The sequence below is a fragment of the Melanostigma gelatinosum genome (assembly GCF_949748355.1).
Source record: "Melanostigma gelatinosum genome assembly, chromosome: 1".
Lineage (NCBI taxonomy): Eukaryota > Metazoa > Chordata > Actinopteri > Perciformes > Zoarcidae > Melanostigma > Melanostigma gelatinosum.
Genome location: NC_136634.1, coordinates 5,738,215 through 6,026,572, shown reverse-complemented (window position 1 = coordinate 6,026,572; position 288,358 = coordinate 5,738,215). Strand labels below are relative to the sequence as shown.

The 288,358-nt window shown below is 42.4% G+C and overlaps 8 protein-coding genes across 10 annotated transcripts; all 8 read right to left on the bottom strand.

Moving 5' to 3' along the window:
• Nucleotides 1-71,919: 71,919 nt before the first annotated feature.
• LOC306776826 (putative oxidoreductase YjmC) lies at nt 71,920-80,017 on the bottom strand. The gene is made up of 11 exons (XM_079267686.1): nt 79,849-80,017; nt 76,638-76,786; nt 75,694-75,882; nt 75,428-75,489; nt 75,247-75,300; nt 75,053-75,151; nt 74,821-74,956; nt 74,248-74,366; nt 73,770-73,865; nt 73,493-73,603; nt 71,920-72,620 (listed from the first exon to the last, which is right to left on the bottom strand). Exons 1-11 carry the CDS (start codon nt 79,854-79,856, stop codon nt 72,555-72,557), a joined length of 1,089 nt encoding a protein of 362 aa, XP_079123812.1. The 5' UTR covers nt 79,857-80,017; the 3' UTR covers nt 71,920-72,554.
• Nucleotides 80,018-84,505: 4,488 nt separating this feature from the next.
• LOC306778854 (interferon-induced transmembrane protein 5-like) lies at nt 84,506-87,175 on the bottom strand. The gene is made up of 2 exons (XM_079270572.1): nt 86,884-87,175; nt 84,506-85,665 (listed from the first exon to the last, which is right to left on the bottom strand). Exons 1-2 carry the CDS (start codon nt 87,088-87,090, stop codon nt 85,444-85,446), a joined length of 429 nt encoding a protein of 142 aa, XP_079126698.1. The 5' UTR covers nt 87,091-87,175; the 3' UTR covers nt 84,506-85,443.
• Nucleotides 87,176-89,881: 2,706 nt separating this feature from the next.
• LOC306796709 (uncharacterized protein) lies at nt 89,882-91,746 on the bottom strand. Its single transcript, XM_079295776.1, has 2 exons — nt 91,351-91,746; nt 89,882-90,788 (listed from the first exon to the last, which is right to left on the bottom strand). Exons 1-2 carry the CDS (start codon nt 91,729-91,731, stop codon nt 90,570-90,572), a joined length of 600 nt encoding a protein of 199 aa, XP_079151902.1. The 5' UTR covers nt 91,732-91,746; the 3' UTR covers nt 89,882-90,569.
• Nucleotides 91,747-98,195: 6,449 nt separating this feature from the next.
• On the bottom strand, nt 98,196-99,382 carry LOC306776011 (uncharacterized protein). The gene is made up of 2 exons (XM_079266602.1): nt 99,057-99,382; nt 98,196-98,498 (listed from the first exon to the last, which is right to left on the bottom strand). Exons 1-2 carry the CDS (start codon nt 99,366-99,368, stop codon nt 98,310-98,312), a joined length of 501 nt encoding a protein of 166 aa, XP_079122728.1. The 5' UTR covers nt 99,369-99,382; the 3' UTR covers nt 98,196-98,309.
• Nucleotides 99,383-100,755: 1,373 nt separating this feature from the next.
• Nucleotides 100,756-112,872, bottom strand: cat (catalase). Its single transcript, XM_079269800.1, has 13 exons — nt 112,720-112,872; nt 111,606-111,777; nt 110,887-110,997; nt 110,519-110,649; nt 110,154-110,258; nt 109,856-109,981; nt 109,577-109,768; nt 108,574-108,726; nt 108,131-108,269; nt 107,836-107,966; nt 105,142-105,249; nt 102,633-102,716; nt 100,756-102,004 (listed from the first exon to the last, which is right to left on the bottom strand). The coding sequence occupies exons 1-13, from the start codon at nt 112,783-112,785 to the stop codon at nt 101,939-101,941; spliced, it is 1,584 nt and encodes a 527-aa protein (XP_079125926.1). The 5' UTR covers nt 112,786-112,872; the 3' UTR covers nt 100,756-101,938.
• A 992-nt stretch (nt 112,873-113,864) lies between these two features.
• syt12 (synaptotagmin XII) lies at nt 113,865-132,464 on the bottom strand (the record flags this gene model as incomplete). Of its 2 annotated transcripts, XM_079279871.1 has the most annotated exons (8): nt 113,865-115,920; nt 116,717-116,850; nt 117,323-117,443; nt 118,659-118,874; nt 122,125-122,529; nt 123,641-123,834; nt 124,568-124,628; nt 132,105-132,464. In XM_079279871.1, 7 exons carry the CDS (start codon nt 124,611-124,613, stop codon nt 115,747-115,749), a joined length of 1,290 nt encoding a protein of 429 aa, XP_079135997.1. In that variant the 3' UTR covers nt 113,865-115,746. The 2 variants fall into 2 exon arrangements, with proteins under 2 accessions (XP_079135997.1, XP_079135996.1); XM_079279870.1 differs by lacking the exon at nt 132,105-132,464 and having other exon boundaries at nt 124,568-124,646.
• Nucleotides 132,465-134,759: 2,295 nt separating this feature from the next.
• Nucleotides 134,760-210,788, bottom strand: peak1 (pseudopodium-enriched atypical kinase 1). The gene is made up of 7 exons (XM_079269611.1): nt 210,614-210,788; nt 196,227-196,341; nt 175,222-175,298; nt 152,354-155,810; nt 144,911-145,152; nt 138,542-139,359; nt 134,760-137,144 (listed from the first exon to the last, which is right to left on the bottom strand). Exons 4-7 carry the CDS (start codon nt 155,686-155,688, stop codon nt 135,822-135,824), a joined length of 5,718 nt encoding a protein of 1,905 aa, XP_079125737.1. The 5' UTR covers nt 155,689-155,810; nt 175,222-175,298; nt 196,227-196,341; nt 210,614-210,788; the 3' UTR covers nt 134,760-135,821.
• Nucleotides 210,789-216,106: 5,318 nt separating this feature from the next.
• On the bottom strand, nt 216,107-222,217 carry hmg20a (high mobility group 20A; the record flags this gene model as incomplete). 2 transcript variants are annotated; one of them, XM_079265288.1, is made up of 8 exons in its annotated part: nt 222,116-222,217; nt 221,752-221,961; nt 220,264-220,396; nt 219,617-219,654; nt 218,688-218,763; nt 218,183-218,398; nt 216,846-216,978; nt 216,107-216,601 (listed from the first exon to the last, which is right to left on the bottom strand). In XM_079265288.1, the coding sequence occupies exons 1-8, from the start codon at nt 222,179-222,181 to the stop codon at nt 216,598-216,600; spliced, it is 876 nt and encodes a 291-aa protein (XP_079121414.1). In that variant the 5' UTR covers nt 222,182-222,217. The 2 variants fall into 2 exon arrangements, with proteins under 2 accessions (XP_079121414.1, XP_079121415.1); XM_079265289.1 differs by lacking the exon at nt 216,107-216,601 and having other exon boundaries at nt 216,842-216,978.
• Between the last annotated feature and the right edge of the window lie 66,141 nt (nt 222,218-288,358).

Sequence of the window (288,358 nt, the reverse complement as noted above, 5' to 3'; positions counted from 1 at the left end):
ATCCGTGACTTGTGCAGCTTTGGGCAAGAAAAAAAAATGCACACTTGCAAAGCCACATGGGCTAAATTTATTCACAAAGCGTGCAAGCAACAAGACACAAACTCCCTAATGCATACACGCTCACATACACACATATTTACATATATTTGGGGCCGACACATGGCGAGGACCACCCAAGAAGGAGCAGCCTCTTTGAAAATAATGAAAATTCCGCTGCAGCCTGGTGCCGCACAGCAGGCCGAGGCAGCGCTGCGTCTACACAGTCGAGTCTTATGGAGGCTTGCGTCCCACCTGGCTGCAGTGGTTGCTGAGTGCAGAGAGCCGGGATGATAAACAGCGATAGTTTGTCCATCTGTAAAAAACCTGAGTGGGACTTCTGCGTGTGGATGCTGTCAGTAGGGTAACAACAGATATCAGTGCTTGTAAACGAGGCAGATTCCAGGCTTCATTACAGTTTGATGGGTTCAGATCATTGGTCTGTTGTGAAAAACTCTCAAATATCGCTTCGTCAGTGTCTTCAAATGTGAAAAAGAGTATTACAAAATTGCAAATAAAGTAAAATGTCCGTGGCTTCCACAGTTACAGTGTAATGTAAAAGTTAAAATTGAAACAACAGTCGTGTTCATACCATCTTGCTTTGCAAGATTTTATATTCATACCAAAGACCAGAGAGAGATATGTGTTTATGGATGGGGTTTCAGTTTGGTTCACTTTGTAATCTCATTAAATTGATTCAATGGTCTCAACACATGAGATATTCACCTCCTGATTATGAGGAAAATACACTCTTGGTAATTTGTGATCTCCATATGTAACTCTATAATTTAATTTCAATAAATATCCTTTGCTAAATTGCATATTAAACACATCACGTGATAATTTAATCTGTGAAAAATGTAATTTTCTATTTAAAAACCCAATGTCTGTTGCATCGACTTGGAGTATGGCATCAGCTGTGACATTCATGCTCAGTATAATTGGTTTATTGATTCATCATCTAGTCAGCTGACCAGTAGCCACATTTAGATTTAGAGGAGGGGAGACACGTCTTACAAACGCTCTGTTGATAATACCAGCAACTCACTCCACCACCTGAACCGTTACATCTATCTGAATAGGTGCTTTCTCCCAGGCAGAGACCTTGTTGCTTCTTAGATTTTTTGAGAGCTCTCTCAAAGAGGAAGGCACTCTATGCTTAGTTTCAAGATTACTTGTCAATTCCTAGAAAGAAGTTTCCCTGACTTTAATTAATAGAATAAAAACATCCAGTAATACGTAATGCATACTGCAGCAATGAACACTGTGTACCAAGACTTAATTACAATTTATGTTAAAAAACCAGCTCTTTTATTACATTCGTGAAAGCACACAGTACCTGATCGATAACCATTTGGTAGCTTGGATTTCTTAGTGCTTTGGCAAATTCAATTTCAATTCAATGTTGATGTTTTTGTCGTGTAACTTTCACACTTCAGTAACGGTATGTCACGATCTATTCCTTAACCAGACTAAGTTGTTTTGTTGCCGAAACATAACTGAGTTTCCTGTGAAGACGGAAGTGTTTTAAACACACACACACACACACACGAAACACAGACCATTATCAAGCCGCCTACATGCACACAACCACCACTCGCCCTACAAGAAGAAAGCAGCAGATGAAGTGAAAACATGGCAGTGGTGAAAACCAGTGCTTTCCTGCAGGTTGAAACAATAAGTAGGAACCACATTCAGTCAAGAGGCTCTCTGGCGTCCTGTGACCAAAAGTTGTTCAGCCCAAAGAATGCACCAAACCCATTTTTACTGTTGAAGTTACAAGGACGACGAATCAGGGGTATATTCCAGCCTCCAGACCTCAACATCCATCACTGCAATTAAACCCTGTCCTCTCTCTCTTCCACCTGAAACAAGAGCAACATTCACAAATTCCTCAACTCAGGCCGCCAATCATAAAGTTATAAAATGATCACCCGAAACCCCACCAGTGTAACTTGGGTGATTATTAGGAATCCCTCCGCTGCACCACAAGCCTTCCCCTGTTCATGTCGACGCCCCCATGGTGATGGTGTGAGTCACAAATCTTCCTGAGATGTCAAACGAGTCTTAAAAATATATAATTTTGCACCACACCCAATTCCCGTGAAACAACCAGAGCCTATAGTTTGGAAATCAGGAGGTCCCAGAACTTAGGGAGGGTGCTGATTTTCTGGTAAGGAGAGCGAGAAAGTCATGTCTATTAATAGCTGACTGATGAACCCTAATGATACAGTTTTACACTTTATCTGCTGCAGCTAGTGCTGCCCTCTCAGACTGACAGGACAACTTCACAACCCTGAATCGCAGCACGACTGTTAGAGCTTTTAAGGTGATAAGAATTACACTTTGTACAATCTGCCAGCTGTATAGTCTTCTCAACAACTACTGTTACCTTTCTGAAAATAATGTGAGCTAACGCTGGATTGTTGGTGTTGCTCTTTTAAGAACACCGTCCAAGCCCTATCTTTTAAAACCCAGAATTATACAAGCGGGGTTCATCCTGAAAAAAGTGACTTTTTAACAGTCCAAACACCAATTCAATTTTTGAGTTTGGCCAACTGGATCATTTGTCATTTCAGCGAGCAAAAGTAATTTGTTGTTCAGCCCATGCATTGCCATCCGACAAACAAGTTTTCATTAGCTGTCGTTTTTTCACTGGACATCGTCTATTCCTGGTGCCGGACCCGAATCGGCCCCTCTAAAATTGTTTAAAAATAGTGCCTGTTAGCAATATTAAAGATTTCAGCAAATACCTGAGCACCTAACAAGTGTTGAGAAATTACATTTTTTGGGTGTTTTTTCCAAGCCGGTCACTGTATTTTTAAGATGATGTAAAATATGCAGGATAAAAGATGATTTGTTTAACTTACAATTTACTATTTCTTTCAAATGCTAAGCTACCTTTGCTTTGAAATATGAAATACCAACATTGATGTATGCCTGCTTTCATGATTACTGGTTCAAAACCCACAAAATTATCCCAAGTGTCCCGATATCGTAATCAGGCAAAAGGAAGGTTCCACCTGAAACAAGACCAATATTATTTCTGGCTAAAGTCAAAGGCTTTAACAGCCCGGTTCATTTTTCATGTTTTACTGGAAGTGGAAAGGATCTTGAATCCATTGTTTAGGTTGAAAAATTAGAGGAAGACAATAAGCTTCACTTCCTCCATCAGCAGCATTACAAGGCATCGATAATAAAGCGGTCAAAGGTCAGAGCTGTAATGTCCAAAGTGTATTCCTGACAGACAACAATAAACAAAACGGCATTAAAGAGCAAATACACAGGAAAGAAACTACAACAGCCAAGAAAAAGGTGCGAGATGTTGTATAATTACACAAATAAACAATGAGAATACATTGTTCTTCCAGCCTGACTACAAGGCTTATCTTTTGGTCCCTGTTACCAGTTTACATAAGGGGACATTTTAATAAGTTACTAAACTGTGTAACACTTTGTGGGTCTGTGTGCCATCAGCCAGAACATGACAGAAAGAAACTCTACACACCATCGGGCAAGGTTGGATTTGCATTACAGTGTGCGTTTGTGTAACTCTGTGGGGGTTAAACTTGGGCTGTGAGTTAATGCAAGCCAGAATGAGGGAGTTTCGGAGCAGTGAGAGTGAGGTTACTCCAGTCCGGAGACTTGGTCGAGTGCCAGCTCTCCTGACCCAGAACATTTTGTACCATAGTGAAGGCATGAAGGCAACAGCCATTGTCTTCATACACTCATACTCACACAAACACACACACACACAAACCTGTTCCTCTTTGTGATAACCAATGATTTATTTTGGCTCCTGTTTCCTTTACCCTAAACCCTTAAATTAACTCAAGTCAAGTCTCAAACATGATCCTATAATCCAGTGTCGAAGCCTTAAAAACTAGAACTGAACACAACCCCAGTCGTAACTTTAAAGTGCTAAAACGTCTCCAAGAAATCACCCAGAAATGACTTTGTGAATTAACTTTGTTGATTCTCTTTTCTTCACACTTTCTTTTTGTCTTAAATAATTTACCTTTATATTGCAATTCAATTCAATTCAATTTATTTTTGTATAGCCCAAAATCACAAATTACAAATTTGCCTCAGAGGGCTTTACAATATGTACACATTTGACATCCTCTTGTCCCGGAACCCTCACATCAGAACAGGAAAAACTCCCCAAAAAACCCTTTAACGGGGAGGAAAGAGGAAGAAACCTGTGGGAGAGCAATAGAGGAGGGATCCCTCTCCCAGGATGGACAGAAGTGCAATGATGTCATATGTAGAACAGTATAGTGAATTACAACACATTCAATGTAATTACAGCACATTCAATGTATGACACAACCACGACAGGAGGCAACACCTGGTCCAGGTAAACCCGGATACACAGGAACCTGTGAGGCAAGAAAGCACAGAGACTCTGGTGAAGAAGCAGGTCAATAATGTGCATTAATGGTATCGGTAGTATGAAATAGTAATGTGAGTAATAATAAAAGTGATATTAGCAGTTGGAGTCAGCAGGGCCATGGCTGGTTGAAGAACCAGTGTCCAGATAAAACTGCGGTCATCCTGTGAGGCGAGAAAGCACAAATACTCCGGAGAAGAAGTAAAGTTAGTAATGAGCATTAATGGGACATCAATGCATACAGACGGAGGTGAAGAAGAGGAGGTGAAGAAGAGGAGGAGAGAGGTGCTCAGTGTAGGAAGTCCCCCTGTAGTTTTTGCCTATACCAGTTTGTTCATGGGCCGGTCCAAGGCAAGCCAGAGCCAGCCCTAACTATAAGCACTATCAAAGAGGAAAGTCTTAAGCCTACTCTTAAATGTGGTGAGTGTGTCTGCCCCCCGGACTGAAACGGGAAGCTGGTTCCACAGAAGAGGAGCTTGATAACTGAAGGCTCTGGCTCCCATCCTACTTTTTAAGACTCTAGGAACCACAAGTAACCCTGAATCACTGGATCGCAGCTCTCTAGTAGGGCAGTATGGTACTATAAGCTCTTTAAGATATGATGGAGCCTGACCAATTCGGGCTTTGTAGGTAAGTAAAAGGATTTTAAATTATATTCTAGATTTTACAGGGAGCCAGTGCAGAGAAGCTAATACAGGAGTAATATGATCTCTCCTCTTAGTTCTTGTGAACTCACTAGATCTACACGCATATGTTGTGTTTGAATAATCTTAGGTCTGCTAACATGGAGTCTAATCCAACAGCAAATATCATCACAAGATCACTTACACATAAAGTTTACTTTCTAAGTGACTTGTTTCCTTGCATTTTTTTCAAGTCCATGTAGTTTGTGGAAGTTATATTGTAGGCTGTAGAATTAGGAAGCTATTAAGTGCAGTGATTAGATTTTCACCCCAAAAATTTTAATAAATCAGGAAGAAGTGTCCTCTGTGTCAAAGCAGTTCAAATATACAAGTCATGTTTTCAAAATAAAAGTAAGATCCCTAACCTGTTGCTTGTACGCACGTTTACAGTAACCAGTTTACAGTGCATGTTAGCATGTTCTCTAATTGACCCTGAGCTAAGCCCCTCCCTTGAACAACCACCGTGAAATTTGGCATTACAAACTGTAATAGATGCTGGAGGCCTGTCAAGCCTTCTGTTGTGTGTACGGAACCTGCAAGTCCAACAACAGATATCCTTCAAGTTTAGAGGGGAGTTTCCGCAAAAGGAGATATGTCGGATGTGGAAGACCTCACTCACGGAAGAATCCGACAAATGCTATTCTGAATTAAGCTCTTAAATGCATATTATAGTATATATACTTATCTCTGATCTTTCAGAACGATTATCCCACAAATCTGCTATTATCTCCTTCGAAATATCTTTCGCTGATATTGTTAAAAACGGCATGTTGACATGGCAGGAGCGGAAGCTTGACAGGCCTAGCAACATTGGGGCGGGGCTTCGCGAACGGTCAATTAGGCACGTGACCTGGTTCCTAGATTTCAAAGTGAAAGGGAAGTAAATATGTTTGATGCTGTATCAAAACGCATATGCATTTGATGACAGAATGAGTAGCTTTCAGTGCTGCCATTTGTTTCCTTCAAAGTTTCTGTCACGGTCTCTTCATAACATATTTACTGAGATTTTCCCCAATGCGTTGTAAATATGGACCCAAATGCTAACACACAGTGCATTCCAATCTCCCTCTCTCTCTCACACACACACACACACACACACACACACACACACACACACACACACACACACACACCTACACACACACACACACACACACACATAAACAAGACTAAACAACTTCAACACAGTTTGTAACAGTTTTACACACACACACATCTTCCACGAATACGTTCTAGGCCTGGATTCACAAACAGCTCAATTTAGCTGTGGTTAGCTTCAACCGTTAGCCACAGCCCCCACCCAAAGTGAATTAATAGGCAGGGGTGGACACAGGCATCCCCTTGTCTCGATCTGGCAGACCCCACACAACACACACACACACACACACTCACATAGCTGCACACAGGGTATGCTACGCTAAGTATAGTCGTGCAGGCTAACCACACATTGAGATGGAGGTTTGGCTCGGAGACAGCTCGAGCTGCCAGGCTAGCTTTGCCCCCGCTTTTAGAAGTGTCCGTCACACATAAACACACAATCACACTGGGGCTTGAGCTATTTTGAGAAGCACAGTTAAAGAAGTGCACAAGGTGCCCACGATGCAGCCTGAATTCACACAGGCAAGTATGCAGCATATACGCACACAATATAAATATATAAGCCCAAAAGCACACATCAGGCAGACGCAGACTCAAACGGCACACAAATGCATATTTACACTTGATAAACACCAGGGAGCTGAGATCAACCATCTCAACAGCTCTTTTTACCTGAGCTCCACCGTGCTTTTACAGTAGGACCTTAAAATACCCGCGTGGCAGCCGCAAGAGACTCTCCTGGTCTCCTCAGGGCGTCAGTACTTTATTTTGATAGGCTGAGCAACCTGGTGTGAGAAAAAGAGCCAATGAGACAACCAGTGTTGAGAAGGTTACTTGAAAAATTGAAATAAATTAAAGTAGTTAATAGCTTTAGCAAGCACAGCTCTGTCAGAATTGGCTTAAAACAACTCCAAACCAACATGTCACATATTCTGGTTTTAATTTGCACGGGAATAGTAAACCGGTAATTGCCGTGATGAATGCATACAGGCCTACAGAAGTCCCATCCTCACATGAAGCTGCAGGATTCACACACCCTTCAACACTGAACAAAACCAGGCGATTCCTAAATGTAGACTTGTGATTGACAGGTCACTACCACAATGTTGGCCGGTCTGGGAGCTGCCTGTGTTTTCTTCTTACAACTTTAAGCCTTTCACAGTGTATTTTCAGTTCCCATAAGTTAATTATAGCCTTTTTACTTCCCTAAAAATGTCTTAGTGTTTGGTTATACTTACCTCCACCCTCTTTTGTCACTTCGGGTCATTAAAAGCCACGATGGCATCAATCAAATTGACCAAAACTCAAGGCTTCAAAATGGCAGTGAGTGGCGTCACGGTGACTACGTCCACTTCCTCTATACGGTTTATGGCTAACATACCCCACATATCAATTGTTTCAGTACCAGTATCACAGGTATTAGTAACTGTAATATCTTGATTTCAAAATGTATCCTTTACATTACTTGTTATTTTAAAAAAGCCCAAGATGAAAACTGGCAGTTAAAGTAGCATTTAAGTAGCGACAAAAATGAGTCTGTACTTGTTTTGTATCGCTAACTGACCACACTCTTAAAACTGAAATGCATGATTAAGCAGTGAGTGTTTTTTTTTCTTTCATTAGTGCTGGTTCTTTACACAGAGGAACCTTTTACTTTTCAACGCAGCAAATCCATGTCACTTAAAGGCCTGCAAAGCATCATTAATAATGTCATGACCCCAGACAACAGTGGAAACAAATGAGACACTGTACTCCTGTGCAGCTGTGGATCAGTGGTATACAACTCCACTGAGGACTGTAACTCAGCTAAATCAGTGGACAGTCAAATAATTACAATCACAGTTGCCTTTCTATATACCGAATTAAACAGCCAGGGTGTGCAATTTAAAACCTACTCAGTAAAATGTGACCACCCCAACAAGGACCTCAATTATCTGGCAACGCGCCACCAGCCCTGTCCCGACCCCACTGCCACGGTAATAACTTCCCGAAGCAGACAGGGGACCCCTAAATAGCAGCACTTAGACGACCACGGGTGGGCAGACATCTACCCACGGCACAGCCACTGTTCCATAGTCTGCAGATTCATATGTGCACACATATAGCCCCCCAACCGGGCGCAAACCCAGCCAAGTGATTAGGTTTGGGCTAATGAGTAGCCTTCAGTAAACCAGTGGCTCCTGTAGGCTCCTGGTTGTACATAACCACTGCTTCCTGTCCTCTGGGATCTCCCACCTATCGACAGATATTACCACTCAAAGAATATCAAGGTTGAGGTAAATGTTTAACCTCTTTGTAAACATCTATAAAGTTGTTCCTCTCCTCTCCGATCTTGTTGACTCTACCTATCACTAAGGCAACCTGGACGTACTCCTCTCAGAAAAGGTGAGAGGTCACAAAAGAAACACTCCAACACTCTTAAAGAAATAGCTGCTTGTTCTCAACACAAGGAGAGTAGTGCCATACATGATGAATTAGAAATGTTCAAGGGTCAAAAGAATGGTATTTTGACGAAGCCAGATGTTATTAACAATAATTAATGGATGAATAATCAAGTAGCCAGTTTTGTGTCATATTATACTCCAAAACATCAATATTCATGGAGTTTGTTGAACCAGTTAATGCCTTGAATTTACATTTATGATACACTACTTTGTTACACTAGTTTATTACGCTAACTGTGTTACAATAAGTATGACGCCTACAATTTAATTACCACCTTTTTACCTCACCAGACAAAGTGCTTAACAACTTTCTCTTCATTTACCCATGGAGTGGTCTCACCGACGTCACGATCTCCTTAGTTACGAGGTCGGTCGGCCATGTTGGAGTACATACAGAACCTACATGGCGGCGCGTAAGCAAGGAAGTGCGGCGAAAATACAATACTTTGAATCACTGGATAGTGCATCAAAGGTTCGCTACCTGGCCAAATTGAAGGTTATTGGTAACTTGGATCCCTATACGATGAGTGCAGATCGTTTCAGTGCCGATCCTACTTATCTTCCATCGGTAAACTACGCCAACATCTACACGTATCTCGTGAACACCCCGAGTCCTTACACAAAAGACGAGCTGGAGTGCTACAAAGGGCTCGACGCTTATAATCAGTTTGTCAGTGGATGGGTCCGAGACGTCAAAGCAACGGTCGTCGACAATTCTCATCTCGTCATTGGAAGGGTTAATATATACAGATCTGGTCAGATATTTAGCAATATTCAATGTTTACTCAGTGCAAACAGACACGTGTGTTTGTTTACATTGTACATGCACGTCATTGTGTGCGTGTGTGTAGGAATTCACTTTCAACTAACTCCTAACTTCATCCCCCCCCCACACACATATATATATATACACACATATATATATGATCTGACGTTAAACTCATATCAAGCAATGCTGAGGCTGCATCTCTGTGTTTCGCCTGTTGTACACGCTCGACACGTCTCTGGTACCGACTGCTGTCACGGGCCGATGAAGCTTCGGTAACCTTCTCATGTAAAAGTTTAATTTATATTTCCTTTATTAAATACTGTTCACAAACGAATTTGTAAATAAAATCACTGACCACTTATAAAGTGATCCGCACATACTCTAGTGTACGCCAAATTCCATTCCTTTATATCTCGAGAGATGCGTGACAGCCATTTCTCGCGACGTCGCTTGGATAGCTCCTTCGTGTCATTTCCTTGATGTGTAATGACCGCTGGCAAACGAAAGAATGATTTCTTGTCTATCAGCTCTGCTGCCACAACCAAAGACAGCACAAAAGTTCACCACCGATAGGTTATGCGACTCAGCCGTGCATGCCAGTGGCTTTGTGTGTACTCCAACATGGCCGACAGCTAAACTGTGACGTCACACGAGACCACTCCATTGACACATAGTGCCCATCGGGAGCAACTTGGTGCTCAGTGTGTTGATCAAGGATACTGCAACGTTCGATTGATTGGCAATCTTTTAAATAAAGGACGACCCACTCTACCTACTGAGCAACAGCCGCCCCCAACTTTAACTGACACGGCAGCAAACTATTGTTCGTCGTTTGAAAGTTAGCAGAAGTGGAATGAAGACACCTTTCATTCATCCCTGATCTATACTTGGCAGTGTGAACCTATAAAAACCAGACCAAAATTGCAAAATGCAAAGTACTTTTTTAAAGTGCCAAAAAAACGTAACAGTCGGAGTTTGATTGCACAGATAGCAAAGTGTTTTTGAGTTTGTACATCAACTGCACCACAGCTCAGACATTTATTGTAACTCCTTCCAGGCCACTTTCATTTAAAGTGACAGATGTAAAGATGCAACTCTAATGAAGAGTACTAACCAAACCAGGCACATGATTGAGACGTGACTTCCAACATTCTTCCCTTTTTCTGTGGTAAAAATGGAATAGAGTTTTGGAAATTCCATCACCACCTCTTTATGTTGATCAGTTCAGGCATGTTGACAGGCATGGCAGGTAATTTCTTTCTACGAATTCCCAATACCAGGTACCACTTGGTGTTTTCCGTTCTTGGAACGGGATTGTGTGGAATCCTCCCACACAGTTGTAATTCTAGTTCAGCTCCACGAATCCGCCTGTCAAAACACGTTGCCTGGGGGGAGTGAATGGTGCCTCTGACACAATACATGTTTAGATATGCAGATGGCAGAGCACAGTTGTTAGTTCATTGGTTACATTTGAAATATATTTATCTGCAGTATTTGTTCATTAAATGTGAGGAAATTGGCTGAGGCTCCCATCCCGACCACTGGGAACGAGTGACGCCGTAACTCCTGTCACTCTGATGTTTGGAGGACTACATTCATGTTTGACTCGTGTTGAGTGTCGAGTGTTGAGTGTCCATCTAGCGGTAGACAGACAAAACAGCATCTAATGAAACTGAAACCACCTGGCACGGAAAGTTTCTGCAGGCTGATTTAAAACATATTTACGACAGGTATTTTGCTTCAGACGTCTTCATTTAAAGTGTCCAGCAGTTTGCAATAACGTACGATGCAAAATGTAAAATGCATGATTAAACTGAGGTTCTCAGCCTGGGGGTCAGGTCCCCCGAGTTACCAGATGGTTTGAGGGATAAGGAAAAAGATCTGTTACATTTTATTACTTTTCTCCAAATATTTTTTGAGACATATTGAATCCATTCATATCTTCGAGATCTAAACTTAAAATCTGTGAAGGGTTAGGGTTAGACCTCCGCAAATCCTTCTAATAACACAGATCTAACTCAGAAAAATCACAGCTCACACTAAGGCCTTAACCTGTGATGAGGGGTCACCAGAAGACTTTGTTTAATTTCAAGGGGTCACAAGACAAAAAGGTTGACAACTACTGGTGCTACGACATAAAAACCAAGAGTGCAGGTCCGTCTATCAGAAGCTAAAATAATGAACTAGACTGAATGTTTCTTACAGTGGGTTTTTTTTGTGTGTGCAAAAATAGTATTCTGCCTCAAGATAATTCTGATTACGATAATTAGTTCACATTGAAAATCGTGACTTGATTTCTGTAAATCTTTCATCTGTTCATCTGCAACTGTGTAGCACATCTCAGCCGAAACAAAGCCTCCAAAACTAATCTGTGGCTGAAGTCAGAGGACAATCAGTTCACTGTTTTCCCCTGCTGGAGCCTTATGAGTGAATCATGTAGCATCCAGACGTCCAGACATGCCTCCCCACAGGCCCGAGGGTAAAGGTCAGCCTGCTGATGAAGGGGTACGCTGGTTGAGGATGGGACATGGGTGTGTTTATGTGTGTGTGTCTGTGGGAGTCATTCTCCAGGTGTGTGTGTGTGTGTGTGTGTGTGGGAGGATTTAGGAGCTGGCTTCTGTGTCAGTCAGTAGCTGGTACGGTGTGAGAAACTTTGTGTCAGCTTCGTATATCACTTTTTCTATACTTTACATGAAGGTTACGTCGTTACTTTTACACTGTGATTGGTTTATTTAGATTCACTTCTTATTTTTTTTGAGTAGATGAAGTTAATAACAAGAAAGTGAGTCGATTTTTGTGGACATCGTTTAAACAGATATCTTAGAATAAATGTAAGGATGGTGATTATGTGTTTCTTACCAAAATGCACCTTAGGAATCAAAGGTCATTTCTCACAGTAACTTATGTACAAATGCTTGTACCTGCAACTTTTAAAATAGATTTTCTACTGATTATTCAAACAGGAGGGCATTGTATCTATCCAAGCTGTGTATTTGCTTTAACTTCAAGTTGATTACACCACGGTCACATAGCCGGTTTGTTATTTGATCATAAACAACTGAGTCTTTTGCTATTTCTTGAATTTACCTGAAGAGGTCGGCGTCGGCCCTTATTAGTTCCCAAATTTTGACGTCTCTGAAGTAAGACGTTTTCTTTGCCGTCTTCGTGTGGCCTAAATGACCCTTCTTCATCACCCTTGGATGTTTGTTTTATTCCGCTTTTGCACCAGCCGAATGATAGAAACGTCATCAACACGCCCACTCACTTGGCATTAATTCTCCTGACAATGAGCGGCTCTATTCACACAGGGGGCTCATTCAGGCTTCACACAGACTTTGTACTCGAGAGATGGCAGGGTGAAGTCCGTTTAATGTCGAGTCGGAATATTTTGGACATTTGCATTGTCGCTCACAGCTCCTTTGGGTAATGTTTAGATGAGTTCAGGGTTGCAGTGCATATAAGAAGTGCTTTAGTCATCCAACGTTCACTATGGAGACAAAGAGACCTAAAATAGCTCTTTCCAACTGCAGGTTACAACAATATGGCATTGCAAACTAAAGTTGGTAAAACTTGCCTGAAGTTCAAGCTACCAAACACAAACATTAAAAAAGTTTACAGCCTTCTTTGTTACTTGTATTCGTGACATGGTGTAATCCTGATAATGCACTCTGAGATGTCCTGGTGTAGAAAACAATGGACTCAGCAGAGTCCATTGTGAATGCATGTGAAAATAATATGCCATGGTTCATGGAGCAAAAATACACACACAGGTTTTCATGACTTTTGGAGACATTACATTGAATTACATTACTTTCCTGGAGACTTATCCATAGCTTAACCATAACCGCCATCCAGCCTAAACCAAGTCTTCACCCTAAAATATAATGATTTACGTTATGGGGACCTGCATTTTGTCCCTAAAAGGAAGGTAAGTCCCCACAATGTAACTGTGTAATTAGATTTATGTCCCCACAAGACACCAACACATACACACGTCCTCCCACTAAGTGTCAGGGTGCTCTCCAGTTTCCTAAACTTTAAGACACCTGGCTGACGTCCAATCACTCCAAGAACACATTTCCTCCAGTCAGCCCCCCTTACACTCACACACGCACACACACGCACACACACACACACACACACACACACACACACACACACACACACACACACACACACACACACACACACCTACACACACACACACACACACACACACACACACACACACACACACACACACACACACACACACACACACACAGTTCCTCCAGTCAGCCCCCCTTACACTCACACACGCTCACACACACACACACACACACCCACACAGTTTCTACACTATGTTTAAGACACACACAGAGCTGGAGTGTTGCAATCACCTCGAGGCTTTGCTCTGGCTTTAGGGAATCGAGCCAACCAACCCTTCTGTCTACACTGTTACTTCTGCACCACTTCTGCTGCAAAAGTTCAGATACCATCTATCACCACTCTGAACAGGGAGGGTGAGGGTGGGGTGGGGGCAGAGTGTAAGAGAGGATTATTTGTAACAGATACCGAGAGAGTGAGAGCCAAGGACCAGCCATGGTGGGAGAGAGGAGATACATTATTATGGCTCCAAAACCGTCTCCTTAAAGTTGATGAAATGAGCGCGGACTGTAACATGCAGATCGCATGTTGTAAACACAAATGATGTGATGATTACAATCTGCCAGCTAGAGGATTATAATCATCACATCATTTGTCTACCACAAACTATGCGACAATAGCACAAATTAGATATGCCACTGTGTTGTTGGTTTGTGAGGTGAGGAAATAGGACTCTTCCTTAAGCCCTCTGTTTAAATTCCTTACACAACTATTTATCTTTCCTTTCATGTGCACAACCGACTGTAACACTATGAATGTCTTCCAGGAGACAATGTCTGAAAACATACAGCGTTATCGCCTCATTTAAATTATTTCACGTCTCACTCCCTCTTTATGATGGCTCCCTTTTCACTTTTGACTAAGGACTAAGGTTATACACTGTCACAGCAGAGGATTGGAGGATGGTTCACCCTAGATATGAAGCAAGGCAGAGAGAAATACAAGAAATAGCCCAACTGCTTTTAAGGGTGTTCTAAAACAAAGGAAGTAACCGCCCTGTTTTGTGTCTTCAAACAGAATCCTTTAGGGTGGCACCACCCAAGAGCAGCAGGCCACCGTATTCTCACTTAAGTAGAGCAACCACTCACAAGCTGAGCTTACAGATCAGGCCAAACATCAACAGGTGTTGGTGTGTAGGTGCCTGCTGGAAATGGCGTGACGCATGTAACCACAGTTTGTATTTGAACCATATTCAGCGTGCCTCCTTCCACCACCTACTCTCTGATGTATCGCTGATTAGACTGCAGCCACACTTCCGTCTCCGTCCACTCTGACCTGCCAAAAGGTGCTAATTATAGGCTGGCCTTGACAGTGCTGCCTCATTGTCCACTGCAGCCCTCCTTCTCACTGTGCAGGACCTATAGTCATTATATAAGTAGCTATCACTCTGGGTCAAAGGCACCCTCTTCTGTCTCTGACACTCTTCCACCGGTAGACTCCTAACAGCGGAAGGAGAGTGGGTGAGGGGGAAATATAAAAGTGACACATTTAGAAACATACTGGTTTGCTTCCTTGCTCCCTTTGCTGAAACAAGTTTTTGGCGAACAGCAGACGGAGTGACATCCCAGAGTATTATAATGTCTTGTGTGTCAACAAACTATTTAGAATGTGTTAATTAGTTAATTAGAGGTGTTGGTATGCAATTAGTTTTGTCTGCAGACAGCCAGGCTGGCTGTCTCCACCAGTTTCTATTCTTTATGGCTTTAGAACTTCGTTCAGAGTAAACAGAGCTGTTCCATATTGTGTTTGTATAACTTGCTTCATTTTGGTGGCCTGACTGTCTGGCATGAAAGCTAGTTATCTTACCTCAGAATCAAAGAGCCATCATGAAAGAGATGCTTCCAGACTGACAAATGTGCACCGGTGTTCAAAGTCGTCGGGGGGATATCCGCCACATCAAAGGGTAGAATTAGGGATTCATTGAAGTAGATAAGGAAATTTGAAAGCAACTCTGTAACCTGTCACACTGATGTGCCCTGCTCTGACAATTAGGCAGCTCTGCAAAGAGGCAGCTCCAAGACCTTCGAACTGTATTCCTAACTACATTTGAAATAAACTGTCCGACTGAACACACGTCAGAAGTCAAACATCAAATGAATCTTTTAAGGCCAAAAGAGCAGAGGACAGCAGCGACTGAGCAGGACTCCTCCATCCATGTTACTCCTGCCAGACTTGCCAGCCTTGTTCGGCACCACATGATGACTAAACAAAAATTAAAGTGGCGCTGATCACATGCAGCTCGCCACATCTGTCTGAAGACTCCCTAACTAACTGTAGACCGCTGGAGCCGGAGTGGAACCCTCCCCAGACAGAGCGCTGCCCCGGGGCAAGTGCGCTTCATGCTCCACAAGCCTCCACCCAACAGTAATTTTGTTTCTTTGAGGTCACTTCGGCAGACGAACTTAAAAGAAAGACGAAGTATCAAAGGACATTTTCAGTTGCTCAGAAGTCTTCTTTTTTTCTGTGACATGACGGCAGCGAAGATCTCAAAAGATGTCATGATATAAAAATGCAAACATATGTGTAGTGCTTCTTCAACAGGCTTCACAATTCCTTTCTTTCAAAATACTGTTTGTATGAAACATTTGTTCAAATTAAAACGTTTATAAAGTTCACATGTTTCACTTAGATTTCTGTCTGCTAAGTGATAAGCTGCACGAAAACATTTGTTTTGCATCAAGTGGCCACTGAAACAGTAGTTTTAAACTGCTAGCATCACTCGACCTCTGTGCCCCTTTCATTAAAATAATTTGCTGAATTTAGGCTATAAAAGCAAATGCAGCAATTGCTGGCATGAGGCTTCAATTACTATTACAACCAGAGGTTGGGGCTATATGGGGGATTTTCCAGAACTGTGTATATGCGTGTGTGTGTGTGTGTTCAGCATGCATTCAAAGCGGATATGTGGCAATATGTCGACCATGATTTTACATGTCCTCAAAACACCGTGACAGACAATTGGAGAGATGTGATTAATCTCTTTCGGTAAGGACAGATCAACGTGTAGCAGCTCGATCTTCTATTATTTTCACCTGCAGACGACCTGTGAGTCGAAGCTTCAGGCTGTTTCCCGTTTCATTAGCAACTAGATGTTTAGCATGGCAAGTAATCCGAATGTGCATGTAAATGTGCCTTTACTAAACACACAGTAAAACAACCCTGTTTGACTGCAATACATTCTGATGACGTTTTAGCCTCTGGATAGAACAGTTAACTGAGCACAGAAGCTTTAAGACATTTCTCTGCAAAGGAAGTGTTGGATGCTTGCACAATGCTAATCAACGTGACCCGCCTTGCTGTTTGCATAACATTTCTGCAAAATCTCAAACATTTTGTTTCCACTGAATTTAGTTGATCTATAATGCCATTTAATGTTAAAAAACACGAGTTCAAATCATGACTTGTTAAACCGACAATTATTGGGCAGTCTGGTTATTTTCTCCACAGGAAGATGGTGCGAGAACAGACTTAAAGGAGCCACAGCCCGAGTCAGCACATTTCTGTCTTTTCGCTGTATCATCGTGACCTACCGTCTGGTTGAAATCAGGAAAATATATGGTTACGGTTACAGTAATAAAAAGGCCAATAATAATTGCAGATCTGTGATGATCCTGCTTGAGTTTTTTTTACTGAACTTGATCTGGTTCTGTTTTTTTTTCATTTGCATATTCAGTCTCATTTACAGAGAAACATTCATGAAATCATGGTCACGTCAATTCAGAATATTTAATTCATTAGAAGCAAGATATATGAAAGAATCCTTGGAATAAAAATATGAACAACGTGATCATTCAAAGTGGAAAGGGAGTTTGATGTATTTTCAAAGCTACAAGCCCACCTGAGTAACATCCATCAGTATCTGTCTTCTGATGTGATGCACTGTACAGTTCAAAACATCTGTCAGTTAATATTAACAGCAGCTGTATCACCTGAGGCCCTACAAGAATAAACACGGACCGGGACTCACTGTTGACTCCAGGATATTGAATCACATCCAACATGCACAGGATGCCAAAGAGTGACTGAAGAAGAAGAAGAAGAAGAAGAAGGGGACGGGGGATTTACAGAAGAGTGAGAGAGGAAAGTGACAGAAGTATGAGTGAGAAAAAAACAGATAAAGATAAGAATGTTTATTTTACACTTATTTGAATCGAGATAGACATCTAAACACAGACAAATGAACACAGTCTGATGCAACAACACATGAGGTTTATATTAACTCGTCACTTCATTCTCTGCTCAGGTAGATATTACTCCACTATATCTTTACATATAAATCGCTGTTTTCTGCTATATTAATGCTCTGAATATCACATTTAGCAATGAATCAGATATGCAAAAGCTTTATTGGGCCATACATACATTTGGCGGAAGGGATGGGGGAAAGTTACTCATAATTACATGACTGATGGCTCTTTGGAGTTGTCCAGATTATGATGAATTCTGTGGTAAATATCCCAATAAATCAATAGGCAGGTGGGAGTGGAGGTGGATGAGTTCAACAAAAACTGGACTTTCAGCCAGTAGACCACTGTTCGTGACCAATGTGAAATGAGATGTGGATTTATTTGCCTTGTTGCGTCTATTTTATCCCAAATCATGATATTTTCCTAAACCTAGCTGAGTAGGTTTGTTGCCCAGCAGGGTTTGAATGAAAGGGAGACACATAACTCAACCATGAAAAACTGTCTTGAAGTGTTGAGAGGCTGGAAGATAATTCACTCAGCAGGAGAGTTTTTTGATGATAAATTCACCCTGGGGGAGAACTGAAGTCTTTTATTGTCTATGCATTGGTGTGCTATGAGTCTTTTTTTTCTTACCTTCACAGAGAAATAGAGACATGTCAATGAGATGAAGAAAGCAAATGCAGGACGAGGAAATGAACTCTGAGAGCAGAGAAGTTGCAACATATTGAAGCGATGACCCAACCTATGGTGTTTGACAACCGGTTTTGTGACGGGACTTTTGGATTGTTCACTCTGAAAATACATTCTCGGCAGTGACAGTTAGTGAGTCGTTCTCAACCAACAGTTGGAGACGTTTGTTTTCTTGAGAACAAATGTAACTATGACGGTGAATCTTTACCAGAAATCTGAAGTGAGTAATAAAGAAACCATCTGCACCCTTGTGATTGAAACACAAAAACCTTCTCTACATTTCACTTTCTATATCCTTATTCAGAAAACAGGAATCTGGTATCATTACGAAACAACAGGACATACAGGTCAATGGTCTTTGACCTCACGATATCTCACCAACACATGATACAATCCAGAGCCGTATACAAAAGTACATAATCCATATGATTTAAAGGAGTATTACACTCAAATATTCAGGCACTGGTTTACACGGATGGATTACTGAACTCGGACCGTATCACTCAAAAAGACACATAACAACCAGGAAGAGACTCAAATGACCCCAAAGAAACATAAAAGAGACACAAGAACGATGCAAAATTACAAAACAAGCACAAAGAGACGCAAATTGACTGAAAAAAATGGGCAAAAGACTCAGACAAAATATACTACAAACTACAAACAGACCGAAACAATTACAAAAGTGACAAAAAACAAGCACAAAGACATACAACATGACCACAAAGGCACACTGTCGTGGTGAGGGGTTATTTGACCGTTTTGTGTTCTTAGTCACACTTGTTGACAATGGCAGCGCCTGATGCCTATCAGTACGTGGCAATAAGGCCCTTATCTGTGATAAATAGAGCCTCATTAGATACCCATCTGATCTCAGGCACACAGGTCTTTGATTTATTTATCTATGCAGGAATGTCTAGATGTCACGGACGTGATTACTTTCACTGTAAAGACAAAGGGGAAGCTGATTGGATCGTTTGTTTGACACGAAAGTGAGCGGCGACTGCTCGGGTGAGGCCAGCTGTTGGCTTTAAAAGTCGCTGTCATCATCCACATGACAACTCTCTCACATGCCAATCAAAGCTAACGACAGACAGAGTTTGACCGGGCGCTAACAGTGACGTAAGAGGCTCTGCTCTATTTAATTAGTGCACTGACATGTTGACGTCAGCTTTGGGAGTCACTGTGATTTTTCAATATGCATGATAAACACACATCTAAATACTGTGGGGGGTATTTCATGTATTTACTTACTCTGCAATGTATTCTAAAGAATGTTAAACACAGCCATGTAACAACAGGCATGCTGTCTGTATACAACGTTGTTAATGATGGAGACAAAAGAGGGTACTTGGATACCCTTTAAAGAACAACACACACCCAGGCACACAAAAATACACTTTGCAGTTTGTTTTTGTTTAAGGAGGGAATGGTGCGCTGGAAGAGAGCAGATGGAAACCCTTTTTATTAAAGTGCAATATATGAGACCTCACCATGGTTAATAGCATCCACGGTCCGATGATGTCACCTGCAGGTGAAAGTTACACTGTTTGGGGATCTCCTCCTTTTCTTCCTATGCCACCATTACATAATACCCTCTGAATAAAGAGCAGTGGATGCTTACCTACCTACTTCATTCACCATACATGGTGGCCCTATATCCCTTACCTGTGGTGAATAGTACTCAGGTTCTATTGTAGCTGCAGATATAGAGACGGAGGCCTGGGCCCCCCTCGGTGATCAGGTGTCCTGCAGTCTCAGCTTTCCTGCGGGGAAACCCTCCTATCTTTTCCTTTGGCCAGCATTATGTGTGACTTCCTGCCTGTGGCAGGGATATGACTGGAAGACCTCTCCAGGGACTCGGTGACAATTGTCCTCCTCTTAAGTTTCCGTTCTTTTCTTCTTGTTTGGCTGTTGTTGTTTTTTTTAAACAAGGAGATGTGCAGGTGCGTGTGTGTCTGTGTGAGTACGTGCACTTCAGAAAATAATGTGGCAGAATAAGGCTCAGTGTTGAAACGTGTAGCACTCCTCTGTAACTCGTGAGTTGTGCTCGTTTAAGTTTTTTTCCTGATGTGTAATTGTGATTTTTTTAACAGCAATCATCCATCACAAAATCACTTAAAGCTGAGCTTATTTATGAGCTGATGTTGTACCCCTCAAAATTGTAACAAGTCGATGGTCCGACAGATACGTGATACGAATATAAACAGATAATTGATTTACTTTTCACTGCACACTGCCTCCTGCTGAATGCAATCATCGCTCAACACCACAATGTAAATGACAGAATGATGCTCATCCCTCCTGTAAAGTGGTCCGTTGCTAGTGCAACTCCAATGCATGAAATGGGCTACATCAACATCAATCAGATGTCATCTGAAGGCCTTTTAGGGCAGATTTCCCTCATCTCTCCTCTGCAGCTCAGGAAAGAAACCCTGCCCAGGGAAACACAAGGAGGGAATTTTCCACTTGCGTAACTTTGGACTGTACACACAGCTCTTTCAACCCAAACCACAATCCAGCCGAATAATGAACAACACATTCAGCGAGTGCTGTGGTGTCAACGCCGGGTGAAATCTGACACTGAACTATAAATCAGAGGTGCTGTGCGATGTGATGCAGAGGCATAAATCCACTTTTGGATAGAAGATAGCTCTACTTGTGTACTTGTGGCCTCAACACCCGATACGTTATTTTATGATTCTTGGCAAAAAATGTAATCAATGCCAGCAGGTTGAATTAAAAAAATGTATTTTTGTGATCGCACTTCATCCCTGAAATGATAAAAAACAATGTTTGAATCCAAAGTTTCTATAGACGGAGTGGCTTCGCCAGCTGTGGCAGGCTGATTCACAGTCTGTGGAAATGTTGCATTTAAAAAAAAAAAAATGGTTTTGCCCAGGGTGAAGATTTTATCATTCAGGGAAGATCTGTGGGATCACGAATATAACTTTGAATATATATATATATCTTGCTTCTGGATAACAGGTACAAAGTGTACAGTGAGTAACATACTCAGTGTTGATGTCATGAATGGGGCTAGACAGAAGGGTGGACTCTAAACGAATCTATCTTTGCAATTAACGCCATGAGTCTGACTTTTTCTAAGCCTGGTTTATCAGCGCAACAACATTGGTTTGCTTGTATTCGGTCATTTAAATGCGCAGTGAATTTCATCCTGATATTCGTAAATGAATACTTTCTTTCAAATAGATTTGTCAAAGTCCTTTCTGTGCTGCTCATTTATGCTCAGAAAAAGGTTGTCATGTTTTCCCTCAACCTGAGAAAGCTGAGAGCATCCGCATGGGACTCTGGTAAAAGGTGAAACTTAAGACCATCCCTAGTTAGTGTAGCGTAGGTTAAAGCATCCTCCTTTCAGAGCCAGGCGGAGAAAGAGGGAAGGAGACAAATAGGTTCCCACCGGCAGTGGAAGGTCAGCTCTCCTGGGAGTCCTCTCCACCATTCTCTCAGAGCGAGGTGTGCTAGAAAAGAGTTTGTACTTGGGTCCAGACTGAAGAAAGGGTCCCCACCCATAACCTCACAATCTGTCTCCGACATGCACACAACAACATGCACCATCTCTCTCTCTCTCTCACGCACACACACACTGCGTTAACCTGCTGATGGATTAACCCCCCTCCATGTCCCCTTTGTTTCGGGGCACAGATCACTTTCCCCCAGCCCGATTGGAGAACAGCAGGCGAGCTGAGTTCCCTCACACACCCATCAAAATGTTCAAGAATAGGTGAAGAAGCTTTCATATACGTCGTGCTGTATGGAGGGAGGCCCGTTGTCTCGCCCAGGAGCAGCAGCTGTGGTCTGCGTGGTTTCACTTGACATCGTTCCATATTCACCTGTTGCACAGGACGCGTTTGAAAGAACTCCATGCCAACAAAATGCACGAACAGCATTATTTTCTGCCAGTTTAGTGCCTTATTATAATAATGTATTCTCTGGAACTCAAACAGAAAGCAGACGAGGATTTTTAATGTTAATGTGATGCCATTTATACTTCCACATGCACAATCATAGGTTCTACTCAAAAATCATAACGTATGAATGTAAAGCAAATGTTCCAGCATCAAAGCACACACACACAGTTATCATCATGCCAGGTGGTGTCCGTGTTGTGACCACTAACAGCCTTTGCTGTTGGTTCATCCTAAGCGCTGAATTTAGTTCCACAACATGCGAAGAACAGAGGAAGAAAAGCAGAATGGGACGAAGGTTCAACGTTATGTTACGTTTCATTACGTTTCTGTTGTGGAAAGGGGCTATAAGTGTGCTGTCATTCACAAACCTCAGTCCAAAAATGGATCGGGAGTTATGTTTGTAACATGAACCCAAACTGACAGGTTAGAGCTCATTTAACAACACATGCTCACTTGGACGCTTGGTCACGTGGCCCTACGCTTGAAAGTATGACGCTCTAGATATCGCTCTAGTGTCAGACGTGTCAGGGACGCCGTGTATAAACATGCATGAAGGCACTTTTCAAAATAAACTTTTAACGTAGCTATACTTAGTTTTTTAGGGTTACTTACTCAACAAAACTGCCATTTGTAAAGTACGGAAGTTACCTAACAAAATTTAAAATAAGTGAACGTTGATTTGGTTTTACAAAGGGTAAACAAAGGAAAAATGACTGTTTGTTTCACCCATTCCACCATGACACATGGACTCTCTCGCTCTTTATACTATGTCAGTTGCTCTGCCCGTCGATTCATATATTGGCTTTAATTTAGTTCATTTCATGTTTTGGGATAATTAGACGCTGGCGTGGTTTGGGATGGAGTCAGGTTAAAACACAACTCATGTTGGCTCAAGTCTGAAATGTACGTGATGTTAAGATTATGAAAATGGTACATTTGGTTGATGTTTAGATTAATAGTGTGAAAACAGTGTGCTGATCAAACCTCATTAAAATAGCTTAATTAAATGTCACATATTTGATGTGAAGCCACAAAATGATTTTTCAGCTCAAAGAAACACCAACATTGTTCCAGATGTCCCTCTAATCCTCTCAAAGGGAATCTGTTGCTCTTGAACCTTTTTGTGAATCTCTATTCAGGGTCCGTCCCGTCTTTCCATGGATCCGAGCTGCTCCGTAGCTCTGACCTTTCATTTTGAACAGATAATTCCTCTGTCCACAGACATGTGTGATGTTTGAGTGTGTGACGAATGCCCTTGATCCGCCCGGGTGAGGGATTTTGTGACAAACATGCTACCTCACGCCAGCATCTGACGCCACACAACCGCTTCAAAGAGTTCTGGGAGACGACTAGAGGTTCACATATATCCATCTTGTTTGGACTGCAGCTCGGGAGTTGTATGCCGTGTTTAAATGTATTTGAGCAGGACTGTTTGTGTGTGTGTGTGTGTTTTTGTGTCCCAACACATCATTACTGGTACCAGTCTGTGTGTAGAGTGTGAAGAGCTTAAAACTTCCAGTGAATGCCGACAACAAGGTGTATCATAACAGAGCTTAAGGACACAAGCTTCACCTGTAAATTGACAAATGAGAACATCTCCAACCTCCAATGTTGAGATGGGGACTTTGCAAGTTACTGTACCGAGAGCAAAACTTGTTTCATGACATTTCAAACAGGAAAACAAGATCAAAATCTGGTAATGTAAGTAAATCAACAACTAATGTTTTCATTTAATAACACAATAGGCAGTCTATGTTATGAGGGGAAAAATACATTCTGGTTGTACGTTCCATGATTCCAATGGATGGTGTACACGTAATAGGGTATTCATCTGTTGTGTATTTTAGGATATCACCCTTCACTTAACAGAGGTATAAAAATACAAACCTGTGTTTGCCCCCATTTCCCTCTTTTGTCTCCAAAAACATCACTTAAATTATTTTTCTGTCGCTATAACTGACTCTCCTCAATGCTTAGCCAAACCAATATACACATGCAAGGCTGTGACAGGTTTCTGAACGACGTGGGATATGGTTATCTTCAAAGAAGCACTGGTATTGTTCCAAATCATTGTACATAGTATACGTTGGAATACATAAAACAGTTGGCTGCAATGTGAACTTTACTAAAGTCCAGGGTCAATGCTACTATAGATACAGCTGCACAATCCCTGAACATATGTACGTTGCCTCATAGAGCAATTGTACCTTAAACCATGTGCCTGTAGCTGTTGCTCTGACGATATGAAGTGGAAACTTAACTCCGACTTTATCGTGTGTTTGTCTTTTTCTACCTCACAATTTATGCTGATCTGCGTTGGCCGGAGCATAAATGTTTGTCACTGTCTTTGTCTGTTTATAGCAGACAATACGCAGGAGGGATGTGTGTGTGTGTGTGGGGGGGGGGGGGGGGGGGGGGGTGGATGAAATATGATCCCATTAAGCAGCACAGCCCCTCCCTCACCCCCAAAGACCATTATAACTCTCTTCCCTCGCAGACCCCCCTCCTTCCTCCAACCATCTCTCTCTCAAAGTTTGGACACCTGCCCAGTCCCACAGTCATTATACTAATGAGCACTGACAACCTAAAGTCAGTCTGGCTGCAACACAGCAAACACTCACACACACACACACACACACACACACACACACAATAACAGTGTCTAGAGCCTTAACTGATACGCACACACACACACACACACACATACGTTAGATATGATTGTTTTTATCCTTACCAACTGAATGAATCACATTAACTGACTACTGTAGAGGCCTGTCATCAGAAACAAGTCCAATTTACTTCTGTGTTCACTCACTCGATAACGTAATTGGCTTCATTGGTCCTGCACACCACATTTAGGAGAGTTACGTTTTCTATCCGTTGTTTACATACTTGCAACCCTCCCGTTGTTCATTGCTCTCCCACTTTCCTCATGGGGTCACAATTCTCCCGTATTTCTCGTAGATTTATGACAAATGTCCATTCTCATTATCTGTTTCTGGCACAGTACAGCTTTGCAACTCCGCTGTTTCCACCTTGACAACAATAAAGCTACACTCGCACACCCGCTCATACCTCGTCATCCTCAGCAAGTAAGAGACGGAGAGAGAAACCGAGAGTATGAAGGGACAGAAACAGCGTCCTGGAAAGAAGAATTCAGACGGCTTTAAAGGAAAGGGGCATGCATTTACACCAAATCTGCCACGTCAGTGTACGTATTAATTATATACACAAACTAAAAATGTTCTGGGGGAGCACCACCAGGGCCCCCTGATTTTTGAAGTCTCAAAGTTGGCAAGTATGATTGCTTATCATGAGATTTGAAGCAGGGAAACCTAGAAACCATGTATGCCATTGACACTGTTGTTGCATTGTTGTATAGGGTTATGTTCATATATACACATACACTTTTTGAACATATATTTATACATATATTGTACATAGTCGTTAAATGTTTATGCTTACATCTTTCCTGTTTATTATAAATTCGGTGTATGTAGAGCAACGAAAAACCAGAGTCAAATTCATATGCGCAAGCGTGCATAGCCAATAAAGCTGATTCTGGATGATTTGGTTGATATTTAGTTTTCTTGCAAGTCTGTGGACTAAGCTGCCACTTTTAGGGGGAACAAGCTCATAACATACAATATTGAGGTAATAATTTCTTCTCAGTCACAATTCCCAAACAGCATCTGAGCAGGAAACAGCCCTGCTATAAAACAAAGCATGGGGCTGCATTGGTGCGCGTAGCTTCAGGTACCAGTGAGGAAATGAAACACAATCCAGGAAGTCCAGTTTGAGGAAAGGATCAGTGAAGGCTTATCAGATACCCAAACACTGCACAGGAGTTTACAGGAGGAGGATTTTACAACTTTGGAAAGTTATCTTTACTCACTACTTGCAACGTTATCTACCAGGAATGTGCACTAGAACACATATAGTACGACTGGCTGCTGCAGCGCCTTGCCCAATGATGTCATGTTGTGCTGCAGCAAGAGTTGAGCCAGGTTCCAATTTTTATTTGAACGACATGCTGGTTGATTTATAACCAGAACCACAAACAAAATATGGCCACAGCTGAGGCTGATTGGAATATCAGCAGCAACACCAACCCATATACAGGGAAGATGATGTGCCAGGGATGTTGAAAAAGCAGATTGATGTGCTTTGAGTTTGTAATTCAACAAAAGTACATCATTCTGAAGCAACAAGAAACGAATGAAAGCTGCAGCCTCACAGCAAGCTGGCAACTCCTTCCTCACACTGCTCCAGTGAATGGCTTTACACACTATCAGCCTCACTGACTGGAACATACCAACTGCACAGGTATAGGGTGAGCCAAACAGAGAGCAAGCTTCCACTTCAAACTCCTGAATAAATCGTGAATGTTAGATTTCTGAGTTACCGCTGACATCACTATTAAACTATAGACACCCTTACAAATAACCAAATCGTCCCCCGAATCATGAGTCTGACAAGTTGAGGTCTCTCCTCCTTCTGAAAATGACTTTTGAGGAAACTTGTATTTGTTTCATCTCTAAGAAGAAAACATAAATCTCACAAAACACGTTTTAAAGTTGGAGCATAATAGGAGGAAACCGGTGATGACAAACTCATATCCGGCCTTGTCTGGGAAATTTCATGAGCGAGACACCTGCCAAGCCTGAAGAGAAGCAACATGACCTGATGAGACGGCGCACTTCCTGGCGCGACACCGCCCGTCTGGCAGGAACACACGCAGGAGACAGGTTAGTAAAGTGACTGGTGTGTGTGTACGTGCGACAGGCTACACCCTGAGGAGCGTGCCACCACGGCAAACTCTCTTTGGGGGAACAATACCACCTGTCGCTCAGGGCTACCAGACAATGGAGGCCAGATGGGGAGCAAAGGGTGGAGCATGCAACCAAATGCCGACCTAAGCAGGGGAATCAAATCAAACTCTTTAGGTATTCCCGATGCCAAGAACCTATGGTTTTATTGTTTATCAGTTTGTACGGGTAATACAGTAAATGGCCATCTGTCGTCCTGTTCTTTTAATCCCTCTTTGTCCCTGTGTCTTTGTGTCTTTGTCTCTCTTGCTCTTTGATACACAGACATACATGAGCAAGAGTGATTTGATTTTTTTCTTTTTAGATTTAGATTTTCTTTTAGTATTTTCGAGATGTCACCTGAGTTGACTGATCAATTTTTTTCCAGCTGTGAGTCACTCTTAAGTTTCCATTGTGTGTCGCATTTAGGGTAAATAGTGTCCATCCATCCATTCATTTTCTCCTGCTTATCTGGAGCCGGTTTGAATGCACCAATGGTGTCCATCAAAGCTCAAAAAGCAAGTGATTTTATTTAATAATTGCTGTTATTTTTAAGTACAGCTACACTTTGTCATTGTACCAATGTGGAAACTCTTATCTTACTCTTACTCCACATCAAACAATGGACATGTATTTACAGATATATTAACTTGTATTTACAGATATATGAAGAAGCATGTTGGTGTGAGTGGTGGCTTAATAACCACCGTGTTTATACAATTTAACTTTCGGGAAAAATAGCCTTAACTAATGTGACTTATGATTGGTTACATTCTTACAGAATATCAACTCCAGCTGTGTGGAGCCTTTACAAACTGCTGTCGTCAAGTTTGGAAGAGTAGAAAAGTTGTGTGAGAGAGAGAGAGAGAGAGAGAGAGAGAGAGAGAGAGAGAGAGAGAGAGAGAGAGAGCTTCTGAGCCCTTTCACATTAGCAGGTCAGAAATAAACCTCAGCATCTTCTGACTTCTCAATGAAGACTTCTCAACCTCAGTGTGAGACAATTGTCTTCATCACTCAAGCCTGCAACTGCTGTTACATACACATTAGTGCTAAACCACTGAATCCAACAGAATTACTTTCAGTAAGTCAGCATAATTGGAAAAGTAAAGTAAAAGTCAATATGTATAAGCAGAAGTTGCCCTTTGGCTCGGGAATCCACCGGTGCAAAGAAACAGAAGGTTCGGTCACGATTCACTTCTTCAGCCATACAAGTCTTTGTCTTCATCCTCGGACACATCCCTCATTTCCTCTCTTGTATCTCTCACCGTCTGTTTCAGCGAACCCCCCCCCCCCCTATTTCTCAAGAAACAGGATGTAAAGAAATGCTTCTGGACCAGCAAGATAAACCATCCACTTGCTTTTATGTATGAAACATGTTGTTCCTTACTGTGATAGAAGCTATACATTTAGGGGAAATTGCTGCCTGTATAGCTCTCAGCATGAGAGATCATCCAGTTCTCAGAAAAAAAAATGCAGAACTCCACCATATGTAATATCTTGGTATTGCACTCTGAATCTCAGCTATCATTTTTGAGAGTCAGAGTTTTTTAAATAGTGTCTGCTCGTCCATTAGAATCATTTTAAATCAGCCTCTTGACTGAGCTATGAAAGGAGAGCAAGAGAGATCATTTCAAATGAAACAAAAATAATGGCGAGAATATGGGAAGACTGTTGAGTTAACAACTGTATCGTGCAGAACAAGTACGTATGTAAATTCTCTCTCTATTTGTGCTCATCAGCCATTTAACTTCCATTCAAATCCGCACTATGTAAGACCATGCACTCAGGGCAAGGGGTCATTCCAGTCCATTTTTTCCAGTAATTAGACGGGCACGATTGCCCAGTTCCCATAACTTGTATGATTACCCGATGAAAAGAAATAGCATGTACAACAGAGCAGAGGTTTTTGTTCCCTTTTTCTTTCTTATAAACGTCTGCGCATTCAAGTATAAATCCAGGCTATCCCTGAAACACATGCCATGCTGCCATTGGAGGTATAGGAGTGAAGGCTGAATAGAACAAGAGAATGTGGGAACTGGAGGTTTTCTGCCCTGTCAGGGTCGCCATCTGCTCTTTATCCACGCTGGCACCAAGCCCTGGTCCAGCCCTTGGCACCTATACCACCACACACACACACACACACACACACACACACACACATTGCATGCATAGTATACTTGTTACTTTGCTAAGAAAAGCAGATGTGTTGCGCTGCAGACAAACAAATTAAGGAGCAAGCAATGCATCTTAACAGCAAAAACTTGATTATGCTCGTATAAACGTGTAAAATTAGAACCAAGTGAGTGGGTTTGCACATTTAGAGTTTCCTCCAACGTCTCTGGCTTTTTATTTGTAATGAGTCAGTGAATGGAGAAACAAGAGTAAGTGTTATTTTGTGGCTGTTCTTGTGTATGTGTTTGTGGAAAGGGGGGGGGGTGGGGTGTTGGCTTGAGTTTGAGTGTCTCCGAGAGTGTGTTTGTGTGCAAAACAAAGAACATGTCTTAGTGTTTGAGTGGAAAGACAAGAGGGCCATAAGTATTTTTGTGTGTTTGCATGGTGTGTGTAGGTGTGTGTGTGTGTGTGTGTGCGTGTGTGCGTGTGTGCGCAAACCCAAGTGATTGGCTTTTGTTTTTCGAAGGAGTGGGTGGGGAAGGTGCGTGACAAGCGTGTTTCTCCACTTTTGGGTGACTTGGCTCAGTCAGAGCATTAGTGCATGTGTGTGTGTCCGTCTGTGTGTGTGTGTGTGTGTGTGTGATTATGTTGGTTCCCAAAACAAAAACAGCAGCTGTTTTACAGGCTCACATACACAAAACCCATTCATGTGTTGTCATGTTAGAACCCCCCCCCCCCATCACCCTTCCCTATCCTTCTGTAGCCATTTCTTTACACTTTTACGTAAACAAAAATATAGAACATTTTCTTGATACAATGGATAAAATAATCCAAAACACAAAGGTATTTTTTAAGGAAATAACACTTTTACACAGAATATCAACAAAGGCGTTACAGCTACCAACCTGAATGTTGTGGCTTAAAAGTCCTCTCTGATAAATTTTGACCGCACATACGAGCAGAACAGAGAGGAGAAAAGCATGATGGCTCACCAGCTCCATGGTGACAGGCAGAGTTGGCATTAGCAACCACAGAAGCACAGCCTGCTGAGGTTTACGGCTGGCACCACATCTGTGACAAATCACAGTATTTGGCTGAAACGTCCTGTTGTATAATGGCATTTGAAAACATTACTCGCCAGAAACTTGCATGTGAAGGCGTGGGGAGTTTACCAGATTAACTTCAGCAAATTGAATTATTGAATTATTTTTTAAACCAGCTGTTAAAGATAACATGAAGTATTGTTTTAGTAAAGATTAGCGTTGACACTGAACCACTGAATATCTTTTTCATTGCCCTCTTTTCAGTTGTCAAACTGACATCATCGCCAACATCTAGAAAGTCGTGGGACGGACACATCATTTCCTGTGGGCGCAGAACTAAGCTGAGCTGAACTCATTTTAGCTGTTGTTATTGACATGTTTTTCTGTGTCTGATGTGATGGAGCAAGTAGGAAAAAGCTGTGAGTCTGATCAGCTGTAACTTTACAACCGAGCGTGATGAGCTATGTTTGTATCATTGTTTTGCTAAAACTCTCTTTGACACACCAGCATTTTAAGATTCATCCAATCGGAGGGCGGAAACATAGAGAACAAGATGCATTTTTAAATTTGGACGCACCCTCAGCTGTGATCACAGGGAGTAATCCGGTTGAGACAGATAATCTCATGAAGTGGTTAAGTGTTAAACCCCTTAACTCCCAGTTTACGTGTAATCAGATTCCCTGCCTATTGCCACAGCGCCACATGTGTTTTACGTTATTAGCAGTTTCCTTGTCTGATGGGAACTATTTCAGTCAAAGATGTACTATCAATGAACTCTTACGGTGATGATACTCTAGCATTACTTAATATTATTTTCCTCATCCTTTTCCATGTGCTTATTAAAGCAAAGCAGTACAAACTTTAAAGTTATCATCCTTCTCCACACAGAATCTTGCTATTTGATCCAGGATTATGCTTCATAGTACACTTAACCTGACAAAAGAAAAACCTGTGCTTTTACTCACTTGAAATTCTCCGAACAGATTTCTGCCAAAAGTGTGTGTGGAAGGAGCAGATGACTGCAGGGACCCAATCATACACATGCACCGAAGACAAATAAACAAAACAAAAACAAGTCTGATCGCCGTCGTCTACAGATGCTGACTGACAAACCACAAGACTACACGTCACTGTTGTTGTTAGTCATGGTTTGTGTGTGTGTTTGTGGTTTAGGAGTCAATCCCTCCCAACAGGACTGTCATTAACCCTTGTGGCTCTTGAGAGACCACCCAGATGTATGTATGTGTGTGAGTGTGTGTGTGTGTGGCCTGCAGACTGGCATTGTGTTGTGCGTTATCTATCCACTCCAGCCTGTCCATTTGTGCTGCTAAGACAACAATCCCCTTTTAGGAGTGGGAGAGAGGACTGTATTATATCACCAACACACTGCCCTCAAAATGGAGGGAAAATTTCATGAGGCGAAACAGAAAACTATACCCCGTCCCCTTTGTTTGACTTCACGTCTGTGCCCTAATTTGACACTTCCTTGCTTCATGTCCCCCCTAATGACCCACCAGCGGGACACTTGAGGGGCCCACATGCCCTCTGGTTGGCCCAAAGACCCCTTTGGTTGGCTCAATTGGCCGATGTGCCCTCCGATTGGCCCAAGAACCCCATCTGGTTAACCCAAATGCCTTTCTGGTCAGCTCAAGTGTTGCTCTGTTTGGGGAAAACAATTTCAATTTTAGCGTGCCATGCATGAGGTGCCCCTATCTTATTTGTGTCCCTCTGTCTATGCACGCCACTGGAAAATTGGCTTGTAGCAGCAACAAACCTAAAAGGAAAAAAGAAAGACATTACTACAGGCGGCTAAGAAGTTAAAATACAATTAAAAGATAGAAATGTTAGAAATAACAAACAATGATGGGGTTACATTATACAATTACATATAAAACATGGTATCAATGTTCAACTATACACATTTAGTCACTGAATAGCTTTTAAATATACAGTATATATATATATATATATATATATATATATATGTTATGTAGATTTATAATCATACAACTATTTGTAGTCATTAATCCCTGATCTGTCTGAGAATAGATTCCAAACCATATTCACATCTTGTTTAATAAGGACAACATACACACTATATCTTTTGAACGTATAAATGTTATAATTTATTTCCGAATGTTTATTTTCTGGGAACTATGTTTGATTCTGATGGACATTTTTAGATATTGTAGAAAGTTTGTGAAGGGAAATTATCAGTCTAATTAATTGCTGATTTTGATCCCTTTTGCATCTTAAGTGTATCTACACAGTAGCTGTGAGGATAAGACGATTATTTCCTGTTTTTACTCTCCTGATCCTCACCTTGATTTTGAGCTTTGACATGACAGTCTAGCAGTGACCAGAGCACTATGAGTCTCCTGCAGCTGGTGAAACGTACAAAGAGTCCCTTCTTTGTAACATTACCAATGACGAACAATTGAAAATCACCGCTCAGCTTCAATCACTGATGTTAAAACCCACAAACCAAGCCAGAAATCTAGGTGTAGTTATGGATTCAGACCTCAACCTGAACAGCCATATCAAGACAATTACAAAATCAGCCTATTATCACCTGAGGAATATATCAAGGATTAGAGGATTTATGTCTCAACAGGATTTGGAAAAACTTGTCCACGCATTTATCTTCAGCAGACTGGACTACTGTAACGGTGTGTTTACAGGTCTCTGTAAAACATCCGTCAGAAGCTGCAGCTGATTCAGAACGCTGCAGCTCGAGTCCTCACTAAGACCAGGAGGGTGGATCATATCACCCCAGTTCTGATGTCTTTGCACTGGCTTCCTGTCCAACAAAGAATTGACTTTAAAATCCTGCTGTTGGTTTACAAAGCACTGAATGGTTTAGGGCCAAAATACATCTCTGATCTGCTGCTACCTTATGAACCATCCCGACCCCTCAGGTCGTCTGGGACCGGTCTACTATCTGTTCCCAGAGTCAGAACTAAACATGGAGAAGCAGCGTTCAGTTTTTCTGCTCCACATATCTGGAACAAAGTCCCAGAAAGCTGCAGGTCTGCTGAGACCCTCAGCTCATTTAAAGCAAGATTGAAGACTTTTCTGTTTGCTGCTGCCTTTAATTGAACCACATTCAATTAATATATAAATCAATTTCCTGCATTTCTGCATTTTACAACTGCATTTTATTTCTTACACTGTTTTTTAATTGTTTTTAAATCTCCTTTTCTTTTGCCTTATGTTTTGATGCTTTTAATGGTTTGATGTGAAGCACTTTGAATTACCTTGTTGTTGAAATGTGCTATACAAATAAACTTGCCTTGCCTTGCCTTACATTCAACACACCGGTCCTCTGCACGGGATATATGTTCAAAGATGGAAGGAGAAAGAGCATTACATGAGAGTTTCAAAATACACGCACACACAAGCGCCTCTCACACACCTGTGCAAACTCTCCCTCTGACTTCCTCTCTCCAAGTCACAAACACATTTCCTGTGGGCCCATACACTGACCAGTCTGTTCTCCAGGGCGTTGGCTGCTGGGCACTTGGTCAATGTGTACCCAAGTGTAATGCTTCGGGGCTCTGGGACTGGCATGCAGACAACGCTCACACACACAGAGAGACAGACATGGATATGACATGGTAATACACACAGAGCGGAGTCAGAAAGTGGGAGGACAATAATACATTTTTTGGTTGATGTCGGAGCAGCATTGAAACAATGTTCACGTGGTCAAAGTGCTGACCGGCACCTTTAACCTGAAGATGTTTACACTCTGATCAGATGGACGGTGCTAGAAATGTGGCTCTTTTTAGACGTAGTTGGCTAATTTGAAGGGACAGAATCTATTGAGCAGATTAATATGCCTGGCCCATGCTTTGTGCTGTCCTGTCACAATAGCTGCAGTTAGCAAGCTAGTCAGCTCGGTCGCTTACAGGGCGATACATCTACAGTTTCTTCAGGAGACACATTTGTACCATTGCCTCTTGTTTTGTCACACCTCAATAAATGCGGACGTTGCATCACAGATTATATTCGAGGGTATCTTCCCATGATTTGGACTCTGTGACTCTCCACTGTCGAGACGGTTTGCTGTTGATGAAATGTGTGAATTCTCATGTCAAAATTCACAGACGTTGCACAGATTTACGTTGCCCCTTTGAGCAAATACACCGATCACAGTGATTCCTTTGAGCTGAACTGATTTTACGCCCTTAAGGTAAAGCCAATACGATGAAGACTTAGTTGACATCGGTAACCAGGCTGTTTCTGCAAGGAGTGTTCTGCAGCTTCATTTTTTGCTAATTTAGGGGCCTTTCTGCCCTCTGATATCTGGTCGTCAACAAGTTAAACACATGTTCAAATGTTCTTATTCAAGGGAATGATTTGGTCAGTCAAGACATTGACTCTTTTAAGCCATAAAGAACATCATAGTTGCTTGGTCTGTATATGTTTGGGATCTCTGTCCTAAAGCTGGGGGACTCTGTGTAAGGGGCTACGAGTCCTACACTGTTCACCCAAGATGACTGTCACTGAAGTTTAGCACTTAAACTCTTGTAGTCAGTGTTTTATTTCTGATCCAAGGTGCTGGAGAGCACAGAGCCGGAACAATGACAAACACATAATTATACAACAAAGTCCTGTTGGATTCAGCGATGTATCCACACAGCTGGGAAGGAGAGGAAAGAGCTGGGTGATCTTTAACACACACTTGATCACACACACACACACAAATGCCACCTCCACTGTTTACACACCCCTAAGCAAATGACTGAAGAACGACGCAGCCGTGAAAATCTAAACAAAAACTTTGTGTTGCGGTCGACATCTCACTCAACATCAACCCAACATTTGTCCACACCACACAGGTGACGTCACACACCATTTGCAAACACACTACGCACAAGCAACGAACACACACACACACACACACACACACACACACACACACACACACACACACACACACACACTCTCGTCACAGTAGATTCAAAGAAAATCCGCTTTTCCATATTCTAATAGTAATGGTGTGTAGGTTGAAGCACTGTTTATAGCGTTCAAATTTCAATATATTGTAAAGATGTTCCTACTTTACAACTTAAAGAATTTATTTATGTATTTATTGTATCTGCATATAGTTTTCTTAATATATTTTACAGGTCATAATTATTTGTGTTGTGTCTCTTGTGCCTATGTTCTTACTCTACACACTACAACAGGATCAAATTGTACTTTTCTTTATTTTTTACTCCTGCCATTGCCACCGTCACTTTTGCACATGGGAGTGCAGCCACGAAGACTTTAATTAATGACGTGACTTCAAACAGTGGACAACAGGTCATTTATAATGCTTTTCAATTTTACAATCTACAGTTACACAGACACACACACACACACACACACTCACTCACTAAAAATACCTAGTCTTTGTCAAATTATTATTTATTGTTAACCATAGATAGGAGGATTTGTTTTGAGTGCATACAAGCCTCCACATCCATCTCACAGTATTTACCCGCTCGCCGGCCTTTAACTTCCAAATGTCAAAAGACAATATCTCCCTCTGACCTGACCTCTGACATTTCCCCTTGGTATCACCTGCCATAAACGCCCAGCGTTTGAACAAGGCATTCTTAGTTGGGGTGAAGCAACAATCCGTATCGGGAGGCAACAGCGGCCCTCGGGGAGAGCTGGAACCGACCCCCTCTCTGCTTTATGGTGCTCATTTAAGACGGCAGGCAACCAGAGTAATGTGTGTGATGATTGTGCACGTGCGTGTATGGGTGCGTGTGTCTGTGTGTGTGTGTGTGTGTGTGTGATGATTGTGCATGTGTAAGAGCTGATTTAGGGCTGGAGGCAATGAGTGTAGACCAGTGCTGGAATCCAGCTGGCTCCACAGCTAGCTAACCATCAACTAGTAATAAGTCAGTAATAAGACAGACAGACAGACAGACAGACGGATAAACAGACAGACAGACAGACAGACGGATAAACAGACAGACAGACAGATACATGATGGCAGATCATAACTAGACAGACACAAAAGAAACATATTTGAAAGAGCACAGAGAAAACATGAATAAATGTATGACTGAAACGTTTTGATGTGCTATAAGCAATGTGTTATGTGCTGTTCGCAGTTTTCTACGGTGGTCTCAAATACTCCATTAACACGACCCTGAAGATTCAAAGTGAATGGCGTTCAGTATGAATGCTCTTCTGCCCTCTTAAAGTGAGAGAAGCTAAACACCGACTCTATTTGAAACAGAAGCTGTTAGAATTCTCTCCCTCTCTTTTGCTTCTCTCATCCTACCAACTCAGAGGGGTTTTATTAGTGCTAAAAGGTCAGATGCCCCCCCACACACACACACACACTCATGCACACAACACAGCCGTCGCTCCCTAATAGAATGGAAGAGTTGCTGTAAATTTGTCACACACTCAGCAGGGGACATCTGTTGGGGAGGAGGGTGGTGGGGGTCATACTACAGGAAACCAGCCACAGCTCAAGTGCAGAAAAGAGGACGCCACGGTTTTGGTGTCAGAGGGAAGGCTGGGTGAATGTGTGTGTGTGTTTGTAGAGAGAGAGAGAGAGAGAGAGAGAGAGAGAGGGAAGAAAAAGTTCCTTTGCAAGTCACAACATCATTATGTGGTCAAGTCAAGCACATTTTTATTTATATAGCACCAAATCATAACAGAGGGTATCATCTGACACTTTAACAGAACTGGTCTAGACCGTACTCTTTAATCTTTCATTTACAGAGACCCAACAATCCCTCATGAGCAAGCACTGGAGCAACAAAAAACTCCCCTTTAACGGGGGAGAAACCTTGAGCATCAGGGTCTATATTTTTCACATTATATTATTATGTGTGTATTAATAATGCAGGCCTTGTTTTGTTTTTTTTTTGCTTACAATATTCTCTGAGACTTCTGGCACTTTCCACTCATTTTGGTGTCTTAGACTCGCCTGCAAATCAGAATCAGAACATATAAAAATAAATACAAGGGCAACAAAGTAGAAAAGAGGTTAGCATAAACATTTAACAAATATATATCCAGAAATAGATACAGTATATTCTGTATATCACACCGGCTTTGTGACAGTTGATGCCTACAAGCAGTGGAAAAAATAAACAGAAGCTGCCATGAGATGTGAAACAAATATATATACATAGTGCAACATTATATCTTTTGTTGAGAGACCGTTCAGATTTGTTTTGTTAGCCTAGGAGTCATTCAATGAGTATCAGGGTTTGGTTTCCAGTTATAACAGATGGTATATAAGGGGATGACTTTAAACGTGTAATCTTATACACAAAGACACTGTTTCAAAATATCGGTTGAATCTGTTGAACCTTAAAATATCACCACTTGTCTGTTTAAGAAGGGCAGGCGTCTTTGTCCTAGTACAGTGGATTTCTCTGCTGAAACTGATTCCTGCCAGGTGTTTTGGGTTTGAAACCAAGAGAGAAAAGCTGGTACTATTGTCTGTAACCAACATTATCGTGGGATGTGCTCGTGTTCACCTTCACACTGTATTGCTTCTGCGTAATCCTAGAACACCACTTATTTCCTCAAATGTCTCTGACCTTAATGCTGTTCATCTAAAAGTGACTTGAAGTGATTGACTGTTGAGAAGCTCACTCTGCGTGGCCTGTACGGGTGATTGTGGTCAGACAGAGTCTAGATCTTAGTCTGTACATAAGAAGTGGACATAGTCACCGTCACCCATTGGTTTGTGGACTGCAGTTTTGAAGCCTCGAGTACGGCATTTTGGCTGCCACCATCTTGTTTTTTTTGCCGTCACCATCTTGGTTTTTTGGAACCAGAAGTGGCACGAGAGGTGGAAGTAACCAAAGGCACAATAAAACATTTTAAGTCGACCAATATCTTTCGATAACTTTCTTGAACTGAAAACACACTAAGGGTTAAATGTGTGAGATGAAAACACGGACAACACCCGGACCGGACAACGTCGTGGTAGCGACCTGTCAATCAAGAGGTAGCCACGCCCAAAAGCACACTCTGCTTTATGATCTATTTTACTCTAAATGGACCATCATTTACCAAATGAACATCATGCTGTATTGCAGAATACTTGAAACTAGCAATTAAGACCATAAACTCATGTTTACAATGTTGTAATAAATCAAGTGAGAAGCAGGGTTATTTTCTTATAGACTTCTATACAATCCAACTTATTTTTGCACCCAGAGGAGTCTCTGCCTGATAGACAGAATGCTAATTTAAGGTATTTCTGCATTGGCTTCACTTGTCAGACTGTGAGGTTGACTTCTGGTCTTGATACAGGGTGTAGACCAGTTTTAATCAGGAAATCAAACCATGCCAGTATGCTCGTGTGTAAGTATGTTTTTTTATTTTTCTGTCCCATTCAGTAAATACACTAATGTGTCTTTGTGTTGACCACCCTTTAGTTTTCTCTGCAGACTTTCCTAAACTAAATTCCACTGAACATTTTTAACTGGCTTAATAAGGACAACAAGCAGAAAAATTAAGAGCAAAACTGATTCATGCTGTTTTGTGTTAGAGCACAATTCACTGGAAGTTCAAGCGTACAGTGAAACATTTAGCCATTGCACAGACAATAGTGCCTGCACTGCTTTTTCTTCTGCCTCACAATCCTCCCAACCCCCACTGACTTCCTTCATTCTTTGCGTGTGTGTCAATAAGTGTGTGCATTCTCCCCCTACAGCACAAAGCTGCTATTGGTTGGCCAGATTTGTTGGAGGGAAAAAGGAGCGAGTAGCAGGGAGAGTGAAGCAGGGAGATAGTGCTGACTCAGGCACTCGGCCCATTGTTCTCCTCGTCTCGTAACCCTACACCTCCCTGCTTCCAGCCAGACAGCCCATTGGCCAGCCGCAAGTGCTGGAGCCAGTGGGACTGCGGTGTTAAACAGCACCAAAAAGTCTTATCTCTACCTCCATTAGTCCCACAATGAGAGAATTCAGCAGCCAAAGTCACAATAGACACAGGGCCATTCAGGCTGCGGTATCTCTGCTGCATCTTGACGAGTCAGAGAGAGGTATTTTGGTGATAATAAGGTCATTTTATGTAAGGGGTTCTACCTGTTTGTTGTGCTGCTTAACAGCACACGCACACTTCTTAACCAGGGCTTTCTTCGGGTGTAGGTGTGTCGGTCGGGTTGTCGGTTGGCTGTTTGTTGCATTGGAGCTCTGTGAGGCCTTGACAATGAAGTATTGTACTTTAGACCAGTGTTTCCCAATATTTTTGTCTGTGAACCCCACAAGCATACCAATGTCTAATTGTGATCCCTTATGACCAGTTCTGTGTGCAGGCTAGCGGTTGAAACCAGTTCAACCAAAGAGTGCATTTTTTGTTGACAGACCATAAAAGGAACAATTATCCAGTAATTCACGAGAATGCTGTTAAACGAAACACCAATGGAGTGGTCTCGTGTGACGTCACAGTTTAGCTGTCGGCCATGTTGGAGTACACACAAAGCCACTGGCATGCACGGCTGAGTCGCATAACCTATCGGTGGTAAACTTTTGTGCTGTCTTTGGTTGTGGCAGCAGAGCTGATAGAGACAATAAATCATTCTTTCGTTTGCCAGCGGCCATTACACATCAAGGAAATGACACGAAGGAGCTATCCAAGCGAAGTCGCGAGAAATGGCTGTCACGCATCTCTCGAGATATAACGGAATGGAATTTGGCGTACACTCGAGTATGTGCGGATCACTTTATAAGTGCTCAGTGATTTTATTTGCAAATTCGTTTGTGAACAGTATTTAATAAAGGAAATATAAATTAAACTTTTACATGAGAATGTTACCGAAGCTTCATCGGCCCGTGACAGCAGTCGGTGCCAGAGACGTGTCGAGCGTGTACAACAGGCGAAACACAGAGATGCAGCCTCAGCATTGCTTGATATGAGTTTAACGTCAGATCATATATATATATATATATATATATATATATATGTGTGTGTGGGGTGGGGGGGGGTGACGTTAGGAGTTAGTTTAAAGTGAATTCCTGCACACAATGACATGCACGTACAATGTAAACAAACACACGTGTCTGTTTGCGCTGAGTAAACATAGAATATTGCTAAATATCTGACCAGATCTGTATATATTTACCCTTCCAATGACGATATGAGAATTCTCGACGACCGTTGCTTTTAACGTCTCGGACCCATCCACTGACAAACTGATTATAAGCGTCGAGCCCTTTGTAGCACTCCAGCTCGTCTTTTGTGTAAGGACTGGGGGTGTTCACGAGATACGTGTAGATGTTGGCGTAGTTTACCGATGGAAGATAAGTAGGATCGGCACTGAAACGATCTGCACTCATCGTATAGGGATCCAAGTTACCAATAACCTTCAATTTGGCCAGGTAGCGAACCTTTGATGCACTATCCAGTGATTCAAAGTATGGTATTTTCGCCGCACTTCCTTGTTTACGCGCCGCCATGTAGGATCTGTATGTACTCCAACATGGCCGACCGACCTCGTAACTAAGGAGATCGTGACGTCGGTGAGACCACTCCATTGAAGATATAGGAACAACTTCCCTGAACCCTTCTATGTGATTTCTAACCATCCCCTTTGTTCTGGTACACAGCACTGGCAGACTGATGAAACTGTAAACATAGCACATATTGTCACGATACCACAGGAGAGATGATACGGGGGGGAATGTTCGCCTGAAGAAGACAGATTACCAGGTCTTAAATCAAGGCTCGACAGGGGAGCAAAGTGAGAGTTGCGGCAGCGCCAGTAATGGGATCCCCAGTTAACTAGGCCATTTAGATCCTCAAGGTGATAAATAGCTTGTCCCTGCTACAGAGGGCTGAGTTTAGTGTGCCGAAACGTGTAAGGAAGAAGCTGAATAACATGTTTTATGTCACTTTGCATCAGCTTTCTGTCCATGTGACTGTGTATCGTGTTCGCGGTTGCACCGGGGGTTATTTGTATAAGATGACAGTGCTGGCATGATTTCCATGTCTTAGTCACAGTAAAAATGAAACAGTTAAAACATTCAAAAACACAAACAAACGGGTCTGTCATGTGTTGACATGGGGCCCAAAAATACCTTTTCCCATAGACTTACATCGCAAAGGAGACGTCTGTAAATCGGCAGATCATGTATCTTAAATGTTATGAATATTTGAATTCCCAAATTTAAATGATTTGGCTGTAAAAGTTGTGAAATTCACAAGTAGCCAAATTTAGAGTTGTTTTACTTCTTCTGTTCATGTGAATGAGTGGGAGAAGGAGGCTGGACCGACGGCTCTCTCAACATTGTTATTCACTGCACATGTAAACACAATTTGTTTTTTTACAGTTTATATTTCTGCTACATATCTTTCATTTTACACCAGTTTGGTTATAGCAGTGAAAACGGTTTCACTGTGGTAATAAAAGCCAAATTATTTATTCTGTCCATTATTACAGTTAGAAGATCATCTGACAAAAACAAAAGTTCTTGTGAACCGTGAGAGCGGGAATATCTGAAGGTGGAGATATGTACGCCTTCAGGCACTGCTCAGCCTACACGCATGTTCACACGGATATATCCACCCTCATCTGCCTTCTTTACGCTGTCAACAGTGAACACGTCACATACAAGAAACGTCCCGTTTCCACGCTCTCATAGCTGCGACATTGTTTGCCTGTGACGCCCGGACAATTAGCTGCTTTTCCCATGTGAGACAATTGAGCCCACGTTTATTAGATTCCGCCCTGGTTGTATGAATATGGAGGAGGGCCGGGCGCTGGGGGGCACAATGCCCCGCTCCTGTCCGAGACTGCACATCAAGCTTGGTCATAGATTGCAAACTTCTGCCCACGGACACTACACCGGACAACAGGGCTCTTTCAGCTGGCAGGGCAGCCCAGACTCTGCCTTGGCAGCGTGATTTTCTGTATTTGTGTGTACACCTTCCCTGGGAATGCTAGACTGTGGGTTAAGTGTCACTTAATCATGGTTATCGTTGCTTAACAAACACAATAGATTAACTGAATCTGTGAAGTTGACGGCACAGTTTGGCAATTCAGAATTAGTTTTCCTCAGACAGAGCTCAAAATCCTCGGTGGCAGGGTTGCTGTTTGTTTTTCGACTCTCCTTTCATGTGAAGTTCAATCACAAGGGATCGATTGTCAGTGAAAAGACCAAATTTAGCTCACTTTGAAGATACTTACCCTTTGAAAACTCAGCTGAGCGTATCACACATTTGTGTAAAAAGGCTATACACACAAACCAATGTGTGTTGATGTATTTGCAAACAAATAAAAGCTGTCATCAGTGCATTTAGGCTCAGTAGGCCTCCTCTGAGTAGCAGATTTTTATAACATGATTTAAATGAGTAACCTGGTGTATCTCTCCTGGAGAAAGACCATTTCCTTGACGCGGATACGTTTAAGGTTTAAAAGTTGTTCACCGTTATTGCTGAGACAGCAGAGCAGCGGAGGAACCATGACATACATCTTTGTATTCGTAGTAATTACATCCAACGTCTAACTCCTTTATGCCTAAACTGGTTTCCTTGTAAATGCACTGCGTGTTTGAACTCCACCATCCTCCCCCCTTTACACTACAGTCACTCCGCTAATTTGTCTTCTCTCCCCTCTGTCTCCCCTCATTTTCCTCCCCTCGCTCTTGGTTCGGGGTGTACAATCAGCTGTCTGGCCCCCTTTTTTTATCCCCATGTTCCTTCAAAGAGTCAAAGCGGGGCCTCTCTGAGGTATTAAATATCTTTATTAAACTGCTGCTTTGGGGGCTCCCCCCAGCCCCCCTGCCTCTGCCTTTTCTCATGCAAGATCATGCACAATAGCCTACGTTGGTCCCCGCTGCGTTAAACCAGGCAAGCTCCACCACACTCGGCTGGGCCACATCTGACGGGGGGACTTTGACCAGGCGGAGTCCACCGGATCAGGGAGTTGAGTGAGACGGAGGAGGAGGGGTGGAGTTAGGGTAGTGGAGAGAAGGAGGAGTGGGTTTCGTAGGCCAGCTGTGTCATGGTTTAGTGACTGGTATCAAAAGACGAACTCTGGAGTCACCAAATTGTACCCCACACACAAACAAATGCCTTTTCTTCACTCATGCCCTGTTACTGTGACGTTGTCAGGGATGTGATTCGCTCCTACGCTAGCTGAACAGAAATTCACACTCTTTAACAGATGGTTGCTACAAATTTGTACCCTCGGGAGCCTAAAAACCCCTCTCTCTCTGAGGGTGACGACACTCTGACTCGCATTATGTCAAATCCTTAAACTGTGACGGTGAGCAAGTCATCTGTGTCATCGCAGTGACATCACAGGAAATCAAACGGTTAGCTGCTACGCAATATCACAATCACATAACATAAGTGTGTGACAAAGAAGATTGTTGTTGTTATTATATTATATCTATTATGGTGTAACACCAAACTAATTAACGGTGGTCTAATTAACTGTCGATACTTTGCACATTGAAAAATGTTGGTCAGGTTTGTCAAGTTGCACTTGTCTGATCAAGTGTCTGTGGCATTTCATTTCATCATCTCAGCAAACTGTTTTTTTCCCTTCGATATATTTCAAATGAATATATTTTTGCTTATCCTCGTCATATTGAGCAGCACATCTCAACAGCTAACCTGCCTGTTAGTAAGGCACCTGTTAGAGGCAGCTCTCATATTCCAGGTGGCGTAGAAGACAGAGCAGAAAAGACAAGCCTTTTTTCAGCATGTTAAAATGATGTTGTAATTGTAACAAAACTTAACCATGGCTCCATTCATTTTTCCTTCCTAGTCAACTCTACCTGGACTTACCATAGACTTGAGCCACTCAATCTGACAAAGCTCTTTACACTAATGCTGCTCGAGTTTTGACCTCTTCAGACCTTTTTCCTCATCTCCATGCATCTTGGAAGTAGAAGGTGAGGCAGAAATCCCAACGCTGCTTCTTCAATCCAACTACATTGATTACTTTCTCTCTTCTTTTAGTTTTTCAGTGGGCATCGTGCACAAGTAAGAATGATAAAGGTGTAAATTGCCCGGCCCTAAAAGGTGCGACAGAACTAATAGGGGAGTCAGAGATATCAATCAAATCAGTGCACGCCCACTCGGTCCTGAGAGGAGATCTAATCAGTCTGAAAAGTGAAAACACCTGTGCGGGTTAATCAAGTGAGCAGCAGAGGCTTTGTGAAGGCGCTCTTTGAGAGACAAGTCTTTTCAAGTCACTGATACATTGACCCGATCCCAATCTCCACACTCACGGACTCACAGACTCTGAGGCGTGACGTTTGTGAGGGTTTAGGGCTGTTTGAGGGCTCTCTCGCAGACATGTAGTCCTTGTTTTTATGTATTTATTTATTTTTGTTTGTTCTATGTACGTTGAGATCAATGTAAAAAAGCTCGAAGCTGCTTTGACATGAGTGAAGAGATTATTTTAAATACCTCTCATCTTGTGAGGAAAGAGCCTGGAAGACGTTCAAATCAGGAGGTAAAAAATATCAAATAAATACCCACATTTTACACATGTTGCAGCAAAGTGCTGTCTCATTCCCATTTACACCATTTCAAGCCCTCAGTCTCTCACACTCAAACACTTAGCAGGTGACGTCAGTAAGTCCCTGAGGGTGCAGGGTTAAGGCCTTAGGGGGGACATCGGGATCGGGCCATTGTCTGCATGGACAAGTCATGCAGACAGCAATCCTGATACAGACTTTCAGTTTCTGTCCAGAGCTGAAGTTGCCTTTCATCACATACACAATATACTTTTGCTGGAGGAATATTCATATTGTGGTGTAGTAACGTCAAATAACAATGCCATTAAATGATGGAAATATCAGCATCAATAAAATCAACTAGTACATGTGTCACAGGGGGTTTACACCAGTGCTATACTTTACATAATGTCGAGGGATATCTGACTAACATTATCCAAAATATGAAGATTGCTCAATTAGTAAACTCAAAAAGACATTTCTATATATATTGCAGTACAATTTGTAACATTTGAGGGAAAGCGAACACACAGCATGTAAAAACAATTGTTCTTTTTTTGTATTTTTGTATAAACTCCTATTCCAAGCCACTATAGCCTTCTAACATCCAACAGTCATCTTCCCCACATCTCAGCGTGGAATCTAGTGTAACTTTTGGACGTTTTTTCTCCCCTTGTTGACTGACTTCTTCCAGTGTGAAGTGGCTGCTTGTAAAACTACACTTTCAAAGTAGCCTCCCCCCACACGGCCAGTTGCAGCGCACTCTTTGTCCACCACAATGTGAGCTGAGGAGACAAAGGCGCCATGGCGGACCCTGAGGTTTTTTGGGAGCCGTCTGTCACTCAAATCCATTGTTGACATGTGCAGGGCTCAGAGGACAATGGCACTTTGTGTGAGGAGAGAGCCGGGACACACCCTCCTTCTCCAATATCTCTACCTCTTATCTTTCTGTCTCACTGTCACATTTCTCTACAGTTCTTTCTTGTCCGATTGATTTCTTTTGTTAAATCTAGTCTTCTTCTATCATTTTAAGTGTTTTTTGTTTTGTTTATCTCAGTGTGCCTCTCAGTTTATATCCGTTTTCAACACCACAGCACTACATTAAATGAAAGAAATAGCTTGGTCACGTAGTGAATCTCTCGCAGGGATAGTTGGTGAGCTAACGGCTAACATGCCAGCAAGCCAGGAACATGCTAGCACTAGCCAGTCATAAAAGTTATCTACGCACATTTCATTCCATGTAGATTCATTAAAGGGAAAAAGTCTCTTGGCTAACAAGCCAATTCTGGACAGGTGTTCTTTAAGTGTTTTTTTTACTTTGCTTAGAACACAAAATGAGTAGAAAACAGTGACAAACTCAATGCTGCACCATTGGAATCCTGTCCAAAACATTTCACACTTCCTAAGAAGGATATTTCCAAATGATCGATGATATACAATTAAACAGCGACGGCGGATGTGATTGACGGCCAACTTTGACATTTGCATGTCAAAGTTCACCAAAGTTGAATTTGACACAAAAATCTATGCAGACGTACTGATCATGTCAACGTCATTAGAATAAATACATTTTCTGCAAAATGTCTCAGTTATAAATGTGATTGACTCTTAAGAGCAGAGTTTATGGGGGGTTGTGATTGCTTTGCTTCGGTCGTTCTCTTTGTCGTTCTCTCTCTTGTTCTTTGGTCTTCTTTGCTCTTTCCTGGTTCTTTATTGCTTCATTGTGTTTGGTTTGCTGCCTCGCACTGTCCAACAGGCACATGCACAAACATTTGCAACCACAAGCTAGACACAGCGAGGCCTCTACCTAAAATGTTTTACCACAACAATACAGTGCACAACGTAAAAAAAGGACGCAACATTTTACTTTCAATGGAGACAAAATTAACTATATATATATAAAAAAAAAAGACTGTACAGTTACTGATGCTGACGGAAACATTTATCAAATAATGAATACAAACGTCTGCTTTATTGTAGATGAAAACTGGCTATGGACATTGATTTATTTGTTGATTAAACTCTTGATTAACAACTTTTCTAGACAGTTTCTGTGTTTCTGGCTTCAGCTTCTTTGTTTCTCTACAGTCCTGTAACGGGACCAGTAGGTCAAGACGAATAAAGTTCGGGATTGTTCGAAGACCGTAAGCAGTCTGGCTGTGTAGGCATCACAATCCTGCCCTTTGACCCCCATGACATCATATGACTGGCTCTCGTGCGTCTTTCGTGAACCGTGGAGGTCAAGATTATTCAGTGGACTTTCAAACAAGCAAAGAGTAAGTGTCTAGGAGCGAGAGGCTCTGGACAATTATGTGCTTTTGCTCTGAGAGGCGCTTTCTGTGTGTACGTGCGGTCACAGCCATTGACATCGTATGAGTCAGTGAGTGTGCGAGTGAAGGACACACATAGCTCATGCAGTGTGTGTGTGTGCATGTTCTTATCAGTCTTGGAACACTTCATTTGATGTTTACATCTGATATGCATTCTTAAAAACCCTAACAGAACTATTTGTCTCATTTTCCTTTTTTGTCCGAGAATATGACATCATTCGGTTAGCTATTGTGGTGATTTACATAACAGTGTTCATAGATAACTTGCAACTTGTTACAAACACAAGTACTATTCGGTACTATTTGAAATGACACGACATAAGGTGATGAGGTGGTTATTTCTTATTATCTGCTCTCCTTTCAGTCCCCAACTTTTCTGCTGAATCCATTCATTTTGATTTTACTGTTTGAAACACACACACAATACAAACATGCGTAAATAAACAAACAACAATTGCACCGCAATACGATATTAATAAGGCAATTTCAATTGCGCACCCACTGAATATTTATCTACCCACTGAAAATTGTGTTTCCCTGGTTTCTGGTGTAAAACAAAAGAATCAAGCATAAAGTGCAAACAACAAGGTACAGAGTAGTAGCTGTGTTAAACAATATAACACACAGTACTTGTGTGTGTGTGTATGACAATACAACTTTGACCAGAATCAGATGAGTTTCTGTTTGTCCTTTGACATGACGCAACATGTTTTTACACAAAACAAATGAGAGTTGATATGACTTCAAAATGATCTGAAATTGTTGAGGCAAACAACTCTCCAACCACATCTCATCTTTTGTCGGACTGTGTTTGTGTTACGTAAATGAGACGTATGTGTTGGAGATACGACTCCCGACTTGGAAACGTAACACTCTGCTGCTGCTGTTGTTAAACACGAGACTGTATGAAGTCAAAGAAATGCAGATGAAAAGTACACCAAATGTGATGGCTAGTCAAAGATGAAATATCTTTCCTTGTCATTTCCTTGTCTTTACTTTGTGTCATTGCTCACATGGTTGTTTTCTGAGAAGTCTTACCACACATGCAGATCAATTATACTTAAGCCAAGTCCATTCAGCAGCAAAGGAATGATTGATTCACTTGAGCAGCTTCTACATATCCTAGGCTAAATGTAAATTTTAAAGGAGCAGTGTGTAAAAATTAGTGATATCTAGTGGTGAGGTTGCAGATTGCATCCAGTCCAATCCTCCTCCGCTCAACCCTCACTCTCCGAGCACGTCAGAGAACGAAGAAAACGAGGAGGGCTCTCTTGCTAAAGTGAGTGTTTGGTTTGTCCGTTCTTGGCTACTGTAGAAACATGGCGGTGCAACATGGCGGACTACGTGGAGAGGACCGCTCCCAATGTAGATATAACCGGCTCATTCTCAGGTATAGACAACACAAAAACAAATATTATTCGTTTCAGGGGACTACACACGAATGAAAACATGGTTGTAAATATCATATTCCATTCCGGTTCTGTTGTGGTGTGGCAGGCACAGCACCGGAAATACTTTCAATCGTAGCAAATGAAGAAGAAAAGGAGTAAACTACAATGTTTGCAAAGCCTCTGTTGCTTTTGATAGTAAAATGTAACCTATTTTTTGCAACTCTTACTTGCTTTGAGCACATGACCAGCAAACTGCAGCCTCATCTTAATTGCCTTGTATAATTTCTGCACACACACACACACACACACACACACACACACACACACACATACACACACACACACACACACACACACACACACACACACAGTCTCTAGAGCAGGGGTCGTCATTTTATGTGGCCCGCGAATCCACCAGCAAAATAAACAAAAAAACTAAAATAAATAAATAAAAAATGTTAAAGTTAGACTTGATCATAAAAATATCCACATAGTCGAAATTATGAGATAGAAAGTCGAAGTTATGAGATAGAATATCAAAATGATGAGATACTTAAACACACAGTCACAGAAGCAGCTCTTTGACTGATGACTGTACATTTGAAATGGAAATGTATTGTGAGTACATTGAAGACTACTTTAAACGTGGCTTTAAAACACATGAAATACTTCATGTGGGATTGTGCAAACCACCCTTGAAAGGATTTTAAGCTTTGAACAAAGTTATTATAATAACTTGTTTGATATTTGTCTTTGATATTTTCTTTAATAGTTTGATCTTTGAGAGAGTAATGTGGGTTTATTAACCCTAAATTGAAAGGATTTAAGTTATAATAACAGAAATGTGCTTAAATATATTTTTACATTTATATAACTGCATGTACAATATTTTTACACTTGAATAAACAATAATCAAATGCAGAGACAGTTATTTACCAATATGTTAGGGAGTAGTTACATTTACACAGTCTTTCAGTTACAACCGGCCCTTTGAGGGAAACCGTGATGCTGATGTGGCCCGGAGTGAAGAAGAGTTTGAGACCCCTGCTCTAGAGGCTCTATTTGTGGCCAGAGGCACGAGGAGCTCTCAGTGGCTTATCCTGGCCTCTTGAGTCAACAGGGGCAGGAGGTCAAAACTGCTTGAATGATGCACAAGGAAAGAAGAAGAATGGAGGGGGAGGGGGATGAGTGCAGGAGGAGTGCAGGACACCAGTGGGGGTGGAGGCGGAACAAACAGAGGGGGAGATTTTGGCGGGAAAACAGAGACGACTTGGAAAGTTACCTCTTGCAGACAGACGGTGAGTCAGTGTCTGCATCATCCCACCGGCCTGCAGCCTCTGAATCACACTCACATGCCTATGCACAAGCACAGAGCTCAGATATAAAGGCGTGCACACACACACACACACACACACGCACACACCACACTAACAGCATACACACTCAAACAATGGCCGCACCCCTTGCAGTTGCCCCCCTCTAGCGCACACACTTTGAGATGATGTCATCGTTCTTTGCCTCTGTGGCATTGCTACACAAGCATGACTCAACATTTTGTGTGTGTGCACTCGTGTGTATGTGTTAAGTGGACTCATGAGGTCAAGGTCCACATTCTGAGCAATGATGTCACTTATCACTGACTAATCCTCTCTGAACAATTTCAACAAAGTAGGACATTGAGCGGGAAGGAGGGGGAAACTGGGGGGACATTTTAAGTGTCAGTTTGTTTTGTGTGTGTGTGTCCCTGTGTGTGTGTGTTTGTGTGTTTGCAATGCACAAAACTCAACCATTGTCCCCTGCCATTCACACATTTGCTATTCATGTACAGTTTAAGCCTTTAATTAGACACACACCAAGTACTTACACTGCTAACTGAAAGAAACACAAGTACGTCTCTTCCACACACAAAAAAACTCAGAACTAACAGCTTCCACCAAAGGTATATAAATGGGCAAAGTCCTCTAGTCACATGCGTATTAGCTCCCTGGGTAAATACGCACGCATTTACAGTCCACACACTTCCTCTAAATGAGCAGTGTATAAACACATCGCCATCACCTCCACTTCAGCAAAATGATTAGAGCCCGGGGCCAAATTAAACATCCCCTGGACCCCAGCCTGGGAAATGAACTCATAGCTAAACCCATGACATGGCCCACTAGACATGAAAGCCCTCATAGAGCGGCCCATTCAGCGAAAAGAAGGCCAATGACAGAGTGGCAGCGGGCCCGTACGGCTGTGGCAGGAGGGCGTGATGTTAGCATGGTCCCTGGGTGCCCTGCCAGGCGGAGTGGCGGCAGAGCAGACCGGGCCTGTAGTCCCATGCCAACGCAGGTGCACTGAAAACACACCAACAGTGACAGCTTGGCAGGAACCCCCAGGGACATGGAAAGACTGGTTGCATATTTCACACTTGCACATATAGTATGTGCATCTGCGTGCATGTCAGCATACACAATAGTCTGTTTTTGAGTTGTTTGCTTGTGTTTCTTTGAATGAAAGGAAGAGCTGAGGCGAACGTTTTCAAAAAGAGAAACATCAACATGATTACAGAGAAAATCGTTTGTGAAAATACTCTTGACAAAAAGTGTGTCGGGGCCTTTTGTCTGCTGACATTGCAACCCAGCCCCGGAGAAGCCGTAGGAAAATGTATGATTGACTGTTTTTGTTGAGTGTACATATATCATACTGGGAATTTCTTCAGACAATAAAAACATCATATACTCTCAGATCAGCGGCCAATTATCTCAACGCAAAATATCGGCTCTATTTCGAACATTCTTCTGATTTGCTGCCTGTTATCTTTCACGAAGCGGTTGCTTCAAAGGTTCTGTTTCTCAGCTGCCTAAATTACTAAAAAATAATAACATACCAGCTGAGGATTAGTAAAAATGTTGTGTTATTCACATGTGGCAGCATAGAAAATATGAGACATAATTATAGGACACGTATTGCATTATATAGATTATTATCAACACAAACAAATATTTAAGTTCACTTCATCTCAAGTGTGCAGAAACAGGATACAGCAATAATTCACTGTAGCACTGCTGAATGTAGTAAATGTGGGTTTTCTGTAATTAAAGCTGAGTTACAACTGAAATATATGACACCATATGTAGAAAGCAGTCACTCACTGTGGCGATGTAAAGACGTCTGGCCCCCACTGTTCCCCAGGCATGCATGCGGTCGAAACAAGACGGTTTGTAAATCCCACACAGACACTATATCATGTTAACAAGAGGGAGGGAGGCTCTGCTCAAACACTGTGATATGTGTTTCTTACATGCAATCCGAGGAAGGGTGTGTACATTTTCTCCTTCAGCGTTCACGCGTTCACACATGGCTGCTGCTGCTTCTGCCCTCCGCAGCTCGACTTATGCCTTGCTCAAAGCTGATTGGCAAGGCCGAGACTAAAATTAATTGGTGAATGTTGTGTGTCACAGAATATTGTCGGGTTTGGGTGAGAATAATAGCGTAAGGTTAGGGACGCGTTGTTTGGATTACTTCACTCAGGTTAAGGGACCTTTGTCATCGTGGTGACAGTTTGGTGAATGGTACGATTTTGAGTATGCTCAAAAAATAACCACATTGACAGTTGGTTTGAAACTGGAGGCGGTGTCCTATCTTGATGTTGTGGAAACTTTGTTGCGCTATTACAACGTCACAACAGGAAGGGTCTACTGGGTTGCGTCACAATGTGCCCCTTTAAGCAACTAGACCACGGGTGCTACAACAAAATAGCAACATTTAACATCTTTAAGTGTGCCCTTTTCTTTTTTCCCCATTTAGGCTGGAGTCCTTTTCAATCAGAAATGACCGTATACTCTTATTTAGATTTGAAGTGGTTGAAAACACCTATATGTATTGTACTAAAGGGCACTTACAAACAACACGTTGTATCATTTCATTTGGAGGACTTGTTGAAGATAATGATTGCAGGACAAAGTTTGACACCAACTTATTAAGGTCATGTGTTATTATTAGCAAGCAGGGACTTCTTTCACAGTTTCCAAAGGAAGTGAAAGTAGTGGGCTGTGGGGGAAAGGAGTAACACATTGCTCAGCACATATGTTGTAAAGATGTACACAGTCGCAAGGAAAAACATGCTTTTATCTCTTCTCTGTAGTAGGAGCACTTCAGCCAAACAAATGTCAACAGAGATTCAGTCTTAAGTTTCGTCAGAAAACGTCATTTGTGTTTTGTTCCTGTCTGAGCTAAAGTCCTTAACACACACACGGATCCACTGACAGGTGTGTTTTATGAGCTTAAGGTCGAAGAGGCCCCATCATATGGACATCTGTATGTGTGCGTGTGTGTTGTTTACCTCATTTTTTCAGTCAGATCTCAGTTTTTCTAGTAAAGTGGCAAGTTTCAAATGCTTGTCCACAGGTAAACTATCCTTGCGGTCTTATCTTAATGGGTTATCGTTAAGGGCCTCCGGTCTCGTCAATCAGCAGCTGGCCCCGCCTCCTGCAATCTATTTACCATTCTCTGAAGTAATGGCTGCCTCAGGGCTACTTTTACTCTCAACTTTGACGAAAACATGAGAGGGGTTGGGAAAGACAAAGAGTTAGAAACTCTTCCTCTAACAAACACATACGCACGTGCACACACGCACACACACACTTTGCAGTTCAGGTTTATGCGTGAGTGTGTCAGTAGCGCAGCTGTGATACATTATGAGGAAGCATTTGACCCTCAACTCGTTAACAGGAAAGTGCATAGATAAACTGGTTGGACAATCAGTACATCCTTGTGTGTGTGTTTGAGAGAGAGAGAAAGAGAGAGAGAGAAAGAGAGAGAGAAAGAGAGAAACTCAAATGTATCTCAAGTCTTTCTCCGCAAGCTCTTTGCACAATGACAGGGAGGAAATGAACCTCTACTGCCCCCCTCTGGTGTCTGTAAAACATAAGGAAGTAAAGTTCCCCAAATTTGACCCACTCGTTTCCATGACTTTCAAAAATACCTCGGCTCAGGATGAGAATAAGAAAATACAGATATTGCTCATTTGGTTCGGATGAATTAATTCCAGTCAATTATTAGACATTGAGATATGTTTGGAAGAACACAGTGGGTCACCTAAAATCCTAATGGGTGGCTGTTAAAAACAACAGAACACACATTTTAACATTTCATTTATGTCCGCATCGAGAGGAATGACACAAAGACACAAATATCAAAGGTGTCGGAAACACACACACACACACACACACACACACACACACACACACACACACACACACACACGCGCAGAGACATGTGTATATACACATACATTGGGTCTGATCACCAGTCAAATAAATAATCCGGCTCATTACAGTAACACTGTGTTCTCACATATGACCGTACAATAGTGCTTGGTGCTCTTTGTAATCACATACAAGACTACACCTTGTATGTGAAGTGAAACACACACACACGCACGCACGCACGCACACACACACACACACACACACACACACACACACACACACACACACACACACAGGCACGCTTCAGGAAATGAACCCCATTACCTCTACATCAAGTATGAAAAGTGCTACCAAAACAGCACAGTCACCATTTTACACAGAGTGGCCTTTCACCGATACCATCCACATACAATCTATGCATGCACACACACACACACACACACACACACACACACACACACACACACACACACACACACACACACACACACACATATACATACACCTTCACCCAAACAAAGAGGCAGTTCTCTCCAACAAGGGTGTGACTGACCAGAGCTGGGTTGCTAGACTGAGGTTGGCCTGTAGCCTGTGTGTGTGTGTACATGTGCGTATTCTGCTCACACATGTTGAGAAACTAAGTGGTAGTAATTGAAGGACACTGGCAATTCTAGCAAAACCTCCAGCGGGATAACACCGCCTCCTGTTGGTGAGAGTGATCAATACATGACCATTCAATTCACATTCAATTTCATGATCAGTGATTTGATGTGAAAGGAGAACAGTAATAAATACCCAGAATTTAAGGTGAAGCTAGCTTTAAAAATAGGTTACCTCTTGCATGACAAAGACATACATATATAGTTGTTTATCGATCCCAAAGAGAAAGCTTTATAGGGAATAAAACAAATAACAAAACAAACAAATATATATATATATATATATATATATATTGCATTAGAAGAGCAAGAGCCTCTTTATGATGCTAATAAAAATGCTTCTTTGTGTGGTTAAATCAAAACAAATCTACTTACAGTATAGCAACTGCAATTCTCGTATATGCCTCTAGTACACATTTGCATTTTTATATTATCTGTGTGACAGTTAAAACATAAAAAGATGTTACACAACTCACAACAGTAGTAAATAAGGGTGATACTCACTAATTGCAACCTGTTGCAGTGAGTACAGTGCATTGTCCATTTACACTGCTATATATTGTACAGATTCAGAAGCCAAATGATTACTTTGCAATCACGTGATGGATTATGTTAATGGTACTTTAGTAGGTAATCTGTGATCAGCAACTGATTATGGCTGTTAATCACCTCTTTTCTTAAAAGAGTAATTCTCCATGTCCTGAAATTATTATGAACAAACTAGTTAACTTACTAAACTAAGCACAGAACTCCAAAAATATTACTAGTGAGCCAGATTGGAAATTCCCCTAATGGAATATAATAGATGTTTCCATTCGAGTGTATTGAGGCATAGGGAAATGTTGTAGGGAAAGCTACTGTTTGCAGTTTAGAGGAGTCTTTATCTAAACATAGGAAACAGTGATAAACCATGAGCTCTGCTTCAAGACAGAAAGTGATTAAGTTCACCACTTAGAGCTCACTGATTTTATCTTGGCGTGGCCAGGAGAAAACACACAACCTCATGTAATCTCTCTCTCTCTCTCTCTCACACACACACACACACACACACACACACACACACACACACACACTCACGCAGACTGCGGGACTTTCTGGCAGGCCAAGAGGGCCGATAGTGGAGGCCTGTATTCGATAACAAACACAAATTGACACTGACGTCACCAAACACTGAGATTAATCAGCGGTCGGCAGGAAAGAACGGACACCTGACACACAGTGAGGCGAGGGAGGTGGGAAGACAGCGTGGAGGTGGGAATGAGGATCTACTTAAAGTTACATAAATTCAACATTGTTACTACATGCAATGAGAGAGGAGTCCCTTCAGCTCATTGTTTTGTTTTTATGGCCTTTATCAACAGGTTGTTCTGCAGCCCCAACTGGCCGAAGAGATACTTTTTATTGATTACAACTTGGCTTTTATTGTCATGTTTTTGTTTTCCTTTTGTGCTATCAGTGACATTGGACACACAGTGGAATGCTGAGATGTGGGAACACGAGTCAGACGGGGCAGAAACATGAGCCAACTGACAATCAGACAAGCCCCCAGGTTAAAAGCTATTTTGAAAGAGACAAGAAAGGTTAAAAAGAATTCCTCCGGGTGACTTCTAGCTCCCGTGGGAGAGCGTGCGCCCCATATAGGCACGGGCTTCGGCAGCAGGTTCGTTGCTTGCCGGCGGCACCTCAGGTGCATGTTGTCCCCTCTCTCCGTCCCCACTTTCCTGTCATTTTCCAAGCTGCACTGTATTGAAGGCAATAAATGTATCTTACAAAAAGAAAAGTATGACTCAAACTGGCCATTCCAGTTTCCAGGTTCAACCTAGAACTACACTGTACCAGCCGAAGATGTTCAATTCGATGATTTAGGTCTCCAGATAAGGTGTTGTTGATAATCAACCAAAGAAAATAGGCCATGGCCCACTCTATTGCCTAACACAACCATTATGTTTTGCCGTTGAGAATTGGCTTGTTGTATTGGTGATATGATGTTTGTTGAATTGTCATTTTCGGTTCCCAAATTATTAAGAAATTAGAAAATAAATAATTCTTTAAATGTGTATTCCATGTATTTGTTCTGAAGACAGTGACAACACGAGAGGGAGTATGTTATCATATTTGATAGTACCGATGGCCAAAAGCCATGAAATTAGACCCAAGTTGAAACAATAGAGTTTCTTACCGATACACTCAGATCTTTAGATGTCCTAATTTACTAATGCGGTGTCTGAGTAAATATTTTGAGTCTCGCATCCCTGTGACATGATTATTCAGCTATTTTACAGCCTTTCAGTCTTTGTTCTTTGACAAGGTTGACCTCACAAAAATAACAAGAAAATGTTCAATCTGTTTCCGTGGCAGTCTAGAATAAATTATCGCAATATGGTGAGTTCATTGAGGCATTTAACACAATAAGCTCATTAAAATGTACAATACAAACATCAGCACAGCTTTCCAAAGCCACTCAGTGCTCTGTCAGTCATCTGTCATCCATTGTTGTGCTCTTAATCCCACCATTGACAGTGAGGTCCATTTCCTCCATCGGGGACCCAGAATTAATCAGCGGATTTAAATTAGCCCTGGGCAATTAAAACACCCAGCAAATGGTTAATTAATTGGTGGTCATTAAACAATTCATGGAATCAATAAGGGATCAATGGTCAGCAGCGACCTTTCATGCTTGGGCCATATGGGCTGTGGCCACTTAGATGAAACCATAGATGCATAACAGTGGAGATGAACTGTGCTTTATTTCCCAGACAGATGGATATGTATAGCCCTCATCCTCCACCTCCTCTCCCCTCCTCATCCTCAACTCTCCCCCCTGAAGCAAAGGTTTTATTCTTTAACCCTGAGGATACAGTGACGTTAAACCTGAGTGCCTAAACTGTGTGTTTTCTCCGTATTCATCTCAAGTAAAGGCTTAATAACATGTCTTAAAAACAAATCAAAATCCCACTCATGAAGGACTTCGGTTGTTATTTGGATTAGGGCAGTCAAGATTCATTTCAACATTGATTAGTCTGGTGATTATTTGCAAGATTAATTGACTTGCATATTTACTGTCAGAAAATTACAGTAAAATGTTCTTGTTTTGTCCAACCGATTCTCTGTGAAAACAGAAAATATTCCCTTTTATTAATACTATATTATTGTATGAAATGTTTGGCATTTTAGCTATAAAGATGACTAAAAGATTATGAAAGTAGTTTCTGATAAATTGCCTGTCAATCGACTAGTTAATGTGCATCATTTAAGCTCTAACTTAATCAACAAAATATTTATCTACATATCATCTGTTACTGTCTTACCGTCCAAGCGGATTTCAAATATGTACAAAATCAGTTACAACAGTTTCTGCATGATCCCTGACACATGAAAATAATATTGATGTTTGATTACAATAGAATCCCAATTCAACTGTTTCCCTGCACCTGCTCAAACGTAACAGTCTCCAAGAGATTAGAGTTCATTTCTTGCCAAATATGAATACAAATTACATTTCTAAATGTGTCATCTGCTGGTGACAGATGATTTATACAATAATCACAGAGCAAATGCACTCAGAGAGGCATCAGCCGCTCTTCCTTTCTTTGCCTATCTCTAGAAACAAGGTTTGTTCCTGACCTATAAGACTTTTTAAGGACAAAGGAACTCTGCTTTCTAGTACATCCATCTCCCTCCTCCCCCTCCTTCTCTCCTCGACTTCAACTTCTCCTCATTTAAACTCCCCAGACTCCCCCCATCCCCCAAACACACACAACAACACAACCCCCACCCCCACGCCCTGTCCACCCTCTACAATGTCTGCTGAATATTGTCAGCTAGTGATGAGTTGTGTTATGTGGTTACGTAAATAGATGTGAATACCGAAACTTGCCCTGGACTTTGAGCCGTATACTGTTATAGAATACCAGAGGGAGAAAAAAAAGAAACTATACAAGGAGTTTTGTATTTTTGACTTAACACGTGATCTATGGCAACAAAATATTTAAATTGTCTTTTGTCGATCCTGACTTGATAATAGAATATTCCTTCTACATTAAAGATTAAACTAGATCAGACTAAAGATTAAACACAAGGCAAGGCAAGTTTATTTGTAAAGCACATTTCAACAACAAGGTAATTCAAAGTACTTCACATAAAACCATTAAAAGCATCAAAACACAAGGCAAAAGAAAAGGAGATTAAAAACAATTAAGAATATTCATTAAAACATTAAAAAACAGTGTAAGAAATAAAATGCAGTAGTAAAATGCATAAATGCAGGAAATTGATTAATATATTAATTGAATGTGGTTCAATTAAAGGCAGCAGCAAACAGAAAAGTCTTCAATCTTGATTTAAATGAGCTGAGGGTCTCAGCAGACCTGCAGCTTTCTGGGACTTTGTTCCAGATATGTGGAGCAGAAAAACTGAACGCTGCTTCTCCATGTTTAGTTCTGACTCTGGGAACAGAAAGTAGACCGGTCCCAGACGACCTGAGGGGTCGGGATGGTTCATAAGGTAGCAGCAGATCAGAGATGTATTTTGGCCCTAAACCATTCAGTGCTTTGTAAACCAGCAGCAGGATTTTAAAGTCAATTCTTTGTTGGACAGGAAGCCAGTGCAAAGACATCAGAACTGGAGTGATGTGGTCCACCCTCCTGGTCTTAGTGAGGACTCGAGCTGCAGCGTTCTGAATCAGCTGCAGCTTTCTGATGGACTTTTTACAGAGACCTGTAAACACACCGTTACAGTAGTCCAGTCTGCTGAAGATAAATGCGTGGACAAGTTTTTCCAAATCCTGTTGAGACATAAGTCCTCTAGTCCTTGATATATTCCTCAGGTGATAATAGGCTGATTTTGTAATTGTCTTGATATGGCTGTTCAGGTTGAGGTCTGAATCCTTAACTACACCTAGATTTCTGGCTTGGTTTGTGGGTTTTAACATCAGTGATTGAAGCTGAGCGGTGATTTTCAATTGTTCGTCATTAGTACCAAAAACAATTACTTCTGTTTTATCTTTGTTTAATTGAAGAAAATTCTGGCACATCCAGATGTTGATTTGTTCAATGCAGTTACCCAGCCCTTGTATGGGATTATAGTCCCCTGGTGACATAGTTATGTAGATTTGTGTGTCGTCTGCATAATTATGATAACACACTTTGTTGTTTTCCATAATCTGAGCTAGTGGAAGCATGTAGATGTTTAACAGAAGAGGCCCCAGTATTGAACCTTGGGGAACACCACATGTCATTTTAGTCAGCTCTGATGTGTAATCAGCTACAGACACAAAGTATTCTCGGTCCTTCAAGTAGGATTCAAACCAGTTAAGTGCTGTGCCAGAGAGTCCCACCCAGATGTTTAGTCTTTCTAGGAGTATGGCATGGTCGACCGTGTCGAATGCAGCACTGAGATCCAGTAACACTAAGACTGAACTTCTGCCATTGTCTATGGTTAAGTGGATGTCCTTGAAAACCTTAACAAGAGCAGTTTCAGTACTGTGGTGCTGTCGAAAGCCTGACTGGAAAACATCAAAGCAGTTATTTACGGCCAAGAAGTTGGTCAGCTGTTGGAAAACCGCTTTTTCAATTATTTTACTTAAAAATGGGAGGTTTGATATTGGCCTATAATTTTTCATTGTTGCGGAGTCTAAACAAGCCTTCTTTAGGAGTGGTTTAATAACTGCAGTTTGTATGGCTTGTGGGAAGACACCTGAGAGAAGGGATGTGTTTACAATTTGTAAAAGATCAGTGGTCATGCAGTTTGAAATATTTTTGAAAAGTGTGTTGGTAGAACATCCAAGCAGCAGGATGATCACTTCAGATGTTGTATGATGTCTTCTAGGCTTCTAAGGTCGATTGAATGAAATTGTGTCATGATATTTGAATGGATGTTATTCAGAGATCGGGACAACACATATCCTGTGGTTGATGTGGAGGCACTGACTGCTTTTTCTGAATTTTGAGGAATATATATATATAAGCATCGACAAATGTTCTTATCTTCACCTGATACTTGAAACTAGGGTTGGGGGAACCAGTGTTATGCAAGAGAGAGAGAGTATTGTTTTAGTTTTAAGCTGGTGAAAAATGTCGGGTGGTTATAATAATCTAAGGCTGTTCTCATACAGCATTTGTAGCTGGTGGCATAGGCGCAATTTGTAGATCAATTTAATTTTACAAAATTAAATTGTTTGTAATCCAGGTAATCATTAACCATTAATAATCATTAATTATATATATATATTAAGGTTTAATTGTTTCTTAAAACAGCTGGGCACTGTAGTTTTAAGCAAAATATTACCCACGAGAATTTTTTGGGGATTACTTTTGTGGATTAACACACATTTACCATGCTCATGGTAATGAGTGCAGCAGTGTGTTTCCTTGATAGATCGTTCATCATTTTTGGACAAGAATGGAACTCCATGACAAAGAGGAATGAGATATATTCCATCACGTAGACCTACCTGGATCCTTGCAACCACTGGACTTTATTTAGTCATAGCAATTCATTGTCACATTGGCAGTGATGTCATCGCTGCTTGGTCTACCCCCACTCGACTCCATACACACGCATAAACACACCCTCACCCTCCTCTCTCCTTTGCAGCACTGGCCAGCTGTCTCTCCTGCTGCTCTCAGCTGACGGAGTAGGGGGGAAGTGGGGGAGTGGGGTGGGAGTGGGTGGGTCGACAGCTGAGCAGATGCAGAAGCCCCTTCTGGGTTTGCTGGGGACGGGCACTTTCCCAGCCTCCCCGCAGCCGTGCAGCTGCCCAGGCACCAGCTGTCCTGATGATCGCACCAAACAGAACGGGGACTTCCTCACTTTGGTGGTTGGCTGAGAAAGGAGTGGAGGTGATGCAGTGTTGCCGCACTGTATGGACCAGCTGACACTATGTGAACACCCCCCCCCCCCCCCCAAACCCTCGGTCACCACTACTCCAGACCAAAACTATCCCAGACAAAACATGCCTGGAAACTCACAATGTCTCCCCTTTGACCTCTGACCGCTGGCACACGTGTGTATTACACTAATGTCGCAGATTAGACATTGGGCATCAGTACATTTATATGGAAACAAAGAATACTGTCAACATCCACATTAAAGGCCTAATTTTATCTCAAACAATCGTATTGTCCAATCACATCTTGCATTGTTATACCTGTGAATGGGCACAATCAGGTTGAAAAGCCTGTTGCCATAATGAACCACAAATGGACTCTTTTGCAAAGTTTCTCCCTGAGGTCATTCACGGTGTTGCACTCAGTTGTGGCCAACATATGAAAAGTGACAGAATAATTGTGGGATTTTTTTTTTAAGATGAGGTTAAAATGTTTAACTCTGATGTTTGGATGTGACAATTATGAACGTATCCTCATGCAATGGATTGTAATCATTTTACAAGAAGTTAATCCTCATTTTTCGTGTGCTTTCCTGCGAATGTCCAGCAACACTTTACAATTTCTGCTCACTAGATGCACACAGTATTTTCAAAATAAACTTCTGTCTTCACAAGAAACAACTTATTTAGGATTAAGCAACACAATTACTTGTACTTAACTTGTGCATCAAAATTGTGTAGGTGTCTATTTCTGTGATGCATCTTTTTAAATATTTCTCTCTGTTTATTATTTGTAAAGTGTCTAAGTTTTTTTGACACAAGCGCTACCAAAATAAAACATATTATTACTATTATTGTAACTTAGATAGGTTTAGGAAAAATATTCTGGTTTGCTTTAAAATAATTATGAAGGCGGCGTTACTTAAGTAAGGAAGTTACGGGATAAATAAATCATCGTTGACTTCTCGTTTCACACAGCGGCCTCCTGAAGGACAACACTGTGTACCCATCCAACCCATGTAACCCATCCATCTTCTGTCCCGCCCATCTTGTGTGACTTTTTGCGATCTTTACACTTCCTGGTTAATGATTACCTGGATTACAAACAATTTAATTTTGTGAAATTAAATTGATCTACAAATTGCGCCTATGCTACCAGCTACAAACGCTGTATGAGAACAGCCTTAGATTATTATAACCACCCGACATTTTTCACCAGCTTAAAACTAAAACAATACTCTCGCTCTCTCTTGCATAACGCTGGTTCCCCCAACCCTAGTTTCAAGTATCAGGTGACGATAAGAACATTTGTCTATGCTTTCCACTATCAGTCCGGGTTAAGGGTTGTGTTCAGGCACACATCAGCTCCATATGAATGCATACGTGCTGAAGTGTCTCTCGACTTAAACCACATTTAGGCCGAAAAACTCACATCTGTGAAGCTCCATTCACTTTGCAAGATTGTGTCTGAAACAACTGAGCACGTCAACAACATTTGAGAGTACGTAGTTATGAAGACATCTTACCATCAAACACTTGACGGTATGTGTTGCACTCCACTTTGGCATCTTGCTCTACAAGGGTTTGCTTTTTTTGTTTTTTTAATTCAACACTGGATGGAGAAAGTAGATTATCCTTTAACAGGAGTTACACTTTCCCAGCCTGACCTTGGTGTATTTACTTTTGTAACACTTACAGTAATATGTCCATTAGCACAGCTGGATAAACAGTCCTGAAGTATGAAGACAAATATTTCAGCGGACAGAGACGTGGTGCCTGCCAGAATATTTGACTTTTATTCACCCCAGAGAGGTTCATTCAGCGTTTATGTTGTTGTTCAGATCATACCTGCTGTGACACATTCAAACCATCACAAACAATTCTCTCTCTTGTGTAAAAACAAAACAATAATGTACAGTGTAATATATAGCAAGTTGTCAAGTTCATAAGCATTGAAAAGACAGTACCGTACATATACTGCAGGGCTGTTGTGCATATGATATGTATCATATCTATAATAATACTAAAATACTAAAATATACTGTTCAGGACAAGAATATATGTCAAAGTGTGTCAGAATAAGACTTGGTGCTTAGATGATAACATTTGAGTGTTCGGCGTCTCTGTCTCTTCGTGTGCGTGTGTGTGTGTGTGTGTGTGTGTGTGTTTGGAGAGGGGGGTGGAGGGTGGAGGGGTTGATCGGATGACCAAGCAGAGAGGAGTGTGTGTGAGAGAGAGAAAGAGAGAGATGGAGGGAGTAGGGGGCCCCAGATGGATAATGGATGGGAAGTGTGTTTCTGGGCCTGGAGCTGGCAGAGACACAGCAACATGCCACCGGTGGGAGACCGAAGGTCAGAGCTGTTGACACGGCCGTCCGTCCAGCTGACACGAAATTAAATGACTTTGTAATTTCCTGTAATGAAACTGTAAATGAAATTACAGTCTAATTTAAGGTAATGAAATTGTACAAAATGATAATGTAATTGCATTTCCTCTCATCTTTACCTTGAAGTCTGCAAATTCACATCTCATCATCTCAAATACAAGTTATCAACTGTGAAACCATAAAACAAAAAAGTACTAAAATGAAAATAGGGTAAAAGTACACTTAATACTAGTTTGAGTAAATGTAGACAGTTACTTTCCATCTCTGTTCATCAGCATCTCAATGTAATTTAATTCATCATCTAATTCAATCCAGTAACTTTAACAGGACAGATGGACTTTTTAAAATTAAAACCAGAATGTTATACTTGTTCCCCCCTACAGTTTGTACTTATGAAATAGCAGTTAGACCAGGGGTCTCAAACTCCCGGCCGGGAATCACTGAAAAAAATGTGAAAGGCAGTGTACTGGAACTAGACCAGAGAACCTAATTTGGAATATATTCAAATGTATAAATATATCATAAATGACCAAAATGTCAATCAAATGACATTGCTGCTTTTACATCCTGCTTATGGGATCAGGGAGCAGACTCTATCATATCAGGGGCAGTAAACACTGACCGACTCATTGTTTTAAAAAGACCAATAAGACCAACTCTCCAGCAAACTGAAACATAGCTCTATTTCTACTTTTCGGAGAGTGTATAGAATACGTATATTCCGTAATAAGTCCGTCGGGGTGTGTCCTCAGGGGCAGGCTTTGCCTCCACTCGGCCCTCATTAGATCAGGATCGTCTCAGCTGTACCCATCCATCTCAGAGGCCCCGGGCTCTGGCCTGGGAGCCCCTAAACCAACACTGAATGGCCACAGAGGAAGGTGAGCCGCTGCCTCCATCCCTCCCTCCGTCACCTGTCGTTGTTGTCACACATCAGCAGCCTCCCTGTCTCCTGGCTACAAACAGTAACAGCAGCTGGTCTGATGGAGCAGAGCATCCTCTGTGTCTGTGTGTGTTGGGGGTTGTCTCTGAAAGTGTAGGGTTGGTTTTGTGCCTGGATCCATGTACTAACCCTCTCTAGATGAAGGCTTCTTCTGCCCAGAGGGGAGAAATAAAGTCTCAATGCTACATGTAGCGCCTTTATCTAAGGGGGAAAGAGGATTGCAGACCTCAAAGCAAAAAGGGAAATTGCAGGGGTTTTTTTTAGCAGGAAGGGGCATCAATATGACTCATTGTTTGCTCCAGTGTCAATGATCAAAAGCTTTGTATGCTTTGAAGTCATCTCACTGTTATTTGATGTGAACAGCATGCTTGAGTTTTTCTTGTTTCTTATATGGACCAAGCAGACATCTCAACTAATTCATTCATCAAAAACATCATACAAAGATAATATTGCTTAGTACACTTCACAATAAAATACCTAGTGTAATAATAATGAACATAGTGTCTAGTAGGGTATTTTATTTGTATGGCACGTTTAAAAAACAAAATGGTTTATTACAGGAGAAAAGTGGGAATAAAATAAAGAGTTATTAAACTAAGAAGAGGACAAATATGTGGGTTTTAAAGGAGTAGTCCGTGCACATTCATATTGTCAGGACTCACAAGAAAAAATAATGAAATAAGGCCGAAAATAAGGGAGTAGAGGCAGAGGTATCCTAAAACATCAGTCTCTAGATCAAGCTCCAAACATTCAGCATTTCCTATAACGCAACTTCATAATGTCGTTCATTAGATCCTCCCTCGCTTCAGATTCATACTGATTTAGCCGCTCTTAGACTCACGAAAATGTTCTGGATTTGAGGAGCATCTTTCAAAAGATTTCATGGTATTACTTTTTATTTGTAGAAAAATAAGACAATCATATTTAAAATTGTTCTGCTATTTATGCTGCTTTTATCCCATTTGGGTGTTTCGGATACTGCCACTCTGGGGCACAAAAGTTCACGCCAATAAATTCCTAATTCGCAGTTGAGAGGGAAATTGAGATTGACATTTCAATCAATGACCATTGTTCTGGTTTCACATGTGCATTGATTTCATCCATAGACGAGGTATTGATGCAAATGATCTAATACAGGGCTCCGAGCAAGAACAATGGATCTGCAGCTGGTTAGCAAATGGTGGATTCTACTCTTTTCTTTATTGCTGAACCATAATTACAGATTATAGCTCTTTGTTGCTTGGTGTCATACCTGTCACCTCATAACAGGACGGGCAGGATCCCGTCGACTTCCTTCAGGCAGCTCACGGTGAGCAGCCTGAAGTCTTGCTGCTCTGTGATGCTTCTGTTTCAGGCCTCAAACGTCACCTCCCATTGGAGATGGAGTTGGCTTTAGCACCGGCATGTGACAAAATCCTCACGATTCACAGGAAGTGTCATTTTGGGGCTATTGGGAGGGTTGAAGAAAGACAGATTTGAAAGAGTGTTTGTTATGTTTGTTTTAAAATGACAACTTCATGAAGTGTCTGGGATGTTGTTTTTGATCTCTTTATCTGATGTTTTCTTTTGGCTGTTGCTGTACTTCTTCTGTGTTGTTTCAATCCTTGTAAACCAATTTGTATCCTCAAGCTTCAAATATGTTCTGTCCAACAAAAACATTGAAGACTGTCAACCCTAACCCTATAGCTAATGTCTTTAATTAAACTAATGTGCTATGGATGTTAAAATGCTACATGCACACAACAAAAGGACAGATACAACAAACTCTTTTTGTGACAGAATTAAATGGACCCAGGCTTATCACAAGTGGAAAACAAATGCAGACAGCTGTTAAAGTGTTGTGAGGACCTCACACACAGACAAGGGCCATCCAACACCTCAGCTGTCTGTTGACGTGTGGGTGTAAGAGCCAGAAGATGGTGGCCATGATATGCAGAGGTGTGCAAACCACACAGAGGAAATTAAATCCACTCGCCACCACAAAGTGAAAAAAGGGAGGAAGAGCGAGTGTTGGATGTCATCGGCTTGACTGATTGTTATTTGTTCTTCCCTCATTTCACTTTGCAAAAAAAACGACAACATGGGCCACCTGGTTTACAAGAGGAATAGGAGAAAAGCTGGTTTCACACGTAAAAGCCCAGACTGGCTTCTTTTTTCAGGCAGTGCAAGTATTTGTCGCTGTTGACACTTTTAGCTGTATGCAGTTTCACATAGGTGAGAAGAAGCCAGATGTTGCAGTCAGACTAGACAGCAGAAGAAGCCACTTTATGTTGTTTTTGTATGTTAGGATTTTATAAGACTAGTGGGTTTATTTACCATCTGTGTCATCTAAATACACCTTTGTCATCTTTGTACACGCTCTGTCTAGCAAGTTTAAATTGAAATCTCCTATCAGAACTTCTTAGCCATCACATTCTTTGAGAATTGCAGATAAGTGTTCATAGAAAATATTTGTCGCAGTAGGTGATCAACGGACTTCAAAAATGTCATCACTTGTTATTATACTAGTTATTTTGGGTTTGAATGTGAGGATGTAGGTTTCTGTATTTGGTGTTTATCTTTTTTAAGTTATAAATAAAGTATGAAAAATAGGACAAAAACATGTATACAGAAAAAACTTGATGCATGCAATACAATAAAGGTAGAAGGAAGGAGAGGCAAATATGTTCTATAGACAGGGATCCATGCAATATTCCAGGATTCCAATATGCATGTCTTTGGTTCAATCCCCAAAAACTTAATGGCATTCAAATTTTTGGCCAGCATGATCAACACCAATCCTGAATACGAGTGACGGACACAACATATGGAGAGACGTTTGCATTCCGGAGCAGTTGGAGAGAACACGACACCAGATGCTTTGCTTTTATTTGTACGTGTTCGCTCGATCATTTGGAGGTATGGTAGCCCGAGCAGGACAAAGAGCCAAGGACAAATATCTTGGCTTTGTAGGGACAACAGCTGGGAGGAACAAAACAGGAAGTCGCTCCACTTCATTAAAGACCCAGCAGGAGAGCATGCATTGTTTTCCTCCCACTACTCTCCATCATTGCACTCCTCCCTTCTGTCCGTCATTACATGCATGAAAGAGCAACTTATTTTATCAACCATGGAGTTGTCTCACTGTGAACACTTTCATCAGTGAGATAAAGATGGAATCAAATATCAAATATCTTTTCCTTCTTTATACATGAGTGCCACATCTATCTATCTGGACTGTATAGCGTCACAGCTTTCTCACCAGCTCTATTGTTTGTGTGTGTGTTTCTGATTCTTGGCTGAAGGGGTTAATGACGAGCCCTGTGACTTCTAAGCTCTTCTGATCTGATCCTCATACAGTGTGAAAGTGTTCACCAGCGCTCTCCAGTAGCAGAGACACTAACCTTCTCCACAGCGGATCCTTGCAGCACTGTGTCTGATCAGCTGCACCAGGTTGTCACCTTCTAAAAAAGCGTTTGTCTGTATTAATAATCTGATGGTTTAGAACCTGTTTGGTTCAGTTTTTCTCTCCCTAATAATACTCATATCCTTCATTTATGACCCTGCTTTATGGAGAAAAAAACCTCCACAATCATCCCTAAGTCTAAAAGTCCAAAAACAAACCCTGACCCACACACACACATCATGTCTTTTTGGTAGCCACTCATTTCATGATTTGTTCGTTTAGTGAGTGATGGACAGATCCCCCCCTCAGCACCACAAAAGAAAACACCTGTTATCTGCTTAATCCTAGACAGCGGCCCTGCACTTGGGGCTCTTGGGGCCCCCGTCTAATCTGCACAAGGGCACCAGGCCAAGGCTACAGATTAGACCCCCAAAATCCATCTATGCATCCATGCGCACACAGTCTGCACCCGTAAAGAGTGTTTGAATCGGCCCTTTAATCCTTGGACTCCGTGGAGCCCTCCGACCAGCACACCTTCCCCCCCAAGCCCAAACCTAATCTCCCTTCATACACACTCGCAGACCTGGCCGGGCCCAGCACTCATTTACCCACTCCACCTCCTCCACCTCCCCCTCCCTCGGTGGGGCTGAAAGCCCATTGATTTGTTGATTTCTCTTCTTTTGTCTGCGGCCGGCCGAGTGTTAACGAGACATCCAGGGTCCGGGGCCCAGTGCCAGGACTTTTGGCATGGGAGATTAAGGTCCTGATCTGGGCATCTGTCACTGGCCAGTGCCCCTTGTCCCTTGTGGCTCTGTGAGAGGCCTTTCCTTCATTTTCAGTACAAATATGCTGCTTTGGCTAAACTGATTTTAACCAGGAAGAGAAAACGTAGACAGTTCACAAATAAAAACATAATCTTGTAAATTATTCATTCTTTTTTTATTGTTTAAGTTAACAATAAACAATAACTATAATAATCATGATATTCAAAATATATATTTCAATTAATAATAAATATACAATTTTTTAATTTGTCTTTGTACTTTTTAATTAAAAAAATAAAAAGTTGTACTTGACTGAATTTTGAATGTATTATCAGCATATAGATACACCGCAGAAACACACACACACACACACACACACACACACACACACACACACACACACACACACACACACACACACACACACACACACACACACAACACAGAAACAGATCCATGCAATACATTCATGTATACGCACAGCTGGTTAGTGCACATACACACTCCTACAGATATTTAAAATTAGGCCTATAATAGGAATTAGAATCCAGTCTGTGCACAGGACTACTCTGTCTGAACTTAGATATGGTAGTGATAATCTCTTTATAATATATAAGTAAATAAATAATAATAAATAATGTAAATAATATTTACATGACTATGATGCCAAGATTAAGATATCAAGGTGATGAGTATCATTCATGTTTCTTTTCTTTATTGAAGAGAGAAACATTAATGCTCTCACATGAATCCAGGCACTGTTACATTTAAACATATTATTCAATGCAAATTCAACCAAGCTTATTAAAACAATGACTGACGATTGAATAGAATAAAAAAGTGTGCTTGTTTGTATATTTATTTATGTACCCACCTAGTATAACTATGCCAGCAGGGGTAATCTTGAAATAAGAAAAAGTCTAAAGTCTCAATATTATGATGTGTTGGTGTGTTAACTTCTGCTCACATGTCATACTTGACCATTTAGCAAATTTAACACTTGGTATGATTTTATAAAATAAAGAGGTAAATGTAAAAAAATAGCTAAACTGTTCAGATAAAGCAACCCAACAACAATACCAACATCACAGAACAAGTGCAATGTGTATAGAAATGTATAAAGGCATTCATGAGTAGACAGAGTGAAACCCAGAAGTTCACTGATACTATGTCTCCATCTAGTGGTGAGAAATCCTACATTCAAGGTGTGACGTATGGATTTCACAGGATGGTTCAATTTCACATGAAAGCGGAAACTGTTTCAATGCACCAAATCCATGTTTACAGTGCAATAGCTTTTGTATGAGATTGAGCTCTACATAATTTACTTGAACATTGAGTAACAATTTTGTCACAATAAACCGATTACCTGCAAGCCAACACTTGATTGCACTTTGATTGTGACATAAAGTTATACGTGATGTTTGGCAATGAACACAGTTTAAACTGTTGAAGGATTGGATCACAAAACAAATTGAGTGTATGGATGTGTAGCTGCTGTGAAGGGTGAATGTTTCACGACTTACTTTCTTTGACGCATAATTACTGATATCTGCTCTTGTTTTTATTGATGCTGTTGTTGATAATCCCCAGGACAGAGAGTCTATAGAACTATGTGGTGTCCTTGATAACTATGATCTGACTCAGCATGTGACAGGACCCACCCACAACAGGGGGCACACTCTGGACCTAATCATCACCAACGGTGTAAACATTTCCAAGGTCGCTGTGACTGATGTTGCACTCTCTGATCATTTCTGTGTTTTCTTTGAGAGTGCAATCTCCTTGCACACAAATGTCCAAACCAAGGTTGTGACAAAGCGTTACATCTCTGAAAACACCAGTGAACTATTTATTCAGAAGTTCTCCTCCACACCAGCACTCTCTTGCCTCTCAGTCAATGAGCTTGTAGATGGCTTCAATTTTAAAGTTAAACATATTATTGATGCCATTGCACCCTCTAAAGTGAAGGTTGTCTCGGGTAAGCAAAGATCTCCTTGGAGAAATGCTATTATGCAAAATGTATGCATAAAACCTTATGAACCGTCCCGACCCCTCAGGTCGTCTGGGACCGGTCTACTTTCTGTTCCCAGAGTCAGAACTAAACATGGAGAAGCAGCGTTCAGTTTTTCTGCTCCACATATCTGGAACAAAGTCCCAGAAAGCTGCAGGTCTGCTGAGACCCTCAGCTCATTTAAATCAAGATTGAAGACTTTTCTGTTTGCTGCTGCCTTTAATTGAACCACATTCAATTAATATATGAATCAATTCCCTGCATTTCTGCATTTTACTACTGTATTTTATTTCTTCCAGTTTTTTAATGTTTTAATGCAATTGTTTTTAAATCTCCTTTTTCTGCTTATGTTTTGACGCTTTTAATGGTTTTATGTTTGAATTACCTTGTTGAAATGTGCTATACAAATAAACTTGCCTTGCCTTATGCCTGTTTTGTAATTAAAAACTAGAAGGGAACTGCTTCTTGAACTGCAGATTAGACCATGACTTGAGTTACATTAAATATGTTGATGTTTGCCGGGCTCTCTCGTGGTTTAAATGTCTCAGGGTGCTCGTTGTGTAGACGCAGTACCTTGCAAAAGCATTCACCACCCTCAGCATTTTCCCTATTTTGTTGCATTACAACCTGGAATTAAAATGCATCTTTATTTGGCTTTTATGCACTGGACCTATACAAAATACTCAAAATTGGTATAATAAAATGATAGAAAAACTTCTCAAAAATTAAAAAAAATGAAAAACTGAAAAGTGGTGAGTGCATATATATATATATATATATATATATATATATATATATATATATATATATATATATATATATATATATATATATACATATACATACACATACTGTATATTCCTTTTGCCATGGAACCCCTAAAAAAGATCTGGCGCTGCCAATTACCTTCAGAAGTCACTTAATTCGTGAAATAAGGTCCACCTGAGTGCAATGATCTATACCGAGCACAATGAAGAACTTACTGAGAGAGAACCAACTCTCACTGACCAGGCAAGGAGGGCATTAATCAGAGAGCCAATGAAGAGACCAAAGACAACCCTGAAGGAGCTGGAAAGTGTCACAGCAGAGATGGAGTATCTGTCCATAGGACCACTTAACGCCGTAACCTCCACAGAGCTGGGCCCTCAATGAAAAAGCCAGTGCCTGAAGAAAATAATAAATGTCTTTGGATGAATACATACGCACATATGAATGGTGTTTTGATGAGGACCTTTGAGTAAAAAGGGGATTTGAACTTTATAAAAGCAGAAAAACATTCTCTTGGTCATATTTCAATGGTCAGTATTAAAATAAGACGTTGTTAGGCATCACACAGTAGCTAGATTACCACACAGTTATACAAATGCACTGCATTATAACTGCAACAAAGTAAAACAGCTCAACAGGGAACGGTCCAACTGTAAAGTTAATAACAACAAACCACAATGACTTTAGCTCATCTTTTAACAGCACCTCTCAAACTTTGTTAAGTCACACACAGCCAGTCATCAGCCATGAAGCTACGATTTACGACAGCGTTGGACATGGAATGCACACATTTTGCTGATAGAGATAGAGCATCTTGAAGACATGTCTAAATTAACATTTTGATGCAGTATCTTCAGACAGAAACATGTTTCAAGGAGTCCCTTAAGAAAAGAAAATGCTTTGGTATTTTCATTGTTATGTTACAAATGGCATGGTTATTATAGAGCTTTTTTTTTAATGAAACTTGTATGGACTTTTAAAATGAATAAAATGAGATACATGTATAATGTACGTGAACACGGTTGCATTCCCAAGCAGGTCAATGTGAACTTCAAGATGAGCAGATGTTGCCGATTTCCAACGCAGAGAATCTGGACTGGGCGGACTAATTGGAGATGACATTGTCACACGGCAGCAGAGGGCTGACCCCAACTCTCTTGGCACATTCGTTCTGCAGAAGAAAAATGCAAAAATGGAGTCGAGTTAGCTAAATGTCAAAGGCTTTTTCCTTAAAGCAACAGTTGGATTTTGGATTCCCTCACTGAGAGATGTTTGAAAAGATTGAGTCACTTCTGTTCGGTAAATTTAAAGCTACCATCAGCAGCCGCTTAGTTTAGCATAAGAATTGGAAGCAGGGGGGAAAAGCTAGCCTAGCACTGTCCAAAGTTAACAAGCTCCACGTTGTAGTACCTCTACAGCTCACTTATTAAAAAGGTATATCCCATTTGTAAAACAACTTTAGTTTAAAAACGACCACTTGTAGAATACGGGGAGTTGTGTACCAGACTGTTGGTGCAACGACACATAGTTACTTCTTGAAGTCTTGTTGTTACGGTGAGTTTGACAGACAAGGAAATGAATGCGTCTGGCTAAGGAACAGTTCGGCACACAACCCCTCCAATATAACGAGTCTTTTGTTTTCAATTAAAAGTATTACAAACAACATATAACATATAACATGTGCTGGGTGGATTTTGGTAACTTTGGCCGGAGCAAGGCGAGCCATTTCTCCCGGTTTCCAGTCTTCATGCTAAGTTAAGCTAACTAACAGCTGGTTGTATAGCTTCATATTAAGGATTCAGATATGAGAGTAATATCAATCTTGTCATCAAACTCTCTGCAAGAAAGTGATCAAGCGTATTACCCCCTAAAAAAAAATAGGTCTTTCAAAATATGAAAGAGAAGTGATAGATCACATCTGTTCCTGCATTTTGTTCATAATGACTGCTTGAGTTACGAGAGTGTCACAGAGAATCTTCATTTGGACCAGTGAGAGAAAACATCAAAGTGTTTCAGATGACCACTTCCTTTTGCATCTCTTACCATGTGGTTGATGACGTTGATGTGGTAGGGGATTCCGCCCATTTCCTCACACTCCTTCATGTTCATCCTCTCTGGATCTCCAGCAGTCAAAACGGGAGCGCCGGAGTCAGCCTGAGACAAACAGCAGCACCGATCACATGAAGCTCAACGCAATTAACATTAACATTTTCTTTTACAATAATAAGAATTAACGGGTTGCAATCATTGGTCATCATCTACATGTTTTTTTTTCTCCGAATTAGTCTGTATTAACATGGCAGCAGTAGGATCTACTCACAGGCTCCATCCCTCTATGGATGGACAGAAGGTCTGACATCCTGTCGCCGAACCCGGGAGCAAAGTTCTCTGGGTTAATCGCCACGAAACACTGACCCTGAAAATACAAATAACAGTAATGACATCACTGTGAACTGACCCAATACAAACAGTGAAGAGAGCCACGATACAACATGAAAGGGCTTGCGTGGGACTCATTGATTGTGCTCATCGTTTAGATAACAGTGGCTGTCAGAGACAGCATTTCAGCACGTCAAAACCCCGCTCCCAAAAATATGTGACGTTGGCTGCTTTTGACTGAGAGTTAATCTTGTTAACAGCTGTATCTGTCCACCATCTCGTCATGGATTTGATTTACTCGGCAGTATGGGAACTGCTCAGTCACAAGCTCCAACTCAAGGTGGTTCAGACACTTTGACTCGGGGTACAGAACACATCAAACCAGTGGCTTTTACACCAGTCACAAATAAATAACGTACCAGGTTTGCAACGCGGTCTGTTACTTTCCACGTACGGATGTGGTTGCTGTACTGGGCACCGGCCAAGATACCACAGAACACTTCCACCATCATTCCAAGACCATAGCCTTTGTACCCTCCTGAGGACAACAACAACACAGACACATTTATTTCATCTAGAGACAGGCTAAATGCATCAAATGTTATCATATATGATCCAAGCCCTCCTTTATGGTGCATCCTCTTACCCTGTTCTGGACTACTGTTACTATCATAATCTAAGAAAGTGTTGCCGCATGAAAGACTTCCTCCGTGAATCACATCTTTCAATCCCACATATTCCAAATGAGACCCAATGTGTCAAAAGTTAATAGCGGAACACCAAGTGCCATTCTTGTAGCACATGACAGACAATTCCTCCTTGATTGTTAAAGTATACGAGAGAGTAGAAGAGGGAGGATTATTTCAACATCTGAATGTGAGAAAAATGTGTAAAATCTAACTGCAGACATAACAGTATAACTTTGATATTGTATTTTAAGGACAGTATGAAAAAATGCTGCTCGAGCAGACGTTTATCAGCTGGTTTCTGACCTGTGGCTTCACTTCCACCAATGGGCACCAGTCCTCCTCCGCTCAGAACTTTCTTAGGGTCGGTGCTCAGCTTGCCCTGAGCGTCACAGCCCCAGCCCTCAGGGATGGTGTCTCCACGCCGGTCATGGAGCTCCACCTGTGCACATAAAACATTGAGACATAAATGAAATACATTTTGTATCACTAAGTGGTCTCTTAAATGCTTATTTGTTCAGTATAAACATAGTCTTACCTTTCCAAGTGCTACTGCTGACGTGGCCATATCCAGAACAAAGCTGTCTCCGTCTGTAGCCGGAGCTGCCACGCTGATGGGGTTGGTGCCCAAAGTGCACTACAAACAGCAGGTTGATAGTATTAGAGTGAGACAGAGAGGTTGTTTATGGCATGAAGTACAGTGTATTCTGTAGAATAAATCATATTTTTTACCTCTTTACCACGTGTGGGAACCACCAGTGGGGACGTGTTGGTAAATGACATACCCTGTAATAGTCAGATTATTATTAGACATACACATAACAGCATTTGGGAACAAAAAACCTCCATTATTTAATAAAGGACATTTTGTTTACATTAAATTCATAAAAAGGCAGGTTAACCTTTCACTCACAATCATGTTCTCCTTCAGAGCTTGCATTGAGTAGTATCCGGCGATACCGAAATGGTTGGAACCTGAGACAGTAAACATGTATAGTCACTTATTTAATCAGTGCATTTTCCTCTCTGAAGTAAATTATTCAAATCCAATGCACTTTGTAGTCACCAGACACTACAGTGGTTTTGGTTTCTTTTCTCTCGCATTTAATTGCCTGTTATATGAGCCAAACACGTAACGCATATTTATCACCCAACTGTTGTCAGCATGCTCGGACTCACCGTGTGCCACCACCCAGCCAATGCCCGCTTCTTTTGCCTTCTTCATGGCGAGTTTCATGCAGAAGTTTCCCACCACTGGACCCAGGAGGTTCTTCCCATCCACCAATGCTGTGGCTGCACTCTCCTTCTCCACCACCGGCTCACCGTCCTTGGCGCAGATTCCTGTCTCGACGTCCTTCACATACATGTCTGGTAAAAAGTACGAAGACAGTAAGCACAAATTATTACCACTTTTAAATACAGAGAGCTGGCCGAGAGATTTGTTTTCATACGCAGACCTAAAAACTCTACAGTACTTTAGTAGTCTGACCAATCTTTGTTACATACATTCCTGTTGGACATCATCGTGGATACAATGTAACTGATGAAATAAGACTGGGTCATCAAATGGATCCAAAAATGTATTTATAAAAACTGTACATGTAAAGCCGAAGATCAGAATCAGCTTCATTGGCCATGTATGCGTATGCATACACTCCACTCTCAATGTACATACACTGTTTTACGTTTTCACTTGTGGGCTGCGGCTCCCGGATTTCAAACGGAACCAACATGCTCGCTCATTTTGAAGCCTTTCTTCCCTTATACTACAAAAATAGTATTTCTGAAAATACTTGGGGTCAGAAATTGCTGAATCGGTCTTCATTTTCGATCAACAGCGGTTAATATAAAAGTGTTCGGGGAGTTTCCAGAGGAAGCGAGTTGTGCTGGATGCCCCTGATATGCATAGAGTAGCCCAGCAACTCCACGCTAATGAGGAGCAGCCGTGTGCCGGTTTGTGTCTCAAAATGCAAAGCGGCGCAACCAGATTCCTTTGCACGGCCGCATACATGAACAATGAATGGGAAGTCTGGAAATGACGGATCCTGTGGACACTGTCACACGTGCCACAGTTTACCATTAAATCAAACATGCACACAATAAACTTGCAGCGCCCCACTGACCCATCCTGTTGAGTCCATGGCTGTAGTGGCCCCTGTGGTCTCCCTCCACCAGCACCTCGGCCAGGCTGCGTGCATGATGCTGCTTGGTGCCCACGCCTGTCATACACCTCTCGATGAAGCCTTGCACCTCAGACTTGCTAATCAAACATCTGCAAAGAGGAAAAATTCATAATCAGATGATAAAATCCTTAAATATGCATTTTTTTTCAAGCAGTTACTCAGATTCTGGTGTTGACCTTGCACATGTTAAAATAAAAAGAATATTTTTAATGCTGGACTTTGCGTTTCTATATTTGTATTGAGGAACATCAAAACTTGATGACAATGCTCGTTTTAAATTAATAGCGTTTGAGCAACAACTCAAAATAATGGAAGAGTTACGTCATGTAAAATGCTCCACATTTTATAAGATTTGACAGAATGCCAGACCGACACGATTTCAAAGTCCATCGTTGCAACAGCGATTGCACAACCTGTAACCACATAGACGATGTCGGTCATTGCACTAAAGCTACGCTGTTATTACATTATGTTGTTACTGCACACAGAGTAGGCCCTTAGCAGAAACACTGACGGTAGAAATGCTGTAAACAAAGCGGTTACCTCGCTGGTGCCTTTACAAGGAAATTCTGAGCTGTGCGATAATAAGATACAGCAGGACTTCATGTACCAGATGATGTTTTGGAAAAACAGCCTCTATCTCTCTTCAGAGTGTTACGCTATAAACAGTGGAGTCACTGTCTCTGTTTCCGTCTCAGTTTAAGTCACGTGCATGAAAACCCCTCAGGGAACTGCAATACTTACCGTGTGTTGAACAGAGTGAAAGATGTGTTGAATACTTTAGGGGGGGGGGGGGCACTGACTAAGACATGGTAATGACTCAAGTGGTCAGTGAAACTAAGAATATTCATTATCATGCTCATACTCACTGTGGTGAAACATGACTTCACCATCTTAAAGTCATGTTTTTATTGACAGAACACGTAAGGATGAGGTCTCTGAGGGTTTTCTAGTGTGCGACGCTGAAAACGTTTTACTTCCTTCCTTCCATTCTCTTCTCCTTCCCTAGTTTCCTTCATTGTACTTTGGGGTATTCAGTCGTTGAAGAGAACAGAAAGTTTTGGAATGCTTGATAATCGAGTCCAGATTTGGGCTGTGGGAGAGCTGGATCGGCCAGTTCCTCTCCAAAATAACAGTGTGTTCTAAAGGGCTCTGCTCAAAAAAACAACAACCGATACAAGTCAACCTTTCCAGCATTATGATGTCATAAAGTCCACCTTACAGCACTTCTAAAGCTCACAAATCAACGCATCATCTTCTTTGTTTCATCTGTACACAAAATCTAAATGTAAAACCAAAAATATGTTTGTTTTACTATTTCCATTTCTTGGCTGGGACCAGTAACCTCCTGGTGTCTCTGTTGGTCGCCTAGTTTTATGCTAAGATAAGCTAAGCGGCTGCGGGCTCCAGCTGCATATTTAACCATACAGATGTGAGAGTGGTATCAATCTTCTCATCTAAGACAGAGAAAGCGCAGGTTATATGTAAAATGCTATTCCCAAAATGTCAAACTATTCCTTTAAATGCTTTCACATATAACTATGTCCCCGTAGTTAAAACATATTCAGCAGAAGGTAAAGCTACAAATTAAGACCGTACTAATATATCATGAAGGGAAATCAATGAGATTTACTTGCTGTTTTTACGTCAACACCGTTATTGCAGAAATCTCAAACACTTCTGGTGTAACACAGTTATTTGGACTATTTCATGCTCAAATCTCTCAACTTGTTGACCATGTTGACATTCTACTGCAGCCCGCCCTCCTCGTAACCATTCAAACCATTACTGGGCCTCTTCTCTGGCATTTACAGAGGTAACAGCACTAACATCTGCAGGGAGGCTGGACTTTGGATGGGGATGGGGGGGGGGGGGGGGGATGAAACACATAGCAGCCCTAACGGAGCCCATCCCAGTGTGGAGGAGGTCTCAGTGGAAACTTATGCAATGTCTTATGTAAGAAAGAAGTACAAACCCGTCATACAATTTCTGAGAAATGAGGAAGGAGTAACGGAAAAGGGAAAACTTTAACCAGGGCTACATGATAGAAGTTTGACATCTTCCACACCAAAGAAAGACTGTCAGCTGAGGGCCACATAGGGTTTGTTTTGGTGCTACAAACAGTAAAAAGAATGGCTGTGGCATTTCAAACACAGCTTAAAAGGTTGCCATTGTCTATGCAGTTCGATATTTTAACTTAGAAGAAAGACAACCGCACATAATTCTCTGTGGACAATGTATGTAGCCTTTACTGGTTCATGTTGCAAGTATACTGGGACATGCATGCGTCCAAGAAGGGGTCAACGGTCTCCTATAGGACACACACATAAAAAACAGAATGGAAGAAGAGCCAGTCATTATCGATGCAGTCATCAACTGCTCCAAAATCTTTAGAGACAGTGCACCGTGAATCATGTCACCTCTAGGAGGAACAGAATTTGAGAATCCTCTTGAATGTGTGCAGAAGCATGTGTAACTGTATGCTTGTTGAGTGTTTATTTAACAATATGGAAAATAGACAAGACAGGTCTACAAGGGAAACCACTTGTCTCCAGGCTGTGAAAAGTCTGGACACAAGTAGACTTGATCAACAGACTGTGCAGACTTACTGTACTTAGAAATATCTGCATGACTCTGCTCTGATGAAGCAACTAAAAAGCACAGAACTACAAAAGGTGAAAAGTTGCTCTTTGAAAGTTAAAAGTCTGCACATGAAACAGAACAAAAAAAATGTCCTTTTTGAATCAGATTAGGAGCACACACAGAAAAACTGTTTCGCAAAAGCTTCTCTGTTGACGCAGACCGGAGGAGTTCATGAACAGAAAGTGCTCCACAATATGGGTCAAACAATGCACACAACTGTTCAAGGGAACTGTGCGAACTTATTGTTCGTTTCACTTTCTAAAGGTCATTGCCGACGCCCAAAAGTTAGAAAAAAAACAGCTGCAATGATAACAAGTGTGCATTCAAAAACCTACTCAAGTAAAAGTGCAGATGAAGTAAAAGTACCCTTAATGCAGAGAGTATGTGAAAGTAATACTAAATGTGTTGAAGTCCTTTCTGCAAGTCCATGAGTCGTAGCATTCAGACATCAATTATAGTTTGTTCCTGTCAGCAGCCGGTGACGTCATGCGGCACATCGTGTCCTCACCTGGTCATGTTGACGGTCCTGCTTTGCGCTGCAGCTTCAGGTCGATGGTTGTTGTCGCTACTGGTGCTGGTTGCTGGTTGCTGGTTGCTGGTGATCTGCTGGTGTCGCTGATCAACGGAGACAACGACCAACTTCCTCTTCAAAGCAAACAGAGTTAGGAAACGCCCAGCATTTCTGAAAGCTGGTACATTTATAATATGTCTGTGTGGGCGGTGTCGGAGGAGAGGCGTATCGGGGGGAGTTTCTCTGTAACACAGGCCTGTTCTGGCGTTTGAGGCGAGGTCGTGCGGGTCCAGGCGTTATGCAAATTGCGCATTTTGTCACATACGTGTTTGAGATGACAGTTTGCCCGCTGACAAAAATAACACCGTAAATATTTGCACAAGGACGCCTACTGTATATTATCAAGAGGACGAAGTGCAACTGCATTGATTAGACATTCCCAGATCATTCTTTGTGCATCATTGAAACAAATGATTTACCAAAATAATGAGAATGAAAGCTCCCTCTCAAACATTACCAAAAAATAAGTCCTGTAGGGCAATTTATGATCCTGCACAATACCTGCATCATACCTACAGGCCTTCTCAGGAGAAATATGTGACTTTTCATAAACGTAGGGGACTTTTTGTGAATACACGACTGCAGGATTTGCAAGAACAAAACATAATACAACTTTCCTTCTGTCTGTATTTGTAGTAGGTTCAGCCAATGATACAGTCTGTTGGAGAAGCAGCGAAGGTCTCTGGTGCTTGTTGTAATGGGAGCATGGCTTTAGGCTAAGGTGTAGTCAGTTATGTAAGAGACGGACAGAGGACATGCACACCAAACGGTTGAATCAAGCCTGAAACCGAACACCAACATAGAGACGTATCCACAAAGAGTTACCTTTCAGGTATTTATGCTTTTGTTTCTTTTGTTCTGCTTTTGTTTACAATTAGCATTTCCCCCTACTTTATTTTCTTACTTATTTTCTAAACTCTGCTGCCTGGCCACTTGCAGAAAACTAATGACAGACCAGTAGTGGAATAAGTGCTGAGATCTTTTACTTAAGTAGAAGTAGCAATATACTGTAGAAATACATAAACTTACTGTAAGATTCCTGCATTTAACAGGGCAAGCATTAACATATACTGAAAGCACCAAAAGTAAAAGTTGGCTACTCATCATAGTGGTGGAGTGAAAGTATGAAGTAAAGTAATAAAGTAACCTCAAAATTGTACAAAATTGTACTGTATTGAAGAACATTATAGAGCCAACTTGAAACAGATGGTTTTGCATCATCTAGCCAGTGCTGTAAGATTGATAACCGTGCACAGTACCATAGAATACTAAGGATTCTTTTATATCTGTTTAATACAGGTGAGGCAGCGTCTAGGCCTAAAATGCATTGTAGAGGATTGAGCTCAATAGGACATTGTGTTATGGAGGATATTTGGTTACCAATTTCAACCCAAAACCCTGCAGCTGTGAGTACTTATATTGCTTAAAGAAAACAGTTTATGGTAAATGGAACTTATTTTTTTCCTCTTCAGCTGACAGACCTGGTGGATGATTGTCTCTATCTGCTCTGGTCCTTGACCTTCCTTATATTGGGCTATAGAGTTTAAGAAACTGCGTATTTGTAAAAATCGGAAGAAGTGAGTCTTGGGTAGCCCGTACTCTTCCTGAAGTTGATTGAATGATTTCATAGTGCCACCTTTATAGAGATCATTTATTACCTTAATCCCATATGTGTTCCATTCTTTAAAACCAGAGTCCATGCAAGAAGGAGTAAAATCGGGGTTATTAACAATCGGTGCATAAAAGGAGTATCTTCTATTGCTGGAGAATGCCTTCTTTACCTTTATCCATGTGCTTAGGATGCTACTTATTATAAAGTTGTCCCGAATGCTCGATGCTCGTTTAACATTATTTAAGAATGGTATGCTTGACAATGAAAACGTGTTACATCCTTGCAATTTGGAGTCTAATTTGAAGTATATGTCTTTCTGTCTGTATGTGGGTGTGTCCTTGCAAATCTCAACAACCGTTCATCCGATGATGTGTATGTTTTCACAACATAGGTGTGCTTTTCCCATGTGAGCAACACTGTATTTCACCTGGCTTGATACTTATAACACTAACAACGTCACCGCCAGTAAAGTACCTCCGCCACTTCAAAATGCAGCCTTAAGTTCCTATTTTGATCCCAGGTTGTTGAGCCAGAAGATGATTGGCCTCCGTTTATGTGGCATTTGAATGGCTAACCCCTATCTGATATGAATGATATAAAACTACTGGGATCATGACTCATCCACTGCTGCAATTATCAGCATATCTAAACAGCAACTGTTTAAAGAAAGGCCTTCAAGCAAACTTTGATACTATTGTGAGGAAAGATTAAAATGTCTTTGTTCGTGTGTGTGTATGTGTGTGTGTGTGTGTGTGTGTGTGTGTGTGTGTGTGTGTGTGTGTGTGTGTGTGTGTGTGTGTGCGCAGTATATTTAAGCGGACAAACTCCTAAATACCTGTGTTTACATGTGCAGGTCTGTATTTTTTCAACTGGCTGTTCTGACCAGATTGCCATGAAATTAGCTTTGTAGTTTTTGGATCCTCGGAGTATAAATTCATATATCCTTTGCTGTAATGCCACATTTAGGTCAACATTTACTTTTTTTCATAGGAAATGTCAAAGTCTAACATGTTTAGATGCCCATGGAATGAACTGAGCGCATTAACAAACCCTCCGCATACTCAATGGGCTCTCCTATTGCACCATCTTGTGTGCAGTGTCAGCTTTGCACACAGAGACAGTGCCATGATCTAAGAGGTGAGGCTCAAAGAAAGTCAGCAGTCTGTTCCGTTCAACACTGTACTGTGTGGTGCAGCCTCCAGGGGGCTTTTGTGCCGATGCTTTGGCTTCGGGCTGGTTATGTTGATTGTGGTTTTTTGGAATGTTTAAACATGTGGTTAGAAATGTGCTTTTCACTAGTTTCAGTAGTATTATACTAATACCAACCAAGTGTCAGAAAGATGGAAAAGGTTGTTTTAGTGTTTGAGATGAAATCAGTTAGGATTGAGACACAATATTTGGTTATTGTAAAACAGCATGCAGCATTTAGGAGGATCTTTTGGCAGAAATTGAATATAATATTATTTTTATTTGTCGTGTAAAGTCAACTGGAATTAAGAATCATTGTGTTTTCGTCAGCGTAGAATGAGGAGTGAATCAGGCCATGAGCGTTTTCAGGTCGACCGCTTTAGTTGTCCTGCTACACGCTTGGCACTGGGAGAAGCTGCAGTTGGTTGCAATCTGCAACCTCACCGCTAGATGCCGTCAGATCCTACACACTGCACCTTAAAGGATTTTTTATTTTAGTTCAAATTTCATTAAATTACACATTAATACCCCAATCCCTGCGAATTTGTATTGTTTATTCATCATTAACGCCGTAAACATTGTGCTTCATTTGACCAAAAGGAAACTAACTGCCTCGTCCATTTGATAAAACTCCTTTTCCTGATTAAGTTTAGGTCAGGGTAAAAGTTAGGCATGTTTTAGTTCAGGTTGGAAGGTTTGTTGAACCTGATTTCTGTCAAATCAAGTGTAAGTGTTCTTTCTGCGTGTCTTCCTCCTGCTTCACCAGGCCTGGAGCGAACAGCTCCCAAAAAGAGCAGCGAGAAGTTAGCGCCCCCTCCCTCTGCAGTGCCAGCTCCTAGTCTGTAATTCTCCACGGTTTAGACATCTGTAGGCATTTATCTCCAACCACAGGAGGAAAATAGTAAGTTGGAAGCTAGAGGCTGTGATTTGGGAGCGTATATATAAAGTTGCGAGCAAAGGAGAGGCTGCTAATATGAAGGAAGGTCTGGAGGAGCGGGACACCCAAGTCATCAAAGACGAGGGGCGAGGAGCAGGAGGACTCATGGAGCAGCAGATGTAGTCTCTGCATTGCTCAATGGCATCTCAGAATGTGTATTTCACATGAAAGTAAATTTCATCCTCTGCAATCACATCTTCCTTGATTGCATGCCTGCCCACCTTTCTAATCGTGTTCCACTCCTAAATGTAATAATTGAAAGACAAGCAAGTGTTGTACCAATTACATTTTTTTGTATTGCATTCTATTTGTTCTGTGGTTTTGCAGTACAGCATACATCTGTGATGAAGAAGCTAAAGGTTTCCTGTGGCACTAACCATCCAGCAGACGGCTAACATAAAATGGCAAGTCTTTCTCAAAACGTGTGCCATTTCATCTGCAATAATTCCTCAGACTGAGAGCAGTTTGAAATGATCTCGTCCTGCTGCCCCACATTGCTGCTGACGCCTCTGTAGTGGTCAGCCTGGGCGGCCCTGCCTTACAAAACGAGGGCACACTTAAAACTGTTTCCTAAAACGGGACGTTCTGTATATAGTTGGTACAGCAGCAGGCTCACAGCTGGGATGGAGAAAAAAAACTTGCCTTGCCCGATCCCTCAGACCCGCCCCAGAATCAAACCTAAGCCTGAAATTATTTATTATGATTGAGTGAAGGTGAAGCTCAAGGAACTGAATCTCTTCATCCTCGTGCTCATTAGCTGAGGATGGATCTGAAAAAGAACAAGACCTTGAAATTGTTTGTAGATAATTTGATAAATGAAGTAAAAGCATCATGTGAAAGAAAACAATTCAATGCAATACTGAACAGTATCTGGTTTATTTAGCTCACTCACAAATGGTCAGCAATAAGTTTATGTAAAATTAGAACACTTAACGCAATAAAATACGACTAGAAATACATGAATAATGACCAAAAACAGATGTATGTTGTCACAAAATGTAAAAAGCGGCTGAAAGAAGACAAATAAGCGTCGATGGGAGGTGAAGGTTGATTATCATTTGTAATCATCGTGACATTCAGACGTTGGCTCCACAATCCTCTGTTCTCTCTGCTCTTTCTATCCGGACTATCCGGAGATAATTTCAGCTGTCATCAAAATTTCCATTGAACATAAATACAATAAATAACAACGAAATGACCCAGAGAAGCTGCTTGCTCAATCTCTGAGCCGTTCACTCCGTTTGTTCCCCTCTTTTCCATTTCAGGCTGTTCACAGTCTTTGATCAACACATTTCTAGTGACCGTGTCTGGGCGACGAAAAATAACAATAAAAATAGAATAAAAATTCTGATATGTGTTGACCCACTATATCAAACATCGTGTTGCGGTTACTGAACATGAACTTTTATCATTAGTTTTAGATCAATGGTCCGAAAGTATTATGTTTTATACATTTCTTTATATGCGTCTGACACTAATTGAATGTCCTGTTTTAGTCTTTTATTGGCCAGAATGTTTGATACATTAGTACTGGTGCATCCCAAAGACGACATTCTTCTCATACACAAACCAAGTCTTGCTTTTCTTTCTCAGCACTTAGGATTATGTTAGTGCTGAGCAGATTTCAGCTCAGATAGATTTCCTTTATCGCTTGACTTAGATTGGCTAAAAACATTTAGGAGCGATTATGTCAGCCCTCATCTGCTGAATCCAATACCCTCTCCCAGTTATTGTGAATGGGTGGACTTTGAGACCAATTAGTTTGTGTCCCCCCCCCCCCCTCCTTTGCCTCCATCTACCAGCTGAACAGCTTCATAAAGTTTTGGAAGCCATCCTCTCCGAAGAAGTCGAAGGAGCCCTCGGAAGTGCCCAGGTGGATGAGCAGGAGGACGAGCAGGACGACGGCCAGAAGTGGAATCAGCAGGTTCCAGCCGGCTGCCAGGATGTTGTACCACTTGGCCTTGTCTGAACACTCCTGGGCCAGCTGCAGGTTGCCCTGAGTCTTCTGGTCCCTGGCCTGCATAGACACACACACACACACACACACACACTCACATTATTACATGCAACCACTGAAGTCAGTATTAACCAATACAGAAATGATTAATCAGTGTGTTTCATAAAAGCTTTAAGACAGTAGAAGACATAAAAGCTGTGACTGTACTTCATGGTCCAGCTATTTCTGAAGACAATTTATATACAAAAAGAACAAAAATGCTGAGTATAGTGTCTACGCCCATGTACACTGTAAATATTGAGAGGACGAGGGCACACGGGATGTTCATAATGTTTAGGCGCGTCTTTGTTTACAGCCGGTTCATCGCAGCTTGTCCCATAATTCCAGATTTGTCCACATTGAGTGCAGATTCAAGGTTGGAGCAAGGCTGGAGTGATATGAAATCCTTGAGCTGCCTCTAAGTGTGTCCGTATATTTTGGAACGGACCAGACTAAGTCTTTCGTGAGCGCTCTCTAATTTCCCATGAGTACTTGCCCATTAACAAGATGCCAATTACGCCATTTTTAACTCCACAGCCAGTCACTGTCTTTAATTTGAGTGCTGAGCAAATGCTGGGCCTGTGATTCAGAGCTGCGCCCTATGCAGACAGATGAAAGATTCTTTTTTTAAAGACTTAAATAAAGAGTGAGCACACCCTTTTGTGGTGAGTTTTTCATAAACCTTTTTATTCAGGTAGTCATATCGTTTGGCCAATCCTGCTTTGCACGTGGCATTTTTAAGGATCTTTGAGTGGGAAAAGCTTTTGTTTTGGTTTACGTTCCTGTTTCTCCACAGTCCATTCCTGTGGTGAAGGGTGTACCAACTTTATGCCATCTGACGTGGGACAATAACAGCTTTCTACAATGTTTGAAACATTTGCGTTTACATGGCGGAACAAATGATACATTTTTGCTTGTTTTCATGGCATCACTCTAAGTCTGGCACTCTGAATTTTGCAATGCAAAATATTTTTTAAATACTTTTTAAAGTTGATATTAAAGTGTGAAATAAATCTATTTTTACAGGACAGTGAACAACAGCTTGACCCTTGTATTGTTTGATTCATCTCTAAAACATATAACGAGAGAGAATCCTTCAGTTATCGTTTGGACATCAGTTCAGCCTCATTCTATCTTCTTCGTTTTTGACACCTCAGTTACTTTCTTGCACGATTCAGTTTCTAAACTGAAACTTACAAGCTAAGTGTGACACAAAGGTAAAAAAGCAGAAGATCTCACCTTGATGGAGTAGACGAGAGCCATGAATCCCAGGCAGCAGAAGTTAACGTACAAGGTGTTGCACAGCGACCAGACTAAATAGTCCCGGGGAGGATTCTTGCCAGTGTTGTCCATGTTCACCACGGTGGATCCAGCCGGCTTACGGGCAGACTTACAGTTGGTGAGCGGGGTGCAGTCTGAGGGGAAGTTGTACGAGTGGTTGTCCATGGTTAGCGTTTAGACAGAAGATCCTCGGCTGTGGGTGAATAGGTGGGTTTGCAAACTGACGAGTCTTCCAGAAGCCTGTGCACTGTCCCTCTTTGGAAAGTAGTCCCCCCCCCCTTCCTTTATGAGAGGCTTATAAAGGCCCATGAAGAGGGAGGTGACCGGGAGAGGACGCATGGGCAGGGTCCTTTAATATACAGCAGGTCTGTGATTATGTGGTCAGGCCTGGGAGAGACTGAAATAGAGATACAGGGACACAGAAAGCGGTATGAGAGAGGAGACAGAAAAAGAGACAGCGAACAGAGACATGGGAGCAGTGCAAAGTCTCTTCCACCACCACCTCAGCTTTCTTAAAGGTCCTAGTGGTGGGGGTCAGGTGGTTGAGTTGGGCGGAGGTAGCGGAGCACAACGGGGGCAGCGTAGTGCAGTTCCAAGGCCTTGAAGGTGTTGAGGAGAAGTTCATCTGAAGATCTGTCAGCCAGAGGCCTTGACAGACAAGTCTGCGATGTGCATGGTCTCTCAGGGAGCTAACTGGCAACAAAAAGGTCACATTTTACACCTAACTTTATCTCCACAGTTACAAGATCTAAAATGAAAGTTATGCCCATAAATCATCCGGTCTAGTTTTTATTTAAATTTAAGCCTAAAAGCTTAATCTGATCCAATCTCTTCGAGAATTGGGTGGCGAAGACGACGGCGCACACGTTCATCATGATGAAGGAGCCAAACTATAAAGTATGAAAGGGGGTTTGAAAGGGGTTCGAAAAATGCTTCAGGGAAATTGCACCAGCAATCTATGTTTTTCTTCCCTCAATTTAATTTATAAAAACTCTTTAAACAGTTTAGTGGTTATATTTATGCAGAAGTGCCAACAGCAACATTTCTGTGAACACAAAAATGACTTTGATTAAACTATATCACAAACTGTATTGCATCAAACAATGCACCGATGCATCAACAAGTTGATTCTTGCTGTGTACATGGATGAATTAATATTAAACTGTATGTACTTGTATTCAGATTAGTTTGTTGCACCTATTGTATATCCATTAGTTTGTTTCTGCACTGTACTTTTTCTCTGGTTTATGCTCTGGTTCATGCTCTTAGATGCTTGTTTAAAAAAGGAGATGCACTTATGACTTCTGGTGACTAGTATATCTCTTTATTTATTCGTATGTTCGCAATTGGAAAGAAAGAAAGTGATATGTGAAGCAAAAACAAAAAAATGCTAGCAGAGGATGGTTTCGATCCATCGACCTCTGGGTTATGGGCCCAGCACGCTTCCGCTGCGCCACTCTGCTCCATGATATCGAATGACAGACAGATATAATATATAGTCTTTTTCTGAATCATTGAAGATGTATATTTATACGAATATGACGTATAGCCTACACGACGTGATATATGAGGCTCCTAAATGCATGTTCAAGTCACCAGCGACAAACTAAGATGCGGAGAAATAACCGATGTAGGCGAGACAATTTAGTTGTTACGTGAGAACCAAAGACTGTGTGAGAACCAGTGAACAGATAGCTAAGCAACTACTTGCTAAGTAGCTTCACAAATTCACCTTCGTTTTATTTGTTAAAATTAACTTGCGTATTTGGTCCAGTGTTGATTATTGTCATTAGACGTAGTGTTGACATCCGGTCTACCGTAGGGCTAGACGTAAATGGGCGGGCCTTAGCACTTCCTACTTCCGTGTTTTCAAATAGTCGGTTTATGTTATCTGCACCGAGGAGCCCTCTGTATGCTGCTTTTTAAGGCTTTTCATCTCTGATCCCGGGTGACTGACATGTGCAATCCTCTGGTACGGTGATCATTTTAGCTTTTGATGTCAGTCATGAATGCGATGTGTTTTACCCTCTTGTTTGATACCGCCCCGCTCCGTAGCGGGCCCGCCTCCACGTGACGAGCAGTATGGGTAGTGCGCTACATTAGTGGTAAATGAGAACGCTATGTTTGTTCATATAATGCATTTGTTTGGCAGTGTCTCTATTCTGCATCTCATCATCAGAGACGAGTTTGCATTACTGCAAACAAACCAAGAACGGTAAATGTCAGTCGGGTGTTTCAGAATGAAGTGAGCAGACCTGTCCAATTACACCTTTCCACTTCCAGGTGTAGGGGGAAACCAAACCAGTGATGATTCCAGTTACTGACAGTGAATCAGTCTGTACTCCATGCTCAAAGGCTTTATTTATCTGTTGATAGTAAAGAACCCTCAAAGAAATACTCCGGCTCCTCTACTTTGAAATACCAGAAATGGTTCTGATGACGTAAGTTTATAAATGGTATGTAATTAGTATTTAATAAGAAATCTACTTCCCAAACTAAATATACTGTGTTTTGCAGTTGTTCTTGTATGAACAATACACTCCTCTCAAATATACATATATATCTTTTATTTCTTCTGCATTTGTTACTTTGAAGACTTGAACTTGAAGAAAGTCCAAAGTGGAGATGGAGCGACGCCCACCTGTTGATAGCGTCCTCCAGCCAGCAGGGGGCAGAAGCTCTTGTAAGTGAGCCTGGTCTGATATTTAATGGGTTGAGAGTGAGCTATGATACAAACCTCTCGTCTTGTATTTAGATTATTTCCTGCAGAAATAAAGAGTTTAGTTAAAATAAATTATGCAAACAAAGAAAAACTCTGCCCTAATAACATATGTATTATTATTATATTACTTTATTATTGTCATCACAGTTCTAGCACCATTATTCTGTCAGTTTAAATGTAACCCTGTAACTCGGTGCAGTTTTTGGAGAAAAAGTAAAATGTGTAATAATCAGTGTTTTATCTTCAACAAACAATTTCATTAAAATTTTCTATGAAATAAAAAATTCAATGAAATCGTTTCAATTACAGTTGTTGGCTAACAAAGTTGCTCTAGTACTGCTGGCTGGAGTTTATTTGTCTTTTGTTTGATGAACTAGTTTTCCCAGGTGCAGCCTGGTGAAACGTAAACATGTTGTTTCATGTTGGTGATTTGACACTGAAAAGAGTCTAATATGGAGCTAAATCCAGGTCAAAGGTTTTGTTCACTTGAAAAAAAAATGTGAACCTGAAAGTTCAAAAATAGTCCAGGCTGTCCAAGCTGTGCAGGTAACCCATCATTCTTGCAAGAACTCAACTCCTCCTGAAGTTGCGCAAGAACTCAACTCCTCCTGAAGTTGTGCAAGAACTCAACTGTCAATGTACCGGTAACTATCGGTTTATTTTTCTCACCAAATTTCCAATGAAATGAAACACACAAGAGTTGGCTGTGGATATGGGAAAGAACATACAACACAACTACAGAACTACAAACATGGCTGAGTTTAAGGCTTTTGTAACACAAATGGAAAAGTATCTGTTTTGCTTGAGGATATAAGTTAAAAAAAAAGGTAAACAGGTTACAAATTGCGCTGTAAGTGTAAAGCACAAAACCACAAGAGTCACTAAGCCACAGCAGTAGGCAACTCTGAACACCATTTGAAATTTAGCCGTAGTGATTATAACTCCCGTAATTATTTCTCGCGTAATTATTTCTCGCGTAATCATATATGCGATTCACTTCTACGGCCATGAAGATGCCAACAATGATGCAAATAAGGCCGAGGAGGCAAATCAGGACTGTGGCCCAGATGTTGAGGCAGCGGGCAGTGGAGCCGTAGTGTCGGGCACCAGTCATGTCTCCAGCCATCTTCCGGTCTCTGGCCTGTAAGGACCAAAGCACATGGATTTTAGAAGTGGATTCATAGTAATGCTCGACCTCAAGGGGCCATAAACCGCCAACACTGACCCGAAGCTCAGTCTGATGAGGTTTGCTGTACTTCTACTTTGGAAATGAGATTTTCTCCTATTTCTTATGTATAGTTTTCTTCACATAAGTGTTCTGATTCTTCATATTTAACAATGTCCAGCAAAGTTTGCAACACATTTAAAGTTGTCTTTGATCTTTTATCTAATTTTTCCATGTTTTTATTTTTCCTTATTTGTAATTTTTTGTTTCAATATTTAAACTTTTCATCTTCAAGCCTAGTGATTTCTATAATCTCAGAGATGAACATTGTCTCCTAACTGCCCGTGCTCTGCATGATTCTTGTCATGGTCTAAGTGAGGGCTGTGCTTTGTCTGCAAAAATATGGTGAAACGTTTATTTTCCACGAACCCTATCTCTCCTTTGTTTAAAAACAGTGCTGCTTGAAATTGAAAAACAATTTTTCTTTCAATATTCTTTGATAGGCAATAGTAGAAGATTCCCCATGAATGAAAGTCACCTTGATAGAGTAGACGAGAGCTGCCAGTCCGAGGCAGCAGGGATTCAAGTGGAAAAAGTTGAAGATTGACCAGATGACATGGTCACTGGGGGCCTCCGAGGCGATGTTCACAGTGGTGTACTGAACCATAGGTCCTCCAGGCTGTCCAGGTTGTCCAGGCTGTCCAAGCTGTCCAGGGTATCCAGGCTGTCGAGGTCGTCCAAGCTGTCCAGGGTATCCAGGCTGTCCAGGTTGTCCAGGCTGTCCAGGGTATCCAGGCTGTGCAGGTTGTTCAGGCTGTCCAGGGTATTCTGGCGGTCCAGGGTATCCAGGCTGTGCAGGTAACCCATCATTCTTCCCCTGCAATGCAACATTCTCATACGGGTAAGTCACAGGATTCATGCTGTCAGCTCAACTGCAGTTTGGAGTGTGGGTTGCAGGAAGGTGTGCAAGAACTCAGCTCCTCCTGAAGTTGCGCAAGAACTCAACTCCTCCTGAAGTTGTGCAAGAACTCAACTCCTCCTGAAGTTGCGCAAGAACTCAACTCCTCCTGAAGTTGTGCAAGAACTCAACTGTCAATGTAACTATCGGTTTCTTTTTCCCACCAAATTTCCAATGAAATGAAACACACAAGAGTTGGCTGTGGATATGGGAAAGAACATACAATACAAGCCTTTTGGCTTCTTAAAAAAATCGGAACATTTTGTCCATGAAACAATCATTTTAATTCCCCCCCCCCCCCAACTGACACATATATAAAACATATTATACCATAGTTTTTGATGATTATTTTATGACATGCTGTAATATGATGCTTCATGATTCATTTCATGGCATACTATACTGTTACTTTTATGAAATACTATGCCTTTTAATAATTGTATATGACATACTACCGTAGAAACGAGAGTGTCGGAAAGCTGAGCGCAGGTGGCGAAAAACAAATCTCCAGGTTCACTGTGACATATAAAGAGAGACTTCGCAATTATAATTTGGAACTTAGAAATGCAAGGCAGTCATTCTTCTCTGACATCATAACCAAAAACAAGAACAATACACGCGCCTTATTTGCTACCGTCGACAGGCTAACAAACCCTCCAGTGTCGGTAGCTGCTGAGCTCCAATCCATCTGGGCATGCAATCAATTTGCCTCCTTTTTTACTGACAAAATTCTGAAAATTAGACAAGCAGTCAGTGCCTCCACACCAACCACAGGATATGTGTTATCCCGATCTCAGAATAACATCCATTCAAACATCATGACACAATTTCATTCAATCGAAATCGTACTATTGTGTTTTAGCATGCATGTGTATTGATTTCTGGGTGTGGTTGGCTCAATACTCTCAATGCTCTTGTTGAACATGTAGCTTTTTGATCAGCTCATCACAATTAGTCCTGCATTTATTCATACAGATTTAGGACACACTGTTTAGTCTTGGCGTCTTCTGTAACACTGGATCAAGCTCCGGTAAGAAATATCTGTTCAGAGTTAGAATAAGGAAATACTAAAAATCTCACAAGCACATTTCAAAGTTATGAATCAGACGTCTTTATTGACAGATTGAAAAGTTCTTTTTTTTCAGAACCATTGCTAAAACAAATGCCTTACAGACAGGAAGTCACAATCTAATAACAGTCTGGCATAGATGTGAACTACGGATTGTCATTAAAGAAACATGGCTGAGTTTAAGGCTTTTGTAACATAATAGTCACTAAACTAACTAAAATGAATTTGTAAGGGACATGACAATGATGAAAATAAGGCTGAGGAGGCAAATCAGGACTGTGGCCAAGATGTTGAGGCAGCGGGCAGTGGAGCCGTAGTGTCGGGCACCAGTCATGTCTCCAGCCATCTTCCGGTCTCTGGCCTGGAAGGACCAAAGCACATGGATTTTAGAAGTGGATTCATAGTAATGCTCGACCTCAAGGGGCCGTAAACCGCCAACACTGACCCGAAGCTCAGTCTGATGAGGTTTGCTGTACTTCTACTTTGGAAATGAGATTTTCTCCCATTTCTTATATATAGTGTTCACATAAGTGTTCTGATTCTTCATATTTAACAATGTCCAGCAAAGTTTGGAACACATTTAAAGTTGTCTAAACTATGTCTCATAATTAGACTAGATTAGATTGTAATATTTTGTTTCAATATTTAAACTTTTCATCTTCAAGCCCAGTGATTTCTATAATCTCAGAGATGAACATTGTCTCCTAACTGCCCGTGCTCTGCATGATTCTTGTCATGGTCTAAGTGAGGGCTGTGCTTTGTCTGCAAAAATATGGTGAAACGTTTATTTTCCACGAACCCTATCTCTCCTTTGTTTAAAAACAGTGCTGCTTGAAATTGAAAAACAATTTTTTTTCAATATTCTTTGATCGGCAATAGTAGAAGATTCCACATGAATGAAAGTCACCTTGATAGAGTAGACGAGAGCCGCCAGTCCGAGGCAGCAGGGATTCAAGTGGAAAAAGTTGAAAATTGACCAGATGACATGGTCACTGGGCGCCTCCGAGGCGATGTTCACAGTGGTGTACTGAACTACTGTAGGTCCTCCAGGCTGTCCAGGCTGTCCAGGGTACCCAGGGTGTCCAGGGTATCCAGGGTACCCAGGGTGTCCAGGCTGTGCAGGGTACCCAGGGTACCCAGGGTGTCCAGGGTACCCAGGGTGTCCAGGCTGTGCAGGTAACCCATCATTGCTCCCCTGCAATGCAACATTCTCAGTCGGGTAACTCACAGGATTCATGCTGTCAGCTCAACTGCAGTTTGGAGTGTGGGTTGCAGGAAGGTGCGCAAGAACTCAACTCCTCCGGAAGTTGCGCAAAAACTCAACTGTCAATGTAACTATCGGTTATTTTTTTTCACCAAATTTCCAATGAAACGCATCACACAAGGGAACAAAGACAACTTTTAGGAACCACTAAATTTAGTCTTAAAAGGAGAAGGTCAACTAAGGCCGGAATCAGGCCACGTAGCCTGTCCGGGCGGGGCGTAGTGCTCCATGCTGTCTCGCAAGACGGACACGTGAAGGCTACACTTCATCCGGGGCAGGTTCAGGCTGATATAAACCTTCAATTTTGAGGAATTGGGGCTGGCTTTTTGGGCTTGCGCGAAGGCAGAAGAAAGGGAAGGTGCAACTCTTAACTTGTGTTCAATTTTAAAGTAACTTTTCTCCGGACTTTTGGCACGACACTTTGCTCACTGGTGTCGGCTTCATTCTATTCGGGTGTTGCAAACTGTTTGATGAACCATTTTTTCTCTCTATTTGTATCCAAATAGATACACTTTGAATCGATTTAAATAAACAAGTTAAAGCTTAATTATTTTCTACGACTCCATTTTTTCATCTTGATCACGACAAAGAGAGAGGGGCCTATTCTACGGGGTACCACTCAGCCCCTGAGGTAAGCTGAAGAACTGCTCACACTACGGCACATGTACTGATTTCATCACACACACACACTCTCACACACAGGGTCACGGGCAATAGGGAAGTAGGAGAGACAGTGTGAAAAGATTTAAACCAGTTAATCACAGAGTAGGAAGATACAAATTATTCTTGTTGCCCCGAATAGCTATCCGAGCACTATACTATATCAAAACCAAAGTACAGGGTTAGAGGGTGAATTAAAATCAAATAAGAAGAAGAAACAAAAGATCCGTGTTCCACGCTTTAAAACAATAAACTAACACACCGTCGGTATGGGTTTATCTCTTTAAAAATGTATTTTTAGAACGTGCCGGAGAGAAAGGAGAAGGAGAAGCACGTGACAATTGTGATGTCGTGTCTGACAGGCATTTGTCTTAGCAATGGTTCTGAAATGGTTCTTTGTCCATTAAACAATCCTTTTGATTCCCCCCCCCCCCCCAACTGACACATAAATAAAACATATATCATAGTTTTTGATGATTATTTTATGACATGCTGTAATATGACGCTTCATGGCTTATTTTATGTCATACTATACTGTTACTTTTGTGAAATACTATGCCTTTTAATAATTGTATATGACATACTACCGTATGACTTTCTTTTTTTTACCATCAAAATCTCAATTTCAGAAAGGCATCCAACTGACAAACTGAACTTTTGTTTGTTGACAAATAAAAGCAATTCTTTTGATTTCATTTGTCATTCAAAGAAAGTTGAGACACAATCATCACAGACAGGAAATCTCAAACAAATTCTGGTATTCAAACATTTTATCACTTTTTTGAAAAGGAAACTATACTATGATTATTAGTAGTTTATTATTTCTAAGACTTTTTATGACTATTTTTCATCATGCTATGGTCTTTTTTATGACATACTGTACCATGACTGATTTGTTTCGACATACTTCTGACTCTTTTCAACATGTTATACGATGACTTTTTCGACATACTTTATTACTTTTTTTGACAGACCATACTATGACTTTTGTATAAGTTTTCAACAGACTATATTATGACTTTTTTATGACTTTTATAAAAATACTTTAACATGAGTTTCTTTATGACTTTTGTCGACATACTATACAATGATTTTTTTATTTTCTTCGACATACTATATTACGACTCTTTTCAACATACTCAACATACTTTTTCATACTATGACTGTTTTAGGACTTTTGTCGACATGCTATACTTTTATAACGTTTTTTTTTACATATTATAATATGCCTTTTTTGATATACTATACTCTGACTTTTTCTGATCATTTCTTCGACATACTATACCAAGACTTTATTTTTCAATTTTCACGAGTTATTTTCGACGTGCTATAATATGACCCTTTTTCAACATACAATATGATTTTTTTCATGACTTTATTTCGGCACGCTATTGTAACATAGTTGAAAATGTTCAGGTTAAATCCTGCTAAATGGGAATGATCTTCCACCTGCTGTTGTAAATTTGTACCTGCACTGAATAGTAGACACAAAGGATTATGGGTAATCCTCAAAGCAACGGAGGATTCGCTACTCGACAGAGCATGCGCTGTTGTCCACAAGAGATGACCATTCTACTGTTGTCCTTTGTCATGAATGCAGATGTGGAATAAACCTGCTGTCACCACAAGCCTGACCAGCTCCATGAGATTCATTTAGCCAGGAGACATCTCACAGAGGTTCCGTTATGCAACACTCAGAGCTCCTCTTACAACGTGAGCGCAAAGCTGAGCTATGTTCACATTCATGCTCTGAAATGCAGTCCAATATGCAAGCTGTGTATTTTGGATAATCTGCTGCTGCACACCCATTGAAAACTCGGAGAGCATCCAATAAAGTCATTGCATGTGTGTAATCACACCAACATTACATTGTTGCACTGTGCATCTCATCATCAGAGTCCAGCGTGCATTACTGCAAACGAACCAAGAACGGTAAATGGCAGTCTTGTATTATATTGTTGCACTCTCATCACAAATAAACCAAAGTGAAAAATTACTGTTTATTGAAATTAAAAAATATTGCTTGGACCAGGATCATACCAAACTCGCTTTGTCAGCCATTCATTTATAACTCAACTTATGTATTTGTTCTGCATTTGTTACTTTGAAGACTTGAACGTGAAGAAAGTCCAAAGTGGAGATGGAGCGACGCCCACCTGTTGATAGCTTCCTCCAGCCAGCAGGGGGCAGAAGCTCTTGTAAGTGAGCCTGGTCTGATATTTAATGGGTCGAGAGTGAGCTAGAATACAAACCTCTCGTCTTGTATTTAGATTCTTTCCTGCAGAAATAAAGAGTTTAGTTGAAATAGATGATGTAAATAAGAAAAGGCTCTGCCCTAATTACATCTGTATTATTATTGTATTACATTATTATTATTATTTTGCACAGTTCTAGCACCATTCTTCTGTCAGTTTAAATGTAACCCTGTAATTTGGTGCAGTTTTTGGAGAACATGTGAAATGTGTAATAGTCAGTGTTTTATCTTCAACAAACAATTGAATTTAAATTTTCTATAAAATCAAAAATTCAATAAAATCGGTCAAGTAATTTAAATTGCTTTTTTTTTAATTACACTAAATCTCGTACCCTGATAGTAATAAACAAACAGGAACTCACTGTATGAACGAGGATTGATCTGCTGCATGTGAGTCTTCTTTGCTACTTCCAGAGAAAGAAGAATGATCCAGAACCAAGTGCAGGGAAGGAATTCAGCCCAACGTACACATGTTGTTTCATGTTCGTGATTTGGTATATGACACTGAAAAGAGTCCCTCATGTTTCACCAGCAGTGCTGGATCACTTTTCTGTATTTCCCCTCAACACACACACACACACACACACACGTACCATGTTTATATGAATTATCTTCTCTGTGTGTAAGGAGATATATGGTGACATTTTTGAAGTAACGATGTCCTGGGGAGTTTTCTTGTTAACAGACTTCAGTTACTTTTTGATCAGCCCATCAGAATTAGTCCTGCATCTATTCATACAGATTTAGGACACACTGTTTAGTCTTGGCGTCGTCTGTAACACTGGATCAAGCTCCGGTAAGAAATATCTATTCAGAGTTAGAATAAGGAAATACTACACCTCGCCCTGTTTCCTTTTTGGGTGGAGTTCTTTGGCTTGAAATCAGCACCAGTGCAAATGTCAAAACACCATCATTTGTGGAAATTATGGAAATCTGTATGTCTGTTTATTTACCTTAAAAATCTCACAAGTACATTTCAAAGTTATTAAACAGACGTCTTTATTGACAGATTGAAAAGTTCTCTTTTTCAGAACCATTGCTGAAACAAATGCCTTACAGACAGGAAGTCACAATCTAATAACATAGTCTGGCATAAATGTGAACTACAGAACTACAAACATGGCTGAGTTTAAGGCTTTTGTAACACAAATGGAAAAAGTATCTGTTTTGCTTGAGGATATAAGTAAAAAAAAAAAGGTAAACAGGTTACAAATTGCGCTGTAAGTGTAAAGCACAAAACCACAAGAGTCACTAAGCCACAGCAGCAGGCAACTCTGAACACCATTTGAAATTTAGCCGTAGTGATTATAACCCCCGTAATACTGGTAACTGTAACTGTGGTTCACTTGTACGGCTATGACAATGATGAAAATAAAGACGAGGAGGCAAATCAGGACTGTGGCCCAGATGTTGAGGCAGCGGGCAGTGGAGCCGTAGTGTCGGGCACCAGTCATGTCTCCAGCCATCTTCCGGTCTCTGGCCTGGAAGGACCAAAGCACATGGATTTTAGAAGTGGATTTATAGTAATGCTCGACCTCAAGGGGCCGTAAACCGCCAACACTGACCCGAAGCTCAGTCTGATGAGGTTTGCTGTACTTCTACTTTGGAAATGAGATTTTCTCCCATTTCCTATATCTAGTTTTCTTCACATAAGTGTTCTGATTCTTCGTATTTAAGAATGTCCAGCAAAGTTTGGAACACATTTAAAGTTGTCTAAACTATGTCTCATAATTAGACTAGATTAGATTGTAATTTTTTGTTTCAATATTTAAACTTTTCATCTTCAAGCCTAGTGATTTCTATAATCTCAGAGATGAACATTGTCTCCTAACTGCCCGTGCTCTGCATGATTCTTGTCATGGTCTAAGTGAGGGCTGTGCTTTGTCTGCAAAAATATGGTGAAACGTTTATTTTCCACGAACCCTATCTCTCCTTTGTTTAAAAACAGTGCTGCTTGAAATTGAAATTGAAAAACTATTAATTTTTTTCAATATTCTTTGATCGGCAATAGTAGAAGATTCCACATGAATGAAAGTCACCTTGATAGAGTAGACGAGAGCCGCCAGTCCGAGGCAGCAGGGATTCAAGTGGAAAAAGTTGAAGATTGACCAGATGACATGGTCCCTGGGGGCCTCCGAGGCGATGTTCACAGTGGTGTACTGAACTACTGTAGGTCCTCCAGGCTGTCCAGGGTACCCAGGGTGTCCAGGCTGTCCAGGGTACCCAGGGTGTCCAGGCTGTCCAGGGTACCCAGGGTGTCCAGGGTACCCAGGGTGTCCAGGCTGTGCAGGTAACCCATCATTGCTCCCCTGCAATGGAGCATTCTCAGTCGGATAACTCACAGGATTCATGCTGTCAGCTCAACTGCAGTTTGGAGTGTGGGTTGCAGGAAGGTGCGCAAGAACTCAACTCCTCTCTGAAGTTGCGCAAGAACTCTGTCAATGTAACTATCGGCTTCTTTTTTTCACCAAATTTCCAATGAAACGCATCACACAAGGGTTGGCTGTGGATGTTAAAAATAATATACAATACAAGCCTTAAAAAAATCCCGAAGAGTTTGCAGATTCATTTAAAAAAAACAAAAAAACATTTTGTCCATTAAACAATCCTTTTGATTGAGTCGAGGCATCATAGACAGGAAATCTCAAACAAATTCTGGCATTCAAACTTGATTGCAGACATTTTATAACTTTTTTTAAAAGGATACTATACTATGATTATTAGTAGTTTATAATATTTAAGACTTTTTATGACTATTTTTCCCCATGGTCTTTTTTATGACATACTATACTTTGACTCTTAATGATTTGTTTCGAAGGACTATATTATTACACTATACTGTGACATTTGTGTTCCTTTTTACGACATACAATAATGACTTTTTATGGAATACTATACTGTGACATTTTTTTGGCATACTGCTCCATCACGTTTAGGACATTTGTCTGACATACAATGTCGCATAGTGCTTTTAAAATTCATCACCAACGCTGTGGGCATATTGCTGAACATTTAGCTCACAACACTTTTTGCAGAGGACGTGAGCGTGAGATCAAAAGCAGTGACGATCAGACACTTACAATGCATCACACGTGGAACAATATTACCCCGACTCAGGCTTTAGAAGCAGGCTTAAACCCCATCATGTTCTGCTGCCTTCCAATGTGTTTATTTTGTACATCAGGATTATCTCTACATTTGTATACATGCTCTTTTAAAGTTTGTTTTAAGTCCTTTCAAGTTTTAATGTTTTTAAAGCTCTTTGAAACTTTGAAAAAAACCTTAAAACCACATAACCAAATGTTTCCTGTGCACAGGTCACACATTATTTCCCTCGAGTATAAAATGGTAAAATGTGCCGATATGTATCCCAACTGCTAAAACAGTATATTACCAATAGCTACTTTTTAGAATATGTATGTAGTATTGATTTGGTACAAAGCCTTTAATGTGGCGTGATTATGTAGAGTGGGACACACCTGGATCTAAAGAGCCTAAAACAGCAGTCCAGCAGCTGATACCTATTTGGGTATCGGTAACTGCTGGGAGGTAGATTTAAAAGCCCACACGCACGTACATGTCCAGTGGTTTACCACTCTACTGGGTAAAGCACCAAACAGACAAGAAACCCACTAATGTCAGATTTAAATCAGTCTTGCTGCCATTTTGATCACATACTGTGTCAAAAGATCCATGAAGATGCAAACCTGCTGAGACGGAAAGAAATGGAGACAAAGGGAAGCTGCTGATACGCTTTGATTACAAGTTCATTAATACAGGCACTGAACACACAGCTCATCCGAAAAAGGTTCACTTGAACATTAATGAAAACAGAAACGTTACATTGAGATGATCATTTGAGAGTTTACAAATACACAACAAAGCACGTGACAGACAATTCCCATTGGACGGTGCTGCCTTTGATTGTTTGCTGTTGTGGATCTTTGTAGACTGAAAGTGAAAGACATAGCTTTAAACTGAAACTCCTCTACAAACTGTCACATTTTGTAATATGCCGCTAAACACTTCACCATTTTAGATCGGAACCCATTAGTCAATGTATATTCACATCTTTGATCACTAGGTTACTGTTGACTCAGTCTCTTCCTACATGTGAAGAAATGTGGCAAACTAACAAATAAAAACTGTAAGCGAATCACAAGTGATTCTTCTAGTTTAAGGGCAAAATTATCTGTGTTTGGTAGTTTTAATCCACAAAAAAGGCACTATTGTTTTAGCTGTAACGGAAATAAGTCCTCATCTTGAACCTTAGTTTTTATCAATATGCAGATGCCCATAAGAAACCAGTAAGACTGACGAGGGTTTCCCATTGCCAGTTCTACTCATTCAAATAAAACATAGTGATCATTGCCCATAGTGAACAAAAGCCCTGTCATTCGCACAGCCACGAGCCGATCCTGCATAACAAATCAAGGTATTTGACAAATGTGAACAAAGACTGAAGACATTTTGAATCGCTGGATTTGTTTTCTTTAAGTTAAACTTAAGCCAAAGAAAAGAGTTGGATCATCATAACATAGTAATAAAAACCTGAGTAATTAAACAAAAACAATCATCACCTGTCATAGTACTCTACAGCAGTTGGGGTTAATTGATTTAATGCAGACAAACAAAAATGCTAAAAGTCGAGCAGTAAAATAATTAGACTCCACGATAGAGAGATTCATTAATCTCATCATAGAGTATTGCTAGCTTTGAGAATTTGAAAGAAAATCAATTGTTTGGATTGACTGAATTCAAAATGAACCAACCCAACCCTGACACTACAAGGTTCGTATTCCAGTCTCGGCACCGACGGTAGTTTGAAAGTTAATCCCCATCTTGTCACTGGTAGTAGCAGTTCGTAATCACAGAAGTGCATTTGCTAGAAGATAAATGGAAGAGGTGGAAATTGAAGTCCTCACATCTTGGAGGACGCGGCGATGGCCGAGACTCCCGGACGGCCGTAAACATGCGCAGCTGTGTTCTGAGGAAGACAAAGTAGAAGGAAGAGGTAGAAAAACAATGGCTCAAGTGTGCAGAGTATAAACAGCATAGTCCACAGTAAACTGGTGACATACTGGTGAAATTTAGGTGAATTTCCTCCGGTGATCAATGCAGTCACATCTTATCCATTTGAAATGGCCTCATTTAAAAACACACCGAGGTCACACTTACCCAGTGTTTACGCTTAACGTTTAACGGGTTCAGTCGGTCCATGTGACAATAACACTACTTCTTTCATGGTACATATCTGGGATACAATGATGAAACCTGTATCTGCAGCTTAGAAGTACATACAAAGTAGAGCCGAGGCTGCTGGTAAAGTCATTTGTTTTGAAACTATTTGGTAATAAATTGAAGTACTCGACACATTTGAATTTTGACCTGCTTGTGGTGCGAGATGAAAAAGGGACAATTACCTCAAAATCAGAAATGTCTAAGTCATGATGGCACTGAAGTCATTATGATTGGTCATCTGTGGGCCATGAATGTCTGGACCAAGTCCTATGACAACTTCGACTCAAAGTGAGGGATGGATGGACCACAATGGCATCCGTGGCAGATGGACTGTGACTCAACACTGGATTTCACCTTACAGGAAATGGGTTTACCTTCTTGGCCTCCTCATTGTACTCGTTGAGAAGCGTCTGAACCCGGTTTCCATAGTCCGGGTGGACAGCCTTCAAGTTCTCAACCTGCATGAAGAGCCAGACAACCAGATGTTAAAAAGGCCCTGAAAACAGATTCTCAGCTTCTCATGAGTGAACTAAAATCGACCAAAGTTCCGGTTCATTTGGTGACTTCTCGTGAGAAGTCTGTATCCGTTTCTTCCTCTTTTGGTTTGAACTGGGCAGGGTTATTTTGGAAAAAGGGGATGTCATGTGATGTCAAATGTGATGACCGTTGGTGGATTGTTTGGCTTGAAAATATGTATCTTTAGGTGTCACTTATTAGATGATGATTGCATTTTTAGCTGTTATTGTAGTAGAGAAATACGTAAGAACTGAAGCCATGTTTTCAGGGGCTTTAAAAAGTTTCTCAATATCTAATTACAGAGTTTCTTATAGTTTAAAATTTGGTGGATTATCTCTTGCTAACCGAAAAACTGTTGTAAAGTATGACCACAAAAATAAAGCGGAAACCCTGAACTGGAACTGAAAGCTTTACCCACATCTGCACAATGCCTCAGGGGGTTTCTGATTGTGTTGCTGGTGAGGGAGGCATGGAGGATAATAAACTCTGTAAATGATATTCAAAACATCTCTGGTAGTTCTATGTACGATACTATGGGGAACGAACACAGCAAATATTAGCCCAATAAATCCAGACTGGGTTTGGTCACTGTGCTTCTGTGGTCGCGTATGCATCATGATATCACGATCATAATTATGCAGTTGATACTCAAATGTTAAACATCACTTTCCCCTGACAACACCCATCCTGTTGAAAAACTGATTCAGTGCATTGGCGTGATTAATAACTGTATGAATGTCCCAAAACTTTCCCCAACCCAAAAGAGACTAAATTAAAATTGTGTTACTCCACTACCAAAAACAAATAAATCACTAAATGGCGTATTGGCCAAACTTAAAGTGTGTTAGCCCGCTGGTAAAGTACAAACAGCCAGACCTCTTAGAGCAGTGGACCTGAGACATGCTCTTTTAAAGTTTGCTTTAAGTCCTTAAAACCACATAACCAAATGTTTCCTGTACTGGTGCACTTTAAAAAACATCCTGTGGTTTCAACATGAAGCTGATCTGAATATGTGCAATTGCTTCCCAAACAATCATTATCAATCTATAGAAATGATGATGAAGATAAGCTTCATGATGAAACCACAGGATGTTGCTTTGTATATACGGTATATATATATACCGTATATATAGCTATATTTTTAATCGCATGTATTTTTTGTGTTTAATCGCATTGTTATGTCAAAGTTCAATAATGAATTCGAAAGTAGTGTATTGTGCACTTTTATTTTAAAAGTACTGCTATATGAACAAAATAACATTTGGTTTGCAAATGCTTAAAACACATGAGGTGCTTTTTAACAGCAGTATTCCCTTTACACAGTAGTAGTTATATTTCTTCAATATCTGTGCTCAGTGTGTGACTGTATGTGAAACGTTCCACTGCTGTGCAACAGGAATAAAATGTTTCAGCACGTTTCATCTAAATGTGTCTTGTGTCTTCATGACAGTCAGAGCATGTGAATGCAGCTCCACTTTTCCAGACGTGGTTTGTGTGCGAGTAACTGCAGAATTGCGGCAGTGTGTGGTTGATTGCGTGCAGCGTAATGTCTCAGGGAGACATCGATTATTGTTTCAATGTATGTTTTAAATCTCCTTTACTTTTGCCTTTATGCTTTTAATAGTTTCATGTGAAGCACTTTGAATTACCTTGTTGTTTAAATGTGCTATACAAATAAACTTGCCTTGCCTTACTGTTCATCAATATAATGCAGTAACTCCGAGATGATGATGTTACCCAACGATCAAAGAATAAAGACACTTTACGCACAATTTAGGTGTATTTTCCCTTCAAGTCACGAGATGCAGGTAGCATGTTTTATACTTAATGTGAATATAATTCATACTTTGTTGGCATCTTATTCTGAAAACCGGATGTTAGTCTGAAGAAACCGGATGTTGTCTCACGTTAATCTTTCTGCTAACTCTAGTCCTTCGCTCGCTCCCGATCTGTGCCGTTTGAATGCGTTTACCGTGAATTTCAGCATATACAGTGGGTACGGAAAGTATTCAGACCCCTTTAAATTGTTCACTCTTTGTTTCATAGCAGCCATTTGCTAAAATCAAAAAAGTTCATTTTATTTCTCATTCATGTACACTCAGCACCCCATCTTGACAGAAAAAAACAGAAATGTAGAAATATTTGCAGATTTATTAAACACACACACACACACACACACACACACACACACACACACACACACACACACACACACACACACACACACACACACACACACACACACACACACACACACACACACACACACACACACACACACACACACACACACACACACACACACACACACACGACAGTGATGTGACAAGGAGTTTGTGGATACAATAGCAGGTGATGTGGACTCACCATGCGTTTCTGGATGAAGAGCTGGGCTCCCTTCAGGGCCCCTGCCATGTTCTGGCAAAGTCTCTGGCGCTCCTCTTCGTTCAGGACCTGCGTGAAGAAGGTGCGAACCTGCAATAAAGCACAGAAGAAAAAAAAAAAAAGAGTTGACAACCTGGTCAAAGTCGATTAACTCAAAATGAGATTCATAAATGAATTCACGAAAGAAAACAGTTTAAAAAGAACATTGACCAACCCGCCAATATGCTAAGTAGCAGCAGGAATCCCACCTGGTGAGACATTAAATGATCTCCTTTGCAGGATTGTATTTTAATTGTGGGTGATAAGTAATTGATTATCAATTGATATGAATTATACGTCTATGATATAATCACCATCTAGAGCAGTTATGAACGACGAGCTTATTTACACATTGCGCTGAACAGGAGCAACATTATTTGGAGCCGTGTTTCTGATTCACTCTTTTAGTTCCGCTAATTAGCCGCTAAACGCTCCACTACGCTCACCAGCTTGTCGACAGCTTTGTCTGTCTGTCTGTCTGTTGTCTGTCTGTCTGTCTGTCATTGGGCAGGAAGTGTACAGTGGGTTTACAAAAGCTCTTTTTTTTTTCTTTTCTTTGCAGAAAGAAGCGCTCATGAGTGCAGAAAAAGGAAACCAAAACAGTTGAGGTGAATACTGGAAACGAGTTGAAAGAGGCTGAATGTCTTTGCAAAGCTGAGGGGAGCAGCAGAGTTGGGTGATAGTTCTCAGTAGGTTTGGCACTTTGATCATATGATCCACTGTCGACATAAAAATATTCATCAGTGCAGCTTTTTAAATAACATTGAAAGTAAGTATTACAACTGTAATAATATATTCATCAATCCTCTAACACAGCGGTTCCCAAACTTTTTAGGCCGCGCACCCCCTTCTACATCCCGACTGGGTTCGCGCCCCCCCCCCCTTAATAAAAAAAAAAAAAAAAAGAAGCAACAGAGCCTTTTAAGCCTTCATAGCCGCATAAGAATCGGACCAATGAGAGAACAGTTTGCTCGCGCGTGGCATTTGTTTACAAGATTTAGTCCGCTGTTAAATGTTGCAGTGTGAACACAAACCAAACATTGTATCATATTAATCCCTGAATCGGAACAAAGCAAATGAACTGAAGGTGTGAAAACGCCCTGAAACACTGCAACAAAGTTTCAATAACTTTCAGTGACACAAGGTGTCACTTTTAAAGAGCAATACGGATGCGAGCACACACGCACAGGCTCAGAGGCAGATTATCACATTTAATTTACAATTAATGAGCGACTAATGCAGCCAGGATGTCTTCGGACAAAGCATCGATGCGGCGCGACACAGTGTTGTTGGACACCGGGATCATGTCCAACTTTTTTGCTTCTTTCTCCCCAATCATACATTCCACCATCTCTCTGGCAGCTGGCAAGCTCACGTCTTCAGTGATTGTGTGAGGTAGCCCCTTTCTCGCTATTCTGTAACCAGATATGAAGCCCGTAGTGCGTTATTTATAGACCAACACATGAATGAGACTCCAGTTGTTTTTGGCTGTTTTGTAACTCCTCCAATTTCGATATAAACAATGTAAGGGGCTTTTGACTTGCACTGGCATGCTTGGTGTTCAGGTGGCGACGTAAATAAGAGCTTCAGACTGTTAGCCAGAACCTCACTGCACACCACGCACTGTGGCTTTGGGGAATCTGCGTTGCCAATCCAAGTGAAGCCCAGACACAGATACTTTTCATCATATTTCCTCTTTTTTTCCCAGTCTGATGCTCACTCTCGTTTCCTCTTTTTCACCTCGACTCCGCGATGGGCCGATGTGCTCCCGATTTGTCTGTGCTATCCCTTCCTCCTTTTCGGTCTCGGCCTCTCCCCAACGCACCTCTCCGTTCCCCTCGCCTCCGATTCCTCTCTCTCTCTCTCTCTCTCTCTCTCTCTCTGTCCCTCTCCTCTTTTACGACTGATAGCTTCAGATGTCCCACCTGACAGTTTTTAAATTAAAATTACTTTTTTTTTTAATATTTAATATTATTACACCATCAGACCGCCATTACACTTTTCCTCTCGCGCACCCCCTAGAGGCAGCTCGCACCCCACTTTGGGAATCCCTGTTCTAACAACATGAACAGCAGTCTTCATAAACGCAACAGCAACAATTACTTTCACATGAATTACAAAAAGAAGAACGGTCACAATGTTGAAATAGTGACAGGTTTGCACAACAATGGACGCCAGTTTTCGAGAGAGAGTTAAAGGACTGTTCATGCAACATATTGTACTTTGTTTACAGTACAATACAGTAAGTCATTGTCAGTTAAAGAAAGTGTGTCTGATCATTTTGTACATGCGTATTGAGAACAAACAAACTGCATTAATATTCAAAGCATGCTACAAATGACAATTACAAAGACTTGTTAAGTGTTGTATACTGAGTAAAAACAATGGGCAGGTAGCAGACTGTTCTATTTAATTGGTGCTTGTGTGTAAAGTTGTGATGTGAATACCACATCATTATAACATATCATTGAGAAGAGTTCATATCGTTTTGAATCAAGCGTTTGCTTTGGAAACGCTTTACACTTTACAAAGGGTGTGCATGAATATATTGTATGTAATACACAAATCAAAAACACTTATTTAACTCTTGGAGGCACACAGCTAAACATGCCTATAAATATGTGACGCTATCGTTACCTGTGTAAAATTATCGTCATCTGCACTGTTGTAACGTGTCACATCTGGAGACACCTGGAACTTGGACTCCAGAAACCGAGGCTGGGTCTCCGGGGCACTGAAGCTGTTGGGAAAGTAGTTTGGAGCTCCACCTAGAGGCCAAGCAGACGAAACACGGTTGAGTCGGCTCACAAAATAAAGAAATCAATGATGGAAATGATGGAGCCACATCTCCTGCTTAAAACAGTGAAGCATTTATCGCCGTCCTTGTTACCGTTTGCACAGAGAAACACGCACACACCGGACTACGACTTACCTTGGTTGTCAAACATGCACATCGGACCGTCGCGCTGGTAGTTGGTCACGCGGGTCCTGAAGGGGCAGTTTACGGGGATCTGCAGGTAGTTGGCTCCAAGCCGGTGTCGATGTGTATCTGGGTAGGAGAAGAGGCGACCCTGGACAAAGACACGACACACAAGACAAAGCACGGTTACACTGTAGGTCTCTATACTGTCAATGAAAGCTTTGAGAAATGTATTAACGAGCATTTAGTCCATCTTCAGGTCTGCTGGAAGGGAAAACTATTCAGACTTGGGAAGCCTGAACATTGCCTTTAACAGGACACCATAGACATTATCTGGCCACTACATATACAAACAGATTTAGTTATTGGTGTTTTCATCTCATGTATGGTATAAATGCAGATTTAGGTATACCAATGGCAGCTTTAATAAATCACTGAACTTTTTGTGGGGTTACCTGCAGCATCTTGTCGGGGCTGGGCTCGATGCCCGGTGGCATGTTGCTGGGGTCAAAGGCCAGCTGCTCCACCTCTGCAAAGTAGTTGACTGGGTTCCTGTTGAGCACCATCTTTCCCACAGGGATCAACGGGTATTCTTTGTGTGACCAAACCTGAATGAGGAAAACACAAATTAGCTGAAAAATCACCGTAGCCCACCGCTGGGTGGGGAAAACATCACACCCAGGGAATAAACTCATTGAACATGGAGCTAAACCGTACGACACTCAAAGCCTGTATGTGGTCACAGCAAACTGGCGACGTAAACATTTCACCAAGTTATAATTCATCTGTAGTAGGGGTGTAACGGTACGCGTATTCGTATTGAACCGTTCGGTACGAGGCTCACGGTTCGGTACGCATGACGAACCGAATACATTTGGAAAAAAAATAAAAAATTATATATATATATATATATATATATATTTTTTTTTTTTTTTTTTTTTTTTTTCCAAACCTTTATTTAACCAGGTAGTCCCATTGAGATTAAAAATCTCTTTTGCAAGATGTAAGTAACAATACAAGATGTAAGTAACAATACTACATAACATTAAGGAGCAGTTTTTGTTTGTTATGCTTATGTGTTGCTAAGAAGACACCCCAGAAGATGAGTCACTCAAGTATAGTTCAATCATTGTTCAAAGTCAAAGAATAAGTACATTTCTCTGGCATTTATAGTTTTCTACTGTACCGAAACGTACCGAACCGTGGCTCCACTGTATCGTACCGAACCCAACCGTGAATTTTGTGAACCGTGACACCCCTAATCTGTAGGGCTTCTCAAACTTAGTTGTTAAGGTTTTTCTTCAGTCGACCAGATGCAGGTTTTATTAAGAACTGCTAACAATGCTGTCACCCTACAAACTCATGTGTGATAATGTCAACAGGGTCGTTTAGGTATCCTACAACAGCTTATAATGTGACTGCATCCCCAGTTTGCTCTGCTGTGGAGGCATGTGGTACCTTTGTGACGTCGAAGGGGTTGAACTGGAACTTCTCAGCCTGCTCGAAGCTCATGACCTGGATGAAGAATGTCCAGGATGGGTAGTTTCCATCGGCAATGGAGTTGAACAGGTCTCCGATGGCATAATCTGGGTTGGTGGATGCCATGCGGTCGGCCTCCTCTACTGACAGATTCTTTATTCCTTGATCCGTCTAAAAACAAACATGACATACTGGAACACAAGCAATGCCAAAGTCCCAGGATGTGGATCTACGAGTTAAGTCTGGGCTCAAACAGACCTTGAAGTGGAACTTGCAGTAGAAGCACTCGCCATCATCGTTGACCAGTTTGAAGGTGTGAGAGCCGTAGCCGTTCATGCGACGGAAGCCATCAGGCAAACCTCGATCGCTGAACAAGAAAGACACCTGCACAGAAGACACAAGGTAATGACGAGTCCTGCATAGTTTTCTGCGACAACTACTGTTGATGTAAACCATAAACAGGTCAGTGTAGGTATAAATACAACCAGGGGAATTATGCATCCATCAATCTTCCTTTCTGAAACAGTCCTCTGTACACTCAACCAGAATCAGCTACCTGATGCAGACTCTCAGGCCTCAGGCTCCAGAAGTCCCACACCATGTCAGGGTCTTTCATGTGGGTTTGGGGATTGCGCTTCTGGGAGTGGATGAAGGACGGGAACTGCAGAGGGAAAAGTGGGCAAATTACGTTTCACACTTGATCCATGTTAACAGAAATGTTGTGAAATGTGTATTTGATCATTTCTTGTGCCTCAGTATGACATGCAGGTTTGGTTTACATGTGTGTTTTTGGAATACATTAAACTTTTTCATGACTGATGAAACTAGTTATACAATGGGCTCCTGTAGTTACTTGGGTGTTTTAGAGAGTTCAGTTCCAGGCTTAAGTTACGGCTCACACACCATCCTCCACTCACTCACCAGTATGGCGTCCCTGATGAAGAAAATGGGGGTGTTGTTGCCAGTCAGGTCCCAGTTGCCCTCCTCAGAGTAAAACTTGACTGCAAAGCCTCGGGGGTCTCGCACTGTGTCTGCTGATCCGCTTTCGCCAGCTGAAATAAAATTGAAATAAGAGAGAACATGCGATTGATAAAAGGAAATAGATAAGTTCAGAATTCCACAGACATCGTCAGAGCCAATAGTTCTCATTTCAAAAGTAGAAGACGAAATTATTAGTCGATTACGCAATGAGTCGACCAAAAGAAAAATAATTGGAAACTATTCATTTTTACAACAAAAGTGCATTTCAGCAAGGACTGAATCAGACATAAACACACGGTTATTCTTACCCACGGTGGAGAAGCGGACAGCGATGGGCGTGGTCTTGCCGACATGTTCAAAGACCTTGGCCTTGCAGTAGCGAGTGATGTCATGAGTCACTTCAAAGTAGCCAAACGCTCCTGCATCATGGAGAGGATAAAAAGATGAATCATCTTAAACATGCAATATCGCAGTTGACTCAGATTAGTGGAGTGTTATGTTGCCATGCACTGGAAAGAATGCTCCCTCCAAACTGAGGATGCTCAGTATCTGCCCAAAGGCTTGCAAAGATTAGCATTTGCCTGGAGCTAATCCACAGACAAGAATGACCGTTATTTATTTAGTTTTCCTTTTTTTGTCAGTTAGTTCTCTTGACTTTTCTTGGACAGCTGCAGTGTTTTTATACACAATGTAACATGTCACACATTTTATTTTGTTTCGTTAGAAATAAGGTTTTATATTCCTCAATGTGAGATATTGAAAAAAAGTATTGTTTTTGTATCAGTATCAAAACAAAGGAAGTATCAAAGCGGAAGTATCAAAACTTCCGCTTAAATAAAAAACAAAAAACATCCAATAATAATCCAGCTCTACTCGCGTCACAGAGCTTTGACCCTGATTCACTATGTACTGAAAGAGGAGGTGAAAAAGGCAACAATGTCCTTTTGCAAAGAGTAACAATTGGGAGACAACACTTCTTGTATCGCCAACACACAGGTGACACAGAAGAGACTTATGAAACACCCACCGCCCCCTTTGGCATGCACCACCCTCTCTGGGATTCGTTCCCGGTCAAAGTGGGCCATTTCATCTGTGAAGACCACATCTTGGACAAGCAGAGGGCCCCTCGGTCCCGCAGTCTGCACGTTCAGCTTATCTCCAATGGGATGGCCGGCCCCTGTGGTCAGTGTGTCTGGCCTCTGTTGCAAACAGAATTTGCTTTTAAAAAAACACCACATTAACTTATGCAAGATACGCATCGTAGGCCAACTGTGAAGAAATTCCTTCATACCTAGTACATTTGTTTGCATAGGAGATGAGTGGATAAACAGAATAAATTTCCCATAAATAAGGGCATGGAAGTAAAAAACTCCACGCACCGATGCTTGCAGGATTGCACTAAGAATATAAAAACTGGCTCCACCAAATCAACCCGCTGAGATGACATGAGTTACGCATATTAAACTGTTAAACTTCCTTATTATCACAGCTGTAAATCATTTCCCAAGATGCACTCTGCTCACAGTTAAAACATGCTGACTGAAAACTTGCACAGCTGCTAAAACAGCCTAATTAAAAATATATATATACACTGAGACAAGTACAACATTTAATCTAATGTGAAGTGGTTGTGGGGACATGGACCACAACTCGGGTTACTTAAGGTGATAGCAGCTGTTTGCTCTGGTTATATAACTCACAGGGGTAAAGTTCCACCACAAACATGCCTTTAGACAATGACCGAACCTAGTTACTTAATATCTAGACTGAATTGCCCTCCTTAAAAAAGGACTTTTATGCGTTTTTATTACAGTTAACGCTGCTTTACGTTATTTGAATTCTTTATACGGGCTAGTTTAGCATGTAAGGTTAGCAAACGTGTAAGGTTAGCAAACGAGCGTTTTCTAGAGAGCCCTTTGCTAAAACAACGATTATAAACAACCTCAACACAAACAGCTGGCAGCATCAAGCTAACTGTGACATGTCTGTGAAGTCGGGCTTCTTGAACGCCAGCTCGCCCGAAAAGCTAGCTTGAGGTTCTGGCTGCTAACGTTGGCTTGTTTACCACAAACGACCTCTCACCCATTTATCCCAAGTCAGGCAGCAAGCAACATTTGATTAAATGCAATGTATACACGGACCTGGAGCGCCCTGTTCTCCTTCCACGTCTTCATTTGATCGGTAGCTTTGCCCCTGTTGTCAGCCATCTCGACAGGTCAGCGTCAGAGCACGTTTACACCACTCACTGTTGGGTAACGTTAGATGCTGTAGAGATATATTGATGTTTGACAAAATTCTTCCTCGACTTGCTCAATGTGGCTCCGCCCCCTCTTGCACCCCTGCTTTCTGATTGGCTGAAAGGAGGAACCTGACCTACTTTCGGCTCTGCTGATGCAATGTGAGGAGAAAGAACCAAGTTTATTGTCTTCACAAAATACTGAATTTCACGATAAAGTTTCAATGTGCAAAAGTATTTAATTGGACTGATTTCAAGTTCAGGTAATAAAGTCGTACCCACCTGAAGGCCTTGGTCATATTAGCTGACATTGTGCTTTAGCTATAATGGTGGTGTCTAACTAAATACATGCAATCAAGTAACTTACACTTTTAAGGTACTTGTACCTTATCAGTTATGTGTGCTACTTTATAGTTCTAAGTCACTACATCTCATGGGCAAATATTGTACTCTTTACTCCACTACTTTTATTTGATAGCTTTAATTACTAGGTCCTTTGCAGATTTAGATCAGAAATGTAGATCAGCTACTGCATCATTGTATATTATTAGTGGTTTAGTATCGCCACATTGACTTCAGTAAAACAGGTGCTTCCACCATGGTGCTTTAATGGTGCATATTCCCAAACATGTGGTTTTTTTTCAATTCAACGAGCACAAACCGTTTGACAGATAGAAAGCCTTGAGTCATTGAGGTCCCTGGAGTTCCCATATGCCATTCCTACCCTCTACATCTGTTGTATGTCTTACTTCTAGTGTACGAGCGATAAGAAAGATGTGCCCATCCAGTGCCCGGTAGGATGTGGGTGGTGGATCAAATAAATATCTAGCAGGATTTATTTGGTGAGATATATGCAGATCTATCTGTTTTAATCTTACTTCTGTTATACACCGTAGCTCACTTTACAGTCCTCTTATCATAAGACATACAGTACAAAGACCGACATTTACTCTACTGCCGTGGTATCCAACAAGATACACATAGTCAAACGTTTACTGTTGAATTGCTTTTATTTCAAACAGCATTCACACAATACATTGTATTCTTGAGGCACATTCACATCAAGTGCTAAATAACTTCATGCATGGTCAAATGAAGGCTACAGCTTGGTTGAATCAAATGCAAATGCTGATTGTAAATGAAAATATTGCTTCATTATTTGGCACAGTAGGAAATATTGTCTATTGTATGACCACAGGTGTGTTATTTTTGGATTGATTTTCAAAGTGAAGTGAGGAATGCAATCAACATGACCAAAAATGTAGCCTATGTTCTGCTTGATTATAACACAAATCACAACAGTGCACAAGGCTGATGATGCTTCTAGATTTAGCAGTATTTCACGTGATAATTCACATTCAAAGTACAACAAAATAGCACTATTGCACAATGTTGTGGAGAATATCTCGGACAGATAAAAAGCCACCGTGACATTCGGACTTTTGCAAGACCCATGTCACATTATCTTCATTTTAATCATAAAAACGTTTCGCAAAATTACCATTCAGGCTTCAAGCTGCAAAGTGGCTCTTATTGGTTTTAACCAGGAACACCATCAGTGCTAACGAGCAGTTTGCAGGTATTTTAATGACAAAAGCTAAAACGAGTGTGACAAGTGCCGGGTGACGAACAACTATAAATCAGAATATCAAGGTGTTTCCTCGAAGACAAAATTAACTGTAAACCCATTTAAAGGGGTTAGTATACTTTACATCACAAGTTAAATTCCCAGAGGTGTTTTGATAATTGACCAGCAGTGATATTGGTGTTAAATATAGTGTTGTATAAATTAACTTGGAGACTGAAAGTTGTAATACTATGAAAAACACGATTTGCACCCAGAATTTAGAGGAAAAAAAGGCAATGAGTAGAATGTCCTAGTACACTATTTACACTGTTAAATATGCTTATGCAATGTGTATGACATTAATAATGTTAAAAATATAACAATGTAATATGATATTTATATGCTGATTACATCTGATTTGGCCACCCTGTAACAACTGCTACAAATTACAATTATTTCACCTGGATAAGAGTACCTGGATTTTCTTTTTTTTTGTTCAAAAGCACAATAAATACTGAACATACCAAAACCTCTATTATTTGTCAATCTCACTGTTAACAAATTACACAAGCAAATCCAATAGAGCTAACTCAACTCGGCTCCGAAACCGCTACGAAATCAATCAAGTAGGCGCAATCAATGACTGGTTTGAAAAGACAAATGAGTGTTTTCCTGAAAGAGAGGCGATTCCACCCCTCCGTCCAGTCGGTCATTCTCTAGACAGCTATAATAGGCTACAACCAGAGTAGGCACCATGCAGAGAGGGGGTTACTCCTGCCTAGGCTGGGCTCATTTTGTTAATTGTGATTGCTAAAAGTCTAAACCGAAAGATTTTGAGAGGGGGGGAAAAAGTATCCACATATTCTTGTCTCCTCTGCTGTTGTTCTTGTTGAGAATCGTGATTCAGCCCGATTCTCAAGCCAAGGGGACACGGTTAATACGTAGGGGGCACACCATTGGAAAACTCATCAGCTTTCAGTGTGTAATTTAGGATATGCACTGCTCCATCCTAAATGTCACCCTCACCCATAATGCAACCGAGCGAGAATGAAGCCAAATGCTAAAGACAGGATTTAAGCGTATAATTGATCCACGGGTCAATAAAAACACCATGTTCAGAGTCAAACACTGGCTTGTCAGATCCCCCCTCCCCCATGAAGATAAGGTGTTTACTCCAATATGTTAATCACCAGCAGATTGACACACCCTCCACATAGTACCCTCATGTGGGCCAAAAACTCTTATCTCCCTAAAACAGTTTAACAGACTAGAGCATGGCACCAAATAAGGGTAGAGGTGAAGGGAACGCGACTAAGCGAGTGTTTTACTTGAAACAGGTCGGGTTTGTACGAGAGGGAGAGAGAGCTAGATCCTGCGTAGAGGGTGCCACATGGACACGGGCTTCCTCAGAGTGGCCAGCATCTGGTTCCAGTGGGTGATCCCCATCCCGCTGGCCTCAGGGCCGATGATCACATGACCCAGGTTCTCACCCCGCCCGTCGTCTGTGGACTCTGCCACTGTCACTCTCAGGGAGAGTTCCTGCAAACAACATATCATGGTTACACAACCTGCTGTGTAAGCATGACTCAGCGTCTTCTTAACAGCATGCTCATCCAGATCTTAATGGAATCAGTTTAATGGACATGTGTTATAGTAGCTTTTTTTATATTGTTTTTGGTATTTTAACATCACCTTTTATGCTGAATTCATTGTATTACTGTCTGGCTCATTTTGTAACGAGCAGTTACATCTTTGGGATTAAATGCATGGACTGATACATGCATTTAACAAGCACATTTTATATCACAGGAACATTTTAATGATGATATCGTAGTTATATTTATGTTAGTATTTATAGATAAACATATGACATATTTGAACAACGACCAGATGGATTGACATGCAATTCTATACAGATATTCGTCGACCTCAGATGGCGAACCCTTCAGACTTTGGTGATCGCCTGACTGTTCTTGCAGACTCACCGTGAGGTCTACATTTGTGGTTTCAAGTGAAATGCCTCAACAACTATTGAAGGTATCGCCATGACATTTAGTACATATTTAAGAACCATTTCGATAACTTTTAGATAAGTAATAACTTAGCTGCATGTACATACCTGCACACCTGTTTTGTTTTTTTGTTGCTGTTGTTATTTTTGCTGTTATACTTTAAGTACTGTTGTTTCAGTGAGCAATGCTGGTTTATTCTTCTGTTTTTGTTATCACATTTTATCTTATCTTATTCCTTGATCTAAATTCCCCGTGTAGATTAATAAAGTGTCATCTCATCATTTCGTCGTTCATGACTTTGTTGCCACAGTCCAAAGTGTCACCTGCAGGACGATGGACGGCACGGAGAAGATCATGGCTTCATTGAAGATGGGATTCGTGTCGTCCCTTTTGGTGGAAGTCTTCTTCTTGCTGATCTTCCTGCCGTCTTGCAGGAGATACACTTTGACAAATGGATCTGATGACGACAATGAGCAAATACGATTACAACGCAAATCTTCTAAAACCCAAGCTACACGTGTGCAAACATAAACACCCCCACACAGACAGTGTTGCATTTAATAAACTCCTCATTAAATAGCAATCAGGCACAGTCCTGCACGGACAATTAGCTCTGTGGATGATAATGACAGTGTTCAGGGTGACCTTTATCGGCACAATGATAGTGTGGCACTTATTGTGATGTCATTTAAGTCCTATCTGCCTGTCTGGATATGAATAAACATATCTTCTGGGAGCTGACACTGAATCTGTTGTTCGTGAGTCAGTAAGCATCGTGTTCGGTCACGGCATATGAGTGATTTTGAAAAATGTGTATAGGTTCAAAAGCAGACAGATTTATAGTTCAACAGGAACAGTCACTCATGCAGCTCCAATTCACGCACATTTATGAATACAACTCAAACAGCAGACAAACGAATGTTCCCGACCTGCAGTGTTCTTGCTGTTGGTCCACACCAGGTTCTTGCACTTGGCCACAACAACTGTGAGGCGCTCTGCTGTCGGCAAATAGCTGAGAGACAACAGGATCTCCCCAACTGCATCCACAGCCTGTGGAGTCATACCAGAGTGTGGCAGTCATTGAATACAACACGCTTTAAAGCAATTTCCACAAGCATCATCTCTTCAACAGGAAAGCAAATATCTTCTCACACAGCTGGAGATTTAGCTGTGTGAGCAGCCTGCTACTTGGTGTTGGCAGGAGTCGAGCCAAACAGAGCTTGTTCAACGAATGTGGGTCTGACTGCATTACATGTTTAGGTGGTACACAGCTTATACATCTTTCAATCAGATAGAGCTGTGTTTGAATTCGAGCAATTACAAAATGGAAACTGTAAATGTTGAAAAAAATTAGTTAAATTCAAATGTAGAAATATGTTGTAATTCCATTTCAGTATTCATTTGCAATAAGTAAATAGAATCAACAAATGTCACGATTTAATGAGTTTTATTGTCAGTAATGGGAATGAAAATTGAATTAATTAATTCGTTTTAGCTTTTCAAAACTGCTAAATTAATAAATGAAACATTGTCAAAGCCTGTAATTATTCTACGATCACATCACAGGCTCCACTGCCATGGATACTGTTGCTGATATAAATAATGTAAGTAGTAATTTGGTCTTGGTAAGGACTTTAATGATCATGCTCATGTGTCTGTGGTCACTGTATCTCACGGTTGGATTATTTTCACCCGTGAGAGTCACTAGTAGAGTGGCAGAGAGCATCAGCATTGTTGTTTTATCAGATACAAATAATAATCTGTAATCTCATTCCATTTAGCAAGGAATCCACTCAGCTTTGATTCTGAGTCGTTGACTGTGACATGTAGTTTTGCTGAACGTCCAGCAGAGGTTCTCAGACAGCACTTACATGTACTGCAGGAAATGTCATTCTGGAATTGTGCCTAAACTTTGTAGGAAACCAAATTTTATTACAGCATTATTATTTCCACCAGGAGGATCATGCGATCGCTCGCGTGTGTGTGTGTGTGTGTGTGTGTGTGTGTGTGTGTGTGTGTGTGTGAGTGAAGGAGTGTGCACCTCTGAGTCTGTTTTTTGTTTGAATTTCACGAACCCTGACAGCCCATCAGTGTCTAGACTGGGGATTAGCCAATTGTGGGTCGTATTCATTCAATCACACACTACAGCAGTGGTGGTTGTAGGTACACCTGGTGGAGATCTGCATACTGCGTGCACCTTTCGAGTTATTTTCTGTCTTGCATTGCTTCTTGTACCAGAGAACACATTACTGAATTATAACTGACCTTATTGACATCTTGAAGGTAGAGCCAGGCGTTGAATGGTCGGATGGTCAGGTCCAGGTCTGACAGCTTGAGATCTGCGACCCCAGCGCTGATGTTTCTCTCGTCGGCATCGATACCAAAAGCTGCACAACGCAGGCTGTACTCCTCCAAAAAGGACGAGTCCATGGGGACGGAGAAGTGCTGGTCAAAAATCACGGTGAATGCATTCGTCTGGATCTGTGAGAGGCATAAGACAGTTGAAACATATTGGCGTATTGTTCTGTGTACATCCCTCATTTATATATCAATATGCACTATGCTACTGTTGGCACGTCCTGGTTAGATGCCGATACATATTTTGTTATCCCGGTGCTGACTGTGTGCAAAAGCAAAAAAGTTTCATCTAATTTAATCAAACGTAAACTAAATAAGTCAACTCTAATATCTTGCAATTGAAATAAAACCCAAATTATCGAGGTAAGACATTTTCTTTTCTTTTTCAAAGTGAGGCAGAACCAGTCAAAATGAAGACAGTGAAGCCATAGACCTATACCGAGCTCAATACCAGGAGCAACAACAACTCAAATACACAAACTGTGAAGGTTTATCAGAAGACCTTATGTAGAAGACTCTGCAGAGAGCGGGTAACAGTTTTTACAGACTTCTGATGATCGTGTCTGGATTGTTGAGAACATTAAGAGAACAAGGTCATGGTGGATACTTTTCACACCATGTCACATTTCCAAACACATTCCTTTCACTCTGCTGCAAATAGAGATCATTTGGTTATTACAGTATCATACTGTAAAAAACAATATATATATATATATATATATATATATATATATATATATATATATATATATATATATAACACGTATAACATATATATATATATAACACGTATATATATATATATATATAACACGTGCAAACCAATCTGCACGACATAAAAACAACATTAAAAAAAAAATTGTCATCGTCCAGCCTCAAAACCAAGTAGATTCTGATCATAAGTCACTGTTCAATTTATTTTCTTGGCCAAAGCAGATTCTGAAGGCAGTTTGGCCCGGCCAGCAGAGCACCCCATGACTACTTTAGATTGAAGTGATAGACTGCAGCTGCCACAGTGACCACATGCTGATCTCAGGCCCTCATATGGTAAAGAACGAGCTGAAACGAGGGTTCACCAGGCGGTCGGAAGTTACCAGGCAACTAGCGAATGTGCAGAGTAGAGTGGATCTTACAGTAGCTCTTTTTCACACCAGTGGTTTTTCTTGAAGTGTTAAATATATCTGCTAAATACAATACTGAAATGCAAATACAGTCAAACTGAATAAAACAAAAGCATGTGTTGTGGTCAGCAGGAGTTGTTTTTGATAAAACAACAAGTCCCTTTACAATAAAATAATTGTGAATTAAGAGCGCAGGGTATGCGGATCAGCCTGTGAGGCCGTCCTTGGATTACGCCTCATATCAAACACATGAAGAGCATGACGAGCACTATAATCTTACATCTAATACCAACATCTGCTGTGCAATAAAGAAACAAAGCAGGCAGTGTCTCTCTGCCAGCCCAGCACACAGACCTGCACTCCATGCACAATATGAGTCCGTCTGCACTGTCAGGCTTATTGCTTAGGGGGGATAACAATGGCGATGTGTGTGGTGAAAATTAGGCAATAAAAGTGTGTGTGTGTGTGTGTGTGTGTGTGTGTGTGTGCTATACAGAAGACAAATGAAGGGAGAATGAGAGAAGAGTGGCATGCACATTATTGCAGGCAAAACAAAAGCAAGAAAAGGGAAATAAATGGAGAGAAAAAGAGATGAACAGTGACAACAAAGAGGAGAAAACGAGCAAGAGAAAGCACAGGAAAACAGAGAGGGAGGAGGAGGAGAGAGAGAGAGAGAGAAGCTGGCTTGACCATTAGGGCGAGAGAAGCAGATGTCAGCATTTCTTTGGTCTTCACCACTCTTCGACATTAAAGAGGGAGCCGCTGCTGCTTCCATTACTACAACACCCAGCCTGAACGCATTAATACAACACAACATGCTCAAGTAAGGGGACACCCCTGGTGAGACACCGTCCCCGTCAGCCTGCACAAACTAGACCACGTTCACACGAGGCGAGATGACGGTGACTCACAGCGCCTCTCTAAGAGCAGAAGGCGAGCGGCAGGTGTAGCAGATGGAGGAATAAGTATAAGTAAATCACAATATATTAAAGCTCATATTGTGATATAAATAATGCCCGCGTACATTTTGGGGGGATTTTAATTGAGGAACAGCTTGTGTAAAATATTTTTGACTTATCCACAAAAATAAATCCCCAACAAATGTATGTACCTCATCACATTGTGGTGCTCATTGATTCGCTGGCCCTGAAGGTCTTCTACACCCAGTACAGTATGGTTTCATACTGTCTCATGGTATTTTCTATATTTTCACATCATCTAACTTTCACACACCTTCATTATATTGTGACTTGAAGCTTCAACATTTTAAACTGAGTGAACTGGAAAGGAATCACTACTCATAGTTCGGCCGTTACAAATCCTATCATCGTAAAAATGGCATAATACATATCATCATATTCATAACCTACAATGCAGGTAAACACAGGTTGAAGTAGAGCCTGAGTGAGCTGAAAGTGAATCACATCTACTCCTGATGAAGGTAAAGGATGTGGAAACAACCTTCCTGACTGCATCCAGCTCCCAGAGGGCTCGCCCCTTCAGACAGGAGGGGATTGGCTTGTCGAGCTGCAGGATCAAGCCTCTCATCTGTCTCTGTCTAAAATTCAGCCAGGGTTCAAATCTTCAACACGGTTCAAGTGAGCAAAAGCTTCCTCCTGAGCGAGACATCCTTCGGACTCACTCGTCTCCCTCAATGTCAGGAAGCACTTTTATCTTCAGTCCCTTGAACAAGTTCTTTGGTCCAGACTGAAATGTCTCAATTACTATTAAATGTATTGTCACGATTGCATTTGGAACAGATATCTACAACAATACATTGTGAGTATCCTTGAGATGTAACAAATGTGTTGAATGTATTTTTGAAACCTGTTATTTTATTACAGCAATACTTTGTTTCTTGATTACTACCACGCTGTAGATCAGTAGAATATAACACCATTGGCGGGAATGTGCAATGCGTAACCTGCATAAGCATGCACATGTGTACTCAGGAAACCACTCTTCAAACTCTGCAGGGTACCTTTAAGTGGTTCATTCCTTAAACTCTATCCTACTATTCAGAGAGCAACAACTTTGTCTGCCAGGTGATGATCTCATGGCGTGATCAGACCATGAGATGTGGTTGGAAGTTCCAGTTTAAGCTGGCAGGTTCCAGTCTTTTGTAGGACTACTATTTCCAAAGTCTTTCACACTCAAGGCCAAGTAGCTCCTCATACCGAGGAGAACCACATCGTATCACTTCAGTGGTGTTACATAGTCGTACAAGCACAAAAAGACAACAGCTTCCTTACCCTTGTGACTCCCACACTGATCTCCTCTGGCCCCAGGGAGACTCTGATGAAGCAGCGGGGGAAGTCTCCCTCCTCCCTCTCCAGCAGGTCTTTGCCCTGGTGCAGAGTGATGTGGAGCAGTCCCGGCCCCTGGCCCGGATGCCTGGACGGCTCAAACTCGAGCGTCACCTCCAGCTGGCCAACCGTGTAGTCGTGGCCGAAGTTGTTTGCGATGGAGGAGATGGAGCTGAGCGAGTCGGTGGAGATGGATCGGTTGATCTGGGCCACGCCGGTCGGGTCCAGCTCCCTGCTCATCAGCTCCAGGTGGCCCAGATCCCTGAAACAGTCCGTGGTGTCGCCGAGGGCCAGGCTGGGTTTGCGGCTGGAGGTGGTGGAGGTCCGCCGGTGGTTGTTGGCAGCCACTCGCTTCAGGGAGGAGTTAAGTCAGGACATTTTAAGGGTACTGACATGGAAAACTAACTGTGAACTGTTTGCAACTACAAGAAAAACTATTCACACATCCGGTAGTTTGAGGGAATCATCAGCATTCACTTGAAGTTATGTCACTCCTGTTAGCTCTGTTTTTGGTCCCTACCAACTATTGAGGGAAATGCGCTTCAGCAGCTGAATGCTCCACTTGCAGCTTGTTGCTACCAGTGTTTTCCTGCCGTTTGTTTCTGAGGTGCTAGTGTACATTTAGGTATTAGGTGCATCTCTAGAAACAACACCTTTCACATAGTTTCAATTCAAATTTTTCCTAGTTTTGCGTTTTGATTATTCCTGTCATGAACACCACCAAAGAGGTTGTATTTTTGGGGTTTGGTTTGTCTGGTTTTCAGCAGGATTACAGAAAAACGACTCGCCCGAATTTCATGAAAATTGGTGGATGGGTGGTTAAAGCATGTTTTCCTAAACGATCGATATGTGGACCACAATTTCAAAAACAAGAGCCAAATTGTAAGACACCAGAATTATCTTCTGACGTAGAGAGAGAGTCAATCATGTGTCATTGTGGCCCAAGACTCTCAAGGTGCAACTAAAAGCAGTGAATTTCAAAGACCAAAAGAGCTTCAGCCACAGGAAACTTTTCTTTCAAATCTTTTCTGCCGTCGTCAATTGGAGAGAAAACCCTCAGACGTCTCGACCCTCCGTCCCACATGATTGCTCCCCACTTGCTCCAAGCTGCTTGATTTAACCACTAACTCCAACCTCTCATCTCCCTGCCTTTTAGAGATACATATATATTTTTACGCACAACACTGATAGTGGCGACCGTGGGGCACTGGGTTAAGAGGTCGTCTGGGAACCGGAAGGTCCACAGCTCGATCCCGACTGGGACGTGTCACGTGTCGAAGTGTACCTGAGCAATACACTGAACCCCTAACTGCTCCCCGGGCACCTGTCATTGGCAGCCCACTGCTCCCTATATACAGGGATGGGTCAAATGCAGAGAAAAATTTCCCCCTTAAAGGGATAAAGATAGTATACATTCTATTCTATTCATATTTCAGAATTCTGAGAAGCAATGTCAAGGTACCTTTTGTCTGGCTTCTGAGAAGGAGGTTCCATATTTTTCTTGCAGGTATCGATAGTCAAAGTTGGGGAAGGGGGACGGCGCGGGGAACGTTCCAGATTTCCACAACTTCCAGATGTTGAGCCCGGCCACGGCCAGTAGCACCATGAAGCCCACCAGGTAGATTCCCACCTCCCAGCCGGGTGGGCTACGCACCACTGAAACAGGCACACAAAACAAGTGCTTCAAGCGATCCTTACTTCCCTTTCATCAAAGGTAGCATGATGTTTGTCCTCATAACCGTCTATATTTTAAATGCCATGGAGGAGTTTGATCACTGGTGGAAGTGCACAGTTTGGGAGAAACCCAGGACAGAGAGTTTAGAGGTTTTTTTTATTTTATTTTAAGATCAGTGAGAGTCTTAACGAGCTCACAATCAGTCTGTTCCAGGCCTTGTCATTTAGCACTGAGCATTGAGATGACTTTAGGAGCATTCAGGATGTATACAGTTTTATGTAAATCAAATAATAGTTTGGGACAAAATTGAAATGCCGTCTTTAAAAATCAAAGCATCTCATGTTGCATCTCATGGATTATGAGCCTGTGCCGAGCTGGCTTTCTCAAGATGAATTGCCTCTGTGGGGGACTTTGACAGCTTTATCCCGACTGGTTTTTTTTTCACACAAGAGATAAGCCAATTAAAGGGCAAGTCAAAATGTCTTGTAACATCGATGGCCTTCAAGACGGGGCCGGAGGAGTTGTAAAGATTGTGCACGGAGGTGGCTGTCAAATGGCCTGCAAGCAGAAGCAAAAATGCAAGGAAATACAAATACTCTCATCCTGATATACACACTCAAATACAATTACAACAGTGTGGCTACAATCACATCCATTAACCCAAACAAGGACACGCATGCAGAAACAAACAGAGAAGGAATACTGTCCACTCACCACTCAGATGGTAGCCTGATATATCCCCAGTTTGAGCGGAGGACATGGTGCTGCAGCCAGCCTGGAGGAAAAAGAACATCCAACAGAGTTTTGGCTCGAAATGGCACACAGTTGGCCATCCCTACTCTAACAGGTTGATACTACATCATTGCAGAAATTTGTGTTTTCTGGCTACGGTTTGATTAGGTTTAGGCAATTAAAACTACTTGCGGTTAAGGTCAAGTTATTTGTAAGACCATAGAGGATGTGTTAAAGGAAAACATGGTGTTTTAAGTCTGTGAACAAATGACTGATGGCGTTGTTTGAGAGCATATTCTACACAAACAATACAATGAATCGGTAAAATCTCAAACTATGTTGTGTTCCAGTCACTGCACTTTGGCAGAAATGTGTTGTTGTTTTCTCACTGAAAATGCAAGGGCCGTGACAGACGGAGCTGTGGATTTTGGGGCTCATAGTCTGGGGCCCTCGGGAACTTCAACAATGAAACACCTGACTACTGACTTGATGATGAAATGTATTGACACAGGAAAGACATACCATTAGTTTTCTAATTATACTGCTTTGATAAACAGTAAGCGTCATCAGCTTCCCAACCCTGCTTACAGTACAAGGCTTCTGGGAGAACTCTGTGATTGTACATTCACCAGAGGAGCAGAATAGTTCTTTGATTTTTAAGTTAGTTTAGTCAAATCAGTTCCGTTTTCAGCAGCAGATCCTTTGTTTTTGCACGAGACGGAAGAGAACAATATTTTCCTGCGCCCCACTCTCACTCTGCAAACAGCAAGATAATAAAAATAAAAAACGGTGGGCGATGGTGTGTGAGTCATTTCTCCACCCAACCTCCCCTCCTTCCTCCTTGGTGACTCGGGGGAAATGGGAGCATTACACTAATGATATAGAAAAGGGATGGAGGTTGGGGGGGGGGCGACTCAATTCTGCTGAGCGGTTTGCAGGCAATGGCCATGCAGGCCAATTAAAGTGGCTGACGCAGTGCAGGGCCCACTGACGGATGCTGATGTTCCATAAGCAAAGCGTGGGGGATCTCTAGCAGAGTGAGCACCAACCAACCCCCCAAACCCGGCCCGGCATTGCTCAGATCAGCTTGGCTCGGCCTGGCTTAAGGTAACGTGTGAGTGTTGGTCCAGGGGCAGCTCAAGAGAAGGAAGAAGAGGAGGAAGGATCAAGGATGGGAGGGGACAGAACAAGAGAGAGAGAAAGCAAGACAATGTTTCAGACAGATTCAGTAAATAACAATGAGGCAGCGTGGGCGCTCCGGCGCCTCAGTGGGCTCGAGGTGGCAGAATACAAACAATGAAGTCAAACTTGCCTGAAATAGAAATACGTTTGAAAACAGTGCCAGTGGATTTGAGGAATTGGACGTCTTTTGATCATTTGTCTAAAAAGGTGCAATTATTCCCAATATAGTCGTCTGAGATAACCCCTCAGCCCTGTCAGATGAACTCAAGTATCACTTCATCGACATCAGTCGTTATGTTCCATGTTATGTTTCTTTAAATCGATTTTGAAATTGATGACTTATGGTTCACAAAAGCAGGTACTGTTAAGAGTTTCCAGCTTTCAGGTGGATCTCCAGCAAGCTGGCTTCGGCAGAGAAGAACATGATTTTGCTCGTGGCCTTTGCTGCTGGTTATCGCCCCTCTCTTTCCTATTTCTCGTGACACCATCTGACAAATGCCATCTGTGCAGAAGTGTCTCAGACAGTATGATAATGAAGATGGTACCAGGAAAACAGTCATGTGGACCTGTAATGTTCACATCTTTTTTAATTGCAATGATTCAGCTGAAACCAGAAGAACTGGAGCAAGAAGTACACTGGCCTCAACCGAAACCAGTGTCTTATTTCCACGACATCATCAGACATGTCACATTTTCCCTTTTACATTTGAGACTTTCCATTCGGCTGACAGCTCATTAACACACAGCAGTGAAGGGAAAGGTGGACATTTGCCGAAATGCTTTCCCACTGACGAGTCATCTTCATGCCCACATGATGTAGACTCTCACGCTTCTTTAGATTTATCTCACCGTTGCTGCAGGGATTCTGTCTCTAACATCGCTCATGAAGCCTGACACGGCCGTCTTCCTCCAGCACACACAGAAAGACGTTGTGTGTGTGGGGGGGACGTTTTAATTACCGAGATATGCATGAAATGAATATCTTGTCACAATGTCAGCGTGCGAAACAGGCTGTGATGAGCCTTAAGTGGCATGTGAGTAATGCGATGGAAGGGAGCCTGTGATATTTTCCAGATCAGTAATGAGGCTGTCAAGAAAAAACAACAAAAAGGAAAAGTCAGAGTTAATAATCATGCATCATGTGTTTCAATGTGGAAAACGAAATAACCTCAGTCTCTCTGAATGTTGTCATTCTAACAGCTAGTGGTTTAAACGCAAACATTCCGTCTTGAACCTAGAAACAGTCCTCTGACAACCTGTGGAGCTCGACCGCAGCCTGAACCTCACATTGCTTCCAATGATTAAACCAGCGCCTTGTATGGCGAGTGTGCGCGTGAGTGGGTGGATGAAAGGCAAATTGTGAACCCTCTTTCCATTTTCCTTTTGTCCAGTAATCCCATCGTAGTTCTAAGAGTCAGTATGTACAGTATGTGCACAGTGTCTTTGTTTCTTTTGTTTCTCTGTGGTCTGGAGCAGGGTCCCCAAAAATCGCTGTGACTAGGGAGGAAACAAACACTCCAGTCAAACCTCCTCTGTGTCTCCAGCTGGACACAAACAGCAAACCCAACGCACCTGCAGCACATTCTGCACTCTGGCTATAATTATATCGTGTCTGCCGCTGTTTGCTGCTAACAGTCGGGAAGAAAGAAAACAAGAAATTCCCTCCATTGGAGCTGCATGTTGAAAAAGGTCAGATCAATAGCAACAAACACACTGCAAAGAAAGAGAGAAAACAACCCCCCCCCCCCACACACACACACACACACACGCACACACACACAGAGCAATAAAGAGAAGAAATAAAGGAGAGGTTTGATGAGGAGAGAAGTGAGACAAGGATGAGATAATAGAAAGTGATGGGGAAAAATAAGAGATGAGATTCTGTGTTGAAAAAGCAATGAGAACGAGGGAGCAGCTGGGGAAGAAGAAGAAGAAGAAGGAAGGGAAGGGATCACGGGCCTGTCAGCTCGCTCTCCCAACAACTGATCAATCAACTTTGCTTTTAATCTCGCCCAATGACTCCTAATCAAATGAACTGCCTCAGTGAAACGGCCAGATACAACACGGCACAGCAATCCGTCTCTCTGTCCTACCTCCTCACAGATCTGCCTGTTTGTTTCCATGCCAGCGACACTTTGACTTTCTGCTCTAGACAGCTCATTTGCTGCATGGCAAAAGTAGCTTTGCACCGGCTGGCTTTTAAATGTCAGCAGCAGCACCAGCTGAGACAGGATGAACCTGCACGCTGCAGTTCAGCCAGTCAGAGTTACTCAAACTTCTTATGGCAAAGCTCAGAGGTAGAGCGGGTCGTCCTTCAGTCAGAGGATCGGCGGTTCGATCCCCGGCTCCTCTAGTCCCTGCTACCAGCTCTGTACTTCGAGGTAAATGCTCATGCCAGCATGCGAATATGCTCACAATGATGATGCTACCAGGCCGATGTTTAGCAAGTAAAATGTTCACTGTGTCCGTACAGAATCACTAATACGATGTTTACTTGAGCTAAGGGTGAAGTTTCAATCCAGCATGTCTCTGAAACATGTGATTTGATCAAATCAAATTCTGTGTACAGATCGGCCTTGGATTAACAAACAAAAGATCAGAATTGACCACCAAAATGTCTTTGATTTTCATTTTACAATCAGTTCCAGTCGACCTTTTAGCCAATAACTATGAAACTGACAGAGATGCTGTGATGTTTGCAAATCAGTTTAACAGTAAATATAATCAACGGAAGAGGCGTCTTTGAGTGTACCAGCAAGCGGAGAAATATGTGCGCTCTGTCTACTTTGATGATTCAGTCAAGGGCTCGTTAAACAACTCTCGCAACTGGAATTTGATCTGTCGCCAAAGAAATCTGACGTTTGAATATTTTCTCTCCTTCTTTGAAAGAGACAGAGAAAGCGTTTCACACACGTGGAATGCGTCCCACTACAACCACATCAGCAGGGTGATTAAGGAAGTTGCTGAGTGTTTTCCTTTCATTTCCACACCTGTATGGACTTCTTCCAAGCGACTGATTTTTCATTATACCGACTTATTCGATTAACAACCCGACAATTAGGCTCATACAGGAGAGCAGTGGGGAAGAGCAGTGATTTGAAGCCAAGTCACAGCTTTATTGATTCACTATTAAGTAGCAGCAGTCTGATCCAAAGGTATTTGGGCAGTAACACAGGTTTTTATGCTTCCGCTCTTCATCCGAGGCTAAATCTTACTTTGAAATGCACAACTCAGAGGGGACAGAAGGGATTTAGTACCAGCGAACAACGTCGGCGCCCCAGCTGGCTGGTGTGGCCGTTGGAACTGAAGTGACATTTCAAACTGTTTTTAATGCCTGCCCACACAGATATCGCACCAATCAGATTACTGGAGAAGACAATGTCAGGTGGTGAATACTCAGGTCCCCAGGACAAAACAAATGGAGACGAATTATGGAAAAAAAATCTTCTTTTTGGTAAAATTTTTACCAATAGGAACAAAAGCTAAAGAAACCGTTTTTTTGTAGACGTATTTTCATCCATACCAGAAGAGCCGCCAAAAACCTGCAATGTCATTTGAAACATTTGAATAAGTTGAAGGACATTTGGGGAAATTTGGGTGATTAGAGTTAGATGAGAAGATCGATGCCACTCTCTACTGTCTGTACGGTAAGTATGTAGCTGGAGCTAGCAGCCGGTTAGCTTACTCTAGCTTAGCATAAAGAATGGAAACTCAAGAGTTAAAAAAAATCTTCCTTCCATCACTTCTCAAGCTCACTAATGATGCCACTATTGGCTGAAACTGCAATCAGATAAGAAATACTCATACTCATGTATGACACTCTGGACCTTGTGCGGATTTAACAAATGAAACATGTTAATTCGGAGCCGTTTCCCTGTGCTTCCACTCTGTTTAGAATACAGATGCAAGAGTGACATAAACAACGCTGCTTAATGGCTGATAACTTCTACTCTCGGAGTCGCAGCGTCATAAATGTGATTCATCTTGTGATACTTTATTTTTACGATTCTCTCTCCAGCCCGCTGCGTTTTCGAGGCATCGCCGGGAGAAGTGAGCTGTATTTGGCAGCAGACTGCTCCGACCACACACGCATTCACCATAAAGTCAGGCAATCCATTTCATGATCCAGTCTGGAAATATTGGTGCTCCATCTGAGGTCCTCCATCTGAGGAAAGAACCATTTCGACAGCGGCAGAGGGCCTTTAGGTGTTACACTAGACTCACAGAGCAACACGTCTCATCTAAATGTCTTCATCGAAGTGCTCTCACTTCTCTTAATGTAAGAACACTTTTCTTTCAGCGTGGACGCATGTATGAGGAAGGTGGTGTTAGGGATGTGTGTGTTTGTGTGTGTGTATGTGTGTGTGTGTGTGTATGGAGAGGCAGGGGAAGCCCATGACCGGGAGCGAGAAAAAGAGTCGGTGTTAAACGAATGGCTGAGATGATTGCGAGTGCTGGTGGAGGAATTGAATTCTGAGCAGGTCGTATTTCAGCCCGGCCCGAGGAGGAGGCGAGAGTCCCAGTGACACACACACACACACACACACACACACACACACACACACACACACACACACACACACACACACACACACACACACACACACACACACACACACACACACACACACACACACACACACACACACACACGGCTATTAGAAAGCTGCGGGGAAAACGCTTGAAGAGTTGACGAGTTACTCAAGTGTTGAGGTCATGTTAAAAAATATGTATAGATTTTTTTTTCTTGAGAGGGGGGAGTTTGAAATATCAAAAGCAAAACCGGATGGTTTTTTTTTCAAGTGTATGTTCCTCTTTTGGATTCTGAAAGTGCTTCATCATCATTAAATCACAGCTTTCAGAGGCAGAAAGTCGACTCCCACACATCTCTTAAGTGTTAATTAAAGTAAAAAGCTTTCCTGGTAATCAGTACACTTTACATTTTGAGACGGAGTACAGAAAGGAAGCCATGAACATATATATCACATATATCACGTGTATATATATATATACAGTATAATCAGCATATATATATATATATATATATATATATACATATATACATATATATATATATATACATATATACATATATATATATATATATGGCAGGAAACAGGATGTCTACAAAGCCAAGAAAGAGGGACAATCAGTCAACTTTAGTTTCAGTGAACAGGATCACAACCAGCTCCAAAAGCCACAGACACACTCAACCTAAAACCTCTGCAAGTCTCACAGACCAACCAGCCTACATTCTGTTATCTTCCGGTGCCTTTATCTGCATCACTTTATAGGATTAACATGCGTCCAAAGCAACATTCAAACCCCATGTGGCATCTTTATTCTCCCAGCGAGACACTGATTCCAAACCTTTTGATCATTGTGACCAGCAAAGCAATGTCTGCTCATGACCCTATTTTACAGGTTGCGAGCTGCAACCAATTTCACCAAATGCCAACAAAAAGCAAAAAAATAGAATGATGTTTTGGGTTGGGTTGGGAATCTGTGAGTGACACACAAGCAACACACACTGTTTGACTTGACGGTACAATCAGGACTTAGTTCTTCTGAGCAGTTCTTACAAAGCTGTTTGTTTCAGGATCAAATGAAACATTGAGGGTTTTTATTGCAAAATACATCAATATTCAGCAAAAGTAGGTCTTGGAAATATTATTGTTTTGAGTATCAATTTTATTTATTGAACCCTTGTCACAAATTTGACTCCACTCTGTGCAGCATATACACTCTCGCTCCTTAGACCCTGGATTGGAAGCATACGCGGTCTTAAATGTTTTCCCTAAGCATTCAAGGCATAAAGATTAACAGCAGCCCTAAAAAGCTGAGTAAAGTCTATTACGCAAACAGAAGACTGCCTGAGCCTGACTATTCCACATCCCTAAAGCTGCCCATCCAAGCTGCACTAAGTTTTTCAAGGCCACAGTTTTCAGTTGGAGTTCAGCAGAGTGGTGCTGAATGGACAGCTCCCGCTGTCCGGGGTGCCATTTGTCATCATTCCTTGAACCCCGACGTAGGCTACAACCTGCTCCTGGTTCAGGTCGACTTGCGATGCGCAACAATATTTGGGTCGACTGAGAGAACCGTTTGGAGTCGCGGAAACGAGAAAAGCCTGCCATCCCATCCCGTCTGCTGAGATGCATTCACACCGCGCAGCTAATGCCCCGCGCTGAAAATGAACCCCTTCACTGTCAACAAAGAAGCAGAGGAGACCAAAAAAACCCACATACAAGTCCGAAGTCTCGCCATATGTTGCGTGTTGTGCACAGAGGACACAGCGGCTTATGGCAAGTGGTCGACGGGTCGAGCACGCATTTCTTACCCGGAGTTTTCTTTTGGTGCAGTAGGGAGGAAGGAGCAGGAGGAGGAGGAGGGAGGTGGGGGAGGGGGGGAGGGGGGTAGACCAACTCCACCGCGCTCCCTTCTTCAGGCGCCTCTCTCCATCCAATGACACCGGTGCCGGTCCGGTCTGTGTGTCCCAGAGGTCTCGTGGACTCGAGGGAAAACGGCGTTCACAATCCCGTTTTCAGCGCATATCCGGCCGGCTGGAGGAGGAAGATGAGCAAAAGGTGGATGATGAAGAAGAGGAGGAGGATTTATCTTCCACTCGGAGTAGACCGTCTGTTTGTGCTGCCGCTCGCTGGAGTCTGAAGAGCTGCTGCCAGAGGCATATTTCTGTACGAGCCGCAGCTCACCCCCCCGACCGACCGACTGCAGAAAGAAAGAAAGTCCCCACCCCTGCAGCGCAACTTCCACCGCCGGGCCGCTCAATAACACGACCACCGCCTCCTCCTCCTCCAAGGCTCCACAGCAGCACCGAAGAAGACCTGCGGGCTGCGCACACGCACGCGCGTGCACGAACACACACACATCGGGATACGTGTATTACGCAACGGGTGCATGGGTAGATGGGTGGGGTATTTTAGGGACACCCAAACTTTTCTTCCTCATCATCCCTCCTCAAACTGACGCCCGCAAACAAATGAACCTACCCCAGATTCTGTCCCAAGAACAGACCTCTCTTCTCTTCTTCATCACCATGTCAGCCGATGATGATTCAGTGTGAAATTACAGAACTGTAGATACTGGAGGTGGGCAGGGTGCAGCTATGACACCTCTGATAATAACACTCATGTTTAGTCATCCTCTCATTGTGGCAAGTTAAACTATAGGCCCACTCCTCAGCCTGCTGCCATGCTGTGCGAAGCCACTTCTCATCACTTAAGTCGTTAAGTCATTCGTATGAAGGGTTTATAATTATGTATTTGTGTTAATACATAATTTATTATTCCTTTATGCATCACTACAGTCAAAGTCTGTTAATTATTAATGTACGGGACTCTTTTACTTCATCCAACATTTTAAGGAAATCATTTCTATTTATCCGGCATCTCATTTAGCAGAATGTCAACATAGTTTTTCATATTACGTGTTTGATTCGTTGATGAAATATGATGCGTGATCAAAGTTGTTATTGTGAATGGTGAACGGTAGTGACTCCCCTCCACTTTGCTGTCATCCTCAACCCGCTGTGATCATTCAGTCCATCACAGTGACAAACATTAACTCACATTTCTACCTTGTAATAATGTATTTTTCATTGTTATGCTGAGGATCTCCTACAGCCCCCTGACCCCCGGTCTGGCCTGCTTTGACCTCATTCAACTAGATTATTGATGAAGTATCACAATACGTAAACATACTGGAGCTTCACTCCTCCTGGTCCTCCTGGAAGAGATGCACAACATCACCATCACTTATGCAGATGAGGGTCAGGATGATAATGTACAAACTTACATCAAATGTCCCACAGAACAGGATGCAGTTACTGCAGATACTGTGCTCTGGTTAACACTTTCTCTGGTTTTTGTTTGGTGGCCATGTTCTCGGCTGCAGCTGTGACACTGGATGACGGATGAAGACAGAAAAACAAACGGAACCAGAGGAGCAGGAATAATGGGATTAGGACTCTTTGTTTGCCAACAGCTGATCAGTCTGATCAAACAAACCTCTGCGAACCGAAACTCCACTTGAGGTATTTCCCTGACGTGCAACGTGAAATACACTAAATCTGAAAGGTCAGACATAAAGTGATAGGGTCAAGACAGTCGAGACAGCACCATGGTTAAACTTTGTCATCATGAGGCTCGATAGATGCTTGGATACATTCCTGCGTTCACATTCGTCCTGTAAAATAAGAGTCAAAGTAAACACGAACAGTTTATAACAGCAGGAGAATGGTGCATTCTGGGTTTTCGTTTGCCTTTTGAGTGTCTCCCTCTGCTGGTGGAGCTGCTGTAGTGATCATTGTCAGCCACTCAGCTTTGTATTAAAACAGATCAAATGTCAACAACATGTTTTAGTCAGATGTACATACCCTGACTTTTGTTAAAATGCTCAATTAGAGTCCCCTAACTTTACCGGTCAATACCGTGCGGGGAAGAAATGTGGTGCTTTGGGGTTGCTGTTGGGAACTATAACTGAATCTGCGTATCTTTAAAAATGAAATCTAACATTATGAAAAACACCCATCGATATACGTAGACATCAGAGTTAAGATGAAATGAATAACTAAATAACTCTCTGGACTCCTGGTTGATGTTGAAACCTCAGAGAAGATTAATATGTTTCCAGTTCTAGTGTGGACATTGTAAATAATTAAAAGGCTCATTATCGGCACAGGGCTTGTCGACGGTTCCTATTTGGTGAAATCAGTGGACTGATGAAATCTGTAGCATCAGTCCAGCATCAGAATGACTGGAAACAAAAGGTTTTACTGCATAAACTATTTATAATCTACCCAAGTACACACCAAATGACTTGCATAGCAGATAAATAGACTATAAAGTGAATACAATGTCATGAATCTGTCATCCACTTCTGTCTTTTTGCAATCAGTCCAGTTGTTATAAACTCTTGTTATTCTCTACTGGAGGGTTAAATCAGCACAACAGCAATAACACAATGGCACCAAGTATATATATAAAAACATATATTTATTGTTCCGTTACTGTTGGTTAACTTGATCAACAATAAATGGTGGCAGGCCGGGAGACTAACTGTACACATATTAATAGAAAGCCTTAGAGAGCTTTGCTTTTTCTGTTCAGTGGCAATTAACAATGCAAAGAGAGAGACAGAGCAAACAAACAGTGTTCGCTGTTGGTGCGCTCAAAAGTCCTCCTTCAGCCTCTTTTCAAAGTGGTTCATCTCCTAGGCAGATACCTTTACAAGAGGGGTAAAAATACTGTACATGGTTCTGTGTATTCGCCGCGCTGCTTGAAGAATGAGATGTGATTCACGCATCCTTTGCTCAGGACAGTGACAGCTACTCCGAGGACGAAGAACGTCAAGTAAAGCTTTAGAAACGGATGAATGATACTTAGACTCTCTAAAGACAGAAATAGAGGTGCTCCGTACTCGACAAAATAGTGTGTGGATTCAAATAGATAAAGGTTATATATATTTATACTATGTATACTATATAAAGGCTTGAATCTCCAGATTCAAGGACAGCCACCAGTGCTGTCCACACACATTCCTTCGCACACAAAGCCTTTAACGCAGCAACAATCTCACACCTGCTTTGTCTTTTTGTTTTCCGCTCCATGGACCATAACGTCTCGTACTAGTACTGTACGTCTGCAGTGAAAGGATCACAGTATCCCACCCTCCCCCCAGTGACAAGCTGCTGCAGTTAACCAGAGCAAATATAACGTAAACTTGAGAACGCAGTCTGAAAGCATCGTCCGCCTGGAGGCATATCAAGGGGCCATCTGACTCAGAAGTAAACAGAGCACTGTTAACTTTTGAGCTGAGATGCTTTACGGGGTGTTTGATCATCATAACAACAAATAAACTCATGTGTATTGATTTCTATGAGGAAGCAGAGGCTTGTGTACATGCGACACTGACTCCAGGCTGAAAGGTACAACAACAAAGCTGACTATTAGCTCACAGCACATTAGCGTCAGCAGAGGGACCTCACGGGGTTGGGGGGTTGGATCTGTTGCCATAGTAACAGCTGGCCGGAGGGAACTCAGAGCGGCTGTGCCTGAGTCAGGTGGAGGGTGTGCGCGTGCTGCGTTTGAGTTTGGCTCGGTGCTGCGTGCGCTGTTGGCTGGCTCTGGCTCTGGTTCTGGGACTGCTGCAGGATGTGCACCACCCGGCTCAGGGTGTCCGTGGTGGCGAACGCCAGATACTGGCAGCACAGCCAGTCCTCCAGGCTCACGCCGCAGGCCGCGTCCAGCGAGCGCTCCGCGAACTTGATCATCATCAGCGTGCGCTTCAGGTCCAGCCAGTTCTGGAGGGTGGCCTCGCGCTGGCTGGTGGTGGCCCCCGACATGGGGCCCGTGCTGCTGCAGCCCAGCGCCTGGAACAGGTCCTCCCGGGGGCCCCAGAGCAGGCACTGCAGGCAGGCCCGGGCATCGGACATGCGGATCCGTTCAGAGGGGTTGACGGTGAGCAGCAGCCGGGCCAGCTGCTGCAGGCCCTGCGAATAGAGCGATCTGACGGGCAGCGGCGGCAGGTCCGCCCAGGTGTACTCCCGCTCCTTCAGCTCCGGCGTCTCCTCGAAGGGGTTGGGCCGGTGCAGCGTCTCGTAGATGAGGATCCCCGTCTGGAACTCGTCACACTTGCGGTACTGCGTCGCTGTGACAATCTCGGGCGCCAGGCGCGACTGGTCGCGCAGCGTACCGGGGTCGGTGGCCATGAGGGTGCTCTTCTGTTTCGCCTGTGAGAAGTTGCTGATAATGAGCCGGGCGGGGCAGGTGGCGTTGGCGGCAGCGCCGGCGGACGTCGCACCGGAACCGCCGCTGCTGTTGCTGTTGTTGTTGGGCTCAAGAATGTCCAGGTTGCCAGGTTGGCAGTGGACCAGCAGCAGGTTTTCCAGCCGCAGGTCACAGTGGGTCACGTGGTACGGTTTCATGTGCTCCAGGCCGGAGCACAGCTGCAGCAGCAGGAGACAGACCTGACGCTCGTACAGCTCCGGGTTGCGAGTGTGTCGCGCCGCGCCTTCTCGGACAAAGTCGGCCACCGTCTGGAAGGGCACCTCACGAGTGATGACCACCACTCGGCTCCTCAGGCGTGTGTTCATGTGACCTGCTGTTCGGGTTTCGTCCAATTTACCATTTGCCGTCTCCTGGGTTTCAGTCTTAATCTCTTTCTCTTTCTCCTTCAGCCCGTCTACATCCTCCTCCTCATCCTCACCTTCTTCCACTTCCCAGGGCAGCAGGCGGGCAGGGACGTCCGCCAGGAAGTGTCCACAGTCTTGCTGAATATTGAAGTGCACGGCCAGGCTCTGTCTCACTGCGAGGCTGTGGAAGAACTGCTGCTGAGTCTCCTTCACTTTGCTCCGACAGATCTGGAGATAAGAAAGACAATATTTCATTACTTTTTTAGGATGAAGCTATTTGCAAATTGAAAATAGACTCTACTACTAAAGTATTGCCTGTGTATAAGCCCAATATGTCTTCTTCCTCTGTGTCATAGAGCTCCATTGTTATACAAGAACCATTAAAAATGCACTTTCATTGACCTATATTCATATGAACATGGGCACTGTGCTTTAATTTGAGTCAAACTCACACCGTCCTGCTGCTAGACGGTGTGAGATGCAGCCTCTCTGAGTAACGTCCGTTCAGAAGTACAGAGCCCAGCTGCTTCAGGACATGATTCAAATTAAAAACATTGTTTTTTACCTCTTATTTGAGAGCTGTTTTAAAGATTGACATCCTCAGTAAGGATGAATGGGTTTTGCGGCCACAGACGGAGTGGTGAAGACTGAGAGCACTGAGAGCCAACCTGAGGGCCGCTGGGGAATACTTGATCAGAGCCAGGTCGGATGGCGGCTTTCCGACCATGTCGGAAGTAAAACACACACACACACACACACACACACAGAATTGCTAACCTCACGCAATTAAATGACAAGCGAAACAAAAACAAACATGCACACACAGGTTTTGTTTCACAAGGCCGTGCCCTGAGGGCTCAAAGTTTAAGTGCCAATATTTCTGCACAAACATCTTCCTCCACGTCGGCTGAAGGAGTGGGAGGAGATTCCTGGGCACAAAAACTCAAAGGATTTCATAAATCTAGTGCAAGGACGGCAACCACCAGACTCAATGCAGGGAAAGCAAAGCAAGGACCCAACAAACAAACAAATACAAATGAATTCAAACGAATAAGAAGCTGGAAATCAGCGGTTTCTTGCTTGTTTTAGTCCATCTGGATGGTTGAAAACTTGAAATACTTTGATTGGAAAGTGTTTCAGGGTCATACAAAGTCTGAGGAAGTCATGATCGCAGGTATAGGTTATCTCCATTAGGGCTGCAACGAACAATTATCTGTATTACTGATTCATCTGCTAATTATTTCTTTGATTAGGCCGATGAAATGTAAAAGAAAGAGTTTTTTATAAAGTGTACAATTCCACAGAGCCTCAGGTGACATCTGTATATGTCTCGCTTTGTCCAACCCACATTTTGAAACCCAAAAATTTTCAGTTCACAAATTTATAAAAGAGAAAAAAGAAAATCCTCACACTGGACAAGCTGGAGTAAGAGAACGTCTTAAATGACTCCAGATCGACAAATAGTTTGATCAAAGTATCGCTGAAGCGCTGACTTGACATCTCTCTGGGCCCTGAGGCTAGAGGCAGCGTGCTTAAAGAGGAACACTGTACTCGTGTCGTGCTGTGCATGACAATGGAAGTAGTCAATCTGAAGGCTGATCTATAAGCAGAGCCGGACATCTCACCTTGATGGCGTAGTTGACCAGTGGGTCCTTGGCGTAGGAGGCGGTGTAGTACACAGCATCCCCCGCCTCACAGCAGGGCTTCCCAGTGGTCAGCCTGAAGTGGGACCAGCTGTCAGTGCCGAATCCCAGGTGATCCTTCTGACCAGCCATGAAGCGGTCCTCGCACTTTGTGGCCAGTTTGCGCAGCGTGTCCGTGTGGAGCCCGCGGATCCTCCCCACCACCTCATCCCAGCTGTCCAAGCCCCTGTACAGAGCCGGTCTTTGGGGTTTGGAGCCTCCAGCAGCAGCAGCAGCAGCACCTCGACCCGTTGTCCGGCCCCTTCCAGCCAGAGACTCTGTACTTGGGTAGGCTCTCCTCTCTCTGCCCGTCGTGGCTGCAGCGGACGGAGCTTGAGCTACCAGAGAGGACGCGCTGTTGGCCGGGCGGCCCTTGTTGGTAGCCACGGCAGCTGCTGGCCTCTCCAAGGAGTCGCCGCTCTCGTGGTCGTGGACCCGATGAGGCTCGGAGCTGAGAGAGGAGTCTTGACTCGCCGTCTCCCAGGTGGAGTCCAAGTCGTAGATCGGGTTGGCCACGCTCAGGTTGGTGCCCCCAGGTCTCGCCTCAGCCCGAGATCTCGGGCCTCCCTGGACTGACTCTTTGCCCGCCAGGCTGGGTTCGGTGCTGGAGCGCGGTACAGCCTTCTTAGGTAGCGGTGGTGGTGTGGCCTTAGAGGCTGGCTGGTCTGCAAGGCCGTCCAGGTCGATGGAGGCCAAGGTGTCGTTGGATGCTTTGATGTTTCGTGGCTGTTTCAGTGGGATCATGTTGGCTCTGGACTGACCTGGAGGGACAGGAAGACAACAAAGTGTGTATTGCAATAATAAGAATATAGAATATGACAGCAGAAAGTAACGAAGTTCATCAAATTCATTATTGTACAATTTAAAGTTACACTTTATAATTCCTACTCCACAACATAAAGCTACACACGCTGATCAAACTTTTACATGATCTCAAAACACAATCATCTCATAATTATATATTATGATGCTAAAGTTGGGTCGTCATTTTTACAAGGACTTCCCACTCGTTGCCGTTTAAATGAGGGTTTTGGATTGAACTTTTCCCTGTGGGCAGAAAATCATTCATTGTATAAATGTTGGCCAACAAATGTTTCAGGACTTTAAAGTTCATGACTGGATGAGTAAGATATGTATAAAGATAAAAAGAACAAGAAAAAAAAGAATGAAATGCGATTTACTGAATGTGACTTTCACAAAAATCAAAAATCTGAATTCCTAACAGCTGAAAAGGACAAATATTCCAGACGCTTCCCTCCCCCGAGCTTCTTGTTCCTCCCACGTGCCGTTTCCAGCCGCTCACTGGCTCGCTGCCCCTCATGAAGACGGGAGGCCGAGGTTGTGTGCTGCGGCACGTGAGGGATCTGGTGGCCCTGAGCAAGATTGGAGCCAGAGAGCAGGACAGCTGGGCACAAACCGTACCCACCAACCATCCAGCTGCCCGACTCAATCTGCAGCTCGGTTGTGCACTGGGGCTTAAAAAGAGGCAGCATGGAGAGCACTTTCATCACTGGCTTCAAGTGACCTTATTTTTCTGGGATTGTGGTGGGAGGGAATTTGGGGGGGGGGGGGGGGGGGTTGATTGGACTCCCTCGATGTCCTCTGGAGTCGAGGACCACAAAGGCAGACGGGTCAAAGACAAGCACCTGACGAGATGAAGAGGACAAAGCCGTGCCGCGTGCATGATGGGAATTCAGTACGTTTTAACTGAACGTGTGCACGAGGTCACAGACAACCCTACTGCGCAGACGAGAGGCTGCAGAGTGTTTTAAGATGATGTCTTTCAGAGTCACATCTTTTGCCAAATTACTTTTCCCGTCCCCACAGTGAAGGCATCTGCTTGAAGAAACCATTTCCCCGACTGCTACTGATCAAATTCTTGTTAAACGATGTGAGTGATGCGAGTCCTCACGTGTGCGACACACACTGCCATCATCTTAAGAAAGCAAAAGGAGCCTTGAGAAAGAGTCAGGATGAAGTAAATGAGTCTTGGTAATCCATCTGGAACGTGGGAGGCTCTATTTAATGTGTTCCTCCACCAATCTGCAGTAATCCATCCAAGGGAACAACAGTCTCCCTCGTCCAGTCGCAGACGTCTTTTATTGCAGCGATGTGGCTGTGATTTAACTACATTACATAAGACTAACTCCGTCTGTGATTATCACAATCAAGAATACGTTTCATAATCATAATACACCGGAATAAATGCGATGATGATGAAACAACCTGCATGGACTGGTTGCAAACAACTTGATGAAATAAGGAGTCCTAATTATCTGCTAAGTATCATTTACAATATTGATTAATGTGGCAATTATTTTTGGGGGTTGATCAATTACTTGTTTTAAAAAAAATGGCAAAATCAGCATGTCAGAATAAATTGAAAGAATGGCCATCGCAGGTTTTTCAAAGCCTACGATTTTAAAATGGAACCTGCTTTCCTGTCTGCGCTCGGCATTCAATTAAACAAACAAACAAGCAACGCAACAGATGACAGCGTGACCGATGAATGGTGAGAGTGAAACCCCCCAAAAGATTCAAAACACACTGCTGTTCAACTAAACTGAGTTTGACCCGTGTTCATCTCCAGGAGATAAAACAGCGGAGAGTCCCAATCCCGCCAAAATCTGTTCCGGATTAAAAATAGAAAATTGCATTTCCTTCTCCTCTCGAACACTGAGCCTCATGTGTCCGAAACAACTCTTTCGCGACTGCCGTCTATTTCCTCAACATTAATCTGGGTGCCACTGCCAACACATGCATCACACGTTATCTGGCAGGATTGGATTCATGATTTCTCTTCAAGTGCACAATTCACAAATGGTACAGAATAATTAGCTATTTAGGTCATCTCCTCATAGAGTGAAATAAAAATGTATTGATGGATAAAATCTAAATTAAATACCTTTGAAAATGCCTCATTAGGCAATGCATTCACAAGTCCAGAGAGCATCATTCACCAACATTTCTTTGCAAGGAGATGAAGGAACTTGTTGCCGTAGCAGAGTGATGACAGTTTGTGCTCCATCGTGCTCCAATAAAACGATAGAAGTGGGTCGAATAAAGAGGAACAGAGGGGAGGAATGAAGCCAGAGAAGTAGAGTGGGTGGTTAGAGGTGGTAAAAGTGAGAGAAGTGACAGAGGAAAAGAAATGCAAAGAGGCAGAAGAGGGGTGAGCAGGAGGGACACGGTAGTGGAGAGAGGAATACGAGGAACAGGTGGTGAAAGAGATGAATACTGAGAGATAAGGAGGAAAAAACAAGCCTACCTCAAATCCACTAATGACTCAAAGGTTTTAGGCAAACGCGGTGCAGCAGCGCGGGGAGGCAGAATGAAACGTTTTCCCCTGCTTCATCCCTGAGAGTGTGTGCCCGGTGCCAACAGGCAGGCTCAGCGCTCCCACCAACACTGGAGACATCTCACCGAGAGCTCTGCCTCCTACCGCCCGATGCTCCGAGTAAAACACAAGTGTGTGTGTAGTGTACTGAGTATATAGCCGGTGAGAGAGACACGAAGTGAGACAGAGAGGGAGAGAGGGAGACAGAGAGAGAGCAAGAGAGAGAGAGCGAGAGAGAGCGGAGGCAAATCTGTTCTCTTTTTTGAAAATGTGACAAGTAAAGTAGCCCAGACAGAAGAGGAAAGCTCAAGCGGACATCACACTGTACTGTATGTTACTGTGCTCATTAGCAGCATGTAGAGGAGCAGTCTCAGGCTGCAGGCAGCTCATCATGCGTCATCCAGGGAGCGTTTAACACATTCACAATATATCCGTCCACAGAGCCAGTGTGCAGTCTGAGCTTCACAAATAAACACACACACACCAACGCAGTTTGCACATACCCTTGTAAAAAAAAAAAGTGCAACATCGACATATAAACACAAACAAACACTTTGTCTCTGATGAATCCCTTAAGAAGAAACACACACTGTTTTAAGCTCACACAATTATATAAGCAAACAGAACACAGTGAAGCACCTCCGCAATGCATCGGCTCCAAAATAAAACCTCACTCCCAATCACTGCCGACCACTTTGCGCTTCTATTTCCTCTCATTCGCCACTTGATCACAGCAACATCCTTTCCCCACACACAGAGAGCTTCATGTTGAAGTGGCCAGCGATGTTGGACAGCTGTGCCTACCTCGTAAAGCCTGCTCGTAATGTGCTCATCGCTCCATCACCTGTAGTGCTGATCTGCTGACAACATCTGCTGATGAAACGGGGACTGTCACAGAGGAACGTTGTCATCATGGTGTTGAATACAAACCACAGAGTGGATTTGGGCCTCCTTGATATTTGATGTAGATATTTGATGTATTTCTTTCTATGTCTGTTGTCATGAGCCGCTGAGACAAAAAGCTTCAGGAATTAAGCAAAAACAATGGTCTCTCCTGCCATTTGGATTTATTGCTTTCAAAAAGAAAGAAAAAAATATCTGCGCACCGCTGTCTCTCTTCAAAATCTTTATTTTTAACCACTCGAAACACTGTTCTTCAAAAAACCAAAAGGGTGTTTGAAGCAGCTCATCGTGTCCGTGTAGTATACCGGAAACATTGAGAGTGAGCTTTTACCTTACAGCAAATAAAACCTGTTCACCGTTATTTATACACCAATCTTTAGCTTCAAATGAGGTCACAGACACGTACCCACAATGAATCAGGAATAGATGCATAACCGTGAGGCTCACATGCATATTCATGGGTTCCTTTGAAAGGTAGGAAGCTAAAGAATATTAATGTAAGGAATGTAAGGAAACATATTTATATTACCATTCCAGAGTTAATAACGATGCAATAAAGGAAAAAATAAGATTTGTATGGCTGTTCTCTCAAAATGAGGTTCTTTCTCATACTGTTAGCCAGATATCTCCACTTCAGCAGCACTTAGCACTCAGTTTCATTCCTGACTATATTCTGAAGGGTTTTGGAGTTTGTTCATTCATAGCCTGATTTATGGCACATAAAGGAGCGATGAAAAGAAATATCCAGAAACTCCCTCTGTAAAAACCTTTGACTCGCCTTTGTCCAATGTTCAGATTTCTCATTTAGAAATGTATGCGAAGAAATTACACAACATTTGTTTCATTAAAGATAACTTTTAGATTTGTTTACTACGAGCAGAGGAGGAATCTGAAAATCAGTCAATTGCCTGCTGGTGAATAGTTCAGGCCACAGAGACTTTCATGCCTTTCTCAAAGTGGACTTGAACATCGACACGTCAGATTAGACAATTAGGGATAATTAGTCTCAGATATAATATAAGGGTAAAAGCTTTATGACAGTAATAGCAGCTCTGTGTCGTGCAATTCATACTATTGTAATGTGGTTCTTAGTGCAGCCCAAACGCATCTTATCTCAAATATGTTTTTCAGAAACAAAACAATGGAAAGAGACAAAAGCAATAAGCCAGAGAAGATAACAGAGTAGGTTATAGATGGAAACATGAGGGTTTCTGTTGAATCATGTGAGTGAGCGGTCCACTCTGTACACTTGCGTACGTCCCAAAAAGAAGAGCAAATGGCCCCGATGACAATGGGCCCAACAGAGACACAAGCAGCCCCACAAAACAGGAGAAGCAACCTCGGGGCAAAAAGGTTCTACCTCAAGCGGAAATAACTGAATTCGATTTATTCCAGATTCAGAGTTACAAGCTGCGTTCATGTGACAAGATGTGTCAAGAATTAGAGCTCCAGCTGTTTAACATGGAATTAATGATGACTTGTCACGTGAGGAGGTGTGATGCTGAAGGAAAAGTCAAACTTTGTGAACTGAAGATACTGAGGACTGACAGGTTGTGGTTCTATCCACCCACTGACTCCAGTTACCGCTACAGCAATGCTCAGCACAACCTCTACACCGAGACTTATTTGATGCTTTCTTTTTGGTTCAAAAAATATGTTTTAAGTTTCATAAAATTCCATTCATTATAAAAAAAACATGTTTTGGGGCGCACCATCAGCAGCTTATTTGCATGTTTCTCTTCACCTATTTTCATGAAGTATATTTTGAGCTGAAAGAGAACATTAAATAACTTTCCTTCTGTCTTTTGCAGAAGGAAACTGACATATTTTAACACAAGCATAACAACATAAAATCTAGGTGAAAATCAGTTAACACATAAAGTAATGGCAGTTATAGCTTACTGTCACGAACAGAAAACCAATGCTACACAAAAGAAACATGATTGAACAATGAAAGCTTGCAGACTTTGTGTCATCACCACGTGTTGGTCTTTCTGTTTCATGTACATGCTTCAAGCTTCACGATACAAAAGTCGAAGGCCAACGCATCGTCTCGCGGGCGTCGTTCTTACCCAGGTTGGTGTACGTGGCGCTGCAGTGGCTGGAGGCGGGAGAGTGCGAGCGGTGGGAGCGACTCCCGTCCTCCTCTGGCTCTCCGAGGCTGGCGCTGCCCTCGCTTGCCGAGGCTGGTGGGGCAACCTGGCTGGCATGGTACCCCTCCCCAAACACCAGCCCCAGATTCACTTTGGCAGGCAGGGAGGCGACACTGGGCAGCTCCCGATCCCTGGCATTGCTGGCGCTGACTGGTACCTGGCTGCAGATGACAAGAGAGAGGCTCGTACGGTTATGAAAATGTGAAATACTGGCTCCATTAACAGTCTGATTAAATTAGCATCGTTTTCTTTTCTCCCTTTAGTTTGTTATCTACGGTAATATTTTAGAGTTGGTTGATTATTCTGTTGGTGGTGATGGTGTTTAATTCTGCATGAAAAACAGGTCGTAAAAAGAACCGGATGATGACAGCGAGCTCCGTTGCTGAGACGGTAGTGTTTATAGTAATAAACAAGCTGCTATTGATAAGGGCTTCAGTCTGTCATATTTCATTTGGTCTATGACAGATAACTGTATCTAACATCACAGGATATGAAGAAAACACATGAAACAATGCTGTATATATCTGGGCAGTTGTTTTTTCCGAGCTTTTAAATTGCTGTCTGCATCTCTTCGTCGGCTCATTTCTTTCTTTTCAGCAAGGGATGAATTAGAGTTACAGTTGTAAAGCGTGGGGCTCTTGAAGCCCGGTGTGATTTATATGCAACTACACATACGTTGCCTGAGGGGAAAGGGTAAGAAAGCGATAAAGCAGGTCACAATGGTGTGTGAGAATGTGTTTTGAAGATCCCTTTGTGACGGTGGCGGTCTGTGGTTTGAGGTGTTTAATGATGTGAGATGAATTGCATCTACCACGGCAGATTGATCAAAGGGTGTGATGATGAGGTGACAGACTTTAATGTGATTATTAGCCGTCTTTAAAGAACGAAAAATGAGAAACTGAACAAAGTTGCAGGAGTGTATTGAGGCATTCTGAAGCTTAGATACTCAAAAATAAAATGAAATGGATCTTCTTGTCTGCTGACTGATAAAGTGCAGTGACATTGACGTGAACTGTAACTTCATGAACTCCATGTGAGCAGTAAGGAGTGTGGCGTTATCAAACACGACGCCTGTCGTCGTAATGATCTGTTGCGTTTCATGTGTTTTAACGCTGCTCTCACAGAGATGAAGAGATAATGTCCCCGATAACGGCGGCCATATACTTCATAACGTACTGACACTGGTCTAGCTGAGCGATGAGCACTAGAAATCTAGGTCATGGCTTACAGTTCCTCAGGGTGTGTTGAGATGGCACAGCGACTCCAATCACAGTGTGACAGCTCTAAGGGATGCTCTGACGAGACGTTATATGAAACTTTCTACATCCGTTTTTTTGGTATCATAATGTCAATGTTCAATTAACGAGCTGATGTACTTTTATCCCGTCCTAACACAAACATCGGCTGCTCTCGAGCTGCTCAGTAACCAACAGCATGATGTCAAATTCTTACACAGCCCTTCATCTCAAAACACGTAACACGCAATAACACCGACAATGTGCTCTGCAGAATGCAAACTAATGTATTACGGCAACTGGATGAAGCAGAGAGTGAAGGACAAGTGCAGCGACACAAAAAAATCACATTTTTTTCAACAAAGCCGTTGCTTTTAAGTAAAGTTAACAACAACATCAAGTCACAATCATATTTGTTTTTTTCCACAGTCACCAGCGCATCTGTGTGTTGCTGCTCTACGCTGAGTGAACCTCAACAGCTGGTGTTTCATGGAGAGCCACCTGGGATCAGTCGTTCTGATCACAGTAAATAAGACACTCAAAGCAACCTGGTTACTGCCCTGTGATCTGATAACAGATCAGCCGTGGCCTTTCAAAGTGACCTGAAACTACAGCCTCGGGCCACCTGGGTTGTGACCACCCAGGTCGGGTGACATTCTAAACTACTGTAGATTTTAACCCTAATTGCAATACACAAAGCACCTGTGGCTGGCCCTGCCATCTGCTCTAAATGTCAGATGTTGTTGTGGTGGCATATTGTTCACGCTTCTGGCACTGCTGTTTTAATCTTCTTTGTCCTTATGCTAAATAATAAAGAAAGTATCAAAAAATGAGCTCAAAGTAAAACACAAAAAGGTAAAAGTTCACAAAAAGTTCACAGAGCTGGTGCCATAGCTGCAGGTGTTGTCGTGGGTGAGGCAGATGCCAGTAATGTTTGTCTTAGCCTGAACCAGATGTGTCATTTTCTTTGACTATTGTTAATATGACTAATGATTTATGTGACCATGTGCAAAAGTCACGACTAAGAAGAAGTATATGCAGCTCAGGTGATGACGTCCACTTGAGTGTTTTGGGCCTCAAGAAAACTTTTTTACAGCGTCTTGAGCACAAGTGGGAACAAAAGAAAAACAACAAGCTGGCCAGTTATTCCACTCAGTCACAAAGAGTGTGAAAGTGCTGAAACTGACGCTGGCACAGTTGTGCTTAGAATACAGATGTTTTTAAGGTTTAAGGTCCACGATTCAACTCGGCAAAATCGAACATCATTATCATGTCCTCCAGACACAATGGAAGCTAATCTAAAAACAATTGCTATTACACCGCCATTTTGGAGACAAGCATTTCATACCAAAGTGTTTTTGCAATATTTTCAAAGAAAACACCGAGCTGCCCATGTGTCTGTCTCCACCCCGGGGCTCTGTGTCTGAGGATAACACCACACCTGACATGTTTATGATCCGCCTTTGTAGACCAAAAGTCCTCTGTGTCTCTTTTAAAGAGGGCCGATCAATAGCCTCTGAGATGCCACAGTGCATTACTTTTGCACTTGCCAACAGCAGACAGTGGATATAAAAGGCCCATCATGCTGTTGTGATCCGACTCGAAGACAAAGAGTAAGTAAACGGTGAAAAGATGGCGGTGTAAAGAAGGAGTAAAAGAGCAAATAAAACTGTGTATACTGTAATAAAGTGTACTGTAATAGATGCAGAAAAATTGACATAAAAAATGTGCCAGTGGCCTGACTTGTGCATGTTTCCTCTTTTATTCTTCCCTATACTGTCTACACGAACAGACGTCATAACATAGTTCTGTTTTTAACTAACTGAACATATCGTACACAAAGGTACAAGTAATATAAGTCCTGCTGAAAACCAAACCATTGATGGATTACAGTCTACACAACTACACAAAAGAGCATTAAACCATAAAGAGGACAATTCCCAGAACATAATCCAGTTTCAACAACACACCTTGAGAGGCCCTTGACACAATGAATACCTTTATGGCTGCTACACGTTTCAATGTCAGGACCTGACTTGTTCAGACAGTGTGAAGCTGCCCCAGTGCATTTCACTGTTTCACAGACCTCAAATCAACAATCTCTGATCCACAACACAGTCCACGTAATCTCCAAAAGCCTCCCCTCCCGACTGAGTCAACAGGGCTTTAAATGGCCTAAATGGTCACAGCTAATCACAGAAGTGAATGAAAGCAAAGGGTTTCAGGTCTTACCCACTGTACTGGCTCACACAGCTTCCCATCTGGAACCCTTGAATACGAGGCAAAGCTGAAGTCACATTCTAGGTAGAGCTGGAATTCCAGAACGGCCGGTTGTGAAGAGTCAAAAAGTATTTGCATGTGTTCTTTCCTCGTTCTCCCTCTTTCAATGCTTTTACCTGCCTAAGGTAACGTGCTTTAGTGCTGCAGAGCACGCCCACCCTAAACCAATAAAATGGCTTCCAGTTAAAAAAAAAAAAAAAACCATTGTTAACTCCTCATCTGCCAATCAAAACAAAAAGGTCTGCAGAATGACCCGTGTGACCTGTTCATGGCGTGAAATCACTGACCTGCCGGTCGGTTTACCCAGAGACAAGTCAGCTTTTTAAGAAGTCCTTTTTCTGCTCCACAACATACATTTGCACCAAAGGTATTTTTTTCACACGGAGACGTACAATACTACAATATGTCTGCAAAGGAGGTTAATGCAAGCATGTGGGACTCAAAATGTGTTATGGTGACATATTTTCAACAGCAAGGATTAACTAATAAATAGCTCATTTTAGAAACAGCCTAAGTTGCACACACACATTTTTCAAAAAGACTTTAAAGCTCCAGTAAAAAAACACATCTATACAACCTTCTTTAAAACTGGAGGGACTGCAGGTAATAACAATCAGACTAGCTGTTACAGAACCTTTCCCTGTGAGACACAAATACATTCTTTCTGCAGCCTTTGATTTTGTCACATCTTCTTTCACACCGACACAGCGAGCTCACGCACGGAGGGGCGAGGTTTAGCTATTTTTTGTTTCTGGCTCAACTCAAAACCATGTGCCAATACCTGAGATAAGCATCAGACAGACAGGTAAGTAACACAGCTACCTCAATGAGTTAATCATTAACAGGTTAGTGAAGGCTGTAAACAGCTGAGTCACAAAGGAAGAGACGGGCGTTCAGAAAATAAGGCACACCAGACCAAAGTTGAGCTGCTGTAAAGTGTAATGTATTGCACCTGGTCTGCTGTAAGTGTGACTTTACATTGACTTATATTATTGTGGCTAGACAATGTGAATGGGTTGTGTAGAATACTGCAGAAACAAATCATAGTAAGTGTCAATGTTGTTGGCAGCATATAAGTGAATTCATGTTTTTACACTGTTTGGTATTTTTCAGTCCTAATTGCTTATTATAAACAAGAGATGTATTTAGTTTGAGGAATATTGTATTAGTTCATGTTCACTGCTGACATCACTCTGGGGACGAATAAATAAATAATGAGTAACCCATCATCCTCTGTGTGAAGTGAGTTCTACATACAGTACACCATCATAGAGCCAGTTTCAGCATGGCGTTACCGAGACAGCGCAGACTTGATTCTTGTGCCACTTGTTATAAAGTATGAGAAGAGACGGGAACTGGATGACTTGTGCTGAAACTTTCGGAGCAGAGGAAAAGCAGGGAAGCTGTAGAGGCAGAATGGGGACGAGTTGTTGACAGGATGGAGGAGAGAAATACTGGAGAGTTCACAGTGCTCCGGGCTCAAAGGAGAGACATGTGGCGTGGAAGAGGAGCAGAAATCACACCAAATGGAGACAGTGATGGTGGCAAGACAACCGACTTGAAAACAAATCAGAAGATATGGATGATATATAGGTGGCAGAAAAACAAAGAGTAGACGGAGGAAGGTGGAAGTCAAAATGTGACGGATCAGGAGAGAAGATGAACAAGTTGATCATGAGCTAAACTGTATGGAGGTGTGATGAATGCTGAGCAAACAATTCCACAGCGCTATTCCTACTAATCAGTGGCTGTGGGATGCATCGTGTGAAACGCACTGGGAGCTAGATGACACTCTCCCGTTACATCGCCCAAAATACACCATCGTCCAAATGCTGCACAGTGTCTGGCTTCAGTTAGTTTTCTGAGTCGATTACAAAGTGAACGGGAGTGTGCTTTCTCTCACTCAGAAAATAACATGACACCCCAGGACCAGATAGTAAGGAAACACTGGAGAGAGCGCTTGAGTTAACAGCAGCCGACTTTCCAACAGTAAAGGCTTTCCTGTGACAAAAGAACCTTTTCTTTTAGTAGTTACTAATAGTTACTAATTGGTCAGTTTGCATCATATATTTGGATTTTTCTTTGGGTGGGGAACACATGCATATACGGAATGTTACACACACTGAAAATACAGCACAGGTGTGATGAAATTTAGTAGGAAATGACTATTTCCTATTAGCCAGGTACATTAGGACGAGTCAGATGATTCATTTTTGAATCACCTCCTGTAGAACTTGGGATAAGTTTTCCTAAATATAAAGTAAAAAGGCAGATCTTGTTTTAACCCTACTAGACTTCATTGATCCAATCATGTACATGGTATCTTCAGTTTGAATGTATTTTTCTGCGGTCAACAAACAGTAAGCTTGTAAATATTGTGCTAAAACAATGATGGAGTGTGCATTATCCAACTTGCTGTCTCAGTGATTAGTACTGCACATATATTATCAGTACTTTTACGACACAGCTTTCCTGATGAATGACGGTTTGTTTTGGCCACCGCAGCATCCATTTGACTGATCGCCATCTTTGAGCATATCTGGGCACTTAGCTTAATTTCTAATGCAAAAACAAGTCACGTTCAGCAGAAAAAAAGCTGATAATTATGGACAGAAAATAAAGTGTTTCCGGCACATCTGGGTTGTCTGGCACCATTAGTCACACCGCAGGAAACTTACCCCGAGAAATGAACACTAAGGGCAACAGCAGGCCATTTACAAATAATGAACTTATTATGCAAGAATACAGCAACTGCACTGCCAAGCAGACCGATGGCTGTGAGTTACTGTGTGTGTGTGTGTGTGTGTGTGTGTGTGTGTGTGTGTGTGTGTGTGTGTGTGTGTGTATGTGTGTGTGTGTGTGTGTGTGTGATAGAGAGAGACTGAGGCTTTGAGGGGCGAAAGGGAATATGCCATCTAAAGCAGTGATTAATAGACTAAAGGTGGATCCGACTGCTGTTGGATGGCTTGTAACACACTGTGGGGTCCCATTCTGAAGGGAGACCTGCTGAGCACAGAGCCTGCTGTTCAGGTAATAGATGGCATTAAGGAGGAGACCACACAGGCTTGTCCATGCAGTCGGCGAGGAGACATGCCAAATTAAAACACCTCTAGAATCTGTGATGAGCGATCTGTATGACAGTGGGAGACGCATCCATGGCACTCTGGAGGAGCAGCTGGCAAAGGTTGAGCATCTTAATTATCAGCATGGGTGCCATGAGTGCTCTGAAGGGAATGCATGTGGGTGATGGCAATACGGGCATTGCATGTGGCATGTGAAATAATTCATTAGATCAGTGAGAGGTGATGAAGGAAGAGCAAGCGTGGACTTTGACAGATTACCCAAAATTCCACTACAGGCCTTAAAGACAAAGACATATTAAATGTAAAAGCAATATTCATCTTATAACAGCTCAAAGTATCGTTTACCTCTTACAAATCCCCGTTAAAGTGTTTTCTAGTGGAAAAACCTCTCTTTGAAGGTCAGTTGAGGCACAACTGTCTCGGTCTACAGGTCTTTTCTACTTTATCTACTTTATGCCCGAGTGCGTGCGTACCTAGCAAATAATAAGATGCCACTTTTGATCCTCATTAACCCTTACTAATACAAAGGGACATATCCACCTTGCCCTTGTTAATTATTGGTTTGGGATTATCTGGGAGTCCTCTTCAACAGGTGTTTAGTTTAGTATCTTTTGTGTTTTTTCACAGTATTCTCATGTTTAACTTACGGTATTACCAACTGGGGACTTTGACTTGCTACCGTTACAAGCTTTACTCTGGTCGTGGGGTATCTTTCAATCCAGTGGCATCAGACATTAAAACGTTGGACAATCTTGGACAAGTACCTGAAATCCTTGCTGATGAGATGAGGAGATGTTGGCCCGGGGCTCAGAGGTCCGGATTCCTTGCTCTCATCAGGTGGCAGCAGTGCATTTTCTCTGCACTCCTCTACTCTTAGTTCTCCTTCTCCGTCACCCGGGGTGCTGCCGCTTTCTGGTTTGTAGGTGAAGACGATGGTTGGTTTCTGTGTGGGATCCTCTGGCTTGGCCTCGGTGAACCAATGATGCTGTTGGATGGGTGGCGGTGGAAGCATGTGAATGACGGTTCCGTCAAGACCAACAAGCTTGCCTTTGTCCTTCTCTCTCTCCGCCCTCTCTCTCTGCTCATCCTCATCTTTCCGCCGACGGAAAAAGCTCTTAAAGGAGATCCAGCGTTTGGGTTTAGAGCTTTCCGTCGAAAGACGTCTCCCCTCTCCACCCGGACTTGCTTCACCTTCACTTGGTCGTATAGGAGAACTGGAGGCAGAACTCTTGGTCCAGTTGCCAAAATGTCTCTGGATGATGTTAGAAGCGTGGTATGGGGAAGATGTAGATCTAGGAGGGGGGAAGGGGGCATTGGGTTCTGACCGGGGGCTGGAGAGTGGGACGGCAGCAGAGGCACTCTGGGATTTCGACAACACTTTGGAGGGCGTGTCCTTTTTGGGTTTGGAAAGACAGCTGTCAGTTGCGGAAAAGAGAGACTTGGGCCGGGTGAGGGTCTCCTTCATGGCATCAGGTGGGAGGGCGTAAAGCTCCTCAGAGCTGTTATCATTGACTTGTATTGAGGGCGACTCTGGAGGAGACTGTGGAGGCTGGATGGAGGCAACAATTTGTAAAAGCACAGCACTGGCCTCCTCCCTATGGCATGCCACTGTCCCAGAGGACAAAGCTAAGTCTGTATTGTCACCTTTACTGCAAGTAGCGTCTTCACTTGTCTTGCAAGTGTGTGCAACAGCATTGGCAGTAGGGCTGGTTTTAGGTGGGTTTGCAGTAATGGTAAGAATGGAATTTGTTGATGTAGTGGGAGAGAGGGCTCCAACTGTGGAGCTCATCACAGTGTTGGTCACAGTTCTAGAGTCTGTAGTGGTTCGAAGATGTAAGTTTGGTGCTCTTGACACTGCCTCAGGTGGAGCTTTTGTCTCTTCAGAAGAGGCTCTCTCTGATGTGCCTCTACCAGAGATAGGTTTCTCGGTTGAGGATGACTGGACACTCTCACAGGACCCAATCTCTTCATAAGTATGGCTTGTTACCCGACTGCCTACCCCTTTTGGCTGTGGCAGTTCCCCACTGAGTCCCAAGAAGCTCTTGTACACAGCTAGGTTGTCATATGCACTTGGATTGATAACAATGGGTACCTTAACAGCATTCTTGGAGCTGCGGGCATAGGCTGGTTCATCTCGAATTATAATGGGAAAAGGAGGCATGCCTGCATTATTGAAACTGTTAAACTTGATCTCTGATAAGTTGGAAGATTTCACAGGTACAGTTCGGGAGGAAGACAGCCCAGCAATGGGAGAAGTGGGAGCTGACTTGTGGCTGAGGTGTTGAGTAGGGATGGAGGGGCAAGGGTTACTGCCAACCCCTAGATCCATTTTAGGTATCTTTTGGCGAGGACTTGTGCTTGATGTCCACACCTCTTGGTAGCGTATGTTCCCTGATTTCTTACGGTAGGTACCTGCCATTGCTACAGATGTGGGTGATGTTGGCATCACAGGAGAAGAAGGAGAGAGAGGGGAGGTTGGAGACAGTGGCTGACCTAAAGGTGAGCTGCAAAACGATGTAGGGCTGCAAGGCTTTGACAGGATTTTGGGTTTTGGAGTAGAGTCTAGATTCTGTTCGTCTTTGTTGGCCATGGATGCCGACACGTCCACCACAGTGTAAGGCTTACAGATCAGGGATTTTTCTAAATTTACTATACGGTACGGTTTAGCCTGGTCCTCTGTGGGACTAAAACTGATTGTGACAGGTTGACCTGGAAGTGCCTGGGGCATTGGCGTGCCTTCTCTGCCATCCTGCTCTTCTAATCTAATGGCCAGGACAGCCTTGTGTGTTTCAGTCACCTTGAGTGGACTCAGTGCTCTGTGGACCGGCGGGGGGGAAGTGCAGACGACAGGTGCCTTAGAAGATGTGGGAGGAGAATGCAAGCCATTTCGAAGAGTAAAGGGGGCACCGCTCCCACTGCTCGAAGTTGTTTGAGAATCTTCTGGTCGCGATGACGAGGATTCCGGAGAAGTGGTGGACTCTGAATTTGATGGGAAACCACTGCCTTGCATGTCATGGGGCCCATAAGTTAGAAGAGCTCCATTGGAGTCCATGGAGGGGTATCCATTCAAGATCTCATCATAGCTATCGTCATAGTCCACTGCACAAATCCGCTGCAGTGAGCGGTTGCGAAGTGGCACGGTATTCCACTTTTTCCCTGCAGCAAAGGGCACCGGAGACATTGTGGCGGCACGGAAATTTGAAAACCGTGGCTGGCCTCGCATTCGGATCTCCATGGCGAGTAACTCTTCATCACTTTCATCCCAGCTTTCATGTTCATCATCATCCCTTTCAGTGTCTTCGTCCTCATCCTCCTCTTCACTGGAAAATTCAGGGTAGCAAAAGCGACCACCTTCTGTGCTGATGACCTCAGAGCTATCGCTGAGTGATACACGTTTTTGAGTAGTGCCGCCACCACAAGTGATGCTTCCCATGGCAAGACAGCTTGACGCTGGAAGGCCTCTTTCCAATGACCGTTGGTATGAACTACTGATTCTTCCCCAAAACAAATCCTTGGACCCGGAAAGGGGTGCGGTGCTGGGGCCAGGGCCTAACCCGGCAATTTCTTTGAGGACATCTGTAAGTCCACTGTTGTTATTTCCACTCGGGGTCCTTGGGCTAAATTGTCCATAACCTTCAATCTCCTCACTGCCATCTTCTCCTTCGTTGTTGTTGCTGGGCCCACCAAGCCTCTTACAGTTCAGTCCATTGCGATTCCAGATGGTGAAGGCTGATGTTATGCCCTGTTCCAAAACATGTGGCGGCCGTTGCAGGTTGCCATCTGAATCCAGTCCAGCAGACGAGCAGGGCAGCATCATAGTGGGCTTAACAGCTATGGTTGGCTTCTTAGCCACAGGTGGACGGAAGTGTCCTGAGCGGGCAGACCCACTGCCGGCCCTCTGGGAGTTGATGGTAAGATTAGTGTTGGCTCTCGCCCCGGCAGGGGGTGGATTCTGTTGCTGAATTGTTGGGGACCTCTGCTCAGAAGGAGGCTTCCCTTTATTACTCTGAGCCAGACAGTGCAAACTCTTGGGTTTGAAGCAGTTCTTGCACTCGCCTGGTTTCCACACGTGCTCGGTGAAGGTGCTGCAGGCAGACATCGCTGCTGGTCCGGTGAGTCAGTGGACAGGAAACCCCTCCATGAAGATACGGGCGATAGGAAGTGACTGTAGTGCAACAATGATGAACACTATTCAAGCCTCAAATGTGGGGGGTACTGCACCTGAAAAGGAGAACAGGAGAAAAAGGTATAAATTAATTTAAGTTTTCTTCAATTAAACATTTATTTGACATATATTTGGCACAAATACATCATCTAAACCAGGGGTCTCAAACTCCCGGCCCGCGGGCCGAATGCGGCCCCCACGTCATTTTATGTGGCCCGTGAATCCGCCAGCAAAAAAAAAAATATATATATATTTTTTTTTAAAGTTAGACTTGATAATAAAAATATCCCCATAGTCGAAATTATGAGATATAAAGTCGAGGTTATGAGATAGAACACCATAACTATGATAGAAAGTCATAATTCTGAGATAGAAAGTCAAAATGATGAGATTGAAAGTCAAAAATATGAAATAGAAAGTCAAAATGATGAGATACTTAAACACACAGTCACAGAAGCAGCTCTTTAGCTGGTTACTGTACATTTGACATGTAAATGTATTGCGAGTACATTGAATACTACTTTAAACGTGGCTTTACAACACATGAAATACTTCATGTGGGATTGTGCAAATGCACCCTTGAAAGGATTTTAAGCTTTGAACAAAGTTATTGTAATAACTTGTTTGATATTTGTCTTTGCTATTTTTTTCAATAGTTTGATCTTTGATAGAGTAATGTGGGTTTCTTAACCCTAAATTTAAAGGATTTATGTTATAATAACAGAAATCTGCTTAAATATATTTTTTACATTTATATAACTGCATGTACAATATTTTTACACTTGAAGAAACAATAATCAAATGCAGAGAGTTATTTAACAATATGTTTCGAGGAGTTACATTTACAACCGGCCCTTTGTGGGCGACCATGATGCTGATGTGGCCCAGAGTGAAAATGAGTTTGAGACCCCTGATCTAAACTAACTGCACAGAGTAGTTAGAAACTAAGTTAACCAAAAGATTGACCCAAACTATCCCAGATCCCACTATACACTGAATACACTTGCATACACAGAGCTGAACTGAAGTAAAGAGGATACATTGGGGCAGAAAGAGGCACATAAGCTAAGTGAGAGAGAGAGAGAATGAATTAGGAAGGTAGTGCTACATTTTCACCATTAGGTGGCAAACTTCCTCTACATAGCAGCCTGTTTATCCAGCGGGGCAGTCATCTGTCTCTCCCTACACCCTCAACTGGACCGGTAAGAATTGAAAAAGCAAAGGGGCAGACAGGAAGAGGATTAAGAAAGCTTATTTCTGAATCGCTGTCCTGTGTTGTTGTTGGCCGTTTCAGCCGGGCTTAGGTGAGATAAAGGTGCTGATACTACACATTGAATCAAACACTCAATGTCCTAAATCCTATGAACTAGATCAATTACATGGAAAATGGAAATCAGTAGTGCTTCAGCTGAATCCACATGCACTGAAGTCTGGCAGGTGGCAGACAAGTCTGAATATAGATTAGTTACATATTCTGTGTTTTCTGTTTTCCAACAAACTCGACTTGAAATTCAACAAGTAGGAGAAGTGTTTGTGGGTACTTGGTCCTCTAAAAGTGGGGGTCTATGTATTTAAATTCAATTTCTACACCCTTCACATTAGATGTGAATGTAAACAACCATGAATTTGAAAGTTGGCACAAAGTAAGTTATTAAATCTAAAGAGCACGAGTATATTGCTAAACAACAACCAAACACATATGTCACTCTCCTTCTACTGTACTACATATATTGGCGATAAGCTGTCATCAATAATCACACATTATATTCAAAAAATGGTTCCAAATGGCAACTAAAATAAAAGGTTTAAAAATTCACACCATTCAGTCTTTGCAAGATAACAAAGACTGACATTTTAAAACTTGAGCACAAGCATGGCATCAGGTTATCGGCACCAGCACAGTCATATCAGACACATCCTGTTTTCTTCTGCTGCCACGTCCCACAGCCTTTAGTTATTACACAGTGAAAAAGTACTGAAAATGTATTCAATTAGACTTCCAACACTTTGGATGAAATGTCTGGGTGCACCACTTATTTGCTCTATCAATCTATTCATAATAAGTGCCATGTTGCTTAAATAACCAGTTGTAATCAAGCTGATATCACACTTGAATCCGTATGTTACATAAGCTGGTACTATTCCCACATTATTTCTACAACTGAAGCCTGCTCTGGGCAGACACTTAAAGGAGAGTACACAGAAGAAAGTGAGCTCAGTTAATGGCATACAGGAAACAAAATGAATAAAAAAGCCATTAAACATTACAGAATAGAAGTAAAACACAATTTGGTTCTTTTGAGATAATCCCCTTTGCCCTGAAGCGCATCAACATTAGCAGCATAGTTTGGTCTGATCATGAAGTCTAATCTTACTGGTTGTTGCTGTTGTCTTGTTGAAATTGTGTTATTGCAGTGATTCTACTGTCGGTCTAATGCCCAATCAGTCATACCGATGCAGTCGAAACCAGTTGACTGACATTTCAGTTCTCCGTTTGTTTCAGTTCATTCATAAATGTTATTCAACCACAGCCCATGAAACTGACTCAAAACATGAGGTGAGATTCAAATGCATGGCTGACATTTAAATTTAATATATTTCGGCCTCTAGATTTTGTAGATACAAGGTTTAAAGATGAAAGATTTGTATTTAGCGATTGATCGTTCCCTCTAGACCACAAGGCTATAGTTGTCTGCTGTTCCAACCAAAAGAGAGAAAACACACACAGCTCATCCTAAAGGAAAGGGACAGGCTAGATATTACAGGCTTGCGACTGCTATTGACTATTCTCCCGGCTGCTGGAAGAAATCGGCTTTTCTTCCATGGAGATACATCAATAGTTTACAGCTCCTTCCTGAAACCTGATTAAGTGATATTTCCTGAAGCGCTATTGCATCTACTGGCTGGGGTGAGATAGCTCATTCAGCTCTGTTTGACATGTAAAGGATTATTATGCAGCACTTCAATACAGTATTGAATCTGAGGAGATAAACCGTGCACATACTATAGTGTGAGATATCTCAGCGAGATGAACTTTTAGATGTTTGACTTTGGATAATGATACATCAAATAAATAATGGCCGCACAAACATTGCCCAATGAAAAAATGAAAAAATGAAAAAAATCAATAAGCCTATACAACCCTGGCCCTCCATCTCTTCCATTCTGCTATAATTCAAGAATGTGTGTACAGTGTTCACTGTAGAGCCGATATCGACGGCGGCTCCTCGCATCCATCTAACAAGCTCATAGGTGTCACATCCTGCACGGAAGGATGTTACCATGAAAACGCCCCAGACCTGCCCGGGGCCAGACACAATGAAGCAGGAACTCCTGAATCAAACTTTGCTGACCGAGCCGCGCTGGGCAGGGGGGGGGGGGGGGGGGGGGGGGGATTTATCCTGTTACACCGCAAAGGCTGCGTTCTGACAGGAAATAACGGCTGTAATTCAAACAACATCATCCAAAAAGCTGCCGGATGGACGTGACACGTACGCACTGTTTCTGTGGCAGACTTTCAAAAGCACAGCCGAAAACAGATAAAATAAAGAATTACTTTGTGTAATTACAGTAAGTTTGTTGCTCCCCAGATGGACCTAAAGCAGTGCTTTGCTCATTTACAACAACACCCAGAATCCTTTTCTCTCATGCTCTTGTCCTCCTTGAAACACGACGGGACACACTTTGTTTTGCACAGCTGTAATCCAGCTGTTGTACAAGTATTTTTCATGAGAAGGCATGAAACAAGTGCAATTAACATGGATTCCAATATCTTTTTGCACATTGAGACAAAGCTGAATTTGCTTATAGGAGATCGACACCAGACATTATTTCTTCCCTGACAGACAGCAAGATGAAGATACTTTGTTCAAACGGGCTAGATGGACGTATGAAAAGCATCTCCTTTGCTGCGTGCTAAAAAGATAATTCAATTTTCCACGCTTTTGCGTTTCTGAGAATCAAGAACTATCCCGTGTGTGTCACATCGTCGCCTCTTTTCCACCAACAGAAACCCTCAGTAGAAAGGATGTGACAGCATATTTTACTTTCCCCTCAGCCACCATTAAAATTCCGCCGTTGTCTTGAATTAATTTTTTCCTTCCCTCTACAGTCGGGGGCTGGTACGACACTCCCCTCTAACAGCCAGAAGAACATTCTTCTGTTTTAGTTCATCATTAAGCCGAAAGGCAAATATTGGTGCCATGTTGTTACTGACGAGAGCGCCCGTCGCTTTATCTAGAGTGACAGTTGTGCCTCGAGGACACCAACCGTCCCATCTGCCCAACAATCCTTCCCGAAATCATGCAGTCCAGTATTTTCAGTTCACACGGCTCACATCATTAAAATACGATAACTCCATCATTAAAATACGATAACTCCAGACACCACAGAGAGAGAGAGAGAGAGAGAGAGAGAGAGAGAGAGAGAGAGAGAGAGAGAGAGAGAGAGAGGAGCGAGAGAGAGAGAGAGAGAGAGAAACCTCCGTCTTATGTAACCATCTTTGGTTGAACATGAAAATGATTCTATCCGCCGTTAAACTCGTTGCAATTCAAGTGTTCCTACTCGTGCCCATCAGCCAAACAATGGACTGCTATTTTTGTGTTCCCTTCATTATGTAACAGATATTACGCAACACAATAGAAATGGGATGAATTACAATACAGCACATCTGTTTGACTACAAAACGCTCCAGACCACAAAGAAACACACACAACATTTGCGTCTTCCTTAGGTGGGATTGTTCTAGAACATGGTCTATAATAGACAGTGTTATTGATCCAGTCTTTGCATGTGTCCACAGTGCGACTCTGCAACATATTTGATTGGAGAGATATGAAGCGGCACTAAGATGCAGACAATTATTGGAAAACGCGGTTCAGTCGGACATATTTTCTCTCTTCCTGCAGGTTTCTGCCTCTTCTTTTCCTCCAGATGTTTTCTGACTTCACCGTCAAAACCTCAGTGAAACCTATTTTATGGAGAGTTACAGCTAACCACCTCTAATGTCTAATATTGGACAGAAAAAGTGATTATATATTGCATATTATTTCCTAAAAAGTTTAGAAATGCAAAAAACAAACAAATGGCGGCTATAACTCGTCTCCACTGATGAAACATTTGTATTGATGTCTGCTTAGTTATTCTCCTCAGTCTTGTTGCTGTTTATCACTGCCGTGCCTGTCATGCATATTTGATGAGGCCGAGGCATTAGTGTCGATGATTGAAATGGATCCCTGAGGCATGAAGACTGATGACTGTCTGAGCTGAAAGAACGCCTGCTCTCCGTCAAACGTGTAATTGTATTCTGTCGAATGAGATTTAGAAAGACAAAAAGTACACGATCAACGCAAAGCAGAGCCATCTGTTTCCTGAGCAGGACACGCTGGGAGCAGTGAGTTTGTGTTTAAGTTGCGCTTCCATTGTTGCGTTTGCGGGCCATTTAATGAAGTAAAAATGATGAGGCCCGGGCATGGAGCCTGAATCGGTACTGTGTGTCTGTGTGTGTGTGTGTCCACGAGCCAATCACAAGATGAGCTAAAGCCTAGTGTCACTCTGCTCAACGCTGCGTCCCATTGCGCTACACTTATTTTGTTTTGTAAATTATCATTTTCATGCGTCAGGACACTGCTCTCTTCTTTGCAGATTACACTGTCAGAATCCATCTGGACCCACGCGCTACAGCCTCCATCATATAATTGTATTAAGTCTGTTGGGGACCAGAAGTTTAGATCACCTGCCAGTTCCAATGAAGATCAGAGGCACACTGATGACCAATTTCGCTTTTCCATGTACAGTACATGGAAAATTCATTTTTTGGGGGGATAATTCTATATAATAATGGTGAAAGACATTGGGTGAATTGCTCCCAAAAATACACAACTGTACCAGCGGAACCCAAATGCATTGTGTTTATTGGCTACATCTTACTTCCTGCCTCCTGATGGCTGAATGTGGTCAATATTTATATGTACTTTCAAAAGATATGTGTCTGAGACAAACAGTACTTGTGGATGATTAACGTACCAAAATCCTACAAATGAGTGGGAAGCTTTTTCAATCACTTTCATTTTACTGTACAAACAAACACATTTGGTCTACACCGCATGTTTCTGTCAAAGACTAAAACACATGCCCCCCCCCCCCCCCCCCCAATATCTAAAATATTACTCACATATCTGAATCTTAACATCACTGAATTACACAAGTGATAGCCCGGGTAGACTTCGGTCGTCTATTGGCATTATGAAAAGCCTGCTCAGCATTTTTAAAGATGATTTTAAGATGGTCCACAGCTGGAGTTTTGATTCTACATCTAGTGCTTCCATGTAGCTGTTGTGTGCCGTGTCATGTCCCCTGTGGTGTGTCAACAGCATGAGTGAGAGGAGGAATAATTATGTTTTAACACTCAGCAGACATGAGCAGTGAGGCTCTAAATACAAGGACCACACAGGGAGCTGAGTGTGAATGAGTGTGGACGAGGCAGCCTGAGGTTCTCCCGTTGAGAAGCAAGTCAATGATCTCTGATACATTTGGAGGGTTATTATTGTGTGCATTTGACCTGAATAGCATTGGACAAAACGTTTGTAGCTGCTGACAGGATGGACACACCGACATGCACATTAACACTTTCTGGAGCGAGTAGCTGTAAAAGGTGAAAGGTCAGGTCACAGATGCCTCACTGCAGAGGCTGCACTCATTATCCTGCTGTTACACTCAGCTGACCTCCAGTCTGTCTCTCCTCTCATGCTCAACGGTTTTCCGTTGACTAAAGCTTTTTTCTTTCTTCCTACTCCATTCTCCCTCTTCCAAAATGTGTCTTTGTTGTTTGTCCCCCCACCCCTTGTCTCTTCTCTTTCCATCTTGTTGTCTCTTCCCACTCACTTTCTATTCAGGCAGTCTCTCTCTCTCTCCGTCTCCGTCTCCCTCTCTCTCTCTCTCTCCTGAAATATGTAAGTCCGCTTCCCTTCTGTCCGTCTTTGCCTCAAACAGAACTGACTGTCACACTTACGGTACATTTTGAGAACCACCACCACCAAAAACCAAACAGGAAGGTGACCACACACAAACAATTAATAAAACTCTACTGAGCCCTGACGAGCAAACACACACTCTGAGACACACTTTCACTGCACGAGTTAACTCGTTGTAAAATACAACGACCTTGATGAGAGAGTGCAGTCTCCGAAAGATATGGTCTCTGACATGAGAGACAAATTCCTGGACATCGTGGCTGACTATCCCACAGCGAAAAACATCATCGTGCATACAGGAAGCTGTGATATTGTGAAACAACCGTCTGAAGTTCTGAAGCGAGACTTTATTGATCTGTTAAACACAGTCAGCTCTGTCAAGGCTGAGGTGTTCATCAGTGGCCCTCTTCCACCAGTCAGAGGAGGAGATGAAGGATTCAGCAGGCTGTTTGCACTGAACAGATGGCTGTCAACTGCATGTGCTGACCATTCAGTACATTTTATCAACAATTTCTACCTTTTCTGGGAGCGCAGACATCTTTTTGCAGCGCATGGAATTTGCCTGAACAAGTCAGGGGTAAAACTGTTTACCTCGAACCTGTTTTTCTCCCTGCGTCACCCGTCCGTCCGTACTGCCAAGGACAAGATACAAGAGGAGTCTAAACAAGAGATAACCACACAGCATCGCCATGGAGACCTTACGGGAAGGATGCCCCCGCCTACCGACAGTCAAAAGGAGGAGTCTCCAACCTCATCATCAGGGACCGCCCTTCGCCTCCGATCTCCCACTTTCCCCACCCTTCCTAGATGAGGAGTCTTTACCTCCCTCCCCAGCTATTTCGGGTCCATACTTTGGATCGCAAGCCTCTCTCACACTCTCCCCATCGTCCCCCCACCTGGAGTTCACTGACAACATGAAAGAGCTGGTCATTGCTGGAACCAAACACACTCCTCTTCACACTCCCCGACGGCTCTACAACCGTCCTCTGTCTCCCCTACCTGATGGAGGAAATAATTGATATCTTCTGGGTCCAGGCTACAGGGCTAATGACACCAATGACTCTCTCCAGGAAAAGTCGGGGCCCTGTATGCAGCTAGCCGCTTCAATTCCTGTCTTGCAAGTTTATAGAAAAAGAAAGGTGAGGCTGCGAAGAAACAATAGTAAACATGCAAACTTATCAAACTTAGCATACATTCCTCGTCAGCCTGTCCAAATAAATTGGGCAAAGAAAGCTTTAACCACATTAAACTTAGCTTTATTAAATGTCAGGTAAAACATTCACTGTCACTCAGTAAACATTGTAAACATGAGTTTATGGTCTCAATCGCTAGTTCCAAGTCTTCTTCAATACAGCATGATGTTCATTTCGTAAATGGTGGTCTGAATTAGAGTAAAACAGACCATAAAGTAGATACAGAATCTTTTAACTGTATCCAAACCCATTTAACGGTAGTCAGATATGTGTAATCTTATTTAAACACCAAGTGTCTGAGCTCTATTTGTGCTGCACAGCTGTTACACAAAGGGAAGTATTTCAACATTAAAGGCCTATTTTTTAACTCCCACACCTCTAACACCCTTTCATCGTACACCCCTGAGGCCTCCCTCATCACTTTCCAAATCAGTTATAGCTCAGTGAGCCGATATGCCAGAGAGAAGTGCTCACTCTGAGGGAAATAAAGCGCTTGAGACAGACTGTGAGAATGCCACTGTGCGTTTAGCAGCCAGATAAGAGGTCCACCACCCCGACCTCATCTCTGCTGCCCCCCCGCCCCACCATTTCCACCTGGGTGGATTGATCCTGACTCAGGCACACCAGTGTCTGGCTGATGGAGAGAAGGGGAATCGATGACGGTGACTCTAGGTGTCTGTCAGTGTGTGCTTGTGTGTGAGAGTGGTGGGAGCATGTGACTGCCAGAGACACGGTGAGAGAATGTATGCAAACAGTGTCTAGATGTGAGCTGTTTGAACAGCAGCTCAACCCCCGGTGTTTGACTTGAACTTTCCCACTTCACGAACTCAGAAGATACATTCAAACCCATAGTATTACCCAGCAGAAGCCAAGTATGAGTCCACTACTGCTACTGCTCTTTGACACAAGCAGAGATGTTCTGAAACCATTTTTCTATCCTTCCCAAACTCCCGAGTACTGATCCGATGCCAGTGTTTTAAAAAGAAAAACATAGGCTATTATTCCACCACTTTATACTACTTACCCTGTATTGATGTGATGTGATGACTATTGTTGTGTGTCCTGGCTCAGGTTAAGCCCTTTGTACAACATGAACAAATACAGAAAGGGAATGAATGCCATAGAACTTTCTTCTATCTAGTTCGACAGATTTTCCAGAGTAAAATATTGTAAATAACACTCTCCGCTAGCAGCTGAACTGTAACAAGCATGTGCAACTCTAGAGGGCAAAAAAACAACCCCACCTCTCCTGGGCTCCAAGTACGAGTGCCATTTCATTGGGTATTTAACAGCTGTTTAGATTATTATGGGGAGTTAATCACATGCACACAGATATTTGTTCCCTCGTCATGTGTATGGAGCATCTATATAAAATGGTGACGATACACTTGACTGAAGAATGTGGATTCATTGTTCAGTCACTCTTGTGATGTACAGAATCTCTACACGGTGAACTTCACACCGTTTTTGTCATCCGTATCCAAAGCATGTTGGTTCCTGGTGACATTTAAAGGACAACATTCACACAGGGGAATAGCAATTGGGCAGAATATGACTCGCTCAGACGTGCAGCGCCGGTGAATCGCGGAGAGACTGTGAAAACACTGACCACTGAAAAGAAAAGAAAAAAGAGATGGAGAGAGTGAGATGGATAAAAGATGGAGCGTCAACGCCACAGACGGGAAAGCTCCCGTTCAGATCAGGTTCTACCACACTCACGTCTCCACAGAGAGGCAATGTTTGTCCCCCGAGAGACGTCAGTGTGCTGAGGACAGGAGCTCGTTTCCCACCCAGAGCACGTTCATTGCGAGGGAGTGCAGCTCGCTGAGCCTGGTACATAATAGTGGAATAACTGAGGCTGAAAGCTGAAGCCAGGAGGAGATGGGATATGGGATTTCCAGAGGGCTTGGATGATAAGACAGCCGTGGCAGTGGGACAGACAGGAGGGAGAGAGAGAGAGAGAGAGAGAGAGAGAGAGAGAGAGAGAGATGTGTTTGTTCAGGCAAAAGTAAGCCAGTGTTTGTCACTGCAAGTTCTTTGAAGAAGAAGCCACCGTCATTTGTTACAGTATTATATCAAAGCTTTTAAGATGCTAGGAGCAAAATGGGCCAACAACCACACACACACACACACACACACACACACACACACACACACACACACACACACACACACACACACACACACACACACACACACACACTGAGTGTAAATAATGCAGAGCTGTTTGAGTGAGTTATAAGAGATCATTCCAGATGATCATGTCCTTGCCGTTTGCGCAGTCCCATCCGTTATTGATGAAACAACATTGATGATGTTGTTTTTTTCATTTCACAGGAGTACATCCTCTCATTGCAGGACCAAATAAAGTTTGTGAAAAAGTTAAAAACAAGTGCAGATTAGCCTAAGGTTGGTGGTTCGATCCCCAGTGTCCTCCAGTGTTGAGCCAGAGAAAAACAACTTCAGTCGCTTTGGGCCAAAACATCTGCAAAGTGAATGTAATGTCATACAAAGAACATTTCACTGTGATTGAACACTGATTTGTTAATGGTGATATAGATAACAAAAGTTGAGAGTTAAAAAAATCGGATAACCTTACATCTTATACATACAGGATATGTTGCTTTTCCAAATGATATAATGGGAACACCGCTTCTAAATTACCTGAAACGTATATCTTGGACAATTTCTCCTTACTGACTGTCTGACATATACACCAATCCTGACATTAATACGTCTAGCTCTAATCTGCACTGCAAATTCATATTCTGTACCAATGCTCCCCTAACCTGTTGTGTGTATCCGTGAATCACTCCGCCTGGTCATTGCAGGCGTTTCACAAAGATCCAGTACAACTACAGGCTGTTAGCAGCAGCTCTTTGCTGAAGGCTGCTCTGACAGCAGTGGATGGAGTGCAGCGTTCACTTATTGCCACCTGAAAGCAGCGTTAGCGCCGCCATTGGCTAATCTCTTCACTCAGTCGTGGGAGCCGAACGATGCGTAACGAGTCTCTGTCACCATAAACCGTCTTCGGTTGAAAAAGAAAGAAATCAGAATGTGTTAGGACGAGTCACACGTAGACATTACCTATGTGTGACAATGACGGGTTAGGGAAGTGTGTGTCTGTGTGTGTGTACAGGAGTGATGGCACATGCCAACCAGCGTTCAATTCCAGCAGCAAAGCCACTCCGGGTCACACCTGACTTGTTCCACATGATTTCCAATTTCTACCAAATTCCCGCTGCCGTCCGCAGAGAGATTGTGCCAAAGTGATTCCACTGCACGTCACTCCAGTTTCAAGGAGCTTTTCCGCAAGTATGACTCTCATTAGCTGCTCAATTGAACTTTAGTTTAAAGTAAAATCAACTGTTCAGCCGGCGGAAAATGTGCTCTCTCATTTATGAGTAAAGTGGAGGCTCAATGGACTGAAAGAAAGACATTATTCTCTTTAGAATAAGTGAACAGTCCTCTCTGCTTTGTCACATTTCGTCAATTAGGACAGACAGCAAGAAAGCTGACAAAGTGAGCATGTGAGCTCGATATCTAAAACAAAGAGCATCATTCTGGTCCGCCATGTGAAGGGAAGTGAAATGGGCTGTTCCTCTGAAGAACCCTGATAAAGGCCAGCCAATGGGAAACAGGCACGGTCGAGATATCGCTCTGTTTCATCTCTCTTTGAGTCACAGAAGTCATGGTGGGGTTCACACCCCGGGTTTAGGAATCACCATTCGGAGTTCGAAAAAATTAACAAATTAAAAAACACTTAGCAAGTGTCAAAGACCGACATCATCCTCTTGGGCAGTGAGGTAACATTTCGTCTGCTGGCAACTTTAGTAAACTATTTTCATTGTAAAAATAAGGAACATTTAAACATTTAACGCCTCGTATGAACACCAAACAAGGTCACAATCGGCTATAAAACTATAAAACTGAAAAGCTCAGGGCGCACGGCTAACAGTGTCCGGGGGGAACTTACTCTTGGGAACTGTGGTTCCGCATAACGTTCGTCAATCTACATACCGCGCGTACCGAACCGAGACCCCGGTGCTGCGACGGTTCGGCGTGAAAACACAAACAGTTCGAGCTCTTATTCTCACAGTGTGTTGTGAATCCATTAAAAAGACATACCGGTACGTTCCATGGAACAGATGAATGGCCAACCATTATACGCGGCCAGTTCGTAGGGAGGATTTACTAGCTGAAGTGAATCATGTGTCTTGAGTTCACTAATGTGGTTGCATATTGATGTGTAAATCATACCATTACAGTTGACGTGAGCTGCATTAATATGCTGCAGTGGGCTCCCACATCAGACTTCACTGAGAGGGTTATGTAGCAACAAATGAGCGGCAGTGACAGACGTGGTATTTAATCTACACAATTCCCCCTGAGAGTTACTTTCACAAATCTAAACACACAGACCACCAAGGACGCCAGACAGGAGGGAGGAGGTGAGAGGAGGCACGGGGGACTCACTTCATCCACATCCTTTCAGCTCCGGCACAGCAAATACTCGAAGAAACTTCTGATGAGCCAATTTCTGCCTTAACGTACTCGGTAATGACCGCCGATGTGGTAAATATCTTACCACAGCTCGCTACAGATGGTGGGTGGTGAATATAAATCCCCAGAAGAAGGAAAAAGACGGCCTATTAGCAGCATTTGTGTGTGGTCACTCCTCACATAAAGGAGGACTCCTTTTATGAATATAATTAGCAGAAAGAAACATTGTGGCATAACAACGAAGAAACAGTCGACAGTCGTGCCACGTTTGCGTTTGTAAATTTGCATTATTGTGTAGCAAACAGTACCGTTCTATATACACTGTTATATTTGGTGACTATTAATGCTGTAGAAAAAAATGATACCATGCTATCACACATATGATGGGCTCAAAAAAAATGTTTGAGAAATAGTTTTCATTTCAAATTGGCCTTCGCACTGTTCATGCTCCATCAGGGGCTCATCCATATTAATGACACGCAAGATGGACGGAGTGTAATGGACTGAATCCACTAAGTGGTTAGACGGCAGAAGCTGTGTGTGTGTGTGTGCGTGCGTGTGTCTGTGTGTGTGCATGAATGAAGGGTAGAGGGTTGTGTGCTTTGGGTATGTTTGGTTTTATGTGCGTTGCAGTTGTGTGTGTGTGTGTGTGTGTGTGTGTGTGTGTGTGTGTGTTGACTGGACAGTCACAACGCCTTGAGAAAATGTCAGATCAACACACAAAGTGTGAAATGATCATAGAATACATTAAATTAAAATGAAATTGATCTTGTCATTCCTGTACTTGGCAGAAGTGAGACATTGTAGATCATCATTAGTCACGTGATGCTTCTCCTCCTACTTCTGTAGTGTCGGACAATATTAACAGGAAACGCATGTGTGATGCAAACAGCCCCCGCTCCTTTCCTGACCCTCAAATTGTTTGAGAAGAAGAAAGTTGTTTCACTTGTCAGAGGTCTTCACTTGTAAACAGCTACATTTGGGTACACGAATGGTGGGGTCTCGATGCTGTTTTAGAGTCGTATTCATAGAGTGTATAGAAGAAGTGGACGTTAGTAGACTAGAGTTTTGGCGATTTGGTCGTCGCCATCTTGGCTTTTTGCAACCACATAACTTAAGCGACCATATTTGGACTGTGGTAGCGGCAGCGACCTGTCAATCACAGTAAGCCCGCCTTAAAGTATACTTCGCTTTATGGTCTGTTTTAGTCTAATTCGGACCATAATTTACTAAGAATAAATAAAGTGAGAAGAAGGGTTATTTTATCATAGACTTCTATACAATCACACTTATTTTTGCAACCAGAGGAGTCGCCTCCAGAATGCACGTTAAAAACACTTGGCCGCCTGGCTGTATTCCTTAACAGGTGAAATATATTGCTGCTAAAGATGTACTATCTACTGCAGAAAAAATATTTTGCAGTGTGTCATGTGAAGTCTTCTTTGTTTCTTTATTTGTATTTCCTCTGCCAAATGAATCCATAAGGATACGGAGTGGGCAAAATCAGTTGCCAGCGATGGGAGCACACATTTACGAGTACTTCAGTTCCTTCAAGCCTCAAGTTATGCCAGAGTAAACAAACTAAAAACACGGACTGTACAAGTCCTCTCAGTAGTAGTGCTGGCAGGCGGCGATGAGCAATGCGACAACCAGACGACCTCATTATAAGCTCACCTCCCTGACAGCCAATGCAACAGCAGATATCTGTCAAAACAATGTCCTCACTGGAGTAGTCAGGTTCAGTCATTAGCCGTTGGTAGTTCCAACTGTCAGTCTCGCTTTTTCCACTAGATGGTAAGATGCAGTTTGTTTTTAAGGTAGCTGCTGGAGAGCTCAACTTTAAGCTCTTGATTGTCTTGGACAAATGTGATTATTTAGCTGTAAATATCAAGTTTCCAGTTGCATTTGCAATCAAAACGCACCTGTACGAGTAGGAACAGGTGTATCTGGAATGTAGGACGTCTCCTTTTCCTCATTGATTTTTAACCTTTAAGCTCAACGCTTCATAATAAGAAGCTGACATCTCCCCGTCAGAGTGAAAATTGCCAGAAAGACCGATTGTGCTAAAAATCTTTTGAGGTTATCTACCTCTCTGCAGCTTGAAGGCTCAATATGCAGTCTCTGAACATATTTCATGCAAAGAAGATGCATGAAGAACGCAATATAACATAATATGATGGGTTTGCAATTACACTCGATGGGCAGGCACCAACTGGGTCCATTAGGTAAGATGGAGAGAAGCAGAGAGAGAGAGAGAGAGAGAGAGAGGGAGAGAGTCAGTAGAATAAACTCACTGACAAAGAGAGAGTGCGGGAGAGCAAAACTAAAAGGAGAGAAAAACAAAAAACCAAAGCAACAACATTCCAGAGTTTGGTGTTGTGCACGCTCTGGGAGAGTTGCTGCAGTCGGGCCTGGGAAAGAGCCAGTGCAGGTCTCTGGGGAGACCAACAGCAGCAAAGTGGCAGAGCAGACACGGCCAGATGTGTGGGAGGGCATTGTAGACACACACATACACACACACACACACACAAAAAAGTTTAATTCCCAAAATAAATATCGGCCATTTGGAGTGTTTGATGCCTTCTCAAAGTGAAATGAATTCTGTAATATTAGTAAAGTTGTTGGGTATCATAACACCTCTGCTGAGAACATTTAGCAGTGTGGTTTAAAGGTGTTAGATGTAGCATATTCTTTTAGAACACAGAAAGGACAAAGGGAGTTTGAGGAAAGCTGGACCAGCATGTATACTATGTGGTGCCTTGACGATACACTGTACTGTAACTGTATTCCAAATGACTGTTTGTAATACAATAGGAATTGGGCACCTCATTAAACTGCTGTTGGAGTTCATTTTAGAGCAGAGCATCATTTTAGACCTTGTTAAACATATAAAGACTGATAGTAATTTTAAGGGACAAGTTAAGAGATATTTCTACTTGCCTGACTAACAACATCCCAAATAAAATCCCAATTTAATGTGAAATGATTAGATATTTATTTCAATTATTGGCAATAACCAATGTCCTTAAAGATGTTCCTTTGAAAAGAAGCACAAGGCTGCTTTTGTCGAGCTACCCGCCCGCTGACACACATTTATGTGCGCATAACGTCTACCTGATCACATTCACTCTGAACAGGAACAAAGTGTTCCTTGTACTGCACGGACACCACAGTGCCTGCTGCCTCAGTGTTCACAGAGTCCTCGTCACTGGAGCAGTCAAAATGTGCAACATGATATCGTCACAGGCTGGAGACCTGCCTCTGATCCTTCTAGCTTTAAAAAAGAAAAAAGAAAAAGCTATTTGTGTTCAGGGAAAGCTTCTCGACTGTCCAAAGTCATGTGGTAGATCCCCAAAGGAAGAATACAAGGCATTGGAAACATGTGCTGGTCATGGGAAAAAGGACGAAATGCACATATATCATCTACACATAGGAGCTGAAGCTGCACAACTGTAGCAGCTCTATATTAATGCCCGATCCGGCTGTGGGGCTATAAATAACAAGCGTGTCACCATGAGATTTGTTTCTCTCTCGTACGCAGGGATGAGCCAGGAGACGACTGTGGAGAGCTCATGAGAGGTCTTCGACCCACTGCCATCCCCTCTGTTTCCCACAGAGCAGAGGCTTGTGTGGCACCAGCAAGAGCATCAAACATCCAGGGTACAGAGCTGGGTATTCCTGCCGTGCCAGTGGGGGGTGCAGGGAACTAGCAATCAGCTGGGGTCACAGAAAATGAGTTGGGCTTCAGGCCTGTAATATCACACTTACACACACTTAGACTCCGAGCGCTAGCCTGTGCTAGCAGAGGCCGTCTTTCCTTCCTGTCAACAAGTATACTTTTATTGATGTATCAAAGCTTCCCCATCATTTTGCCAGCTCCGTCCTCAACCTCTTTCATCTTTTCAAGATCTAAAAACAAGTGAGAAAGAGATTTATGAGAGAAACTCACAAGTCTGCTGAGATAAAAAATGGTTTAATGACTCGAACATGTTGAATCGCAGGAGAACTAGGACAGTAAGTGTCCTCTTCCTGATCGAGAATAGATTTTATTTAAATGCAAAATGCAGACAAAAAAACCTATTACTCTGACTATCCAGGCCTTAATTAGACTTTCGACATCCTACTTTCTTCAAAGAGGGGGGGGGGGGTCACATTTGATAACGGTTACCAATTACCACCAAGAATCCGTGTATTTGTGAATGTAGAAATTCTCTTGCTTCTCTGTTAGTCTGACTGTATAGAGGGGGGGGGGGGGGGGCCGTGGCTTTGTCTGTTTCTCTGGCTGCTGACTGTGCTCTCCGGAGAACGGCTACGCTAATCCAAAACTCTGGCTCCACTTTGGAAAACATTCACAGCTGTCTTTTTGCGTTATATGAAATGGGGGGTTCTCTTCCAAAATACATCTTTGATGCAGAAAAGTTCAGCAAAAGAGATAATGAAATCATTGTACTCCTTAATGAGTTCCAGTTTGATATCAAATATTAACTTTCAGAAGTTGGCATCAATTGTGTCTTAAAAGTTGACAGTAGTGCTTCAAAGTTGAAAAATGATAGACTCCAGAAAGAGATTAACAGCTGTGTGGAGCAGACTTCATTCCTGCCAAACACATGGAAGACATTTTAGGAAGGGTCACACAGGAGGAGAGGTAGCATCCAGGTAGCCAGAACAAATGTCACAAACAGCAATCCCAACAAATCCCTGACCAGCCCATCGTTGTTTGCAGTGTTTTCTAGCAACTAGTTTTGCACGGACAGATTTCCTTTTGGAGAAATGATTTCTCTTCGTGGCATTGAGGAAGCTGGTGAGAGGTGTGGGCCAAGAAAACAGCTGCTGGCATGACAGTTTGGAAAAGCAGCGGCCGCCTCATCCAATTACATTGAACACAACACCTCCCTGCTCTCCACTGCCAAGTGCAAAACAAACCATCGGGGGGGAGAGCGAGAGAGAGCGAGAGAGAGAGAGAGAGAGAGAGATCATGCCATCCCATGGCACCGCCACTTGCAGGTGAAATGCACACAAGGAGAAGAAGGCGAGCAGCTGCCTGTGGGTCAGAAGCTCTGAATGAGCAACATGGACGTTGTAAAGAACGCTAACAGGTCCAGCACCTCTGAAATGCCTCAACAAGCAGTTCATCATCCTCGCTTCCTCCAACCAGCCCCGAACCATTTCAGCTGCTGCATGTGTGTGAAATCGAGCCCGACGGGTCTCATTACAAAAAAAAGAAGAAAAAAAAGAAGAAGAAATTTCTAAAATAAGATTCCTGGTTGTGAGGGGGAGTTTTGCTGCCAGCCAGTGTTTCGCTGCTTGCTACTTGTACTTCTTTATTTTTTCTTGGCATGGAGGAGAGATGAAAAATATGTTGTTTCAGAATCTATATCGCAATGGACACATGTGCAATCATCAGATCCTCCAAGCGGTCTCAGGCATTATCATAAGTTTGCCATTTGTTCTGCAAAATTGCCAAACTGGAAGAACCAAAACTTCCTTAAAACTACGGTAAAGACTTTGTTTCTCTTGTAGCATTTGGCAACACTGTGCTATGCATTGGTCCAAATAAAGTCCTCGGATTTATATTACAAATATATATATATATATAAATATATATATATATCATGTCATTTCTGTGAGTGTGTGTGTGACCCACACACACACACACACACACATATGTGGTGGGATCTGTGGACACAGAGCACATGCACACAGAGCAGGACCCAAACCTGCAGAGACACAACACAGATGGCTGCTTTTTACCCAGCTGGCACTGAGACGTATGGAAACAGAGATCATTAGCGAGGTAATAAGTGCACGGCAATGTTAGCGAAGGTAAGTCGTCAACACAACCCTCACAAGTTCAAAAAGAGGAAGTACTTTACCATTTAACGAAACGATGTCAACTAATGGAAATCAATATTTCCATAGAGACAATGGATCAAATGACTGTGTGTGTAATGTGAAAGGGGTTGGTCATAATGAAAAAACATGCCCCAAAAATCAACTAATACGGCTTTAAAAATGGAAAATAAACACATACACATTACATGCTTCACTAATAGGTATACGTAGATGTTTGGAACAAGCAATTTTTCCCTGACCTCTGACCTTCAGCGTGCACTTATCCAAAACATTGTTCTAACTAAACAACATGAATCCAAATATCCCTGTTTGTCAGGTGCACGCAGAATACACCGGATACTGACGATGTGAAACCACATGTGTTGCCGTTGTTTAAGTGATTGACATGGGACCCATTGTTTTCACGAAAATACTTCACTAAAGTCGTTAGTGGACAAAACGCTATCTCAGTCCTCAGCAAGAGGACTTTGTCTGTCTTTTCAAAATAAATGAAAAGAACATATCCTTGTGTAATTGTGTTGTTTTTGTGTTCTCCTACCATGAAGCACTGGCACAACAGTCCAATACCCACGCTTAATATCACCATGTAATATTCTCCCAAGAGCCAGCTGTAGTGCATCTCATCTGCTACTCAGGACATTAAGAATCCATTTAAAAAATACTGAACCAGCTGTTATACTTCTATTATTTATTACATCAAATATGGATTGTGTAAGGTGTTTTAAAATAAGACAACTGCAGTGTTTGTAATTGACACAAGTTGAGAACACTGGCTTCATGCAAACAGGATGTTTTTGTCCTAAAAATGTATCTTCGCGATTCAAGGGTCATTAATTCAAGTCGACATGCTGCGTAGACCAAGAAAAGACTTGAGAAAAACACAGATGGACAAACAGACACACACACACACACACACACACACACACACACAAGAAGAGTGAACTCACAGTGCAGAGAATCAAGCGGCAGCACTGGCAGCCATGGAGTCCCGGTTGGTGAAGCAGAGCGCGCCTACTTCAGGAAGCTAGAGATGCCGGAGAGACAGAAACAGACAGAGAGATGAAGATGAACGAGGAGGGACGGGGAGAGAAGAAGAAGAAGAGAGAGCACTCGGTTAGTTCTTTTAACATCTTGGCTCGTTTTCACAGGAAGTCATTGTTCTGGCACGGCGGTACATCACGTATTGGTACATTTAGCAACAGAAAACTCTTCATCATGTTAGAGGCCAATAGAGCAGTGGACACAAATTGATGCATATGAAGTCATTTTTTATCTGCATCGTACGCAACGTGAGATGGATGCAACAAGATAATAAAGTGCCTGAAATCATCAGGAAGGATTAAATATCATTTGTTCATTTTCAGTCTAACACGACTGGACAAACAATACTTCCCACATATTCATTTATACATGCGTTACTGCTTTATCGATGTTTAATCAAAATAAACCTGATTTGATGCCGATTTAAAGGCATCTATGTCAGCAGCTGCGTGACGTTGCGTCAGAAACGGAAGTGACACCGAGACGTCCATTCAGCGAAGACACGTTTTCCACCAACATGCAGGAAAACACATTCAGGCATAATTCTCTGGTCACCATGTGTTCTACATTCTTAAATATGTGCAGAATGCTCTGCTGAAAGGCATGCCCACATCCAGCTCGTCCTGGTGTCCCATGTGCTGAAAATAAACTGGACAGTAACGGTTCTTCTAATCCAGTTGGTGGATTTAATGCTGTGAAGGGAGGACATATTCCCCTCACTTCCCTACTGAATCCTCCTTTTGCTCCTTTAACAAAATAGCTGGCTCTGTGAGTGTTGCCATGCAACCGAGGAAAACTTCAGAAACTAACGTGACACATCCCCCACACACACACACACACTGTCAGGGATTCTATCTTAAAAAGCGGTCTGCATTAATTCATCCAAGGACGGCGCATCTTGATGGGGGATGAAAATAGACAGTGATCTCAGTAGCCTTGTGTGTTGTTTTTTTTGTTTGTTTTTTTATTAGCCTGCTGATTTGCTTTGGAATGGAAAAATTATCTGTAAAAAACAAAAGGGAATGTGGAGAGAAAATCCTTGGAAGTTCTGCAGTGATGAAAATGTTGTTGTCCACTAGGGACCCCATATTAGGATTAAATGCAATCTGGGTTTCAAACATGTTATTCATTTGTGAGTAAGCTTCCTCTTTACTCACTCTAGTGTAAGGCTTTAAAAACATTCCTGAAGGTGGACATTTCTGAGTAACGCACCGACTTCTTGCGTTTCATTATAAGCTTTAAATCTCCATGGTTTATGTGCAGGTGTTGTTGTTTATGTGTGTTTGAGGAACAACTGGCGTGCAGAGTCAAAGGTTCAGTAGTCTGCCCATGCCCAGTTAACTTCCTGCACAAACAATTATGGCCCAATTACCTCGGAATAACGGCTTGATGTGATGACCCTGTCAGCCTCTTATCAACCTTCATTTACATGCAGAGCGTAACAGCCCGCGGCACAGAGCTTTGATGACGTCTAATGAACATTCCTGACAACTTTCAGGCCACAAGCCAACAACGGTTCAGCCTGCTCAACTCTCAGTGAGCGGGAAAGAGACTTTTCTTCACAGTTCGGATACTATTTTTGTCGCTCTGACCATCATTCATATATCATGTCATTATTTTTTTCTCACCAGCATAATTGGAGTTTGTTTAGAATATGAACGATCGGCCCATACGACGGCAATTAACTTAATGAGTACAATGTTTTAACAGTCATGCATGAGACGACACAAGGAGGACTCGGTGTGGGGCTGGAGGTCCTCCATGAGTTATCATGCTGGCTGAGTAATAAACAGCTAATAGACAGTTAGGACTCATTTTTATAACAGAAAAGTGTTTCTTAAAACTGAAGATTAGGAGCAGGATTATACACCCTGTGCTCTGTTAAATTATATATAACACACTCAAAGAGCGATACACACCTGCAGGTTGCCCAATAAAACCAACTCCAGTTGACCCAAGCAGGTCAGCGGGGGCGGTTCCGAATTAAGGGGCTCAGTAGACGATACAAAAAACGCTAAATACCAGTTGTTTGTTCATTTCCTTCCTCATTGAATTCAGTGAAGGAAGAAGAAATGTCTGTGAGCTTTGTTGAATATCTATGTGATTCAAGCTTCCTGCTGCTTTGACGACTCAGACCGAGTGTTTGGTTAACTTCTCTTTGGTGTCGCTGCAGAATCACAGCATCACAGGAACTTTTGGACAAATTGCTTATTAAAAGTGCCAAAAGGTGTTCAATCATTTTTGAACCAGATGAAAAAAGTTAGTGAATATTTCCCTGAGGACTTTATCTTGAGCTAAATGTCTGTTCATGTGTGTGTGCCTGCTAATGTCCATATGCTCTGTGTTTGATCCAATGGGAGAGTAATTAGCACTGATGTGCTGGCATCTCAACACAAAGGGGTTTCATTCCACTCCCAGATCACCTTCACCTTCCCCCGGTCCACGGCCACATTGTGAGAGCATCATTTGCTGACTCACTGTCATTAACGCCGGCTGTAGAGAGGCGGAGCTAATAGCTTACAGAGGAGCCACTCGGACAAGCAAAAACAGACAAAAAATCTCTAAGATCATTGAGAAAGCAGTTGCAAATCAGTTGTGTGACTTTCTGTGTAGCAATAGTTTATTTGAGGATTTTCAGTCAGGATTTAGAAAGCATCATAGCACAGAGACAGCTCTGGTAAAAATAACTAATGACCTTCTAATCGCATCAGACAAAGGACTCGTCTCTGTTCTTGTCCTGTTAGACCTTAGTGCTGCGTTCGACACTATAGACCACTACATCCTGTTGCAGAGACTGGAACATTATATTGGCATCAAAGGAACCGCACTGAACTGGTTTGGATCCTATTTATCGGATCGATCTCAGTTTGTTTATGTAAATGTTGAAGCCTCGATGAAGACCAACGTCAGTTATGGAGTTCCACAAGGTTCTGTGCTTGGGGATACAAACGGGGATTGAAAACAAGCAGCGAACGCACCCTCTCTGGTCTAAAAGCATCAGCAACCACGCAGACGTGTGTGTTGTGTCTTCCTGCTGAAAGCTGGTGAGAAAGAAACGTGCTGGAGGACGGATGGGATTATCCAAGATGCAAGAAGCTGAAATAGTCACGGATGAAATAACTTGACTGCACTTCAAACACTGCTGAGCGTGGACTTTTTTCCTTCAATCATCCCCCATCTCAATCTCAGTGTGCTTTTCCGCCTCTTTCACTCTCAGGTTCCACTATTACAGAAATCATTTTATTATGGCTGCAGTTGCTATGCAGGCGGTAAAAGGATTGGGTTGAAAACACAGAGAGGAGCTGTAGGGTGCAAACGACGGTTCCTGTAAGCAGATAAACCTCGTTTGTATCGTTCGTCTTTTTTTAAGCTGCTTCCGCTCAAATGCAATATTCACAAGGACGAGGAAAAAAAGGAGCACAGCACGCAACAATATGGTACACAAGTATACAACTGAACAGGGCAACACAACATAAACAAATAACAAGTGTGAAGAAGCACGGACACGAGCGTTGCTGAGTGGTGGCACACTCCCGTTGTTGAACTGGGACTGAAGCAGCAGCTACTCCGGTGCATAGAGAGGTCTCATTAACATGTGAGCCAGCTTGTCCAGAGTCACACATCCTGTTTAATCAGAGGACGTCCCTTCAGCGCTGGCAGTCCCGTCTCTGAACACTTGACACAAGAGACGGGGGGATGATAAGAACGATGCATCTACCTCTCCTCCGCTTCTCATCTAATCTGTCCCCGTGCACAACCTTTCCTCTGTGGATCTGCTGAATCCTGTGTGGTCGTCCTGTCCATCTGCGTCTCTGAGCCCACAAAAGATGACGAGCAGCAGAAAAGAGACAGAGCCGGCCTTTCCCCCTCTCCTCAGCTGCAGTAATTGTGTTCAGTCAACCTCATGCCGGCCCATTAACAACTTCTCATGATGAGGAAAAAAGGGCAGACATGAGAGAATGAGGTTAAGCTGAATTCCCAGAGAGGCCGATCGGTTTCATGATGCCTCTTAACGGTTCACTCTGCAGGCAGCCGTCAGCCTCACATAGATGAGGACCTCCGGTCTGCTTAGTGCAAATCCAGTCGATGTTTCAGAGGCCTAATGGTTTGTAAAAGTGAGAGTCTAGACAGAGAGAGTGGGCCTCCTCTCCCTAAACAACTACTAAAGCACAAGGCATGAAGCAGGTCAATATCCAGAAGGGAGGGGTTTGCCAAATAAAGCGTCCTTGGACCTGGCTGTAGAACTAGATAGAGCTTCTTAGGGCTGTTCACTGGGAGATAAAGAGAGAAAAACACAAGTAAGAAGAAGACTTCCTTTGATTCATCAGTTCACATGTCCTTGGTTAATGCTCACAGCTCAGAGGTTGGGCTGCAGCTGTGTCTAAGGTTTCAGACAACTATTAAAGAATAATACTGGGACTGTGTCAATTATTTTTTTCCTACTTTGACAAGCTAAGAGCTTAAGTGCTCTACCGAGAAAAACGTTCAAAGATTCAAGACAGCCATGTTTTTATTTCAAGTTCAAATCGAAGTTATCTCTTTGCATTCGTGTCATCAGACTTACTGCATGTCTGTCATAAACACACGCTTTCATTAGAAACTTCATTTCTAGGAGAAGAAGAGTGATTGTCAAATCAATTGCTTTGGTCTAAGAGAGCTTTGGTGCAACAACTAAGTAGAGAGTGAAGACAAGCTGCTTTCTCAGCAAGGAAAACGTATTTCTTACGTTTCTTTGTATTTTTTTAAACCTCGAGACAACTAAACAAAAAGATCAGATAAAGTACAGTTGCTGTCGTGTTTCCTGTCAACTCAAACATCTTCAAGAGGACCCGATATCTTCAATATGGTCGCCTCCGTGCGTGCAGATCATGAGCCTAAAACATCCCAACCTAAACAAACCCATCAGAGTTTCCACATGTATGACGCTTAGTTTCCAGCCACTCACTCTTGCACGACTTTCAAGACATTTGTTAAAATTAGGGAGGGAGCTATGAGTGAGTGTTTAACAACCAAAACAAATCGAAAGGCATTTTCACTCAAAGCTTCAATGCAGCATGTCTCACGCAGGATGGAGAGAGCTGATGGCGACCAGATTTTTCCAGCGTTTAGTCTCGGTGGCAGAGCGCTACTAAATCAGCTTAAAGAGGCCGTTTCCTATCGACAACAAAAGGTACTGTGCAGGCAGATGTCGGTGCAGTTGGCAGCTGATGCGGTGAGGTCTACGTGGGCCCATCATCTGTGCCGACATCTGGGCCATATGTCTTCTACACTGAGGTGCCGGATTCAGGAGGAAAACAGGGCACCTGGGGTGGAATTAGTCCAATGACCCACAAGGGCTTTGGCTGTGAAGAGAGAAGAATGCTGCGAGGGAGTTATTTCAACAGCAGAACTGCATTGTTTATGAGTGGCTAACATATGCGTGAGGTTTATGTTATCAATGAAATATGCACTTGGCATGTGAACACACACACACACACTTATACACACCGGTGGATACACATACGCTGCCACATCTCCCCCCATTATCATCGCCATCCTCATCCATCTCGTCGTTTATCGGGAAGTCTGAGACAATCCCTCGCTACCGTTTTTAATCCCTCACCTCGGAGCGACGGGGACAATCACAGCATCATCCGTCCCTGTCCTTCACTATCAGCTGCCCTACCTGCAGGCGGGAGGACTCCGTCACTGTCATGACTTCCTTTTGCATGTTGTGTCTGCAGAGATAAAGTGGATGAGGCATGCAAGTCTGGACCCATTCTTCTTTCCCAATGCAGATTTACCAAGAACCTCAATAAATCAAGTTCCTTATTGAGCTCTGGGGTCATACACGTCTATCTTAACAACTTTATCTGAAAAGAAGCTGTCGATCAAAGATGTCAGTGACTCAGGAGCTAAGAGAGAACTGGACCGTATAGCAGCAACGTTGGCTCTCTCTAAAGCGGCACCATAACCTCTCGACACACAACTACAAATCCTGCTTGAGTCTGTATTTCTGTCCATTTCTGAAATTGATTTGTAGATACAGTTATGAATCCCAGCTCAGCTGAAATTGCACAAAGATGTAAGATGCCGTTGCTGTGTCCTGCATTGCAATCCTGTCAGTCTAAACTACATTGGTGGTGAGGATGATCTTTGGGATGCTGACTGTCTGAGTGGAGAGGAGTACCTTCAAGTATGAGTGACAGTAAAGCGCTTTGCTATAGTCAACGTCTTTCCGAGCAATTCCTGCAAACGACTGACTTTTTGATTATAAGTGGAAACTTGGAGACCTTTCAGCTTTCTGATCACGAAGCCAGTGGGCAACAAGAGGCCAGTATGAGCTCCAGTATCTATGGAGAACTGGAAGAATGTCATAGTGATCCGTCTCCGGCCCCAGTGGAGAGACGAGGAGGAAGACACAGTGGAGCTCCTTGGCTTCCGACCTTGCCAGCGCACCAGTAGGGATGTTGCTCTGAGCCCATCCACAGCCGCTCTAGATAAGGAGTCAGTCCAGGAAGGAAACGCTTTCCAACAGCAAAGGACGGCAGGGATGAGATAAGACACTCAGAATTCACCAAAAAGACGTCAGAAATAGAAGAAAATAAATTGTGTGGAGGGTGACAGTGAATGATGATTTCTAATATTAGTAACACCCCTTTATTTTCATGAGTGCAGGCAAAAATACGATTCAAATTAAAATATTGTTTATCCAGAGCAGGAATGTTGTCCTTTGGCACATACGGTTTCAGATGAAGCCTTGTTAATATTCGCTTTTTATTTGAATATATATTCAGTGGAAATGTCTGGGGTTGTGGAAAACTCCCACTCCACAAAATGTTCCAAGTCTTACTGTCACCCTCTTTGTCCATGCGACTATCAGTGCAGAGCATTTTTAATCTGCCCTCCTTCTTCAGCGGCGTGGCAAATAATTATTAAAAGGATCAAAGCATATGAAAGGGCTTCAGCGTCAGCGAGGTTGAGCTCGGGGGAGCCGGGTGACTCAAAGTGATAATGGCAAAGCACTGGATTGTTTTTGCCCTCTGTGCGCAGCGCTGGAGTATCTGAGCGCCGCAATTAACGCCGGTGGAACTGAGAAACTGTCGGAAATTGTTCCAAGGTAAATCGATTTCTGCTGGTGCTTTTATGAAATTAAAGCTTTTTTTCCTCGGATTTATGCATTGAAACTTTGAGGCAGTTGACATCTCCGACTGAGAAGAATCCCGTGTCCATGTCAAAATCACGGAACAATCACAGTGAAACCTGAAATATCATTTTAGAGAAGCCACATACAAATGATAATGGCCCGTAGTGTATCATGAAGAAATGTTCTCCCGATAGCAACCCTATTATCTGTAACCAGCTCCCTGTGATGAACCAGTGTATCCCTGCCCACTATCACAGGCTCCACAGTGGCTGGTCAGTTCCATGTGCCTATATATGCTGTGGAAGTACAGCACAATGGTTTAAAGCCCCCCGTCCGGGTTGGGCTACAACAATGTGGTGCTTGACAAGTGTGCGTGGACGCTTTTAGACAGTTAAGAAATGAGATGCGCACCGCTCCTGATGTCCTCCGAGTGGTGAGCATGGGCTTTAGAGCTCAGGGTCCTGCAATCAAGCTAAAAGGTTGTCGCCATGAAATGCGTCCCAGGACAGGATTGTAGAGTGACACTTGGACGGGCTTTGACTCAGTGACAGACTGCGCCTCTGTTCGCCTGTCCAGCAGGACGAGACAGTTCCTGTGAAGGATTTCAGAGGTGAGCGTGAACACTCTCGCGTTCCTTAAGGCGACGGCAAAACACCTCCAAGACACTCAGCTTTCACGCTGTTGAATAGAAACTTCACTTGCAGTGTGAACGCAATACACGATACATGCAATTTGCATGAACGCATGGCGGAATTAGCAATCCAGCTACGTAGCCAGCTGTCCGCTAGCCTTCTGTGTGACAGCTGAGGAGGTACTATAAGCACAAGGCTTAGCTAAACTATGAGCAACATTTTCTCTCAATCTCTGAAAAGCATTGCCAATACTGTAGCTGGCTAGAGCCTAGAATCAGAGTTTATGGTCTCGAATGTCTGGAATATCGATTCTGGCAGCTAACAGCACAGCAAGATGACATGTTTGACGTGTAACTTCAGCCCACTGCTCTGAGGTCCTTCCTGTTGGCCTCCAGTCTCTCCTTGGCTTTGCCTGCAGCTGAGACCGTGATGTAATCATAACACCGGCTGTAAAGTGGAATTACAATGCACAGCCTCATTGTGTTTCTCATTTGCGTCTGCTCTTTATTGTTTGGAACATGGCGACTGCAATAACCGGCTAATCTAAAACCTCTCAGGTCTCATGCGAGGAAGTATCTGCTGATGAGGCACATACGTGGGAGTGTGATTCATTTTTCTTCTCCTGAACTAGAAGGAGAAGCAATGTCATATCAATGTAATTATTGATATTATATTACATAATTTACAAGGTAATTAGATTGTACATGACGCGGTGCTTTTTGCTTCTCGAGAGCATGGCCACGATTAAAAATGAATATCAAACCATTTGATCCCATTAAAGAGTTACTGTGACAAAAATAGCAGAGTCTCTCCCACTTTAAGGGCGAAGGCCAGCATTAGATCAGCCGCGATGCATTTCACTCACCCAGAGGAAGAGCACGAAATAGTCAGGAGAGAGGGATGTTTGATGGCCTCACCCGAGTGGAGAACAGAACGTTGGGAGAGTAAAGAAATGGTGCAACGTCATTCTGTGACCTTAAAATAATGAGTCACAGTTTAAGTATATGTTTGGAACGACTCAAAAACCTGTGAACTAACTACCATCGTACGGCTCGCTGTAACAGAAGGAGCAAAGTTGAAAGAGATCAGGGTTGAGGGAGGAGAGTTTTAAGAGTTTGCAATATTCAATTGAAGAGTTTTCAATATTTGATGAAATATTATTCATGACTTGCATCCCGTCTTCACGCTGCCTTCTGTTTCCTCCTTATCTACTGTATGCATTTGAATAACCTAAATAAACCCTCCAGGAGAGCGGTTGCTGCAATTTTATGAAATTAAAGCTTTTTTTCCTCAGATTTATGCATTGAAACTTTTCTTATCGAAAGATTTCAAAGCCGTTTGGAACGCCTTCCCTACAACTGCAGAAGGGCGGCAAAATATAAAGGCTTTTAAAAAATGTATTTATATCTGTTAGAGGTGTAATTCAATCTACGAGGAAAAGTAACAGGAAGTCAGGACTTTACATAGATTATATTAATGGAATAAAAGTATATATTATGATACAGGAAGACCAAGACTTATGGGAAGTAAGTTGTGTTCTTGAATGTGTGTATTTGATGTTTTGCTTTTTGTCTTGTTATATGTTTTTATATGTTTTGTAATTTAGATGTTAATCTTATATTTGCCCTTATGACTAATGATGACTTGTCCTTGAGCATGTCACTACGGACAAGAGTTACAGTTTGTCTGTCATCTTCTTGATTTATCGTCATTTAAATTAGGATGCGAAAATAAGATGAGGAGATAAGGCGGCAAGCAATATAGCTAAGTGCACATCAACAGCAGTAGGAGAGTATTAAGAAAGAGTTACCCGAGGAACCATGCGCGACACATAATGTCACCCGTGCCTCATTGGGCCACAGGAACTAATTAAGAGTAAATCAGACGCATCACACCTGTAGCTCGTCAACAGAATTGACATTTCACAGTGAAAACAGCTGGGCTTCATTAGAGGCTACAATTGAGGGAAAATTAAAATCTGTGCTGTATTTTAGTTTGTGCTCGTCAGCCAGCTTCCTTCTTTGTCACCTCGTCACACAGCTGAGCTGGGGCCGAGGCAGACAGGCAGACAGCACAACTAGCAAACAAACAAATGCTGATCTTCCTGCTAAGACATGGTGAGTAATATCGATTGGATGTCAGTGAGATCGAGAGCTTCATACAGCATCTGGGTAATGTTTCTTCCAGTGTGTCAGAGGGCACCTCGACACGTCACCAGTAATCTGCTATCATTCAGATCAAAACCAACCTCAGTTTATAGATTAGTTCTGAATATATGTGCAGACTTACAGGAGAAACCATGAATATTGTAATGGATTCTACCCACAGAGCAGCAGCATCAGCCATGCGCTGTCATTATCAGTCGTTGCCGTGCTCCAGTTAGGAGTCCTGCATACACATCCAGATGTGTTCTGATGTCTGTTACCAACTTGTAAGGGCTGATTAAACACAGCTCGATACTGTCGACGGGCCCAGTAACCTGTCAGCAGTTGTATCCGCTTCAGACCAGTAAATGTTGATGTCATACATCACAATGCATCACTTCACACCTTAATTCATCAGACACTGTTTAAAAGTAACTCCTATGTATAAATAATTTAATTTCTCACTATCTCGTCTTTTTTTCGACTTGCAGCTGCTATGTCTGTTTGTCACGACAGTATTGTTTTCACGATGTGGTAATTATTATTTTTGTATCCTAATTATAAATATTGTCTCTTGACTCGCTGAATGCCAATGGGTTTGTAGAAAATAGTTAATGACACTGTGGACAGTGTGGGGAAATATGAGCAGTGTAGTGTCGGCTCATGCACTTTGTACCACAAAACAAAAAACACTGTAAATCTATAGAGACTACATGAATAATACACATTCGTGCTTCATAATGTCAAGTATCATACACAGACAGTTATACACACAATATACATTTTGGTTTTCTGGGAGAAAAAAAACAACATTTCTGCAAAAAGCACTAAACTGCATGTTTTTATACAGCTTCATTAGTAAAGTATGTGAATCTGAATTTGTCACGTATAGCTTTCCCTTTGCCATAGAATCCGGACGTATATGGTACTTTTCAGCGAAATAAATTACAGGAAAATACATTCAGCCATCAGTGACATATTAGATACTACTATGGCTTCATCGTAACCACTAAAAAAACACGATTAAAGTATGTAAAACTTCCAACACCACAGACATATTTACGCATACTTACTTTGAGAGATCACCTCATTCCAAACGTCTAATCTCTGCACCACGACCTCCTCATGCTCAATCTAACAGCAGTTATCTGAAGATCCTCCCACTTGCCCCGGAATTTCTCATTTTTGCACATTAACTGAACACTCTGTTCCTCTGCAAGCTTTTAACATGTCAAAGAAATCTCTGGCACGGCGTTCACTGGAGCTGAATACTCTCTCCGGATCGACTTTCATGACAAGGGCACATTTTAGAGAGAAATGAAATACCCAGAGCAAAAACACTGAGTTCCTATCAACAACAATTGGCAGAGGTGAAGGGAGGACTGACGGGAGAGATAGAAGAGGGTCGTGATTGTCAGAGCAGTACAGAATAATGCCCTCTTCATAGTCTGCTCATGTTGGCTTCCTGCTCCGGGCTGATTGCAGCAGGCCTCTGAGGGCCCGTCTCAGACTAAATACGTGATAAGAACCTGTGAAGCACCCTCTGAGAGACAGAGACACACGAGAGGGAGACAGAAAAGAGGCCGAGACAAGGAGTGGAGATGCAAAGACGTTGGGGGAATGAAAGAAAGTGGGAAAGAATAGGCTCTCTCTGCCATGTGTTTCCACTAAAGACTGCTGGATGTGTGCTGATTTACAGTGCTATGGTGCACACATCCTTTAAAATACAGGCAATGAAGACAATTTCCAGGCTCCGTAAGCAAGCATGCTTTGACACTAAAACAGTGAGGGATACTGGTTCCATAAGTTGGAGAGGGGCCGTCAATGGTGGGACCGCATGTCAAAGTCATTGTCACTTTAGGAATAGTCATTAAACGTCACATGGCCGTCCTCGAGCAGAACACTTCAAACCCTCATGTGAGCGTTATCGATGGGATGGCTGAGTCATCAAAAAGCGCAGCGAGACATCAAAAATCCATCAGCGCTGCATAGAAATGAAGTCATTAGAACAGAGAGCGAAGGCAATCCCCGCTGCGCTGTACAGCCCCGTGCCACTCGGCTCTATTTATAGGAGGCCGGGCCCAAATTAGCCCTTTGAAGTGTAATTCGTAATCTTCACAGAGTACCAAATAATGAGGGGAGTCACTGGCGGTTCCACTGTGGATCTCCATGAAAGCGGGATTTGATCTGTATATACAATTTAAAAAAAGGGCAGTGTGGAAAATGAAACGTGTTTTCGTATAAAGGAAGAAGACGGGAAGACGCTTCCACGTTAACGCAGTTAGTTGAATCATGACACCAAGATTCTGAATAGTTTATACCTGAACCCGTTACCAAAACTTTGTGCGACTCGTGAGAGCCTCTGCGGACACGCTGTGTTGCTTTGCTCTGGCATGAAGCGGTGAACTCCACTGCTTGCACAACTGTGCCAGTCTGCCGAGGAGCATTTCGACTCGACCAACCTCGCATTCCATCAACAGCTGAGCTCGTGAGCGACATGCAGCAACAGGACGCGCAGCCAGAGCCACGGATCAGGCGACGGAGGCCCTGAGAGACGTATCACGTTGCGACCTGACAGGGTTTGTGGATTCATAACATCGTGGCTCTGGATTTGCGGGAATTCTACCCTTTGAAATGTCACGACGAGCTCCATGTGGCATGTGACCAACATCATCTGGAATGTGGCTCCGACTCTTTCTGGAACAGGGATTAGACTAAAGTTTGGGAGTGCTTTTATGGTGAGCCAGGTGAGTTACAGGTATAGACTGAATGTTTAGTGTCGACACAATAATGGCGACAGAATTAAGGGAAATAAAGTCTTCTTAGCAAGCCATGCTTTGTGATTTTGTATAACGGTAGATAAAGAAACATGGCTGCCAAGGAGACTGCTGCTGCAAACTACTGCTAATGATCCTTGAACCGATTGAACTTCCATGAGCAGGACAATGTACAGTGTTACTGTAGCATGATCAGTAAATGACCCCCTCCTTCATTTTGAAGCTAGGACGTGTCTTAAAAAAGGCTGAAACGTAAACACGCATCAACACGAGTCAGTCTTTAGCTCAGTGGCGACGTCATGCTACCGTGGTGTAGTTTGTTTATAGCGTTAGCTTTCTAATTCTGCCGATTGCATTCATGCTTCAGAAATCTTTTATTCATTTGTGAAGATCATGTTGCTGAACAAAACATGTATTAAAAAGGTCGGTTTGCCCCACAGCTTATGTTCTGCAATAATCCAAAATCAAATCGGAAAGAAGATATAATGAAGATATAAACATGTTCTCTGAGGTTTGGTGAAAAGACAGGAACGCTAGTTATCTCAATCAAAAGCAGTTCATGTTGGACTTGGCTGGTTTGAACTGTATAATATAAATATAGTATGTCATAGCTGATCATTGTAATAATTCTCCTTGTTAAATAGCTTTGTATCTGCTCTCACGTTTCTAGTCAAACCATCTGCACTCTTCTGCACGGCCTTAACACAACAACAAACACACTGCAGTGGACAGAATAATTCATCTGGGATTCATCAAACTTTTCACCAAGTTTCTTTTTCACCTTTATGAGGTATTGAAAGAAATATTCTATTTATTTTTTCTAACCCTGTCCCACTTTTCTCTCCTGAAATAGTTTCCACTTTTCCTCGTCCACTGCCAAGCGACCTAAAACCTCTTATTTTGGCCATTTGGCTTCTGAAGACACGTTTGGCTCTGTGGGCCTCCTGGCAAACGAGTAGCGCACAATGTTTCCAAAGAAAAGGGACAGACTATCCATCCATGGACAGAAGGCTGTCTTGCGACACTGGAAGGAAACAAACCTAATCTCAGTTTTTATAGCAGTTCACAGAACATTTGTCACAGATCAGTCCCCATCCCTTTCTCTCAAGGCTCCTCAGGGACATGTGATTCTGTGCTGCAGCCTCTTTCATTGTTGGTGGTCACCGACTGCCTCAAGTTAAAAATATATTTCATATTCTCCTAAATATTTTTAGTCTGCCTTCTACTCGCTTAAACACGCCAACATCACAGGCTTCTGCAGTTACTGGCCCTGAAATGAAAGGTCTCCATTTTAAACTAAATGTGGCTGAAATTTAAACTTACTTCATCAGTTTGCATTTCAACCCAAATGATCACTACATCGTACATGTTGGGAAATAAAGAGGTTGTATTTCAACGCAGACTAATCCTAACAATAAGTTCTATATGTGATGTCTTTGGCAGCAGAAAATGTTCTAAGTGACCGATATATTCCCACTATCTTACACCCAGAGCTTTAAACCTCGTGAGCCTGATGGTATGAGGTCATCCCCGTGGTAGAACAGAAACAAAGAAGGCACACCTGGGTAGTCACTCCGTCTTAATCATCGCTCCTTCTCTCTCGGTGACACAGCTCCAGTGTTCACATCTGGATGACATTACCAGCTCAGCTCCCCATCTGGTTTCTGCCTTTGTTTTTTCAGTGCTGTCCATCTTCATTATGAAAATAGCCAGTCGTGTCACGATTGCTCAAACTAAATGGCAATATGAAAATATGATTGATGAATAGAATTTACATGATGTGATATTTTTGTGGCCGTTCTTTCAGCCAGACTAAACAAATACTGCGTTCAACTGGCTCCGCCTATGCTGCAGCGCCAATTTAGTGATACACTGTACATCACATTAACATTCAAACACCACTAACAATCAACTGCTACTCTGTAACACAACAGGTGGGTACAAAGTAACCAAATAACCACTTAAGCTATTGTTATGGAGCTATATGCATTATCTATTGTTGCATTACAAATGTGCACAAATCTTTGTCAAGTTTAATTTGAACTAATCACCAACGTTCCATTCAGTGAACCAGAGTGCTGAAATGCAAATAGAAATAAATTTGTTTGTATTTAGTCTGACTTACATTTTTCAAATCCAAGGATTGACTTTGCTGTCAATGACTGTAGATATAAGTGAGCACAACATTTACTGGTTGTGTATTTGTACACAGGAGGTTTGTGTGGGAAGTAGAGGGTCAGCATTAAGAGCGTTTCTTTTAGAGCCGCTCCGATCTTTCTGTCCCGACCAAACGTAATTTTGGGGCCAGAATTGACCTCATCTGAATAGTTCCGAGGAGAGTAATTAAATGTCCAGCTGGTAAATAATGAGGTATATCTATCTCAGCTAATATTTGGTGTCTAGCTAATGACACCAAATATTAGACTGGCCCTTCAAGATTATTGGGTAACCATTCATTCTCATTTAAATTCCATAGAAGCGAAACCTTTTTGTGAGTGAAGTTCATTTGAATATGTAAGGACTTCAGGACAGATTTCACCATCTAACCTTCTCAAAGATTATTCACAGCTGGAGAAACATGCAGCGGGGGGGGGGGGGGGGGGGGAGCCACAACAAGGCAATATTACATATGGAGCAGAAAAACACAAGTCTCCTCTCTCATAACATCCACCCAGATAACGACGGTCGGTGGTGACACCGGTCTGAACCGGTGTTTTCAGACGCTGAAGTTTAATGACACGATAAATGTGAAGGCCGTGAAGAGGAGGAGGCCGTTCTTGAAGCGAGACGTCCCCCTTTCTGACAATCCAATGCGTAGTTCACATCATATCGTCGTGCACTCATCTTTACAGAGCTCCTAGCCCCTCCAAACCTCCTTCCGGTAAAACAAGATTAGACACTTTCAGCCGTCTCATTCAATAGGACGTCAATAAACCTGGTGCGGCGTAATGTGAGCCGAGGTTCTACTTCCACTTATAATAATGTTATTCTAATAGCAGCTACATCCCTTCAAAATTGGCAGGATGATAAATGCCTTGCAGGCGATGTTCTACCACGTCTTCATCACATCACCTCCAATACTGATCGACATCAGTCACGTATTAGTTTGTGTCCTGAGGTAAAGAGAAGACCCCGCCAATTTGTCTGCTCATCAATTTTAAAGAATGGCTGGAGGGAATACTTTGAAGAGTGCACAAGGCAAACTGGGGGTGGCAAAACTTTCACAGTTGGTTTTCAAAGTTTCTAAACACTTTTATTGGCAAAACTCAAATTGAAAGATATGAGTTTCAAAGGGCCCCCGGGCATAAGACAGAAATAATAGTTTGAATTCAACATATTGTGTTATCCAGGAGGCATATCACAACACGCCTGAACAGTTGGAAATGAGCTCAGGCAGAAATCAGATTTGCAATTTAAGTTGACCATTATTAAGGCCGTTTTAAAAACATGAAACAAAAAGCCCTCATGTTACAAGATTCTCAAAACAGAGTGAAATAGTGTGCAGCCTTCATGAGTTCTAAATCAACAATAGCTATATGCTAATTATACGATGGTCAAATGCTCCTCAATGTGCTTGTGCAGCTGCAAAACAAGTTGATGCTTCGGCGGTCTGGTGAGCGTAGAGACAGAGCTGTGACTGCACCGCTGACATAAAGCAAAGGCCCAGTGCTACTCCATAAGGAAACAGAGGAAAACGGTCATACATCTTCTAGGAATGTTGCATTTGAACTTTAGTCAACTCCAAAGCAAGAAATGGAATTCCTCATTCCATCTTCAAAGCAGAAACCACACAGTGGGGGTGGGGGGCTGAACAGCTGAAACTTCAGCTTGTTTTGACGAGCCGGGCAGGACGAGGTTGACTAAACAGTGAAACAATATGTGGTCGGACTGAAGGGCTCGGCTCAGATCAAGTTGACCGGTGAGCGATAGATCTGAGACACGGACCACGTGTCAGCGGGCGAAGAAACTAGATCTAGCTGAAGCTGCTTGTTATCATTACAGTGATTTATAGACGTTGACTTCAGTTCTCTTCCAGACGAGCAGCGTTAGTCAGCACTGGAAACAGAAACATCGGGTAACCAAGGTAACATGTGTTTTTAAAGAGAATACTAAATTGCCTCCTTATGCACATGGAAAAATGACTAACCCGCTCCATCCCGAGGCTATTATTGGAGACATCATGAGGAATATCCCTGTATCGGGATAACCCCAATGTGAACTGACACACACAATCAAACATCGAATTGACCGACTGCGGCTGCTTTTGTTGCCACCGGGGCCGATGATGAAAGATTTACACTGAATGTCTTCGGCTAATTACTCAGAGCGCCTTACACAGGAAAACCACTCCAGCCTCTAATCCCACAAGATGGGAGAGACACAGAAAATTGCCACTGCGTTCATGGGTTAGGAAGCATGTGGGAAAGCAGCTTAAAAGGCGTTGTTGTGGTTGCATTGCAATACACCCGGGGTGGTTGGGTGGCATTATGGAGGAACAGTGTGGCATGTGGCTGCATGCGTGGGAAATCTCCATCTCTCCGAGGAAGATCCGTGGCAGCCATGAGGAGGGATGACCTCTTCTCATGCAAAGGCACATTCCTGCCATAACTAAGTGGAAACAGGCCGGGATAACGAGAGCAAACAGCGTGGGCGGAGCGGGGGGGGTCACAGCTTGGTGGAGACCACCCCTCTCAAACCAGTTAGTTTGAATAGGGAACCTAAATCCACCGAGGCTCCCACTGGACCCGAAAGGTTAAGGATGTCAATCTGACGTCATTTTACTACTCGACCTTTGATCCGTCAGCAGGTGATGGAAAGAGAACGCAAGAGATTCATTTAAACGTGTGGTCACCGTTCTTGCGATATAGGATATTTTCATTCAAATAAAATGTTTATTTATTAAAGGGATGTACCAACAAATGAAAAGAGATGTCTTATTTCATGTGTTTTCCGTTGGTGTGAGTGATATATTGTTTTTTTCATAACCAGATCTACTTGTAATGGATTAACTACTTACATCATGTAGATACATGTCACATGTACCTCTGTTGGATTTGTGCTAGAGGTTCCTCCTATAAATCATTTCATATCGATGTTTCAGACTCTGTCGACTCCGAGGTGCTCTGATGGGAACTGCAACAGCTGCTGGTTTCCACAGTCTACTTAGTGGGGCCTTGAGAGAGCGAGTGTGATGGGAATACATGTTTCCCACCCACTCCTTTATTCATCTCCACTGACCTCGGCTCCATTGACACGATGGGATTCAAGGACAGAGTAACTATCCAACGTCCATCTTTTTTATTCCACTTTCACACTACATTTCCTGGAAGTTAGATAATTCCTATGGCTTAGATTGATTTAAACCTTATCAATGAGGTCCTAATGGGAAAACTCGACATTGTTTGCTGTCGGAGAGCGATAGCGAGGGCACTTTGTGTGAGCGTTGTTGAAGTGGTTAGCTCTAGAGGCAAAAAGCACCGGGCACATCCTAACCCATTTATCAGGGACAATCACAGCGATCAATAAGCAGAGTCACTTAAAGAGCTTCCATGAGTCAACAGTGTGTAATCTTGATGGATCTATACGTATACAGCCAGTCTACACACAGACTGACAGAGTGGTCAGAAACTCCACAGGGGTTTAGCGCAACGCTGGGACTCTGTAGCAAAGCCACAGGCCTCTAGATGGAACATAAGAAGTCTGCTACACTGTCTTTGTATTAATAGGTAGGAATGGGAATCCTATTTAAAATAAAATGGTGTTATATTTCTTGAAATACTCATTTCGTCCTGACTCCAATCAATGAATCAAAAGATCTGACAAAAAGGAGTAAAATCTGGTATTTGTGGTATCAAATGTCCATTCAAATCTACATTTTCAAAAATAAAGATATTCAATTATTGCAAAATCATGGATAAATAAGGTCAAAGCAATCTACTTCATCAGGTGTTCAATACAACAATCCCACTGGTTCAGTCTTATTCGGTCATATACAAACATATGTGCATATTAGGTTTGGGCTATGACACCAGCAATCCACTGGCATTCCCTTCAATAGCCAAATTCCTATTACATTTCTACACATATTGATGAGTTGAAAATACACCGGCTGAATGCAAAACAAAATCATGAAGTCTTCCTTGCATATTAATCCTGAGATGGAGGATTTATTCTTCCAAGAAATCTCTCCTATAAAGTGTCAAATACAGCACACATGTTTGCTTTTAATGACAACTGCAATACAGCTCAGACTTTACCGCTGCTGCTATCATATTCATGGGTAATTATTACCCAGGAGACCCCCGTCCCCATCTCCAAACTCACTAATTAAGTTCCCCAGAGGAGATGTGGACGCAACATTCTTGCGTCCTCTTGAACACATTGAAGTTAATGACCTAACTATCGGTGAATCAGCATTTAGAGGATAATTATGGCAAGAAACAACCCGCTCAAATCACCTCGCCCTAAGGATCCTCCATGAGACTCCTTGGGGTCTGTTGGTGGGAGCCTGTGAACACAGAGCCATGTGTGGCGGCCAAAGAACTCGCGAGTCCAATTACGCTCAAGCCTTTTCAAAGTCCATCGAAATACAAATGTGGGATTTTGCTGAGGCTCTAATTAGGCCTTGGAATCATGCCAGACCTCACAGTGCATGTGACGTGGCCAGAATAGCTGGATCGCAGCATCCCGATACCCCAAACGTGGACTACTTTCAGTGCTATAACTGCATACTCAACATCCTCTGTACCCAAAAACAAAAAAAAGAATTCAGCCGAAACTTCTTGTAGCAACATGAGTTCGGTATGTTTGCAAGACACAACAACAAATCAATTGTGCCAGGGGGGGAGGAGGACAAAAAGGAATGGGGAATATGTATCGTCGATGTGAAATAGAACAGCGATCACAGTGTTGGCATTAAACGCAGAGGGACTTACAGAGACAACGCAGAAGTCTCAGCCATCAAAGGAGATGTGGTAATAACTGCCAAAACAGAACAAAAACAAAACGCGGCCAGAAATAGCTGCTGAGCTTTGTTGGTGACATGAAACTACAATTTTGAAATACCTTGGTCGTGAAGTCAGAAGGGATGAAATCACTTCCCAGCATGAGAGATGAGCGTCGACTAAAAAGAGAAGCAGTAAATGATGAGACGCCACGCTCGCAGTAATGCGTGTTGTCGTCGGCATACGTGTTCACAGAACAGTTTCCACACGTCCGTACTATTTATCCGTTTCCCTCCAAATGCAACACACAGCACACACAGCTAACAGTTTCCAGAGTTTCCTCTCAAGCCGTGTCTTGCACCGTCATTGGCTGACGCTCCCAGAGAGACTCCCCGACAGGCCCAGATATTTTTCATGCTCGATAGCTGGAATGTGTCTGTGATGCATCGGCGTGCTTTTTTTTTAAGAGCTCTGAACAATCAGGGCTAAAGTCGTGTAGTGGGAACTAGGCGTCTCAGTACGAGCTGAAACAGGGAAACTTTACTCGTATACAAATGTGTTCTGGATTGACCTACACTATGTTACAGACAGACACACACCCGCCCCCACAAGAGCCAAGTTAACAGGACGAGGTTGTTGAGCAGCGTGAAAAGTTGGACTGCTTTGTAGTTGTTCCTCTGTGCCAAAGCGTGAGAACACTGGTACCAGAAAGTCAAAGACGTAGCAAACATCAGACTAAGCAGCATGTACAAGGAGGACTTACCCTGTGTACAACAGACCACTTCAAATATTATGGAAAGGAAGTCAGAGTTATTAACACGACAAAACCAGCCCGTCTGTGAAAAGCAAGTTTAGGTTTTTAGTCAAGAATGCCAGTTCTTTGCCTTGCTGTGGTGATGTTGTAGGTGGTTGTATACTTGTGCGGCACTTTATTTGTACAAACCAGTATTACTCACATCTCGGTGGCCTTTACAGGCCCACAACAGCATCGGTTCCCAACCCAACCCAAACTCTTAAAGAAGAAGAAAGGGGGAAACTCCCACAACACATAAAACATCGTGTAAAACAGTCTTTGTCATTTCTTTTTGATGTGCAGTAGCTCAGAGATAAATTAGACAAGCTCAGTTTAACGCAACAGATCTCCCTGCAAACTCAAAACCGACAGAACGACCATCATGTCCAAAAAGACAGCATGACGGTGTGAATTAAAGCAGCAACTTAGATGTGATAAACTGCGCAGCCCTCCAGCAGATAACAACAGCAAACAGAATTGTTCTACTCCGCTTACCTGCCAGGCTGCGCGGCTCCCTGTTATGTCGAGTGTCGCGGGCCTGAGAGCACCAGAACTGCTGTCGCTGACTCAGACAAAGCCACGGGGCATCTCAAGGCTGCAGACGACTTTCCTGCAGACAAGGGAGACGAGAGGGCAGATGTCAGCTTAATGTCCCCATCAAGAGCTCCCGGTGGGCTCCTGAGAAGTCACAGATACAGGCTAATTAGAAATGATCGGTGTTTATGTTAGAAATGACAAACTGACTCTTTTGTGAATTCACATTATCACATGAATCAAGAGATGCACAGAACAATTTATCATTCACATATACTGTATGCACTAAATGTCCCAACTACTTGTTTAGTAACTAAAATAAATCCACGTTGGGATCAATGAGCAGCAGATGGTACCGACACAAGGCTGCTGTATTCCACGCCTGAAGAAAGAAAAAAAACGGCCGTGGTGGGTGATGGCAGTGGCGGGGTTAACGGCAGTGAGATGGAGGTGCAGTGGACCCTGGAGAGAAAGCTGCTCGATCATCTTAATTAACACAAAACTGAGCTGTAAAACTCAGTTTCAATAACAGAATAACAAACTATTTTTAAAGTCTCCGCAGCACCGGCACGTCCCAATTCTCATTAAAAGCCATGAGTCAACAGAAATCAGACATGAACCACTCCCCCGCCCTAAATTCATCCCTGCAGGCACGGCATTCTGGGTTGGCCCTCTTTATGCTGGAGTCTGCTCGGGCCAGAGAGCATGCTATATAAGGAATTGTTAGCGTGGAGCCCAGCTAGCAGCTCTAAACTGTAAGAGCCAAGGGTTTAAGGGGGGGGGGGGGGCAGCTGTTTACACTGAAAGCCTTTTTTGATTTTTCGTTTTAAGAGGGTGCACTTGCTAAACATGACTCGGTCTTTGATGTATAATCCAACACTAATATTGGCTGCCATGTGGGCAGAGGGAGGTGAACAGACTGTTTGTGTGAACACATGCGGGTGTGAGTGTCGAGCACAAGTTTGCTAATTTGTTTTGTGAACGTGCGTACTTTTTACCAACTTATAGTGTATAATATGTCAATCATACCTATCTGATATTGATGCATGAGGTTTGGCATTAGAGCCGTTGCTGAGAGAGTTAGTAAAGGGAGTTTAAGAACACTTTCAATTTGCAGTACAAAGTCCAAAGCAAGAAAATGCCCCACACACATAAATACAAAAAGAGAGAGCAAGCCTAATAAATATGTGTGGAGTCAGGGCATTTCTCCACTGGGTTTACCTTTGCTCCAGGTTTTAGCCACGACCGCTTCCTTCCTCTGGCTCTAATTGACAGTATTTCTGCGTAGGCAGATAGCTAAATGGCTCCATGTGTCCCTTTATGACTGTTAAGCAATGGTAATCAGGGCTGATACAGAGCAGAGTGCCGGGCTATTGCTACCGTGATGCGGACGGTTTTATTGCGTCCCAACAGCACTACTGCAGTTTGCACCCACTCGTTGAGCTGCGCCTGTGTTTTAACGCCTCCACGTGCATTCTTGATTTACAGGCTGCTGCTGCGATGCCACGGTGGACAACTTTCATGCAGAAAGTTTGGGAGAAGATCGCTCCGAGACCGGAACCAAGAGTTCTGACTCGACCTGCCAGGATGCCGTAGTCGACGGTACAAGATTTGAAAGGTTAGGACGTGAGCCGTGGGCCTTTGATCTTCGACTCAAGCTAACACTAACAGATCCCTATGGGAAGATGCCAAGCACAACAGAACCTGAATCAAAGACTTTGCACGGTACTAGCCCTCAAACCACATGGGACATTATGGCACTTGGCGGGCTTGTAGAGCAGGAGAAAGTTTAAAAGACATTGACATGCGAGCTCATTACAATCCTGTTCATGCAAGTCAGACCACAGCAGAGAAACGTGGTTTAAAGAAAAATAGTTGAAGGAGATAACTGTCAGGAAGATACAATATTGCATTCCAGATTAAAAGGGTAAAAAAGAATTGACAAGTCTTTCCTCGAAGAGGTGACGTTCTTGCTTAAATGCTGCGACTACATAAACCAATGCAGTGTGTGCGAATCAAAAACTGGACAAACATTTAAAAAAAAATGTTTTCATAAAGACCATCAACTACAGACTCCCTAAAGTCTACTGAAGCCGAACCCTACAGAAGATTGCCACTCTATCTCCATGGTAAAAGGATGATGTCATGACTCCAGCATCCTGAGGAAAGTGCATTCTGGGTCGGCTGTGACAAGTGACTGAGAGGATATAATATCTGTGGACGAATAAGCATGCAAGCCAAATGACGAGCCAAATGAGTGGAACGGAGAGCTAGCCCGTCGGCCATGATGTCATCAGTGTGTGTCCTGGAGCCAGGGCAGAAAAAGCATACGTACTGATCCGAGAGCAGAGGGCTTGCATCACATTCAGAGGCATCAGACTCTGTATTTATTCTGCAGGACAGGACAGGATACAAGTTACTGAACAAGACCCTCTTTCGTCACAGTCTTTCACATCACATGTCTTATTTCAATCAACTCTCCAACCTTCTCTCCCCCTCTCTCTCCATATGGTACGGTTCAACTCCCAAGGCGGGCAGCTGGCTCTACATCAGACAAAAGGGGAACTCCAGATTGTCGTGGTGAGGGGCAGCCACCCGTGGCAGCGCACGGCGGGATTCCCGTTTGTTTACGGTTGGCACTGATTACAGATCGGCGGACTCAGCGAGCTCCGGAGTCTCCGGGCGGTACGAAGAAAAACCCCATAACCGGTTTAGACAGAAAAAACACGGGCTGACCATTAAAAGTGTCTCCACTTTGCAGCAGGCCAGATAACACATGGAGCGATGTACACTCAATGTGGCGGCTTAACAGCATCACTCAGGATCGCGCTCACGCTCTATGAAGCCTCTGAACTCGTGCTGGGGCACAATGTTGCAGTTGTATTGCTGCCCTGAGGAGTGATGCAGTCAGCATTTTTAAGTATTATGTATGAAATGAATTCACACTACAGGCTGCAGTAAAGCCACTCATGAAGATAATCTCCCTCTTCAACGCGCCATGTCTCACTTTACAATCACTGTATATTCTTTTTCTTTCAGCAAAGTATTGCATTGATCTTTAGAAGTAATATTTTGTCGGGGATCCCACGAAAGAAGCGAGATATGATATGAGAGGCCTGAGAAAGACCCATGTCGCTGGTTTAGAACCTGTAATGAAATTTAAAAACTCCAGTTGTGTTGCAAGAACTCTGAGTAGCTTAACAGAACTCCTATTATGTGCTTTTCTTAAAGTACAAAGATAATGACACAAGGATTCTTTTCTAGTTGTATTTTAATTAAATGCATTAAGATGCATTTAATTAAAATAAAATAAATTGTCATTAAACAACATACATTTATACATTGTAAGACACACAAGCGCTGACCTCACTTTTATGTTTGATGTTTGCTCTATTCGTTATTGGTCTTTATGTTCTGTAACACAACATGGCCGTCTATGAAGGAAGTGTGATGTGTGTGCATGTCCTCCTTCCTGTCATGCTTCCACACGGAGCCTCATTCCTGCTCATACAGCAACAGTAAATGAACATGCCTCGCTTCACCAGCCCAGAGGTAATGATGAGCATGTGTGCAAAAGAGATAGCTTGTAATTAAAAGTGCTGGTGGATGTAGCGCGAGTATGGGATATATATATATATATATATATATATATATATATATATATATATATATATATATATATATATATATATATATATATATATATATATATATATATATATATATATATATATATATATATATATATATATATATATATAAAACCACAATACTAAGTTAACAGAGTTTTGGACAAAATTATTTGCTGTCAAATGACATAATTCAAAATAACTTATTCATCAAATGATTTCTGAGCTGGTTTACATCTCACTTGTTCTGAATGAAAACACGAGTACATCAATAGATTATTGGCCAATATGTTCGATGCAAATACTTAAATCATAAAGATAAATGAATATCTGCCATTGTTTCCTTTCTAGTCTAAAAAGCAGTTCACAATGACCCGAGTAAAGGCCTTCAGAACATTTTGGATCACTTATCTGTTTTTTAACACTTCACATCAACTGAACCCGTTTCACATTCGCAATAGCACATTAAACAAATGATGACACAAGCGGGGACATTTCACAGAGTAGGAAACAGTATCATCTCTCCTACTTCAGTCCTCTCTCGAGTGCTCTCTCCAGCCCAAAAGACCACCGTGCTTTTTCAGATGCTAAAAGAAACAAACATAGAAAGGGTTTCTTCTGATCTTTGCCGAGTCCCCATCACATGTCGGTGCAGGTGTTCTGGCACAAGGGAGGAATATGCAAGCCAGAATAAATACACGCGTGTGTGTATATTCTCCATTTACATACGTAAGAAAACACACTTTCAACATTTCGAATGAAACTTCTCCTTGATGTGCAACAGTGCCGGATGTCTGAACATCACATTTTCTCTTTGAACTTGCACTGTGCGGTCCCAGTACCGAGTCCAGAGACGTACAAATGAACCGAATACCGGAACTTGTTGTGCTCTAATCTTGCTTGCTAGCCTCGTGCTCATTGGCTAGTTTGTGCACAGCCACTGTTCCTGTCAGTCAACAATCCTCTGGATCACAGCGCCTCCAATTCCTCCTCCTCCTCCTCCTCCTCCTCCTCTTCCTCTTCCTCCCTCCATGGCCCAGATCTACCGGCTGAATGCCAATATCTGGGCAGGACACCCACCTGCTCTCACAATGACACACTCACACCAGAGTTTCACAAGCGAGCAGTTCAGTTCAAACGGCAAACTCCCAAAACCACAAACAACTAACGTCCGAGCAAGGACGTCTGTTCCTTCTTCCCTCTTTCACACCATTCTCAGACAGACGCGTCACACTAGTCTCGTACCAACGACCGGCCGGTTGACCCCGACGGCCTGCCGGCCTGATATAGCTGTGGTATGGGCCCGGGTGCACGCCAGGGTCTCAAGGAAAGGGAGTGTTTGTTTTCTTGCCATTTTGCTCTTTATGTGATCCTGTTCAGGTCTGAACCCTGGGGGGGGGGGGGGGTGGCAGATTCGGCATGCACTAATATGGCTAATGAGATCACAGCATGGATGACGTGTGTGTGTGTGTGTGTGTGTGTGTGTGTGTGTGTGTGTGTGTGTGTGTGAGAGAGAGAGAGAGAGACAGCGACAGCAGCTCGACAGGTAATTTGAGATGTGCCCTCACTCAGCGGGGTGACTTGGGAAACGGGGTGAGTCTGCTAATTTAATTTGAGCAGCACCAACAGGATTATTTGCGGAAAAAGAGTCTTGCGAGGTCAGGCAGCAGATGTTTGTTTACATGTGACGAGGTGGTGAACGCTGGGATGCATTTATTTTTTTTACTGTGGATGTTGCATAATGTCTTTACCACCTTGGAATGCTAAGTGACAAATACTATCAGGTCTGTTTGTCAGTAAATTCACTGAGTTCTCAGTTCATATTCAATCTAAACTCAAAATCAATACAGAATCAAGAAGAGTCATTTCAAAGGATGAGTCATTTCTGGTCGAAACCGCTGTGCACTATTGAATTTCACGCTAATTTGAAAACCAAAATATCTGAAGTCTATGAGTGAGCACAAATTCAATATTACAATTTAGTCTCCGAATGGAATTCATCTCAGTTGCCGGGTCAAAACACTTTACTAAACCTAATGCATTATACAATGTTTCTCTTATTTAGCCTACCCTTCATTGATATGAATGCGGTACAAAATAATAGAAACATCCGTCAGTGTTAGATAATACAGTTCAACAGCACAACAAACTGCAGCCTACTTTCATGAAGGTATGACTTATTGCAGATCATTTGTATTAGACTGCAATAGATGAACTGGATTTAAAATGCTGGATTTAACATTCAAAGGAATATTTAACATTTTGAGATTCAATAGTGTTGTCTTAGGACTTAAAAGGGCAACTTCAGTATTTTTCAACCTGGACCCTATTTTCCCATATATTTGTGTCCAATGGGGACACCAAGTTTTGAAATTGTTCCAGTATTGAGGGAGTACGTTGCACACGGTAGCCACTAAATGAGCTGAAATGTGTGCCAAAGACAACAAAATAGAGATCTTAAAGCACAATGCAGCCAGTGCATGTACAAAACATCCACTGTGAGGTGCTACCAACAGGTAAATCTACAACGAACAGTCCTTAAACCCTTGTTTCAAGTATAATCTAGCTTAACTCTGCAGTTTATTGCAACAACAAATATGATTTTAAATACATAATGATACAACTTCTCATGAATACTGAGATACTGACCATTCCGCCTGTCAGGCTGTGTTTTTGGTCTCCCATTAACATTACTGCATAGTCTAAATCCAAATGAAGGATTACTATTTTTGACTTATTGAGTACAATATTTGTGCCAACATTGGCCTACATAGGCTAGGCCTATATGACTTATAGTTCATGCCATTACATTTTGCTTCATGGTCTATGCAGTGTGACATGGTAGTAAAACTGTGATTAGATAGTAGCCGCACTACATCGGCAGTATATATTTCTGTCAGCTGCTACGGTTCAACACAGCACTAACACAATGTTCCTAATAGCTCAAATCAGCCAGAGCCGAGGCTCAGAGGTATTAGAGTCGTCTCTGTTCATCGTTGAATTAGATTAGAAACTGCCAGAAAAAAGACAAGAGCTCTCACTGTAGGGGCAAGAGATAAGCATTGCATTCATAAATGTCACATTTGGATGGAAAAAAGCGAGTCACGATGACCTAGTTGAGCGTTCAAAACTGTGGAGGAAAGGTTTTATACATTTGCAGTGTCAGAAAGAGCCATTAATAACTGAATTTGCAGAGAAGCGCCACAGCCACCGCCCCCATCCATCTCATCTGTAATTTATGAGACTTCTATATTCCACTGAGCTTTGTCAAGATGCAGATCAAGAAACGTACACAGCGGAATATTTAGACCGTAAACCATATAGAATACTTCCACACAACTGAAAGAAAACCTGCAATGTACCCGATGACGGTTCTGATATACAACAAACTCGCACAACCTGCCCCCAAAAACCAACCGGTCTCCTCCTGAAAGAGCTTCAGGTTAATGTAGGAGATAATATGGAGCTCAGGTTCACCGCGGTAAACAAGTCCAACAAGCAGCAAGGTATGTCAGAGAGTTCAGCACAACACGCAGCGTGTTATTTTAAGACGCCGGATGAGTCAACGAGAGTTAGTGAGGTCAAAACTTGGCCGAAAGCAAGCACCCCTCTGTGCTCTCCAACACATTTTAGGAAGCCAGAATTGTGTCTGCCTTACCGTAGCCACAACCAATCAGAACGGCTTCGTCCGAACTCAAACAAATACTTGTGTACATGGATCACCACGGATACTTCAAGGGAGATTTGTCCGTCTATATATGGCGTTCAAGACTGCATCAAGGTCGTTAAAAGGTTTTTTTGGACAGTGTTGGAAATGTAAAGTGTGCATGTGCAGGTGTGCACACATGCTGGGTGGGCTCAAATGCATGCGACTGCACGTCACTGTTTTTCACAATGTCTACAGTGCATTTTATTTGTATTTCGTCGTTATTTGCTTTGCCCCATATCCATCCACACCCAGATTTAATCATCCGGAAATGCAGAACTGTGGGATCGAGCCTGAAGGCTTTTTTTTTTGCCTCTAAATGAAATTGGAAGCCGGATTCATCCGGGGATTTTGATCTCCCACATTGTTTGGTCTTTATTGGCCATCTCTCGTTCCAGCCTGAGGCTGGAAGTTGTGTTAGTTCTCCAACTGAGGGATGTTTTAGGAGCTGCGGTTGCAAAACTCTGAGAGAGTAATTTATTCAGGCTCAGATTGCACATTTCATGGTAATAAAGAAAGAGATTCATCTGCTAAGAATCCAGTGTTAAGAATGACGAATTTATCTCACGCTCCTTCAAAGGCAAAAATTAAATGGTGGAAAAATTAGGCCACATGGTAATTATTGCATGACACATTCCTTGTTATTGGTTTGAGACTTTTGTAAATCCACAAATTTTTAGCCATTATGCTGTGACTCAATAATTGTGTTATACGTTTTAGACTTGAGTTTGCTTTAACCAGTCGGTAGTTAGCATGAATTAACCTTATACTAATATTTTACAGAAAACTTAATATTAAGAATGCATGTCATTAAATATGTACTACTGTAGAACTAGGTGTACTCAGAGGGCATTATCACCGTTAGTACAACGCTGTTTAATCATGTTCAAAGAAATAATTAGCCCTCAGCGAAATCTATTCATTTCTGATAATGGACACCTCAAAGGGTATTATCCCGCTTAAACCAGGGTCGTTAAAACTGTTCTGTGAAAAGTTTGAATAAATAGGAGGAAGTCGACTTTGCCTGCGGCCAAGACTCACACATTTTCCTTTAGACTGAACACGATTGGTGTTAGCACCATGTCTGAAGGATGCTCTGCAAGCCGGGGTGAAGTCCTGCAGGGTTTGGAGACACAAGTCAGGCACCATCAGGTCATTCCACATCAAGATTCGTAGAGCATTCATTCTACATGCTGGCACGTCGTCATCCATTAGGCTTCCCACCGACGGAAAAAAGCAACAGCTAACGTAACGTCTGACACGACCCACATCAGTCAGCTATTAAATGGACGTTAACGAGACTCCGTCGTGCTTTTTACAAGCAGGGAGACAGGTGAGAGGTCTGGAGGACGTCAAAGACCTTGCATCACCACTGGCTCTGGTTCAGCCTTTGTCTGACGGACCCCCCAGGGAGATGACGACGGTTAGGAGCCGTCTCTCCGACACCTGCTCTTCAGTTCAAAAGGAGAATATCTGACACCATTAAATCACCGACTCCGACGGCTTCAGCCCATTAAGTCGGTTTAGGATATGCTGAATAGCTGAACTGTGCCTGCCCTGCGAGGAGAGACACTTGTAAAGCACAGGCTTTGGTGAGAGGACAAAGACTGACTCGGGTTGAGCAGCAGCGTGGAGTCATTAAGGTCACCCTCGAAGCTAATCATCCTCGTTCGTATGCGTAGTCGAAACGGACGTTAATGCACTCTAACTTATTCATGGCAAACTGCAAAAAGTATTGGTTTGTCAGACGGCGCCTGTGATAAACTTGTCTTAAGGCTGGATGTGAGCATCCTCACTACCGGTGCCTTGTGATTGATCACACAGTTTGTATATATGCAGCCTCACGAAATAATTACCTCAACTCAGATAATAGCTCCTCAGACAAGCTCATTACCAAGGTCAACACCACGGCTAACAGCTTATCAGCAGAGCCCTATCCTTCAGTTTCATAGATAATTACAAATATTTAAGTCAACATTCCTTTTAATATGAAACAGAAATACTTCACACCTATTAACTGCTCCAAGAGAGCAAACGAAGGGATGGTGAAACAGAAACGATTGCAGGGATTAATATGTGCAAATCATCTCCTGAATGAAGACTATGACGCTGATCAATAATTAATTTCTACTTCATCAGACCACATACAAGGAGATCGCAAAAAATGAAACATAAACCAACTCCTAATAGTAGAATTTCACATTTAATGCAAGTCTGTAGATCAGATTCACACAGGCACACCAACATAAGCACAGGCCACTGAAGGTTGCTGGTGAGACGCTGATGGTGACACAGATCAAATACCCCGACAGGAGGAGAGGCCTTCACAGTGTCACAGCAATCTGCTCCTTTATCATCCGCCATCTTGCAGTAAGCCACCGATCGAAGACCGATACAAAAATGACTCATGAGTCCGATGACACTTGGCTGACCCGGCATTACACCGACGGCATGTAACAAGCGGGGAAACAAGTGAAGCAGTCGCTTCAGATTAGATAAGAGCACTTCAAATTAATAATGAAACTTAATTAATTAAGTAATTCATAACAAAGACAGGCAAAACAAATCTGCGATCTGTAACCGACTTGATGCGGAACTCTTCCGGGAGACTTCTGGAGTCCGGAGGATTACTTTGATTTGTTCTGACATCTCACCACCTGGATGACTCAGATGGCACGACTCTGGCGCCGTGTTATTGCCTGATAGCTGCAAAATGTACTCGGTATAAGCCGTGACCTGTAGCTGCCAACACGAATTATATCACGAGTAGAGATCCAAAACAAAACACGCCAGCAACTGAGCTGCAGCGCCGCTGTCACTGCAGATGGGGCTGCAGTTCTGAGACACGGCTTCCAGCCCAAACTGCACTTTACCGGGCTCCACTGACCTTCTGGAACATGTGTTATAGAAGGGGCAACAGCATGGCCAACTCTGTACCGGTATGAAAGGGGAACAATGCTGTTCATCACAAAGAATGTGACATTTGGAGAAACTGAAGTGAGGCTAAACTTTATCCAGTTGAAGACCTTAAGCTTTGGGAGGTGTTATGCGGAATTTAGACCTTTATGCATATTTCCAATCTCACTAAATATACATTTTTTTATTCTCATTTAGCAAGGGCAACATTTTCAGTCAACTGAGTGTTTAGGAGCAAAATTGCCATTCATATTGATCATTTATTCACGTGTACAGAGACAACTGTGAGCCGGATATTGAAATATATATGAATAGTTTACTGCCGGAGGCCTCACATTCACATGAATTACAGCAACTATGTGATAATTGATCTCCAGAGAGATATTGATATTTGAGGGTCAGAGAGATTTCCTCCACAGAGCAGCAGAGCATGGACTCAGTGCCTCGTTCAAAGACACTCCGGAAAAGCAGATACGTGAATTGAAGAGGCAGAATATTTCATATGGTATCACACAGAGAAGTGTTATTATGGTCCACAAATCACATTTGTATTCTGAGGTCATAGCCTCAGAAAACATACGCACACATATCACTGCGAAAATGAATATAATTTAAAAACTACAACAATATGATTTGTGGTGTGAGTAACACTGCTGTTGTATTGCAACTGGCCTCTCTTTGAGAGAGAGAGAGAGAGAGAGAGAGAGACGCACTAAATATTATTTATTTTTTGGAAAGACTAAAATCTCCTGGCGATGGAGACAGAAGACGATGACGTTCAGGAACGACACGTTATGGTTGCTGGACACAGGTCAGAGCTGACCGATGCTACGCTATGATTGGCCGGTCTGTGTTTGAGGGGCGGGACTTAGAGAAGGGTACGTTAAAAACATTTGGCAGTCAGGAGAAATTCTATGCAAATCAGCGTAGAGAGACTGTGCATAATTCCACGTCTTTGAAGTGGACCAACGTGTGCGCTCATGCATAATTCAATGGTTTCCTCCCACAATACTAGTATGCCTCAGGAAAACAAACACAAAACAATGCTACTCCATGAAGAAAAGTACAGATTCAAAAGCACACTAACTTCTTAACATGTCTTATTCCATTCAAATTAACGAATAAAATGCCGATATGAATGTGTTCAATTCTTTCAAAAGGCAGATTTGCGATGAAATATTGATGTTTAAAGATGCAGCACAGGCTCAGTAAGCTAATTAGTGTCATGGAGCAATATTTTTGGATGTTTTGTTTTAGTTTTATGGCGTGTTTCTGCTTTATCATTTAAAACTTAAAGATTATAATTTGTTTTATTGCTAACTGCCGTCTGCTTCCTGTGCATACGGATACCTATTTGATGAACAAACAGAGATAAGCCTCGGTTCAGGTGAAGCCGTTGATCTCTCTGGCAAACAGGAGCAACTTTCATTCCTATTCACAAAGTGAAGCTTCACCGTCTCACTGCACATTTCATGATATGCCTCCAGGCCAGTGAGTCACCTGTGACATTCCTGTTCAACACAAAAAGAGCCTATTGTCATGGAAAAGAGGTAATTTGTGTCACATGTGTGTCGTCTCTTACACCGTTATAGCATAGATCAATACGAGAGTCTGTGATAGGCAAATACAAAAAGGTGAAAGGCAAATGAAATACTTGAGACGGCTGAGCAGCTGCCATGAGATAACGAGTGAAACCATGAAATGTTCGGATCATTTCGGCGTATTTCCTACAACCGTCTGACTTGATCTCTATCAGTCAAAGACAATGCGAGTCACAAACAAGTCATTTTGCAGTCTCTGTGAAATAGAAAAATCAAGATCACCACGAAACACCATCTGTTGCTCACCACTAAAGAATATCAGGTATGTTCACAATTCAGCAACGTAGGAAACGATCCAGCAAACATCGGTCCCACGACGAGTCATCCGCGGGGCACTCAAATCGGAAAGCACATCTGGAATCTCTGCAAATCCGCCTCCACCGTCCGCTTCACACCGGTGAAGAAGTAACAATGTCGGCCGCCTGTCTTTGTTGACACTGTCGACACACGAGTGGTAATCAAAACAAGAGCAAGTAAAAACAAGAGCCGGCGGCTGCGGCCCCATGCGAGCGCACAAAGAAGATATCATCTACCAGGAGTGTGTTTCTGAACGGGCCGAGGTTTAGAGCTGCAACGTACTGAGAAAACTTTCACCGGCCTGAACTTGTGACACTGAAACTGGAGAATGCTTCACTTTCACAAACACATTCTTCACACAAACAGAAGGGTTTGTTGTTCGTGTTATTGCAGAAGAACAAAAAGATATTGTGGATTTCAGCAGAAATGCAGCTCGGATTTGACTGGTATGGATTTATTGGAGTTGGATGCTGTAGTTTATTTCCCCCTAAAGCTGATAATATTTAGTACGTCTCTCAGCCCGGACATGAAAGGCATGGGGGGTCTCACATACGATGTGTGATTTTATCAGACAGAAAAGAAACAATAAGTCAATGTATTGATTAGGCTCATCCAATTACACAATAATTATTCATAATCTGCTACTTTTTACACAATAAATAAGTTAATAATAAAAAAAAAAATTCAATATTGAGTGATTCCAGCATTTCAAATGTAGGAATGTGCTGCTATTCTTTGAGCTATATGATGCCTTTTGAATGCCGTTCTTGCATGCAGTCTGGTGCCTCCTTGAGAATAATCTGAACCACAATTACATTTTTGTTTTTTAATAACACTATAATAATAATAATGTATTTTATTTGTAACGCACTTTTCATTTTTTTTTTTTTATCTCAGAGTGCCACAGAGCCAGTACATAGTAAAAACATAGTAAAAAGCATAGTTAAAACATAAAAAAAACTATAATAAAATAAAAAACTCTATCTGACTACACTATTATGATTTGCTCTGAAATCTACAAAAAGTCTCTAGACGGTGCAGAATTCGCACCTGAAACCATAGATGTTGACGTCTCTCCTATTCGCTCATTAACACACCTGCTTTCAAATATCTTAATTGCTGTCGTCACTTGTCAGAGCTTGCATGCGCGCTCTCCATTTTAGGCGCGCAATGTGTTGTAGAAAATTAAACGCAGTACTGATACGGACACATTGCGTGCGTGTGTGCGTGCGTTAGTGTTGTTGCTCTCTAGGCTATAATTACAGTCTCCCTTTTGATTTCCAGACAGTAAGTAAGGTTCCAAACACGCCTCTGATATAAATGGCTTGTCTTGAGGGGTAATGTGGTTAATGTTGTTTTTGTAAAAGGGTCAGCATAAGGAGGACAAGGCAGTATAATACCGTACACCTGTTAGCAGGTAGAGTAGGGGGAATTCAAGGCTTAAGCTGCCTTACATATGTGTTGCAGCACAGACTCCCTGAAAGAAAGTGCTTTTTTAATAAGTGTGTTGTTGTTGCATTCAGCAATAAATAGATACGTTGGTGCATTATCACTTCTGCAGGTCGAAGAGTGGCAGTGCTGGCCACAGTAACACGTCTTTGTCTCTCTCCACTCACCCTCCATTATTGTATAATTTGGGGTGGTGAAAGCTCTCTCCAATGACACCATCTCCCACTGGTTTCCTCTTCAAAAAACGGCTCGTGGTGGTACCTCGGACCTCTGTTTGCTCGGCAGCGGTAACTTAAAAGCTGCCTATCCCATTTCGTAAACAGAGAAGTTGCCCCCCTTTTTTTTCTTTTTGGTACGGGCTCCTTTTCCGAACCAGGTGTACGCTAAACTAACTTTTGAGCAAAGAAAAAAGCACCCACACAACGAGCAGCATCAACTGTGTGACCACACCGAGCTGCTCACTCAAGTTATGACAGCCGCAGCTAGTTCATGTTCCAACGTTACGAAAGTCTGCACAAGCAGTCGGTAATTAATTCGCTATCATTCGCTCCGTTTTTGCAACACGTTAAAGCGCTACAATGTAACTCAGAGCCGTCCGCTTATTCGTAAAGACCCGACATTCCCCCCCCCCCAGGCTGTACAAACTGGAACTTGGTATGCCGAAGGAAAAAACGACGAGACTTGTGGCTGAGACACTTTCAATTTTGGTGGAGAAAAAAAAAATGAACCCGGAGCGAACTTTTCCATTACCTTTCAGATACGCCGAATGCCTCCACGCGGATACTACCACTTCTTGGCAGCCGCAAAATCCCGGTTTTTGACAACGTCGTCCTCGGCAGGAATAACGAAAAATCCGAGTGTGTGTTCGTAGCTCAACTCTTGCCAGCGCCAGTGATTTCTCGCACACGGCTCCTCTCTGCGTGGCTCCGGTAACAGCCGCTGCAGCTTTTTTTCCACCAGCCTGGAGCGGGAGCGAGCGCACTGGGATACTGGGCAGGCCATGGAGAACCGCGTGAACGCGCAACTCACAAATACACACCAGACCGTCTCTCGTGTGGAAATCCAGTCCAGAGACATTCAAAGTGTTTAGTTGTATTATTTGTAATACTAACGAATAAACAAACTTGTATTTTGTCACTTTATGAGATTTGCAATAACCTAACCCAATGCATGTTATATTCTGCAGCTGTTCACAATAGTGTTATTACATTGAATTATAATCACTGCTTTAAATGTAACGTCTCGCTTATTTCATTCTAATGCTTTTGCCTATGTGAAGCACTTTTGCCTTTGATAAAATAAAGCTTCCTTACCTGATGTGTTGCTCTGTTTAAGACTTGTATCATGACAAATGTGTCCTGCAGCGCAGGTTGCAGTTAATATAATCATAGCTGCATTCGTTTAGCCATCATCAACATTATTTAGTGTGTCCCACTGTGATAAGCCAAAATGTATGCAGAGAAAAATATCTCTTTTCAGTTTCACATTTAATTTGTCGTCTGGGGGTACGTTTTTTAAAATGTGATCGGCTTATATAATGTGTTATATATTTATACAGATGGTTACAGGGACTCTGGGTGAGGCATATTTCAGTAGTGTTCAATTTCCAGTTAAGTAGGCAACATTTACTTTAAGTGCAAGTTTGAAGTGCTTGTGCTTTACTTGAGTATTTCCATCTGGCGTTACTTTGCACTTCTTCTCCACTACATATCAGAGGGAAACGATGTATTTACAGATGAACATTTCCACATGCAAAACACATCATACATTCATGAAATATAAAGCGGTTTAAGACTACACAAGCCAGTAGTAGTGGGTACAGTTAGCGCCACCGTGGCCAGCTACAGCCTGTAAAATGTGTCAGTAATAATTATTATATAATAATTGATAATAATAACCTGAAAAATCATGGACATAACACTCGGGCCATTCTAACAACTTTTACTCAGTAAATTATTTGAATATTTCTGCCATCACTGCCAATGTCCTTATCACCTCCTATTACTGTTCTGTTATTGTACTCTTATACACTACTTTGTGTTGCTGGGACATTTCTTCATCAGTGTTCTTTTCGTTAATGCCTGTAAAGAAAGAAACACATTCACAGATGTTACATTATGAGACCACACTTCAAAGCACAAGTGATTTCAAGTCCTTAATTATCTCAAACCAGAAACGTCCGGATGAAGCAGATGTGTGCAGCACAAAGCCGCAGTGAGTGCGTGCGTGCGTGCGTGCATTGCACAGTCATTGGAAAGCGTTGAGAGCGGTCAGTGTATCTTTTACTGACGCGACACTTCTCATAAGGGCGAATGACCTCTGCAGAGGAAATCCCCTCATCTCCTGCTGCCTTCAGGTGCTGTTGGGAATATTCTAAACGTGGTTAAAAGCCAAGTTCACATTTTAAAAAAACGGGTAGGCGGCAGTGTAACTGTAAAGAACCTGAAGGCAACATGCATTTGGGAGGATGGGGAGGAGCTGAGCCAGAGGTTGACATGTGGGAATGACTCAAGTTTTACACATTCCAAGCATTGTTTCCTCCTCCTCCTCCTCCCTAACCCAGCACAGGGCACTGAGGCCAAGGACTTTCCAGAGCTGGGAGAGATGGAGCGGATGATGGATCAAGGAAGAGGAAGGATGACTCGTATTTTCCGCTTTTGCCTTTTTAAGAGAACTAATTATCTCATTCTGCAGCTGAATACATAGTTAGAGGGGTATTATATATACTGTCCTGGGTTTATGTCATTTGCCTGCATCACTCACCTGCAGCAGAGGGCCATGCTTATCTTTAGAAAAGATTTAAGGACTAAATCAGAAGGACTCCCCCAGTGCCCACATATATATTTTCTGTCTGTATGCCCAAATCATTTTGAAATAACTGAATGAGAGAACAATAAAGTGAGATAATATGCATAATACAAACGATCTAACATTTGACACCGTTTTGCTCAATATCCAACACTTTGAGGAAGATGAAATTTCAAGGAAAATCAAGCAGAGCCTGAAACAATGGAAGCAGTTGTTTGTTAAGTCTGGGCCTGAAATGTCGTCACAGCATCACAGCCACTCTCACCAAAGGCGTGGCCATGCAAGCAAGTCATACGCAGCGTATATAATCAAAGACACACAAATAAAATCAGTGAAAGTGAGAGAGAGACAGAGCGTTATGAGTAAGGGTCGACTGGAACAGAACAGACGTTTGAAGTGACTCACATCAGCATCAGAGTTGAACATCAGGACACTGTCACCGAGGATGGAACAACAGAAAAATGATTCTTCACAAAAAAGGAAATATCCTCTTCCTTTTCTCCTACTGTGGAAGTATGAGTCTCAATCTAAAGAGCAATCCGAAAAACATCATGTACCTCATCACTTTGTATCTTAATTTCAACATGTATTTTTCTACATATTATAGAATAGTTTGCCGGTTGTCGTAGACCAACATGCTTTGCTTCACTTGTGCTTCAAAGAGACTCATGATCATATCTTTTTGAACCGGAGGGATATCTGTCTCCTGTCAAATCCCTTTACTTTCATAAAACCTCACTTCCTCCAGCCATTGAAGAGGCATTTGGGAGACATTCTACCAGAAGACATGGGTTTAAGTGTCTGTCCTGCTTAAGTATCTTTAAGCAAACCACAGAGGACAACCACGACGCCAGCTGCAGGGCAGCTGCTCTCCAGCTGCGTAATATCTGACCTGAATGTCCTGCAAGGAGAAACAGACGAGGCATAACACGCTTCAACCGCCTCACAGGGAATAACTTCATTGATTAAATAAGGGGGGATTTTTTTGTCATCAGAAAACATTTACAAAAAAAAAATATCAATCCCTGTTGTGTCTCAGTGTAGATGGTAAAATTGCTTTCCATAAATAGCCCACGTAATCAGGACAAAGCCACAGCGCCAACTGCTTTGACCATGCCTGCCTAACAGAAGGAAGCTCATTTTGACCATATAAGTGCATGCGTTGTGTTAGCAGAAAACCATTGTGGACACTGAGGCCGTTGAGTGCCAATTCAGCACATGACGCCTGACTCATCCTCTCTGCTCTGAGTCACTCCCTCCGCTGCTCTGGTCCAGGATCTGTGGCTCTTGTGCTGGAGCTGGCTCCTCTGTCCTAATGCCGCCACTCCACAGGGAAGGAGGCCCGCCAAGGATGCAGACCTGGGCCCTGCTGAGGTGGGTCTTTCTTTGTGAAGACAAACACTGGGTGTCACGATGGTGACACCCAGTGTGGGCCACAGCCACACCGCTTCCAGCAATTCTGTCACCTTTTTTAAAAACAGATTTATGGAGACAGGTTAGCCGCTTGAAGCTGGGCGAAACGGGTCGGAATCAGGAGTCAAGGTAAAAACACAAGGTATGAGTCATTACTCTTCACCATGTATCCCCTTCCCCCCTTATCTGTGTTGTTTTTTTCACAGCTTTGGGGCAACATCAAAGCAAAACAAAAAAGCTATCGCTAAGCTCATTATACAAATGAGCTTTGGGGTCTACTGCACGCACCAAGCAGTTCACACGTGAAAGATGATCCCAGAAGTTAGGAGGTAAACAACTCTAATAAGGTGGTGCGTGTCTCACTGGTCACAGAAGAATGTCCCACAGCACATCTAACACACTGAAGAGCGGCCGTAAGGATCTGTTTAAACTTAGTATTTTTAGCAGCAGCAGCAGCAGCAGCAGCGTGGCCGTGGGGATGGCCAGGCTGCTCGTCCAGACAGAATTATCTCAACAACTGGATACATTTCCATGAAATGTTGTTCCAACAAAAATGGTCCAGAGGATGAATCATTTGAGTGATTCTTGTTTTTTTTGTGAATTGTCTCAACTATGTCGTGATGACTGATACAGATAGTCATGGTGGCCAGAGGATTCACTTTAAGACTTTAGTGAACCGCTGTTCTTTTATTTCGCGACCGCAGGCCGAAGTTTTCTCTTATCCATTGGAATAGTTTAAAACCAACTTGATTGGCACTAAACTCTGTACAGATATTCATGGTTGCCAGATGATCATTCAATGAGACTTTGGTGACCTTTGGTGACTGTTGAGATTTCTGGTTTTGAGTGAAATGTCAAAATAAGTATTGTATGGATCACCCCACAATGTGGTGGGCTACACATTCGGCCCTATCAGGTACAATTAGTTGGTGACCAGTTAGCTTTTCATTCATCGTCGGTTTACAACCAAATACCTGCAAAAGCTTCGACATTCCATTATTTTGTGTTCACTGTTATTTTGGAAATGTGAGCATGTTAACACAATGCACTAAAATGGTGAAACATGGATCTCTCCAACGTCCCGCACATATATACTCCGTATCATAGTAGCCGGCGGTTGTGTATAACCAGCTGTATAAACCGACACTCTCCTGTGGGAACAGAACATCTGTTAGGGACATTGTAGGATTGTGACACATGCAGTCATTGTGGACAGGAAGTCTCAGCTGGCAAAGAGGAAATGGGCATCCGCGCATGGGAAACAGGAAGAGCTCATAATATCAAGTCAAAATACAGTACTATGTTTGCCACTTGATACTTGGCACCGAAGCTAATTGGCCTGATCAGGCAAATAGGAACATGTATTTTACATTTCCAACGAATCATAATAAATCCACTAAAAAGGATTTATGGCAGCACATCTACCGCCATTTTGTTCCCCATTCAAGGCTACGAGTGGGAAAATCCTCCAACATGACACAGTAGGTTCTTGTTTCCCACAGCTGTGTGCAGCTCAGTGGCTGTGAACGAGCCGCAGAGTGCAAAGTCATTTGTTTCTCTTTCTCCAGATCCTGGTAAATTACAGCAGAGCTGCTCAACTGACTTAACCAATCCAAATCCTCTTGACTCCACGTATAAGCTCCGGCGCTGACAAAGCACAATTCCAAACAGTGACGTATTACAGCAGATACAGTAGACTTCAGAACATGGGCTGTTAAAAGTCAACCGTTCTCCCTCGTTGAAAAATCACAAATGGGAAATGCAGCATTTAATTCAGAATATACTTAAACGAGCTTTGATATTCATATTGTAAATTTTAGACGCACCATCAAAGGGAGATCTTTTTAGCACATGGCCGCCGCTGTTATATAATGTAGAGAGACTTTGAGAGACTTCCTGAATAAGCAGGAACAAGAAATCTAGTTGCAATGGTGCCTCGAGTATCTAACTTTGATTTTCATTTCAGTGCAAACATATTCCCAGCATGTCATGAACCCACCCAAACAAACAGACTGCTCAAATGTAAATACGTTTATTGAAAACACAAACACTTTCTCACACAGGACACAAAGAAGAAGAAGAAGAAATGGCACATGTTTTTCTTCAACAGAGTATGAAAAAGCAAAGTCTGCGCAACAGTATTCTTGGATATGGTGAATAAAAACCCACGGACACATTCTCCTTTAATCAGAACATCTTCGACAGACGCTGCGGTGGAAGCATGTTGCTATAAATGGACAGTGAAGACAGAACAGGAGCAACGAGTGACATTAAACAAGCTTCGTGTCCTACCATTTGAGCATCTTACAAAACAAACTACAGCTATAAGTGTGAACACAATGTAAAACAATAATAAATAAATGTTAGACGCTACATCACCTTAGCAGAGTAATAAAAGATGCTTTAAAATCAATCGGGATGACAGACCGACAGGAAGGTTCACCGCCGAGGCGCCGCCTCTACCGAACGTCGCCGGGAATCTCAATCCATCACATCGGTGGGACTTGGTCCAATTATCTGGGGCGAAAGCATGACAGTAAAAGACACGCTCGTTATTCACTCACAGCTGAAACAATTACAAAAAAAGCTCTACAACAGCTAATAAATGGACCTTGAGGCCTTTTAGACTAATTGATTTGAGTTGGCCAGAACTGAGAGGGGAATTTTAAAAGGCTGCCTTTTAATTAGCCATACAATGAATCAAAGATAAACAAGTCGTGAGATAAATCGATGACGTAAAGTCGTCAGCTGCGGCTCTCACCTGTCCAAGCGGTTGACCACGTCCCTCACAGTGTTGATGAGATGCTCGTTGTCTTGCGGGCTGCTGACGATGATGCTGTGGAGCTTCTTCATGTAGGAGTCGATGCTGTCCAGAGTGGGCGTCTCTCCGCTAGCTGTGGGACAACGAGAACGTTGCTAAGCTGCCAAATGTGTCACTCAAACGGGGGTTGACGACGACGTGAGGTTGCAACTGATATGTTGTTTTTAATTCTTGTTGATTATTTCTAATTGCCGCCCACGTATTCGATGAAAACCTTCAATCAGCCTTTGTGTTTCCAGCTACGGACGTCAGCAGAAAGGGGCAGAAACCACTGGAAGAAGAGGCCAATCAGAAGACGAACGGTCAACGATCAACAACACCAGCTACTCATCATGATCGACGCTCATGCTGCGAGCAAACCAAAACCATCAAGACTACGAGGGGTGCGAAACAGAAATATGGCATCTAGAATACATCTAATATTGAGCAAGCGCTCTGCCTTGCATCTCAACTTGTCAATTCTAGTAAATCTAGGTAAAGTAGAGTAATAAATAGAAACGGCGCTGATTACAGAAAGACGCAATAAAAATCAAGAGGTAAACGTGCTTTTACTGTGAAGACGCTTTGATGTTACCGGTCGTGAATTTATTCATTTCTCCTGAACTGAATGTGCCACAGAGCCGAGGCCCAGTCTGAATCACCTTTCATCCTCGAGCTCTTATGAAATAATTCCGGCGCTGTCAATGTGTGCTGTTTGCAGTCTTTGTCTCTCTGCTGCTTGAGCAAGAAATCCAAACAGGTGTGGAGAAAAAATTGCAAGAGCAACACTGATTGTGTGTGTGTGTGTGTAAAATAAGTGTGAAGAAATAAAGATTACGTTCCTTAAATGTAGATACTGAACAGGTTAATACTAAGAAGAGCCCAGAGCCGGACTTACAGGAACAGCGAGGGGTCCGGCTGTACAATCTGTTTGCGTCTCTCGGACCGCAAAGCACAGTAAACACGGTGGGTGTATGAACACGCCCACATAATCATTCACCTTTCATCAGCTCAAAACTCTGACTCCGGAGCTGATAGTTCACTACAGTGTTTCTGTTTGTGTGGATGGATTTCTGGGATAAGTGCATTGAAAAGCAAAGCGATGTCATTTGATTTTCCCCACATTGTCGTAAAAAACGAGACCAGAACTCTTTATCAGAACATATCGGACAAATTTAGGATTCTGCGTGAATGCCCGACCTAATAACTCATAACTCAACATGTGTAAACGTCGGGAAAGAAACCAGGTATTTGTTGAGCCTGGTTTTCCGGCTGAGCGACGCGACGCTGGTTCTCACCTGGCAGAGGCACGGCGGAGAAGCTGGAGGTGAGCGCCTGGCGCAGCGTGTCCAGGTGCTGGTGGAGGAGCCCGTTGCGTCCCCTCTCTTGCATCACGTCGCCCTCCAGCCTCTCCACCGCCCCGCGCATGCTCTCCACGTGCTTCTGCAGCGCCGCGTTGCGCTCCTCGTACTCCATGTTGGTCTTGCGCAGCTGCCGCATCTCCGCTTCGCGCGCTGTTGAGAGAGAAAAAAAAAAAACGGCGTTAGATAAGAGGGGAGGAGTCCGGAAGGGACGATTGGTGCCAATCATTCATTTTTTATTTGCCCCGAGAGGTGCGGTATTTTAAAGGTTAGGGCATCACGGACTCCGGTGGACTGTGCGGTACTGTTCTGGGATGCCGGAGCACTATAAAACAATGTTCTCTTGGCGGTAGCGGAGGAATGTGTTTGAAAACACTTAGATAAATTTAAAAAAAGCACCAGCCACAAAGTATTTCTCAACGAGACAGCCTGCTGCGTTTACCTTTGCTGTGGTTGAGGAACTCCTCTGTGAAGATTGGTATGTCAAACACCGTCCTGTCCTTCCCTTCCGCATCCTTCTGTTGACAGCAAGAGGGAAGGGGATAACGTGAACACAGGAAACATTTGGCCGCACAGACTGACAGCGAGAGCCGGCCATTTATCTAGCTGGGCGGTAGGTGGGTGGGTAATTGGTTTCATACCTGGCCACGGGGGAAATGCACTGATACGGTTGAAGAAATGGGGGGGGGGGGGGGGGTAATTTCATCAACAGTGCTGCTAAGAAATCAGAGGTCCTGGAATGGTTTGCAATAAAAATGTGTTTCTCAACAGCAGCACGAGAGACGGTGCAGGTTTGACTTGTTTGCTCCTTCCTCTGAGAGAACGCTCCCTCCTTCCTCTCCTCTTCACCGAGGGACACTTCATGCTGAACCTCGTGTCCTTTTCGTTCGACAGGGAAACACTGGTATTCCCACAGGAACGCTGATTCCAATAGAAGTCACCTTGACCGTAACCCCTTGAGGAGTTATGCTACAAGGCTCACTACGCAGACCTCTTAATCACACGCAGAAGTTAATAAGAAATGAATTACACACTCAGCGAGAGCCAAGTGTTTGGATTACGAATACAAACACAGCACCGAAGCGGATTAAACCGGCTTTAGCGACGCAACAATGAGCAGTTAATGGGTAGAGCAAGAGGGGGGGGGGGGCGGCAATGGAGGAGGAGTTACTGAATCGTGAAGCTGAAATGAAGAGTTATCTTTATACTACAAATATCACTGAAGTAATATCAATCCATCGCATGAGTTTCACTGAGTACATCGTCATATGCCAAATTGGTGGACATCGGCAGACACTAATTTCTTCCCTTCATTAAATATGATATTTACCGCTTAAGGAGAGTGATTAACGGCAGGAAAGAGTTACTGACCTCGTGAAGAGCCTCGTTGGCTACCTGGTGCCCAACATCTGGAAAGGAAGGAAAGAATAAAGACAGAGCTCAGCAGATGATTCACGTTTCCTCCGGCGCAGCGGCTCTTTAGTAGATCGTCAACTGATGGAACGAATGAAAGGTATCCAAAAAAAAATCTCTGCATTCTACATTGTGAACCGACTGAAATGAGGCAGAGCTGTTGGTGTCGTCAATATTTCTGATATCCAAAGTGAGATATTACCCACAGTAACAAAGGAGGAGGAGATAACGTAGACCATGTGTTGTGTGACCACAGTGATGGCTCATTGACCTCAAGCTGAACTATTTGGAACTGGAAGAGTATCCCTGCTCCTCTGCCACATTTCCACTGACTGAGAGAAAAGCAAATCGTGAGTTCCAACATCAAACAATGGAAAATATTCAAATATTGTAGTTTAAACACTGCAGAAGGTTTGAGGGTGGGAAATAAAAAAGAAAACAGATCCAACAAACACATGATGCAGATGACTGCTTGTTGCGTTGGTCGATGCTCATTACCGATTCATGTTCATGTGAGTCAACCTGTCCAAATCTCACGAAACATTTGAAGTACTTTTGAGCTCATCCCCCCCCCCCCCCACGCTGCTTTTCGAACCGGGGCTCACCTCCCCTGTGCCGCTTGCCCTTCTGCTTCTCCTGCACCTTCCTGGTGAAGTGTTTGTAGGCCTCGGTCTTCTGGTACTTCTCCAGCTCCCGCATGTAGCGCTCCTTATCTCGCTCCGCCTCGTCCAGGTATCGCTGCAGAGAAGACAGAGATGTGAGAGGGGCCGCCGAAAAACAGAAAAAGAGGAAAATGAGGACCGACGACGAAGGAGGATTGTGGGTGAGATGGCGTGATGAGTGGGAGTAATTATTTCTAATCAGGATTAGTTCCTGTTGAAAGACAGAAATCTGTAATTTCCATTTTCAATGACCTGCAGACGCTTGTAATGGGATCTTGTGATATCATTAGTTGGGGAATAAGGGGAAACGCTAGAAAAGCCATCTTCATGCAAAGACCTTGTCCCGGGATACTGGCGTATCTGACTCAGCTTTGAACTGGTGGTGCAGCAGCGTGATAGAAATCAGCAGCAAAGCTCTCCGGGCTCCGGCCCACCTTCGGATTTAAAAACAAAACATGTCCAGATTTCTCAGATCTTCTCTGGAAAGAAAGTGGAAAAAAACCCTCCCTGCCAGATCTAACTTTGAATAATAGCAGCGAGGCATGAGGTGTTTTACTAACGGACAGAGAATTCTGTGAAATAACATGTGAAGCAGTGACGCCCGGACTGTGATAACGGTCCTATCACTGCAGGAGAGCAGCGCCACCCTTTGTATCTTGTATCTCAACTTGCATCACAGCTGAGGGCGTATCCAGGACGCAATACAAGATGCCATCAACTATGGCGAGACAATCTGCAAAAGGATGCCAGTCTACCAAACGCAGTCCGTCAGTCCAGTCTTTCGGGGCAATTACTGAAGTTATGACAATTAAAACTCCACCACCTTGTTAATCAACAACTGGACAGATGTTGCTGCTTCTGCCTCTGGTCTGTTTATTTTATTCCACTGCTTTCTTCTAAACCTGGATGGACCAAGTTATTCCCCATCATTGCACTACTTAGGGATGTCCCCATCAAGTCTTTGATCTGAGTCATCAAATACTGATGCACATTGCACACTTCAAGTACATTAAACTTATTCAAATCAATCCAATTGAATAGCTCTGAAACGCATTCAGGAAAAAACTGCGGGCATCCCAGCTGTTCCTGCATGTTGTTATTTTTTTCCTCTATGTAATCTTCTCTGCAAAAGTCTCCTCCGGTGTTTGTTGCTTCAACGCCTCCTTTGCCCGATACACATGAACGAACCGGACTTTATTTTATCTTTTGTGCGGATTTATAAATTGGCTTTGTGCTCGTGGTATATTTGTGTCACTTGCATTGGCTCGGTGAGTGTTGTTGACATTGCATTGGAACATCCTCCAGCACTAATCCACATAAACGTAAGCTTTTTGGCAGGTAATCTTAAACAGAGTGGAACACAAAAACTTTGCGGAGCTCCGGCACACGCTTCCTCCCAGCCGTTTGCTCGACTGGAGCTCCTTCACCCACCTGCTTGTCCTCGGGGGGTAGCTTGCTCCACTCGTTGCCCAGCATCCTGGTGATCTCTGGGAAGGGCACGTCTGGACGCTCCGCCCGTAGCTGCTCCCGCCGGTCATTCATGAAGCGAACGTAGCCCGTGAGGGGGGCCTTGGGCGCGTTGCTGTCCTTCATCGGCTTCTTCCTCTTCCTCCCCTTGGTCCAGCTGCCACGTCGGGGCTTCTGCAAAGATAACGGAAAAAAAACAGATGTTTTTGAAGGTTCAGGTAGAACCCCCGCCCTCATGATATACACTGGCGGTGGGTCATTCTTGGAGTTTGAATTGGAAAAAACTGAAAAAAATATGTAATTTGATATCTGTGGGTTCACCTCTTACCTCATCTCCATTTCTCTGGCTGTTGTTGTCAGCATTGGCTGCTGGAGAGCCCGTCGGCTCCTCCATGACTTCTATGACTACAGGGGGAGGGGGGGGGGGGATCTGGAGGAAAACAGAGGGAGAACGTCTCAAACCAGTACCGTAGGAGCTAAAACCTAACTGGTATTAATATATGATCTGGAAAGGCCAGTGGTTAGTTCAGTTAAGTCAAAGCCTGCGCTATCTAGGCGAGCCAGATGAAATAAAAATGGGAACACATATTGCTGCCCGGTGAAGATGGGTTCAGCATTGTGGGTTGGAGCGAGGTGTCCTCACCGGGGACGCTGCCCAGCCAGGAAATAGAGGGCAGCCTGTTCAACGGTGTCGCCTCTTTCTGCTCACTCCCCCCCCCCAGGCTCCAAACCTCCTCCTCTCCTGGCCGGCCCCGTTTCCTCGAATAGAAACGTCTCGATGCTATCAATCATTATTGAGCCAGTGAAAGAAGAAAAGAAAAAAACAGCAACACCACTGCTAATTTTAGCCTATTTTCAACAGGAGGAAGTAATGTTGTGTAACTGCCTCTTAATTAGAGAAAAGAGAAAAAAAAATCTGTTCTCTGGCTGAACTTCTGGTCTAAACTAAGCTTTAAAGAGACTTCGTAGTGAAAACATCAGACACACAGTTTACTTACTAGTGTTACATCTCAGCTGGAAATTACAATGTTTGTTACTCTAATTTAAGACTTAAAAAGCATGCCGACTCAGGGTACATGTGGGTTAACAGCCCGGGTTGAGTTCTAAAATTAGGAACATCCTTGTGTCTTAACCTTTGACCTCCTCTGAATCACTACGTGGGAAGTGAGTCGCTGCATCCTGGATGCGGTTTCTGCTCCCTGCCAAGTACTGTGAGAAAAAACTCAGCGGAATTAGCTGGTCTAAGAGAGTATGTTTTCTCTACAGCAGACAGTTAACGTAAGCAGGGGTTTTCTTTCAAACACTCCTGTGATGCCTTATGTGAGTTTCGAACAGACACCTCTAAATGCCTAAATCACAGATGCTGCCAGACAAGAGGACCCCAAGTCCAAGAAAACAGTTTAGCTATGAACAAAATACTCAAAACGCTAACAAAAGAGCATAAAAATTATAGTATTCACGTTGTTTTGCTTTGCAAACCTATCAAATAAAACTATGCCACAGTGCCACCTGCTGGGTGAAAGTACACCATGCACGAGTCAATGATAAATTGCATCAATGTTTTTCCCCCGACAGGACGAATACACTATGTTGTGAACCATTGTTTCATAGGTTTACTGTGGTGCTATCTATTTAAACTAAAACAACACCTTAAAAACCGCTTCGTGTGTTTAACTGGTAAACTATTTGGCTCACGTTAACTGTTTACGTTATATTATAGCATTTAAATCAGCTTAATCCAAAATGTAAATACCAGAACAGTCTAACCTCACTACAAAAGGATCCAACATAGACTTCAAAACCCGGGTTATTCCTTTAATTAACAACAGCATCAAAACCACAACAGGTTATGTTAGCATTTAGCGTCCTTTGTCGGCTGTAATGACATTAATGTGCTTCTGTGCAGGTAGCGCTGTAGGAAGAGTCGGCTAATATTTATGTTGACGTTAAGCTAATGCTCTGGTCGACATGATGGAATAACACTGGCCAGTGAGTGGACATCGTTAAATGTAAAGCACCAACTTATAAGTAGCATTAAACCGACAAAACAATACCCACTGTATGACCAGCTGGCAAACAGCCCCATTATTGGCTAGCGTCAACTTACACGAGCTAATGCCAATTGTAGCAGCTGCGGTGCACGAGATGCGGTCTCCGACACCACGAGCTAGTGCTGTATGGAAGTGGAATGTCTAATATTCGTTATCATTAAAAAAAATCAAAGGCATTTTGACGTTATCGTTATCAGAAACAATGGTTCTAGCACTAGCATACCGGACTGATGTGCCGCTAGGCTAGCTAGCTAGCTAGCTAGCTGGAGTTAGCACTCAGTTAGCAGGTTGTTAACTAGCCGACAGGCAGCTTTAGTTGACACCACCTTGTCAGTATGCGATTTGAATCATCATTGAGTTAAATACGTAATGTGCATTCAGTAAACCAATCGAGTGTAAAACTAACCTTAGATAACGTAATCCGTAGCTGGAGCTTTACAAATGATTTTCTTAATCAAAACAATAGCTACAGCAGCAACTCTGTAGAACCAAACCACATAGACAGGCATATAGCTGAGGTTACATTTCACACATGAATTTCGCCCTGCAAAAACAATCTATTATTCTTATTTTTTGAAATAATGTATCGGATTTAAGTTTGCACTTTGTTAGAGATGAGAATAACGAGGTCATCACAAAAGAGATAAAATAAGAAATGTAATATGTTCACTATTACTGGCTGTTTTTTTGATTCAGCTGATACAAAGGTACACACCAGCTCCTGCAATGTCAATAAAGCTATTTCAACATGTGTGTTCAAACGTGAATGGGAACCAACACAAAGAAAGTGTAAATGAATGCAATACCTGTGGTTAATTGGTAATTGCAGCAAACTGCTCTAGACATTCTATTTCTATGGCCTCCCATTGGTCAACGTTTTCTTCGTGTACAAATACCAATGTCTTTTAGGGCGTTGCCGCCCCCTACTGCTAGTTTTGCGTATTGCATCTCTCAAATTCATTTCCAGAGTTGATTCTCTTGGGAAATTTCAAGCTTTATTTATCAGACGTGGAAGTAGGCTACGCATCAGCGCTAGCAAGACGCATTAAATGGATGAGATTAGGAAATCTTTCATCTGATTTGGACGCACTCGCGCAATATGATAGAAGGAGCAGAGCTGGCAAGCTTTCAACCTTTTAGTAGTTTAGGGCATTCCTTCAGGCCTATGTTGCAGTTGCAACTTGAAATCCTGCCATCACCTGTTATCACAGTGTATCCTCCTCTCTCTGTAATTGATAGTGAGGGTTTGAGCTCTGCCAGAGCCACACACACACATATACACACAACTAACCATGGGAAATATTTACAGTGCTGGCAACCCTGGGGTACTATCAACGACTGAAAGCAATCATATTCTCATATTGCACTGAGCAACCGCTATACATTGATACATTATTTTATTCATTTGAGAGAAATACACTGCTCGTGGAAGCCGTCCCTTTCAGCGCAGCCTCATGTCTGTGGGCTATGGAATTCAGTAACACATTATATCAATACACGTGATTAATAATGAAGCTCCCAACCAATTTGAGACAAGAGAGAAAGAAAAATGAGAGTGAGAGAGTGAGAAGAAAAATACTCAAATTCCAAATTAACAGATCACAAATTAACCAACACCCAGGCGGGAGTAACTTAGCTGCAGTCTAATTGAAACTTTGATTGCAATCTCATCGCAATTACCCAGAGTTAATCCAACCCCGTTCTCAGGCTCATTACACGCACACGTTCGGCAAATCCAGAGTTCAGAAAATAAAGTCACAAACAAAACCAAGAAATTTCCCCCATATCATTTAGATGATCAAATCAATTCCTGGGGACTTAAGACATGTTTTTCCCAGAGATTCTTCAGAAGGAAGAGTAAACCTCTCAGTATCAACATACCAGTTCTGAAGATGCTCCATCACCATTCATGCTATGAAGCCCTCTAATATTAATTTGTATATCTCTGTCCCCCTAAGTTGTTTACAGTTGGAAACATTCTATTCCACGTTTTCTGGCTTCACCATTCCATCACACGTTATATATTTATATATCGTATGGTTCATTAATACTTTGCATAAAATGCATGACATATTTGGTATCTTTGGACATTTTTCAATCTCCAACAGTACTTTATTTTGTCTGCACTGCATGGATTTGTAATGATTTATCCACTGGTCAGTGAGGATTAAGGAGTGTAACAAAGAAATACAAAAAAACTTCCACATTCTCACAACCTGTTATGTCTTCTTCTCCTCGAGGTCACAATGGCCTACATTGCCAAGAAAGCCTTTCACATAATTCAGTTGTTGGTTATATTGTACCTGTAGGTGCTGAATGTAATAATGTTTAGTAGTTACAGCAAACACATTTAAAAAGCAACAGCCCTCAGTCAAATCTCTTGTTGCTGTATTGCATTCAGAGGCTGCTGTCAGTGGAAGAACTGGCTTTTCTTCGATGGAATTCTCCCTGTAACGCTGTTGAACGTCAGTGCAAAAATAGCAAGTCCACAGGGGCCCACACAGAAACCTGACATTTGGTTTTTAGATGGATGAAAACAATTCTGCCATCAACTCAGTTGAGTTTAACCGTTTACAAGTTGTATTTGGTAAAAAGTGTTGTTTTTTTCCAAAGGCTGTATGAGGCTGTATTTCCCCCCTCTGGAAATATACTGACAATTACAAAAAACAAAGACACAAATTAGCTACGATAATATTTAGTTGAGGTGAACAGAAGGAAAAAGAAAACATCTGGCGATAATATGGTAATCCCTACCAGCAGATATCTCATGTTCTAGCTCATGAAATAATTAAGAGACGGTAGCATTGCCATTGGAATCATGTTTGTCACTAATTGGCTGACTTGGAACACAACATATTGCAGGCCAACTGTTCAACTCCCAGCAGCGGCATGTCTGGCTTGGATTTGAACTATTTTTCTTTTTGACCATCCAGCATCAGCGGTCACTGCAGTGTGGACCGTGTCACAGCAAACAAAGCTTGGGAAACGGCGAGCCAGGTTCAATCAGTTCCGAACTGGAGACTCTTCAGATCCCAGCAGGCCTGCGGGGGACTCCCCCGCACCGTTATCCACCTGTCATGTCACGTCCCATCATCCGGTCCCAGCCTGAGAGGTTTCAGTGCGGAGGGAAAGGTTTTGAGTTGACGAGTTGAGTAAGAGTGAACCTTTGAATTTAATTTATAGTAGGTCTTGAAATGATCAGGAATATTCCCTTCACCTGAAAGTATCTTATAAATTAAATATTTATGTCATAAATGGTAAGAATCTGCAATTTCTGAAATAGAGGAGCAGAAGAGAAGTGTGACTCTGATCGGGTTGCGATCCCAGCAAAACGTTTCTGGAGGACCAACTTGTTTTGCAGAGTAGTAGGAAAAGTACTTGCCCAAACTATATTACAACATGAAAGATAAGGATAAATGATACTGTAATAAATAATAAGGAGACAGTTTGCAGAGACAAGATGTCTAACCCTCCTTATTATTCCAATAGATTTGTTAATTTTTCTGCTAACACAGTCAATATGTTTACTCCAACTTAAACTCTCATCAATAATAATTCCGAGGAATTTTGTAGATGCCACTTGAGGCATCTCAACAGATTCAATTTAAATTTTAGATAAATCCTCAGAGTACAATTTTTTGCCACTGAAAATAGAAGAGAGAATAGATGGTGAAGTTAATGAATAAGTGGATGATAAGTGTGAGTCACCACTGTTTGAAGTGAGAGCATGGCACAGCTAAATAACATTGTTACAAAGACCTAATTCCAAATGATCAAAATGTGTGTACTTAGCGTCCTATATCACCAAAACAGAAACACAGATTGATAAACATAATGACAATAATCATACTCATTCAGCAAATAGGTGTTGTTGCAAGCTAAGGTTACATTTCAGCAGCTTTGGTGACAGCAGCGGGTGTATCATCAGCACATCAGATGTTTCCATTGGCAATGGGGGACCAAATCACTAATTGCATACTGTGACAACAGCATACTGTTATATTGTTTATTTTGTACTGTGTATGTGTGTGTGTGTGTATGTGTGTGTGTGTGTGTGTGTGTGTGTGTGTGTGTGTGTGACAAATGAACGGGAAATGTGAATTTAAGGCACCATGACTTCTTACTGCATTGTAGCTGCACTACATCCCTATTTTTGTTCTTTTGTTCGTTCTACGTTTGTAGTTTATTTTATCTTCATTTTGAATGATTATAATTATTGTGTTTTTAAATGCTGGTTTAATGCATTTTGTCCTTATGCGGTGATGGAAGACGTACTCAGATCCTTTTCTTAAGTGAAAGTGCAAATACCTTAGTAAAAAATAAAAAGTTAGATATTCAAAATGTTCCTAAAGTAAAAGTACAGACTTAATAACAGTAAAATGTACTAACTACGCAGAGCTCCCTTCACATATTTTATTATTCAGTTTTTATCATAAATGAAACCATTTGAATGTGACAGTTCATCAATAAGGAGCCTAGACTAGATACTGTGTATACTACTCTGTATATTAGTAGTACAGTAGTGCATCGAATCATTTAAAAAAAAATGCAAAATCGAGCTCAAGCTGTCAGATACATGCCGTGCGGTGAAAGTACAATATTTCTCTGTGAAATGTAGAGTGGTAAAAAAAGATAGAAACCCTCAAGTAAAGCAAAAGAACGACAAAAGTGTGATTCATATAGTATCTGAGTAAATGTTACATCCCACCACTGGCGTCATGTAAATCACTTTGAATTGCCTCTGTGTTGAAATGTGCTGAACAACTTAGCCTTTCCTTGCATGCACAACACATAAGCACCACTAAACTTGCAGTGCCTCAAATAATATAGTCTGGAGAGACTGTATTACTCCTTTTGTCATTCTAAATAAACACATAAAGAGACACAACACTCAGATACTTATTGTTTAATGATGATGAATGTGAGTTTAGCTTTGCAAAAGGCTATTTTTTTCCCTTTTTTCCCCTCCAGCCAGTAGTGTGAGGCTGTGATCAGATATATATTTGCAAGCGTAGGCACGGTGCCGTCATGGTGCGTCCACGCATACACACACGGGTGGCACAAACATTGCATGAAATAAAGGTCACACTTGCACCAAAGCCGTCCTCTGCAGAGCAGATAATTGCTGCATATGTTTGGATATTAATGAGAATAAATCTGCTGCAGCTCCCTTCACGGCCGCGTGCTTTAAGATAGGCAGTTCATATTAATAGCGCCGTGTGTGTGCATTATTGTTTGACAGCGAGGACGTCAACACATGCAAAGCAATGCATTCGTCAGCTTAGTTAACGACCTCATCAGCATAACCGGTTGTGGTTCAGTGTGTGATGGTGAATGTGGCATGGTATCGGGCAGCCCGAGTGCCTCTCGCTTGTTATATACGCAAAACACGAAGCCCAGCTGTGAGCTGTTTCTAATACCACAGAGAACAAGAGCTCAGAGGGCGTGAGGACCGTTGCATCATCTTGTTGCTATGCGACTGTCTAATTAGTCTTAGGTGGCTAACCTGAAGAATCAAAAGGGGCATGATGTTGAAAATAAGAAAGGGACGGAGAGACGGATGGTGCGTTTTATCCTCGCAAAGAGGAACACGGCATGGAGAGTCTTCTCATCTTTTCCAAAAATCCTGTGGCTGCAGCATGGATGTCATACCAATCAAACCTTGTGATTTTTAAGTGATTGGTACCTCCTCTGTGGTTGAAGCTTATCAGTGAAAATAAACTATACCTGGAAAAGGGCTCAGATACTTAAAAAAAGGATCATACTGTATGTAATCACGATCACACAATGGGAAAAGCTAGAACGCGTCATTATCATCATCTCCTGATCCCCTTTCACAGCTTTCAGCTCGTGCAGACTGGTCGTCATGAAGAAAATGGCAGAAAAAGTTGACTTTCACTCCTGTGGAAGAACAACTTCTGACTTTGTGTTGGCTTTGACATGAATGCTAATCGCTTAGCGGAATGCCAAGTTAAAGATGGCGGGATGTTACGTTGAAACATGCAGCGATGAGCGCTGCGTTTCCCAGATACTAATATGCAGTTTAAGCTTTCAAAAAGTAACCCTTGTGGGGAAAGTTTAACATTTTGGGAAATATGCTTATCGACCGTCTCTCCCAAGAGAGATGAGATCGATAGCACTTTCATGTTTCAGCTGGCCCGGCTCTAGAAAACAAATAACACCTCTGAAGTTCAGTGGCTGACGTGTTGTATCTCCAAACACAAATAGAAATGTAAACTATTTGTGGTTTCACACGCTGTCAAACAGCAGACATGACTTCCCGGAGTCCCGGAGTCGTGAGCGTGAAGTTTTTAGGCAAACAGCGGAAACACGATGGAAGGACCAAATGGATGGGTGAGCTTCTGTTCACAAAGAACCCGTTCAACCACAATGTGGCTCTCTTTCACATCACTGCTTGTGATTCATGTTTACTAGAGTTGTTGCTAGGCAGAGAGACAGGTGAGCTGTTTGCTTTTCTTCATCCTGGTTCGACACCTTCCTGCTGTTATCTGACCGTCACTGATTGAAATATGAGATGAATGTGATTCTCTGCCCTGTGCTGTGTGATGCACTATCATCTCTTAGCTTCCTGTTTGATGTGTATTTTACAAACAAGGAACAACACTTCAAGACGCCCTGCGAATCACCACTGGATTGAAATTAGCACTTGAAAAACAGGTGCACGAGTTCAACAGAGATGCTTCACAAGCAGAGGCACACTTTCACATACTTATACAACGGCTCTGAGAAACAGAAGGACTCTCAGGATCCTCACAATTCAGAGGCAATGCCAAGAATAAAGAACTGGCCTTTTGCCAAAATATAGGAGATGCGTGTCCTAAAAATGATGAACAGGATATCTGGGCAGGAATTGTAATTGACAACAATTACAGTGTGTTCAGTCACAGACTTTAAAGTCATGCATGTGTTTGGCAGCGCATGCTTTCACAGAAATAACAAAAAGAGGCAGATCAAATAAAAACCGACGAGACCGTTAATGTGAGGCAACCCAGATTTCCAATGATGGCTCGAAAAGCGACTACACTGCCCTTTTGTAAAGGGCGAAGGAGGGGAGAGCAGATGACAATGGATAATGGCTTGATGTATGACGCTTCTGCAGTGAGCTTTAAACGTCTTATCTAAATGCATGCACAATGACAGCGCTCCTCCCCAACCGTGTCACGTTTATCATTGTCGTTGCGCCGCCTGGCAGATAATGGACAAAAGAAAATCAATAGCCAAAGGAAGAAAATCTTACGGAATGAACCATGGGGCGATAGCAATGAGCGCTGATGAATGCATTCTATTCTCACGCACACTGTATTGACTCTGGGGGAGGACGTCATGAGCCTTATTCACAGGCCCGCTCTTTACTTGTGCATGTATTGTCTCTTTTTCAAGCAGGGTGCAGAGAATTATGACATGAATGCTTTTATGTGTGAGAAGTAAAGGCATTGCAGGAATTTCAAACAAGAAAGACAGAAAATCACGAGAGGTTCAGGGATCCATGGCCGTATGAACCTGCTCGGGTGGCCCTGGGGCAAAAATTTGCTGCTAGCCCCCCCCCCCCCCCATGTTAAATAGCTACAGGTTTGTTGGGTGGTAATGAGTTAAAACACAATTAAATAAAAAAAGACAAGAACTATATTTTGATGTGGGGACTCTATAACACAGGATCTCTTATTTCATTGGATATTCTACTTCAGTTTTGCATATTCCCATAATTCTGAAAAGAAGACGAGTACTTTAGGAACTTTAGTAATTTGTATTAATTGTAGAGGTCCTCTATGAATCTTAAACCCTGATGAATCTGCCATGTTCGGAATTTGTCAAGTAAAAATTTGACCCCAAATAACCAACGATATTTTTCCAAACACAGCGGTCATGTGACAATATTAGTCCCATGGAAATTGGTATCTCTGTGATTTCGGCTGGAATCCTGTTTTTTTGTTTAGTCCATGCCTTTTTGTCAGCCATTTTCCCAGTCGAGAACTTCCGAGGCTGTATTTGCATTTATAAAGGAAACGTTGACAGCATTTTGTTTGCAAATTCCAGAGGCTCGCTACACAGCATGGAGAGCCATTTGCAGAAGGTCTACGTGAGTATTACACATAAATAGGCTGATGATATTTACAATCTTTAATACAAGTGTATGTTACGCAAAGCCGTCGAGTAAAGACTTTGCATATCCCGTGTGAATGCGATTTTGGGGCCCAGGACCATTGAATTATGTTAAAATCGAACGTTGACTCTTCGGCGCTCACGTCACCGTAATCTTCATACAGGTAACGAAGACGAATGGCCTCAAAAGGGTGATAAACCTTTGTTTTAGCAGCCAGCATGTCAAACCTACGAGCATACTGTGTGCCGGCGAGTCGTTATCAACACTGATTGGAGATTAAAGTTAACTTTCGTGCTTTCATTTCTACAAGCTACTTCTAATTATCAGATCCATAAGCATGAGTCAGAAGATTCGGTTGGACGATGGCAAACAGCTTAATAGAAAGCTTACCCTGGATTCCAGGGAGGCTGCTGATGAAATGTCACACTCTCATCTTTCCTATCAGAAGTGACTTTTAGTCGGCTGCAACAACAGCAGCAAACCTTGGACAGTAAACAAGTCCTGACGGTCAATAAGAATGGCCCCTTTTAATTAAAAAACACCCACACACAATAACAATCACATCCTACGAAGAAACCTTGAAGAAAGTTATTATTTGCTCAAAAACACGTAATTAAAAAGCTGATTTCCAAGAGGGGACCTCCGACTGTAGACTGGTTAATTGATGCGTACACCAATTGCTCATCAGCAGTATGAACTAGAGAAAAGCATTTAAGGTAATTCATGCAGAAAAAAAAAAAGAAGCTTTTATTCCCTATATGAGCATTGCTACTGTGTGGATTGTGCCTTTGGAGTGCATTCAAACCTAATGGGTTGTTCGAAGCAACAGACAAGCAAATTAATTTGTTGTATAATGCCGTGTTTTGTGGAAGAAAATTGAGCTGAAGATTGGGAATTTAAACGAGAGGGAAAAGCTGAATAATGTGGTCTTTTTCGTCTGAATCATAATGTTTATAAATTGAATAAGAGACTAAAGGCATGTCACTGGGCTTTGGCTTCAAAGAAACAACAATAACATGAACTGGACAAAAAAAAGACATGTTACCTTCGATAATTGTATTTCAGTTTAATTATACAAGCAGCATCTCTTGGAAATGGACTAGCGTGAAACTGTTTTAGTTTAATAAATTCATAACGTTCTTGGGGAAACACATTTTCTTTATGCAGCAACAAGCTGCTCATTGTGGCTGTGACAAATTCCAGTCATGGGTGTCATGTTGGATCAAAGGCACGATTATTTATCATGCATTTTGCATTGGTGTCTATTCGCGTGTGCATTCTACTGAACAACGACATAACCTGAACCGTCACAGTGGAGCATTTTCCTGCATGACGGCATGCGATCCCTTCGGGGGAAATTGTCACAGCTGCAATACGCAGCCGTGTGTTGCAACCTGTGGATGTCCTCACCCGCTCCTCTCCCTTGGGTGACAGTGATGGACAGGTTGGGTATATGGGATATGGGCATGGTCACCAGATGTGAACTTTGGTTGTACATGTATCTGCACTTTGCAGTGTTACATGTATTTGTTCTGCAGCAAAGGCAAACATTCTTTGGGCCTCACGGAGGCGTGTCCATCATGTCCTTTAATGTCCTTGATGGATGTGGGACAGCAAAACTGGGCTTTTTACTGCCTGACCTGGTCTCACAACAAATACGCCGAAATGGATGTTTGATGTACAGCCAGCGTACGGACACGGATTCAGGTCTGCACGCATAATTGTACAATGTGTGCATTTGCAGCTCATGAGCGTACATATCAAACACTTGCCTTGTGATGTACTTTCATTTTTTTTTTACCTTCATGTAACCATAGCCAGCTGGCTGCAACACAAGTGAGATTGTTGTCTGCATGCTTTATGTGTACCTGGAGGATTAAGATTAAATTCCTGGCCGACACCTAAATGTCTTTCTTGAGACTTTTTTGATCTTGCACAACGTAAACTAAAAATGCTCCAGTGGTTTCTCCTCGAAACTTTCCGCCATGATTGTTCTTGTTTGTTAAGAGTCTGCTGTGATCTCACTTCACATCCCCACCATTCAGGTGCTACTTGCAGACGTGTAGCGTCAAAGGTGCTACATTTGAAATTCAGAGCATTGATACAGGAGCAAACTATTTGTTGCTATGTTAAGATATAGTGGAGTAATGCCACCCAGAGCAGAGCATGATGTGACTTACTCTTTGTGCTGTGATCCAATTTTCCTTGTGCTTTGGCTCAGCCGCCGCCATGTTGAGAGCCGTTGAAAGGCAACAGAAATGCTCCTAATCTTGTTAATAGCAACACATTCTGAGCAATGAACCGGCTTCACACCTTTACATTTTTTCACCACTTGGGGACAGCAGAACAACCTGCAAAACAGAACACTGACAATCATCATCCTTTCAGTTGTTTTACGGGAAGTTGTTTGGTTTCACCAGCAAAAGCAAAGCAACATTAGCATGACACTAAATCCCACGTTCACTCTTATTTTGGCTCTGGTCTGGTCACCACCAACTCCTGAGGGAAATATGTATCTGTTTAGTGGCAAAATGCTCCACTATGTTCACCAGCTGGTCATTAACTTTGTCCATGAGCCGTTCAGTGCTGGCCATGTCGCATACAGTGGGGTTTTTGAAAAAAAAGGCCTTTTGCTTTTGAAAACGATGCTGATGAGAGCGCTGAGCGTGAAGGGCCGTGCAATGTTCTGTAGAGCCGAGGTGAACGGCGGGGTCGGTGGTATTTTCTCGATGACTCCCTTTCACATTTCACATGATCATTTCATTGATTGTTAGTATATTTAAATGACAGCTACTTTATACAACAATAAAGAGCTGAAATGAAGCCGAGAATAAATACAACTATAAAACCATGAACAAAAACAAATGCATTATTACCGTAGTTACTGTCACTGCAGCAATGTTGGGCAGCATATAAAATGGCCCACGGAGGTTGAAAACTAATTATACCTGAAAATATGTTATTTGAACAATCAGTATCCCTATGAGGCACACAAATGACCGGTCCCTTCACATAGATGTGACTCTGTTAGGCACGCTGGTTGAAGACACAATTTAATTAGCAAGTCAGGCAGTAAATTACCCCCGCAATTAAAAGCCAGTCCCTCTTTCTTTGTTTATGCCCATAGGGAGAGCTCTCTAAACAAAACAGAGCCCTCTCTGGGCAGACACGGCACTTCACTGGTGAGTTTAAGGCGGCCGAGCTCCCCCTTCAGAATGATGTAAATACAGTTGAGAGTGGCCTTCTCCAAAGAGCCGAGCTCAGTTTCCTCCTGTCTTGGTAACAGACGAGCTTTATCTTCCATTACAGAGCTCCGGCTTTGGCTGAGGACCAGGAAGCAGCAGGGAGAGAACACAGAGTCAACTTCAATGGCCCAACACAAACACCGGCAGAAATGCGAAAAGACACATTCAAGCACACAGAACAGACGTGTTTGCAGAAGCAGTCCGATGGGCTGAGCCGGCCTGTCTTTGGTGTTTTGCTGCTTTCGGAGGTGAGCGGTGCTTCACAGGCTTTTCATCTATCAAACAGGCTCTTTGAGGCTACAAGAGAGTGGATCTCAATTGATTGTTTCTCTTTGAATGCCTCCTTTTAATTGAATGCGAAATGATAATGATTCATGGTTTCAGCACTGATTGTTTGTTTTTCCAGAGTAGGAACTCATAAAGTTATTTCCTTTGAATAAGTGACTCATGAACACTTTTAAGTACTTTAAGTTGAGACTCGATGACATCCGCCTTCAGATTAGTCGTTCATCCCAAAACTGCCAGGTGGTTTTCTGGGTAGAAGTATCCAACAAATGACTAATGTATGAAGCCCAGATTCCTTCTTTCATCAAACCTATTGATATTTTAAGAATAGTGATGTATCAAATGCCAAATGACAGTGTGAAAGGGGTTACTCGTAATAATTAACCTGTAGTGGAACATTTGGCCATAACTGATGTGTAGATAATTGCCTAATCATATACATTTGCTGTATCAACTTTAAAGATGATGATATAACAACTTAGCATTCGCTGCCCCCAAGTGACCAAAAAAAACACTTCATGTTCGATGAAAGTAATTATTTTATTTGTATGTAATTACTAATGTTTTAAAATATATTTAGATTTTTTCGTTACTTAAATGTCTCAATGCATTTTTACTAATATTATTCTTCCTTCTTTTCTGAGAAGCAACTACTGTAAGGGGTCACATTTAAGAAAATTAATAATAAAAAAAGATAATAGTTTTCCCTCAGCGAGTCTATTTTGCAATCAACTTACTCAACTCGATAAGAATTGTAAAAACAAAAGATACAATGTGAATTTTAGCAAGCCTTTAACGAACAGAAAAGCCCAAGACGATCTACAATGAGGCGAGTCTCTTGTGAGGTGGCCCCATGCAGTTCAATCACGTCTGAAATAACAGCAGAGTCGGCACAGATTACAACCAAAAACGTTTGATGGATGACATTAGAAGAGCGTTGTGGGATGTCACGGATTTGAAAGAAACGTAAGATGACGTAAGTACCCGTCATGATGTGATTAATGGTTGTTTGACTGTTAAAATCACGAATCAGCTTCTATAGCATTCATCATTTATCTTAGAAGATGGATACGAAACCCCAGGGTCATGTTTCATCTTTCTGGAAAGGCTGATGAAAGCAATGCGCAATGAAAGATTACATTAAGTCACAGAAGCGAGTGGAACAGTAGCTAGCATGGAGGTGACATCAGGTTCTTGGCTCTCTATAGTGACTGATGATCCTCTGTGTTGAATGACCGCCTCAAGGCTCTCGATCTGTCTCCTCACCTGTGGGCGACACTTTTTTGAAACATCTCCCAATTGAGAGCATTTGCTTTACATGACATTTGCTGGCAATGTATAGCCGGTCATAATGATTTTGACTCAGGGGGGCCGTTATGTCCAGTACAATCACCGGGCCCACATTTTCTTCTGTAGCTCCAAGGAACTGGTGCCAGACTCCTCGCTGAACGATTAATGAGCGGGAGATACAAAGTCACGCGTGATGGCTGCGCGATGGAAGGCACTAAAAAGACTGGCCTTTGTTCAACCGACTGGGAGAGCTGAGGGTAGCGGAGGGCGACTGGAAAAAACGAGGCAGCCTTTGCTAAATAAGTCTGGGCAATCCATCAGATGCCGGGCCTCATTATGGCTGTGGGTAGAGCATGAAAGAGAGCCTTTTATCTGGGTTTCCTGTTCTTATTAGTAGCACTCAAGCAAAGGATAGCAGCAGTCCCTCCTCCATTACACCCTCAACCCCCCACCCCCACCACTGTGCGGTGCTGACACACAGAAGCAAAGTCATTCTCTGGCTTGCATTCCCTGGCCAGGTCTGTGGGCAGGCCTGGCAAGTTGTGAAGGTAAGAGTGTCTGCGTGTGTTGTCTTTGCGCACAAGTGTGCATGTGTGCACACACACGTATCCGGGGAGGCTCAATAATCGCTGTCGGAAACCTTTTGCCAGCTGAAGCAAATCCTCCTCCTTCACTGACTGGTAGCCAAATCCAAAACGGTTGGAGCTATTTTAAGCATCTCGCTCTCAACACGGTGACACACACGCCACTGAAATCACCGCAGTGGGCTCGGCCTCTCAAACATGGGGTGGAACATCTGCACAATGCAGGATTGGAATGGATGGGGTTGTTTTGGGGGGTCATTGCATGCTGGTCTGAAGTTTAGAGATCTCGAGTCAGTCCCCGAAGAGAATTTTCTTGTTGAGGAAGCAACTTGAACTATGCCTACTCATCCAACACAGCTGGAAAAACTGCTGAGCATGACAATATAAAGGGGAATGTGCCAATCCACAATGATGTACAACACCCCACACTGTGTGAGAAAGACACCTGGTATAGTAGAATATTCTTCCAAATGATTGCTTTCTTGGCCCTCACAGGCTAGTCAATAAGGAAGTGCACTGACACACTTACATGTGGCGGCATTAAAGATTACAACCGAGTGAAAGCCAAACTATTCCTGCTAAATCAACCATTGCTCTTAATCTCCTTCTCGTAACAAGACCACCGGAGCGCTGGTGTTGTTGCAAACAGACGCGATACCCTCTGAGGCCAGCGGAGGGCAGTAGTTGACAGCGGTGGTGGTCGTGCACGTCACTCTCAGAGCTGTCCATGTGAAGGGCGGTGAGGGCTGTGCAACATCAAGGAATCATGAAGTATGGCAGGTGGAGCGATTAATGCCTCGAAAATGAGCGAGAACAAAATGGCACAAAGGCAACAAATTAGCCCAAAAGATGAGCTTCAATTATCACAGCCAGGGACTACCTGACAGTGGAGGGGTGCCGGGTTGAACTTTTCAAAGAAGAGGAGGCGCAGCGTGAGGGTCATTAAAAAAGAGGGGCCGCCACTTAACAGAATGAAAGGACTGGACTCGTGCACTTTGGACACTTTGAGGGCATGCAAGAACAGACGCCTCGGTGTGGATTTAAAAGCATGGCAGTCAGTCAATCCCTCTGCTGCACCCCACTCCCATCCTCTCCCTCTTTCTCCACTGACTCATGGATTGGGCTCTCATCAAGGTGGCGCCATGGTGATGGAGTCTTTGGACGAATCCTAAACCAAGGCTAGGAAGAGCCCTATAGCTTTCACCATGGGCAAAAGAATCAAAGCACAAATGAGCAGTGCAGCCTATAGTTACGCAGATATACATGGGGTTTTGTGAGTGTGGGTGTCATTTTTACGATCAAGCGCTCGAAACACCTGTCATCGGTACGGGGCCTATAATCTACATGTCAAAGGTTACCAAAACAAGCTCACGGCTGAGCAAGCAGTGGGATCAAACTGAGGAGAGCGGGAGGCAAATCTGTTGACTTTTCCCCCCAGACGGGATGACTACTGACAGCGGCTCACAGCCTCGACACAAACACAAGCAGCACAGCCACAAAGTCAAACACATGCTGGCACACACACACACACACACACACACACACAAACACACACACACACACACACACACACACACTTCTGAGTCGCGCACATCTGCCATTGCTCGCACACATACATTTCTTACCATCTAGTCCTTCGCCATGAATGCGGCTAATTGGGGCCTGATGAGGAAGTCCACTTCATCCAGAGAAACAATGAGGCAGGCTGCATAGGACATCGCCAGCCAGCACAAATGGAGTCACAGAATGGCCCTACAGATACAATCTCAGTCAGCGCCTCTGCAAACCCCCACAGGAGCCTTTTCTTCCGTGCCTTTTCTTCGGGTGCTGGCACGGATGAACACGATGGGGCCTAATTAAGGGTCATTTCCCAGGGGGAGTGTGTTGGACTCGGCTGTATCATTTGCCCAGTCCGATATGCAGCCAAGGCTGCTGTTTTCCATTTCTTTCTGCGCCTCAGGCCCATGTGCTTGGCCTACTTTAGTCCACAAGGTGCTCTCGGTCGGGTAAAAGTGGACGTGCGAGACTGGAGGACGCGTGGGACAGACGGGGGAGCCTCTCGCTTCTTGTATGACATTGGGAACATGTTTGAATTGAGCCGCTTGGACTTTAGGAATTGATTTAATCAAGGTAAAATTGATTACATTAGCGCTACAGTGGGTCATTATCAGCACAGGGTCTTAATGAGGCTTGATGTCGTGATACTCTGACCACAAATGTCAAATTCATTGATGACTTAGTTGTCAGATTCCTTCAGAGCTACGATGCCCTTAGCACCTCAATGCAGCCACAGAATCGGTTCAAATGAACTCATTAAATATTATTGAACACCACTGGAGAAAAAAGGAAAAGCTCTGTTATCTTTGGCTGCGTAGCCTCCACGGCTCCAGCAGTGATATCCAAGCAGCCCTGAATGTATCCCTCCTATTCTCCCCACACTGGCCCATTCTTCCAAACACAAAGCTAATATGCGGCGGTCCTGACAGTCACTAGCGTGAGGAGGCATTTATATAAGCTTGTGTATACGGCCATTGTGATGATAATAGGCGTGTGATCTCCTGTGTCAGCGAATGAGAAAAACATCTCATCCATTCAAATAGATATGTCAGCCAAAGCATTAGCCTCCCCCCCCCCCCCCCTATAATTGGCCACAGAGGTCACCCAGGCAAAGCAGAGAGGCACACATTTAATGTGGCACAATAATTTGTTGTGCTCCCCCCCCCCCCCCCCTCTCTCCAGCCGACACAACTGCACGTGTCCGGATACAATGTGATTCCCGGCCCGCTCGGTGGCCAGTCGCAGCTGCCCATCCAAGGGTTGTGTGTCTCTGTGTACGATTTCTTTAATGGTTTCCATTAATATCACTCACGTCCGCCGTCCCTGTAGAGACGCGCAGCCCGCCTCATACTCTAAATACGTTATTTGTGCACTCTGTGGCAAAAGGCCGTGACAGTCAGTTCAGGAGATTACAAACTAACACTGAAACCCGACCTTGCAGGGATGACACTGCAGTTAATCTCCGTGTTCTGGCTTCATAATAACTTTTTCTTTTTTTCTTCAGAAAAGCATGAGACTTATCCTCCTCGCACATATTCTCTGAAAGAGGCAACAGGGAGACAGGAGGAGAACAGACAAAGAGTTGCTGTTGGCAGAATGAACCGAGACTCAAATCAAAAAAGACTGTAAGTACAAAATGTACCAGAAACATCAGCAACAACTCATATAACACTGACGTGCTCATGCCAGTGCATATTGACAGCTTTCGTAGTTTTCTGTACTTCTGACTCCGGTGTTCTCTTTCTGTAGATCAATCAGGAAAAGTAAAGCTTGAGAACTCAACTCTTCACGTTTACGGATACTTACACTTTAATACTTTCAACCCTGTGCTCTACAAAAGTACCTTCACATACAGCTAAACTGCACTCTCAGTAATATCTCAAGGAAGAAGGTATTTTCTCTTCCATTCCGGTTGCAGTTTAAACAGTTTGAAATTGGTGGTTTAAGTTGTAAATTGAAACTAAAGTAAAAATCTACAAAACTACTTTGTCAGGTTTAAGCAATATAATTGGTTAAGTTTAGTAAAAAACATCATGGTTTGGCCAAAGATTACTATACGAAATTAAACAAAAGTACTTCTATTCACACCTGGGTGAAAACCCTGTGTTTTGACTCATCCACCATCTTCTACAGGTTCTGTACTGACAGAAGTTTTTTTTCTTGCCAAAACTTAAACTCCCTAAGAAGACGGAAGTTCATTTAGAAAAGACACCACACATGTTACAAGTTTTGTTTATTGACACGCTGTCCCTGACAAGTCCGAAACTGACGCCAGAGGGACACGAACAGAATCATAGTTTGAAGCTTAGCACTGACCAATTCAAGTATTTGATGCATTGAAGTACAATCTGATATATAACTAATAGTAAGAATGGATTTTGTACCGCATCATATCCTGTGAATCCTTCTTTTGTAGGTGGACAACTTCAATCCAGTGCGGAAATACTGGATTGAAAAGCTAATACAAAAAACAAAACAAATAACATATGAAGAGATGCTTTCATGAATAAATGAATCATAAACAGAGTTTCATTTCCAGGATTTCAAGGATGATGACTTAAAATGTCTTTGAGCTTTTTACTGTGTTTTATAAATAAGTGGTAAATCACCGATGTCTCGACTACGGGGATCCTCTCTCTGCTGACTTCATGGGGCTGCTTCTGACCGCATGAAGACGCTCTATGTTAATGGAGTCTAACCATCACCATTTGACTCTGTTGCCATCTCAATCCTCAATGAGTGTTTGTTATTCATTCCAATTGATCTCCCCTCATGTGTTTGGATCCCGTCCAGCATTTGTTTCTGAAGTCTGGCATAATGTGTGAATTTGTTCTTCTTAATCCTTTTCTTCTATTTCGCCACCAGATGCAATATCTTAGAGCAGACTGACTGCAATTTGTCGACACTTTGGGGGGGTTATCTGGCAAGTTTCAAAATGACAAATGTTACAGTCGGCTGTTGCTTTGTCACTTTTCCTCATTCTTTTTCCAAAGTCATCCCACGCTGAAATGCACCCAACTGTCATCATCTGCTCTCACCACCTTAAAGCACACAGCAAGCCCAAACTCTGTGTGCTGATGCGTTGGCAGCAGGTCCATCAGTGAAACAAAATCATATTAAACATTGTTTTTCAACTCATTTTGGTGCGACTTCAATATTAACGCTCAAATGTCAACACTGTAACCTCTTCACTGTTGATAATGTCATAATCTGAAATTCTGGCAAGATCTTACACATTGCACCTTTAAGCAGTATCCCATAAGAGAAGGGAAAGCCTGGCTCACTCACTCCTCCTTTCCCAGATATTGTCGGATCGTAACCGGTGATCATCTGATCTGACTTGGCAAACAGAAGAACATTTAATTTGCTCTGCAGTTATAACAAGCTGTGCCAGGGAAAAAACGAATCTTCAGAAGTGATAGGAAAGGCGGGAGCCACAGGGTGCCATGGGTATTATATCGAAATATAAGGGACACTTGTTTCAGAATCGTACAAAAGAGAAATAATTACTACTTTTCACTCCCTTCCAAGTCAAGTCCATATGCATTCATAAAATTCAAAGGCACCTCTGGGCCTGTTGTTTCATGCGCTTTATGTAGCAATCAAATTGCCTCTGAGTGTTCTCTCCCAGAATGAGTACGGGAGCACAAGGGACTGAGATTGGCCTCCTCATGCGTTGATGTTACGCCTCATCTCTGGGCATCGCCGGTAGCTACAGCATGTTTTCCGCACAAGACGATAAAGATAAATCTGATTCTTATGAAGATGAGAGGCGCTCCGTACGCAGACCCTTCCCTAACTCGGCTTACATTGTTATCATTACTGCCTGAGGCATTTAAAAAAAACATGTTTAACAGAGTATTACATCAAGTTCTCCCTCTCCACAACCATGATATACAGACCACCCATCCATGACGACATTAATAATGAACTGCCCCCAGTACTTGCCGGTGTTGCATTGTTTGTTCAAGTGGCTCGACTCCTGACGGAAGCTATGGCCCTGCGGTCTGTGGTTTCACATCTGTCCTCCAGGGCAGATGTTGAGATCAAGCCATGCCAAGACCACCCATCAGCAAAATATGCTTCTTTAGAAGTAAAGGCTCTTGTAGACAAAAAGGGGAGACAGAATGTGGCACAGTGATAATGCAAAATAATAATGTCACAATGTAAGTCAGAAAAAAAACTTGATTTGCATGAAATAGGCAATCAAAGAGTGAAATGTAACACAGCAGTAGGCCACGTGTGATTAAAAATGTATTATTCAGAATGTAATACAACGTTCTTCATCACCAGGGTGTTGTTAATATGCCCTGTAATTAAACAGGCTTTCTCAAATGATCTATTCAATCCTGTTTTAAAGGGTTGGCTCACCGTGAGTCTGTCCTCTCAAGTAAAGCTTCAGCAAACACATGATGAAGAAATGTGTTTACGTTCAAGTGGGACAGCGTTTTTAGCTGTATATCATTGTTCCAATGGCCCATTATAGTCCGTAAAATGTCTCATTGGACCGAAAGCCCATTGTATCCTGAAAAAAATGGTTCTGACCGCCCATTGCTCAGAAAATACACACTCTACCTGCAACAAACAGAATCACATGGCTAATTGTTAAGCAGAATGACTTCAGTTTGGTTCAGTTTTCCTTCAGGGCTTCAGTTGTTTTGTTGCCTGAACCTAAAAAGATTTTTGGAAGAACGGGCTTTCTGGCATAATGCCCCGAAGGCTATACCTCTCCCATGTGCACCAAAAAATCACGAGTGTCTATTTTTTGGAGAAATGGGCCTTCAGAACATTAGAACAATCAGATTGTTGTGGTTTCGGAGTGATGGGCCGTCGGAGAGGAGGATTCCACCTGAAAGTCAACGTTGGTTTCTGTGTACCATGACCCAAACAAAGGTGTTATTCTATCCCAACTCCTATTCATGCTTAAGCATCTCTTTTCATATTAATGTATATCGGGACTGGACTGGTTGTTGTTGAAGGACTTTTTCTTTGAAAGAAAGTCGTTCCGCTGAAAGCTGTTGTCATTGAGGTCTATGTATCACGAGGGATGTTGCTAACAAACGTTGCAGTTTAAATTTAAAATCTGTGGGGAGCACAAAAACAATTCCATTCACCTTCACTGAAATGAAACATTTCTGCATGGCCAGATACTACTAGAGGAAAATTAACGTGCCTTTTTAAAAAAAATGATTCTGTGAATATTCTTGAAACCCATTGGAGGGATTTTTGTGTTGCCCTGAAATTGGCCCGCAGGTCTCACAATAACAATATGAGATTCAGCTGCTTGACACAACATGAGAAAACACTACACACTCGCATCCAATAATGCATAGACGGCAACATAATCCAACTGTGGTAATGAGATTCCTGCAGCAACGGTGTGTGTCTGAATATCAGGCCGGTGCGTGGGAGTGATATCCACTGAAGGTTACTGAGTGCTCGACGAAATTTGCAATGCTCCGGATGGCTTATTCATCAAGCAGTTATAGCTGTTCAGGTGCTAACGCGGTTGATCCTAACAGGCCATCCGATGTGCTTGTCAGGGAGACCGGTGTGTTTCCCTTTAGGCGCTGTATTAACATCTGGATTGTGTCTGAATGTGATTTATCTGGATTATCTTTGAACCTGACATTAAAATCTGACTCCAGCACTCCACAGGAAGTTCAGGTTGAGGCAAAAAAAAACACTTTTACGTTTCGGAAAAGAGCGTGGTTGACTGACTAACGACTCATGAGACAAAGGAGACAAGTCACTAGTGTGACTACAGCACCAACGACTCGCATGACTAATGACCTGTGAAAAGCCTAAAATGCGCAATCATGACGATATATAATCTATATATTCCCCATGAGATCAGGTTGTGTCTGAAACCAATCCGAACACCCAACACTTACTATATGTGGACAGCAGCTGCAAAGGAGATCACCGTCAATTTCTACATTAGTCACTTCATATAAAAAGCAGTTTCCCGCATCGTGGCAGTGAATTTGTTTTGCATTGCCAAGCGAGGGCCTCCCTGCCTTTCACTGAGCGAAAAATAAACTCCCACACGCTCCGTTTCCCTTGCAGTACAAATATTTGAGAGAAAGTACAACATTTGAACCCTGAAATGTTTGTTACTTTCACGGTTTTAACAGTGGACATGGTTATATGGACATTTGTACAGCTACGGCGAATCAAAACAAGAAGGAACAGCCTTTCTTTATGGTCAGATGTTGCTTTCCATCTGGTGCGACACAAATCACAGCGACAACGAGACAGATGACTGAATCCTCTCTGGCATAAAGAGAGGTGATAGGAATACAACATGTGACTTGGTGGATATTCTGTTAAGTGTCCATAGCTCTTTACGATGAACGAGGGAACGGACAGTCTCTGTTTGGGGTCTCTACGGTATTTCCATTTAAACAGCATCATTAAAAACGATAGAGGGAGAGAGGGAGAGAGAGGCAGGGCACATTCAGAAAAACTGACACATACACTTTCTTTCATGCTGTGCTTCATTCCTTCCCTCCAGTGCAGAGTGTATGCATGACTGAAATACAGACTGAAATGCAACTTGATTATTTGATTGGATATTGTTGCAGTTGAGTTGCCTCCATAAGGATCACTGCCTGTGGACACAATATATAGATTGGCTTGTTTTGATAACGCAAACCCATTCAGAGGCTAATGAGTTGAGCTAAGTGAATGAGTCTCTCTAAAGATGCAACAACACACTTAATTGGAAGAGCACAATGCACACAGTGTTCCTTTGTATTAGTTAATGTGAGTGAATATCCACAGCCATAAATAATGGGACTTCCAAAAGGAGGCCAGCTTTTTAACCAAAGGCAGCCCACTGCTTGCACTGAGCAAGAAATGCTATTGCCGCTTTAAACGCGCATAAGCAAACAGAAGTGAGTACAGAGCCAAAGATGAACAGAAGGGTGGCAGTAATCGAACGTGCAGTTACACTATGCAAGGCGTTTGGAGCTCTGCGCTCCTCCTTAGGCATAATTATGCCTACCTGCAGCATGGGATTGTTTTTCATAAACAGTTGACAATGGGAAAATAAAGCAAATTAACCTGTTTTTTCAAATTCACATTTTATGAGCACATATAGAATGTCTGTATACATATCGTTATTGGAAACATGCCAGTGGGAAACAGCTTAGATCCACAGGTAGAGGAATAGAGGAATTAGACATCAAGGATGGAAGAAACCCCTCTCTCGCCCTCAATGTTTTCAAACATTTCCAAAAAAAATAAAACATTTCCAGGCACAAAATGATCGTGAGCGCTGTCCGGGGTGCTGATGTTGGAGCTGTCCGGGGTGCTGATGTTGGATCTGTCCGAGGTGCTGATGTTGGAGCTCCCCGGGGTGCTGATGTTGGAGCTCCCCGGGGTGCTGATGTTGGAGCTCTCCGGGGTGCTGATGTTGGAGCTCTCCGGGGTGCTGATGTTGGCGCTGTCCGGGGTGCTGATGTTGGAGCTCTCCTGGGAGCTGATTTTGGAGCTCTCCGGGGTGCTGATGTTGTCGCTGTCCGGGATGCTGATGTTGGAGCTCTCCAGGGTGCTGATGTTGGAGCTGTCCGGGATGCTTATGTTGGAGCTGTCCGGGATGCTGATGTTGGAGCTCTCCGGGGTGCTTATGTTGGAGCTGTCCGGGGTGCTGATGTTGGAGCTGTCCGGAGTGCTGATGTTGGAGCTGTCCGGGGTGCTGATATTGGAGCTGTCCGGGGTGCTTTCTGTCATCGGTGTCATTTTGCTGTGCCACCTTCTGCTGTGACTAGGCCTGTGGTTTGTCATTTACCAGCCCTGTTTACCTCTCTGTAGATACTGTGCATGTACCAGGTCTGATTTGCAGAACCTCAATTACATTTATTTAGTGTGTAGTTATTACAAAAAAACTCAATGTATGTTTAGTTGGCACACACTTTCAGTAATTGTGTTTGAATCGGAGTGACTGAATTTAAGAGAACAACTTCTCTTTATTAAAGTGAATCACAACACAAACATAGCAAGTGGCAGAAACTCAATTAGTGGTGCTATTCTGCAACAACAGATTTAGGTTTAGGGTAATTTTGGATGCCACAATGCGGCGACTAGTAGCAGCAAACAGAAAGGGAATACTCATCAAACCTCCAAACTTTGCGCCAGAGTTTGTGGATTTGGCTGTGGCTGCTCACGAACCCCTGATGTTTTTCCATCACAGATGCATTGTTGCCTTCACAAAGACGCTGCTCTGAAAGAGCTCTGTTTGAAACTGTACAGCAGAGGTCATATGGTCGGTAACCTCCCGATAGCCCACATTTCTTTTAGTCTTCCGCCATTTTGTCCGGTGATCCATTTGGGGCGTGCACCTGCTGAGTGCTGTGAGAGGACTGACATTCTGCCTCGCCTCAAGGCCAAAGTTGTTAAAACAAATTGTTGTGGTGAATGTCACCCGCAACCATGTAAGTATAAACCGTTCCAGACAGAATGGATACAGATGGATGGATGCATAATAATACACAGTTTTGTTCGGGATTCATTTAATAAATACTTTGTATTGAATGGCCTATTTGTTGCCAATAGTGCTGACCGCACATCCATAGTGTTAATTACATTACCTGAGTTCTGCCAGTGTATTAAAGACGTTCGACTACTTGCCTTTTTGTTTTTAATTAAATACTATCTCATTTTAATTACAAGACGTGAAGGAGATTTGCTCTTGCCCCACTCTTCCCTCTAGAGATCTTAAATGTATGAGTACCTTTGACTGCATTATTTAATGTGTTGAGGTCACTGCGGCTTTCCGTTCAAGGAATCCGGAAAAATAAATGTATCACCAGTGAAAAGGAGTGACTGCTATGTTTACTCCAGAGAAAAACCTGCAGACCGTCTGCCAGACACAGGTCACAAACCTTATTACCAACACATCGACAGTAAGCGCACGGGTCATGTTTCACACGTAGAGTTGCCTATCTGTCTTCAGCCATGATCTTGTGGTAAACGTTTTGATTTCCATGAAAATATTGCAATATTTATTTGTGTAATTCAAACAAGAATAGAAATGGGAACAGTAGTCTGCTCGAGGAGAGAAGATATGGAATATGGCAGCTTGGCCTGATTCATTTCTGTGTTCTATTTTTACATTTTTTAAATGTATCCTTCCTGTTAAAGTACAGTATAAAGAGGTGCAGAAGGCCAAAGTCGAAAATGTCTTCCAAAATGTTTGATTATGTATGATATTCGTTTTAAATAAATGTTTCACTTTGACCTTGTAAGAATGCTGTGCCTCTTTTTTTTGGGATCAGAAAACTGTTTGATCCATTCAATGAAGACGTTGTACAAGGACGATGACAAAAAAACAGACATTGCAGCCGTTTGGTTTCATGGTCTTAACAACTTCAATTTAAAGGCAACTCAAGCTATGTTGTCGGAAATTGGCTTGATGTGTCGTATTAAATACCTCACATCATGGCCTCAATTCTGCAACAGGACTTGAAAATATAAGAAAATCTCCTTTGAAAAGTCACTTGCTTCTAATACCCTGCAGCCAGCCACTGTTGACTCTGTGGAGTCCAGTTGGTGTTGGAGGCGCTCCGTATATGTACACATCGACCTCCCCAGGAGGACTGCGTCTATCGCCTCAGCTGCATGTCACTTCAAGTCAATTAAAACTGGAAGGCCGGTCCAAAGAGACCGGAGACGGGACTGACAGCTGGAGTAAGAGACGAGGAGAGGAATGTGGGAAGGGGAGGTGGATGAGAAAAAGAGAGTGGAGACGAGTCGCAGGATGAGAAGGAGACTGTTGAGAGAGGAGGAAAGGAGCCAGAGAGGTCGATGTGAAAGGAGACAGCGGGTGTGAATTCATGGAGAGTTTAGAGACTCTGTTCGTAGTTTGAACACACACTGCTGTCTCAGTCTACGCCATCAGAAGGGTCTTTCTCTGCTGGGGTGAAAACCAGCCAGCTGCCGGGAGGGAGCTGGGGTGGACAGGATGAGGGGAAAGGATCTGAGATGGACACTGGAGGCGGAGCTGGCACTCATCCTTTCCTGGCCCTCTCTTTGCCCCCGATCTCTCCCCTCTCTCCTCCCTCCCGCCGTTCCCTCTCTGTGCCTCAGTAATAAGCGATGCCCTGATCCAAAACACAGCACTTTGTGTTTGTGGGACTCAGCCGGACGGATAACTGTGGGAGGGAGGAAGACGTTCCGGAGTCGCCAAATCCCTCTGCTAAGCAGTCTCACCAGCTGTCATTTTCTCTCTCTCTCTCTGCACATACATAACTCAAAATGTGATGGTTATTGATAAAATATTCTGGCACTTGCCTGCAACCCATTTCTTTCTGCAGATGAGTTGTTCAATGTTTAGTATTGAGTTTGTTAAACTGGCGAACTTTGTCTCTGGGGTATTAACTGTGTTGTACCACTTTATAATTAACCACATTTTGCAAGCAATGGCTCTATTATGGTTTAATAAGTCATTTATAAATGTGTTATAGATCAGCAACAAGCCATTAATAAGGACAACACTTATTATTATTACTTAAGTGTCTATAAGGTGTTAATAAAGGGTATTTTCACCACAATAATCATGTATTAATAGGAGAAAATAAAAAAATAGGACAGAAGGACTTCTGGGTTGGATTTACACTAGCCATTTTGCATTTTTCATATCCTTCCATTGCAAACATGATTAATGACGTATAATAACTAAAGTAAATCATTTATTGTAAAGCCATACACTTTCTTTTCAAACTATGTGTAACCTGTATGCATACATGTCCCACATGTGTAAATACTTGACTGAACATGCTTTTCTTGCTCTCTCCATTTGCATGTACCACGAAAAAACATGGATTGATGTCAAGCTTTGTAAAGAACATTGTTGTGCTGCAGAGATTGCTAGCCACCTACTCAGCTGAAAATGTCAAGAATGAACAACCTCGGAGTTCTGCATAAATCCTGGGCAGCAGTAGCAGCGGCAGCATTTCGCTGTCAGCTTTGACAAAATGCAGATCTCCTCAAGGCCTGACCTTGTTGTCACTGTGCTGGACAATAATGGATGCCACAGTGTACTGGCTGAACCTACAAGCCATTGTTTGTCGATGTGTTTTTGTGACTTTTTCCACAAAAAAAGCAAACGATGTATGTAGGTGCGTGTTTTCAGCTGTGAAGGATTGTGGGAGTGCGTATATACCCCCAAAAGACACACAAATACCTAGAAGGCAGTATTCTGTCTCTGAGTATTGTGTGTGTAGACGTGTGAGTGTGTGTGTTTTTTTGTTGCGTGTGAGAGGAATGACAGAATAGCGGTCCCTCGGGGGAGACAGACACCAGTAGCCATCACTGCAGAGGAATCCTGGGGGACGGCGAGCTTTCGCTGCCACAGTCCACTCCAGCATCCCTCTCCCTGACAATCTGGCATGGACACACACACACACACGCACACATTCCTATAAACCTGTCTCACTCTGTGCCACCTTCTCTCCATCTGTCTCTCTCACCCAAGCAAAATCTTGCAACAGACTTTCCGCATCACACTCACTCATTTCCAATTACCGGGCAGGTAGCTGCCGTTCCAAGACAATAGCTCACCAAACTTGATTACCTGTTCCCATGGAGCCGGTGGGACAACAGATGAAGTCTGAGGTTTTGAGAGCGTCGGCTCATGTTGCTTAGATTGGAGAGAATTTTCAATAACATGCAATTTGAATCATTTCTGTTTCAAGTTATTTTGTGAGCATATCTGGTTTGTGTCAGAGAACCAAAATATAAAAACATGAACTCAGAGTCAATGTGAGGATCATTTAACTGGTTTTAAAACAGTCTCAACTTATTGCTTATACCCCTATATGACTTACATAAGTAAACGAGAAGCGAGAAGATTGGCTATATTGCTATTGTAAATGACCCGACTGGGTCGGATTTGTTAGAAATAATTTGACGAAATCAGGCAGGTGGGAACCAGAACCAGGACTCCGTGGGGCAGACTGTCAGACCCTGCTGCAGTACAAAGAGGTTTTAAAGGGACTCTGTAGCCAGGAAACACGACCACTTTTGGCCACAGGGACTGCCAAAATCAAAGCAAAATGAATGAATTCATTTTGCTTTCTGGTTCAAATGAACAAAAAGGGTTAGGGTTAGGGTTAGGGTTAGGGTTAGAGCATGAGAGCATGACTCATGTTCAGATTTTGTAACGATTCCCTCAAAACCCTGTCCTCGTACTCAAATCGCCCCTGCTTGCACTTGGATTTGCTCTGATTCTGCTCAGACTACATGCTTGTATGCTAAGAAGTAAAGAGAACACACCTGCAAGGAGGCAGGGATCAACTCATCACTTAACACTACACCTGCCATTTTATTGGTTGGTGAATTTTTTACAGGGTTATTGCACAAAACAATCCAAGAGCAGAGGAGAAATCTGAGAGCAGATGTTTCACAAGCACACAGAAGCAGCCTGAGTGTAAGGAGAAGGGCTGGAGCTGGAGCGCAGGAAATCTGTGCAAGCAACAATATATATCTCGAGTGCAAGCATACAGTTTGAGCAGAAATAGAGCAAATCCAAGCGCCAGCAGGGGCTCAAATTTAAAGAATAAAGATAGCTCCATACGGTTTGGGTCTTGGTTGCATGCACACGCTAGTTGAGTTCTTCACACGTCAGCATGCTGTTTGTGATCTTCTGAAATTAGTTTAAATATCACGTGTGATTGCTTGTATTCCTTGTGGGAAAGCATCTTTATTTTATTTCCCAGTTGATTGCCTTTGCTTATGTTTTTAAGAAACTGCGCAACGTGTTCGATTTCTGGCAAGTTCACCTTCATTGGGAGAATATTGGCACCTTGCAGTGCCACCAGGTAATCCCAATTCAGAGCATCTCAGCGGAACCTCTTGGACAGGACTCTACTTGAAGTTTAAATGCTCTTTCAAAGTTGCAAACATATTCATGCAAGGATTGAATGTAACCCGGTGTCAGTAGTCCTGTTGCTGAGGGAAAGTGTTTCTATAGCAACCTTCAGCGCTATGATGGATTGCAAAACCCCTATGTGCCAACGCATACAGGCACACAAACACTTACACCTTTCCACACACACACACACACACACACACACACACACACACACACACACACACACACACACACACACACACACACACACACACACACACACACACACTTCAGACTCAGCAGGAAGACCAGACTGAATTTGATGACCTGTGCACTCTTGTTCATCTACCTATGAAGCAAAGAAACAGCTTTTAGCTCGAGACAAAAACAACAACAGCAGAGTCTCTCGCTATAGGAAGATGCCGGGTACATCCAGAACGATAGTCAGTGGGTGGGGAGGGAGATAGACAGGTGTGCGTTCTCTTTCTCAGGATTTGACAACGGTACGATATGAGCACAGCTGAGATTAGGACAGAAGCAAAAAAAACACCATCTGCATCCGAGAAACACGTGTTTCCGTTCTGCTGCCTGATATTAATCCTCTCGCTGATAAGGACACCGAGGAGCCCAAGTTATGACCAATAAACACAGATTGTAGATTATTGTCATAAAAATGTGCTTTTGTGGTCAGATGCCGACACACTGGCTACTGATCCGCTTCATTAATATTGATGCCAGCGTTTCCACACAGGTTCTCTGGGAGCAGGCGCTCAAGGATATTCAGCTTTTACCGTCACTATCAAGTCAATTGCACTTTGCATGTCAAAGCACACACACACACACACACACACACACACACACACACACACACACACACACACACACACACACACACACACACACACACGCACGCACACACACAAGCCAAAAGAAATCCCCAAAACAAACAACCTTATCTCTTAAATGTTGCACAAATCCCATAATTACAATGCTCATCACAGTTTCTCTGTGTTCCTCCCTGTTAATCATATGAATTATAATTGCTTCATTAATATTTTGAGGGGAGAAGGAGCCCATTCTTACCTGAGATGATGTCTGCCTCTATTTCAAGGCCAATTGACCTGAACAACCACGCACCCCCCTCTCTCCTACTTCCTGTTCGCTCTCATTGCACCTGCAGTTTGAGCCGTCTGTGACTACAAGAGCAATAAAGTACCAGCTGCTGTATCTACAAGAAACATCATGAATTAATATTGACACATACCTTTAAACAGAGCGTCTTAATATGTATGCATGTCTACATGGGTTCATGTATATATATATATATATATATATATATATATATATATATATATATATACACATACATACATTACATGTATATACATGTTTATGTAATATATATATATCTATTGTAGGTATGGGTCCACATAACACAACATATAAGGAAAATGTATGTATTTATTTATAGATACATTTATGTAGTGCAACACAATACATTGTATTTATGTTTTTAATGTCGCATATTTAATCCTTTAAATGTGTAGTCTTAATTCCTGCTGGGTCTCATCAATATGTAAGACTTTCTTTGCACCCAACACTGTTGAATTAGCTGTCGACCAACATATCCACACTTCACGCTCTGCTTTCCGTCAGTCAAGAGCAAAAGCAATAAAACCATGCCCGGGTTGGATATTTGTTTTGTTTCTTTGTATGAGAACAGTTTGCGCCTCTCGTTATTTCAGCAGACACGTTTTCAAACCTTGGATGGATTCACGCGATACGAAACTGAACGGCAGGCGCTGAAAACACATCGTTCTGTGTGAAGGGCATGGGAGGTAGAGATGACTCACACCCTCCTGATTATCTTAAGTAACACTTTGGAGATGAAGGAAATGAACGTGCATTAATGGAGCGCTGCAGAGCGCTTCCTCATGTGTATGAGGGACGGGGTGGGTGGAGGTGCTTTGAGCATTCGACACACCTGCTCACAATCAGTCAGCCACGCAGCTCTTAAACAATGTGGCACCTGAGTTCTTTCATCCCTGCCATCAATCCTCTCCATCCTGCTGCCTCCTTTCTTCCCCATAAAGACCATTCTCAGTGGTCTTTAGGAGGACTGCTGGAAACTGCACTTTTCTAAAGGACACCTCACTCTTTTGTCTCCGTCGCCATCACAAACCGCACGAAACTATTTTGTCTTTGCTCTGCAAAGAAATGGATATCACTCTCGCTCGTCTGAGTTTCGGGAGAGATGCGAGCACGCTCCGATTATCTTTCGACGTTTGCTTTGATAGCTTCTGCCGTGGTCCTGACTATGCCATGCAATGACAGAGCAGCATCGAGTGCCAGAAGGAACGCAACCTGACAGCTCCTCTCACTAGCTTTGCACCTCAGCTTGTGTGAAGCAGCAGTGAGCCCAACGTGGGAGGTTAAAAGCAAGCATTTCTGTAACCATTTGGCACCCAGAAGCAAACCGTTGTCAAGCGCCTATACATATTGATGTAAACTCATATATTGTGTTGCAAAACTGGTCAAATATTGCTTTCAATAAACCATCACAAACCTTTATATCACTGTATTACCACTCCTTTTTTACAAATATTTTACATCACACACAGTTTAGACAAAGAATAAATGTAAAACCATTCAGTCACATGGAAGATAATTCATTGGTGATCATATATGTTCATTGAAAGGTAAAAAAGTAAAGTTTTAAAGATGGATTTATTTTCTGAATTACTTTGTGAGGTATTAGAAATAACCCGACAACCCCGACTGTTGATTCTGAGTGCTTAACTGAAAAACCCATCAGGTTGGTTACTTGCAGTGTGACAAGCGCCCTGTAATAATCACACATAACACTGCTCTGCCTGGGACTAAAATCACAGAATTATGCCAGTGAAAATGACATTATTTGACATCGAGTCACACTAATCTCAGAGGACAAGGCTCCAGGCAGCCATGATGCTTTCCATACGGCTGTGGGGTGTGATGCTAATACAGGCAGGAGTCGGATTTCTAGGTCCCGCTGTCAAATGCTCCAGATTTTTACACTTGCACTTTTCAACAATGCCCTCCTTCACATTCACGCAATGATGAATGTATAGCTGTCAAAGGCTTTGACTGCATAGTCCCTGAGTGAGTCAGGGTTCCACTGTAGTTTGTACACCGCCCTACACTGGACAGCGGTCATTTAAGCTGGTTCTGGTTTTGATCCTTCATGACACACTGCAGAGGTTAGAGAGTCATCTTTCATCAGTAAATAGTCAGAAAGTCCAGATGTTACTCAGAGTGCATGACGGCCTCTAAAAGGCTTTATTAAACGATCATAACGATGGCTTTGCATGTTGTTGCCCATTTACCACAAATCATACATTATTTATTATGTTTTGCAAACCATGCTGTTGTGTTGTTACGTTTATATTACAAGCCACTGCTTTGCATTCTTATCCATTATGCAATCCAACCTATCGACAGACCTCTGAAACATGCTTGAGTTGTGCCATTGTGTGTGCATATTTATTTCAGAGAGTAAAGGACTCCCCGGAGTCCTTGTGCTTCCTCTCCTCACAGGTTTCCATGGAGCATGGTTTCATCTGGACCCTGGTCCTTCCTCCTACCATGGCCCTGCTGACTCCAACTGCTAATATCACTTTTATTATTACTCACATTACTGTTTCATATTACCGATACCATTAATGCACATTATTGACCTGCTTCTTCACCAGAGTCTCTGTGCTTTCTCGCCTCACAGCTTCCTGTGTATCCGGGTTAAACCTGGACCAGGTGTTGCCTCCTGTCGTGGTTGTGTCATACATTGAATGTGCTGTAATTACATTGAATGTGTTGTAATTCACTATCCTGTTCTACACATGACATCATTGCACTTCTGTCCATCCTGGGAGAGGGATCCCTCCTCTATTGCTCTCCCACAGGTTTCTTCCTCTTTCTTCCCCGTTAAAGGGGTTTTTTGGGGAGTTTTTCCTGTTCTGATGTGAGGGTCCCGGGACAAGAGGATGTCAAACGTGTACATATTGTAAAGCCCTCTGAGGCAAATTTGTAATTTGTGATTTTGGGCTATACAAAAATAAATTGAATTGAATTGAATTGAACACACCGTGGGTATGACAAATACACAGCACCACAATTCTGAAGGACTTCGCAATTAAAACTATCCACAGCATCAACAGTTGAAACACGTTTTCAACTCGAACGGTTCAGTCAGAAGAATGCAGATCTCCAGCAGGTGTGTCTGCAATTACCACTGTTGTATTTTGTGATTGAATGAATACAACCCACAATTGGCTAACCCGACGTCGAGACACCAAGGCGCTTTAAAACACTAATAAACTTAAAAAACGAGCAGCCGTGTTTTTTCCTGTCTAAAAAACATGTATTCGGGGAGTGTGGTTAGTGACAGTGTGGGCTCCACGGTAGCTTTTTGAATTGGGGTGGTGGGACTTCGTGTGCAGATCGTTTCTGCACAGGCTTATATGGTGTTGATAAGAATCTCACTTGTTGTTCTGCTCAACAACAGCAACTGTCTCTGCTGAGTGTTCATCAGTTTCTGTCTTTGCTCACTCTGACTTTTCTTCTCAGTACATTTATCAGAGACAGCCTTCGTCTAAACTTGTCTCTTTTGTTCTTTGGTGGCTCAGTCTTGGTCTCATTGCTTCTTTCTATCAGCTCTTTGGCCAAGTCTCTGATGGTCTGTCTCTCAGAATATTTCACATTGTTATTTCATCAGCAGTACTAGTGGCTCTATCACTCACTGACTGACTGAAAAAAAGAAACTGGATATTTCTTTATACTGAGCAAAACTAAGGCATGATGCTGGTCCGTGGTTAACAGTTGCTTCCATCTAAACAATTGGGTGTTTGGTGATTTGCAGCATTCTTCGTTTGTTTCAAGAGATAGAAAACCTAGTTTAGCAAATTAGTCCTTGATTCAGGCACTGCTAGTCCAGATCGCTGTTTTAAATCATGACAAATGAGGTTGTGAGGGGGACCTTGTTGAACCTGGATGCATGGACACACACACACACACACACACACACCTACACACACACACACACACACACACACACACACACACACACACACACACACACACACACTTCCAACCCCTCTGCATCTGGCACAGTTCGTTGTTCACAGTGGAGAAGCTAGAGGGAGCTGTGGGTGTTTAATATCCACACTCAGACCTCTCTCTCTCTCTTTGATGACACATAAACATACCCTCAAACACACACACACACACACACACACACACACACACACACACACACACACACACACACACACACACACACACACACACACACACAGATGTACAAACACACCCAGCCACACAGGGACTCAAACATGGGCAGGTGAGTTATTAATATGTCATGAGCGGCTCACAGATTGGAATCATCCAGGTTCCTCTGACATGTAAAATGCAGTGTCTGTAGTCAGCTGTTGGTACAAAGAACATAACTAAAAAGGAAGCTTTTAAGTGCACCCTTCAGTTGCATCAAACCAATGAAACAAGACATTATACCCACAGCCCAAAGCAGGGAGTGGGTTGCTCACTAAGGTTAAGGTTGTACGCATGCAGCGGCCATACCCGCGGTGGTGAAGAAAAACCCTCAAAGCTCTCGTTTCAGAAGGTGACTGACAGTTCGGCTGAGTTTAGAAGTAACACACCGGTATTCTGATTTCATGCTCGTGGACTTTAAGTCTATAGACAAATCATCAAGGCAGAGCAAATAGACATTGCATTATCCAATGCTCGCAGAGGCATATGTGTCTCTTATTTGGGATTTTACAGGAGTCTCCAAGCAGCATGACAGACGCTGGAAAAGTCTGTTTGGTCAGGTTTTTTTTGGTTTCTTTGTTATCTCTTGCGGCAGGTTGCAGCATGATACAGAAACATCTGAAATTCAAATCCATTCAGTAGGATTTCCAGCAGCTATTCAGCGTGCTAAAATGGATGATTCTGCCTTTTTTCCATTCCCAGTCATCACCGCTACAAAGACAAAATGGCGTGAACCTCCTTGGGAGGTAATCGATCTCCAAGGAAGTGCAACAGAGGTTCTTTATAAACAGATACAAATAAACAATGAACCAAGCGGCCACAGGCATTGGCCATTGTCCTAATGGTACACGCCTACTCACCAACTGTCATTGCTGATTGAAGCCACAGAATGTTCCTGGTAATCTCCTTCCCCAGAATGTGAAAAAAGAGAACAAGAGACTGATTTGAGATCAACCCTGCCTTTGTAAGATTACAAGTTGTTCTCTGTCAGTGTTGCATGCACCTGCAAACAATCGCCTTACCTCAACTATTACCTTGTCCTAAATCATATCATTTCGGTGTAAACCGTCACACATTCTCTCCAGATTCTGCTGTTTTCTTTTGTATCCTTTCACCGCCGTGTCTCTTGTAAACAAAGCTTATGTAACCACTAAAGTTGGATTGAATGAGAACTTAATTTCCTCCTTTTATTAGAGGCCAATGGAACATTCAGCCTGTTTGATCACCGCATTCAAAACATTGAAACTCTTTGAGAGAAAAGCATGGATAGCCATTATGCCATGCGAATTACAGGGTAACAAACAGCTTCTAATGGACACAGACGATATTGACAAGACCAATTTGTAAACACAGAAAGTAATGACGAATAACTGAGTGGTCTTTGCATTTGTATTTTTGCTAAATGTATCAGTCTTCACTTTTTCTTGATTTTAATTACAGCCTTTATTTTGTCAGAGTGGATGTTCTATCTTTATTATGGCCCATCGCATATTGTTTTATCTATTTTTCAATCTGGGCCACAAATTCAGCAAAATCGAGTAAATATTTGTGGAAACTATTTCTCTTTTTATTTTGGTAAATACCAGTACGAGACAAGTGTTTTTCATTTGTGTGGGCGGGTATGCAATTAGCAATGGAAAGGAATCATCAGGTCAGGCCGGTTGATAATAGTGCAGTCACAGGCGAGCCTTCAGCTTATTGATCAGTCACACGCAGAAAGACGTCCAAACATTTCAGCACATGGAATTTCATACCAATGTGTGACGGTTGAGACTGTGCGATGACTTGATTTTGGATGTTGCAGAACTTGTATTCAAAGGGAGATCCTGTTTGGTTTGTGTGTTATCTCTGGTCGCAGGTTGCTGAATGAGGCGGTGCAATAAGACATAACCTGCAATTTAAATGACTGTGACTGTAAATCCATTGAATTAGCTTTCCACAGGTACAGCACATATCCCGGCCGTTGAAGTCTCCACCACATTTGTGCTCTTACCGTGCCCAACCATGACCACTGCAAAGACTGGAAGCAGTTTTAACCTGTTTGTGAGAAAACCCAAGGCGTCGGCGCTCTCACAGAGAGGGAAATGCCGCTAAGGGCCAGACATCGTTCATCACCCTGAGATCTTAAAATCTCCCCGCTCTTTGGAAACGAACAAATGGACAACAAGATAAGCTTGTGTGCTGCACCATGTACCGAAAGTTATATATATATATATACTTATTGTTGTTTGGGCTGTGAGAGGCTAAAGGCAGCCCGTTTTTTGAAGCACCAGCGGACGGCGGACCATAGTTCGAGCAGGGAGAGCTATTTATTTCATCTGTCCACACAGCTCACAGCCATTCATCATACAGAGAGAGGGCTGATCAACTATCAATGCACTTTCAACAACACAGAGGACTGGATTGCCCCAACAACCACACAGTGAGCTTCCACGTGAGCTCCATGCAGCCACAGACACACTTTTCCTCTCCAAAGGCCGATCACCTCGACGCTGACCTCTCCACCTCCCCCTCCTTTCTGCAGCTCTCTTTGCCTCAGACCCGAGGGTTCGTGGGGTCAGAACGATTGAACAAGCTGAAAGGAACATGTTGTGCCGCGATTTAACAGTGATGCCAAGTCATGGACCGAGGTAATCGAAAAACTTGAGGGCTGCTAACAGCCAAAAATATAACGTTAGTGCCCTGCTGAGGGCTGCAAAGGCAAACTCAGAAATTCATTTCTTTCAGCTCAAGGTGCTCATTGCAGCGCCGACGTGCCTTGTTTGCCATGACACAAAATCGTATGTGTTTTCTCTCCAGCGTAACCTGGGCCTGTCCCTTCCGTCCCAGGCTCATTTCAGAGCCTTTGAGGCAACACGAGAGAGGAAATTGTTGCGGAGTAAATAAGTCACGTCGCATCAGCGGTGCAGTAATGTGTTTCTAATGACCGTCGAAAATGAGAAATCCTCTTGTATTAAGCTGAGGTAATTAATAATGGAAAAAGCGAACTGACAACGAGCAGCAAAACAATACGGGGTGTGCTCGACTAACGAGGCTGCAGTATGGATTTATGCTGATGTATTCCGATGACAGCAGTACAGTGAGAGGGCTCCAAGTTGCATATTATGTGTTCTTTGACACAAACATGTCATTCAAATGTATGCTCTTTTTTTTTTACTGTAAACTGTTTTTTGTTTACTTTTCCTGACAACTGGAACTTAAACAAGTAATTGGGATGTGTGTGAAACATTCATACTGGCCATCAATGGAAGTGAATGCAAATAAAAGTGGTGCGTCATATTGTGTCAATGGGGCAATACAGCATTATAAAAGATCATCTGCTGCTTATTGAACTGCACATTTTGGTACAATTTGTTACACTCAACTACAGGGGGCGGGGGGAATACAGCAACATCCGAGAGGACTGCTGAAATGTACAAGGCAATAAAAGCTTTCATCTTGATCCACAAATGAGGTCCAGCTGACTTTGATCTGGTCTGAAATCTTTGTACACATAATATTCATTTAGTTTGCACTGATTGTTTTTTTTTTAGATCAAGAATTCGTTTTTACAATGATGTTGGCTTTGATGTCTCCTTTGCATGGCTTGGCTATTTAGACCTACTGTGTCTTATGAACTCGGTTTGCTTTCATTCTCCGCCTCTAGCTGCGCCTTCATGGCCTCTGGATCAATGCAAACAATAATCCTTTCAAAACCGTTTGGCCACAACTTCGACACACATCTTAGTCCGAGCCATTATTTTCCACACTAAGCCCATGATGTACAAAATAGTTTGAATACACCCATGTGGGATGGCATCAGGATATGAAACAAAAAACATGTGGAACAGCTGTCTGCTCAATAGGGAACTTTCTTACACGTCTTCCAACCTCAGTTATTACTAAAATCATCTGTTCTGATAAAATAAGCAAGACGCAAAAGGGAAAACTGAAAACTTCCCAAGTGATTGAATATATATAAAAGCTGAGGTCACTTTTCTTCGTTCCGAATCGTACTGAAAGTAAACATACAAAGACTGATAGCAGACTTCGTATGTTGTGTCGTATCATATCAATGACCCGCTGTGAACATGACAGTGTCACGGTGACAATACAATCGGTGTGCTGTGATGCAGCTGATAACTCGACCAACATCATGACCATACATGTCATACAGCACGCCTGCCTGAGGCCTCCCATGTCAGCTGGTACAGCTGCATGTGCCTGACAGCCGACATCGGCGGGTTGAGTCACTGACAGCTTATGCCATCGCTGATGTCACCACACAGAACACAAACTAGAACCATGTCATTGACAGCAATCTAGAAGCTGCTGCTCTTCAGCACCAGACTATACAATCGTACAGCTACGAACACACACACACACACACACACTCGATTCCAATTAAAGCTGTGGCCTTCAACTGATTGCCGCTGGAGCAACTGTGGGTTGAAGGCCCTGATGAAGGGCACTTTGGTGAGAGACATTCTGTCCATCCGCATTGCACAAGGAAACGGTAACCTTGAGGTTTCCGGTTTCACTAACTCTTCCGTTAATATTTTGAGAGTTGTCAAACATTTTTTTGAAGTTCCCATTGAGTAATTGCTACCTTTATAAGGAAATTCGATGTTTTATGTTGTGATGAAGTCTTGTCTATTACCTTTCTCGTGTATACAGTTTCAATATATCCACAGCCTCTTTAGTAAGTCTATTACTTTGCTTCTTTGAATAACATTTGAAAAGCCCTAAATTGTGTGATGTTGCCCTTAAAGCAACAGCACTAAGAGTCTACAGCCATGCTAGTGGCTCTGTGAGGCTCGACCTAGGGTGCTTTCTCACATCACCACTTTGGTCCGGTTCAAAAACTCAGGTCCATTTGTCACCCCTAATCGAATCCTGGTGCGGACTAAACAACCGAACCGGTTGAAAGGGTGGGTCTCGGTCCGCCTCCAAGCGGACTCTGGTGCGAATCGTTTATGATGTGAGCAAACGAACCAACTACGAATAAATCCATCTGCTGATCGTGAAATCGGTTCAGGAAGGGATCTATTGATCTATATGAGGCCATGTATAACCTATTTATGCAAATCACCACGTATGCACGTCAGGGTATGAATAACTGGAAAAATGCAATTCAAAATCACGTGCTTGTGTCCGACGCTGTGTACTTTGTCATTTGTTTAAGTCCATTAAAAAGTGTGTGATACAGTAAAGTGAGATCCCACGATTCATAGTATAATAATAATAAAAATTCTTATGATCATTGATTTCTTCGTGAGCTACACAACATTGATTTTAAATGGAATTGCCCCAAGTAGATGATGTAGGATGACAATCGCCAAAATGGTCCAATAAAGAGTTACCTGTCAGTCAACGGGAACTAAAATACAACAATGTATCATGACTTTGCTTGGTCCAGACCAAATGAACTCAACTACAGGTGTGAAAGCACCTTTAGACACTTTGAACTAAATGCAAATGTCCGCATGCTTACGATCATCAATTAGCACTGATCACAAAGAATGTCATTCGTTTTGCAGATATTCAAAAGCAAAGAATGGGAAAGATTCAAATTTAGACCTGATGCAACATCAATGCATCAACAAAACCTGGTGTTCACGAGTCATGTTTCATCTTGTTAACAATATTTATAGTATTTCACTTTATTGTAACTGTGCTAGACAGATCTTGATGTTGTAATAAACTGCAACAGGGGGAACGGCACGTTTTTTAAGTGTCTTACTGTGGCTTTTTACCTTAATACCCTGCAATCACAATTTTCCTTTTTAGTTCTATAAAGTGCTTACTGAGGATTCATAACTGCAGGCACTTCTTATCATTGACAAGTGAGAAAGGCTTCCATCTGGCGCTCGGATTACACTTCATGTGAGCCTTCAAATGGCTAATTTCACATCACAAAAGAAATCCATTTTGATCAAGCCAGAAATCAGACTCCAAGATGGAGTGGACATCTGCATCAATGTCAAAAAACTAATTTGGAGTCTTGTAAGATAAGTCGGAGAGCAGAGCAGTGCGAATGCACACACTGTGTCCGACTGATTAGAATCAGGCCATTAAAGTCAGACTCAGGCCTCTTTAAACTGAGAAAATAGTTTTTGTCCTCTTTAGCAGTTCTACCTCCAAAAACAACATTGAAGATCTAAAGTCTGTGTGCAACAGAGATGAGTTTCCCATTTACCAACAGCAGATAACTCTTTGTCACAATGTCATAGTATCTTATATTCCGGGCCACATCAGCATCATGGTCGCCCACAAAGGGCCGGTTGTAAATGTACTACTCGTAACATGTTGTTAAATAACTCTCTGCATTCACAGTTTAAAGGAGTCTTCAATGTACTCACAATACATTTCCATGTTAACTGTACAGTAACCAGCCAAAGAGCTGCTTCTATGACTATTTAAGTATCTCATCATTTTGACTTTCAATCTCATAATTTTGACTTTCAATCTCATACTTTTGACTTTCAATCTCATAATTTTGACTTTCAATCTCATACTTTTGACTTTCAATCTCATAATTTTGACTTTCAATCTCATACTTTTGACTTTCAATCTCATCATTATGACTTTCTATCATAGTTATGACTTTCTATCTCATAATTTCGACTATGGGGATATTTTATTATCAAGTCTAACTTTAAAATTATTATTATTATTTATTTTTACTTTTTTTTTTTTTTTGCTGGCGGATTCGCGGGCCACATAAAATGACGTGGCGGGCCGGATTCGGGAGTTTGAGACCCCTGGTTTAGACGTTGATGCAGACATCAGGACACACTCTAGTTCACTGCAACAGATAGATTGGCAAACTCTTTTAAAGGGGAACTACGACCATTTTAAACATGAACAGCTCTCTTCCGAATAACAAAACAATCGTGATACAACTTAAATGTGTGATGTCATCAAGTATAGAGTGTGTAACTGCTCCTTGGGCAATCATTTGTGTGAGATGTTATCGATGACACTAAGAGCACTCAGGGGTATGTTTTTAGCAGATGGGTACATTTTCTGTTTCAGAACGGAGAATACAATACAGATTTCACACATTTGTTTATAAACCGTAGAGATATTTCACACAAGCAGCTTGCTGTACTATTGTTGGATTCCCACTTTTAAACTGATGTCCACATACTGATGGTCAACTTGTCATGTGCTTGACAATATGGCTTCCAATGCTTGTCTGCTGTGTTGTTGTTGTTTGTCTAGCTTTCAATGCTGACGTAGAACATTCACGTGGGAGTGTTTCATATTTCCCTCGTGGTTGTTGTGGTTATGTTACAGCTGTGAGGGTTGTCTACTGGCTCGCTGGTTGCCTATTGCTTTCTAGTACAGAATAATATTGTTTTTTGGCTTCAAGGATGTAAACACGACTGTAATATTGCTCGCAGCCCATTCACGTAATCATTTCCCTGTAATATCGGCTTCATGTAATCTCAATAGGGTTTTTGTTACACGCAAGATAGGTTGTCAGGTTTTTGAATTTTGCCCACATACTTCATATTAATCAAATCATTAGCAATATACTAATTTACTGCTCCTTCCTTGTCACTTTTAAGGTTGAATCTATACACTGATGGTCATCTTTGCTTCATTCAGTGTTTGTGTGCTTGGAAATACAGCATCCAACCTTGCTTTCGTCTTTGATGATCGCTTTATGGTTCTCTGCTTGCTACTGCTGTCCTCTATAACAATTATAATTATATCTATGTGCATAGATATTTGTTTGGCTTGTTGTGTGGTGACTGCTTTCATGCTGCTGATTTATGTTGTAAAATCTGAATATTCATGTTTTAGTATTATGTGCTACAACATCTTTGCCTGGTTGTTGCCATGACTGCATTCTTGTACACATGCCATTCAAATCGTTTGCTTCATGGGGAACTCAACACGGCCTTTGTCACACACAAGGTGGTCACGTTCACCATTTAATGGCTGTTTTGTGCTTCTTGTTTTGGCTCAGTTTATTCTTTTTGATTGTTTCAAGTTTTTTTGTCTAGTATTAGTTGCTTTCGTGCTGTCGTTGTATGGTGACATATGAATACTCATAAGTGAGTGTTTCATATTCCCCTCGTGGTTGTTGTGGTTATGTTCTGGGTTGTGAAGGTTGTCTAATGGCTCACCTTAAAGCAAATTGCTTTCTTTATTTTATTATTTTTGCATTTCATTCTTCGTCACCTTGGCTTTGTTCATTCAGTGTTTTGTGCTTCACACTGTGGCTGTTGGGCGTGCTATACTGCTCTTCTGCTGTGCACTGTGTTCAATTGTATGTAATTACCTGCATCTTTTCAGCTGTTTTTGATGCTTCCATGCTGCTGGTGACGGTGAAATATTGACTTCATGGGAACCTCGACGGCATGGATATAATCACAACTGCAGTCTTGCAGGCAACATCATTTGTGACTTTTATCGCACACAAGAGCCATTCAGCCAACCATTAGAAACATAAATAACTCATGATGTTAACTCTGGCATTATGTGACTTCTTCCTTTGCATCTCACCCTATACTGTATATACCAGCTCTGCACTATTGTACTGCATGACACTTCAGGTTGCTAATGTTGTACAACAATATATTTCTGGTCCTTAAGTCATTCGGATGAACCCACGGCTGGAAGTCTCATGATAACGAGCATGTGACCATTTGTGTCTTGGGGCGCTGCAGGGGCGACATTGAGCAGATTCTGTGGAGCCCCAAGGCGATATGGACTTACAACCTCAGTGAAGTGCCCGGGCAAGGGGAAAGCAGAAGAAATCCTCTTTCTTCTGCTTTCCCCTAACACGGGACTGAGCTGGTAGTAGTACAAGGCTAGGATAAATGGAAGCACATCAGAGTGGAGGGATGAGATTATCCTGGTTGGGATTTGGATTGGGACTTTGAGGAAATGCTGAAGGTGGGAGTACAGACGAAGTTCTCACCTAAGCTGCAGGCTGGTATAGAGCAGTCGACTGAAAGATGAGAGAAAAGCCAGAGATGTAGAAAGTTCCCATCGTTTTCTCTGTGCTGAGAAATGGACAAAAGCTGTAAGTGTGTGGATGTTAAAAATCGTGTGTTAGAAAGTGTAGGATATTGGGCCAGTCGTATGCAGTTACTTCCAAAATGGTAGAGAAAAGTGCTACATATGGTGTGAATACACCAAAAATATTACCATATTACCAAAAAAGCAATTATTTGTGCACAATTAGACATTTTGTTGGTTCAATTAATTCGAATTCCTATGTTGATGCATGTAATCAGAATCCCAAACAAACAGTTTCGTGTGTGTGTGTGTGTGTGTGTGTGTGTGCATCTTGGAATATTTCAAGGACCAATTAAGCCGTCCTCTTAACTTTCTGGGGTTTGCGTAAGCAGAGTTCTCCAGGGCTAATTGGTACAGCAGGAGCATGTAAATCTCGTGTCTCTGACCGCGTGACATTGCTGCTGGTGCAGTGGAGATTAGCAAATGGCAAGCATTACATTAAGAAAAGTCGTAGCTGCTGAGTGCTAACACAGAGTCCTGCTACATTAGCAGCCTCTCAAAAAGCACATCATTACATTTTCACAACTCGTCCCAGCTTTTGTCTTTTCCATGACATATCCATTCAAGTTATTGTCATTTGAAGTAAGAAAATACATGGTGGAGCAGGATTTAGTTTTCACTTTTTGTTTTCTGTGAGCCAGTTGTTTTAAACCACATAGATATATCTGCTCAAGCAGCACATTTGCGAATAACACTGCATGTGGGGTGGGTATTTTCAAGTGTATGCGATGACTTGATTTATGTATTATTCTCTTGACCCTCCTGATACGCTGCAAATCATGACTCAGCAAGATTTCTCACATCGACCGTTTTTGGGACAGGGCCCACATTTCAACACCTGAAATCTATCACATTGTACAGAGATATATAGCTGTGTCTGCGGGCAGATGAACAGTAATACAAACAGTATATACATTACATACAACAAGCATTATACAATGCTGTTCACTATGTACAAAGTCACAGGATGCGTATGGTATTTACAGAACAGTTGTGGTTGTTGAGTAAATAACTCTTTATAAAATTAAAAAATAATGATTCAGTCCACTTTAGGAACAATCATGTCATGTTGAACTTTGCATAGCAGTACATGATTTTACAATTCATCTGTTGAATGTTTTCAATGCTCTAGTTGCATGAATCTCAAAGCTCGACAGACTCCTTAACGGCTACGGATGAACAGTCCAGGCTGTGGTTTGCGTGAATAAACTGAGGTTCGCTGCTGTCGTGTAATCTGCAGAACTCCACTAACGCTTATTCATTTCATTCAGAATCTTAATTTGTAGGGATGAATTATCTAAAGGGGCACAATTGTTACAAATGTCTGTATCCAGCCAATTAGTGGTGCTTTGATCTCTAACGTGGACCAATCACAGCGTGTCCCTCTCACCACCGATCAGATTGCTAGATAAGAGATTTTCAGCCGGAGCCAAAAAGGCAGTGGAAGTTGAGTAGAGGTTGCCTCCTAATTAGCAGGGGGGAATGGTTATTTCATGGCTATTTTCATACATTTATATGCTCGGAGTCCTGCTGTCAGTGTGGGAACAAGGAAGCTACATTGTGTAACAGCCTCAAAATGGACCACGGTTTCTTTTTCCAAGTTTATTTGATTGCTGCCATGGGGCAGCAATCAAATAAACATGTCTGCTTCTACTGTAACTTCCAGGAGAACCCTAATGAGACTTCGAGGAAGATCTCGCAAGTGCATCAGGTGCCTCTACAGTGATTAAATGTCAGCTTCCCTTTGGCCATGACTAACTCTCTATGAACCGAAAGTGGGGAGTAAAAAAAGTAAATGACTGCATTTGAATTATATTTGAATAAACAAGAGTCTGCATGCATTATTTATTCATGACAACATCATAATTAAATGCATTAACACAAAATAGTCCTCTCTAGTTATTCAACTCCTGTGTTTTGGTGAAGGAATGTCATGTAGCTTGTTGAAAACGGGGAGGTTGCATGCATAACTGAGCAGCAATATTTCCATAATGGGACCTAAACTGTATTCAAAGGGGGAGAAGGTTATCAAAAAACATTACAGAATTGACAGTAACTTATGCGGAGACTCCAAACACAACATCTGCAGCATATCTGAATTATTTTTTGCCACCAAAAATCTCAAACTAAAATAATAATCATTTCAGGCCAAAGGCGACTGTCTGCTTTTGTAACATGATAATTGCATTGTTCAGTACAGCCTTCAGTGTTCAGTGTCCAAATCAGATTTATACTTGAGGAGACATTCATGTAGGCAGACTGTTAGTGTTGTCTTTTTCACTTTTACTCATCCTGGGAATCATGCAGTGCTAAAATATATATTTTAGTGATAACTCAATTATCACACCCTACACCCACATTAAAGAGTAACTGCACACTTTAAGATTCTTTTTTTTTTTACCTATAAACTAAGTGTTATGGCTTGTGTGAAAACAGGATTTTCTTTACCAAATTTCTAAAGAACAAAATCTGCATTCCATGGTTTAAAATGGCTCAAAGCCGTCTTCAGTTTTAAATCGGCCCTAATCTTGCAAGTCCAATCCTGAAAAGGTCTGCTGTTTATAATAAATCATGTTAACCCCTTCTACTCATACCCTCTCCTCACCTCTCTCCACAGCGTCGATCTTAGCTGCAGCCTTACAGAACAAGTCAACGGAAGCTAAATGACGTTGTGGACTGTTTAAGGCCATCTTCCTGATATGTTGGCTACACTAGCATTTGCTAACTTCATGGCGTTTCTCAACTCATTTCCCACTTTCATCTCTCAGCATCCTTGTCGACTTTTTTTGCATTTCTGAAAATCACGCAGTGGGTGGACTCAGACCTGGGGGCGCAGCTACACATGAAAGATATTCCATATCTCACCCTGCAAGACGGATAGTTCTCTTACCAGGATGGCAGCAGTCGTCTCATACCCTCACGGAAGATTTTGGGTCGAATTAATGGACAATGGCATCTATTACCGAGATCAGAACAGGACATTCAATCAATGGAGTAATTTAAGGTAATTTAAGGCCTCAGCTGGAATTGATTCTATGTATTATTAAGCAGCTGTGAATTCATCAAATGCAAGTGGTGTGGAGGAAGAAGCCTCATGGGACGTGGTCGGGGTAAAAAATAGGAAAGTTCACTCCACAGCATGCAGGCCATTAAACTTGGAGAGGATCTGGCTAACATCTCAAACCGCTTCCTTGGGGCTGCAGCAAGACGCGACTCTAATCAGAAAGGATTCTCCAACAAACACGTTTTACTGTAAATGTATTCCAACCAGCTGTTGTTTTGGGTGTGTTCAAAGGTTCAAGACTTGAACCTTTCGACCGATAGAAATGTGTGCAGCTATGTTTTCCTTCTCCAAAATCTAGTGCGTCTTCAACTCATTATTTGAATTACTTAAACTACCAACATGGCATATATGTCTCTCATAATTGGGACAAAATAATTCAATGCATCATAGAGAACTTTCTATTGCAGCCAAGGATAACTCTAACTTCTCTAAAACGCTCTGTCGGTGTAAATACTGTGGTAGTGCTACGTTTTGTCCTATCAATATTGCAACAAAGCCATCCACCGAGCCATCGCCACCACCGCTGCACTCCAACGAAGTTTGGAAGTTCTGACTGTCCGTGAGCGAGCTCTATCTCCAGGTAAGATCACAGATTGCATTGATCTCACATTCACACAGAGGAACTAATGATAAAAACAGCCATGCCTATTTTGTTTCCATCTATAATGCAGCAGCGTCAGCGAGAGCGTTTGCCTGACTCTTGCAGGCTTTCAACTTAGATTGCAGAAGCTTTCACAATCTGTACCCTCCAGTATCTGTCTCATTGTTAGTCTGCCTCTATTTTAAGTGTTTTATGACACCTAGCAGTTGGCAGAGATGGAAGGGAGGTAGAAATATCCTGCTGCTGAATTAATGCAAGCGATGGAGGCGCACCGCTGGCTATTGTCCACACAAACAGAATTTACACGGGTGTCAACAACAAAGAAAAAAATGTCACTATTCATACCTGCAAACTAGTCGCTTTTCGTCGAAAATCCATCCGCTTTGAATTCGAAGTATGTCATCCGTGTGTATGGTGTAGATCCAAAGAGGTGTTTTTAAACTGAGGGGGGGGGGGGGGGGGGGGCTGTGTGATAGAGAAGCCCGAGGCAATGCCTCTTCAAGCAAATGTGACATTACAAATGCAATAACAAACCACCGATGTAGGGCATGGTCCCGCTACAGACCCGTTTAGAGACGATGATTGAAGCACTGGATTCGAGATTGGTCTTTCCGGGGCGAAAATACTGAAGACAAACTGCTATCCCAACATTCCTACAACAGAGACGCCAGCTGGAAGCCACAGTCACTAACTTTTCTACAACACCTGTGGTCACGGTCAAGTTAATTCTGATTTAAAAAAAAAAAGAAAATTGCATGGGTACTGAGGGACTCCCTGTCTTCGTAATGCTTTCCTTAAAGTACTTTGAGATCCTAATATCTTGAGTGCAAGCATTGGCACACACTTAGAATTACATGCCACACAGAATAATAGCCTAAGTGCATGAACACTGCCACAGGCACAATTGTAACTTTACACTTACATGTGATGTATTTATGGTAGCGGGTGGAATCCCAGGAATGGTAGTAGTAGCAGCGCAGGTCGACACCACAGATGCTGTCATTGTATCGCGTCTCTCATGAGATGTTTCCATTAGCCTGAGAGAACGGATAACAGCAGTTTTGTGGGTGTTGTTTGGACAAAAGTGTCTGCAATTTTCAGTGGAGAGTAGTAAGGATAAAGTGGTTTGAAATAAATAAATACCTTGGACCTTTAATAGCTCCTTAGTGTTTCAGCAAGATTTCTGCTCAAAACTTTTTGCAGATTCAAAACATTTCCCACATATCCGTGTTATCTGAGAAGTCAAGAAAAAATAGTTCTAATATTTTGAGGAAAAGTCATATCACGAAAATATAATGAGCATAAAGTAATAATATTTCAAATTGAACCTGCCCTACAGTCTGCTGTGCTCCATGTTCCCATTCAGACTGTGTGACAGACGTATAATTCAGTTTCCTTCAGCTCAGCAGTGTGTAGTATCCTGGTGTAAGGAGACAGTACTAAAGTTGTTCTCTTGCGAATTTGCGGCTGTATGGGAGCAGCTTTTTTTTTGATTTAACGATGACTTCTTGCGTCTTCAGAACTAAGCAAGAAAAGGATATTCTGCCAGTGATGTGCTAAACTCCATCTGAAGCCCTCCGTGAGATCATTCGAGCTCTCGCCAAAGCAACTACAGAACTCACTCTGAGAACCATGCTGCTGAGGTGGCGCAATGAAGTCAGTGAGAAATGTGGACCAACATCACAACAAGTCAACAGAAAAAGCCTTCGGCTGGGGAATCATGAGACGGTTGCCTACATCTGGGTGGACAGTCCGCGGTCACAATCCGTGACGTAAAGGTTGACTCGGCCCGCTGAGCCAGCCATCGTGGCGGTGCCGTGGGTGCCAGATGGCGCAGTCTCAGTGATTGCGTGGATGAGTGAGAAACGAAGGAAACCGGACATGATTGAATAAAACTGACTTTGGGAAAGGAAACTACCGGTATATTACTTTGCTCTGTCATAAGTGGAGCTGAGTCAGTAGCTTCTGCTACTTTTACAATATTATTTAATACTATGAAGTGTATACTCCATAGATGATACCTAATCTGTACCTGTATCTCTAGTTTATACCAAAACAGTTGTATCCTGTAAATCCTCCTTAGACTTTACCAATACTGTAAAGTACCTTAACCCTGAATACATTTCAGTCAACAGGCAGACTCACGCCAACATTTATAGCAGCGAGATTTCACACATTGCTTTATTTGAAAGAAATCACAGTAATATGTGATGCTGACAGCAGTGAAATTAATCCACATCAGCCTATACACTGTTTAAAAGATGTTGACTGTTTAAGGGATGGCAAAGAGTACCAAATGGAGAACATTTTTGTTTTATTGAGCCCGAAGGTTCACTCTTGAAATAGCTATTTGGCAAGGATTAACTCAAGGTACTCAACTTTGAATACTGACGACTTCCTGTATCCCACAGCTTTAAAAGCTTTAGCGTTTGAATCAACCAATTATAATTGGACCATTATTTAAGATTTTTTTGGTTTGTTTACTTATTGTTTGATTCTGTTATCTAACACCAATTCATACACACACAAAAAAAGCCTGCTATGAGCAACCACGGATGCATTTGGCTGAAAGTCACCAGTTAACATGGCCAAACAGACCCAATCACCGGCTACGTCTACGGCTGCAAGCTTTTAAACATGTTGACTACCACTGGTTTGATCAAAACTGCTTCTTATTGTAGCGCCCATTTTTAACTTTGGTAATAATTCCCTTGCATAGGTTAACAAGCTAACAGATTATTAATGTTGCAGTTGCTGTGTCATTAAATCTGTCAAAAGCATGTTCATAATCAAACCCAGATTTAAATGCCACGTACCCAATGCCTATTACAATATCGGGATTCTGTATATGAGACACTACATTGAACCTACTGTATTTCTTTTAAGAGAAAAGTTAAAAAAGTAGCTTTTTTTAATATTAGTTTGAACTGTTATGCCTACCTACACTTATATTGAGCAGTGTAAGTCCAAACCTATGGTCACCCACAGTTTTAGTAGCAGCAGTAGCAACACCTTGGTTACACATATTACAATATTAATATTTGTGAGAGCATCCCAAAAAAGAGGCGAGGCTATAACACTGAAGGGTGAATCTGTTCAGCAAAATACACGTGTCCCTTTTTCAATGTTGAAACCACCAGAGAGCACTGCACTTCTGCAGCGATGACCATGCTTAATGGGAAGGGTGTTTGGTTTTGCACAAGTGGTTTTAAATTGACTCTACAACTACTTTTGATGTGCACAACAATCAAATACAATACAATGTGCAGCACTCCGAATGATTTGTGCAGCCCAGAGTTAAACAATTCTTCTCTGCCTCAGAGTTTGACTTTGATAGAAAAACCTTTTTGAAGTGAAGACGTGCAGCAGAATGCAGAAGTCACTAGAGATTGTACTTAAAAGTAAGTGAACCACATCATGACTTCGGTGTGCTACTTTTGTAAAACCACCCAGGATACAGCAGGCCCTGTGCCAAAAGGGGGGGGAGCATGGAGAGGAGGCGGTGGTGGATGGGGATTGGGGGGTGGGGGTAGTTTGAAGCATTGATGGAAAGACCAGCAAAGACAAAAATCTATATTTGCAGGGTCGATGAAAATTCCCCCAGCTTCCAAAGAGGTTGTCTGGAGGAGTTTGGCTGCTTCTCCTCCCTGCTGTTTTCTACGCTGGCTGCCCTTCATCTCTTGCCAGAATCCCTCATTCAATGTGCTTACTCCAGAGCTCTTCATCATACAGATTGAAACGGAGGGAATCGTCGAGGCCTGAATCACATGCGGTTGGGAATCTGGTGGTCTGCCACATGGTCGTGCACCTACTTCACACCATGTGACCTTTTCTATTCTACCCCATTAGCACCATTGTGCACGTGGGTATCAGTATGTGTGTGTGCCTCAAGCTTATTGATGCATTGGCGTCCCATTCTCTCCTGCTGTTACCTATAGAGCTGATAAATGAAGGCCAACTTCCCATCCCCCACCAGGATCCTTTTGCTGCCTCTGGCTAGTTCCTCTGTGTATTGATGTGGAGACCTAGAGACCAGTGTCGCTTGTGCCCTTTAACCCCACCTTCCAATTTGCCTTCAGTGGCAGTAGGCATTACTGATAATTTGCTGAATTGCACTACTGCATGAAGTATAACCTTCCCGAGTCCTGAGAAATAAACCTATTAATTGCACTATGAATGGAGAACAAAAGCATTATTTAACCCTTTGGATAAACTCAAACTGTTCAACCATAAATCCGTACATGTTGAAAACATGTCAAAGGCCCATAGTGAATGCAACACATCAGCCATGTATCTCTCTTCATTGGTCTTGTTGTCACAGTGGGCATGTGTCAACATGTGGCCGTGATGGAGGGTATGGGCTAGTGGGGGTGTATGGGGTGGATTTTTGACCAGATAAATCTCCAATGGCAGCTCCCGGTAGGTTCTGCCAAAACTCTCAACAACAAGCCAGCAACTGCATCCATGTAGGAGCCTCCTTATTGGACGAATCCATAGCCACGGGCGAGGAAAAGTTCCCCACATCTCAATTTCACAATGACAAGAGCGCTGCTGTGAGGATAATTGTGGATTTCACGCTCAATGCATAGAAACTAAGAGGAGAGGGAAGAAAAGGCAAAGAGAGAGAGAGCATCGGAGTATTGAATATGATAAAACAATCTCATAACCACTCTAAAGCGACATTTACTTCTCGATTATAATCTCCATTTTATAATGAACGTTAAGTAACAAAATATCTGCTCTTCAAACCGCATATTTTGATTGCATTACATTCTGCCAGAGCATGCAAGTGCACTTCCAATCTACATTATGCTATTAGCAATTCTCATTATGTTATACTCTCCCATGAAAATCCTGTCGATGTAAGTAATAACAGAATGCGTTTCATCACATTCAGCCTGGATGAACTAGAATCCTGATGGGGTGTAATCTAAGTCTGTGAACTGTTGAGTCCTCCTTTCCAATGTCTATATAAATACCTCCAAATCATTGTTTATTTGGTCATGTTTGGTGTTTTTTGAAAAGAAACTAAAACTATAGATGTAGCCTACTTTGAAGGAAATAGCTGGAATGTAGTAATGACATTTTTCTCAAATACTTCTGTAGTTAGATGATCTCACCAAAGAGTCGTCATTATTGGCAATCAGAGGAGAATGGCACATTTGATATTTTTCCTTACGTATGATTATATAGAGTCTGTTCCTTAAATAAAGACGGCAAGGTTTCGACTATACGATAAGTTGAAGCTGGAAAAAACAATCATGTCTACTAGTAAAGTACGGGGTGCTTGCTTCCTCAACCCGCTGAAACATGGCGGAACAGTATCGAGTAGTGACGATATAAAAGTCATGTAATGTCAGTTACACAACAATGCGTATCTGAAGTTTGCTAATGTTTCGTGACATTTGGTTTGCTAGTCATACCAGACCAAGTAAAGGTGTAAGCAGAAATGAACCCGGCTTGACTGTGTCTTTCTTCAAAAGCGACAAAGTCTGGCTTTAACCTGCTGCGTGTTGACAATAGTTGGTCATGTTTTTTTTGTTTTTTTAATATTACGTTTCACCATCAACAGATGTATTTTCCCTTTTAAAAAAAGTTGGCAAAGTACGTTACATTACAAATTATAAATCGTCCCCATCGTAAAAGTTTCCATACCTACCCATCCCCCTTCATCATATAATGATGAAATTCATGTCACTGCCTTCAGCCCTATTGGCAATTCAGATTCAAAGTCAGATTTTGATTCATGTGTACAGTCACCCTGCTCCCAAATCCAACCGCTGATTGGAGCAATTGCAATAGAGCAGGTGCTGTCCACCACAGCAGTGAATCACCGGACCTCTCGCCCTGCGCGAGAAACATCACCTGATTCAGAGCGCTCACCCTCTCACTCCTGCCGATTTCTCGCAGGCCCATTGAACTCGTCTCCCTGCCTCCTACCAGCTGGTGTCTCCACCACACACCAGATGGCTCTGCTCGCCTGAAAAAAACGTTTACCCTTTCAGTGTGAACGTGACAGATTATTTGCTGGGCGTTCGCATCCTTTACCACCAGTATGGAGGTGGCATTGTGGCTCAGTGGTTAGCACTGTCATTTCACAGCAACAAGGTTCACTCCTTGTTTCTGTGCGGACAGTTTAATGTTCGCCAGGTTTCCTCTCACCATTAATTGATTCTTTTGCTCGCTGAGTGTCTCTGGCTCCCCGTGTTTGCCCTGCGAGGAGCTGCTGCCCTTTCCCTGGTCCCTTGACTTCTACCCAAAGGATCCTGGGATGAATTCCATCCCGGAATAGGAAAAATAGCATTCACGTTCACAAGGGAAAGTTTGAGTAAAGTGGATATTCGGGATGTCCCCCTGACACTGAACATGGCAAGCATCCCCAACGACCCACAGATCCATTGGCAGTTGACAAAGTCTCTGTAATCATATTTAAAAAGAATAATAATACAAAAATAATGGTGTATATATGTATATTGATATGGTATAATTTACTTATACCTTTTCTGGGCCTTTTATTATCTCAAAACTGCATTCCACACAAAATGGGCAACGGCAATTGCATGAATGGACTTTGGACATGCTGCATTAATATAACTTGAATCCAGGGGCGGACTGGGGGGAAAAAGTGGCCCGGGAGTTACTGTCAGACCGGCCCACTCAATACACGGCGCGCTGCCCACTCAATGCACGGTTTTTGCAGCAGCTCACTCTTTTCTGCAACACCGTCTATGATTTTCTCACTGTCCACCATCTGCAAAACATCTGTCTGAGTAGCCATCAACATAAAAGCCTCCAGGTGCTGTTGAGAGAGCGAGCTCCTGAGCCTGTTTTTGATATATTTCAGCGTCGAAAAGCTTCGCTCGCATGCTACCTGTGTGACAGAGAGGATAATCAGGAACCTGTATGCAAGGCCTATGATGTGGTATGCATCTGTCAGGATGTTGTACTGCTTCAGAACTCGGTAGCAACAGATTGGACAGTCCTTGCAAGATGAGCACTTTTTGTAAACCATCTCTGCCTCATCTTCAGCCTCATCTTCAGCATCCTCCGGCCCGGGTTCTGTTGTCTTGGTTGTGTACTCCTCAAATACTGATGCCTTCAGCCTATCCCACTGTCGTGCCAGACGTTTGAGCTCGCTTTGTAACTCGCATAGTCAAATCAACGTAATTAACACAATGACAGCCACAAAGTCATAAGAACCAGTCACATATATTCATATGCCAACAAAGCACATCAATCCAGCAGACCTGCAGCGGATCCACGCATTCCACCACACAAGAGCACGAGCCATCAAATATTATTCATAAAAACGTTACTGCAGATGTAAAAAAACAAACGCAGTTTGTCACTTACCAAATTCTTTGTTGACAAAGAATTTAATCCCAGTACATCGTTTCAGTTCCAGTAAGAAGTCCTTCTCGATTCATGGACGCCGTGACAGTCGAGCCGCCCCTGTATTTCGCCGGTCTATGGCGGCCATTCGCACCTCCGCGGCCCCGCCCCGACCGTCGCCCGGCACGAGCGCACGGCGCAGACCGCGGTTATGGAGAAAAGTTTTTAAAAGCACCGTAGTGTCCACCCGTGCTATGGCGTCCTCGGATCGCGAGGAGTAGTATAATGTCAGTTTATACTGTTGATGCAGTTTTCACTGATTATTGACTTTCGGTATTAGAGTCAATTGAACGTGTTCTGTGAAGCATATAATATAGTCGGGCCGGCGATGTCAGAGACCGGCCCAAACCCCGTCGGCCTACCGGGGATTCCCCCGGTATCCCCGATGGCCAGTCCGCCCCTGCTTGAATCTGAGGAAGAGCTTATTCTATTTTAGACAAACGGGACGAGTATTTCAAAGATAGTGAAACCTCTCATTGAGTAAAATTACTCATGTAGGCCTTTGTTCCAATTACATTTTCAAAATAGCTTTGTACTGAGCACCCACAGTCATGCAATGATACAAATGTATAATGACTAAATCAATAATACGCCAGAGAAGTTGAACTTGTATTGGCGGAGTATAAAATGAACTAGATGAATCAATGAGAGAAGATTAGACAGACGTGCTTTACAATGCTCGAATGAATGAATTAGAAGCTCATAAGGAGATATTACAAAACCCCTGTTACACATTTTCACAGACTATATTGTTAGATTGTCAGTTAATAATTACAATATTAAAACATCAGTATAGATGTGGACATTTTAAATCAACATTCTCGTCTTTTTTTGCTCTTGTGTGTCATTTTTGCTGCCTATCGAACTATTGCACTGCAGGCAATACAACATATAGCAGCAGACTACCTTGTTTAACGCCCAAATATACTTTTAAGGCTTAATTTACCCAAATGTAGAAATAACAGGGCCTCTACTAACAAGTTCCCTTGTGCCAAATGTACATATAATAAGACATACAGGAACTGGGACATGACAGCTAGTCACAACCTAACGTTACATGGTGCGCGCAGATGCTCCGATGCGGACACAGCAATAGACAGGACAGGATGTGAGATACATAGTTGTAAGACCTTTCTACTATAACAGCCTTCTGACCTTTTCTCACTGTCAGACCAGTGGCTGAAACACAGACACTTTATTAGCAATGTGATGTCAAGGACCTAATCTGCGTCAGGACTGCAAAGTTCAAATCTCGTGCTTTTAATTACACATGCAAGCAATGTGAACATTATTATATTCTGTTCTTTGCCTTTCTTTTCACTTCCCCAACTCTGAGGCAGTTGGATTCATGAGCTGATTCTTTTTAAAGGTTATACAGGTGTTTATTTATTTGTTTAAAGAAAAATACATGTATTTATATACGGCTACTTCATTATATCAATTTTCAATTCCAATAAAATAGTTTTGACGAAGAAGTTCAAGTTGTGATTCGCTAAGCATGTACATGTTACGACCACTTGCCTCCGCTTCAAAACAATAAGAATATGACAAAGAGAAACGTGCCTGTCTGTCCGTGTCCCGTCCCCCATATGTTCTATACGTGTGTTCCTCAGCTGAGAGGTTGTCTTCAGTGTTCCGACAGATATCGGCAAGATAATTGATGACAGAACACATTAAGATTTGCATTGATTACGGGGGGGGGGGGGGGGGGGGTCCTATTAGCAGTATATTGTTTGCATCTTGCAATAAATGTTAATATGTTTTTGATCACTTTGTGCTGTGTCTATTTGCCTGTTATGTTCAAAAACTATGTGTTTTGAGGCACTGCTTTCAATGTCATTCATAAATGCTTTGTAAGGCATAAATAGTCCTCACTTCAGATGAGCTCACATAAAACACTTTACTAACGAGTAGTAACTACCTTAATAAATCATGAATTAATCATAAATTGCACTATTAATATGCGTTTATAACACATATATTAACATAGTCCCTAACCATTATATATATGCATGAATAATGTACATCTAAATAAGTTCGTAATCATTTACCAACACTTCATAAATTATCTTATTAATCATCAACTCCTTAATAATTGGTTTGTAAAATATATAATATTTCATTTACAAATGGGGAATCCATCATTTATAAAGTATGAAAACACAATTATGAAACACATAATAGACGGGCTTATTACTCAAGAATGAAACATTTACAACTGTTATGAACTGCATACTAATGAATTATTAATGTCGGAACAATGCTTTATAAATGATGAATTAAGTGTTGACTCATACTTAACTAATGCTTCATAGTGTGTAGTTATTATAAAGTGCTACCGACAATTGAATTCAAAGTCCACTGAAATCACCCTGTTTTCTATATACACCACATAGGCGTTTATGGGTGTAATGGATGAACAAAAGAATGAATCATCTTTAGTTACTTTGGGCTTTTTACAGCAGAGCCTTCAAGGGCAAAGACACTCTTGTGTGCAATGTTAAAGTGACAGGCCTGTCATGAGGATTATGCTTTGCCTGAGCCTCACATTGTGAGTTACAGTTTAAAATGTCTGAGAACACAGCAGATTCTTTTTGCCATTGACAAATTGTGCGATGCCACAAATCAGGTTTATAAAAATAAAATATGATGCAATGGAAATTCCTGCAGTTTGTGTGTCTGTATGATCATACTTCCAAACATAATTAATTTTATGAATACAATTTCAAGATAAGACATCAAATTAAATTAGTAATACATAATTAATAAGCTGTGATGATTCTTAATTACAAAATGACTGATCAGTCAGGAATAACTCTGGTCTTAATAGCTATTTACAGACTGTGGGCTAAAATGCTTAAAAAGCCTATATTCTTGTTGAGAATAATTCACTACAAGTTTACAATCCGATGGGGCAAAAAATACAAGATCAGTGTTTGTGATGGAATAGTGGCATTAGAATGTGCAAGAAGCCACCAAATATGGGCTTTTCTCCAGGGTGGTCATGCCCCCGGACCCCCCTAACTTCTTCTGCCCACTGGCTGGCTTCACAACATCCTTGTGGAAAGCCCTGCACATGGGCTATCTTCTCCTGTAATGCTCAGCAAGTCGGGTTGCAGGGGTGATCACCTGGCACCCAGTGATAGGGTTGAGGATATTTGAGATTTTATTAAAAAGCAATGACCAGGTCCTCTGAGAGAGCCATTATATAATGTCAAGAATGATTTCCTATCAGCTTTCGCAACTCTACAGCAGCCAGGAGTAGATGGGATGAATTGAAGTGCCAAAGTTTCCTTCTTACAAAGAAAACATACCTCCTGGACCTGATAAACCACAAGGCTGAGGGATGTCTGAAGGCTGTGCAAACACCCAGGGATGCAGTGAAAGCAGTAGAAGCTTCCAGATTGAAAAAAAAGCGATAATACTTTACTTCGCTTCAATACTGCTGTCTATCCCGGACTATATGCATCCTATAAAATGTGCCAATGTGGGTTGAGAGTGTGGATTCATGTTGCTTTTCTTGTGTGTTGTGTTTGCTGAAAGTCCAGCTAGTGTGCACCAGACTGTGCACCTTGATGCTGTCATCATAAAAAAATACCCACCACTGATTAGACCTTTATGAGTTTCTCCCCGTTGGCATTTTTTATGGAATGCTTCCATCAAGACCAAACAGACCTCCGGCTGGTACGAGACAGAACATACAAGGAGAGATGTGATGGTGAAGTGATAATCGAGGTGTTCTGCAGAATCTCAAAGCTGCCTCGATGTCAGCTGTGTGATGCGACCCCTGGTCAGACGTCTTGATACTTCAGACTAACGATCATTTTTAGTCCAAACATGTAATGACTAATTTATTGATTACTCCAAAGATTATTTTTCTTTAATTTCAGATTAATATAACAATTAATTCAAAACCTTTTCTGATTAGTATTCAAATATTTTATTGGATCTTTTTTCTTTAGAAATAAACAAATGTAAGAGATAATAGACACTATTTGTCAGATGCCTGATCAGAAAAAATACTCGGGCCTTTAAATTCCAAGGGATTGCTATGAAACAGATGAATTTAATCAATTTAAAACTTTAAATGAACATTACATGGATTGAGTCCATCACTGCACCAATATGCAGGTAAGATAATCACTGGCACGTATATTTTTCCATCAGTTTGGGGCAAGGGAAATAATTGAAACCCTTGTTACAACAGTCACAGACCATAACAAGCTTTGTAACGTCAATTTATGCAATTTATTTACTCGTACATGGTTGAAGTAAACAAAGAATAAAACGTCTGAAAAACGTTTGATGATCCATGGTGTAACGTGATGGTACCGCACAAGCAGCGGTGCAGACATTACTTAACATTGGAGCAATGAGGAAACATTTAGAAAAATATTTAGTTCTACTATTGACAGAAACGCGTAATGCGTGTTGATAATGGAGAATGAGGGGGGAGATGGAATGACACCCAGCAAAGGCAAAGCAGCAAAAGTGAACATTAATACTTTTTAATAATGCACCAGGTTAGAGGATTTCTTGTATTAGTTTTCAGAGAATCATTTTCATAACAAAGCAAAATTGACAGAGTAATGCCCATGGTTTAGGAATAAAAGCTCTAACATTCTTATAGCTACATACTGGATTTTGTTGTTAACTTTTATCTGTTTGATTAAAACTCAATTTAATACCCATTCTTTCACATACTCCTTTTGTTAGGTACACCAAGCTAAAACGAATGCTTTTTAATACAACAGGACTGCAATAAATCGGACCTTCATTATCATTGTTTTGTTAAAATTGTATTTAGGAAACTGCAGTTTGTTTCTGCTAAACTGTACTTTATTATACAGAGAGTTGTTTCTGTTATTTAGCCTGCTGTCTTTGATGTAAATGGACTAAAGAAACAAAAGAAACAAAAGGAAACATCTGTCGGTATAATGCAATACTTTTCAGCACAAACTAGCAGCATCCAATCCAGTGAATTGCGACACGTTTACATTGTTTCAATGGGAGGGCCGCATCTTAACAACTATGGATTTTGGCCTTCAGCCCTTTGTGGAAAACAACGCTGAATGACAGACTTGTTTCCCAATGATGCGCTGTGCCATACATTGCCCATACCAACTAATGTGCCCCATAACGATGAGCGGGAGGAGACAGGTGGCCAGCGACCTGTGAAAGCAGGTCTCTTCGGATGCTGGCTGATGACGGCAAAAACATGGATGGGCATTGTATTAATCCAATTCCATGGCAGTAATGTGGAAAATCCAGCAGCTGTCTGAGCTTTATATAGAGGAGCCTAGGGCATGAGAAACCTGCAGTGATTCAAATGGCACAAAAGCACTGGGCCTGAAATACAGCACTCTACCCCATGGCATATAGATCTCTGCGGCTGCCTTTTTGCCATTCTCTGCCCCTCTCAGCATCACTCTGCTTAATTTGACTTTCCCTCCAATTTCCTCATTTGATGTCTCTTTATACTCTGATGTCCTTTCTGCTCATTTCTGCCTGCAGTTCCTGTCTTTCATCTTCCCCTTACATCCCAATTGCCTGGGCAGTTACAGCCCAAATCCATCCTCTTTTCCTCCGCTCATTCACTCTGGCGCTCACCTTGCCCTTCTCCCGTGTCTTTACTCTCAACAGGGACTCTGTGGAGTCTTCAGGGATGCTGCATAACTCTCAATGGGGAGTGAAAGTGCAGCTAAAAGAATACCGTGGAGCACTTTCTTTTTAATGAAGATGATGTATTCTATCTGCAGGGTTTTATAAAGGTTTTTGATCAATACCAGAAACTCAATAAATTCTTTGCAATGTGCTGAGATTTTAAGATTGAACCCCACACACACAGTTTTCATGACTTTTGAGGACATTACATTGACTTCAATTCATTTCCTGGAGACCCTAACCGCTACCAGCCTAATCCTGACCATAACCTTAACATAAACTTACCATACATTTAAAACAAGTCCTCGGCCTAATATGTAATGATTTAACATTACATGACATGACAAGTCCCCACAATGTGTAATCAGTTTTACGTCCCCACAAGACCGTTAAAACATGCACACACACACACACACACACACACACACACACACACACCTACACACACACACACACTTTTTCTGCTTCTCAACAATGGAGGGCCGTGACAACCACAAGCTATTTCAGTCATGAAGGCTAATGAGCCTCATTCTTTCGCCAAGAAAGCAAATGACCTCAATAGTGACCATAATTACAGTAGTTTGCATCACAGTGCTGCACATTACCTCTTCACAAAGCAGCTAAGAGATAGTTAATGGAGCCGTCGGTGAACTGGCAGAGGGGCCATTTTATGTAATGCCATCTGGTGGCTGCCTCCAAAACAGCCTCCATGCAAGATTTTGTTAAAGCAGCTTCTCACTCAAGGTACATCACTTGTTTTCTACAAGGTGCTTTGGCGTGAATAGCTAATCTCACTCCTTTTATTGCAACTCCTCAAAGGGATTTGCTCTAAAATGACATCATTAAGATATTATCGAAAAGAAAATATGAAGGCAGATCCACACGCACTGTATTGACGGCTCATGGTAAAGTTAATAGAGCAATGCTCTGATCTCACAGAAATCTTTATCAGGCATTGCCAGAGCAGAGCAGGCAGTACTCTTGATACATACAAACTCATTACTGAAATGGATGTAACCTGTAACAATCTATCTGTTACCAGACTTAACCAATTAGCGCTGTGTCATAATAAAAAAAGATTACAATTAAATGTTGCACACCTTCATGGTTTAAAAAAAGTCACACAGACGATTGACCTTGTTTTGCATCTTGAAATATCCTGAAGAAACATGTTTTATAGAGATCTCTTTCATAGTGGTGGTCAAGGGAGACAATGCTGTTTACTACATGAATACAACGTAAATAATCGGGCAACTTTGCTGTTTGCTGGCTTTTTGACAAGCCTTGTGCCTTTTCCCAAACCAAGGGTTCGCTTGAGGAAAGGCTTTGATGAACTGCGGAAGGCTCTGTGTCACTGCAGTGCGGGTGGTTTATGCAAAATGGCGCCTGCAGACTGGCGCCCTTTTGCCGGGACTGTTCATCACCTGGTGACTGGCATGGGGAGAGGTGGGTGCCGTTCGTCTGCAGGTGCTTTCCTGGTGCGCCTATGTTTTTTTTCTCCTTTTTATAGTAAATTACTTTCCTTTTCCCGTCCTTATTTTAATGTGCAAAACCAAAATCACATTTATATAGGTTATGATTCGATCCCAAACATTTTATCAATATTAGCGGTTGATCACAATATAAGCGATTTCCACTGTAAAAACATAGCTTAAAATAGTTTTTTCGCAAAATGGAAAAAGGTCAGGACCTATCGCTTTGCAGTGTCAATAAGCAGGACTTTTGACATCCATTATAATGTTCATTTCCTCCTCTATTGCTGACCGCTTTGGAAAGTTGGAATGTCCTCCTCCTCATTCTGTCACTTCCTCCTCCTCTGCTAACAGTTGTGACCTTTCATCTGTCCCGCACCAATAATTGCTGTGCCTGAGGTGCTGAGCTTTAATGGCCGGAGACGGAGATCAAGAGAATGAAAAGAAAGATGGAATGAGCGAGGGAGACAAAATATAGCTGTTACCCAAACCCAGAACACATCGCTGCTGCTAACCCGACCCCCTCCTCTCCTCCATCTCAAGTCTTTTCTTTTTTTTCTTTTTGCCCCCTCTCTCCTCATCTTTTCTCATTTCGATTGAAGGCTAATGTTCAGGTGTCACATGCCTCTGCCTCGTGAGCCCCGTGCGAGCTCCGATTCTGCCCTGTAGCAGCACAGGCTTCTCATTTCACGGCGGAGCAAAAAGGGTACGCACACACAAAACAAATGAGGAAAAGGTTAATGTATTCCAAAAACCTTATCTACATTGAAAGACGACATGCCATCTCGTCGACACCGCTCCTCCATAAGACTGAACTCCAACAAGCAGGCAACATCCCGGCTTCCCCTCGCTTACTTAGATTACGCACTCAGAGAGAACTAATGCAATGCCTGTTGTCCCTTGCCAGTGGACCATAGTGAGCCTATTAAAATCACATCGCTACTTGCCTTTCTCTACGATGTGCCCCTCATTAAAAGCCCATGGCGCCATTAAATGAACAGGCCTGAAGACAATGCTGAGGACTCATGGATTTGATGCGACTCGATTATAATATCCAAAATGACCCCCTAAACACCATGACCAGTTATATGAACAGACGCTGAAGGGATTCATCAGCGGCATCATACTTGAGCTCCTTTCACAGAGAGGGGCTTGGAGGAAAAATCATGAGCCAGTCTCAGTCGGGCTACATTAAAGGCCACGCACAATTGCTGTCGTGATCGGCGAAAAGACAACCACGTCTTGCAGAGAATGATTACTCACTGCAGCGCGTGTGGGTGGTCGCAGTGAACGTCTCAAGCACAAATGTGTGGAATGCCAGGGTCCTCGCGCGGCAACTGGTTGCCAGGTGGGCACAGTGCTTTTGATGGCATTGACCTGTGAGACTGAGGAGCACCGGATTCTTCTTATGTTGCACAATGAGGAAGTGGGAGACTCGAGTTGCGTAACTCGAGAGTTCACGGGAACGCAGAAACAGAGTTTTTGAGATGAGGTTAATTTCATCCTATTCATCTCAATCCCTCGGAAATTAAAGCGACATCCCTGCACGGATCTGTCAAGGTCTCCTTAAAACTTTACACGGGTAATTTATTCGGGGATCAGAGAATAAAGGCGTTGGTAACACGACTTATTTTAACATTTTCAATCTCTGCCAATTTAAAATCCTCCTTGCAAGTGATTGTGAGGCCCTTAAAGAAGATATATGAGCCTGCATATTACCTCCCACACAGCGGCTTCACAGAGCGGGAATCATTTTCTTCGTGATGATCAGTTCTTTACTAATGCGTTGTCCTGATCTGAATTTTAAAAAGCAAACATCAACCTGACTTTTGGTGCAATACACTCCTTGTGTTTGTTCAGCAGCTTTTAGTTGCTCAAGTTATAATGCGGTTATTAACTAAGATATGTTTAAAAATGTGAAGACGTCAAGCATGAAATTAGTGAGGAGCTCCTACTCCACGTTTACTTTATTTATATTCTATTTTGAGCTTCCATCCCACCTTCATTTTAGACCACTTAAGAATATTGATAAACTGTCATTGAACACGGTGCAGTATTCCCTTTCCCCCCTGAAGATGCAGCCAGGACAGGTTTCTGATTAGAGGTTTCGACAAGTCAAAGCAAGCAGAGCTCATCCATTTATTGACACCTTGCAGTGTTTCCATAGAGCTCCATTAACAGTCTTTGGGATCCACAGGAAGGAAACAGCCACCTTTTGTATGCAAGAGGAAATGGGATTTAACAAAGAATACATTATTATTGCACTTCCAAAATAAAATATAACACAAGGGGCTTTGTTGTTGCGTTAAAGTCAATAACCAGTGGTGAAATTAAAAGTCAAAATTCTTCCTATCCAATGATTACAAATTAAAGGGTTATCGTTGCAGGGTAACCCTGTATGTATGTAGATATAAAGCATGAAAAATATATTTCAAAATAACAATTTACTTCATATTATTAAAACAATGATCAACAGAATGTGAATAGGATACAGTGTTGAAGTTGTCGAAGGCGTGTTGCTGATATAAACGACTCGCACCCTCTTCGTCACCACCACAGGAAGACTGCTTCACCAGGACTACAGCTCCGTCAGACAGACGGAGCTGCCGTTACACATCTTATTTCACTGTTTATTATCAATATAGATGGTATGGACCCAGTAGTAGTGGTTCAATGCTGCCTTGTATTTCGTTGGAGCAGGTGGCTCCGTGTTACACTTTGCATGTTTGTTAAATGTCATGACCAAATGGGCTGTCATCAAAGTTGTGATGTCAAGTTTCATGTGTTGTCCGTGCACTGACATCAGGAGAGATACTGAGTGTTTTGCTGGAAGGTACCTGTGAATGCCTCTTAATGACTTTCACCTGCTGTTTAATTGATTTAAAATAATGTACAAGTGAATACCACAGCAAATGAGCAATGAAGTGAACAGCAAACCAATGACTCTGTGCACTCTGACCTGCGGGAGTGCTCACCCAACCACAATGAGAAAACATGAAATTGCTTATTGAATTAACAATAGAAGGAGAAAGGTTACATTTCCACAGTCCAGGACATACAGCTTTCAGCAGTGACGGTGGATTCTGCCAACTAAAATCTCCTCCGGTACAATTGAATGGCACGTGTTGACCCAGAGGGGGATTGAAAGGTCATGAGGTGGTTTCCGTCTTAGAAGAGGCAATTCCTTTGCCAGCGGTGTGTCACGCAAACTATATTGTCCTTTCCTCAACTGTCAAATTTAAATTAGTCATCATTTAAAAGAGGATCTTACTGGAACATGGGATAAGGGTTAGCATTGTGAATCAGGAACTGATAAACATTTGAACGTTTTGAAACAGTAGTTTTTTTTAAACAGGGTGTGGTCCCAGTAGTTCAGGTGGGTGGAAGTTGAAATGTTGCCCATAAACCAGCATCAATGTCATTATTTATCACACGTGTAATTTTCTATCAATGCTCTGCCATGAATGCCACTGTGGAAGTATAGATCGAATCATTAGCATGAAGCATTTATTAACCTAACAAATGATTTCTTCCAAATAACTATTGCTCAAAGTAATTAAACCACATCAATCTCCTCTCAATACAGTTATCCTCTGCAGTTATCATTACAGTGTGTACATTGGCCCATAATTAATCCTGTAACTTTACGTGTAGCTGGATCAAAAAAACACAATCTAAAAAGCGCATGGTAATGAACTCATTAGTATTTGTATCGACAGACAATACATACGCTCCCAATTGGGCTTTATTTGCACAGCTCACCGAACATGTTGTCTCTTCCACTTGTTCCCTGTCGGCCATTCTCTGGATTCTCTCTCCTGCGGCCCTGAGGTCAAAGGAATGACTGTGATAAAATGTCATGATGAGAACAGAAACATGTCACTCTTGTTAGTATTGAAACGTGTCTTGAAGTTTAATTCTTGTTTGCGCTGCTCACACCTCCCCAGACAGACCAACACGCGCACTAACACACACACACACACACACACACAGACACACACACACGCGCAGATCTCTCCGACCTATCCCAATATTAAAAAGGAATCCCTCTTTGACATGACATGCATGT

What these genes read in the sequence shown, in the direction of transcription:
- peak1 (XM_079269611.1), bottom strand. Translation starts at nt 155,688, where the DNA reads ATGTCTGCCTGCAGCACCTTCACCGAGCACGTGTGGAAACCAGGCGAG. An exon ending in CTCATCAGCAAGGATTTCAG is followed by an intron (nt 145,153 to 152,353) that starts GTACTTGTCCAA and finishes TGTCATCTGCAG; the next exon opens with CCAGGTACCAGTCAGCGCCA. An exon ending in TGGTCAACTACGCCATCAAG is followed by an intron (nt 137,145 to 138,541) that starts GTGAGATGTCCG and finishes TCTTATCTCCAG; the next exon opens with ATCTGTCGGAGCAAAGTGAA.
- LOC306776011 (XM_079266602.1), bottom strand. Translation starts at nt 99,368, where the DNA reads ATGAATCCTGTGAGTTATCCGACTGAGAATGCTCCATTGCAGGGGAGC. An exon ending in CTCTCGTCTACTCTATCAAG is followed by an intron (nt 98,499 to 99,056) that starts GTGACTTTCATT and finishes TGGTCCTTCCAG; the next exon opens with GCCAGAGACCGGAAGATGGC.
- LOC306778854 (XM_079270572.1), bottom strand. Translation starts at nt 87,090, where the DNA reads ATGGACAACCACTCGTACAACTTCCCCTCAGACTGCACCCCGCTCACC. An exon ending in CTCTCGTCTACTCCATCAAG is followed by an intron (nt 85,666 to 86,883) that starts GTGAGATCTTCT and finishes GTGTCTATGCAG; the next exon opens with GCCAGGGACCAGAAGACTCA.
- cat (XM_079269800.1), bottom strand. Translation starts at nt 112,785, where the DNA reads ATGGCTGACAACAGGGGCAAAGCTACCGATCAAATGAAGACGTGGAAG. An exon ending in GGTGCATGCCAAAGGGGGCG is followed by an intron (nt 110,998 to 111,605) that starts GTGGGTGTTTCA and finishes TCCATGATGCAG; the next exon opens with GAGCGTTTGGCTACTTTGAA. An exon ending in TCTTCATCCAGAAACGCATG is followed by an intron (nt 102,717 to 105,141) that starts GTGAGTCCACAT and finishes CTCTTCATGCAG; the next exon opens with GTTGAGAACTTGAAGGCTGT.
- LOC306776826 (XM_079267686.1), bottom strand. An exon ending in TGGCTGGGTGGTGGCACACG is followed by an intron (nt 75,490 to 75,693) that starts GTGAGTCCGAGC and finishes TTACTGTCTCAG; the next exon opens with GTTCCAACCATTTCGGTATC. An exon ending in CAGCAGTAGCACTTGGAAAG is followed by an intron (nt 74,957 to 75,052) that starts GTAAGACTATGT and finishes TTATGTGCACAG; the next exon opens with GTGGAGCTCCATGACCGGCG.
- LOC306796709 (XM_079295776.1), bottom strand. Translation starts at nt 91,731, where the DNA reads ATGAATCCTGTGACTTACCCGTATGAGAATGTTGCATTGCAGGGGAAG. An exon ending in CTCTCGTCTACTCTATCAAG is followed by an intron (nt 90,789 to 91,350) that starts GTGACTTTCATT and finishes TGGTCCTTACAG; the next exon opens with GCCAGAGACCGGAAGATGGC.